Below are 243793 nucleotides of genomic sequence, written 5' to 3' on the forward strand. Positions count from 1 at the left end.
TTTAGCGCTGTGTCCTGTCGTTCTTCACTCCGTCCCCGTCTGTGTGCGCTGTTAACCCATTAGGATGCTTTACCAACTAGCCCACCAAGCGATCCTCGTGAAGTCTTACCAAATCAATTTATTGCTCGCCAGTGTGTGGAGATGTGGTCTGCAGGCACCTGGCATGCTATACTATATGACGCTAGCATGTCAGTCATTTGTTGTCTGACCCTGGCAACTGCACCTTTGTGATTCGGTTCATCTCCGCTCCATAGGCTGAGGACCAGGTGCCCATGCACCTGACAGAAACAACACCGGAGGTGGACAAACTTGTGCTTGACAATCTCCACCTTGACAGACATGTCAAAGAAGAGGTTACTGGACCAAGGTGCGCATTTCTGGCAACTTTCGCTTCCTCTGCATGCCACCATGTTGCAAAAGAAAGCCCGCACATTGGCAACTGCCAGGTGCCCCCACAGACTTCCACATCCGTGCCCACTCCATCTTCAGCTCCCGCCAGAAGCTCACTGAATCAACAGCTGTTTTCTCATGCCAGCATGCTCATAGCATACCCATATGCAATTCTTTTGCCAATTTATCCCTTTCTAACTCGAATTAATTCTGTGCACTGAAAGTTTAGTTTCATGTCAAACCTTGATATAGCAAACACGGGTGTCACAGATTTGTGGGCATAATGGAGTAAATCTAAAATTTGCTGATTTCTTCTCTGATATCAGCATGCATGCTTATATTGAATATCAGATGTAACCAAGGTACTTTCATGTAAGATGTGACATTGTGTAATGAAGTTTGACTCTGTTTCGCATCTTTAGCTTCATAAAAAGCAGGCAGGACCAAAACAGGCAAAAAATTTAGAGCGTTTTGGAGTATTTTGTTTTATCGGCAAATGTGAACTCCACACCTGAACTTTGAATGCTGTTTCAACGACAGGAGCTAGATCGACTGTTTCACGTGCAGTGCTCTTGGAAACACGCAACCAGTTCAGAAGTTCATCTAACCTAAATTGTCGCTGTCAAGAAACAGTTGAAAAGAACCAACCACATGGTGACATGATAGCGCTTCCAGAAAGCAGACAGGTGCATATCTTCTGAAGCATTTTTGTTTTTCAAAGCACGCTTGACTCATGAAAACCAATCTCAGAGAACAGCTCCACTAAGTAGTGTGCTAAGAAGTGTGAGAAAAAAATTAAAGTACAATCATTTTTCCTAGTTTTTGTATTTATCAGGTGCTATCTTAGTGCATGCAATTAAAGGAGTGCTGCCACAAAGAGTTATCATAGCTTTAAGCTCATGGGACTGCGAGCCACAATATAGAAATGCACATCTGGTGACACTTATGAAGCTGTCTTTCAGTATCTACTGATTTTTTATTTGAGCTGCTCCCATTGTCATCATCGTCACTTAAGTTTGCTATGCAGGCATCAATAATTGGTTCAAGATTCTGGCACAGGCACAAAAGCTTGTGCCCTTAGTGAAAGAATCAAACAGCAATTGATTCATTAATTATTGGTGCAATAACCAGCCCAGTCATCAACTATACTGCTCGTCTCTCCTGGCCACATGAAGGTGTTCACACTGCTAATGCGGTGTATCTTAAAACGCATTTTTAGCCTAGGCATTACAGTCAAAATGCCATACAACTTGGCAATTGGGTTGAGACTTGCTTTACAGCACCGATATGTTCCTTGTTTTCATTACGTTTTGAATGTAGCCTTTATAAACGGATGAGCAAAAATACACTAGAAATGAAAACTGCCTGCTTTACTTATAGTGCTTAGCACGTGTAACTAAATGTAGATGCTACTTGGTTCTGACGGTGTACAGGTACTGCCCATCCATAGAGTCCAAGGTGCTTCGTTTCAAAGGGCGCTGCCATCAAGTCTGGCTGGAGCCTGAAGGCAAGTATATACAAATGCCAATGCGTTTTGCTCCACAATGACGTAGCACAGTTCATTTGAACCTCTTTATAACAAAGGCACTTCCAACATGAAATTGCTTTCGAGATATGTGATAAGCATTGGCGAAAATAATGTCAGTTGGAATTATGAGAAAGAAGCTCGAGTTTAATACCTCTGACAACCGCTCGGCAGCTTGCAGTGCTAGTAGGTGACAGATGAACAATGCTAAATTATAAATGGTGCTCGGTGTCGTCGTTAGCCTGCAACCATACAATCCATGTGATCACACGGATTGTGTGGTCACAATCCGTGGTTCTGTGGACCAGCCAAGCCAAGCTGTCGAGCAAAATGCAAATGCACACCTAGAATGTGCCACTTCAAGTTTCTTTTGCCGAGTGGTGGCATTTTACATTTTCTAGCAGAATGCGCATTTTGAGCTGCAAGTGAACAAGTACTTGCTTCGCTGTAGCCAATATTATCTTGCATTCTCACTTTTGCTGTAACAGTACAATATTCACTGAAACAAAGCATGGTCAACAAAATGTTGTTTACTTTATCTAATAATTCATCATATATTCATGTTCATTATTATATCAAGGTTTGACTTATATATAATGAGTGCTCACTGTGGGTGCCTTTGCTGGTACATTTTTCTTTTGCACTTCTGCCACCACGTTGCTAACATTTTGTCCTTAACGGCAATATCCTAGCATGCTGTTGTTTCTTTACCACTACTGCTACTACTCATGCAGTGTTATGACTGCATGTACAATACCATCCACTCGTTAAGGGAACACGTAATTAGTATTCCATCATTTATACTACAGCTAAGATGTGGCACTTGAAGGTTTACAGATTATTTTCCATGCATGGATGGCTGCTTAGCACATCATACCAGGCATGTTTTTCCTGATAAAATTGAGTGATGCCACAGTCACATTAGCCCGATTAACAGTTAGATGTGTTCCTTTTAAGCGTGGACCGCACTGTACCTTATGGTATGAACATGAATACTGGAGGTTCGTATCTTCCGAGGTCAATGTAATAGCATTTGTATGATTAATTCAAGTAAGATTGTAATGGCATGTTAAGATGCGCAGTAATATATAAGACTGCCAATTTAAACATATTCATTAACGTTAAATGACGAAAACATTTCTTTGGCAACACAGTTGTTTAACATGAGGTTCACTGCTAGGTGTGCTAAGTAAGCCCTTCTGCTTTTTGTGTTGTTAAGATTAGGTTAGAAACAATTAAAGCTTTTAACTGCAGTTTATATTCAGTTGTTGCTATGCACTGACATTGCAGGTGCATATCAGAGGACACGTTCTGATACTATCGTACCCAAAATACCTAACCCTTTGCTGGTAATTTCAGATAAAGGCAGGATTTCTTTGGCATGAAGCTGGTGCATGTTCCTTCATTGGTCTGGAATTTCTGTCACTGCAGGCCTGGACACCCACATCATCTATCCCAATGGCATCTCCTGCACCTTGCCTGCCGATGTCCAGCTGAAGCTGGTTCGGTGCTTGCCAGGCTGCCACAGTGTGGAAATGATCAGACCAGGTGTGTAGTACTTTGCCAGGTGCAGACTGGTCCCGTGGCTCGCAACCTTTCAAGGAAATTCTGCATTCATTTTACTGCAACAGCAGTCAGAACCACAAAATTGGGTTTGCTGCGTTCATCTGTCCCTTCTGTTATGCCAAGGTTGACAGCTGTCAGCGTCGAGTCATCATTATCGCATTCTCGTCATTGTCAGGCCATGTCAGCTTCAAACCTGCCACATGGGGAGAAAAACAAAACTTTTCCTGCTGCCGCCACATTAGATCAAACTTGTGCTCTCGCTGCAGTCTACATTTGGGAGCTGTGCGTGCTAACTACTGTGCTATCGTGCACCTCTAGTGTTTGGTAATTTGCGTGGGTTTCTGCACTCCATGGAGACGCTGAGAGTGTAGACACATACATGTACGTATTTCTGAGACTGCCACAGGTAATACTGTAGCTAACAAGGATAACACTCTGTGAATCACAAAGTTGTTCTTGAGAAGATGACAATGTCTGCTGTGAAGGAATGCTCCTGTTGCAGTAAATTAGTTCTGTGTCACAGAGATCAGTGGAGTCCTTTGTTTTCTTTTTCTTGTCTTGCCAACAGCCACCTATTTTCATGTTGGATCACCTATGGTTTCTTGCTGCTGCTGCTTACATATTCAAATTTGTTACGCTCCTGGGGAGCTTTATTCCTTTAGAAGCCACCAGCTACTGAATGTCTTAAAGGAGTCCTGAAGCACACCTTGAGCTTGTTGAAAAAACACAGTCCGCAGATAGCATAAGCTGTTGTGAACATCTCAGCCAACTTTTGCAATCGTACGCGGCGCGAAGAGCTCGCAAGCGGAGTGCGAAATCACCTTTTTCTCAAGTTCTCATTTTTCAACATAAGCCTGCTCCTCACTCTTTTCTGGATGCTTTATTTCGTAATAGAACACATTTCCATATGCGGCTGCTATTGGCCAATAGTTGACATCAATCAAGAAGGGTGTTTGGATCAGTGCTCTTCTTCCTACTGTTACTGTGTATATTTACTGATGCAGTTTAATAAACAAGCTGAAGTAAACAAAAATCTGCTTTCGAATGTCGATAATAATTACGTAATTCCAGAAGAAGCCAACTATCGTCTGCTCACGCTTGGCTGCAGCCGCCCACGTAGAAATTAAACTTTGGCCACCCACCCTGCTTATCGATGTCATAGCCTTGAAGTCTCGCTAGTTTTGACTAGTTTTGAACTCTGATCAGTTAGCCTTGAACCACGCGAAACTTAAGGTCAAACCACATTCATGCTTGCCAGTGCACGATCACTCCTGGCCGCTCCTGGTTAGACGCATTGGCAGACTTCGCTTCGTATTGAGCTGTTGAGAGCGCTTCAAAATGCCCAAGTCGGATGTCAAGATGGTGCAGGACAAAGCCGGTCTGCACCAAATAGCACGGTCAGACTGGAGCACATGAGCGCAAGCGCGCACTCAAGCCTTGTCGTGCACAAAGCAGACGCTGCACGTGCACATGACAGTTGCATGTAGCTGCAGTCTGCTACTTAGCATAGACAATGCAAATGCCGCGGGGATGCCATGGCAAGTCCACTGGCTGAGCACACAGAAGCTCGCTGAGGACAACCACATTTGCGTTGTAGGTGTCAAAATCAGAAGTAGTGGTGTCCATGTGAACATCCAAAATCATGTATTATCACATGCATATGTGATAAACCAATAAAGAATCAATCAATCAATCAATCAATCAAATTTGAACTGCGCACTGCGGCGATGTTCAGTAGGTGGAGCATTGTGGGCAAGCCCCACTCCACTGTAGCCTTTGCAGTCATCGTCATCATCATCATCAGCCTAGTTGCGCCCACTGCAGGGCAAAGGCCTCTCCCATACTTCTCCAACTACCCCGGTCATGTACTAATTGTGGCCATGTTGTCCCTGCAAACGTCTTAATGTCATCCGGCCACCTAACTTTCTGCCGCCCCCTACTACGCTTCCCTTCCCTTGGAATCCAGTCCGTAACCCTTAATGACCATCGGTTATCTTCCCTCCTCATTACATGTCCGGCCCATGCCCATTTCTTTTTCTTGATTTCAACTAAGATGTCATTTACCCGCGTTTGTTCCCTCACCCAATCTGCTCTTTTCTTATCCCTTAACGTTACACCTATCATTGTTCTTTCCATGGCTCGTTGCGTCGTCCTCAATTTCAGCAGAACCCTTTTCGTAAGCCTCCAGGTTTCTGCCCCGTAGGTGAGTACTGGTAAGACACAGCTGTTATACACTTTCCTCTTGAGGGATAGTGGCAACCTGCTGTTCATGATTTGAGAATGCCTGCCAAACGCACCCCAGCCCATTCTTATTCTTCTGGTTATTTCAGTCTCATGATCCGGATCCGTGGTCACTACCTGCCCTAAGTAGATGTATTCCCTTACCACTTCCAGTGCCTCGCTGCCTATCGTAAACTGCTGTTCTCTTCCGAGACTGTTAAACATTACTTTAGTTTTCTGTAGATTAATTTTCAGACCCACTCTTCGGCTTTGCCTTTCCAGGTCAGTATAAGCATGCATTGCAGTTGGTCCCCTGAGTTACTAAGCAAGGCAATATCATCAGCGAATCGCAAGTTGCTAAGGTATTCTCCATCAACTTTTATCCCCAATTCTTCCCACTCCAGGTCTCTGAATACCTCCTGTAAACATGCTGTGAATAGCATTGGAGATATCGTATCTCCCTGTCTGACGCCATTCTTTATTGGGATTTTGTTGCTTTCTTTGTGGAGGATTACGGTGGCTGTGGAACCGCTATAGATAGCTTCCAGTATCTTTACATATGGCTCATCTACACCCTGATTCCGTAGTGCCTTCATGACTGCTGAGGTTTCGACTGAATCAAATGCTTTTTCGTAATTAATGAAGGCTATATATAAGGGTTGGTTATATTCCGCACATTTCTCTATCCCCTGATTAATAGTGTGAATATGGTCTATTGTTGAGTAGCCTTTACGGAATCCTGCCTGGTCCTTTGGTTGACAGAAGTCTAAGGTATTCCTGATTCTATTTGCTATTACCTTAGTAAATACTTTGTAGGCAACGGACAGTAAGCTGATCGGTCTATAATTTTTCAAGTCTTTGGCGTCCCCTTTCTTATGGATTAGGATTATGTTAGCGTTCTTCCAAGATTCCGGTACGTTCGAGGTCATGAGGCATTGTGTATATAGGGCGGCCAACCTTTCTAGGACAGTGTTCCCACCATCCTTCAACAAATCTGCTGTTACCTGATCCTCCCCAGCTGCCTTCCCCCTTTGCATAGCTCCCAAGGCGTTCTTTACCTCTTCCGGTGTTACTTGTGGGATTTCAAGTTCCTCTAGACTATTCTCTCTCACCTTATCGTCGTGGGTGTTACTGGTACTGTATAAATCTCTATAAAACTCTTCAGCCACTTGAACTATCTCATCCATATTAGTAACGATATTGCCGGATTCTCATCTGATTCTTGCCTATTCCTAGTTTCTTCTTTACTGCTTTTAGGCTTCCTCCGTTCCTGAGAGCCTGTTCAATTCTATCCATATTATAGTTCCTTATGTCCGCTGTCTTACGCTTGTTGATGAACTTAGAAAGTTCTGCCAGTTCTATTCTAGCTGTAGGGTTAGAGGCTTTCATACATTGGCGTTTCTTGATCAGATCTTTCGTCTCCTGCGATAGCTTACTGGTTTCCTGTTTAACGGCGTTACCACCGACTTCTATTGCGCACTCCTTAATGATGCCCATAAGATTGTCGTTCATTGCTTCAACACTATGGTCCTCTTCCTGGGTTAAAGCCGAATACCTGTTCTGTAGCTTGATCCGGAATTCCTCTAGTTTCCCTCTTACCGCTAACTCATTGATTGGTTTCTTATGTACCAGTTTCTTCCGTTCCCTCCTCAAGTCAAGGCTAATTCGAGTTCTTGCCATCCTATGGTCACTGCAGCGCACCTTGCCGAGCACGTCTACATCTTGTATGATGCCAGGGTTCGCGCAGAGTATAAAGTTGATTTCATTTCTAGTCTCACCTTTCGGGCTCCTCCACGTCCACTTTCGGCTAACCCGCTTGCGGAAAAAGGTATTCATTATCCGCATATTATTCTGTTCTGCAAACTCTACTAATAACTCTCCTCTGCTATTCCTAGAGCCTATGCCATATTCCCCCACTGACTTGTCTCCGGCCTGCTTCTTGCCTACCCTGGCATTGAAATCGCCCATCAGTATATTGTACTTTGTTTTGACCTTACCCATCGCCGATTCCACGTCTTCATAGAAGCTTTCGACTTCCTGGTCATCATGACTAGATGTAGGGGCGTAGACCTGTACAACCTTCATTTTGTACCTCTTATTAAGTTTCACAACAAGACATGCCACCCTCTCGTTAATGCTATAGAATTCCTGTATGTTACCAGCTATGTTCTTATTAATCAGGAATCCGACTCCTAGTTCTCGTCTCTCTGCTAAGCCCCGGTAGCACAGGACGTGCCCGCTTTTTAGCACTGTATATGCTTCTTTTGGCCTCCTAACTTCACTGAGCCCTATTATATCCCATTTACTGCCCTCTAATTCCTCCAATAGCACTGCTAGACTCGCCTCACTAGATAACGTTCTAGCGTTAAACGTTGCCAGGTTCATATTCCAATGGCGGCCTGTCCGGCCAGTACAAGTCATTAAAGAAGGAGCGGAAGCACCGCTTAGGGAATGTTTGATTGCCAATAACTCTGCTTCTGCTAAACTCATTGAAGTGCTTTTTGCGGCAAAGTATTTTGAAATAGTCTATTTTAACTTCAAATGCATTTCTCATTATTGATAAAAAGTGGTTCCGGGCCTCTTTAAAGGCTACTGTAAATGATATTTCATTTGCCATTTCAGCCCAGTCTTAAATATAGTAATAATTTTCAGGCACTAAATTTCACATAGACGGAAGAAACAAGTGTGGGTTGTGATCCAAGTACAGATTATTCAAAGCAGCATCTCGTTGCGAAACCTGGGCCGCTCATTAAAATCATGAAGATTGGGTTCTCATGAAAATTAGTTACCTTAACTGTTCTAATACACTGTATACTTTTTGGGTGCTAACTTTAGAACTTTGACCGTATAAATTTCTTATATAGAATGCCCAAGTGACAGTTATTTTTTTTTTTTAATGCCACTCTCTATTTTCCTTCTTATACAATGGCATTACTAATTAAGAGCTCGGTCACCTTTAATGCAATCTCCAAGTTCTTTGTCTATTTTAATATCACTGTATTATCAGATATTGCTGAACTTCTTCTGTATAGTTTGCATGAATCTGAACAGAAAAATAAGTGAAAAGAAAAGAAAACGATAATCACCTTCTCTTTCTTCTCCTCTAGGCTATGGTGTGGAATATGACTTTATTGACCCACGTCAGATTAAACCAACATTGGAAACAAAGAAAGTGCCAGGCTTATTCCTGGCTGGTCAAATTAATGGCACAACTGGCTATGAAGAGGCCGCATCTCAGGTGGGCATCAGCTGTTTACAAGTGCTGATGTATAAGCCGACATTGTTTCCATTCTTTCCATATGTCTATTAAGGCTGTTGTTGCCTATGGCTTACTGACATAAAGAATGAAAGCATTGTGTATTAGCAAATATTTTTATGCTTAATGGTTTCAGCCGTTAGATTCCTTTGCTCAAAAGAATGGGACATAAAAGACACTCACCTTTCTTTATGAAGCCAGCTGCGTTCATCAAGCTAATACTGAACCAGGTGGACAGAGGGCAGCCACTGCTGTGTACCCTGTTAGGTAGAGCATCACACGCTCCTGCTCTTACTGACAGCAAGTTGTCTTTTCTTCCCACTTTCATTTCCCTTCTCCTTCATTAAGAATATAGAGCTTATCGCAAGTTTGTCCCTCATTCAAAGTTATTTCTGCAGTTACTTTCCTTAACTTCATCTGGTTGTTACTAAAGAATCAAGTCCATCGGTTCCTCTGATCCTTCTAGCACTTTTTTTTTAATATGCTAATAGTATGTTCCTGTCCTGTTCGGCTACATGATCCTGTGCTCTCTCCTTCCCAAGGGCAACACAATAGACAGTGTTTATTATGCATGCACTGCGAAAACAAAAAGCCTGTTGGGAACCTTCAACAGCCCTTTGCTGTGAAGTTGCCCTGCAAATCTGTCTGGCAGTTCTTTTGTAGCACACTTTTCATCTCCTCAGCACACTAAAAAAGAAAGTGGCTGCATAGTTGGCATGGCCGATGAGTCTGTGTGCTATTCGCCATCTTTTTCATTTAATCAATGTGTAGTAGTCACATACCATTGAGCACAAAGATGCCTGTGTGAAAAGTTTTCCAGGTGGTCCATGCTGATTAGGAGTTATTTTGTATGGTGCCCATCGTACTAGATGAGGTCTAAGCTTCAGGATGTAAAATTCATTAATTAATATTAACTTACTAGGATTTTTAAGATAAAATTAGGGAGCTTCACTTTTGGCCTTTTACAGAAACTCATTGGTACATGTTATAACTTTCACGCACATCCGAGTTTACAGAATAATTGAATCTACTCATGACGAACGAATATAAATCTACTAGACCCTGATGCCTTGCAATGTCACCAGGACAAAGACGATTCTATGTGGTCAGGTTTATTTTTTGTTGTTGTTGCGTGTGTCTGTGTGTGGCACTCAAGTAAAAAAGAAAAGAAGTTGCAGTAATATGCCAAACAATAAATAAGGTCACACAATAGCAAAATATAACAAGTGGGACAACCAGGAACATAACTGCCACTGGAAGCTGCATGCGTGAAGCCTGATCAAGCAAGGGAAGGTCAAGTTTTATGGATTTTGCATTCCTTAGAGCCATGTAAAAGAGGCAATATTGTGAAATTTTCTAAGAATTCTCCTTGCGTGGCCAGAATTTGGCCTCTTTTGGACAGTTGTGGTTGGTCACAAAGCTTATGTGGAATAAGCACATCTGCACACTGTGCTTTTTTTTCTTCTTCTTTTTCTCAAAGTCACCACACTGACTTATTCCAGCTATGCGCATGCCCTTTGATGTGCATGCTACGAAATCATCGTTGTGCTTGGTGTCTTGCTACTTCACTGCTCCGACACTTTTAAATCTCGGCTCAACCATTTGTGGTTTTGTTCACTAGATGAACATGTGCTCGACGTTTACAGGCCACTGAACTGCACCAGCACTTTCTGTCAAAATACTCTGCAGCACTCAAAAGAATTAGCCCTTGTGAGCAACAAGTTCTCTGACTCATTGTACAGTTCATTATGCTTGCCCTGCACTTTTTTAATTGGATGACTGCGGTAACCTGCCAGCCATGTGCGCATGCTGAACGAACCTGACATCTCGTGCACAACACCTGCGCTTACACAAATCCAGGGTATGCTGCAAGCATGCTTTAGCATGAAGCGCAGGCGAATGAAATGGACTCATTTCATACCGGCCGCCTGTTTCTTTTTTCTTCGAGGTACCCACCCCGTGAGTTTGGTACTATGAGAAGAGGTCAGCGGTGCAATTGAGCAGTGTTTGCATGGAAGGCAATGGATTGCTGCAGTGCAGCTGATGCAGTTTCAGCTTCCAGCATGGAGTGATGCTAGGAGGAAGATGGCAGGCAGGATGGAATAAAGGGCAATTAGAAGGGCAGTACATGTGATGCCATCATTAATTCCAACACTGCGGATCCTGTGAAGCATTCTGCACATCATGTGGTGACGACTAATCACGCTGATCTTTTGACGTGAGATGCCTCCCATTTCAGTCAGCATAGGGGGTCACTTGCTAAAACCACATGCAACATTACATGTATGTAATGAAATGTGACAGAAACACGTAATACTAATTATTGCTTACATCTTTGCAACCGTACTACCCAGACACTTTACTTTGTTGTTGTGTAGAGGACAGAAGCCATTACTCGATCATGTGTGTGTCACATGCACAGATGGAGGCGTTCTTGCAGCACGCATGAAGCAATCAGTGCTAAATTCAGCCTCTCACTTGGCATTCAAAGAGGCGGAGCCCAGCAATACACTTGTCTATTTGAGCAGGAGTGGTCGCATTGGCGAGAGCTCACTCTGCTATAGTAGGTGTAACTCATCAAACTCAGACCTGTGCTTATTAGTAAGGCTCATAGGTGTGCAATTTGTTGCAGAAATTTTATGGTTGCTCGGCTATAATGCCGCCGTATTCAACACGTAGGGCTCAGAAATGGCGTGAAGAGACTTGGGCAGCAAGACAGAGAGATGCCAATTCGTGCCCGCCCCCTTTGGCCACAGCTGGCCCACTATGAGCAGGGAGTGAGCATGACTGCAAGATTACACCACCGGGCCTTCACTAGCTGTACCATAAGCTATGCAATGCATGTACAAGTGTCACTTGCGCGTCTGGTTATATAATTTCTGTACCCTAGTGCCCACACACTCTCTGCAGCATGCACAAGAGATTTCGTGTACCCCACTGTGGCTGCATCCCCGATACAGCCTACCCAATTTTCTTAGAAACCCATGAAGTCAGGGTTTTCATTTCCAACTGAGCCAACCTCATTCTAACATGGGCACAATGTACAAATGCCCACCTAACTTGGACTAAAGAGCGCAGTAAGGAAACCCAGGCAGTCACAATTAATCTGCAAGCTCTGGTGCCTCTTGTGGCTTCCGTGTTACTTTGGGACGTCAGACACTTAATTTTTCACAAGCCACATGCAGGCAAGCCTTGAGTGATTTTCACTCACTCACAGTGGACTGCTCACCGATGCAGGGCATTGTGGCCGGCGTAAATGCAGCCTGCAAGGTGCTGGACAGGGAGCCACTGACCGTGACCCGCCTAGAAGGGTACATTGGAGTCCTCATCGACGACCTCACGACACATGGCACCCAGGAGCCCTATCGCATGTTCACCAGCAGAGCCGAGTACAGGCTCAGTCTGAGGCCGGACAATGCAGACATTCGGCTGACAGAAAAAGGTACCCCATGGTGATACATTGTTTGTGTAACCCCTTAACTGCCGTGACAAATTGCAGAAACATTTTTAGAAGTGCAAGATGAATCGGCGAAAGCCATAGTGTATTATTTTCTTGTCAAAATTATGAGAAATCGAACACATACACGTGTGGAAAAATTGTCCAAAATTCATGACGGCTCGTTTTCAGCCCCAGAAGACGCTCGTTGTTATGGTGGGTTATCTCGTTATTGGCAGTTAAGGGGTTAACTGGCGTAATTATTGTTTATCTATAATCCACAATTTGCTGCTGCATCTGCCTCCACCTGGCAGGAACTTTTTTTGTGCAGCTGGCACTTTATGGAGGTAAGGGCGGCATTCTTGAGCAATCGCTTCCACAAATACAATCACTTTTGTAAGAGTTTATGGGACTTGGCATCGGATGCATTGCCATCAATGGTCGACAGTGTGCCAAGCGTGCTATCTTTGCACGGTGCCAGAAACAAACGCTGTTGCCCATAGATGCTGACACGTCCGATGGTGAGCCATGCAAATCTTGCAAGAGCGACTGTATCCTAGACAGCGTTCATTCAAGGGTACCACCCCAGATTGCAGAATACTGTAGATTGAAGTGTTTTAGTGCCATTTAGATTCGCTGGTGATCGGTGGAACATTTTTTTTTTCAAGGTTTTTCTAGATCTGCTCACGGCCAGGAAATGTAATTCAAATTAATTTCGTCGTGCCATACTCGCATATAAATATAGACCACATCTCTGCATTTATTGCTGCCTCTGTCGTGATCCAGCTTATTCAATAATTTGTGATATGTAATCTTGCCTTAAGTTCTACGTTGTCGATTGCTTCAATGTGATTAAATTAAGGCAAAACTGTAGGCTATGGACAAAACGCAGCGCACTCCTTGTTTCGCCATTACAGTGACAGACAATGCCACAGTTTTGGATCCACAACTTCTGCACCTTGTTCATCATCAGCGCGGAAAACACCTACTTACTTATTTTGCATGAAACAGGCAAATAATGCCCTGAAAGATGCTATTAAAATGCATCCACTGTGAAATGTTACCTCCATGCAAAATACACTTTGCAAGGACTAACTGTTGGGCTGGTTGGATTCGCATTCCAACTATGGTAACTTAGTGCAAAGGGGCAGACACACACAAACGGAAGACAGACAAGGACAAGCGCTCCTTCTTGTCCCTTTTTTTGTTCGTGTCTGTCTACCACATTGTGCTATGCGACAATAGTCAGTGCGAAATTTAGCCAGAAGAGTTTTATATACCTGGCACTCCTATTTACGTGGCATTCAGCATGTGTGCGTTTGTGGTGCACTTAACATATTCTTAACTTAACTTAACATTCTACAGGTTACAAGGTGGGCTGCGTTCCACAGGATGAATATGACAGAGCATCCAGCATGAAGAACGCCCTGGTAGACGCACAACAGATTCTTGGTGCTGAAGTCAAGCACACGCAGCGCTGGAGAAGCCTGCTGGGACTGCCTGAAACAGGCAATCCAACACAGAAAAGGTGTGAGCCTTCACACTGCATAATGTCGTGTCACAAGAGCCTTCATGTTTGGGATATGTTCATTCTTGTGTTTTTTTAGAGCCTTCCTCAGAGGTTATACTGTTCAAAGCGTATGGTTGGGCTAGTTATAGTTCAATACGGCAGCAAACGGCACCAGAGAACACAAAGGACAAATAAGAACACCGAGACAGTCACAAGGCGCACTAACAACTGGAAGCTTATTTCTTAAGTGCACAGAACAAATGCTGGCTGACAAGCAATAAACTGGACGTACACTTTAGCACAAATACCAACAAAAACAAACCTACTGCAAATTCATGTGAGATTTTGGTAGGAAGCACACATCCTTTCTGATAGCATAACAGAGGGAATGCTGACTCTGTGTTTCACCGTTGCATTAAGCTATTTCGGAACAGCGTTTTATTAAGAGGAATCTTTTATCTCTGAAACTCTTATCTGTATACATGCAGGAACGGTGAAACACTTTTGTTTGGAATCCACAGAACCAATTTTATTGAGCTTAATTGCTTGCATATAAAAGGAAGTTTTAAAATCTACCATATGTTGGAAATAGATCACTTTTTGTAGGACATCAATATTGTTTTTTAAGCAAAAATGACAAAAGTGGAGAAAAGGTTAAAAAAAAAAGGAACATCAAGCTTAGAACACTAACTCAGCAGTAAAAATCATTACCCAAATATGGCCAAATTAACAAGGGTTTCATTACATTAAATAATGCATATGCCTACCGGGACCAAAGGGAGAGTCCCAATTAACCAATTTTCCGAATTAACTAGGTTTTAATCTATAAGCTGCCCCTCTTTGGATATCAAAAAAGGACAAAATTTATGTAATACAGTTAAACCTCGCTACAACGAAGTCGGTAAGATTGGCAATTTGGTTCGTTGAATCAAAATTTTGTTATATTGAAATGCGACCTTTTATGCAAATAAGTACAGCCACCAACAGATTTCTTTTTCCCCAGCAGGGGCTAAATCGATAATTCGGGAAAAACATGTTTGAATGAGAAAAACTTCATTCTGTTGAATTTCAGAGTTGGCGACAAAACATATGTGTCGACGACATCTTGCCTTTCATGCCGTGTCGACGAGATCTTTTAATTCGGTGATGCGAAGCGAAGCCAGCCATGCTTTCGCATCCACTCCACCCCCGCAGCTGATAGTCTCGCCTGCAGTGGAATGACACTGTCATGAAAAGCGCCACCAGCGGCGAGTGAATGCTTCATCTGCCTCTCACTTAGGAAAACACAAGTTTTCAGAGTAGTAGAAAGGTGCCTCCTCAGCTAGCAACAGGGAGTGGTGGCTTCTATAGGTCTTCCAAGCCATAGCTGCCGCTGCTCTTGCACCATTGAGAAACAGTGTCCAGTTTCATATTCTTTTAAGGTTGTGGTATGGCCTGCTGCCACTTTTTCCTCGCGCTGTTTGCAATAGTATGTTATCGTACCAACAAGCCTGGCTAACCACTATTTTGAGTTTCTTTTCACAATTGATCAGTGTGGGTGGCTCAAAGTTTTCAATAATCATGAACATGCCAAGTGAACGATCAGTAGGACTATGTTGCGTTGTTGCATGGTTCGAGTAGTTTGGCGAGTAGTTGCGAGCGAGTCTATGCGTGCCTAGCAGTACGAACTTCGCTATATTGTGTCTTGGTGACTGTTTGCATGTCGTAAATACCAAAAGCTTGCCAAACAGTGAACTAGTGAAAACAAATGAATATAAATAAATATTGTTACGCCCACAAAAGGCGTTACTTTGAAGCCGGGTAGAGTTAGAAGCGATGGCCTTGGTCAACTGAGCGCCTGTCGAGATTCAGCCAGCCAGCCACACGTCGTCGTCCTCGTTCACTACCCTCCGGTGCCCCCGCATACTCTTTTTTGAGGCGTGAACCCACTATGCACCTAAGCGCGTCACATTCGTGAACCCACTATGCACCTAAGAGCGTCACATTTCCCTCCGCGCAGACGAAGCCCGCCGGGCAAGTCAAACAGGCTGTCGAGAAATAAAGGGCTTTAAACGGGCGACATGCGAAAGTTCAGTCTTTGCTGACCGTCGGCCATTTGATGTGAGACGTGCTATGCGGTAGGTTAATTCGCTGATGCGCTCCGTAATAACATAGGGTCCAACATAGTGGGCCAGCAGTTTTTCACATAGTCCACGCTTCCTGGTTGGTTTCCAGAGCAACACTAAATCACCGGGGTCATATATCACGTGTCGGCGTCGGCGGTCGCAGCGTGCCTTCGAGCGGTCTTGTGAAACAAGAGTGCGTAACGAAGCAAGTCGTCGGGCTTCTTCAGCAAGACAGACTGTCTCTGATATACAAAGATTATCGTGGCTGGAAAACGGGAAGATAGTGTCTAGTGTATAACGAGGCGGACGAGCGTAGAGAAGAAAGAAGGGACTGTAGCCCGTAACTTCATGCTTTGAGGTGTTAAATGCGTACGTAATGAAAGGTAGCACGCTGTCCCAGTTCTTATGATCTGACTCGACATACATGGACAGCATGTTAGTAAGAGTTCTGTTCGTGCGTTCCGTAAGGCCATTTGTTTGGGGATGATACGGGGTGGAATGTCGAAACCTTGAAGCACATAGACGAAGCATCTCTTCGACCACGTCTGCAGTGAACTGCCGCCCACGATCGCTGATGATGACTCTGGGAGGTCCATGTCGGAGAATGACAAAACGCAGCAGAAAAATACACACTTCGGTTGCAGTAGCCGATGGTATTGCAGCTGTCTCACAGTAGCGTGTCAAGTGATCGGCACACACGATAATCCAGCGATTCCCATCGGATGAACGCGGGAAAGGACCGAGGAGGTCGATGCCAACTTGCTCAAAGGGAGAGCTGGGGGGTGGCACTGGATGGAGTTGACCAGGAGGAGCACTCGTCGGACGCTTATAACGTTGACACTCGCTGCAGCTGGACACATACTGGGCGGTCGTCTGGCGCATTTTAGGCCAGTAGAACCTTTCTTGGAGGCGGTAGAGAGTTCGCGCAGAACCCAAATGTCCAGATGTTGGATCGTCATGCATAGCGCGCAAGACGGAGACACGGAGACTCTCCGGGACCACCAGAAGATATCGTGGGCCTGTAGTAGAATAGTTCTTTTTGTAAAGAACCCCATCACGAACACAGAAACGAGTGGATGGTGCTGATTGCCTTGCAGTAATGAGCAGTGGTTCTAAAGTTCTGTCTTTTTGTTGCTCGACCTTGAAGGTATTTATATCAGGAAATCCCGGCTCCAGTGATGCGATATAGCAGTCGAAGTTGTCCGCGTCGCAGTCCGTCGTTGGAAGCGGCATGCGCGAGAGGCAGTCAGCGTCGGCGTGTCGGCGGCCGCTTTTATAAGAAACCGTAAAGTTATATTCTTGTAAACGGAGTGTCCAACGCGCAAGCCGGCCCGACGGATCACGGAGATTAACCAGCCAGCAGAGAGAATGATGGTCTGTCACCACAGTGAAGGGGCGCCCGTACAGGTACGACCGGAAGCGCTGTACTGCGAAAATAACTGCAAGACATTCTTGCTCTGTAACGGTGTAGTTACGCTCGGACTTACTTAAAGAACGACTCGCATAGGCGACGACGTGTTCTTTGGTGTCGACGCGTTGAATAAGGACGGCGCCGATGCCAATACCGCTAGCGTCCGTATGAACTTCTGTGGGAGCCGCATGGTCGAAGTGTCGGAGAATGGGATGAGACGTCAGACGAGACTTTAGCTCACGAAAACTAGCTTCACATTCAGGAGTCCATTCAAAGGGAACGCCCTTCTGGAGGAGGCATGTCAGCGGATACGCGATGTTGGCAAATCCACGAATAAACCGGCGGAAGTACGAGCAAAGCCCTAGGAAACTGCGTAGCTCTTTTACATGGCGAGGTTGCTTGAAGGCTTCCACCGTAGCAGTCTTCGCTGGATCAGGTCGTATACCGTCCTTATCCACTAGGTGTCCCAGAACGAGTGTTTGGCGCTCTCCAAAATGACACTTCTTCGAGTTGAGCACCAAACCCGCTTTGTCCAAGCAGTCTAGCACAAGATCGAGACGTGCGTTGTGCTCACTGAACGTGCGCCCGAAAATCACTACATCATCTAGATAGCACATGCATACTTCCCACTTCAAACCACGCAGGATGTTGTCCATGAAGCGCTCGAAAGTTGCAGGCGCATTACAGAGCCCGAACGGCATCACATTAAATTCAAAAAGTCCATCTGGTGTTACAAATGCCGTTTTCTCCCTGTCTGCCTCGTGCATAGGAATCTGCCAGTACCCCGACCTCAAGTCAACAGACGAAAAGTAAGACGCTGATGAGAGGCAGTCGATAGCATCATCAATACGCGGAAGAGGATATACGTCCTTTTTAGTGATGGTGTTGAGGCGGCGGTAGTCAACACAAAATCGCCATGTACCATCTTTCTTTCTAACCAGGATCACTGGCGCTGCCCACGGACTACAGGATTCTTGGATTACATTCTTATTTAGCATTTCGTGGACTTGGTCATTGATCACCTTGCGTTCCGATGGTGAGACTCTGTATGGTTTCTGCCGCAGCGGTTGGGCAGATCCCGTATCGATGCGATGGTGTATACGAGAAGGAGGAAACAATGGTGGTCCCTCTTGCTGGGAGAAGTCAAACAGTCGGGCATGTTTTAGCAGAATATTCGCCACTTCGTGACGCTGCTTAGTGCTGAGCGACTTGTTTACCATAGTCAGAAATGAGGAGTGCGCCGCAGGGCAGACATTAGCGAAATGGCGCTCATCCGCAGAATCAAGGGCCTCTGTAAGGATGGCGAGCGATAGCACGTGATCTTCATGGTAGGCGGCAAGTTTCAGACCCTGTGGTAGTATTGCAGGTTCACTCGAACAGTTTACGGCCCATAAGTTGGTGCATCCCTGAACAACTGACAGCGTGCAATACGGTATCAGTACATTCCTCTTGATGCAACTCAGGTGAACGGGCTCCACGGTAGCGTCAAACGTTCCGTCGGTGGTGGGGAAACAGGCGACTGAAACACACGTTGCGGATAACGGAGGCACAACTGTATCACGGGATACACAAAGCACACTTTCACGATACGGTGGGGCTTCCATAAACGCCGCAGCAAAGCTCGTACCTACACTGATTTCACCCGTTTTGCAGTCGACGGTGGCACCACACAGTTTCAAAAAATCAAGACCCAGGATTACGTCATGCGTAGAATGAGGTAGAACAGCGAACTCCGCGTTAAATATTTGACCACCCAAGGTAACGTCTACATTACACACGCCCACAGGATACAACAACTCCCCACTCACTCCGCGAAACGTATCGGCACGGTCCCAGCGAAACATCACCTTTCGTCCTAGGAGGCTTTTAAACGCAAGACTCATCACTGAAACGGTTGCTCCCGTGTCCACTAAGGCCATGGACGAAACCCCGTCAATTAATACAAACACCTTATTCTTAAACATACAAATGGTTGGAGGTATCTCTGTCGATATCGAAGATTGTCCAGCGACCTCACCTCCAACGGCCGCGCTGGCTAGTTTTCCGGAGGTGGCGACGGGTATCGACGCCGCGGAGAGGGCGACCGGCTTACACGAGGAGCGGGTGGTGGTGTCAAGCTGCGATCGGATGCTGGAGAACGGTTCCGTAGCGTCTCCGGGTGCTGGTGAGGCAAGCTCCCTAAATATGTGTGCGAGGGCGAATATGTTTCGCCCAGAGGAGCGCGGTACCGCCTAGACATCGTCGATCGGTCGAACCTCGGTGGTTGGCGGCGATTGCAGTACCTGGCAATGTGACCCAAGTCGCCACAGCTATAGCACACAGGTAAACGACGATCGATGAACTGCCCTTCGAAGCGCTCAGCCGTGGGGGGTCGTGTAGCAGAGCGGAGCGGCTGAGCCTGCTGCACAGGAGGAACGGTCGGTCTGCGTGCAAACCTGCTGGGGCGAGGGTGTTCTGCTGGTCGGTGTTCGGGCGTAAATGTGTCCTCACGTGGCCATGGAGCACCTCTGTGGTTGACGTCTGTGACACATACCGCCGGTTGCCAGGAAGCGCAGGGTGCGGCAGGCGCCATGTGTTGCGGGTAATAAGCGTCAGGTTGTCGTATGACGTCGCGCGCAAGTTCCTGGTGCCGCAGCAGTTCTTCACGCACGATCTGCCGTATAGTAGACGAAAGATCGGCAGACGGGCTCTCATCGACGCTGGCAATGGTTGTCACATTGGCCAGGCGTCCAAACTTTGGCACAATGCGACGTGTTTTCAACGTCTCAAACGTACGGCAATGACGCACGACATCTGATACGGAATCAACGTGTTCCCGACTTATGAGGAAATTGTATACATCTTCTGCAATTCCTTTGAGGAGATGTCCGACTCTGTCTTCCTCGGACATCTGCGGATTTACGATTTTGCACAGCTTGAGGATTTCCTCTATGTAAATAGTGCATGTTTCTCCAGGAGCTTGAGCTCTTTGGGCAAGTGTCCTCTCGGCGCGTTTCTGTTTGGCGTGGGTGTCGCCAAAACACTTCTTAATTTCCTCGACAAAGTGCTCCCACGTTGTTAGGGAGTCTTCGTGGTTTTCATACCACATCAGCGCTGTCTCACTCAGAAAGAGTGCAACATATTCAAGCTGAGTGACAGAATCCCAACGGTTGTAGCGGCTCACCCTTGCGTAGTGCATCAGCCACTCGTCGACGTCTTCGCCCAATTTTCCCGCGAACGAGCGTGGTTCCATGTAGTGCCGCAAAGGTCCAACTGGCGCTGACCTTTGAGAAGGTGAAACTACTGCTGGCATTTGTCCACCTCCGTCCTGAGCCATAGGGAAGGTCGTTGGCAAGAGACCGGCAAGACGACGGCTCCGGCGAAGTTCTAGGTGTTGCGACTCCGTGGTACGTTCTGTCGTACCCCGCACCTCCACCACTCTGTTACGCCCACAAAAGGCGTTACTTTGAAGCCGGGTAGAGTTAGAAGCGATGGCCTTGGTCAACTGAGCGCCTGTCGAGATTCAGCCAGCCAGCCACACGTCGTCGTCCTCGTTCACTACCCTCCGGTGCCCCCGCATACTCTTTTTTGAGGCGTGAACCCACTATGCACCTAAGCGCGTCACATTCGTGAACCCACTATGCACCTAAGAGCGTCACAATATGTTAATTTTCCATTAACATTTAAATTTACTTATAGCCACATAAAGGCATGACTGCCACATATGCACCTGAAACCAGCCATGATCACTAGGGATAAAATTGCTGCCGGAGCTTCACTACTGAACGAGTGCAACGACGCTGGTTCAGTTCTCAGTCCTCGCGGCTGTCGCACTACAATGCGGGCCGACCTCATGGGATAATGCTCATGCACTGCCCAGTAATATAACTGCGTACTTGCCCACCTATGAACTTTATAATACATTAATATTATGTATTATTCAAAACTCCAGATTATGCAACTTCTAGCAATAAGTGCGTAGGAAGACGGCACACATGATACCACACTATCCCGGCTTGCCAAGTTCTCGCACATGCTGCAGATTAGTTCTCAACCAGGCTGTGCGGGCTCTGTAGTGCTCAGCCACGCTGGCAGCCGTGTGCAGCCACAACCGGGTTAGAAAAACAGACAAAGACCAAACTTCTATGTTCTTAAATTTCGCGCTGGAACCTCAGTGCCTGTGCTATGTCAGTGTGACACCATAAATTTTACTGTATTGTTTCATATTTGGGCCATTTTGGTGCAGAAGAAGTTCACAATACCTGCTAGGTTCACTCTTTGGTTCTTTGCAGCGCATTTTTTCTTTATCTATAAACAGCTAACTAGATTGAAGTACGTGCTGCCAAAATTTTACGACATCACTGTAAGCTGGTGCAGACACTTCAAGTTGGCGTTGCTACCCGTCCTTCACTTTTGCATCTTTTCTGACTTACTGAGCCTCCTATTATGGTAAGAGTAACCATTTTTCTGTTGTAAAAGTGCAATTTACTAGTACGGCACAGCTTTATAGTGTCCCTCTGATGGTGATTAAGAGGTGCCCGCAGCACATTAAAAAATTCCAGGCTCGAAGTGGCTTCTCTGAGCAACCCTGTCCGAGCTTTAAAAGCCAGGACTGCAGCAGGACATGAAATGTCTGCCACAACTCTGTTATTTTGCTTCCTTTGCCCTGATGCACACTTTAATTTGTGACTGCAGTGCTCTGGAAATGCTAGGAAGCCCAGATGTCAGCGTAGACAGCATTGTGGACATGTTTCTACCGCAGCTGGCTGATCTTGCATCAAGTCCTGCCTTCAGGGCCAGACTCAAGATAGAAGGTAAAAAGGCTACATATGGTCACTGTGTGCACAGCGTTTTTCTGTCGCTTGAGCAAGCAGCTACATCATGTGAAGTGATAATCGCAAAAGTGGCTTCTATAGTTCACCATTAACCATTTGAAGGCCAAATTCTTTTTCGATAACCATGCCCAAGTGGGTAACATCTTTTATTGCAGTTTTCAGTAGTAGGAAGTAACCAAAAACTCACGAATACAGCAAAAAGTTATTTCAAGCCACATTTTGTGTCAAATACGCTTTACTTGCACCAACAGTATACACTCAAACATGTTATACAGCAAGAGATCAAGAAAATGTGGTTATTTATCGTTATTTATGGCAAATAAATTGTTGTACCAAAGATGCTTTTGGTCAGAAGAAGAAACGCTTGAAAAGTCGCCGTAAGAGACACGGCGCACGGCCATATAGAAATCACCATTGTGCACACCCCAGTGTACGGTGATACGCAAACCGCAATTGAAAGGCACACCTGAAGGGAAAGAAAGAGAAAGTTATCAGTATCTCTGAACTTCGGCCACACAAGGCTGTACCTCCTAAGCTACCAGAAATACGATAGTGGCGGCTGGAAAAACAATAGCATCTTCTCTCCGCATGCTTTGGAAGTAGCAGACAATGCGGGCATGACCACATGAGCTAGCACTTGGAGGTAAAACAGTTGAGTTGAGCACCCCGGTGATCGAAAACGCAATTTCAAATGAATATGGGCAACTCCATAGAGACGGCAGCATCTCTCAACAAGTGGTGTCAAGTACGTACGAAATATCAGGCATAACATCGACGCCGTACATGTATGTCAAAAACTATACGGGACAGATAAGTGACATTGTACATGTACAACAAAAACCCTCAAAGGGTTAAAAGTGCAGCAAGGAAAAATCTTCCACTCACTACATAGTGAGTGTCTATAAATGAAAGCAGGTCAGTCTTACTGTAAGCCAGAAAGGACTTAAAGACACGACAGGTAGCAACATAACTTCAAAACACCCAAGTCACATGTCTGTGATGCCATAGAATTTGGTGGTATTTGGTTGAGGCTAATTCACTGGTTAAGGAAACGAAAGAAAGGTTATGTTGCATTTGAAAGTTATCACAAAATCAACTTGGTAGCTTCCGTGGGCTTCTCATGTGGAAAGCCACCCAAATTGCATGCAAAATTAATGTGACATTTGCAAGTGTCACTGTGTCATAGGAGCTGCAGTTTGGGCATAACATTCAGGAATGAGAGCATTTACATGCTTTTCTTCCACTCATAAATAATTACTTTTGCCCAAAAGGGATTAATTGTTAGCCTTTGCAACACCTCATACTTTTTCTTTGCCTTCATTTCTGTCATACCCAGTGTATCATGTAACTTGGACAAAGCTTTGCCAGAGCCCTGAAGTGGCCGTATGACTAAGGCACCGGAATGTGCTGCCGAGCACCAATGTCTCTAGAGCCGGCATTAGCCAGTAAAGTGGCATCAGTAGAACCAACACAGCATACAGGAACATGCATCGGATGTAGCGGAGAGTGCAGAATTACTAAGCTCGAATATAAGGGAGTGTTTGAAAAGACTAAAGTATAGCAAAGAAATTGCCTGGATACATGTACATATCAAAGTATTTGCAAAGTCATAGGTATGCTTTTGGCAATGGTAAACAAGATCTCTAAGGCTTTAAATGGGTTTGAGAGTTTTTTTATGCGGCTTTACTGTCTTTGATGAATGGGTTGTTCTGGTTTGAATACATTTGGGAACATTGCTTTTTCATTTTGCTTTGCCTTTCCAGCTACATATGCTTACCTGGTTGCCCAGCAGCAGCAGGAGATCCTTGAACTTGAGAAAGGAGAAGCACTACAGCTTCCAGCCAACATAGACTACAACGAGTGAGTCAACACAAGGTTTTGTTCCTTCACAGCTTCATATAGAGCTTCATGTGTTTCATAAAAAGCCATAGAAAACTATGGGGTGTTCACACAGTCAGCTTTTCTCAAGGATGAGGGGACGTGTTATTCAGGACATTGTTGCGGCCAACCATTCGTCCTACAGGCAAGCCATAACGAGGTCAGACTTCACTTAAAGGAGTACTGTCACATAGTGGTTAAATTCCAGACATTCTACCACATGCTTTTTTTGCATGCAAGAGAATGACACTTAGCAATTATGCAGGTGGGGAACCCTTATGAGGCTTTCTAATTTGATACTAAACTTGGTCCTGAAATGCCGGACCTGGCATCATAGGCAGTGAGTACTAGCAGTATCTCACAGGAGTACCGACCACCACGGGTTCGGGCTTAGCAAGCCTCAGGGTCACATCAGCCGCCTCCTCACGTAACCTAACGTGCCGCTGCACGCATGCTCAGGCCACAGAAGGGGCCACCAAGCGCTGTGCACACAAGAAACCACAGTATGATATTGCCCTAAGTTAGCGGGAACGGTTTATTTGCTTCGGCAACACCCAGCACTGCATAAAACGGCTGGTGCCGGTGTGGCACGGGAATCAAAGGGGCTCCCGCACCGAGGGCGAAAGATACAGAAAAGCCGCTAGCACATCGCTGCCGGAGGATAGCTTCCCGCGACAGGCCCCTAGGAAAAAGTGTCCCCACGGTTGTGTTGCTTGCTCTTGCCATAACCAATGGGCCCACTCGCGATAGCTAGGGCAATCTCCATATGCTTGGGCTTCCAATAAGCAGCTCGGCTCGGTGTAGTAAATACGACCACGCGCGAGTGCTAGGCATCAATATTTGGCTTAGCATTTGGAAAAGGTGGGTTCAAGGCACCGTAGACGAGCTCAAGTCTGAACGCTCAAACAAAGGGGCCAGCAGACGATAGGAAAAAGCGGAGAGGTCACCCTTGCTTTCACTTTGCCTATCACGCTAATCGTGATCTACATGCACCATGCAGTGGGGCTCGCAATGTTTGGATAACGTGTAATGACCTCTGAAGGATGGAGGTGTGGCATTTACTTGTCCTCTGAAGCTTTGGCTGAAGTTTCATGTCATTAGTAACAGTAACGGGTAGCTAATGTGGGAATTTCAAGGTTGCATCTCCATCCTCCTTCTGTTTTTACACTTCTCTGGAACACTGAACATCAGCTCATAGTTAGGCTGACCATATTGTATTATAGAAAGGTGTCTTACCAATCTAGCTTACTGTATGCACTATAATTATTTTTGTCAGTGCTAAATGCTGGTATATCTCAGAGGCATAAAGAGCCCCATCCCTCAGAGCCCCCCTCTGAATCTGCCAGTATATCCTGGGTACAATATTTGCCATTTGCAGTAGTGTTTTGTGTTATAGGAACAAAGTACAATGAGGCATTTTATGTGTGCAGTTACGTACTAAGTGTAGTACCAGAGCTTGAGCATACTTCATGTGTTTTTGCTGAATGTCAGTGAATCGCCTAAAGTTTGGTATGGTTTAGTCTTCCTTTATTTGCAAACAACCGTCAGCTACAAAACACACTTCTTTTTCTTTTTTCTTGCAGCCCTTCATTGAACTTGTCCAACGAAATAAAATCAAAGTTGGAGCAAGCAAGGCCAACTACGGTGAGTACTGATGCCAGCATGAGGCATTGCTGTGTGTGTCTCCGGTGCTCTGAAGTCCCTGAGAATGTTCATGCCTTTGTGACTCAACAGATAACAAACTGGCCTGTTTACTTTTGACAAAGACGGCACATTGCATAGTTCAGATATATTATGAGAACTTACAAAACACAAGCTATACTCATCGCTTGGCCTTTTGATAACTGCACACATAGATGTCAGCCAAGGTTATTATTGCCGCACAGCCGAGATACTGGAACAGATATCTTGTATCTTTCCTGCATATGCATGTATAATTGTTGGGCATGGGCTTGTTTACTGGCATGCATTGATCATCGATTACACGATATTGAAAGTCCTCATATTAGGTAGTTGGCCTCCCCTCAAATGTTTGACACTAGCATTAAAGTGTTTTAAATATAGTTAGCATATGCAAAGGGCTTAGCATACCCAAAAAATAGCGTCATATATAATACTGCACATATGCAGAATACAATCTTGTCTTGGGTTCTTTTTCTCACAGAGCAGATTAACTATGGATCCACTGTTTATAAAGCTCCCTATTAAGAGCCAGTTTAGACCCTTTACATGACGCCAGCCTGGAATCATAGATTATGGGATGTCATGCATGCATTGCGTCTTCCTGTCATCATCCATTTATTGCAGCCTTGCTCCACTACAAAGCATAACAACTAGAGCGTGCTTGCTAAAGCTAAACTTTTTGTTCCTGCGAATAAATTCTCCTTCTTTCTTCTGTCAAGAACCAAGCAGGGCTCATGAGTTTGTCACTACTGAAGCAGCCAGTGTTTTCTATAAGAATAACAGCTTTCAACCATATCCAGTGGCAGAGAAAGCAATTAACTGTTTAACCTGACAGGCAACTGACACGAGCTTCAAAGCTGACGGTGCAACTTATGAAACCACCAAGACGTCATGGGACTATCGGAGCCAAACAGTGCGAAATAGCGAAACAAAGCTATACCATTCAGCACTTTGTAGTCCATGTCCTTGCTCTGGCCCGCCTTTTTTTTTTTTTTTTTGCACTGTTTCAACTCCGTTGTGCACCAGCTAGTTCACATCAATGGTCTCTTTAAGGGGACTGCACAAAACACATCTGCCCTGAATGCAGTGTTAAGAGGGCCTGGAGCCTGGTCAGGGGTCTTGCCAGGATGTTGTGGGTACTTCTGCCTAGACAGAGATTTATCCTTGCATCTCTGATGAACACCTTCTTGTACCCCTCCCAAGGTGCAATCACCTGCTGTGGAGGCCTCTTCCTAGGACAGTGTGGGAATAGGTCGGTGCCTGGCACCCCATGTCAGACCACAGAGGAACTGCTTTTTTAAATTTCGATTTTCAATACATAGGTTAACCATGCCATGCTGCACTCTGAATATAAGTGCTTATGTACGCTGCATAACATTTTTCTGCAACGTTTTTTGTTTTTGTTTTTTACATGCAGGTTGGGGCTGCTAGCAGGATACCTGGCGTGACGCCAGTAGCAGTGCTGAGCTTATTACGACTTGCAAAGCAAAGGGAGAGGTCGTTGTCTGCACTTTGAGAGTGCCAAGCTCAGAAGTGTGGTTATTGTACAGATAAAAATAAAAGCTCGGTTAAATAACTCCGTGTATATGACCAGTATCACTGCATAGGTTTATGCCAGTATTCTGAAACCTTGACTCGGACATATTCACCAAGGTACCATATCATACACAAATTACATATATTTCTTCTTAATCAAAGATTATGTTCCATGTTTCAATTGACCCTCCATGGTGGCTCAGTGGCTAAGCATAGTGTTCTGCTACAGAGCACCAAGTCACAGGCTCAATGTCTGGCCACAGTGGCTGCATTCAAACAGGGGTAGAACTCAAGAACGCTGATGCAGCGCACTTTGCTTGCGCATTAAAGAACCTCAGGTGGTTGAAATCAATCTAGAGCCATATGCTGTCCCATCTCATAGCCCAAATGTTGCTCTGGAACGTTAGAGTCGGTTAGTTAGTCACTCAGTCAATCAAACAACCAATAAACAAAACCGCATAAACAAAATCAATAAATAAATCAACTGACTATCTTACTAATTGTAATTGATATGTTGCCGCATCACTATTTGTGCCAACTACACCCTGATGACGACAAAGACGACAACCTGGTGTACTTGGCACAAATAGTGTTAAGAACGGCCAGCTCAGTGCAAGTTTGCCAGCCATTTACGCCAGCGGTGGCAACCTCATCTTGAAACGCCGCCGCCAACCTCTAGCCATGGCGTGACTAAGTCGACTTTGTGTCGGGAACAATACGCGCATCCTCCACTCTCCGTCGCTTCAGCTAGGATGCGTTTGATGAAGCAGGCTTTGTGCTGAAACCGCCACCGTTACGCTCTAGCCTCGTCGCCGTTGTGACTGAAGGAGTTCGACGAAGCAGGCTTTGTGCGCAACACGACAACGCGGACCTGATCTGCTATATGTGGGGGAGTTGCCACGGGAACGGCGTCGTGGGCTCCTTCCCACGCGCCGACCAAGACGCAAGACAATGTGCTACCCGGGCGCGCTACCCGGGACGGCTCTGAGTTCTACGAAATTCGTGTGGTGTCGGTTTCAGACCGTGAACACGTGTGTGTGTGCATGTGTGTATGTAAACTGTCCCGCGGAGAGGCGGCTAGTTTACGATGACTAAACGAACGTTCGCGTCACCTTGTATCGTGGGAGGACCGAGTGTTTAAAAACTGCTGTTGTGCGGATGCTCGACACACTTTTCTTAAGCAGTCATGTTGGATTGAGACACTCTCTCAAGCAGTCGTGTTAGACTGACGTACTTTCTCTCGCAGTCATGCTAGACTGATGAACTGCATGTAAATACTGTAAATAAACCCATATTCCTCGTTCTCGATGAGAAGCAGCCCTTCCCTTCACCAACGTCCTCAGCGTGGATAAGTTGGACGACGGCATGGGCCAGCTACCTTTGAATTCATGCCGGACTCCAATCTTGACAACGGATCACGAGCGATGGGATTGAGCCCCCAATCCTGACAATAGCGACGCAGCAATATTAAATGCAAAGAACGATTCCCTGAAGTCTGAAGTTTCAGGCATATTGCTGTGTTCACTGCTTTATTTGCATGGATAACTTTTTGCCCAGACCAGTACTATGTGACAGATCACTAAGAATGAAATTATGAGAGCGAGAAATAAAGCTGTTGTGCTATACAACACACTGCACTTTTCAGTAACTACTTAGTGCATATATATATATGTTTCTACCAAAACTAGCACAGACACGGACAAGAGAGATGAGATGTATTAGTTCCTGTGTCCTTGCGCTAGATTCAGTAGGTCGAAAATTGCAGAGATGTAAGGCAATCCAGCCAATACTACATGTAAACAAGTTTTGAGTTGCTTCTTAAACAAAGCAGCAAGTGCATTTTGTCCTTGGGATCTCTTCAGATAAGTTTTGAAACCATATAGACTTTGTCGACAAAGACAAGTCCACTTGTCAAAATGTTGGCTCCAGCAGCATACCTTGTTTGACCACTGCTGATTCCTGTGAACCTCCGTCTTGTTTATATGTTGTATTGAGTGATAGGGTACCATCTATGCCTCATACTGCACACCTTTCCATATTAATACTGAAACATACTGTAAGAATAATAGCTTCTAGAGCAGCTTTTTGCAGACGCTTAAATGCAATGCTATTTTACCAAGCTCACAACTATAATACTGCCGTGTTTATTGCCGTACTACTTGCATACAATACACAGTGCTGACCACAAACAAGAAGCCGTATCATCAATTAGCATTTTTCACACATACATGGCAAGTTAGGCAGGCTGAACATTACAAATTTGACTTGCAAAAAGGTTGCGATGTATTCATGGTCAATATTCTGTCATTTGTTTGTGCAAAAATTTGCAATTACATAGCCTGCTTCATTAAACAACTTCCAAGTGTTGCACCATCACTAAAGCACCCCATTTAAGCATGTATATATAGAGAATGATTTTTGTTGTGTGTTTATATGTTATGTATAAAAAACTAGCCATATGCAAACCATATACTTACACGCATCCATGTTTGTCGTTTTGCTGTTACCGGATAATAAATGTTAAAAGTTATCGTTCGGTGCAAGGCACACCGGCATGTATTAGACATTCTATATTGTTGTAGTCGATTGTATCTGTTGTTTACATTGTCGCGGGACCTTGCATAATTAGATTGTATGCACAACGCAAATTGTTTTGTACTTTCTGGAAGGTACACAAAAACCTGCACGAAGCCTGAAACCGAAGACGATCGAGTGATGTATATATAGCCGACGCATCTCACTCGTAGATAAGACTTCAACGATCGCCGACTGTGCTCGCCGCTATCGTTGTGCTTTGAGTGTACCTTGCTTTTGTGAGGACAGGTTGGCCCAATAAAAAGTTTAGTTTCATGATTCACAGTTTTGCTACTGTGTTCTTTAATGTCACTACTGTTGTATCGTCATGGCACCGCACGTGCCTATGACAATGTACATGACAATATACATATATATATATATATATATATATATATATATATATATATATATATATATATATATATATATATATAGACTAAGGGTGCAAGTAATGCATTGAACCTGTACTGTACTATGCAAGAATAAACTGTTCTGTTAAAAGGTAATGAATTTCATTTCCAATAAATTTTGCACTTTGTTTATAAATGTCCCGGTAATGATGTGAGTTGTCATTTTGTTGGTAGAAAATGATTGAGTTGTTATAGTTATTGTTGTGATCTGGTGGTTATTTAGTGCTCACATTTCATGTAGGTTTAGAATTATTCAGAAGTGGCCATTGGCTCTGCACTGACACAAAAACTATTTTTTCCATGAATGGGGCACTTGCACCATCTGTAGCTGGGAGAACAGAATGGCCGCTCTGCGTTATGTCGTGCGTAGAGTGCACTAGTGGGACGAGCGGCTGGGGCGGCGCTTGCTTTGCTGCGAGGCGTCCGACGACGAAAAATATTGTGGCGGCGCTGCGATCGAACTGGTTAAAGCCGCATCAACGTCGCGCTGTTGGAAACTGCTGGCGATTCCGCTCGGCGCGGTCGTTCGTTCTTTTTCGCGCGCTGCTATTTGCGGTCAGACAGCTGAAATTGTGTTTCTAATTATATACGACGTGTATTTATGTCTCAGGAATAAATTCCTTTCTTCCTATACTTTATTTTATTTTTTAATTATTTTTTTTTACTTCGCATTAATTGTGGCCGGAGTGTCGGCTTTAATCCTACTATGGGACACTAAAGGTTACTATGAAGTCAAGTTAAAGTGATAAAGCAATGCTCTAGAACGTCTAAGGCATCAATATAATCGCGAACAGAGCTTTAGTAACCGAGAAATTGAGGTAAATGCATGACACGATTTGAGACCCTCTAGCGACATTCCGGTACTACCCCGATGACAAAGGCACTCCTCATATTGGGTAGGGTAAATTTTGTTTAGTGTGTATAAGTTCGGGTATGTGCCCGTTTGTAGTTGCCGCCAGATTATGGCTTCTTCTCTGTTGAGTTGTTTGTCTGGTGTCGGGTATCTCATTCTGGCGCCCCTGAAGTAGTTTAGCGTGTCAGCGTATGTTTGGCCTACCGGTTCTGGGTCCTCTATGGCGGCAGTGTTCTTTGACGCCCGGTTTGTTGCGTACCCTCGAGCTATCCTATCTGCCTCCAGATTTCCCTCGACACTCGTGTGTCCCGGTATCCAAACTATCGCGTGTTTGCTTTGTCTGTGGGTCGGCCGTTAGAGCAGAGAATGTTCAGCGCTTTGCGGCTGATCCTGCCATTCATGTAATTCCGGCATGCTGTTTGCGAGTCTGTTAGAATCGTTAGGGATTTGCCTAGTCGATAGCCCTCCACTGCCGCTAGAGCTACGGCCGCTTCCTCGGCTTCAACCGAACTTATACACACTAAACAAAATTTACCCTACCCAATATGAGAACACATGCCCCTGGTGCGGGGACAAGCCCACGCTATATCATATCACGTGGGCCTGCCAAAAAGCAAAAGAAATAACCATAATAGAAAACTCGAGTGCGGAACAGTGGGAGAGGATGCTTTCCAGCGACATGCTGAAAGTCCAGCAAGGGCTAGTAAGGTGTGCTCGCACGGCAGCTACCCTCAGTGGGGCCCTGGACTAGGGGCACCAACCCTGCAAATCAAGATGGAAGAAGACATCTGAACATGGAGGAAGGAAACTAAGGAGGCGCCCTACTCCCTCCGCGCGGTAGGAGAAAAGTGTGGAGGAAATGACGTAATAGGTTCTCCTTTGCTTTGCTGTTGTTTTATTTTTTTGCTGTAGAGGCCCCGCCTTTCGGGCCACAATGGCGGCTTTGTTATTGTTCTGTGCGCTCACACGTGTTGCTCCGTAGGTTTCGTACCGTGGCAAAGGCGCCGTGCGGGCAGGTTTGCGTTGGTCTCCGTGTTTTGTTGCGCTGTGTTATCTGCTCTACCGTGCTCTACCGTGCTCTACCGGATGTTGCTGTGGCCAGGTGGGACAGGAGGAACTAAAGTTCGTGAAATGAACGCGCATGCAACGCTGTACGCAATGTAGCGCGCCACGGCAATGGCAACGGACGAAGGAATATCCGCGAGAAATTTTGCCTTCCTTGGCGGAATCATGCTAACGTGCTAACGATTGTTTAGTATTGCTGCGGAGCGCGCGGGTCCGAGCAGCACGGTTGCGCGCAGCGTGGCGTGGTTTCGCGAGAAATGTAAACAAGAGAGGAGAGCTGGCCCGATAGGTGGAGCAACGCCATGAGCAACGCCAATTTTCGGCTTCACTTTCGCTTCACAAAGGGTGACGTCAGGGCCTCTCCTAAGTTTCCTTCCTTCGTGCATCTGAAGAACCGCTAACTCCATATGTAAATAAAGCAAAATAAACGTTTTTCACCACCACCACCAAGACACTCCTCATCATAATTTATGTAACTAATACTCAACTACTCGCATTAAAAAGATTATTTCATTAGGTTATAAGACGGACGAAAATGCTACTTGTCTACTTCTGTTCGATTCTAAGAAAAAATAACATTTTGACGTTACCCTCATATGTTACCCTTCAGTAGTGTGGGTGGTCGAAAGGTTTTGTTTTCGCTCGACTCTGCACCGCGCGCGCTTTTCAGTTTCAGTGGTTTCGTTATCGCGTCGTGCTGCGCTGGTTCTGCTGGCTCGCGAGCCTTGCACTGCCTTGCATTTGGAGCGAGCAGCGAGAATGCCACGTCCATGTGATGTCATGTGATGCGCCAACGGTCCGCGGAACTCAGCCAAGGGCAGTTGCAGCGGCGAATCCAGCGTTACTTATCACTGTGTGCCAACGATTTGAACCTCTCCGTTCGAAGTGGTTAAGTGCCGAACCTCTACCACAGCACGTTGGCAAAGAGCCGAAAATCGCATAGTGTGCTCGCTGATTACGAGTTCAACGCTGACTTACGGAAGTCGTGTGGAGTACCTTTGAAAGCAATGCTTTCCCGTAGCGCTGTTCCGTAGGTCTTGCCTGCATTCTCCGAAGCGCAAGAACAACTGCAGGTCGAAGACGGGGCGGTGAGCGCAGCATTTGGTTTTCACGAAGGAAAAGTTACAAATGTGCGAATATGTACAGGCGTGACATACAGTTGCCGTCATAGTAGTACGCAACCATGCACACCGGCAGCACGAGCCCTCAGCAGCAGGTCACGTTCATCAGTGCTTAAATCGCTGAAGTCGAGCCCAGCATCGCGTTGTCAGGGTCGTCCATTGCAACGAGCGTCAAAGTTGGCATCATAAAATAAAGAACCAGCTTATCGTCGCGCGCTTTCCCTTCCGCTAGCCACCATAGTACAGTGCCTAGAACCACTGTAACCATATAGTTCCGCTTTATTCGCGCTGCTGTCGGCTCTGTCTTGGCTCTGTTTCTGGCCGCGCGTTTGCGTTTTGCGCGGAAAAGCCGTCGCGCCGTCTGCGGGCGCCGTTTTATACTCACCGACGGCGCAACGTCACCATACGTCACTATGAGACCACGTCACCACTCCTCGGTCGGAGGGCGGGTGATTTGAACTGCGCTAGAGGTACGCGCGGACGCTTCAGAACGCATTTTCTCTAAAAATAAGTCTCTTCTTCGCATGAAACAAGCGTTTCGAGGTTTCTGGAATGGTATTTCAACGGTCCACGTTGACTTAATGTTAACCTTTAGTGTCCCTTTAATTCGTACCCTGTATTGCGAACCCAGTGGAACTTGCAGCAGCGTCGGCATAGCATCGCTCGCGGGCTCTGTGCCTCACGCGTGCTGCACGCCGGGTCATGTCCCGAACTTCTGCGATGAACACTTAGTTAATAGAGAGGTTTAGCTTGTCTGGTATTCGGGTAAACGCAGGCAGATGGGGCGTTGGAGCGGAGGCGTAAACGGGAGTGGCCTGCATGGTGCAGCCACCTGGTGGTGCAGAGCTCAAACAGACCAAAAACAGCTAATATTGCCTTAATCAGGTGTATTCTACTTTGCTGCTAGTGTAAATTTTCGGCGCTGGCCTTATCGTGTTGCTGCCCAAAAATTTACACCGACAGCAAAGTAAAATACACTTGCTTACTGGAACTTTAGTTGTTTCTGTCTGTTTGAGCTCTGCGCCACCAGGTGGCCGCACCATGCAAGCCGTTCCTGTTAACACCTCCGCCCCGACGCCCCGTCCGCTTGCGTTTACCCGAATACCGGACAAGCTAAACCTCCCTAGTAATGCACCTGTTACGGCTGAATACTTCAGCGGCTGCCATCATAAAATACCAAAACCCGCATGGAACTCCGATTACAATGCATGCAGCTATCGTAACAGCTGAACTTTGAAAGCGCGCCTTTCTGTACACTTCAAGAGCTGCATTGCTTTGCAGGCGATAGCGGCGTCAACGCCCCCTCTTACGATGGGCTCCAAAAGAAGGTAGTTATTGGTAATGATATAATAGATTTGTCTTTTCTTTACTCGTCACGCAAAATGCTTTTTTTTTTCTTTCACAATGTTTGTTCCCTCCAAACATAGTCTCGCTTCTATCGCTGCTCCCATAACCACCCTTGCTGATGTAGCTGAACCATGAACCCGCTGAACCGCCTTTCGCTCGAAGCTTTGCGACCTATTTGGATCGACCTTGCTTTATGTCCCAAAACCATGATCTGATTCTGAGGCACGCCGCAGTGGGGAACTCCCGGATAATGTGAACCCTGAAGTCAAATAGCAAATACATACCAATTCTCGCCTGCTGGCACATTGAAGGAGATCACCAGACAATCCACAGAGAAAGACTTCCCGCTCTCCCCGATTCAGTCTAAGTACATAGGTAATATCTTTTCTCTAACACTGCTGTGCACATCAGCGTTCAATAATTACCTTGATTCCTTCTCTCGGAAAGTCTATTGGTTCACCTTGGGCTGGCTCGATCTAGAGTGTATTAGAATTTTAGTACACTGTAGTTTTATCCTTGATAAGACCTCCATATGCCACAGGCGGTTGTTCGAAGCTGCCGTGCGCGCTCACTGAGTGGGCATCTCCTCTCGGCACGGTCCTTTGCACAGGGCCCCAACGCTCTCCGAAGAAACCTTTAGCTTCCCAGGCGGGTGGCAATGAGAATATGAGCCCTCTGGATCGAGTCACCAGCCATGCACGTGCGTACACAGCGGATTCATCTTGAAAAGCAGTAAGCTGCGCGCGCGTCGTTTTATTCGAAATCTCGAATGTTTGCACACTCCTAGCTTTGTTTCCTGTCACTGTTAGAAATTGCCCGCTTTGCGGCACGCCTAGGTCGGATAGCTTAGCAATACTAGCGGTATAGAGTCTAAAATTCAATCCGTACTCTACATTTCCGATTAGCAGCCTCCCCCGGTATAAAGAGCAGCAAAGGTGTCCACATTCATGTTCATCCGCCCACGATAAAAGGAGGCGCTCGAGCGCAGCAGTTATCGGCGTGACTTTTACAAAGCTAGATTTGCCGGGAGATTGCTCCATGCACCTCCTCCAGCAAAGGTGCAAGAACCTCTGCAGTTTTCAGTAGATGTTGCAGGTTTCAAGGCACCACCATGCCAAAAGGCAGGCAGTGGCACTGCTACACTCCTGGATGTTGTACAGGTTATCCCGGTGCCAAAGTGCAACAAAACTGTCTTTGTTTAGTGTGCCTAAAGATAAAGAACGCAGGAAAGTCTGGGGAAAAAATCTTCATCGCCTGGACAAGCCCCTTCACGAGAACTGTTCCGTGGGTGAGCTGCACTTCAAGGAGTGGCATATTCTCCGTGACTATGTGCATATTGTGGACAGCAGAGAGGTGAGGATTCCACGGGGCACTCCGATGCTAAAGAGTGATGCAGTGCCTACAATCCTTCTCAATGTTCCGAAATACGTGAGCACGAAGGTACCATGTTGACATGGGCCTACAAAACGAGAGGCATTCGCAGAAAGCAAACTGAGCAGCAAAAAGAAAAAAAAAATGTGATGGTGCATGGGTCCTGATTCCATCACCTGCCGGAGGTGATGGAATATATGGCACCAAACATCGACTCTGAGAACATTCTGAACTTAACCACTCCGTCAGAATATTGGTCCAAACATAGATTCCCATCATTCGAAAGCATTGTGTATGCACTATCTGAATTACAGATAGTGCATACACCTCATCTGGTACTGTCACCTCATCTGGTACTGTCATCTCTGAGAGCTGTCAGTGATTTTCTCTGTCAGCGAGGCTCAAGAAGCTTCATTCAAGACATTTCTGATCGGGAAAATGGTTGCTGAAGGAAATGTAAGGACGGTTTCAGAAGCAGATAGAGCTATATATTCTGCTTCTGACCTTCTGAAATGCCCTGGTGCAATGTCCTCCACTGCACTGACGACAGAAGACTTGACGAGTGCCCTTCAAAGCCAAATTACTCTAGTTGGCAATGCTTTCCACAACAAGAAATGCACAGGGCTTGCAGCAAGTTTTAAGCGATCGACATATTTATTTACATTATAATTTATTGAAGTACCATCATTTCGCTGTGAGCAATACATTTTCCTGTGAGAAAAATAGGGCAGATATTGCATCTGCTAAGCAGTGGTAGAAATAATATGTTTAGTTTGGCAGTTGAATGTTAACGTGGAATCACCAATAATTCAACAATAATTTATCGACACTTCTCAAGAGTACTATGATTATGTCAGCGGGCAGGATGCAAGGACGTGCTATTTTCTAGGCATTTGTTTATTTATTAATTTATCCTTTCTGCTGCCGCCTTCAGCATTAATGTGCATAGGCGAATAGCAAAGATGTATTAATGCGTAAGCATGCATTTTTTGGCAAGTACCCCAGCAAAATCTGTCCGTCCCGTGATGACTTATATCTACAAAATAGATGCGTAATTGATCAAGTTAACATATGTAATCGTTATAATAGTGTAACAGTATGCGATATGCAGCGTTAGAAAAAAATACTGTTTATATGATTACGTCGCCACATCAAGGCCGTAACAGAAAGGAAAAATAAAGAACTTAACACAAGTAATCATTGTAATAATATAATAATAGATTATCGGTAGCATTCGAAAAAAACTGGCTACGTCGCCGCCACCACGTCGAGGTCGTAGCGAAAAAGGAAAATAACGAAGTTAACACATTTAATCGTTATAATAGTGTAATAGCAGATGATTGCATGGTAGTGATTGGTAGACATGCATAAGTTAGCTAAATAAGTAAGCAAAACTGAAGTAGCAGCCGAGCCAAAGAATGCTTATGCATTAGTAGAGAATTAATCTCGGCATTTCTCAGTATTTTTTTTTTATTTCACTCTATACTGTTCTTCGAACTCATCTTCAACCACTACCACTTCCTCTCGTTTAATTATAAATGGTGTTATTTCCCAGGGACACCATGCATCTTGTGCCTGGACTTACAAAAGGCTTTGCTGTCCAGGGCGTCCAGGTTATGTCTGTTGCGGTTACAGCAGCACCATCGCAAACCGTTCAGGACAGCTTCTCAGAAGTTGAGATTGTCGCTGCAAAAACACAGACGTTTATCTGAGAACTTCCTGAGCTTGAAGGGTCGGGTTGCAGCCATGAAGATCAGAAACGCCACAATTAAAGAGGAACTCTTGGCAGAAAAAATGTCAACGCTATCCCCTAAACAATAAGAGGCTATGCGTCACTGCTTTGCAGCAGAGAAGAGAAAAGGGACCAAAGGAATGCACTTTACTAGCAAGTGGATGCTGGAATGCATCTTAATGAAAATGAAAATAAGCACAAGGCTTTACAGACACCCGAGAATTAACAACATTCTTATCCTTCCTAGCCACTCCACCATAAAGAAATACACAAGTTCTTACAAATGTGGATTTGGCTTCAGCAAGAAAATGCTAAAAGCGATGAAAGAAAAGACAAGGATAATGGATAACTGCAGGTGTCACGGGAGTCTCTTGTTCAATGAGATGAAGCTGTCAGAATACCTTTCTGTTGAACAATCCGGGAAACTGCGAGTCGTCGTAGACTTGGGTCCCTTTACTCCGCCCCAAGATGCCAACCTGCCCTGTGACCACGGCATGGTTGTTATGTTCGTGCCGTTTACCGGAGAATTATCGCAAATCATAGGAGCGTTTGCAACACACGGATATGTTAAGGGTAGCCTCTTGTGCTAAATACTCATTGAAGTCATAATTTTTGTGGAGAAGACAGGACTCTGTGGATTTCGTAACGTGTGATGGAGCCTCGTGGAACCGTCGAATGTGGACAATAATGGGCATTCAAGGAACTGCAAATAATGTCATGTGCAAGCTGAATCACCCTGCAGATTCAAAAAGAAGCCTGCATATATTGTTGGACTTCCCACATCTCCTGAAAAGTCCCTGCAACTCATTGCTGAAAGGTGGCTTCAACACGCCAGAGGGGCGGGTAAGATTCTGTACTCTACGCTTTGGTAAGCTTTGATACTGCCATGTTATGCAGGCCTGTCATTACAGTGTTTGTTTCATTTCGCAGATGTCCACGTATTTTGTCCGTAAAGCTTACAACTACATCAAAGACAATATCATGTTGAAAGCAATGCCTGAATCGACCACCAACCGTCTTGAACCAAGTTCTTTTGAGAAGATGCGAGTCTCCCTCGTGTTTCAGTTGTTCGCCGATTACGTGTTGCATAGCCTCCGTCATTACAAAGATCTCATCGAGACAAGCTACGGAAAGGGGTCCCTGGATGGTACAGAGTCATACTTCAGGTATCAAAGTGAACACTTCGGTAAATGTATGCTGTCAGTGCTGTGAAATACAACTGCACCATGCAAGGACTCCAAAATAGATAAAAAAACTAAAACGAACATGCGTCAGAAAATGGGTGGTTAAGCTGTCTTTAGCTGTGCTTTCGGTGCGATATCCTCATTTTTTTTTTGCTGTCATAATTTCTCTAATTATGAAGTGAGTCGCCTAATCCAGGAGCCATTAAATGTCGGTGCTGTCACAGATTTGCTCCCGGCACCCAGCATGGTGCTTTTCCGTACTTCACCTGCCTCATGCACGCCTTCCATTACTCGTTGTCGAGACTAGGGTGCATTAGAATAGTCTTGGGCATTTAGTCGAGACGCAAGAGCTCCTATTTGTAGCCATACCTTATGATACTGCGAAGCCCTCATTATTTGCTAGTGTTAATACTTGCATTTTGTCACTGTACATTTGAACCTAGAATGAGCAGGACAGGTCATGCGCCTGTCTGTGTTAGTATGTGAAAGTAAAACAATGCTATCATTGCGTTTACTTGTCATCGCTGTGCAATTTCGGTCCCCATTTTTGATAGAAAACAAATGAAAGCGTCCGTAACGGTATAATAGGTCCATTAACGTCGTCGTGATAATTTTTTCGATTGCATTTTCTTATTATCGCAGAATGATCAATCAACTGATCAAAGTGATGACATCTTGCCTCAAGGCTGAAGCATTGTGGCCCAATTATACTGGCATCGCTCACCTGTCAAGCTTCCTAGAGTACATCGGCAAGTGGGAACGGCTCATCGCTGGCGGCGGCGGATTCCTCAGCAAATCGACAGCTGTGGGGTTCAGAGTGTCCAGTGTGCTGTCCTTACTCGAATATTTGACCAATGAACTCCAGTTCCGCTGCTTGATGACAGCGCATTTAAGTCAATATCCTATTGAGAAATTATTTGGCATTGCACGCCAATCATCTGGTTGTAATGACCACCCAACTCCGGAGTAATTCTTAATAACAGGCAACTGCTTATGCTTAGCAAAACCGGTGACAGGAACTAAGCTTGAGCCCACTGTACTGACGGTGCTCTCTAGATACCAATGCTGCCAGTTCATCCCACTCAAAAGATTTGCGAGCAACTCTTGATGAATATATCTCACAAGGAAACCTTGACGAGCTAGAAATAGCTGTGAGCCAGAAATACAGTGCCTTTCCCGTTGAGCATTCTAGTTTAGCAAAGAAAACCAGCGAAGCGCGCCTTGTTTATCACATGGCAGGGTATGTCGCAAGAAAGTGCGTGAGAAAATCAGGCTGTGACACGTGCTGCGTGCTGCTGCTCGTACCAGCGTAAGAAGGCGAAACGCATTCGTTTTCAGAATTTTCAGCGTCATGCGGTAAGAGGGGATTGCTCTGTCCCTCTGAGGAGCTCTTTGAATTTGTAAACTATTTGGAGGACGTATTCACAGGCTGCTTCAGTTCAAATCAGCCTCATGCAAACACCATTCTGGATGTGTTGTCACTCGTCAGGGTTAAGGAAAAGACTCTTGGTTGCATTGAACACGCAGAAACAGTCAAAGCTAACATAGTAAAATTCTATGTTGTTACGCGGTTGCACTTTTTGATTAAAGGTGTCAGCAGGTCGAAAGAGGAGCGACGCAAAATGGCGCAGCTTTTAAAAGTCAGAAGATGCACGTGATTTCCATGGCTTTAAAATATTCCACGGACATTTGTGTTTCAGTTCAGCTTTTTCTGGATGTCGGACAGTAAATCGATGACAATAATATATATATATATATATATACAATAGCTGTTTTTGTCTGCTAGGGATATTATTTCTGCGAATGAGAGTTTTATGTGCAGTATTCACGAATAAGTGCGTTTGTTACTGCAAACACCCTTATTCCGGTTGGGAGTTTTCACTTTTTCAATTAGTGCATTTAGAATATTTGATATTTTCTTCTCTTGCATATATGTCGTGAATATATACGTTTCTGTATCCTTTGATTTACCTAGAATTAAGTGCATTGGTCATTCTTCGCGCCACGCAGTTAATAAACGTGGTTTATTTTACTCTATTTTTTTCTTAGATCATTGTCCCTGGTCAATATTCCACCAACGAGAAGCGCGCGTAAAATGGCACGACATAAATCAAATTTTCTTACGTAGCTTCATGTTGCAGATAGGCGGCTAATCACTTGTTAACTTTAGAAAACAGTGTTACATCAATGCCTCCTTTACTAGATGCCTGCCGCGTCTCTAGTCTTCCCATTGGAGCTGAGGTTCCCGTAGTTCAGGGTAGTCGCGGAGAGACGGCGCTCGCAGCCGACCCACTTCCTGTTGCGGAGGAAGTGACGATTACTAGGCTGGCGCGCGCTCGACCAATGGCTTGACGAGAGACCACGGGCCCAGCCCCGCAAGGGCGCCTGCGTCAGCAGGCGTTTGGTGCGTTGCGACACCACGTACCCGAGCACACACATGCGTTTCCCCGCAGGCCGGCTGAGGCCGGTGAACAATAGAAGGCAGCATCCACGTGACCCTGCGTTCCCGGATGTTAGTTCCCTAAGTTGGTTTCCAACTGTCCCTATGGGGCCACTGAATACCTAGTGTGTCACGTGATTGGGGAGGTTTCTTCCCTGTATTGCTGCCGGATTATACAACCCTAGTGCGTGCAATGTCGGAATGGCGCACGTCTGTGATCGAGCTGCCATCGGCGATGACGATCGTCGCTGCGAATTTTGCAGCAAACTATTCATACAGAGGAAGAACATGCTGCAACACATCAGGAACGTTCACAAAATGGCCGTGGATGTCAAGAAATTGATGAAATGCGACGTATGTGGCACTTCCCTGCCTACAATGGAGAAGTATTCGGTGCACCAGATCGCTGCGCACAACTTCGAGGCTGATTACGTGCACCTGGTGTTCCGGAACAATAAGGGTGAGGAACAGTTTTATTAAGTTTATTCTCAGTCATCGTGAGCAAATGACGTTTAAACGCAATATTATATCTTGGACTTTTTTTAATTTCTTGTTGCGCAGTGTGCCTCCAAAAAGGCAGTTGTTTATGCTTTGCGGGCCTTTGTTTTCTCTTTCTCTATCTGTTTCGTGAAGAGCAGCTTTTGCGCAGGTGCCTAATTTATTTCCTTGGGGTATTTTGAAGTTTGTATCCTCGTTAAATATAATTTGTTTGTTTATCCATCTATAGTATAGTCATGTGTGCGCGCTCCCAGCGATGCGCTACATGACATACGTTTGGCATTGTCTGCTTTCCTGCACAGCAAGTGGAGTGAAATTTGACGTTTGTACATCTTATTTTTTTAAGCGACAGGAGTAAGCTGTTTTGCGTTCTGACGTTGCTCTGTGCCACATACGTGCGTGGCCTAGTCTTCGCATCAGTGCACGTTGAAATGCGGCAGAGACGCAGAACCGGTACCATACATGAATTTGCGGATGTCGCCGGGATGGTTTCACAGCGTATTGTGGGCAAACTCTTTAGCAGTACATTTCATAGAATAGAGCGAAATGTGACGCTCGCGCAACCCCCCCCCCCCTTTTTTTTTTTTTACTTAAACGAGAGGAGGGGTTTGCTCTGCGTTCTGACGTTGCTCTGCGCTACTTGCGTGCGTGGTGTAGTCTTCGCCTCAGTGCAGGCCGCAATAGGTCCGAACGCAAGCCGACGTAGGTCCACGACCACACTTGCAATTGCGGCTGTCAGCGGCTTAGTCTCCCGGCATACTTTGGGAAAATTCTTTAGTAGTATACCACAGTCCCTCAATAGAAGGACTCTGGTTGTAGATTTCATAAAGTAGAGCGAACTTTGACGCACGCGCAATCCTTTTTTCTTTAAGAAGAGTGTGTTAGGAGGCTACTTGGTAAGACATCTTTTTGTGAACTTAAACTGCGCTTGAGAAAAGACACCAACGTAGAAGAAGACAGGACGAACGCAGACTAGCAACTGGTTTATTGAAATCACACATAATGCTGCCTCTTCGAACCAGGCGCATGCCCAAGCCAGATCATAACCACGTGACGATGGAACACTACAGTAAAAAATCAAGCTCTTCTTGAAAAGGAGCTTTTCAAGAAGAAACTGAGAGAAGGGATTCACACTGTTCTGGGGCGTAGCTTGCACAATGTGCTCTCAGTTCGTCTTTGTCTTATCGTAACAGCATTGCTATGAATGTACAGTCTGATTCAATATTGAGGAAGGAGTGAGCATAGATCATGCTTAAGTTTCATATTTGTTTCTTATTAAAACAAAACTAATAGCATAAATTTTTTGAAGTTATGGCGCATTGCATTTGAAATTCAATTTTAACATAAATTTGAGCAATATCAAGGGTGACCTCATGACACAGTCGAGTTGAAGGTGAGGGAGTAAAATAAATGCTACATTAGCCCGTGTCCAAAGCCTTCAGAGTGATTATTTTTGTTTGCATCTCTCTCCCAATAGTACTTGTCACTATCTAATGCTATTTTGTGCTTTTATTACAGAATTTCATGAATGGAAAGCAGAAGAAGAGGGTAGCCAGAACTGCTGGTTCATTTTGCCCAGGGACCCCAAAAAGCTGGCCAGTAGAGAAACAAGGATCCACTATTACTGTAATAGATCAGGCGAGGCAAGGAAAAAGGAAGGTCATAGTGACCGTCGGGAGAAAAGTCAGGGGAGCTGTAGGTCTGGTAAGATATGTCTTTCATTTATTACCGTCACAATTACCGTCCGACACCTGAAGGCACCACCATAAAAGTCAGGTATCAAAGAAACCATTACGGTCATAAACCAGAAATTCAGCACTTGAGAATGAGTGACAAGGAAAAGGCCAGCGTAGCAGAGAACCTAGAAAGGGGTGTGCCCATGAAAACCATTCTAAAGCGAGTAAGAACATCTGTGGCATCCAAGCTGAGGCCCGTGCACTTGGCAGAGTGCTCAACCCTGCATAACATCAAACAGCAGTTTAACATTGCTGCTCCTGAACATTGTCACACTAATGACGCTATCAGTGTAGACATGTGGGTGCTTGTGATGAAAGAAAAAGGTGAAACACTTGTCCGCCTGTACAAGGCACAAGGTGCAGTGGACCCAAGTGGTACATTTCCTTCAGCAGACTTTGCTCTTGTTCTGATGACAGAGTCTCAGAAGGAGCTACTAGAAAAATTGGGCCCTGCAGGTACTGTATGTCTTGACTCCACACATCGAACTACAGAGTACCAGTTTGAGCTGACCACTCTTCTGGTGCTAGATAAAATAGGATCAGGTGTAGCTATAGCTTATTTCATCTGCAACCGGATGAACGAGCAAACTTTGACAGCATTCTTCAAATATCTGGAGTCGGCCATGGCCAAAAAAGTGGCTGCTAAGACATTGATATCTGATGATGCGTCGCAATTCTACAAAGCATGGTCCATGGTCATGGGTGCCGCAAAACAGAAACTTCTCAGTGCCTGGCATGTGGATAACAATTGGCGTAAGAAGATACTCGAGTGTGTAGAGAAACAGCTAAGGCCACATGTTTACCATAGTGTGTGGCTACTCTTAGAGTTCCTCGCGGAAAAGGCATTTGAAGATTATTTTAAGCAATTCCTTTCTAGTGAGGAAGAAAAACTGAGGGACTTCCTGAAGTACTTCAATGACCACTATGCAGTTAGGCCGCAAGAGTGGGCCTATTGCTTTAGGACTAGAGCAGCTGTCAACACTAACATGCACCTTCAGAGCAAGCGCAGGACGTTAAAGCATACTATGCTGGAGAGAAAACAGAATAAGCATGGTGACAAACTTATTTCTGCCCTCATGGACTTGACAAATCATTTTTTAATGAAAAGGGCTATCCAGATGATGAAAGGGGCAAAGGGTAAGAAGCTGAGCAGAATTCAGAAGAACCACAGGTCTGGCAGTGAAATGGCAGCTTGAGCCAAATTAAATGAAGATGGCTGTGCCAAATTAAATGAAGATGGCATATAGACTGTGCCATCTCAGTCTATTAAAGGGCTCTCATATAAAGTGTCAAAAGTGGGAGATGGTGCTTGCTGTCCTTTGAGGTGTAAGGAATGTGCAGTGTGTGTGCATACTTACATGTGCACTTGCTATGACCATCTTATACACTTTACAGTGTGCAAGCACATTCATTGTGTGGTCATCGCTAATCCAACTAGCAGCAACAAGGCCCATGAGAGCTCACCCGAAGAAGCATGTGAGGCAAGTCGGGCATTGCACATTGTACAGAGTATAACAAAGCTGGAAGCAGCCAAAGCAGTGTAAAGCTCAGCACTCTTAAGAGCAAAAATGGACTCGGTCAGACAGGCAATATCAGATGGTGAAGTCTCTGAGGGTGTGGCTGAGAAGGCAAACAATTTGTTTGAGCCAGTTTTCATGCTTGTTGAAAGTGAAAGTGACCCAAAAAGAAAGATGCCAGACCATTCAAATGAACCAGCCAACAAAAAAGTTGTGCACCTGTTAAGATTTCACTCTACAAAAAACCCTAGATTGTCGCAGCCATCATCTAGCCTTTCAAGGCCCACTGAAGCTCAAAAGGAAGTCCTTAAATAACAGCTTAGGGACAGCAACATAGAAACAAGAGATAACCATGTCAGCAGGGCACGATTACTGGTAACAAGCCTCCAGTGCAGTTAGGAAGAGAGAAGTGGTGCAGTAGTGCTGTGCTGTCATGCCTTATTGAAGCAGGTTGAGGGCTCACATGTTAACAAATCATGACATGTGGTCTCTGATGATTAGCCCGTCTGTTTTTGTCTGTGGTGTGCAGCCATATGTCACAGCTGGATGGTATGTGTGTTAGAGCACGAGAGATGCCTCCATGCTTGTTGTATGAGCTGCTGGTAAGTGTTCTGTGGAAATACGTACAGACCCAGTGGTCATCTCTGGTATGTGGCAGCTGTTGGATGGTAGTGTGTTAGAGCACGCCTCCATGCTTGTCATATGAGCCGCTGGTAAGTATGTCTGTACATAGATGTAAGGAAGTGCATTGGATGGTGTGTAGTGTTTCAGTGTGCAAAAGCCTCCAATGTGTTTTGCTACTTATAAATTTGTGTAAACACTCAGTAGCGCAGTAGTTATGATGTTGCACTGTTGAGCACGAGCTTGCGGGTTCAATCCCAGCAAAGGTGGCTGCATTTCAGTGGTGGTGAAATGAAAAAAAAAAGTGTGTAGTTGAATTTAAGTGCACATCACAAAACCCGAGGTGGTCAAAAATATTACTGAGTCCCGCACTGTGGAATGCCTCATAATTCTATCTAGATTTTGTGTTCCATGTGATGTTCTTATTGCCCATCTGAATAAACTTTTTCAGATTACCAAAATAGAGGGCATATGCAGTGGTATTGTGTGCAGTCTGGATAAGTTGCTCTGGTCATGAGCACTCAATTAAAACTTCTGCATATTTGGCTGCAGCAGACAGTGTCATAATGATTGTAAAGACTATGCAGAAAGCTTTAGGCCACTCTACATATCAGATCAGTTTTATATTGCATCCCTTATGGTGCATCTCTTACTTGAGTAGGCATAATAACAATTGGCAATGCTTCCTTACACATTTAATATTTTTCTTTTTTTCTTTTGGAAGAGTAGCCTTCGAAGAATAATCTACAACAGTGCTCCTACCTTCTCTTTCACTGTCTCCCCATTTCTTTTCTACACTTCAACTTCATTCTACGCACTTTCTTATTCTCCTCTTCATCCTACATTGAGGGTGTGGGAAAGTGAGCTAAGCGTGCATAAAGATTGCTGTGCCGAACTTAATTGCGGCACTGACGAAAACAAATCTTTGTCAAAAGGTTCACTCCAGCTACATTCCCCCTCCAAACACTGTTTATCACTTCAAGCCTTCATATTCCTGTGAGCTTTTGTCTTGTTTAACAGTTGTAACAGTCATACTATTTATTACTATCAATAGCCAGCATACATTTAGCACTGCAAAGGGCTGTTTAGAAGATGTGCGAGTTTCTACTTCCCTTATGATAAATACTCCAGACATTCAGTCTCTATTTTATGAAAATCTTTCAAACATTGCCAGTGATGACCACCATATAGGTTAATGTCGGCATGGGACTGAGGCTTTCCCGCAAAAAGAACAGTTATGTTGTGCTCATATCATGTGACTGGCAGTTTCTGCTGTAATTTTTGCACTTGTCAACTGCACTGTGAAGAGTTCATTTCTGTGAATATGTGCTGGCCTGATTCTTCTTGTTCACGCATTTCAGATCTTGTGCTACGAGATGAGGAGGTGTAAAATAAAAACACCGTGTAGATTTCACAATGCCTTTAAGAAACCACGCGAAGCTTGGAGATGAAGCATTACATGCACCTTGAACCAAGTGTCTGGACACAGCGAGTGAAAGTTGTTTTGTCATGAGCGAGGGTGTCGGTGTTACTTGTAACTACCTCTAAATAAAGGTTTGTTTCAAAACAGTGGCTCAACTCTGTGTTTCCCCCGGTAAAAAACACAACCATTGGGATTTTCATGAGCGAGGGTGTCGGTGTTACTTGTAACTACCTTTAAATAAAAGTTTGTTTCAAAACAGTGGCTCAACTCTGTGTTCCCCCGGTAAAAAACAAAACCATTGGGATTTACAATTCGCTTTGGCCGTGTCTGCTGTGCCCGGGGCACAGCAAACGAAAGGTGCCCGAAATGTCTACGTTCACCCATGACGTCACGTCCGCTATAACCCATGATGTCACATCCGCTCATTTCCATGGCGGCCGTCTTACGGAGCCGGCTGCGCTGCGAAACGGTCCGTATTCCGTGCCCACTTAGAGCGTGAGTAATTCATCTTTCCACGCTATATGCGCGTAATAAAGGATTGGGGCTGTGAGCAGTTTGATGCGTTACCATTAAGTACCTTGTGCGCATATTTTGCCTCCTGGCCGCGTCAAATTGCAGCCGGCATGTGGAATGGGCCGTGGCATATATAAAGCTGCTCATGTGAGTGGTATTGCCTCCGTCAGGATCGTCAGTGCGTGCACAGAACCATTCAGTAGTCTGGTTCAGGGAGGATGCGCGAAAGAACGAGGACGTAAGAAAACACTGGCATGACGAGCTGTTCCGTCAGATCGCGTTACATCGCGCTTTTTTTCTAAGACCATCTCGCTCGAGCGAGAGGATCTTAGAACAGCATTACTACTGCTTTTTTACAGCTTTGCTGCGGCTCATTTAATCGTCACCTGCATTCTTTTAATAATACAAATGACATCGCTGCGCGGAAGAGCGTCTCTTGAAGTTTCCAAACAAGAGCCAATGCCGCCGTGCCTGCTGCGTATACACGCTTGCCTTTCCTTACGCAGTTAAGACGCGGCACTAGCTCTGCTACTGCGTGATACAGGGTCACTGTGATAAGAAAATTAAAAAAGAACGAACGAAATTAAGGCAGAAAATGTCAAACGTTGCCAAGCGTGATAAACGGACCTGCCTCGCCAGATGAGTTGAAGAAATCGGGGTCCTGAAGTCAGCTTCGCCGCAGTAGACTAGTGTTACGCGCTGAAGCATGTCAGAACTGAAGAGTGACCGCTTTCACCGACATAAATAATATGTGTTCCTTAATGATGTACGCGTGCACCTGCCGTCTCCTGTTACATTACGCGCGTTGAGGCGCCTAAGTGTACTGGCCGGCCTTCAGCGCTATTTCGGACGTGGCTGTGATGCTTTGAACCGTTGGTTTGTCGACCTCGTAAGCCAGTTAATGTTTACACGGCCATTTTTTTCTGAGCTGTTGATTTCTTCCATAACAGCTACGTAATTTCGTAGTTTCCTGTTCAACTGCTTTGGTCATATGCGAGTCAAGGTTGTTCTCTTTAGCCGAGCGCAGTTTTCGAAAGCGAAACGACGCTTTTGCATCAGCATATGGTGCCGTCGCCCATTTACAACACAGTCAATCAATGTAATTTTGTATGTCACTGGGAAACCGCCGAACGCAGGGAACTCACTCGCATGCGGGGAACTGCATAACTAACCACGGCATTACCGTGCCTCTTGGAAAGCTGCTTTGCATCAAAGGCCGGATACCCTTGCTATGATTCACCGCAAAATATTTTGTATGTCTAACCGCTTAACATATTTGTATTGCGGTGAAGGTAACCTTACGGAACCGAATTTCGCAACGCTTTTTAGACTCCTGCATCTCTACCAGCCACTACCAAACGCTGGTCGGTACGTCTCTTGGCAAAGGTCCAGGTAAATCTCCCCTGTTGGGAGTTGGGGGCACTCACGTATATGAAAACTACCAAGGAAAGCAGTTGTCCTGATGAAGGCATGCTCCCGTGTCGAAACATTTGCACCAGCCTGTTCGACCACCGTTATCACCGCAACATAGTTGTGTGTTGCGGTGAAGCATGCCGATATTGGGAAAGATTTACGTGAATCTGGAATGTATGGTTTCTGTCAGCGACGAACCTAATGTTCTACTCTCATCAAAGCAGATTTTCGTGGCAGGATGCATGATGTCTTGAGAACTTTTGTTGGCTAAAGCCATACGTGCCAGGTTAGCTCTTGTCACAATAATACGCTTTACCGCAATACACAAGAGGCCCCGCTGTAGGACACGCCCGCCGTAGTTAGCCAAAACCTTATGTGATGGTTCACTGCAAAACACCTCCTGTATTGCGGTGAATTGCAATAAAGCACATTTGTCAGTTTAGAATGTAAAGACCCTTGCCCTTCGCTTTTGTAATAATATGACTCAGTTTAATGAGAACATGTATTCACTGCTAAAAACATCCACATTGAAATGGAGATATGAACACTGTTGGCAGCTTGTGTGATGTTTTATCCCTTTACTTTTTTGTGTACCTGTCACGCTGCCATTATTAAATTTTCCTGTACTTCGTTAGGTGCTGACATACATAACATTACATCACAAAGAGCCACTGTGTAATTAGTGTTCAAGGACCAGTGTGATGGCTTTACTCAAGAAAGGTTTGGGTTATGTTGTTGTGAAGGTTTTTTTTTAGAGGTAGCTTTCTGAGAAGAAATCAGATGTCAGGAAATAGATCTCATTGGCACAGTAATCTTGGCTGCCTTTTGCTCAAACGTGCCCTAGACATAATTGAGTGATTTGCACTTGCAACTGGACAGCAGCCGTAGCTTGGGAGACCAGTGATATGGCATATTTTATCAAACTAGGTGACACATAGCATTACCAGTCCGAATAGAGACCTGTTTAAATGTTTGTCACCTTTAACACCTAGATTTTCGACCATGAATTCAGAAAAATCTGTAGCACATTTAGAACCTAGATTTTAAATGCTGTATAAGTTGGCTTCTTGTTCACTGCAGCTGTGCTCGGCTTCTGTCCAAACGGGAGAGCACTTCTGCACAGCTTATTAGGGAATATTCTTATTTACATACCTTCTTTTTATTTATCTCGCCTACAATCACAATCAAATGTTTATGGCACATGAATGTGCTGTGCATGAATCTAACTTACAATGCCATGTTCAACAGCGCAGTGCATGTAGCTTGTGTTGGTTCATTCAAGCTAAGCATTGCTACAGCCTTTAACTGTAGGTATCATGGTATGAGAGCAGAGAAATGGATATGCAAAGACAGTTGGGCACATTGAGACATCATCTTTGTTGTGTGTGAAAAGGTGACAGATACACAATATGGGGAGAACGCATGCACTTTCATATTTTCTCGCGCGCACAAAAAAGCTGGAGGAATAAGGTTTCTTCACTGTGCCATAGAAACTATATGTTTGCTCTCAAGGGTAATTCTGATTCATTGGATATGTTCCTGTGCTGTGTTTATTTTCTTGAGTGTGCTTTAGTTTTTGCATGTTAATGTTTCAAACTCGTTTTTATTTTCACAGACTGAACATCCCACGTCTTGGTTTGACTTCCTGGTACAGGATACTTGCACTTAGCATGGAGTGATGAAGCAAAGCAGTGTACTTTTATTAAATGTGCAGATTTTAGCAGTATAACAGCAGTTCATTAAAAAAACATGTGTGCTGAAAATAAAGTGTTCTTACCCACATTCCTCGTTGTCTATTTATTTATTTATTAATACTGTCAACCCTCATAGAGGGTCATAACAGAGAGGACAATACAATTACATAAATCAAATATGGACAATGTCAATGTACGTAAAGTTGCTTAACACTTGTCAATTCACAGTTAATAAGATGTTCACTTGAATGCTGTTCAGCACACTTCTGACATTTATCAAAATACGTACAATGAATATCAAGTCGCACATATCACTTGGTACTTCAAAACTAAATCGAAAACTCCCATAAATATGCCTCAGCAGCATTTTCAAAGTCGGTGACATCTTTTAAGCTAACAATAGCGTTTGGCAATTGGTTCCTCATTTCTATCGCATCCAGGAAAAATGAGTATCGATATGTATCACTGTTGGTGTGGTCCGGCTTTATGACGTAGTCGTGGTTAGTTCGCGGGTATCTTTTGCCTGGAGCATGTAGATATTTGAGCTTATCAATGTTAAGTTGATCCTGCATTATTTGATAAAGCACCTTCAGCCTATATTTTTTCCTACATACCTCAAGAAGATCGAAGTTGCAACGCTGTAACATAAGCGTGACTGATTCCTTCCTTCGGTATGTCGAACAAATAAAACGCGCCGCCAGACTCTTTCCAACTTCCTCTTAAGCGTCACTTGATGGGGACTCCAAACAACGGCTGAATATTCCAGTATCATCCTAATGAAGGCGGTGTATGCAATAAGTTTTACATTACGCGATGCACGTTCCAGTTTTTTTTTTCTAAGAAAATATAACTTTTGATAGGCAGTCATGCAGACGTTATCTATATGTTGGTTCCATGTCAATTTTGCTCATATTCCTGTATTCTCTTCAGCAAAACCACTTATATGGGGAACTGATCATGATAAGTGCTCATGAGCATGTTAAAGAACAGCCTTCAATGTCTGTCTTAGTAAAAGTGTGAAAGAACCAGGTTTGTGCATGAAAAGTTTTCCTGAGGGTGTGTGCCTTGAAGCCCGTAGTGGCAATCACAGGAAACGGGGGTGGATCCAGAGTAGCACCAAAGGGCAAGCCTTCATCGAAACAAATATGGAGGGAAGTGACTGCATGCTCAAACTTGTCAGCTTACAAGTTTGCCAAGACCAAGTGATATCAGAAGTTGATGAAGCCTACATGGTTAATGTATAACCGCTTAGGCCAAAATTATTTAGATACTTTTTATGAGGACTACATATTTACTGGAAATCTCAAAATAATTATGTTAGTGCAGAATACCTTCCACTAGTTGTGACGTCCTTGAAAGAATGAAAATGTTTGAGTTGTACTTGTGTGGTGCATGAAGTTACTTTAAAAAAAAAACAACTCAGCAATGGAAACAAAATGCAAAGAGTAGTATTCGAAATAAATTGCCACCTCTTTAGGGCTAGATGAATTCAAATAATAATAATAAGCAAATGAAGATCGGGCATACAAGATAGATGTTTCAGCTCCCACTTGAAAGCCTTGTTCACAAAGATTGTGAACAAAGCTCCAGTTGAACCAGTTCTTATTTTTCATTTTTATGGCTGGCATCTAATTTTAAACTACTTAGCGTGCCTCTTTTGACCAAACCAGACAGGCTGCCATCAAACTCTTCACTACTTCAATGCAAATAATTGGAGGTTGGCAAATACATTTTTCTAATAGGAATAGTAGGTAACGAATAGTCAAACACTGATGCATACAGTTACAGCAGGCATATTTACCTTGGAATTAAGCACCATGCTTATATTGTCTAGTAAAAAAAGGACAGCTATCAAGGAAGATTAGGATTATCTTTAAGCAAAAGTAATTATACCTCATATACTTGAAGCAGATGTAGTGCTTCTGAAGAATCACGTCCAAACTGCACACACTAAAACATTAAGCTGGGATATTCAAAAGGACAAGTACATGTTTTGCTCGCCAAGTGACTTTTAGTGTGCTCAATTATGTAAAGTGTGCTATTATATGATTAATGTAATTTGCTAATGTAAAGAAAGAAGAAGCCAGGATCTCTTGCTTCATATATACGCGCTGAATCAAGAAGGTAATTAAGGAAGAAGAACACCAGAAATAAACACGAATATTTGTGTGCTTTCTGGCATAAAATAATTATCATGTAAGCCACATAACATGCTTTCCAAAGCATCCCCTACCTTAACTTACAGCTGCATCACGTGAGGGCACTTTCTAAGAACACACATGCTTCATGATCATTCACTGTGTTAGTGACTCCCACTGAAGTAGACTGAGAACATATCTGGGCATTGCATTCAATAGCTGATGGAAAGTGAAAAGACTGCTGCTTGTAGGTATTAATGAACCAAGTGAATAAGAAATATAGGTTCTCAAACTTCTAGTAGTAAGTGTGGCAGCACTTAAAAAAAACATATTACAACTAAAAATTGCAACACATGATGAAATAACTGAAATAGCTAGGGAGAGTTTAATAGACCAATAAACAGGAAACTGCAAATTCCCAACATTTGTGAATACTTTTCTTCACATGTACTCACCTCATAAGCATGACTTCCCTTAATGCTCGAACCTCTGCCTTAATTTCATAATTCCCCATTCTGACTGCTTCGCTCATGCTGATTGACATCTAGCACAAAGGTTGACGAAAGTAGCTGAGCATGTGCATGTGTTGTGAGGCAAGCTGCCCACATCTGGTAGCCGCATGCCAATTTCTCAGAGTAGATGAAAGGGAAGCCTTGAGGGTAAACCATAGAGAAGACGGACACCTTGGTTCAATGATAACTGAAAACACCAACATGGAAAATTTGGACAGCCCACAGAATCAGCAGAATTGACATAGTTCGGAAAAACTGGAAAGATGCATTATGATATTTATGTTACACAGGTTCCAGTCAAGTTGAAGATTTTCACTGTCTAATAAACTTATAAGACAATACATGACCAGCAATACTGTATGGAACCTAAACAAGTTTAATAAAGTCACCTAGAATTCAGGATGGAGAAGTGACTGAATTGAGGATGCTAAAATGGATGAGATGGAGGCAGATTGTGAAGGCAGGTCTTAAAAAATTAACATTCAACACACACTTAAGTTGGCAAAGATTGGACTCAATGTTCACGAAGAAATTGACTAAGATAATTTATTGGTATACGTACATGAGAGAGCAGCAACAATACAGCAGAGATAACTGTCATGCAAGAGGAAAGGACGTCAGTCTAAAAATTAACATTTGATCAGAAGAATGGTTATGCATGGGCTCAGGCTCATGTACAATTCTGTATGGTACGCATGATGTCAGAGCTGCATAGCATAAGGAACTGTGGCCTTAGATGCCTCGATTATGAAATGATGTGGGCCAAGAGTGGAACAAGGATAGCATCAAAAGGGGGCCTCCTCCAAAAGGAGAACCGTAGGGAAACGGGATGAGAGAGGTTTCCTACACAACAGATACAGAGTCATATGAGTCATAGTCATAGAAACCATGACCCAAGGAGCTGCACAACAAGGTATATAAATTCAAATCTCTATACAGTTAAACCTCAGTATAACGAAATTCTCGACATAACGGAGAATTTAACTTTTCATAACCTCTTCTCCATAGAACACCATGCATCTAGAGCCTCAATATAAAGAAGTGTGTTTGTGTGCAATTTCAATATAACGAAATTTCGCTTCTGCTGCAGAGGAGTGCCATTTGAGACAATCAATGGTAACTTCCGTGGACGCAGATAGTCAAATGACTGAATTATAAGCGGCTCCTTGCAAACGCACCTCTCAAACTGCGTGCAGCGCGCGACAAGAACAATAGCTTGGAGCGGCATCATGTTCCGTATAAATTAAGTCCAAGTGCGATCAGATCCTATCGCGCCCCGCGCACTTGTGCTTTAGGTGCGAGTGAAAGTGTGCGAGGGTGAGACAAGAAAGATGGTGGCTTCATAAGTGCGGCCTTCCCCGCGAGCAATGGCAAAGTGGGGAAGGAAAGCGAGCTCGCGATAACGCGATCAAGCGCGCGCGAGGGGGCGGAGTGGGGGGGGGGGGGGATAATTTGGCGCGCGTCTCGGCCATGACTGGCCGAGACGCGGCTGAGCGCATACGCAGCCGCGCACGCTGCTCTAGAGGTAATCTGCTGCGTGTGGAAAGAGCGGGCATGCCAGGAAGGCGTGGCACCATGTAAGCTGTTTTCCCGCACGTTTAGTATTGAAGGTTGCGCAATCTCGAGTTTTGATGATCCGTTGGAACGAGAAGCAGACGAAGCATTCGCTCCCAGCTGCCGGCGCTTTTCATGATAGCGTCGCAGTGCGACCGGGCGACGCTTTGGGGGCGGAGTGCACGCGAAAGCATGGCGTACGTCACTCAATTCGTACCGCTGATGTAAAGATATCAACGTGGCATATGAAACCGTATCATTCATCGCTGACTCCTATATTCGTCAAAATAAAATGTTTTCTAATTCAAACTTGCTTTTTTTTATTGCCCAATAATTCGGAAAATTGCATGGCCCCTTTCCGTGCAACAAAAACGATCGGCGACTGTACTCATTTGCATAACAGATCGAATTTCAATACAAGGAAATTTCTATATAACGAAGCGAATTGCCGATTTTACTTCTTTGTTATATCAAGGTCAGTGGCGTAGCTAGGTCGTCTGGCACCCGGGGCCCATAGGTCTTCTGTCACCCCCCCCCCCCCCCCCCGGCTGTAGTCGAGGAAGGCGAGGACATCAACAAGTTCCTGGTGTCTTCAGACGTATATGACACCCCCCCCCCCCCCCCCCCCCTCTGGCACCTTGCACCCGGGGCCCGCGGCCCCCCGGCCCCCCCTGTTGCTATGCCACTGATCAAGGTTTAAGTGTATAACGAAATGTCCTGTTCTCTACACGGGGGCGGCAATGTGGGCTTGTTCGTTGATCATCATGGAACAGCATGTAGTGTAGCGCAGCGAAAACAAGAACACAAGAAGAAATGAAACACAGACACAAGCGCCTAATTATGTCTGTGTTTTGCTTTTTCTTGTGTCCTTGTTTTCGTTGCATTATACTACATGACATTCAATACTTTCACTGTCACATTCATGAGCACTGAAAACCTAGAATCAACTAATATTTTGCCTGATTCGCCATAATTAAAAAGAAAAATGTGGGTATAGTAGGTCTAATTGAGATTTGATGATTTTAGTATCACTGACATATAGCTTTTAAGAATGTTTAATCGTTTCTTCTGTTAAGGCAGAGTACATGCTCAACTGCTACAATAAGTGTGAACGTAGGCAAAAACGACATTTTTGGCTCTTGCATCAATTTTATGGCATGTTGCGTGATCTAATCAAGTGGTTTCAATTTGACGAAGTTCTCGATTTAACTAAATAAAACCTCACATCCCAATAGAATTTATTAACTAGACTTACTGTACTTTATAACCAAAGTACTGTATAACTATAAGCAGCTACAGCCGCCATGAGTGGCGAGCAGAATTGAAATGAAATTGCTTTAGTCGAAACACGCCGAGTGCTGCTGCTAAAGTACGCGCCACATGCATTGGGTGACTGCGGGAACCGTGGTACCACACGCAGTTATTCAAAGCAGCACATAAAAGTGCCGCGGACTCAAATTGGTTAGTAAATGCATTCGGAACCAGTCTTTCGATTACTCAATTGATATATCAGCCACACACTCGCATAGCACGGCCACGTGGCAAACGCGGCCATGCGGACGCTTCACTATGCACGGATCGGCTGGTTGCAATATTGGGGCACTCTATGGGTGCATGTTTAAAGCACAGCGTATTTTGCCTATCGCGTGATCGTTGCGGGTGCTCCATGGCTGAGTGTATTGCATGGTACAGAATTGGCCCCAGTACCAAAAGTACACAGGTAGGGTGGTCCGTGTAGATGAAGCGTGAACGCGAGCTCAACATAACCACGTCGTCAGTATTCTGTAGCGATTATTTATGCAAAAGCGTCAAATGGCCCATTGAGCAAAAAAGCCGGCGTCTGTCGTCTCAGCGAAACAGCACCTCAGATCCCATTGGCTGCGACCACGTCACGAGCGCGCCTCGACGAAACAGAGCGGGTGAAAGGGTACACCTGCTGTCGCTATATAGTGCACCAGGTGTTGCGTGAGGGGAGAGGGCGTCGCCGCGACGCCACGTCATCTTTGCTCTCGCAAGCCGCCGCCCGGTCCGTATCTCCCCCCTCCATTGGGCTTAGCTGCTGCGCGTGCCTACCGGCCTTGGTGGCCACTGCTGTTTCCTAGGCTCTGGTCGTGCAGCACGTCGGTGGCATGCAGTGTTGGCACCGCAGGCTGCTGCTGCTTGCTAGCTCGGGCCCAATGTAGCTCTAGGGTGCATCACTTGCAGCGTAAAACTCGAAGGACTGCTCAGCGGCGTTCAATTGGGCATTAATGCTTTCGCAATCACAACTCAGATAAGACATGCTTAGCTGTGCTCATATGTTTTTCTTTATTTGGCAAATGGATGCATCATTGTTCACCATTCACAGTCTTCAATCTGTCATCATTGCATTGTCATTTCAAATTAGTTGTAATATCACGCCGGCGGATGCTGCCGCCTTCACACTGTGTAGTAGATACGCAGTCATTGCCATGCATGTACTCATCATCCCAAAGTCGTTATGCCTCAATCGTGATGACTCTAGAATTGTCATCCCATCGTCGATCATGCCATCGTTGTCACCGCATCAGCATCATACTGTTGTCGGCATTCGACAGATGCATTACACAGATTAGCATTACCTTTTCAGCTTCTAGAACAGAATGCACGTGGTGATCTACCGCAGTAATATCATGAGAGACACTTGGGCGGAACAATTGCTGGCCTCAATTGCCAAGCCTCCCTGTAACATCATTTATTTCAATCTCCATAATAATCCTAAATTGTGTCACAAAACTTCTACAACAAATGTCAACATGGTTTCCATAAGACCTTGTCCCTCATGAAAAACACAACTATATTGTCATGTTCACTAACTTGATCTCCTCCATTGAACTTAGTTCTTGCGTTGAATGGATGCTTTTAGCGTTTAAAATTCTGCTACTTTGTGCCACTGCCTCCTTCTCCTGAATAAGCTAACTTAATATTGATCCACATGCAATTACTAAAATTCACTGAATGCTTTCTTCATGACTAAACACAATTTTTATGTTAACAACTCCAATTCACAAATCTGTCTTTTGTCACTTCTGGCATGCCACAATGCTGAGTGTTTAGGCCCTTGATTTTTCTCATTTTAGATCTCGCAAAGAACTTAACGTAGAAAACTAAACTTTCTGTTGATGACTGTGTGTTTTGTTGTGAAACAACCAAACTCTGGCAGGTCTGTTTCTGTTCAAACAGACTAAACAAATGGCCCATTGAGCAAAAAAGCCAGCGTCTGTTGTCTCAGCGAAATGGAAGCTCAAATCCCATTGGTTGTGACCACATTGCGAGCGTCCCTCTACGGAGCAGAGCGGGTGAAAGGGTACATCTGCTGTCGCCCTAGCGTGCCAGGTGTTGCGTGAGGGGAGAGGGCGCCGCCGCAATGCCACGTCATCCTTGCTCTCGGAAGCGGGTGCAAAGTCCATATCTCCCCCCACCACTGGGCTTAGCTGCTGCACGTGCCCAGTGGGGCAATGTCTCCACTAATGTCTCTCCGGAGTGCCATCACTAGTTAAAAACCTAACATCAGTACCCTAGCAAAAAAAACTGATAGAAATTTCTATAGTCTCTTAGGAATATGTATAGGTTGTACGGGTCCTTCTAAGAGTGATATATATTCCTACCTGACCCATAGAACTCTTTACCAGACTGGCAGGCAGCAGATAGATCTCACTGTGCTGCCTACAAGCCCAAATAGCATGATGTACGTATCAGTCTTTTAAACCCAGATAGAGATCATCATATGACATACAGAAATCTGATTGAGGCACTGATAAAGCATGTTAGAAATAGCACACATGCCGGTGCCCACACGCCTGAAGAGACGTTTTTAAAATGAACGGAATATACAACCCTGAATGCATTGCCTGCCACGTGAACAGATTAACAAACACAGTTGGGATATTGGAGTATCAAATAAAAATGAAGTGTATAAACTGTGCAATTATCAAAACATTTTACAGCTTGTATGCAGATATATTATCCTAAACATGTTTTAACATAAATTAAAGCACACGTTTTCAAAGCACAGCAGCGTTACCTAGCCTTTGAAACTACATTGGGGAAGTTGCATGAGAAAAGTATCAGTCCATCTTTGTAGCAGGTGTGCTCCAGTTCTTTTAATACAAAATTACATTTACAAATTTTGCGAGACGGATGTGCAATATTTAATGCATATCCAAAACAGGATTACTGTCATTAACATCATCATCATCATATTTATGTCCACTGCAGGACGAAAGCCTCTCCCTGCAATCTCTAATTACCCCTGTCCTGCGCCAACCGATTCCAACTAGCACCCGCGAATTTCGTAATTTTGGCGCACCACATAGTCTTCTGCCATCCTCTACTGCACTTCCCTTCTCTTGGTACCCATTCTGTCACCCTAATGGTCCAACGGTTATCTAATCTGCGCATTATATGACATGCCCAGCGCCATTTTTTTCTCTTAATGTCTATTAGAATATCATCTATACCCGTTTGCTCTCTTGTCCAAACTGCTCTCTTTCTGTGTCTTAAAGTTATACTTAGCATTCTTCGTTCCATCCCTCTTTGCACGGCCCTTAACTTGTTCTCAAGCTTCTTTGTCAGTCTCCAAATCTCTGCGCCATATGTCAGCACCCATAAAATGCACTGATTGTATACTTTCCTTTTCAATAATAATGGTAAGCTCCCTGTCAGGAGCTCACAATGTCTGCCGTATGCGATCCAGCCCATTTTTATTCTTCTGTGAATTTCCTTCGCATGGTCAGGGTTTCCTGTGATTAGTTGACCTGGGTAGACGTACACCTTCACAGACTCCAGAGGATGACTAGTGATCTTGAACTCTTGTTCCTTTGCCTGGTTATTTATCATTATCTTTGTCTTTTGCATATTAATCTTCAGCCCCACTCTTACACTCTCCCTGTTAAGGTCCTCAATCATTTGTTGTAACTCGTCCGCAGTGTTCCTGAATAGAACAATGTCATCGGCAAACCGAATGTTGCTGAGGTGTTCGCCGTCGATCCCTACTCCCAAACCTTCCCAGTTTAATAGCTTGAATACTTCTTCCAAGCACGTAGCGAATAGCACTGCAGAGATTGTGTCTACTTGTCTGACTCCTTTCTTCACAGGTATCTTCCTACTGTTCTAATAAAGTTTATTTACAAAAGCAAAACAAAGCACTTTCAAGACTGTGGATACCAACTGTAGCTCTAACGTGTCCGGCTGAGTTTGTGAATGCCATAAATTAGACACTACCAACGTGATTTCATTAAAGCTACTTTCTGGGCTAGTTTGTGCTTACTTGATATGAAAATTATAACAACGCTAATGCATCCATCCACAAAGGAACAAGGACAAGACACAAGCAACATGACTACAAACATGACTAGGGTTTATTTTACACTCCACTATCTAAAGAATAAGCAAGCAACTTTAGCCACATTCAAACAAACACATAAGAGGAAGAACACAGACTGAAGTACCAACTTCACCATGCCCATTTGTGCTCACAGATGCTGTATAGAACACCAGGTTTAATTGGAATATGCTTTTATAATATTACAACTTCATATGAAGCTATTTTCTCTAGACTATGCATTTTTGCACTCATCCCAAAAGTGTTGTGATATGTGACAGAACACAAGTGAGCTTGTGCAAAAAGAACAAACTGGCATGGCACACTGACAGGAAGCAAGGAAACAGGACAAGCATCGCTATTGGTACAAGATCTACAGCAATATATCAGAACATGACAATACAGCAATATTATTTAAGCAAAAGTGAGTACAGATCTGAGAAATTATTCAAGTAAGAACATGGATTTACCATTATTAAAACCACATTATCATGAACAAAAACAGCTAAACATCAGTGCACATATTGCAAAATCAGAAGACACAATTCTTCACTGGGTGCTAGTTCAACCACCGCACGTCGAAATGTGTAAAAGTAGTTTAACCTGTGTAGCCTTCAGCATGCGAAAGCAAAGAAGACTATCAGAACAGGCTTCATATATAGTGTTTGGAGTCTTTGATTCAAACCGTAATACACTGTTAAAATAAAATTTCAGAGTTTGCTTGTTTCATTCAGAAAAAAGATAGTGTCTTAGTCATGCTGCCACAGTTAACGGATAAACTTGCACCAGCTACATTGAGTCAAAGGAGTAAATAAATTGAGGCAGACAGATGCACGGTGTGAAAATGATGCTGTTGTATCAAGTAGCATAACTGCTCACTTAACATTCAGCTGCTTTCCATGCCTCTGCATACAGACTGAGAAGCTCTACCTCTTCACCATCTGCTAGTGAACCACTGTTTGTTCACTGTGATCACCCACTCAAGGCAGTCACGTGGTTAAGTAGGGCCCTTCGCTACATGTAAGGACACCGACCCGAAACTGTGCATAAGTCCTGTAAAATATTGTCATTTTTTGGCTACTGCAGCTGTTCATCAGCAGCTGCATCACTACTGCCAACATGCAGACCATGCAATTCCCCAAGCACTTAATCAACAAGAGTACAATAATGAAGAGTGGCAAATTGGGCTAGCTGGTTCATTAGGAAAACAACAAGCTAACGCAAGAAAAAATAAACACTCTAGAATTTTGATCGCTCTGGCTTGGTTAATATATTCGAACATCAAAAAGCTGATTATTACAGAATGCCATAAAGTGTGGTGCACTGTTACCAACAGTTTTTTTTAAAGCTATAACCTGTTATTACCAGACATTCATGTACCATGGCTGAAGACATACTGTTCATCGTTGCCATGTTTTGAGCATGGGAATTAGTCTCTTTCATAAAGGTTTCGTATTGTCCATTCAAAAATATTGTTGTCTATTTCTATAAACACATAAAGGCGCATAACTTCGCTGGGTGTTACGTAAACTAGTGGCTCCCCTCTCCTGACGCAGACTGAAAGGTGCTTTGCATGGAGAATTTCAACAGGAAATAGTTTCTTGCATTTCAGAATTATACAAGAATTCGCTCCAGTAAGAATTCTACAAATGAGAGAAAACGCACCTGAGAGGCTGACAAATGCACTGTTTTTAGTCTTTATAGTTCAAGTGTACTGGAGAGAGTGGAATGTTTGTTGGTTGATGACCATTCGGTAATATTCAGTGACACTTGTTGAGTCACAGCCACGGTTGTGGACTACAGCCCGTTTTTCACTTTCATCCAAGTTCAGGCACAGCTTTCCAGTGCCCAACGAAAGTGTCTGCTGACCAGCTCTCCTCTCCTGTACACCAAAAAAACTCGCTGCTTCTGGTGAAAGATTTAAACTAGCTTTAGCTGCCTGTAACTTTCGAGCAAGTACATAACATTCCAATATTTGTAAAGGAATATCATTAGCTCTGCTGACCAATTTCACAAGAAGTTCATTTCCGCCTTCAAATACAAATGAAGAATGCGACCAATGAGGTCCTAGTTTAGCCGCACTTTTAGGAAGATGCAGGATTTGGTGTACATTGTATGTCATTGCACCCAATCCAAACAAAGACTGTGCTCTCACAACGAACTCCGAGAGAAGATCAGATGATCTCATTATGGTCATCTGAAGTGACGGTGTCTAGTAGAAGTATATAGACACCCTCCATAAGCAAACTGGATTGTCTGACATACTTATCTGGCAAAAAGCCATGAAGGCATGGTAATGAATAATGAAGAACCCACCACTTCCATTCACTAGCTTTCCAGATTGTGAAGTCTGATAATCTTTGTGGTGTACGTGTGAACCAATTCGGTGGCTTGATCTCCAATAATCTCCTGTTTAAAGAGGCTAAACTTTGTTGTGAACCAATCTAAACATCTTTTCTCTTTTAAATGTGATCACATTTTTATTCTTTTTAATCTGTTGTATGGTGTATATTTGTTCCAACAATCTTTCCTTTCTGAATCCTGGGCTTCATATTTGATTTATATGTATTGTCTTTTCTGATAATATAAATGCATTATTTCTGACTCATTTTTTGGGCAAAAGAGGAAGCTTGCTTCTCCTTGAAGCACATTACACCTATACAACACACATAGATACTGATAGACTATAGTTCTGGCAAACTAATATGAATACACTATTACACTAATAAAAAGAATACACTAGTAGACTTGTACAAGCAGAACAGCACAGATATGTCCAGAATAGAACTAAAAGTAATTTTATCAGTGTATCAGTTGTATCGTTTCATAATGCAATAGAAAAAAACTGATATAATTTTTATTAGGTTGCCCAATCAGATTTTTTGCTAGTGATCTTTCAGTGTAAATGCATATCAACTTTTTGACTAATGCTAATAACTGAACACATGGCTTTCTTTGCTGCAAGTTTTCTTGGACTCCTGCTTCCCTTAAACTTATACTGTATAATATGCTTGTAAGATCAAAACTGGAGTATGCTTCATTAATCCGGGATACGCCGACAAAAAACACAACTCTCATATTTAGTTGAAGCCATACAAAACCAACCTGTACATTTTATTGTAGCTGCTTATTCCCATACCGCAAGCATATCAACAATTAAAACTTGCCTTAATTGGCCAGGCTTGTCAACAAAAAAACTTACCCATTTATTTCACAAATTCTCAATTGAAACATATGTTATTACCTCCTTGTATCTCATTGAGAATGAACTACAACCTCAAGGTACAGGTGCCAACTTCCCAAACCAATCTTTACTATTCCTGTAAAAGGCAGCCTCAGAACACACACACGCACACACATATATATCAATGAGCTACAAGGAGGTAATAAAAACATGTTTCATTTGAGAATTTGTGAAATAAACAGGTAAGTTTTCTTGTTGCCTGGCCAATCAAGGCAACTTTTAATTGTTGATATGCTTGCGGCATGGGAATAAGCAGCTACAATAAAATGTACAGGTTGGTTTTGTATGGCTTCAACTAAATATGAGAGCTGTGTTTTTTGCCGGTGTATCCCGGATTGATGAAGCATACTCCAGTTTTGATCTTGCAAGCATATTATACAGTATAAGTTTAAGGGAAGCAGATGTCCAAGAAAACTTGCAGCACAAAAAGCCATGTGTTCAGTTATTAGCATTACTCAAAAAGTTGATATGCATTTGCATTGAAAGATTATTAGTAATATGAATACCTATGTACAAGGTGCTTAATAAGAGTCTTTAATTTTGTAGGTAAATGTGTTAAAAGAACTAGTCATGATGTGAAAATCTCTTCATTTTACTTTTACCACCCCACTTTACCACCATTTTACCTTTACACCCACCCACACACACACACACACACACACACACACACACACACACACACACACACACACACACACACATGTATATATATATATATATATATATATATATATATATATATATATATATATATATATATATATATATATATATATATATATATATATATATATATATACCATGGCACCCATTTCGTAACTAATGCTCCATACGATAGAAAATATGATAGAAAATTGGACAAGTTGTTGAAGCTTCATGGCAGCTACTGCATGACAGATGCCGACAAAAGTAATAGAACGGGACAGGATACAGCACTATCAAATGAAGTTTATTGAAAGAAAACAACCAATATATAACACACGTCACGTGACCAACACCCGGCCCCCTAGCATATGCAGATACATACCAAAACAACCTTCACATCACCGAATGCACATGTTTTGACGGCAACACACATGTCACGGCTGATTAATCAATGTAAAAAAACAATTACTAAGGCACAATGCAACTCAGTGGCTTTACTTAAGATCTAACACGGCAACCTCGCTATCTTGCAGCGAGATGGATGGCTGGCTAACACATAGTGAGCCTTTCTTTCTAATGTGATAAGCCTCCATTAATTCATGTCAGAGCTTTTCACAGTGTGTGAACAGCAGAATAGTACTTTCAAAAACTGGATGACGCCCAATGCTGCAACAATGCACAGAAAGGTGTGGATGCGCAAAAACCCTTAAAAAAACTATGGTGCTTCCTTAGTCGAATGTTTAAGCACCTTCCAGTCTGACTGATATATGTTTTGTAGGCTTCAAGAAAAAGGAATCGAATAAACAACATTTCGTGTGCAAGAGACAAACTGTATGCTATATTTCACTTTGCAGTCCTCCCTGCTCAGACACCCGTTGTGAAGAATGTGCTTGTTTATTGCTTCACATATTCCCTTCAGCTTATCTTTAAATGAAAACCCAATCCTCTCCTGGAACTTAGAAGCCACCTTTTTCTGCCTGTGCGACAATTAATAGAGGGGATAATGGCAACTTTGTTCCGCTCTTACTCCTTAAGCTTCTTACACCCTGGTCGCACCTTAAGTTCCTTAATTAACGTGCTTCAAGATAAAAAAACCACTGAAACTGAATAACTTGCCTCATTAAGCCTTGTCACCAGATTCCTTACACTTTCAAGGATAAGGTGAGGATAGCTCTTAGTTGGGGCATCTCTAATTGCGTGAGTGGCAATACTGTACTTAATAAGTTTTGAATGGCTAGACCTATAATCAAGAAGGAGCTTAGAAGTTCTCGACTGATATCCCCAGCATACGTGATCCCACATAAAAGTAAGCCTGACATAAGAAGTTGCAGCACATTTTTTTTTCAGGAACTTCTAAAGTGAAGTTGAAACCTTGCTATTGTTCTCTAAATAGCTTCAGTACTTCGATGACAGCTCTGTGAAAGTTATCATTTGCTCATGAAAAACAAATAATCATCCACGTATCTGAAAATTTTAAGAGCAAGCCCACTCAGGTTTTGATTATTTTCTGGTCAACATAACTTAAAATATTACTGAGCACTGGTGCAACACCGGAACCTATGCAGATTCCAGCATTCTGGACACATATTTTACTTTCCCACCAGACCAAAATTGACCTTAAATAGAGATCAAGAAGCTCCAGAAAGTTTGCAACAAGAATTTTACACCTTTCAGCAAATTCCAGCTAACTTGTTTGCTTGTGTATGCAGTCCTTAACAAACTGCAAGAGATGCACCTGCGGCAAAGAATTGTATAAATCTTCTGCATCTATACTAAAGCCTGCCCATTTTCCCCAGATTATGCTCCTGCAGGAAGTGTACAACAGTCTGAGAGCTGGCAGCAAGGAATTGGTCGTTGATTCCCAGCCTGTCAAGGTGTGTCTGCAGAAATTCTGAAACATGAAGCCATGATTTATATTCCGACACAATGGTTCTGATATGGATTCCCTAAGCTTGTGTGTTTTGCACTGAAGAAGGCGCATAAAAGAAAACCTTTTTCCACCTTAACATCATTTGAGACTGTTGTCAAACCAAACTGATTCAACTTCGTGACAGCTCAACATTTTATGTCAGCTATATTGGTATAAATTTCATTAAAATTTATGTCAGTGGCTGACACACCCTCCTCCGGAAAAGTGCTTTCCAACATGACAACATAATGCCCTTTTTCGTCTCCAAGAAACCTCCAAGTTTCTGCCCCATACGTTAGCTCAGGTAGAAGGCAATGATTCTATGCTTGATTGTACAAAACTAAATATATATATATATATATATATATATATATAACTTTGTATTCACCATCCAGGGCCAGGGAACAAGAGAAGCCAGACACCACTGACCAATTTCTGACTAAAAGAAATAATTTTTGACCTTATACATCTTGTTTTTACTGTACATGTCCCTCACCTCCATCCAGGTTCCCAACATTTATATCTAAAAAGCTTGTCTATCACCACATACAGGGTCTGTCCTGAAAGTAATGTCAGTAAATTTATTGCGATGTGACTGTATGTCAGAGCAGTCTAACTGGTTGAAACTAGTAGTGACGGAATCCAGCTAAGCAGCGGTCCGTCAGTCAGTGTGCTCCGAACATCGAAGAGTGTCGGACGGGCCCGTTTGTGAGAGCTGTTTTTTATTCTTGTGCAAGTGAAAATGCAGCGCTCATTAGAACAAAGATTTGCGATCAAGTTTTGTGTGAAACTTGGCAATACCGCTGCGGAAACTGTTACTATGCTTAAGACTGCTTATAAAGAACATGCCTGGTCAGATCGGCAAGTGTTTCGGTGGCACAAGGCCTTTTGGAAGGCCGGGAAGAGGGCGACGACAAGGACTGCGCTGGATGGCCATCTACGACCACTATGACTGACAATGTGACACGAGCGAGAGAACTGTTGAACTCAGACCAACGATTAAGTGTTCGTTTAATGGCCGACACGTTAAACGTTTCGAAAACTCAAGTTCATGAAATTGTTACAAACGATATCGGCATGCGGAAGCCGTGCACAAAAATGGTTCCAAAAGTGCTCACTGACAACAAAAAGTCATACCGCGTTGAAACATGCCAAGAAAATCTCAACATGTGCAAACGTGACCGAAAATTTTTTGACAACATCTTTACAGAAGACGAGACTTGGGTATTTGAATATGACCTGGAGACCAAAAGGCAATTATCTGAGTGGCACACACACTCGTGCCCTCCCCAGAAGAAAGCCAGGATGAGCAAATCAAAGATCAAGATCATGCTCATTGTTTTTTTTTTTTGACATCCACGGACTGGTTCATCATGAGTTTAAAGAACCTGGAACCACTGTGAACTCCAAGTTTTATGTGGATGTCCTTGAAAGACTGAAACGCAGGGTTCAACATATCCGGCCGGACATTGCAGACAACTGGAAGTTGCACCACGATAATGTGCTGGCCCACAGTGCCTTCATCGTCACCGACTACCTGGTTAAAGCAGGGGTGCCAACGATCCCCCAGCCCCTGTACAGCCCGGGCTTGGCTCCCCCCCCCCCCGACTTTTTTCTGTTTCCATGCCTCAACACACCCCTGAAAGGCAATCATTTTGGGACAGCGGACGTGATCAAAGCAGCTAGCACCACAGCATTAAAGGCCATTCTGGAGGAGGACTACCGCAACGCATTCGAGAGCTGCAAGTCTCGCTGGAGCCGATGTATTGACACAAAAGGAGAGTATTTTGAAGAGTCTTAAACTTTTTGTAACAAAAAATTCAATAAATGATTTTTAATCGCCTTACTGACATTACTCTCAGGACAGACCCTGTACATGCACCTTGAAGGTATGTATGTGGAAAGCATTTCAACCTCTGCTTGCTTTTCTGGCATGGAATAAAACGGCCTTTTGTCTCTAAACCACTTACTTTTAAACTATTCCGTTTGGTTCATTTTTCTAACTTCTGCAGAGTTGCATTCACAACTTTCATAGTTAACTGGCTCCGTTTTCATTCTTGCTTCCTAAAATATGCCCTCCTGTCATGCATAATTTGGAAGGCCTTCTGTTAGCAATGGGTATTGTATTTCAAGACTATCAGTGCAATGTTGCATGAAGAAACCTATTCTTGGAGTGAATTATTGTTCAGCTTGATATCATGATATTGCTGCATGGTTGTTATTTAACTCTGCAAGAGAATGGTCCTGCCATCCTACCAAGAGTGCATTTCATGGGTATTACTCTCTTTCTTTTGACATTAGTTTATGAGGCTCACAGATATGTATCTGTGTCAACAATAACACCTGGCATCTAATTTTGTGCAACATGCACTACATTTAATCAGATAAAAGTTGCATGTTTTGTCTCTTGGACCAGTCTGCTCAGTGGTAGGAGGTCGAGACCACAAATGAGAATGGCTGGCCAAGATCTGTGGTGTATGTCCCGTGTTATGCATCTGACAAGATTTCATGGTGGCAAGAAGACATATCAGACCTGATGTGATCTTTCTAATTATTGTGCACAGAGTTATCAGCATGATAATATCCTTAATGCTATAAAGAGTACCTCCAGCAAGCAGTCTATATGCTTATGCCTTTTTGTTGCTTATGGCAACAAAATCCAACATCCTTTGAAACATGCTCACTTGCTGTCTGATGCACAAAATGAAGAACGCTGCCTTCTCTAAATTTATTAGCAGCAAGAAAGCCACTCTGGAAGCAATTATATACATACACAGCAACACACACTAAAACCTACAAATGGGAGAAAAAACACAAACTAGGCTAACAATAAAAGAAACCTGACACCCAACAAGTGTTACATGTTACTCAAGTATGCACATTCAACCTGAGTTAGAGAGATAGATGGTCGACTCCCGCACTCCTGTGCATGCATGTGGATATGTTAAGCCTCAGCTACTCTTTCTATATCATAACTATCCCCATGTTTGGGAAATCTGGTGTACAACTGCAAGAACAATGATGGCTTGAGAGGTGGTTCACATTTCAATGAGTTCTATAAGGAGGATGCATCAACTGTTCCAGCCAATGTACACATTACCAGATGAAAACAGCCGCTTATAAACAGCACAACACCATACAGCACAAATTATATATTTGCCACGTGTTATTAAACTTACATCATTAAAGTACATTAGAATTGGTGCTAAGGCTGGTGCACAATATATGCATATACTTTAAACAATCATAAATAATGCAGGAGCTTGGAATATGATTGGCCATTCTCGGAACTGCTTTGATAATACAAAAGTCAAGGCTTTGTTTTTGGCATCACCCACTTCAATTCGTTTTCTTTCTTTTTCCAATTGAAGCATTGGCAAGGTTTGTGCCATGCGCTTCGACAGTGATTTTTTCCTTGTTCGCGCACGGCCATGACCATAATACAAGAAAATCGCCCCAGTAACGCAGTGGTCCCTGCCTACTTTTCCATATACTTTACCGCAATACATTACGTATGCTTCACCGCATAACATGACTGTATTGCGGCAAAGCTGATTTTATGGAACTGACATTATGTAACGGACCTTTTGTCCTTCTGCTGCTCGCATGAGCATAAGCTCGAAAAACCACAAAATAAAGACTTGGCTCGCTGCTGGTTGATTTCTAGCTAACATTTCGAGACGCCCACGATGTTTACAAAAAAATCGGCGAAGTTTCTCGCGCTCGGACGCGCTTCAAAAGGCAGCGTGCACATGACCACCTATAATTAAGGCAGTCATAAGCGGCAATGAAATCCACACAAGGTACATCAACTTCCACAAAGCTACTGGGCAACGCCATCAATAACTGGCACACGGGCCACCCAGGAACTGGCAAATGCTGCGATGACATCCACACAAACCACGTCGCTTTCCACAAAGCTATTGGGCAACACGATCAGTCACAGGCACAGGTGAAGTCCGCAAAACACTACATGGGCAGAACTACTACGGCCATACTCAATCACTTCGCCACAAGCTCTCACATTTAACGACATCAAACAGCTACAATCACTCCTCCACAGCCACGGACACAGGCGAAGACCGCACGGGCAGAACGGAAGCACCGATTCAGGGCTCGATCATGGCTCGATCGTCGCGTTCATCGCTTTAGCGCCACCTATTTAAAAATAATATACGGAGCCAAGCCAAACCATTATTTAGCGTCTATTTGGGTGAACCTAACGCTTTCGGGCCCTAAGCGTTCGAACGACCAGGGCACGATAACGCTTACCCCCCCTTTCCACTCCTGCGACCGGGTCGCAGGAACGGCGGCCATTCGCTTTTTAAACATAATTGAACAACATGAATAAAAAAAAACTTGATGAATCAAGATATAAGCTTGCCATACCATGGAAACACTTGAAACTCCTTTTGAGAAGCTTACTCATACACGAACACACTATAGCAATTATTTTCAATCGTATACCCACAATTTGCCGTGTCACCACGTCAAGTTTCAAGGCAGATTTTTTTTAGACTCCAGGAAGCTATATGCCTAATTCTATCCATTGTTTACTGCATTGCATTTGATTTTCTATAACAAATAAAATTGAATTCTCCATTGATTGCGCCGACGCTCACATTATAATTATATGCTATTATTATTGACTAGTCATATATTTTCTTGGCGGGTGGGGGCTGCACTGGTGGCGTTCTACAAATTTGCGCCGCGTTTGTGCGGGTAAGCTTAAGTGCAGAATTTTTTTTGCGCGTTATGAAAACAATGCACTGCAGGTATTTTAATTAATGCAACGAGCTGTATGAAATATCGGTCAAGGGGTTGGAAACGTCGTTATAGAGAATCCCGACGATTTTTCTTTTGCGTGTGTGTATTTGGAGTTGATTCACAGTTTTATTTGTTTATTTTGGCTACATTGCGCCAATTGCGCTTCCATAGAATAAAGAAACGCGCTTCCACGCGCTTGCCGACTCGATCGCAAGGGGACAGCCTGATCAACATCAATATCAGCAGCAATGGCGGATTTGCGCTTGCCATGGCGCTTGCAAAGTTTTCAATAGTTTTCGACTATTAAGTGATGCTTTTGCTATTTTAACGTGTGGAGGTTCATTGTACGTCTGTTTTTTCAAGTTTGGCATGTGTTTTAACACATGTGAAGGTGTAGTCTTTTCTTCTTCAGCGGATATTTGTACAAGACCCCGTTCACCGTCTATCAGGTAAGATGTGTACGTATGCTACACGCAATCGTAGTGCTTCACTAAGCCACAGTGCACTACAAAGTTAAGCATGAGCGGTACACAAAATTCACAAGTTCTTAGTATTGCCAAGAACAACCATTGCTTGGTGAAGTTCTCACAGGCGTTGTAGAAGTTGTTGGGCGCGGCAGTGCTGAACGTAGCGTTAGCGGCTTAAATCGTGTTTTTTACTAGTAACAACGTGTCACTATTTCATATTATTGGCGGCGTCTCCAGGACACCAAATCGGTAACGGGGACACCATAGCTAGAACGCGGACTGGTCCATGGGTTGGGGCTCGCCGAGGCCTGCGGGTGCTAGTAGTATATCTTGATGTCTGTAGGCTGTGTGTAAGTCGTACTTTCCGAATTTTCTGACGCATTTTAAGATCAGCTGTCCGCTTTCGCGGACAAGGCTGGAGTCAGGGTGGTCCGTGAGTTGGGGCAACATAACCTGCTTCCAGTTTTGATCCCTCCGCTGCCCCTTGGGTACCCTGCCGCCTCCTTGATTATAATCTAATGCTCTCCTGAGGCCTCTGTTTGCCGGTTACATGTGCCCTCCTGGAGCACTACTTGTAAATGAATCCGATCTATCGTCGCAACGAAAAAAGCGCCCCGCGACTTCTGCAACACCAGTCAGAACCTTGCCCATTGGTTTACATATGTGTGGCCGCAAATATCTGAAACTTAATGCCAGTTCAACAGGTTTGTTGGCAAGGGTGTCAGGTCGTTGCTTTGTGTTGAATCGGCCTTTTCTCAATTCTTAAGAATTTAATTGGAATGCACCTGACCAGTGCTGCTTTGTGGTGCTTGCCACCAGTCTCTTGGACAGGGAAGACATATGAGAATCCCTGTGCATACACTTTATACGCAGTGGTGTGTCCGCTTCCTTTGGGAAACTACCACGTTAGCGATTTTGTGAGCGCAATGTGACTTTCCTTCATCTTCCTCATCCGTACGTAGTGTGTGTCGCTTCTTCCTCGCCATAGCTCTAGCTCGCCAAGAATAAAGCGGTTCCTTAGAAGTGGTGGAGGTGCTGGGGTTCTGCATACCAAGGACGTATAAGGTAACAGTGTTTGTGCCTTTAATATGTCTCATTCGATCATTTTGAGACGTGGTGGTGTTCATGCGTTAGCACAGTGCAAGGACATCTACAATGTAAGAGGTACATGATTCTCGAATTGTATACTCTCTCTGGGCTTTTCTCGCGACCTCAGCACAAGTAGTGGGAGCATCAAAAAACTGACAAAGCTGGTGCATGAATGTTGCCCAGTGTTGGTGTTCCGTGGTGTTGAAATTATCCTTCCTTTCTCTAAATCCAAGGGCGAGATCTTGCATTCTGAATGTTTGCTTGCACTCTCATTATTCGCCTTCACCATGCTTTCGTCAGCGGTCGTCTGCTTGGTGAAGTGGAAGCGCCTATTGAACACTGCCTACCCACTGATGTAGAAGGTGAAGCAAACAGTCAGAAAGCTAGAAGCTTGCCCAATCTCATCCCAGGTTTTTAATCCAGTTTGACATTGAAGCATCCTGGTAGTATTAAAGTACTTTAGAAAGAGGTTCCAGAAGCATTGCCAAGTTTGCCACTTGGTGAAATTTGTAGTTTGGAAACAATTTAGGCTCTTAGCAAGATTAGTAGTGAACAGAGGTTTTCACATGGCGATTGGTGTTGTCCAAATGCATGAAGAGGTCACAGTACGAGTACTTAAGCTGATAGTGTCGGGCAACCATAAGCACCAGCAGGGGCCCCGTAACAGTGTCCCCTTTAACTTCAGATATGCTTCACTGCATGATGCTAAATATGCTTCGCCGCATAACACGACTCTGCTGCAGTGAAGGTGACTTAAACCGACAACAGCCGAGAAGGTGCAAACAGCACTGCGCTGCCTGGTTCTTGCTGTTGGCCTTTTCTTCTTTTCACAGTGTCCTTACTGTAAGTGCACTCCAGAGTTACAATGCAGGAATATGCATGTGTGCATAAGCTTTCATTCAAGAGTAACTCATGATGATAAGTTACGTCATCATGGTTTCGTACCATGTCACGGCATCATAAGTGAGACATAATAAAGAAGCCCTCAAAGTCTGCGGGAGAGACTAATCTTTTGTGCGAGATTGTGCTATCCTTGCTGCACGCAGTGCAATATTATATGACTCTCATGTCTATGGTGGCATTGTCGATTATGAATGTTTCCTTACTGCGTTAAAAAAATGTGTAGTGCATCTTTCAGATAATAATGGCATTATAGCTTCAGAGTTGTTCAAGTTCGGGGTACTTGTTCACTAAAAGTACATTATCAGAAAAGCTTTAGAATGTCTAGGTCATAATTGCATTTGAAGAACTAAGTCTTCCTACACATAGCAATTGGTAGCTTACTGTGTAATGTTGAAGGTGGTTTTTATTCATAGGCCCTACGCAGAGAGCAGAAACACAACGCCTGGCATGTGACCAGGGTTCGTCACAGTGTTTGCATTTCCAGTGCTCGTAACTGATTCCAAGCATAAATTTGCTTTATGAATTCTTTGTAGACAGAAGGTGCTTGAATATTGGTTGCATGAAATGCTCCAATGCACACTGTATATGTACAGGGTGTCTCTTATTACCATACAGATTTTCTTGTTTTAAAGTTATGAGCGCAGCAAATGTGGCATTCTTGCAGAGGAATTCCTCTATTTTGGAACTCCACAAATTTGGAGGCAGTCACATTTTATAGCACTCTCATTTCTTACAAATCTTGAAAGTTGCACCTAATTCAAGATATTCATCACTGAATTTCACTGGTAAATCGAGGCAATATTGGAACAGAGTGTGCTGGGAGCGCAGAAAAGAAGGTCCCGCTACCTCATCAGATGGAAACACCCCCGACAACAGGCTCGAGAAAGTCTGAAACAACATCTTGGCCAGTCATTGTAGCAGCTGATACGACACACTTTGCCTTGCAAGCATGTGCATCAGTGTGCCGTGTCAGGCTATCATTTAAGCTTTGTCCCACACTTCTTGACAGGGCACTGCCGCCTGATGTGGAGCAGGATGCACCAAGTTTTGATTGTACTCAATTGAGCGCGATAATGAATATTTCAAAATGAGTGCAATTTTCGAGATTTCGAAAAAGAAAGGGTGTGCGTTCACATGTGACGCCTCCAAATATGCCATTTAGAAGGCTGCCGCCAAGTTACTAATAAAAAAGTGACTGAATTTTTCAAAATTAATTTTCTGAAACTCGCATTAGCAGCAAAGTGTGTCCTCCTCACCTAGAAACTCCTTTGCAAGAACGACAGGCTCTCTGTGCTCAAAACTTTTTGCTAAATATCTGCATGGTTAAAAAGAAAACTAGATATGCATAATTGTTAATGTATGAAAATCGTACACTATCACTTTTCAAAATTTTTGTCCTATGCAACACCAGAAAAATTGGAAATAGAAGCTTCAGGTGACCTATCTGATGTGCAAGTTGCATGGCCATATTATTGTTTTAATTTTTCGCTATTACCTTTTACTGTGGTGTCGCCACTGCAGCAGCTCGATGGCTGTGGCTTTTCATTCCAGGTCACAAAGCTGCACCCAGGTAGAGGCAGAATCCAAAAATGCTTGTGTACTTCAAGTATAGCTGCACATTACAGAATCCGTAGCCCTCGTGTAGCCCACGAGTTCCATATTTTTTATTGGGATTGAAGAGTAACGTTTGTGCTGTATCCCTCTATTTCAGACTAAATAATGTGCATGCAAATTATATCTTCATTACTTTACACCATTGCACCAATATCTGTTGTGCGTTGATTTTCTGATGTCCTTGCATTTGCTATAGCAAGGATTTTTAAAAATCAGCCACAAAAGAAAAAATAAATGGTCAAGGAACGAAGTGGTGTGTAGCAGCTCCCTTTTTTTTAATCGGCGGCAAGTTTTGCACTCGTGTGTTAGCAACACTGTTTCGCCAGTTGTGTACTTCAAAAGAAGTGTTACCTTTCTGCTTTGGAACTTTGTGGTTTTGTTCTGCCAGCTGCTTGACCAACACAAGCAAAATGTACTTTGGATATTCCACAAATTCATTCTGTATGCATTTGGCACAATAAAATTTGTTTCAAGAATGGACAAATGCATGATGGTTAATTGAAAACTGCAACATGCCGAGTTTCATGCTTCATTAATTTTCTCAGCCCCAAAGAAAGCATGCGAGGTTTGAAAATGTATCATGTGACATTAGTGCACTCTGTCTAGAGAACTGATTAATGCTGCACATACATTGAACATGGTGGCCATGACCATCCCTCATGAATTGGCATTCCCTGCCTAAACCACCTCACCAAGACAGCTTGTTAACAGCAAGAAAGCTGACGGGGCTTCCAAGAATTTCTATGCACTATTTATTACTATCGCCCTACTGAAATTGCTCCATTGCTTTGCTGACAATTGTCTTGACAAAAGTGGAAGCCGAATCTGTTGAGGTCGATCAGTTTTATTTACATACAACCTATTATAAAGTGGACCTTTCTTCGCCTCTTCAACTGTTCCCACAGCTGCTGCTGCCATCTTGCACGCCACATCGAGGAGGAGGGCAATGTACATGGCAGGTGCATGGGAGGATTTTCCAAGGAACTCTGTAAAGCTGTAATCAGATTGTGGGCAAAGTTAAAAACTTAAATACAAAAAGGGTGTAGAGTATTGTAACCTTGTACATGTTGATCACACCACATGTTTCAGCTACAGCTATAAGTGCCTTGTCTCATCAACCAAGCTACAGTTCTTGCAATGTTACACTTTGTGATACTCAGTATGAATTGATAAGACTAGCTGCTATTCTAGTGGTTGTGCAGGCCACAAGGGAACAGTGCCTGGCCTTTGTGCTTGTATGTGTCAATTTCTCTCTTTCAGTCTCGCCCAAGCCACACCAAAATGTTATCCACAAGTGTCGTGCCAAAATGGCCTGGCGACATTTCGTATTAAGCCGTTTGACCCACTTATTGCACTGATGCACACAGTGCAACAAAATGAAGGAAATGACATCGCCTAGGTGATTATTAAATTACCCTTCTAAAATACCACAAGAGGAATTTTGCTGTGGCAAGAGCCTTAGCAAAACCATAAGAGACACAAAAATGAAGGAAAAGCGACACGTTCAAGTTCCTGCACCGACTCACCATGAGAAGAACGAATTTTGGCAGTGTCTGCTTGAGCTTAGTTATTTGGAGATACATGCAGTTGAATGCTTTTACAAGCATTGAGATGCCCCACTATGCTAGCTTGCCTTTTATGGCTATAGAAAGTTGTATACTGCCACAAGTCTGCCTATTCTTCCGATTGGAATCTATATTAAAGCTGCTTTGAGCAACGGGCGGTATTCTATTTCAGCGCTAATGATACATTGACAGTAGTGTGCCTGGAAGGAATAGACAAAAGCATTGCAGAAGCTGCAGCACTTTGTGCTCGCTGAATGATCATACGAGAAGGTAAAGATGCCATCAGAAAGCATCCTTCGTATAGAGTCTCTTTAAAAGAAAAATACTACATCTAGACATGGTGACAGTTGTGGTGGCAAACTAAAAATATTATAATGATAGTTCAAGGTGTGGTATGGCATGTTTATGCTATTTCTGAAAAAATAAACACGGCAAGTGTGTCCATGCCAACAATTGAGACAGGATGTGCAGATGCAAGGCTGCAATACAGCACCACGGCGTCAAAAGGACAGTATGCAAGTGGTGGTCCAGCATCAAAACTTCAATGTCCCTACACTACAACACTGGGAGGCCTTGCTGCATGACAGAAGCCTGTGTGGCCAGCAGGCGCTGCTCTGTCGGGCACAGGACGTGGCAGCAACTATTTCTCCTAAGGATTCAATAAACGGATTTCTCTACCTCACCCGCCATGCGATGCGCCGTGTGAGGGAATGACAGTCCCACTACTCTCACAGGATATGGATGGTGCACAGCACCACCTTGAGCATCGGAGCGCACGTCTGCCTATGAGCTCTGTGTACTACGAACACAAGTGGTGCATGCGAGGTAACATTTAACATATCACTGCCAAATGCCATCAATGAACACAAGCAGCAAAGAAAGCTGCTTACATAATTTTCACAGTGTGTCGGATCTGCATATTTTTTACATCCTGTCTGCATGCCGCATTGTTCATCACTGCTAAAAAGTGCATAGTTGCATGGTACTTTTTTTGATTTTGTGCACTTTCTTTTGTCCTGAAAAAATAACCACAGCAGCTATCTTCATAAAAATGAAGCAGTTAGATGTTTCTCAATGAGCCGTAAGTATTAAAGTTGCTCAACAGGGTAGTCTACTGAATTGATTGTATTTGAGTACTGCAGGCCTAGTTGTTTCTTTGTGCCTCGGCACTAGTTAGCTGAAACACCCTGTATACTGGACGGCTTGCCTGGCTGCCCGCACCGCCGAGGCGGAGCATCTAACGTTTTCGTGGCGCACTTGTCGCCGTCTCGTGGCACCGGTCGTCCATCCGTATCGCGCAGCACACGCCAGCGTTGTCTGGTGTTCTGATTGGCCGCGGCAAATTGGACAGCTCTGGCGGGCGGGAAAAGTGGTCCGCAAGCGATCGGGCTTGCCGCCTCGTTTAACGCCTACTTTTATCCCCTGGCCAAGAGCTTTGCCCGGTTTAGCCGCTCCGTCTTTGGTGTGAACGTGCCTTTAGAGTAAAAAATCAACAGCTTACGCTTCCACATCTTTTGCTTGGTAGCTGCATTCAATTTGCTTGCTCCTCGTCTTTTAGATGTCTAGGCTCCCCACATTTTAACGTGCCTGAATAGTGCACAAATCAGAAAGACGAGTTTCTGTGGCCTAGCCTTCTCACACTTGCAAGGATACCAGCCAAAGTTGATCTATTTTTCTTATGGGGTGCCCACTGATTATGAGGATGCTGACATCGAAGGATCTCAAGTGGTTCTCTAGCATTTTGGTGACAGAATACAGTAATGCCGAGCTACAACGGACTTGATATCTGTCAGCACCAATGAATGCAGTAGTTAGTAGTCTCACTAAATTGAGAGTTCAGCCCAACAGCAGATGGACACCAGTGGTTTGAATCCCCATGTTGGCAAATTTAACTGGCTGAAATCAAGCATCTAAAAGACACGCACTTAGTTCCATCCCTTCAATCTGTGAGCATAATGAAGATCAAAGGTCAGGTTATGTGGCTGCAGCACCTTCTGTTCATGCAGCATACCTTTACTTTTCTTTACCAAGACACTTAGCATGCACATACCTTGTGTGCAAGCCACATCTATTTACAACAGAAACAGCGCTTTCCAATCGTGAGCAAAAGTTTGGAGGTAAAATATGGTAGAATTTTTTGTCCAGCCAACGCATGCACGCTGAAATCCAAGTGGTACAGCCAATATGTGCCTGTTCAATCACTGCAATGCATTGAGACACTTCGAACAACGCACGGCTGTACCAGAAAAAGTTTAGATGTTTTTCACTAATGCAAGCTTTCGAGTAGCTCGAACGTAAAGTGGCCTGTGTGTTATTGCTATTCAGCCGGAGTGCAATAGGAGCCAGTCAAATTGGTAAAACATGAAGTCAATGTGCACACAAAGACTACGTGTACCCTTGCATGACTTTGTGCCACAGGTAGCTAACAGCTTCCAATTCACAGTCCTTGTAATATGCTTGTGGCCGCCATCTACAGTGATCTATTTGATTTAACGGGGATGTGTATGTTGGCTGAAAACAAGAAAATATGCTAGAAACTATATTAACACCGATGGATGCAATATGTCCTTTCCGGTAGTTTCGCAAGGGGGAAACTGTAATTCGAACTTCATGGCAGCGTGCACCGCATAGCTGCACCTCATTTTATATTCTCGCGCATGCGTCAGTGTTGCCGCAGCTGTCTGTAGTGACACCCTCGCGTGCATTTCTTGTTCAAGCTTTGTTGAAGGGTTTGAAGAAATGAAGGCAGTACGGTGTTGCTCATTTCTCCTTTTAGTATCCTGCTGCTTGCGGAGCATAGTAGCGCCTGCAACTCTGTTCTCAATGCGACCTTTGAATAGTGTGTGCATCTTAACCCTTTCATAGACGCAAGCAGAGAACAGGCCGCTTTGTGTCCGAGACATTACAAGTGCTTTTTTTTATGAAGCATTTTTTACATAACGTAAAATCTCAAAGCTGACTACGATTCAGTAATAGCGAAAAGTGGGAATATTACGTCCCACTATACAGCCTCAAGGCCCGTTTCTACCTACTCGTGGTCACCTGTAATGTGATTAGAAGCAGCCAGAGTACCCAGTACATTATACATTGTTTGTGCATGTTTTCATTATACTTACTGAGCATGCTTTGTATGAGAATCCTCAATCAGGGCTTTCCAATATCGCAAGGGTTCTTAGAAAAAAGATGCTTCTTGAAAATTCTTGAGGGCTCATATGTAGCAGCTCGCATATGTAGGAATGCGATTTGTTCGCGATGCTAATAATTTGATCAACTGTTTTGGTAGCTGTGGGTACGAGAAATTCAGACACCTAACCGCACCAAAATTCAGCTATTATGAAAACGCGGAATTTCGATAAAAAAAGTCAATTTGCCGCTGTGGTGGTTTGAAGGAAGGCAACAGAATAAACTAAACATTGTAGAAAGGGAAGTAAACAATCTGCGCAATCGCTCTATCGCGTTGTTTGACAAAGAAATGGACGAAAAAATGTGCTTAACGTGATTCAGAAACACATCTACACAGGAATGTTCAATGGTAGAAATTACACTTCACCGCTACATAATAGCGAAGTAGCCCTGAAAAGTGGGACCAATATTTTCCGACCGCCCAACAAAGGGTGAAATGCGCACAGTATGTACGGCAACACTTGCTTTATTCACCGCAGTAATGCCACCCTGTAATGGAGACACAACTACGACAAACGGTCCCCATTTCTTCCGCAGCGAGAAGCGAGAAAAAGTGAAACATTTTTTACCGAGTCAGAAATAAGCCAAGCGTGTTCCTGACGGTATGTAACGGCATGCCGCTGGAAAAAGGGGGTCCATACCTCGGGGTTCAAATTCCGCAGACACGGCATGCGCTTCAGCGTAGCCGTCAATTTGCGGTTGAGCAAGCAACGTTTTTGCATTTTCTATTCCGCATCAGCATCTTCTAGGCAGCGAGGGAGCACCTTGAAAACCAGCACGACGGGGGCCGTCTCGTTGAACAATCAAGGCCTAAAATTTAAAAGAAAACACAACTATTAGCGCTTATTGTTTCAAATTTTGTGATTTCAGTAGACTTACCTTGATGTTGTCGCACATTTCTTGTGGATCCATGTTGCTTTCAAGGTCGTTAACGCCAACATAAAGAACGGCGAAATCGACACGCTCGAAGCGCATCGTGGAGACAGCTCACGCCAGCCGCACTGCATTGTAGCTAGCAAAACTGAATGTGCAGGCTTTTATGGACTCAATTAGGCGCAGGCGCGACCTATTTAAGAATTTAACCTGACTCACCGACAATCACGCCGCGCAAGGACGGCATGACTGAACACGATCCAGCGAGGCGTAACAAGACCACGCGAACGAACCTACGTGAGCCGGCAATGGCCGCATGTGGCTGGCAGAAACCACAGGGATTTAGCAGCAGCACCTAGCAGCGTCTTTCCCTAGGCGTACAAGTACCTATCTGGGGGCAGGGAGTACGCCACTGGCACACGTCACATCCGGTTTGCGTCCAAACCGGGTACAGCCAGCCTCCGGGGATACGCTTCTGAGCACACGAGGGTTGGCCCCTCCCGCCTTCTCCTTTCCTCCCTCTTCATCTTTTTTTCCCCACACCCCTTTCCCCGTGCAGTGCTGTTGAGGTGTCCTCCTGTGAGAGACAGTTACGGCACTGCACTTATCTCTTCCATTCTCTTTAAAATCACTTCACGGGCCCAGCCTCCGTGATCGCAAAAGACGCCATTAAAATCTCGGAGGCAGGGCTGCGGGATTTAAGTTTGCAGCGGCCACCGCACCTAGCGCTCGCAGCCGACCCGGGTTAGTGTTCCTGTATATGCTCCCAGAGCATATACAGGAACACTAACCCGGGTGGGGAAGCGTAAAGAGAAGATGGGCGGGAATCAGCTTCTCGGCTCACGCGGCAGGCATCTAGTAAAAGCAGTTTTCCTGGCCAAAGCTACATTTCCTACCTTCCGACAAGAGCCATGAGCGCACCAAAGCAGCTAAAAACATAAACAAATGAAGTGCGCAGATTTTCTGCGAGAAGAGGTGGGCGTCCGCCAGCGTCCGCACAACGAACGCGCGCTCGCTAGCAGACGACGCGTTTGACCAATGGTTTGACAACAGCGGCAAGATTGAAGACGCCATGTTGTATAACCCATGCCCCAAGTTTATATACGTAGCAAAAAGGTCTCAACATAAATTTGCAGTTAAAATAAAGCACCATTCTAAGAGCGGTCGCGCGCGATCGGTCTCAGCACCCGCAGCGAAATTGCGTTGAATCTACCGCGAAGCGCGTCTCCGCCCCTATTCAGTTCGCTCGCAGCGTCCTCGCAATTTTTTTCCACATGCGGCGCCTCAGCGGGAGAGCGCCGTTCGGTAGAGTTTTTGCCATGCCGGGATGGATAGCACCACCATTCCTTCACGTTCTTTGGCCTGCCGTCTTCGGTATGGGATCGTACATTGATTCATTTTTGACGAAACAGTCAAGTATTCCACCTAAACGTGGCGTTAAATAAAACGCATTGCCATAGCATTGCCAAGTGCTGCAAGTTTTCAAATTTTGAGTGCGAAAAAGGCAGCAGTTTGGAAGTAAAATGTAGTAACAATTCTGTTCATAAAACCTCCTCGTAACAAATCATTTGTTTCGAAAAGCGACGAGGTAAACTTTCACAACAACAGAAAAATGAAGCGTCTGACTGCTTGATGTACGTACGTATGGTGGAAGGTACCAATGAGACAACCATAGTTCGTGACAGCAGACGGCGAAGACAAAGTACTATCATAGGAACGTTATGTCGAACTTACTAGTACTATTCGATCGAATAAATATGGTAGTGCATTCGCAACCTTATGAAGTATTTTATTTTTTGTACCTTTCAATGCCATGTCATGCAGCGCCGCTTTTTACGAAACTACGAGATATCCACGTAAGAAACCTCGACGTGCCTCGACTTCCTGTCTAGGGGTGCTCGCACTAGATCCAGGGGTAGCACACTCTCAAGTTCAACAAATGGCCACAGAGGGCGAAAAAATCGACCGCGCGCCGCTGCTAACAAAGCCGACGCAGTAGCATCACTTTCGGGATTCGTTCGTTAGTTCCAACATTTCCCGGTAGAGGCGTCGTAATAAGCGCAATTTTATCTTACAAACTTTCTCTTACGATTACCGAAGCATTTTCTTTTACATAAAAACAGGGCAAAATTATCATTGCTAATTAGATATTGTGCTCTTTGTTAGTAAGTTTATTGTTTCTTCGCCATTATAAACGCAAATAGCGTTCAGCATCATCGATCTTTCACGTGACCTCTGGCCTGGATTTAAAATTTTTACCGGTATTTCCGAGTGCACGGCGGCACGGATTCATTCGTTCGTACACTCAAGACTGCTTTGTTTCTAAAACTAGTTTCTTGCGCTTCGATGTCTCGCGTTATTTAACTTGGGGTGAAGTTACGTGTTTGCAAGCGGACATGTAAGCCCGGCAGTTGGGTTTCGGTCGTGAGCCATTCGGAACAGGTCTGCATCGAAACGGGAGCTGGATTTTGCTGCGGCTGACAACGGCAATAACGGTGAGTCGTTCAACACCGCTGCTTGAATCGTTATATAATATCCGTGTCATTACCTTCCAGGCGGGCACAAGTTAACGAACTAGATCCTGCATTACATATGGGCAGTGAGGATCTCAGTTGCTGTTTCCTAAATAAACCTTTACTTGCGAGGCTGTCGTTTGGTTTACACACACAACCAGGAAAGAAAGAGCGATATCGGAACGCGCGTCTCATTTTTCGTGTTATTGTAGCCGTGGTTGTAGGTGACTGAGTAGCCTTATCAATATACATATTAAACATTTTTTTCGAGTCGGCCGGCAACGTCTTTCGTCCACAAAACCGAATAATCCTTTGGTAAAATAAATTGAAAGTACAGAATTTAATGTATTAAACAGTTGCAAGCATGATAATTCACCCATATTTCGTACTTGTTGGTTCCCAATGTTCTTGCTGTTCAGATTGGTTTACCGTAGGGCATTTATTTTTGCAGTAGTGAAGCGGTGCATCACGTTCGTGCAGAAAAATAATGCATCAGTTCTAATAGCTTCATGACTTTCATGCATTTGCTTGTGGAACTAGCAGTGTGATCACTTCTAGTGTATAAATGAACCCACAAATGTTCTCATTTGTGATCTTAATAGTACTTGCGCTGTTGACATGCATTGTAGTTAGGCAGACATCAATTTTATGGACAATAGCAATATTTATTTAACATGCTGCTTAAGCACCCTAGAACAGACAGTGTACATTTGCATGTGTTCTGTAGTCGCAAATCATTACAGCATATATGTCACACCTTTTTGCATTTTAAAACTTTGCTTTTTCACTTTCTGATTCAGTCAAAATTTCTGTTCCAGACATGCAGTAATGAAGACGGCACCAGTATAAAGCAACACACTCCACGCACTAAACAGAAGCTGCTGCCTGCTACAACAAGGTCATTGTGTGGACATTGGCTACTACTACAAGGTAAACAACACATGGTTCAGAAATAAATATGTTTGATATATGCTGTATTGGCTTGCTGTTTGCAGCAGATATGAATGTTTGTTCATATTTATGGTTCAGTATAATTGGTTTGAACATATAAAACACACATAAATTTGGCTAATCTGTGCTGTATCTCATGTGTCACCGTTTTGCGTCAAGAGTCTATGCCAAGCACATCTTGGTCATCACAGGAGCTCCTATCTGCGCCAACAGGAAGGGGCTGGAGCCGAATTTGCAAGGCTTTTACACCAAGAACAAAGAAGCACATGCAGAAGAATATGAATGAGATATCAAGTCTGCAGAGGACTGTGTCAAGACTGAAAAGAGCTTCAGCCACCATTCCACCAGCACGGACATTTGGTTGAGTCATCCAGGTAACTCAAAAAGGACTTTCTAGAAATTCTTCGTCTTCAGGTGCACCTGCAACATCTGACCAAGCACGGACGACGCTGGCCAAAAGATTGAGTTCCATCAGTTTGCCCTTAATCAGCTTCCTAGCCATGTTAATTCCGTTTGTGCCAAGTGTAATTTTTCTTCTATAAATGCAAGCTTTCTCATTGCCCATTTTTGTTAGAGGTCATTCATCCTCATCCAAATATAAAGGTCAACCGATTCTTCGCTGATACTTAATACCAGTCACTGTCTAGCAGCCTAACATATCTGTAGCAGTATCTTCTAGTGTATGTTATGCGCAATTCCTCTCCTGAAATAGCTGATGCAGCATCGGCATGCGTCTTGCATTAACCTATGCACATGTGCTATGCACCATTTTACTTTTCTTGATGTTTTTAGCCTTCAATGCTTGCAGAGTAGAGTGGCTTCTCTCTTGAATGCAAGCTTTCTCATTTTCCATATTCCTAGTCTCGTTGATGATTGCTCCTCTTCCTTGATAGCCTGGGTTTTTGTGCAAGCTACAGTGAAGTGATTGATTGCAGAATCTGGTTTTGCTGCCACACTTGGCTGTGGTAACTGTGTTACGTTTCTCAGATGTGGGGGCCTGGTCAGTTGCATTGGTAAGCAGTCCCTCGAGGTAAGCATTTGCTCCTGCAGTCCGCAAAGCGACATAGACTCCCAGTATACACACACCGTAACTGGTGCGCCCCGTTCGTTCTGGCCTGCTGCAGCCATGGGCAAATTGTGCTTGTGGCTTACCTCGGCCATGATTTGCTCAAAACGGAGACCAGCATATGTGCTCACATGGTTCGAAGTGTATGAAGTTGATAGCCGTATGGGTGGAAAGGCCCGCAAGAATGGCTGCCGAAGGTGATGCCCACAAAAGCGACTTGTCCACATTGCGACAAAGTGTGAGCCACACATAGCAGCCCCCGAAAGAAAATAAATGTGCACGTTGGAAAGGAGTTAACGCTAAAATGCCGGGTAGTCCATGTCGCTGTGTTGGTTGCAACAGCAGATGCCTGCGTCACCTGATTGCTTCGCAATGGAAGTTGCTCATCTTCAACGGCAACTGTTGGTTCAAACAGGTGCGAGACTCTGTCCAATCTGTTTGTACCGCAGGTTGTCGCTCGTTACCAGACCACCACATGTGACAAAGGCAAGCATTATGCCGTAAGATGGTTCGTAGCCAATGTATAATGTATTGTCTGAACCTCATGCGGTGACTGATTGCTGTTTAATCTTGCTGTTATGCCACTTGGTTACGGTCGCAGTTTTATGTTTTTCGAATATTGCGGCCTGGTCGGTTGCACTGGGAAGCAGCCTCTCGTAGTAAGCATTTGATCCTGCAGTCTGCACAGCGACATAGACTCCCAATTTACGCACACCGTGATTCGTGCTCCCCGTTCACCCTTTCCTGCTGCAGCCATGGGCAAATTGTGCCTCTGGCCTTTCTCGGCCGCGATTAGGCATGAACGGAGACCAGCATAAGTGCTTACATGGTCGGACGTGTATAAAGTTGGGTGGAAAGGCCCATAAAAGTGGCTGATGAAGGTGATGCCCACGAAAGCGACTTGTCCATATTGAGACAATGTGGGACACCAAGTGTGAGCCGCACATTAGCGGCCTCCAAAAGAAAAGAAACATGCAGGCTGGAAAGGAGTCAATGCTAAAATGATGGGTTGTCCATGTCGCTGTGTAGGCTGCGGCAGCAGATGCCTGCGTCACTTGATTGCTTTGCACTGCAAGTTGCTCATCTTTAACAGCGACTGTCGCCGCAAACAGGTGGGACACTCTGTCCAATCTGTTTCTGCTGCTGGTTGTTGCTCGTTAGTAGACCACCACGTGCGACGAAGGCAGGCACTACGCCTGTAGGTAGGCAGCTCAATGTACCCTAAGAGACCCGTGTATGTGAATGCTCACTGTTGCCATATGGTTCGTCGCCAATGTATAATGTATTGTCTGAACCTCATGCGGTGACTGCTGTTTAATTTTGCTGTTATGTCACTTGGTTATGGTCGCAGTGTTATGTTTTTAGAATATTGCAGCCTGGTCGGTTGCACTGGGAAGCAGTCTCTCGAAGTAAGCATTCGCTCCTGCAGCCTGCACAGCGACATAGACTCCCAATTTTCATGCACCGTGATTCGTGCTCCCCGTTCGCGCTTTCCTGCTGCAGCAATGGGCATATTGTGCCTCTGGCCTTTCTCGGCCGCGATTAGGCATGAACGGAGACCAGCATACGTGCTTACATAGTCCGATGCGTATGAAGTTGATAGCCAGATGGTTGGAAAGGCCCGCAAAAGTATCTGATGGAGGCGATGCCCACGAAAGCGACTTGTCCATAGTGAGACAATGTGAGACAGCAAGTGTGAGCCACACATTAGCGGCCCCCGAAAGAAAAGAAACGTGCAGGTTGGAAAGGAGTGAATGGCTAAAATCTGGGGTAGCCCATGTCGCTGTGTAGGCTGCGGTCGCAGATGCCTGCGTCTCCCGATTGCTTCGCAATGCAATTTGGGCATTTTTAACGGCGACTGTCGCTGCAAACAAGTGGCACACTCTGTCCAATATGTTTCCGCTGCTGGTTGTTGCTCGTTAACCTGACCACCACGTGCGACGACGACGGTGAGCCGTTTACGAGCTCGCGTCAATGATTCCAGCGTATCTCGACATGCAAACTTTATTTCTGCTATTGCACGAGAATGTACACTGCTTGTCTTCTGCTAATAAAGTCGCGCGTTCTGTTCACTCACTTGTGGCTTGTTTGTATGGGCGTCAGTAGAGGCTCTTCGCAATTAGAACGCACCACCTACGCGGCAGCGAAGGCATTGAGGCATGCCGCATAGCCTGCAGGGCAAGCACGGCGCGTACCAGCGTACGCGACCGGCAAAAAACGGCCATATTGAATTTTGCTCTAAAAAAAAAAATGTGCACTTCCGCTTCCGGTTTGAGCAACGTCATCTGGCGTCCCCCAAAGTAAGTTCCATGCGCTGCCGCTGCTTATTTTCGAACCACGGCGGAAGGTACAGTTTCCCTTCTCTAAGTTTGTTCTTTATTCTATGCTAGATCGTTCGGTCCTTCCCTTTCGGTCTCGCCGTCTCTCTCTAGGTTGTGTCGCCGGTGGGTAGCTGCGGAGCACGGTCTGCGAGCTACGCCAATTGTGACTCTTTTTAAGTCCCCTGAAACATCGCGATGTTCTCCCGGGTGCCCAGAAACCTTCTCAACTCCGTTTGCGTCTCGGCGCAGAGGAACTTCTCCGTCACCTCAAAGGTATACCGGCACTGCGAACGCACATTCTCCAAGTGACCTTGATGGAGACTTAGCAAGCGCTTCCGATACGTTTTATTCTTTTCATGCCGCCGTCACGTAGCTGCTGAATTAATCTCCAACGCCATGAAAAGAACTAATGCATGTTATGCAAGCTGTGTTGATACTTCCCGTGCAGCTACCCGTGACTATGAGGCACCGAAGATGCCGGCTGGTGCCATCGACCTGAAAGGTCACGCACATTTGGAAGGCTAAAGTCAAACTTCCCGCTTTAGTGTAACTGTTCCGATTTCGTGCGATATCGTTAACGTGTAAAAATTGTTACAAGCTACGCCCACCTGAAACTACAGTGGCAAAAAACGCTTTGTATGGCAGTTATTCGCCAGTAGTGTCATCTCAAATTTAGTTATACCTGCTGCTTACAATCTGTACGTGTAAGCAACAAACTGAAAGTCTTAACGCGGCTTTCAATCTTTTCATTTGCTGGGAGCAATAATCGGAAAGCGAATGCTAGCTCCTTTTTTTTTTTTTTGCCACTGAGAATGTGTCCTACAGGAAGACTTCGCTGACTAGCAAATCCCATGTAGTGCTGCGAACTGATACTGGTGCCTCAAGTTGTTAATAACTTTTTACTTGTGACGTACTCGTGAGGTAGGGAGAACATGTATGCTTGTATGTTAAAGTTTGTTCCATCTTATTTAGAGAGCCGAATTCTTCCCCCTGCACCTCTGCCCTCTAGCAAAAATGTTTTTGTTAGGTCTCCTTTGTTTCAAACTGTTTCTTTTTTTTTTCTTGCTTTTCGTATCTGTGATGTATGTTTGTGTTACGTAGAGCCAGTTTTCTGTCACAGCTGGCCAAGTATTGTATGTTATATATAGAGTGAATGAATGAATGAACAAACTTTCAAACTGCCATATTTCGCACTTCTCTTGCAGAACAATGTCAAGGTGGCAGTTCTGGGTGCCAGCGGTGGCATCGGGCAGCCGCTGTCACTGTTGCTCAAGCAGCACCCCGGCATCACATACCTCTCCCTGTACGACATTGCACACACACCTGGTGTTGCAGCCGATTTGAGCCACATCAACACTCGGGCCCAGGTCAAAGGCTTCATGGGAAACGATCAGCTCAATGTGAGTACCCGCGTAAGCCCTTCTTGTACATGTTGATGTGCTAGTTTTCTGGCTTCCAAGCCCAGCAGTCTGCAAATGAGAATATTGTTCATGCATGTCTAATACCGGTGTCAAACGGTCACTTTCGATGGCTTTCTTGCTTGACCTGGATCCGGAAAATTGTGATCCGTGCATCGCAATCTAGGCTCTTGATCGCAATCATAGGCTAATGACCATGTAGTCCTTGGAGGATAATAGCCTCACAGTGACAAACGAAATATTTTATTGGAAAAAGTGTGTGTGTGCATGTACGTGTGATTTTTACAGCATATGTGATTAGCACTTTGGACCCACTCTAGTCTAGTGCTCACTCGCACTATAGTTGCCCATACTAGGTCTGGATCATTGTTGAACCGGGTAGCAGCGATCATTGTTGATTGTGATCAAGAAATTCAACCTGGATCGGGCCTGATTGTGTTCAAAAGTCACCATGCGACACTGCTTCCTTCGTCATTAACAGAAACTTCATTTTCCATTTCACTATGAAGTACTTCAAACACATTTAGTGCATGGTCGTGTGCCGGTATACATCCCGTGAAGGCATTTATGTTATCTAGTTTGTAGATTGAAATCTGTGCTGTAAAATGTTTTTCATTTGCTTGTCAACATCCTGCAAGTTTTCCTCTGCCTGCGTTCAGGTGGCACTTGGTGCTAGATGCCTAGTCAGGTGACCTTCTCTACCCACCGTGGTGGCGTAGTGGCTTTGGTGTAGTGCTGCTAAGCCTGAGGGTGCGGGATTGCCGCACTTCGATGGGGGCGAAATGCAAGAATTCTCATGTAAATGCACATTAAAAAACCCCAAGTGGTAAAAATTAATCCGGAGTTCCCCACTGCGATGTGCCTTATAATGATATTGTGGTTTTTGCACATAGAACCCCAGAATTTAATTTTTAAGGTGACTTTCTGCCTCAGCATCATAAAAATCATGTGTGCTCATGTATTGTTAAACAAATTTAAATAATTTTTTAACAATGTCTATCACCACACTGCACAAGTGCTGTCACCTTCACCAGTGAGCAAATGTTGAAAGGAGTCCAATGTTTATATGTAGCACCACTTCAGTGAAACTAAAATGGTCTCATGCCAAGTTGAGAGCCTTGATGGCCATGCCTGATAATGCCAAGCCTGTGGCAGCTCTATAATGAGTGCAAGGAGCAGTTGGTATGCTAAAGGGGGATATAAAGAGGAATATAAAGCTGAGCCTTATTAGTAAATTCTGCCTCTGCAATAGCAGAACAACCACTCTTACTGTGAGCCAGAAAAGAAACAAAAACAAGACCGGTGTTGACAGCACTCCACGTTCCCTTGTCAGTTTACCAGAGTCTGCTTGTGTCAGCATAAGTGCTCATTATAAAGAACTACATTGCTTTTAAAAAAGAAAAATTAAAGAAATAAACCAAAACCCAATCAAGTTTTTAGTAGTTTTCGTGGACCAAAACAACTCCACAAATGTGTTGGAATCCATGATACTGCTCTGGTATGCTGAGGTTGCGCCTTGAAATTAATAGAGAAGCCAAACAAAATGCCTTCGTTTTCTTACAGTAATCAGTGTTGCTATTCTAGCAGTTTCATTACTAGATTCACTGACTTCGATTTGTTTATTAATAACCAAAGTATCTATTTAGTGACCAGCAACATTATTTAGGGACATGACAGAACAATTTGGTGACATTTTAGCCAGCTTTGTATTTAAGAAGGTTTCTTCAGTTTCTGAAACGCACTTATTATTCAACAGCTGCAAGTAGGCGGCCAGAATTGGCTGTAGGTGCATGGTCACAGTCACCATGATAGAGCAATGGCAATCTTCGCTTAAGGAGAAAATGCGCCGCAGTTCTCTTGCTCCATGCTAGGTTTGCCACCTTACAATCTGAAGATAAATTTTTGCTCGCACCATCTTTTGTTTTGTGGATATGTTAAACAGGCCGTAACACCAAATTTTCTAGCTTGAAATACGCATTTCATGTTAAACTGTTCAGGTTTCACAGCAAGCTGGCAGGTTTTGAGTGCGTTTGGTGCAGTAGAAAAGTTGTATTTGATTTTTTTTAATACCACAGTTGAGCTGTAATGCAATCCGGCAACACTGAGTGGTGATGTAATGAAATCTCGTCCCTGGAAATGACTCCCTTGGAGTAGTGAAAGCCAGTGTTGCCGTGCTTCTGTGTTCTGCATGCACCAGAAGCAATTGCAGGAGCTGGAAATGTCATGGCCGCCATGAGCTGTTTTGCTTTTGCATGTGCAGTCTGCTGCTACTTGTTATAGTGCGAGTGAAAGAATTGAGAGCCCAATTCAACGGCAACACCCTTGCTGCACCGTTGGGTGCCAGAGCAGGTGACACAGGAGTGGCCCCTAATTTCTTGACATCACACAGTCCATGCCATAATGGCAGTCACTGTAGGTGGGAAGGGCTTAGAGCCGGCGATTTCAGATTGAGATACTGAGTTAAAATGTGCACCGAAAGCCCAGTTTTTTGTGTGCATAACCACATTGAACCCCCTACTCTGTTATGATGATATACTGAGAATATTTGGACCCTTTAAATTAAGTGCCCTCTATACATTGCTGGTAATAAATCCAGTTCATTGTCCATTCCGGACACTAGGTGTGTCTGGAAGAACATTAAATGAAAGTAAAATGCCTTGCTAGATGCGTTATGCTCTCTTATCTTCTATTTATATATAGTGTTGCAAAAAAGCTACATTGATTAAAATTCACTTGAACAGTTTTGGTGACAATTTTAATGACTTTTCTGCAAAATTGAATAAAAATTTTGTGACTTCCTTGTCTAATTTTCGAGAATGCTAAAGCACTTGTGTATGTGGATTAAGGGGCATGTGAAATAGTCCCAGATTATTGAAATTAATCTGGAGCTCCCATTGACGGTGTCTCTCATAACCTGAGTGATGCTTTGGGGCCTTAAACCCTCCCCCTTCTCTTTTCTATGTTTATGTCACTGTCCGTTTTCTATCTACCTTCTTCCTTCTAGAGCCAACAGTGCCTCTCCTGGTGGCATTTACCAGCTAGCTCTTTTTCTCTCCTCTCAGAGATCGTTTTTAAGTATACTAACCTAATAAACTTAATTGATTTCATGTTCTTTGAGATACACAGCTTTGTGAATAACTGTGGGAACCCTTCAGGGATGCAGATGATGTTTCGTGGTTGTTTCTTTGTGCTTTCAGGAGTCACTGAAGGGCATGGAGATTGTGGTGATCCCGGCTGGTGTGCCTCGCAAGCCCGGCATGACACGGGATGACCTGTTCAACACCAATGCATCTATTGTGCGGGACCTGGCCGAAGCCTGCACCCAGCAGTGCCCAAAAGCCATGCTCTGCATCATCTCGAACCCTGTCAACTCCACCGTGCCCATTGCATCTGAAGTGTTCAAGAAGCGTGGAGTCTATGACCCCAACCGCATCTTTGGTGTCACGACCCTGGACATAGTTCGTGCCAATGCTTTCGTGGCACAGGCAAAGGTAAGAAACTGTTCTAACAAATGTTCTTTCTTGCTATGTAGTGCAGTAATGTGAATGGAAAGCTTATTTCTGTATAAAGTCTCTACGTTTTATAGACCATTTTCATGGTGATCCAATGGGCGCCGCCATACTTAACCACGTGGTGACAGATCCATTGCTTGCCTCAGCTGCCTCCATTTCCTCTTTGTTTACAGTGGATGTGCATGACGCCAGTGTGGCTCAACAAACCTCTGTTTTGGCAGATGTCGTAGACAGTGACTGAATGGATGACACGAAGCTTTTGCCATAGCGTCAGAGGACATCTAAGGGCTTTTGGAGCTCATTACGCCTTTTCTGAACAGTGCGAGCAGCGTATACAGTGCTTGTACTAGAAGCAGGGCTAGAAATTTATTCCAAGCTGTCCAAATTTTCTGCTTCTGAATTACGATCAGTCGTTTGCTCTTTGTTCTTTATTTGCCAATCACTTTGAAGCAGCAGCTTCTCATGTTTCTGAATTAGTACATTCCTCGGTGCAGTCACCATCTAATTGTTTTTCTGATTAAGCGCTCTCGGATGTGCTCGATCGTGGTAGGTTTGTTCTTGCTGAGCACCAGGCTTGGAACATAGATGTTCTGTACTTTGTAATACTTTGTGGTAAAGACTTATTATTGCTAGTTACTCGCTTACTCTGTGGACTGTTCTGTGGACTGTTCAGCTTCGAACATTTGTGTGCTGTCACTGTAATCCATCACACAAGTTTTCGCGCATTGATTCAAGAGTGTGCCCATTCACTTATTTAGGCAAATACCTTAGATGGCTCATGGGACTAAAAATTCGATGTCCGGTGTTATGGCACCAAAATTAATTAAATAATTAATTAACCTGCGACCTTTGGTGTCAATTAGGGTGAAATAGGCCATCAATGTCTTTATAAGAAAGTGTGAAGCCGAGGCAAAAAAGTGGCAGCACAACCTGTGGTATTAAGGCAAAGTTAAGGCACAGTTAATTAAGATAGAGATAATTAAGGCACTAATACCTACACAACCTTTGGTGGGAATCGAACTCACTTGGTGAACCTGCCATATCTCCAAGTTGAATTCCAGTTGCCATCGCAAACGTCGAGAGTCCAACCCACGACCTTTGGTGGGAGTCGAACTTAGAGATGTGGGCGAACCGGCCATATCTCCCAGTTGGATTCCAATTGACACTGTGAAGGCCGAGAGTCGAACCCACTACCATTGGGGTTAATTAAGGCATGGTTAATTAGGGCAAAGGTAAGGCACTCGAACCCATAACCTTTGGTGAGAGAAAACAAGCGATGGGAAGTAACGCATTAGAGTGAAATGCCAAGTAATATAATGAATGTCTTGTGTGCGGGCAGGCTTTCGTCTTCATTCTCTTTAGCTTATGCTAAGTTGACTGTCAACTTTTCTTGATGCGAGGGCAATAGAGTGGGCATAAGGTTGACTGTGAGTTGGGGTGGATCTGTGCAGATAACGCACTAGAAGTTTACTATGCCAGGAAGCACTAAATCTTTTGTCACCGTGTAACAAGCGCTGCTCACTCTCGCCAATATTTCTGGGTTAAATTGCTTTCTTTGGATGTTAGTGACACAACACTGGCGGAATAGTAAATTTTTTTATCCTTGAGGAAAGCCGTGCATTGCAGAGGGTCGGCAACACACTCAGTCCTTGTGCAACAGCGGTCCGTAAGTTTGGCCACACAAATTTAGTCACTATTTTTAAAATGCAGCTGACTAATGCTCATGTCTTTTATCTACCATTCCACATTTGGCAGCATGATTGAAGCACAGTGTGTTAGCAATCACCCAGTTGCATTTCCAACAGCTGATTGCACTGTAGGAGCAGTGTAGAAGCAGTAGTAGCTTTGCACTAGGGCACTTTTGCCTGGGGCAACGTGCAGCACGCCGCCGAACCTGCCATCTCATTTCTTATAGCAAACTACTCTGCAAAAAGGATTTATACTACTAGTATAGGTCATACTGCTCATATGTGTAGCTATTTCAGGTAGTGTTGTGTGCAAAGGTTGTGCTGAGAAGGCCATCGAGTGGTGAGAATAATTACTCCTCCACATCTACTGTTGTTACTCTGTGGTGTCCCAAGAAGTAATACTGCTTTATTGTATGGCCACAGAAGGATGCTGTTATTGCGGCATTTTGGCCTCTGCTGGCTTTTGTAGGGGTTAACACCAAGCCCTCGTAACTGTTTGTGGCTGGCTCTTAGAAAGACATCCAAAATATCAATTAATCCTTTAATTTAGACTCCGAAGTCATGAGTGGCAACTCACTCATAGCATTGAAAAGTGTATTTTCACTGTGTTTTGCCAGTGCTAATCTATGAGGTAAGAATGATAAGGATAACAAAGAAACTTGATATCTAAAAACTGTTCAGCAAAGTATGAAGTGGAAAATGATGCTCATAGCATAAATATATATATAAGGACGATGGTATGGATCAGATCAAATGCAAATGGTTGATATTCTAGTTGAGATTAGAGGAAGTAGAATTGAGCAGGTTTTGTAGAATGGTAGTTAGTGGTCTCTTAAGAGTAACACGATAAGTGCAAAGGACAGGAAAATGCAATCAAGATCAGCAGTGCTTTAGCTGGAGTGGCAAGGTTTGGGAAAATTGCAGGCATAGGATAGGTTTGGCTGATGGACTGGGATAATTGGAGGTCTATGCGAATGGACAGTGTTATTTAGTAGATTCTTAGTAGATTCTTACTCGAATTTTATGCTTTCTTGTGTCCCTCAATATGTAATGCCTCATGACTTCAAATGGACTAGACTTGGAAGCCACCTACATAATATAAATTTATAAGAAGACTTCAAGAAGTTAAATATAAACACATTAGCTTGCTGTCTGTATCGTACAAAATATTCACCGAAGTGGGTGATTTCGAACATAACCAGGGAAACATAGATCCAGGGAGAGGCTCGTCTTATAAGAGGATATTGAACAATAGATTCCGTCCGTGTCATAAATCAAGTTTTGTAGACACTTCGCATTGCTGCACAGGCTAAAGTGTTTTTCTCAACATCTCTGGCAGTTTTGCCGACAGCTGCCAAAGAGCAGCTGGAATATGTTTTCTTTGCTTCGAAGCTGCCTTGACAGAATTAAACAGCAGAGCTAAGAAAAACTGCTGTACGATGCTCTCATGATGGATGACTAATTCACACCATTGCTTCCTTCTCGTGTTTTTCTGCATGCTAGGGTCTTGACCCAGCCAGCGTCACTGTCCCAGTAGTGGGTGGACACTCTGGTGTCACGATCGTGCCGCTACTGTCACAAGCAACGCCCTCCGTCAGCTTTCCACAGCCCGAGTTGGAGGCACTCACCAAGCGTATTCAGGAGGCTGGCACCGAAGTGGTCCAAGCTAAGGCCGGCGCTGTGAGTGGCTTTCCTATTTTTTTTCCATGAAACTGTGTCTAGGTTTTCTAGCAGCACAATCTTGGTTCTTTTGGGCAAATAAAACAGCACTGACCCTTGAAATACATACTAGTTGTGTGCTGTATGGTCCACTCTTAAAGGGAGCACTTAATTGGTGTTCAAAGCAACACAACTTGGAACATATCAACTTCACAGGGAAAAAGTGTGATGTGATGCGTTAGCTAGATGTCTTATGTCAGAAAACTATTGCTGGGGCCTTTGTAATACAGCAGTAATCAGTCCCAAAATAGTCTAACCACGATATAACAAATTATTGTGTGTTATCAAGTAAATCACATTTTTATTGCTGATCTCTGCCTGTGGCGAATATGTTTGTCACAAATATCAGATGCCATGAAGGCGCTACTCTTGTGCCAGCTGCAATTTGCCACTTCGCTATAACAAGGTTCAACTGTACTAATTTGGTGCCCTCATTACAGTGGACTGTATTGTACATTTTACAGGGCTGCATTTATGTTTGTCACATGTATAACCAACAACTTTGGTTGACCAACGAACTTGAACTGCAGAGTTTATTCATCATCCTAACATGGAAGGCATTGCAAGACTAGAGATGTTTTTTATGTTACAAAAGCAATGTGGATATTGTGTGATGATAGTAATTGCACATTAATATACGAATTCAATCATTTCTTTAGGGCTCTGCAACCCTGTCCATGGCATTTGCTGGTGCCAGATTTGTATTCTCGGTAAGTGCACTCTTGTGGCGTGTTCACATTGTCACGGTGCTCTCCACCAACAAGGCAGCATGACCATCACACGTGCCATATGTTTAAAATGCATGCACGAGTTTCAACTTGGCAAATGCATGCTAGACACCAAAATATACTGTCAGCAGTGTCGGTGAATAACTTTCCACCATTTCTTACAGCTCATCTCTGCTATTCAAGGGAAGGAAGGAGTAGTGGAATGCGCATTCATCAAGTCTTCCGAGACCGAAGCCACATATTTCTCAACCCCTCTTCTTCTTGGCGTAAGAGCTTCTTGTCTATTTTGTGTGTAATTTATGAACACCACACACAAAAAAGCAGAAAAGTACCAGCACCTGTTTCCCGGAAGGGAACTGATTCCCACATGCTTGAAACAACCGCATAGTGCGCACTCCATGTTACTGCAGATGTAGGCAGTGGTGGAATCACTGAGGCGCATTGTATAAGCTTGCAGAGCACGGCAAGCACTGCCTTTGTAGCGCTGTCTTGCCATAGCTCCAAGAGCCACCTCTCTCACTGTGAAAAGCAGTTCACTTGTTTGGGCTAATACCTGCTTGGCTTTCCCATTCAACTGTGACACTTGCGCTTCACATATGAACGTGCAATAGGCTGAGACAGTTTCCTTAAACTTTGCCAGTACATACCAACCCCCCCCCCCCCCACACACACACACCTTTGTAGGCTTTCTGAAAATTTGCTTTTTTTTCAGTGACGCAGATAAGTTTACATTTTAATTTATTTGGGACATCAACCACAGCAGAGAGCTACCAAAAATAATTCTTAATGTTTTTTTTTTAACATGGATTAATTTAATCATGTATTCTAATGTGAAGGGTGTACCTATATGCTTTCTTGGTACAAGCACATCTGCTGAACCTCAATTTTACAGTTTCGATTACACAAAATTGGCCATATTTGGTGAAACTTTCTTTTTGGCAACCGAATGTCCATCTTGTGAGCCAATACTAATGTTACGCTCTGCATAATAAACATAATTTCAGGAGTGATGTATGTATACATATGTGGGCACCGAGACCGGAATTTCATCTCTGTTCTTGCAACCAGAATGGACATATATTTAGACCCTCCATGACCACAGAAAAGGCTCGTGATCTATTTAGGGGCCATGACTCTCCGTTTAAGGAGCATTGAGCGAAGAGATAAAGTAGTTCTTGCCATGCACGAGCAAAGTTTGCTCGAGTTTAACAGCACCTAGAACCATGGCAGATGACATGATGGGGGCAGCGCTCACTGAAACTAAAGCAAAATCTTGGACCGCGTGAAAAGCTTGGTTTCCGATAGGAAAGGTGTAGGGCAGCCTCTGTGTAAAATTTACATGCGAAATACCAGTGGATGCTCTGCGAAAAGCTCGCAAATATTTGTTTTACACCGGAACTGAAAAAATTGTCAGCATTACTGTTTACCTGTAAACCAGGACCATTAAAAACCAGTATGACTTCCGAGATTAGGCAGCGCCCATGGCACGCTAAAAATCTGAACCAGTGGTCTCGCACTTACGTCATAGCCGCTAACCAGCGAGTGCATATGTTGTGTGTTTAGATGCTGTTTAAAGGCTGTTAAGAAAATTAGCAATAACCAGCCCTGCAGTTTTGTCAGGTTTGCTTCAATGGTATATGCTACTTATAAGTTTCGTCAAGTAAGCTTTCATAGAATTTGCCCTTTTAACGTGTGTGCTCTCAGCACATCGGTTGAAGTACGAGTCTGGCATGAACTTCAAGCCATGCAATTGTGTGCTCCCACTGTTTGATCCCACCTTCACAAGTTCTTACAAGTAGCACCCAAGCTGGTCTGTGCTCCTGTCAAGCATGTCTGTCTCTAGTGATAACCAGGAAGAAAGCAGGAGCTAGCTGCAGTACAGATGTATGCTGAATAACCTAGCAAGCACAAATTAGTTTTTGTGATCACCATTTTGAGCTGGTGTGCACACTTTAAAAGAGAAACTGTGGTTAATGAAGTTTTAAACATCTCTCGGTGCGCCTCTTGAAAATGCAAACCAAGTGGCGCTTCACTGACTTGTTTGTGTTATTCATTGCAGAAAAATGGCGTAGCGAAGAACCTTGGCCTCGGCAAGCTCTCCCAGTACGAATCTGAGCTTGTGAAGACGGCACTGCCCGAGCTGAAGGCCAACATCAAGAAGGGAGAGGACTTTGCCAAGAAGTAAAATGCAGACCTTGGAGTTGAATTAACTATCATTGGACGTGTGTTAAGTGTTCATCAGCCAAGACATTGCAACTAAATAAAAGATCCATTGGATGTGCGAGTGTGTTTCCGTCACCTTGATTAGCAACTAGAGAAATTTCTCATGCTGGTAATAGAAAAAAATTGACCCAGTACAGTCGACTTTCGTTAATCTGAACGTTACGGGAACGGCGAAATGATCTAATTGTCCCGTGGGTCGAACTAAACAAGATGCAGAAAAAATTCCAAAAGACAGCAGATTTGCTTGGCAGTGTAACATGGCTCCGAAACAAATCCGCGCCCACTTTGTGTTTCCAAAGTAAAGCAGGTGTAGAAATGACACTAAAGCACCTAAGCAAAGTAGAAATCTAACGTGCAGCCGATCCTTCAGCAAGAAAGTTGCGCAAATGTCTAGTAGGTTTCGCACGGTTTTTAAAGCCGGCTTTGCCGTTATACATTCGTGTTATGCGGCAAAGCTTGCAAATGCCGCGAATGTGGTTTTGGTTTTGTATCCGATTACACTGCGCATACAATTTTCAGCCCAATTTTCTCGGAAAAGGCGTGCATTACAATGGTGTAAATACCGTACTCTGACATTGTGAGCCACAGTTATTGCTCGAACAATCTTCCCAGGGCAGGCCGAAAATAGGCAGTTTCAATGGGAGATGACGTCACGCTTACACATTCTATCATTGTTAATTTAGTTAGTAAGCGAATGTTGACAAGTTTATACGGCAGATAGAACTGCTATCCTTATGTTGTACAACTATATACTGATTTGCTATTTGCTATCGGTGCTTCGCCTTTCGCGGAAGGGGGGGGGGGGGGGGGGGGAACTGCGACTTTAATGCATAAGCATTCTTTGGCGAGTACACCAGCCCCGTCGCGCGAAAAGTGCAATGCCTTGTATCTGCACAATAATGCGTAATTTGCAGACATTTAATCGTTATAGTAGTGTAAATGTAAATGATTTGTAACGATAAGAAACAAAGACAAGTAAATAAAAAGAGAATACACAGGGCTTCTTTAAAAAATGCATGGGGAAGCATACAGTAGGGATGGGCCAACTTGAAATTTGTCGGTGGGCGAACTTAAATTTTTGTAGGACCGACTTGCATTTTGGCCATGGGCCAAATTAAATTTGGGGGTGGGCCAACTTGAAGTTTGAACGTAAGCCAACTGAAATTCGGGGGTAGACCAACCTAAATTTGGGCCAAATTTCAAGTTCTGGGGTGGGCCAGTTCAAATATAGGGGTGCGCCAACTGAAACTTGGGCGTTTGCTTACGCATACTTAGACAACACTAGTGGAGTTGCCGCATTCTTTTATTTTTCAAGAAATATTCCCTGACGATTACGATGCACCCTAATGCGAAATTTGAGCGCAGCTGTATGCGCGTTTTCATTTCACGACATGTTGACTGACGCGGGCAATCTGTCTCGTGCGGCACGTTGCAAACGGAGCGGCGTGTGGCGCCACTGTCTCGCTAATCGGGAGATCGCGAGAGGCGGCGCGTGGGTGCGATTCACAGTAGGGTGCCTCGATGTCAGCGTCGCCTCCCCCCAGAGTAGCGCGGATCGAGGCACCCTAATTCACAGCGGCCGCCGCAGACAGACCTCAGCTCATACAGCTCTTCGTTTCCATACAGACGACGCGCGCTACTCTGGCGCCATCTCGTAGCATCGTCACCGCAAACCCGTGTTGCGCAGCACTACGCGCTTCTACGCACGCTTTCGCCGTACCCTCCTCCTCCGAATTCCTCCTCGCGCTCTCTTCGCTATCGCAGTCTTATCGGCCACTGCGCTCCGCGTTCGCTTTCATCCTGTGTTCGGTCGCTCGGTTACGAGGAACAACGCCGACGCAGCAACGGGCACCTAAATTGCGTTTGTGCGCTTTGACGCATATCTGTATTGCGGCGAAGCTGACTTGGGAAACTGGCAGCCACTGTGCAACACGAGACCATTACCAATTTTTCTTCCTAAAAAATTAGGGTGAGATTTCCAAATTTGTTTAGGAGCTTTAATGTTGTTAGTTTTCTACTTTGAACATGCAGAAAGCGGGCGCACGTTCGACTCGAGGACGTGCTGGAATTGGGCAAATAAGTTTTTTTCTGTATCATTTAATTCGACCAGTCAGATATTTCGTCCAATTTTGTCGGTCCCGGCAGGGTCGAATTAATGTAAGTTGACTGTATAGGTAGTCGTAAGTGAATAATTCAACATATGTTATTTAGGTGCAGCTATGTTTTGTTTGCCTTTGTTCCCTGCCAAAATTTCATGCTTAAAAGCCGATAACCCTTCAACTTCGACATCCTCTTATAACTTCCATTAAATTGGAACTACAGCCAACAACCTAGCAATTCAGCGGTGAATACACTTATGCAAGAGTTATCAGATAATCAATACATGTGATAGCCAAGCGATGTTCCATGACATTTCAGAAGCATGCTTTCAGTATCAGTGTCCTGGGAACTGTGCTATGGAACACTGAGGTACAGAGTGCATATTCAATGCAGGTTCGTAAGCAAAGCTTGCACCAATTTCTTAAGATTGTCATCAAGTATAGGTTTACTAGTCAAACCTTCATGTAGCGATGATGGATATACAAAAATAAATCTAAAATGTTTCTCACCGATGTAGGCGAGAAAAGAATGCGCGCTTAAAAAAATATAGAATGAGGGCGTTTTTATACTAGACGAGACTGTTACGAGTTCTCACTTTACGGCTTTACTTTGCACTGTGGTCATCATTCATCAAGTGCCGCCACCCTCTATCCCACCTCAAAGGTGACTTTTCAAATCCCATACAACATGTCGCACCTGCTTTCCTTCTTTTTTTTTCATGTTGCATGCTGTGTGTGTTGCAGGAGGTCAAAGTAAAGACAGGAGACGACCAGTAAACAAACCAAAACAAAACTCTATTCATAGTTTCCACCAATGAGCACTGTGAATCTGTATTTAAGAACATTCACAACAGAGGACAAAAAAGAAAAGAGACCACGACAGGACGAGTACACACCACATTCTTAAAAAGACCTACAAGAGACTTGTGAGGAAGATGGAAATATTCTTCCCTGGAAGGCACAACACCAAACTCCACCCAATTCATAAAGTGTGCTGACTAATACACATTTGGAGAGCATTCCACCTAAGCAATGTGCAAACAGTAGTAGTAATAGTACAGTAGTAGTAGTTGTGGTGGTGGTGATGAACAGCAGTTGTTAGTAGTCGTGTACAAAAAACACACACCCACAAGAAAAGAAACTGCACACTGAAGAGCACATGCGTACAGAAGCTACTGGCGACGTACAAAGGCTCTGCTCTCGACAAACGATACCCGACAGGCGTGGCATGCTGCTTGTGAGATGTGCAAGCACCATGCATTTTCACAGAAATTAATTTTTCTCAAGAAGGCTTAGGCCAAAGTCGTACAAATGCTGCTGCTTTTGATGACAAATGTGGTACACACCATTCTGTGCAAACAAGCCAAAATGGCCCAGAGTGCCGGCGAGCACATTTTCAAATTATCAAGCTACATTTCCAATTAGCAATATGGCCAACAATGGAGACAAGGTTTATTTCCAAATCGGCAAATTATTGCAAAGAAAGATGTTGCGAGATGAAAGGTGCCAGTTGAGGTTCGCACAATTTTAGTATTGTACGTCGTAGATGAATGTGGCCACTTGCAGCTGGCGTTTTGTCCTTGTTCGCATGATAGCCTGCGCAGCCATTAGTTTGGCAGAAGCATCGCATGAATATGCAAACTTGACAATTAGGAAAAGGGTCCACAGTGCAATATAGAAAAAAAGAGTTGCTGCGAGACATTACCACAGTTTGTTTTGCTTTTATTTTGAATAAGAGCTTCCATAGTCCTCAACATGCTTACGTGCAGCTACAACAACTTTGATGTGCAGCTTAGTCTCTAAATGCATGAGGCACGATGCCAGTAGTTCATTTTTGCCATTGCCTTCACGTAACGTCTCTGCTTTGCAAGTACAGCCTACAATACATTTAAAGCAAACATGCTTTCTGCACCTTTTCACTCCTGCGCAAAAAGAAAGTTGTCCAGTGAAAAATGCATTCTATGGACACCTTTTTTTTTCCAGAAGCCTAGCGCCTGCTGTACAAGGCTGCTTTAAGACATTTCACATGTTAAAGCTGTGTGTTGAAGGCTGCACCTTTCTCAACGCTATCTGAAGCTTCTGCTGTACTTGCATGCAGCAGTAAATTACTTCAATACAGTGCAGCCTTTACATGCAGGCAAGAGCACAAATAGTCAATTGTGTAATCAGTGGACCACTTTACCACCTTTGGCCAGTCTGCTGCAAGCCAGGTACAGAATTCAAGCCCATCTCATTAATAGCACTGTTGATCTTAAAACATGAGCACCTTCTGTGGTTATAACCTGCTTCGCTCCTCGTCAAGGGCTAAGATGACAAACATACAGCGAGCTCATCTACAGGAAGTAGTGGACCAGCGACGAGGAAGAGCGGCATTTGGGAGCTGTCACCTTTGCAGGTACCGCTGTCAGCGCACTCCAAATGGCTAAACTGGTGCAAGCAAGAAACCACTGTAGGATTGAGTGTGAGTGTACACCTCGGTGGCATTACTTCCAAACAGTCTTGTTTTCTGCTGCACCAACACAATAGGCAGCAGAAATACGACACCAACACATCATAACCTTTGTTACCGTGAGGCGTCGATGCTGGATGTTACATCAAACAAGCATCATCTTCAACCAGTCATTGAACCTGTGCTTTGGCAGTCCTACAAATGATGTGAAACATGGCACTGAACGTGTCCGCAGGAATAAAGAAACCGCTTGGAACCTATTTATTCTCGCGATAAAACTACCTTGGGTACCATTGAGTGCGACAGCTCCAGAATGCAACACCAGAAAACAAAATGCATCTTCAACCTGTCCATGACTACAGCAAGCAGACAAATATTTTTTTTCCCTCTCCAAAGGCATGTGCGACAAGCAATGCCACTTGCTACTACATAGTACCACATTTCGTCACAGCCTCAACTTTGAATGTTCAACTTGCACCATTTCTCGGCTGCAAGCCCACTATGGAGTTACAGTGTGAAAACCACGACCTTCACTGACTACATTTTGTCACACACAGATTCTTATCTACAGCGGGAAGAAAGGCGTGAACAGAGCAGCACGGTAGAGCATAACACCACATTTACCTAGTTGTAGCGGCAAGATTACAATCATTACAGAGTGGCAAAACAGCAAAGTGAACCTGCTTTCATCACATACACTAGAAGTGAAATATGCAAACAGTGATAAAATAGTAGTAGTTGGTGTATTAAGAGTAGCATGAAGGAGTGTCACTAAACAAAGAGGGGGCAGAAGCTATTGCCTTACAGTAAGCGTGAGAATGTTTAAAAATTCTGACATAAGGCTGGATAGCAGAGCGTGAAAACTTTTTCAACACCTCTGGTGACTACCATCCCTTTATTGAAAACAGCACAAAAAAAAAGGGGGGGGGGGGGGGTAGGGCGGTGAAAGGAGGGCCAAGATTGTCGTACCCGAGGTTTTAGATGTCAGCAATTGCATGTGCTAAATGTTTGGCAGTGGAAATCCCTCCAAAACGTGGGAGATGCCTACCAATGAACCGAAATTTACAATCCATAGTGCAACTTGGTGCACTGTACCTGAACAACATGCAAGGTTACTGGCCAATGTGGCATTTTATGCCACGCCAGCCAGCATACCTCTCGTGCAGAGCAAAACTGCGCCTCGGCAACGACATCTGTGTGCAGACCACAGAAGGTGTTTGCAGTTCCCTAGACTTAGGGGAAGGTTCATGCAAGTGCCCACAGCACGAGAAGTGTAAACCTTAAGCTTGTGTTAGTAGGCCGTGTAAACAGAATTATCTTAATGCAAACAGAATTACTAAGGATCTCCTGTGGTAGATATTTGCAATTCTGTCACATGAGCTGGATTACATGAAGAGGCGGATGCTACTTGCAAGACAAATTGCAGAGTGATGTTAGCTCATTACCAAAATTTTATAATTTTGTAATCCATTTCCTTAGAGCACAGGTCCCGACTGCACAGGTCCCATTAACAGTAACGAATACAATCGACTTCTGTTAATTCAACCCCGAAGTGACTGATGAAAATGACCAATTATTCGGGGGTTCGAGTTAAAGATTTAGAAAAAATGCCAAGAAAAAAAATACACACACACCGCTGATTCATTTGGCAGTATTTGAGCAATATTAACACGACCCCGAATGAAATGAGCACCCCATTTCAGTGCTCAAAACAGAAAACTAACATAGAAATGACGTTGAAGCTTCTAAGCAAAGTAGAAGTCTAGCTTGCGCCCATTTTTTTAGCAAGGTGGCCAAGGGTCTAATGTGTGTTGCACAATGGCGGCTGGTTTTCTAAAGTCAGCTTCACCGCAGTGATATATGTTATGCGGTAAAGCATATGAACGCCGCGATAGCGGTTTTGGTTTTGTATCCCCCCACCGATCGCATTGTGCAGGCAATTTATGGCGCAATTTCTTTTAAAAGAAAGTGTGTGTGTTTGGGGGCAGGGAGAAAGAAATGAAGGAAGGCGTCTGCTAGAATCGCATAAATACTGCTATCAGATATTGGGAGCTACGGTTATTACTTAATCTTCCTAGGGCAGGCTGAAGATGGGAATTTTCTATGGGAGATTCAATGCATTCACTGTCCCTTGAGCTCCGCAGAGACAGACGATGCCACTAAAGGGGTCATTACTGGAATCACCATAGAGGTCAGGCATTTGACTGGTGAAATTAGATTTATCTGACCAAGGCCAATTTTAGAATTGGAATAATGAAGACTTGGGCCCATAGATATGCGTGGGCGCTGGCCGGAATCTATTGAAATGAAATATTGAATTAACTGCCAACGTAATTAATGGAAGGCAACTGTATCCAAATCTTGTGTTCAGCACCAGTATCGTGAAATAAAGTCCAGAATTTTTGGCAAAATGCACTGAGCTTACAGGTAACACTTATCAGCATGCCATTTCCCAAAGTGAAATAATTGTGACATTCCCCACCACAGGAGAACTTAAAATCTGTTTCCACAAAATAGATAACCCAGTATAGTTTTTCTCCCCCCAATCTCATTTTAATTTGTTACTAGCTGCTTCGCAAGGACCTCTGTTGAAAATGGGATGCATTTGCAGACAGAAAGAAATGGTTACAGAGCACCTCCCTCTTTTCCCAGTACTAGTTAGGAAGGGTGTAAACTTCACAACATATGCTCACTGAACACAAGCACAGCGACTCCAGGAACAATTGTGCTGACACCTCTAGCTGGACGTCCACAGCTAACGAAGCAGCTGAAAGATACACAGAGTATGGGCGTATCTGGGGAATACAAGCACAAGCTTTGTTCCAAGCTGCTCTGCTACCTTCACACGGACAAAACGGGAGGCTAGATGATTGTTACATGTAGTACAGCCTTTCTCTGTAGTTTGTATAAAAGCTGCGTGCTGTTCAAAGTTTTGTGGTTTTGTTCTAACAATTTGTTAGCATCTTAAGCTAACCTTTTGTTTCATTTTTATTCTGATGTTCTATATGAACACTACACTGCTCTCAGCACCATAAACTGGACCCAATCTTGCACCATATGACAATAAAGCCTAGGATTTGGGAAATAAAAAGTGATGTTAAATCTCTAGTTGTTATTTATACCTAGTATTCTTTCAGATTTGTAGATTGAAATGTTCCTATATGTTCTAGTAGTACAACCTGAATTCTTACATGGGACATTTGTGCAGACGTCTACTGAATCCTAAGCGGCTGCTTGTATCGCAACTGCTGCCTAGAGCTAAGGTATCAGATGTGTACTTCAGTCCCAAACGCACAACGCGAGCAAATCTCAGTTATATGCGACTCTTATTAAAAATCTCAAGCACTGCTACAATAGCTGAGTGACCGTAACCACCATTTTGACTGTAACCAGCCGTTCTCGTTTTTTGCTTTCCATTTAGAAAAGGTCCAGATGATTGCATCCATACAAGACAGTGTGAAGCCGAGGTCAGTGTAAGACGAACGATCCTTACGACTAGTTTCCGCATAATATTAGGAGTTGCCTCTCAAGGCAGAGCCTATAGCCCCCACGTACTAGAAGAAAAAAAAAGTACCCGAGGAACACGAAAACACAAATAAGTTATACTATAGTACATGGCAGGAAGTTGACCCACACATCAGTCTGCGCCAAGACAACTAAAAAAAAAAAAAAAAAGTGGAGGTCCAGAGATCTGGTTGCAATTATGTTGGCGCTGCCAGTGTTAGTAGATTAAAAAAAAAAAGAACCACGAGAAGCACTTGTTCTTTGGCACGTCAATAGCTAAAGAGAGTGTGTGGTGTTAGTGCCAGAACAGAAAGGGAGAAAAAAATAAAACGAGTTGTGAAAGTCACGGACTCGCAAAACAGTGTTTTTATAAGCAGCTACACACACATCAACTAGGCATCGCCACTACAAATACTTCCTGTGCACCAAGGTGGTGCTTGCATCATTTTACCTCCACTAGTTAATAAGAAAGACACAGATATTTAAGAAGTCCTTTGCCCTTAACACTTAATGCAGCGATATATTTTACTGTGTATGTACATGGGCCACATCGAACAATAAGTGAGGCTTTGTCAATTGCTTACGGACAGGATGAAAAGACACACCAACTACTCATCAGTGCTTATGAGTTAAAAGAAATGGCTTGCCTAGTTATTATGCAGGGTTTAGCCCACAGGCCTGCAAGCGAGCCCACTGGTAAAACACCAAGTGAAATGATGCAGCTCAATGCGGGATAACACCATGAAAAGAACTGACATGTAAGAGCTCCAAGAACTGTGTGGATATATGTCTGCAGTAGGAGTGGCTGAGAAACCAACAAACAGGTTGAGAAACAAGAAGAGGTAAAACCCGAGGGGGAGAGAAAAGAAAAAAAAAATGAAGGAAAACTGTCCTGCAGTAAGTCAAAAAGGTGGTGATAGTAGTAATAACCTCGCTATATACAATGCTGCTGCATACAATGGCCTTGCAAGAGTACAAAAAGTTCCTATGTGGGGCGACACTTACGTACAGTACATGAATTACAATGGCATGAACATACACTTGGAGTGACAACCCATCTTTTGTGAATACACCACACTTTGAAACAAAAAAGAAATCAACCACCGATGCAATAGCGTCACTACCGTAATGAAAAAGTAAAAAAAAAAAAAAACGAACGAAAGTGCAACATACTGAGATCATACTAAAAAAAGGTATGTTTCATCACATGGACAACATAAAGGGGAGAGGGGGAGGTAAGATGTTAACGACAGCACCAATGACTGCAGTCATAACAACATCAGCAACCACACTGAACTGAGGAAATTCCGGGTATTACCGAAAATACACCAGGACAAGCAATAATGGCAACATTACAAATACACCAATAGATCACCATTCACATGTGATGAAGCTGTCCAGGAGCATGCGAACGTAAAACTTAAGCCAGGGTGGCTACCCGATGCACCGCATGCAATGAACGCAACAAAACAAGACCGGCAGGTAGTGGTGGGCGAGAGGATGAATATACAGAACTCTGAGGGGGAAAAAAAAAGGAACAAAAATGCATAGAAATTTAAAACCTGTGCACTAAAGCTAAAATAATGTGCTCTTAGCTGAACTGCTCCTTAATGCAAAGTTTGCACGTGAATGATGTTAGAGCAGTTGTAAATACGAACTCTCCTACTTGAATTCAGCCATTCAGAAAAATAGAAAGCACGTGCTGAACTAGCCAAAGAAAGGGAAAAATAAACGGCTGGGAAGGGGACGACAAAGCGAGAGGTTTCTCGGACAGCAGGCAATAAAAGCAACTTTTCTCTGAGAGAACTTCGTGTGCTCGTCACTGCCGCACAGAGTTCAGTCTCCCTTTTTCTGGGTGCCTGCTGTTTCTAGCCATTCATTTTTAACAGCACCACGCAAGACAGGGACAAGCAAAACACAGCACATGCGCTGTCGCCCCCTCTACTTGCTTGTCCCTGTCCCAAGTGGCAAGATGGATCGTTACCAACTTGACCAATTTTCAATCCTAATATGTTTCTAGCTAGCTATGAGGAGTACAAAATAATGTACATTGATGAGTGAGCATGACTGGTAATGATGTATGTACATGCTTTGGTCCGAAGAGACTTTTTTTTTTTCCAGCGCACACACAGGCTGTTCTTTCACGTACGAAATGCACAGTCGGGAAGTGAATGAAGGACGTATTCGACCTCGCAGGAGATGAACGAGGATTTCTCGAAAAGCACACTACACTCCTAAGCTAACGACAGGCACCTCCAATTTGTAAAACATTCTGCAGGGCAGGTATCATTGCCTTGGCTAAGCGACGCCGAATGCCGAGAACGTAAAGCGAATCTGTTCAGTTTCTATCAGCTGATGGTCTGAATGCTTCTAAAAAGTGTGAGCCTAGGACCTTACTATACAGTGTGTCCCAACTATCGTGCACCAAAATTAAAAAATATGCAGATGCCACGCAGCTCGACAGAACCAAGGTAATGTTGTTTATCGTCATTTGGAGATGAGCAGATTATTTTTTGTGTTCTGCCAAATCACATAATTAGTCTTAATCAACTTCTCAAATATTATAATTAGATGAAAGGTGTCAATAAGAAAACTGTAGAGCAACATGAAAAATTCCCAACAGAGCTTTCTGTTGTTGCTCAATATGTGCTACATAAAAGTATTTCTGAGCGTGAAAGAAGCCCACAAATACAAGCAAAGTGCAATTTTGCATGCACTTGCGGGCTTCTTTCACGCTTGGAAAAACAGTTATATAGCACGTACTGAGCAACAACAGAAAGCTGTAATGGGAGTTTGTCATGTTGCTCTACAATTTTCTCATTGACACTTTTAATCTAATTACAATATTTTAGAATTCAGACTAATTATGTAATTAGGCACTCCAAGCTACGGCAAACAACATTACCTTGGTTCTATCCAGCTACTTGCACTTGCATATCCTTAAACCTTGGTGTACGATAGTTGGGACACCCTATATATTACATTAGGTGAATGCTGCCTAAATAATGTTTACATGAATGTTTCAAAATTTTACCAGCCTTGACAATTTGAATGCAGCAACGGAAAAGTGATGGAAGCTAACAGTCAAAAACAAATTTCAGCACTGCTTAGCGCAACAAAAAGCTTTGATCGCCTGCACCAGCACTTCCTGCAATAAGTCAGCCAAAGGGCGCACAAGAGGTACTAGCAAGTTGGGCCTTACAAAGGATGAAAGCGTGCAAAAGACACACATACATAGAAGGGAAAATGACAGTCAGTTATCACAGTAAGACATTACAACAGCTCTCCCCAGACTGTACCTTTTTTTTGTTTGTTTATTTAAAGATCCCCATGTCAAGTTTCTCGCATCAAACAAGTACACAAACATGGCGTGCAAACACACACACACACACTCATGCACACTTTCTTTTTAGGCTAAGTGCTCCCCACACATGATGCACAGGCAACCGTGACCTGAAGACGCTCCACGCTTGCACAGGGACATGAAAAAGCCATGCTATTCCTCTACAAGGAGGAGGACGTCACTTGGAAGGTGAAAGTAACAGAGGCGAGTGAGAAGAGTATCAAGCATGCTCTTTACTAGTCCCCAAGGAGAAACCTGGGGTAGGCTTGGGGTGCCGATGAATGTCTGCCGTCACCGGTGACTACACTTGCCCAGAGCAAGCGACAAATGGTCAGGCATTGCGTCACATGAAATTTGCCCCAAAGCCTCTTGCATTTGCGGTGGTCCCTGACAAATTTCACTGAATACCGAGAGCCAGATGGTCCGAGCTCCTGCATCTTTCTTCAAAATGCCGCAATATCTTTCTTCAGTTATGCAAACCAGACCAAACAAAGACCTCCTCAAAGGGTCCAAGTAGGGCAAAACAGGATCGGAAAAAAAAAAGAAGTATAAGGAATCCTGCAATCAAGTGAACACCCTGGCTAAAAGCAGAGGAAAAATAACGCAGTATGGCTATATAAGAGAAAACTGAAGTGTGAAGCTAAAAAAATAGAAAAGAAAACTTGCTGATCGTTTTCCCTCTTTCCAGCAGGTGCCACTGAGGAGAAAAAAAAAAGTGACTCCATTCACAGCCTTGACAATGGCTCTATCCGCAAGGACCTTTCTGTACCTTTCTCAAAGCTGGACGCATTCGTGGCTGACACATGACAGCCGCAAGCTTCTCACGGAGTGCTTGCGGGCGAGTCGCTCAGTAGACGGTCGACCACCAACCAAAATGCTCCCGACGCATCGACTTGCACCCTTAGGCCAAGAAGCCTCCCCATCAACACTAATCCCGTGCATGTGTGTGAGAGAGTGACAGACAGTCGACAGCAGCCAATCCGCACTGGTGTCGAGAGTGTCGCGCAGCTGGTTGGCTCAGCAGTGGTGCTGCCACTGGGGGACCCGAGGGAGCAGTGCCGCCGTTGTAGACGGGCGGTGATGGTGGTGACAGAGGTGATCGCAGTGGTGAATGATGTGTCGGTGAAGCTGCTGTGGCAACTGCAGCCTTTGGGCCCCCAAGGCTGGCAACAGCAAGGGTCACGGGTGGTGCAGGGGAGGGGGCCCGTGTCACTCCCATTGGTGGGGCGACGGAGGCAGCTCCGAAGGGTGCGCCACCGTCGAACTGCGCCAGCAAGGACACAAGCTATCAGGCTTGATGTCGTCATTAAAAGACACTGAAGTAAAGCACCACATTAGCATAGAACCGCATGACACCCTTCAGTTGCTCCCTCTGTAGCTGTTTCATGGTACTACCATCAAAATCAGCCTAGTTTTTATCAACTGTAGGATTAAGGCCTCTCCCAGCGATCTCCATTTATCCTAGTCTTGTGTAGGTTGATTCTATTCTATGCCTGCAAATTTACTCATTTCATCACACCACCTAGTTCTCTGCCGTCCTTGAGTGTATTTCCCTACCCTCGGCACCCCTTCTGTAACTCTTAACAGACTCTGCCCCATGCATTACATGGCCTGCCCAACTCCATTTATTTCTCTCAATGTTGGCAAGAATATTGGCTACTTCCGCTGCCTTCCTGCCTCTTAATGTTGTGCCTTGCTGGATTTGGGAGTCGTGGTCACAGAGGTTGGTGTCACACTGAGGGTGGTGCCCTAGCTTACACCACTGGAGTCTCGTAACGGGTAGCTGGCCTACGCTACCGGGGCGGCACGCACCCCGGTAGCGTCGTGGAAGGTACGGACCCATGTTATCTGTATTTTTCATGATGAGTCACTTTTTCTTGAGATGCGAGGTCAGGAGGTTGGAAGAAGTGAACACGGGGTTTATTTACATTGGTAGGGCAAACTTGTTTACAGCAGAAGTCATACTCATACTGGCAGCAGCCAGCGAGACCAGTACATCGTAGCACACAGCTACATCGATCTCGAAGCATAAGCTTCGAGAGTGATGTAGCTGCATGCTACAATGAACCAATTCATTGGTTTGTATCGACGCAGCACACCAGCTCTGAGGAGGAGAAGGTTGACAAAAAGCACACGTGTTGCCCCCAAGCTGATCCTGGAAAGGGAGAAACAAGCACAGTGGACAGTGTTTCGCTGATGACCGGGTAGGGGTCAATGATTCAAGCTCGCCAGAAGGTAAAGCCATCAAGGTCGTGGCGTCTCTCGCCAAAGTTCTGGGAAATGCTCCATCGTCTCGTTCTCACGCTGAATCCCACCAATTTGCCGACACTGTCAGCATGTCAGTGTCTACGTTGACTCGGTGGAATGTTGTTTGACGTTGGTACAACAATGATGCCGGCCTCCGCTCTTCAGCGAATACACCAAACAACAGCTTATCATTTCTTGCTCCTTCACTTGTGCACACCTTGGCTTCTCCTCAAGCTTTGTTGTTAACCACCAAGCTTATGCTGCATATGTTAGCACCAGCAGAATGCAATAATTATACCACAGAATGAGACATCTCATTCAATGGCAGCAACAATATCGGTATAGCCTGTTAAGCATTTTTAATAGTAGTGTCTCTTACCTAGCAAAGCTCTTGAAAGCAGTCGAAAGAGGGTTGATGCAGAGTGGGACCCGGTTTGAAGTGGCACACCTTTCCAGAATGAACTTGTGGAGTTTTTCTGCACGGATAATAAAAAGCAGCCATGAGTTTTCTTAATTGCTCTCATTACTTGTCACAAACGCAGCCTAACCACACTTGGCAGCAACATGGTGTAAGATTCAGCATGTGAACTGAATGCATATATTCAGCGTGACTGCCTTGCCAGGACATTTGTGAGCAACAAAAGCAACATATTCTACTAGGTAAGTGCTAGCCACACATAACTGAACAAGCTGTAATGCAAATGCTGTAATGTAATGTAATGCTTTGCAATGTAATGCAAAGCATCAATACAAATTACCAAAAAGAAAAACTGGCGGCACTTCCGTCATTTGCAGGTGACTGGCGACGTCCATGCAATCAGCAATCTATTTTATGATGAATGTGTAACTGCTGTAAATATAGCACTGGTTATGTGGTTATTACCAGTGGCATGTGCCACTGGTAATGACACATAACCAGTAACCTCATTACCAGTACTGTACTTGCGGACAACCTTTTTTGCTATGAAGCAAGCAACAAAGCCTGTGGTGGAGCCCAGAAGCAGCCATACGACCTCAGCATCGGTTGGGACTTGAACGCGCAATCGACGCTGCAGTCACCTTGCTCACTCTCATTTGTATGTGCCGATGGTCGCGATTTCCAGATGGGTTTGCTTGGCTTCAGTGTAGACACTGCAAACACCTATTTTGCGTGCTTCGACAGTCTTCTGATGCTGAAGTTGGTCAACAGCCTCTCAGTGGAGTTGACTGGCTGGACAGCAAACGACAAACACTCACCAGAAGACATGGGCGACTTTTTGTGTTTGAGGAATGCGTAAAACATGCGGCGGCCTTGGGTGTGTGAAAAGTTGAAAGGGCAAACTAAAAATACAATAAAATATTAGTAGTAGACCGGTGAACGTTAGGTATTGTTTCAAATTAGGTGCTGTAAAAAAGAGAGAGAGAGAGATTGTTTTCTACTTCTAGGGGCAGGACCGCCCAAAGTCATTTTGGAGCTACCGTATTTACACGATAAGTAGACCTCTTTTTTAAAATTTGAAAATCTGAAGCGGGGAAGGGAGGGGGGGGGGGAACGTACAATCGAAACTAAAACGTGGCACCGCAAAAAAAAAAGAGACCAAACAGATATCAGGAGAGCTAAAACGTAGTTCCAATTTTATGTTTGCTCTACGGCCCCACCCGTAGCTTTCCGCTATCCCACGCGTTTGTTCGCTTTTCGGAAGGGTTTTTCAACATTTTTGAGAGTTTTACAGTGCACACAGCACTCATGTGGGGGTGTCTATAGTTCATGGAAGAGCCGCTGTTCCATTTGTGGCGGCACCCTCAGAACAGCAGGGCTTGCGGGGAGTATCGATAGTTCATGAAACTTCATGGATGGAGTTTCTCTTTCCCTGTAGCTCTTTAGTTTCACACGTTTGATTTTACTGCTGGCCACGTGCTACTTCCGTGCTTGCTCAGTCGTCATGAGTGCTCCGAGTCCACTAAACCTTCGGTGCTCGTTCACAGCGGCGTTGAAGAGGGCTGCCATCCTTTACGCTGAAGAAACAAATAACTGCGCAGCGGGCCGCAAGTTTGATGTTTCTTAATTTAATGGGTGGCGCGAGAGTGGCGACGGCAGCGAAGCAAAATTTTCGCCTGTGACGGCTAGCGAAGAGGTTTCCGCGGGCTGAAGTCGGGACGCTTTCCGGAGCTGTAGGCCAAGCTTGCGGTGTACGTCGCTGAAGTGCGTGATCGGTCCCTGCCAGTGACGTGCGACATGGTCATGAGACAAGCCTGGATCTTTGCCTTTTAAGGACCTGCTCCGCCGTGAGTACGAGTGGCTGGCGGTAGAAGACCGCGAACTTACGCCAACCGGACATGTCAAAAGAGCCACCCAGACGGCTCTGTGTTGTTGGGTGTTTTAGGCGTGGACTTGTGTATGTATGCAAATGCGGAATCTCGCTGGACGGTGATGTGCTTCGTGACCGTAACAGCAATGACGATGGCAGCACTAGTGAGCAGTAGTAGTCCAGTGACCATGCCAGCTACTAATAAATTTTCGTTACGGAATGCACCGGCGGGTGTGTTCTTTTTTTTTTTTTCCCCTGTCACATGTGATATGGGGGGGTCGACTTATATTCGAGTCGACCTACAATCATGTAAATACGGTAGTAAAATTGCGTTTTGGAGCAATTTGGAGCAGACAAAATTTCATTTTGGAGCAGGCCAATCTGAACTTTGGTGGAATAATGGAATATGGCAGCGCACTTCGAAACCACGACGAAACAGAATAAAGCACTGTACTGCAACTGCCTTAAGCAATGTCTTAAGCTGAATTTTGAAGCAGATTTATACAGTCTACACTCGTATTTCAGGCTTGGTTAGCTCTACCTATTTTATTAATGCAATGAAGTTCGCTTTTAACGGACCACACTAGGACAGGCTATCGGCTACAGTGGATGAAATTAGCGGCAATTTTTTTCAAAATCGGGCGTATAAAACCGGCTTTGGGCGTGTCGACACTTTGCGTTGTTTTGCGCCCCGGGTAGGGAGCACAGCGCCGCTCAACCCGCTCACCTCAATTCAGCCGCCCTGGTCGTTCCAACCGCAGTGACAACAGCCGGGAGTGGCTGCGTGCGTGCCGGCCACTTGCCAGACGCGCCGAAAAGTCCAGTGTTTATAAGTGTGAAAATTACGAGAAGCCGTGCGAGAGGCGCCATTGCGCGTTGTGCGAAATATGAGTGACTGCACTCTTTTTTTCGGGGAACGAATTCGATCGCCGTTTGCGGCCACTGCCAGAACACACATGCCGAAGCCGTTCTGGCGCAGCGTGGCGGAGGAATTTGCGTTTGCATCAAAATGGTGAATAGGCACAGGAGTCCCACCCCTGCAAATGTGAACAAAACTATGAGACTACTTCCAGCAGCGGTGAAAGAGGCATGCTTTGGTTACGCAGTCTTTGCTTCATGGCCAAGAACAGTTGTCTGCAAGCAGTACAGGTACGTGCCCTCCTTTGGCCCTGCCGTTGCTGTGCATGACTGCCGCGTGCGGACACCTTCTCTTGGGAGGTGATCCGTGGAGGGTGCAAAGTTTGGGTGAGCCAAAGTGCCTGATTGCTTCATGTACTTCATGTCTTTGCCTAGTGTTGAAGGTCGCATAATTTCAAGTTACGGAGAGGTGTTGAAGCAAGAGGCAGCATAATTCGTTTGCCCCCAGGGGCCAGCACTCTTCATAATGCTTGTGTTGTAGGCGTGCAAGTGTTCGCAGTCGTCAGATCTGTTAATGTTTGCGCACATGTAACCCCATGCTGCAACAGCAAACTGCAGCTTTGTTATTGTGACTGCAATCATCACCCACTCAAGCAATAGTGACACTTGTGCTGCTCAACTCAGTTTTATACATATTGTCAACAAGGAACTAAGGACAAGGGCAACTCTTAACCCATCTGAAGTGCTTTGAATATGTTCAATATTCACTAATGTGACCCCTAATTTCATCAATGCTCATTGCCTTTAGCCTATCACACCTCTACCAATACCAAACGTCACCTCTATCCCAATATCACCAACTGTGGTTTGTTCAAGCCACATTGCTGTTCTCTGAACATGATGCCTTTCGTTCTCATGAATAGTGGCTGTTTCACTAACAATGACAATCACTGCCCGCTCACCTTTCACTTGGTGCACAGAGAGAAGTTCTGTCTCGAAAGAGTCGTCGAAGGCATGCGGCGCAACAGGTTCAAAGTCAGCCACATAGTGGCGACCCGCCGGCGTGCTCTGGCAGCAGCGGCACATGCACGAGTGGTATCGCAGCCGCCCTTCCTCCAGGTATGGGTGCGACAGGGCGTCTGCACAGCTGATGCGCTTGTCCTGCATTGACATGATCATCATGGGGTTATGGCTTGTCTGTAAACGTATTGCCATTTACAGAATACCTCGTTACCAGAGATCTAGGCAGTGCCGTCTTGTGGAGCTAAGTTAGACCAGCTATATTGAACTTAACTGCTGCTGTATGACATTGGCATGCAGTCCTTATTAATTTTTCTTGAATAGCATTATTACTATGACAAAAACACTTCTAACATGGTTGGACAAAGCTTGCACCACGTGTTGCCACTTGTGCCATTACTTCCGTCCACATCCCCAGTAACCTGGTATGCCGCGAAGAGTAGCACAAACATGGACAAGTTGAAACTCTCTATGCTCTAGCTCGGTGGGAGGCTTCTCAGGTCAAAAAATTTGTACTGTAATGTACAGTGCTGACTATATACATTGCTGTATTTCTGATGAAGAGAGGCTGGATTACTCTACCAATGACTGTTCGCACTTTTTTCAAGGTACAGTGAAACCTCATTAAATCGTAGTTGGCCAGAGCTCGGAAAAAGTACGTACTGAACGGTAGTACTGCTTAACCGAAATAACATGAGATCGCCCACTTACCTGTCAAAAACGGAACTTGGAGAGAGTGCAATGAAAGGGCAAAAACATAAGAGTATTTATTCCACGACCTCCTCTATAAAACTCATAGAGGAAGTCGTGATTTACTCATTTCGGGTGACTACAGTCTTGTTATTTTCGTTTGATGCCGCAGCGGCCTAGCAGCAACGACAGTGGCCTCAAACTTGCTGAATCTGCCAGCCAGCTTTTCAGCCAGCCAGCTTTTCAGCCAGCCCCCTTTTCTTGGCAAACACTCGCATGGCAGATTCCTCGTTGGCATTGTATATTCTCCGTGCACAGGCGTGGTAGCACTGCAGATGTTGCGGGGTGCCTTTTGCATGGTAGGATGCTGTTCTCATCACGACGATTGCATTTATGCAGCTGATGTAATGCGCAGCTTCTGCCACTGTCCGGCCTGAATCGCCTGTGCTATACCTTTCTGTGTCGTCCTCATCACTGTCGTTAGGTGACACTTCGGCAACGATGGCGAAAAGTCGAACCTCGTAGCCGACATCTTTTCGTGGTCGCAGCAGCGCTGCCGAGCAACTTCTTCGCATTTCAAATGCCACACACTGTAGTCAATGGTAGATCCCCATCGCCAGCGCCGACTTCTTCGTGCCACGTTCGATAGCATTAACGATGTCCAATTTTATTCTATGCTGAGCACCCTGTGTTTTTTATCCGAGCTTCGGCATGATGTCAGTCCTTGCTGGTGCGGTTTATGCGGATATAAAACGGATTTGAATTTACTACTTTTAAAATGATACTATTGTTTAAGCAGGTACAGTTTAACGAGGTTTTACTGTACTTACTGTACTTACTGTCCCACAGTGAAATGAGACACAAGCAATGTGAGGTGACAGACATAAGTGCTTTCGTAACTACAGAGCACTAAGCATAATTGATTTCTTCACAACATTTCGAATGGTATGCTCATTCTTCTTATCTTTAAAACATGCAACACTGCATCTCAGCCAACAGCAAGAGTCCCTTATACGGGTATTGCATGGTATACTTTTGATTGCAATTGGCTTCTTTAGGCAAGTTGAAGGAGGGAACCAGTCATGGTTGAGAAATTCGATCCCAATCAGGCTCGATCCTGATTGGAAGTGCACTGTGTGACACTGGTATTAGTAGCCCGATCGACAGGCATTACTTGCAAATTACCTTTTTCTCTTTTATGACTGGCCTGCCCACAGAAATGACAGCTTAACACAGAGACACTTGTTATTACTGAAGCAATAAGCATGCAGAAATGCACTTGTGGTCTCACTATGTGCCGTACAAACCACAGCACTGTGTTGCAATTGGGTTGCTCTAGTTGTTGTCTGTGCTGATCTCTCTTCAGCTGGAAATGTATGCTATATAACAATGTACGCTCCAAGACAGCTCCTGTCACTCCATTCACATCAGTGATAAAACATGTTAAGTATGCTGAAAAATGGCCAAGGCTTTCCCCTCTCACGAGTTCAAGATCGCCAACTATACGCAGATATTTTTCTTGTGGGACTTGTGATATTGTGCCTATGTGGGACTGTGCTTGGAGTCCCATGTCGTGACCCAAAGCACAAGCTGTCTTTCCCATCAACTTTCCTTTAGTTACCCAAAATGAAGGTACTATCACATTAAAATGGCATTCCTTCATGCTATAGTGACCAACATTGTCAAAAATTTTGTTCTGGCCAGGCATAGTCCTGTAATTTGTGTAATATCAAGTGCAGCCACATTCCATCCCCACTGGAATGTTGATAAAGCAGCTCGGCATGCAATCTGCAACCTTAAATTCTGAGGTTCTACATGCCAAAACCACGGTCTGATTACGAGGCACACCATAGTGGAAGGCTCTGGAAATTCTGACCAGCTTTCTTTAACATGCACCCACTGCACAGTACACGAGTGTTTTTACATTCAACTCCCATCGCAATGTGGCCACTACGGCCAGGTTTGCACCTGCCACCTTGAGAAACCACCACTAGGTGGTTTCTCCTTACATTATATTAGCCAGAGACAGAAAGGAAGGCAGGACGTACAGGGTTGAAGACAAGCATCTGGCAGAGCAGGTGGACTGCCTCGTGGGTTGCTTGTGGAGAGAGGGTGTAGAGAGCCGCCAAGGAGGGCGGCTTGGTGGGACGCCTCAGCAGGTGGGCACGCGCACCCTCACAACCGTGCTTCATGTCCTCCAACAGGGGAGTGCCCAGCAGCTCCGTGATCAGCTCCAGCTGTGCACAAACCCATAGTAATACTGTGAGCCACTGAGGACAACTGTTGCAGAAGCCTTGAATACTTTGAAAAGGACACTAAAGGCAGGTACCGAATCAAGCTAAAGTGACAGATTTGTGCTTGAAGGTGTTCAAAGCATCACTTTTTTCAGAGGACAGTGCTTTCATACGTGAGAAAATGACAGATGCAGATCAGAACTGCTGCTGCCAATGAAAAAATCTGGTATCAAACTCCCATGATATACTACTTTGCGAAAATGCTTTGTTGCAGTTATTTGTTATGAACGTTCATAATTAAACACTCAATTTCTGATGATTCAATCTTTGCCTTCAGTGTCTCAGTAAAGAAGGGTGGAAAGTCTCCGAAAGTTACAAAGATGCGAAATCGGTTGCAAATGGCCTCAAAGGAGAAGAGAATAACGTGGCTTCACGGTGATTTGCTGGCACTAAAAACGACCACGACACCTGTAGCTTAACTGCAGCAGCTAGTGAGACTGACCACGAGCAGTCACTCACTTGCTGGATGGGAGTCTGCGCTTGGAACAGGATGCGCCGTCCCAACAGCTCGGCAAAGATGCAGCCCACGGACCAGATGTCAACGGCCGAACCATAGTGACGTGCTCCCATGAGGAGCTCTGGGGCACGATAGTACTGAGTCACAACTTCTTGCGTCATGTGCCGCTGTTCATCCCGCTCCTCCAGACGGGCCAGCCCAAAGTCGCAGATCTGGATAATTGGGCAAGGAAGCAAGGTATACAGCAGCAACATCGGCACAGCATGTGTAACACACTTAAACGACTAACAAAAATTGGGCCCTCGTTTTCCTTTCTTCTCATTAATTACACAGCGGTGCCTCAAATCCGGCACCATTGATGCCTTCAGGTAGCATGTGTGGGCTTATTAACCAGCTGCTTTCACCAAAAAAAAAAAAAGATCACGTACATGTGAAGCCTGCGACAAAAAAAAGGGATGTTCCACATCCACTGTCAAAGGCCGTGAGGTGTGGCACTAGCTAACACTCTCAGGTTTAGTTCTAGTAGATGAACATAAATACCCTAAAAATTGGATGGGAAAAAGGCGTCACGGCAGCTCAATTGGCAAGAGCACTGTACGCGTAATGCGAAGACATGGGTTCATGCCCCACCTGCGGCCAGTTGTCTTTTCATTCACTGTCGTTTCCATTAATTTATTTCTTTAATTCAAATAATAAGTACATGTCAATTCCCCCTATGCTGCCCTTGGCGTCTTTGTTTGTTAGCTACTTACGATATGACTAATAAAAATTGGGCCCTCGGTTTGCTTTCTTCTAGTTCACATCTTAAATTGAAATTCAACATTGGCAGTTCTTAACTCCCCTTTGTTGAAGTTCAAACAAGCCTGTGAATGTTAGTTGGCTCTGTGTTACAATGCTGTTTTACAGCAACTGAACTTGTGCGGAACTATCAGTCATTCTAAATCTGCTTTCCCTATCAAATTAATACACCTCCTGCAGCCAAGGAGTGTTCTAACAAAGGCATTTGCACAACATGTCACACCTTCTGCAGCCAGAAGATGTTCCAAGAAAAGCTTCCACAGACCAGTAAATAATATAGTTTACAAGGACACTGTACAGCCCAAAAATGTGCAACCTATCACTCAGAACTTTCTTTTTTGTAGGGCGTATATGTTAGAATTCATCAAGCACAGTCGGAGTACAAGGAATTGCTTCTGTACCAACACACCTCCGGCCCTGCTTTGACAAATGATCTTCTGCTGACCAAATTCACAGTAGCTTGAAACAAAAAGAATTCTGCAATGAAACTGATTTAGAAGCAGAAGCCAGATGATCGTGTTGTAAAAATAGTTTGTTCATTATAAAATTCTGTCATGCGTGTGAGTATAGTACATAGAACATACACAGTTTGCACTTAACTGTCATCACCTGCATAGTCTTGAAATAATGGCGGAAGAAAATAGCAAAGGCATAACAGACTTACCTTAAGAACACAATTGCTGTTAACCAAGAGGTTGCCAGGCTTGATGTCCCTGTGAAGTATCCTTGAGGAGTGTAAATACTTGAGGCCTGGGGAATGAGTAGATTGATAAGCCACTGCCACGAAATTGGTGTGGGGGCAACCAACGCAAAGGGATCGTGACACTTACCTCTCAATATTTGGTAAAGAAAAACTTTCAAGTGATCTGAAGTAAGTGGCTGTGGAGAAACTATGATCTTGTGCAGATCGCTTTGCATCAGTTCTGTTGTGACATATCTGTGCAGCAATGGTCAAGGAACCTTTTGCGGAGAGTGAAGTATGACAGATGAGCATAAATGCCTTCTGCTGTCACATCTGCTGCCACTGCAACAAACTGATCCCTGCGTGCAAACACAGCCACGAAAATGCAGTTGTGGTGTTTGTGCCCTGCCTTTCAGTTGCATGAATCTTTACGAACTTGCTCAACTTTTGGTAACTTTTAATAATTCCTGACATCGCATGACTGCCACGGAATGAAGAGAAAATGTCTAAGGATGCAATTGAGGTAGTGTAGTGTATTTAAGGTTTGCCATTCTTCGTGGACTTTGCTATGCACTCTTGAACACACGCATCCACTAATACAATAGCTGTACAAGAAAAGGTACATTAAAACCACTGCGAACTTGATCAATGCACCACGGTGGGATCACTGTTATGCAAGCAGTAAAGTTATACAATCGCAACAAATTGAAAAAAAGGATACATTTCTTGAAAGAAATCTAAGTGTGGAGGCTGTAGGATATCCAGCGCTGACAAGACCTGCAAGGAGCAGATATTTTTCATAAACCAGAAGGGTAATGGTTCCAACTAGCCAGGTGCAAACTATGTGCGCCATGCTTTTTACTAATTGCGGTGAAATTCGGCAATGTTTTATTCAGGTACACATGCAGCCACACTTAAACATTCACAGCCTTCTAGTTAGAGCACGAGCACATGGATGAGTGAGTGTACCGATCTCTGGCACCTGGTGCCCACCCAGCATTGCTGCCCTTTGCAAATATTTTTGCCATACCCTGACATACTTTGGCAACATTCAGCGGAATCTTATTCAAGTACAAGCTCTTGTACCCACATGTGCATTCGAATCCACACACACTCACCTGCACACACTCCTGTTTGCACTCACGAACTACAGCTTTGCAATGGGTACCAGACACTGGTAAGTGAGTGCACCCAATTTAAGGCCTTTAACATCCATTTTTACAGCAATACATGCACACTCGGGAGTTACTCGTGTTCACACTTTACGAGGGGAATAAAAAAAAACACTTTTAGTGCCAGTGTTTCAGAGTTGCAAACACAAAAGAGTAGCCTGCACTTAAAACGGCCAAGCATTCACTATGGCACTGCTTCTTGTCAACATACTGGTGGAAAAGTCTCAACATTCTCTCGGGTGAAGCTGAAGCAGGACCACCGGGCAAATTGGCATGCAAGCCGACTCGACTTCATTGACTTAGCACAACACCCACTGCAGAGCTGCTTGCTAGCCACAGTATTAATGCCTCAGTCTTTTTCATGGATTCTATGATACCATAACTGCAAGAATTCATGCATTTCTACCTTTCATCTTTCCTCTGTACATGCACAACCCACACACGCTATTTCTCCTCCAGGGCCACTTGGAACAGGACTTACATTTTCATGCTTGAAGAAGCAGAGCATCTTGATCTCACGATAGACTCTCTTGCTGGAGACCAGGTTTTGGAAAACATTGGGCATCTTTTTGAGGGCCACTCGCTTGCCATCTCGGGGGTCTGTGACTGACCTGCAAAGTGAGCAGAACAAAGAGGTAAAGCAGGTTAATGCTAAGCCAGGTGGCAGCAATTACAATGGGATATATTTAGAGTTATTCATTTTCTGGATTGATATTTCATGAAATGCCGGGGGGGGGGGGGGGGAAATTGGGGCACTATCTTTAAAGAGGAAAACCAGGGACAAATCTAGGTATTTGTTGTCTTGCAGCAGAAAGTTCAGGATTTTTCTGGCAGCTGCCACAAATGTTAAACACTGGCAGTGGTCTTCTTTGGGACACAAACATTCTATTTAAACAAGCGAAATCACTGACAGGAACACGTAATCAAAAAGAGAGCTGCCAGAAATCACGTGACAAACTTATCTATACATGTTTCTGTTGACATGCAAGCATTATTATTACTTTCAAAAGAAACCACATGAATACAAAAAAATTGATAAGTGTTTGGCAACCCCTTCTTTACTTTGTTCTTTGCATTTTCTAAACAAAGGAAAAAGTACAAGTAGCAGTGCATGCAAACCCGGTGTGCAAGAGCTGCAATGCTTTTCCTTATGTTAAAAGCCCTTGTTCATGTACATTATGATACATATTTTGAGCATTTCTGTATCAATTCCTAGACCTGCCAGGTCTTTTGACTTGTCTGTTGTAGTCCTGTTTTACTGGTTCCTACCATATGTCCTTGCAAAAATATTAATAGAATATAAACCAGCCATATCAGCCAACCTTCTTTGAACATAACATAGTTGGGTAAGCTTGTTTGGGGCAAGAAAATCAATAATTCTTACATTTTACCCAAAACCAAGAAACCATAGACATATCCAAACCAGAAGTTTTAGAAGCAGTGTCAGAATCATACATTTAACTGCACTTAAAGCAAATGGATGATCCATGCCTACGCAACAGTAGTGCAATACTTACTTATTGCACTTGTTAACACTTCAGCACGTGTGCAATAAAAAAAGCGCCACAGGCAAACTAATTCCTGCTGTACGGAACATTTTCGTTGACACTCGTTCAGCTGCTGCACAAATATGACGTCTAAGGATCAAACAACAAATATAAACGTATAAATACGGAAAATGCCCACAAATCATGTGCCTTATCGCAACAGCAGTGCATGGTGTAATTCTGCCTGCGCCTCCAACATCATACGGCCCCAATAGGAAGTTTTCACCAGGAAGTTCCTGGCACAGTGTAGTGCGACCCACATTTGCCACAGGCCAGCTTGCAATGCAGGTCCTGTCCGGATAAGGGAGGGAGGGGGGCCTCCCGCAAGGACGGAACAGCGAAGAACGCGCTGGCGAGCTTAGCAAACGCCCTGCCAAGTCCCACGCCATCTCTCACGCGGTCGCATATTTCAGAGAAACCCACGGTAGCGAGGCATTTCCCCGTCCGGTCCTCCTGGTAGGAGAAGGTGTTGCCAAGACGCTAAGCGGCGCGTCGTTGTGTGCATGTGTGTGTGCGCGTGCGCACGTACAGACGACGTTATGCGCGGCGGCCGGTGGTCGTCGTGCACCGTCAAGCGGGCACCGAGGCACGCACGTAGGCGCGCGCAGGAAGGAGACTTGGGGTCGTAGGCTGCAGCAAGCAGCCGCGGGATCGGCTCGGCCGCACCGCACGCGCAGACAGCCGCCACTGGAGCGACCGAGCCCGCGGCCTTCCAAGCCAGCAGGACGTTGAGCAGCAAAGGAAGCGAGCGAACCGCGCGTTGTGGCGGAGAGGAGGAGGAAGCAGCAGCAAACCGCAAAGGACTCGGCAGACACGCCAGGCATCACCGGCAGCAGAACGCCCCGCGAATAAAAGATTGCGTATACAACCTACGTAAGCAGCGCCGCGAGGCACGGCACAGGTAAGGCAAGGGTTGGCGGGCGTTCCAGGGGGCGAGAGGGGAGTGGGCAGGGGGGGGGGGGGGGGACGTGAGGCGGTGGTTGCGGGCGCGCGGCAAAATCTGTGACCCAGAGACGGAGTGGAAAATGTGGGTCAAGGGGCTTTCTCCCACTTTGTGGGTCAGCGGGACGAGCTCGCTTGCCGGTCCCTCGCGCGGCGTGCTGCCGAGCAACGAGTCAACCACGCGCGCGCTCCGGGCGCCAGCGGCTGCTGCTGCTTGGCCAGGGATGATCGCATCCCTCGCGCGCGGGCTGCCTTGACGAGACGCGCGGCGTGCGCGCCCGTCACACGCGCACGCAGGGGGAGGCCCGCCGAGCTCGCGGCGGACGCACGCGGAAGTTGGCGCGCTGCCGTCCCCGCTCGTCGATCCTCGCGCGAGGCACGGAGACGGAGCACGGCAACGCAGGCGAGCTGTGGTTCGGATAAGAAATAGCCCGGGCGGAGCAGCGCCCGGCCCGACGCCGGGTAGGAAGTATGTGGGGGTGAAATAAAGGACCGCGCGAGAGAGACCTGGAAAAACCGGAAGACCGGGCAATATGGGCCACGACCACCACCAACCGGTGGCTACGCGAAACGCGGGGCTTCCAGCTGGGAACCTCCATAATATCTGAACGACAGCGTCGAAGGATATAAAGTCGACCCGCAGACCGGCTTTGCATACAGATTGATCAGAAGACAGAACGGACATTTAGTGGGGTGGCAGCCCACGCATACGCGCAGGGGGCTCGTCGGGTGGTCGCTGATTGGCCGCAGAAAGAAACAGTGTAGCTCGCCGCTAGTGCGAACGATGATGATAAAGCGACGCTGCGCACCGCTTCCACACCGCAGACAGGACCGGTGCTACCGAAGAAAGGGTGTCCTTCGCGGAGCGCCGGCACGGTGTTTTCGAAGATCGAGCGGTGTGCACGGTAGGGGATTCAAGCGCTACCAGAGCGACTTCGGAGGCAGGCTGAACGGTGCGTATAAAACGGCTGCTTCGCAACCCAAATACCAATCAGGACATGTCGCCAGCGGCGGTGCACGCAGGTACCGAAGGACCAAAGGAAAGAGGGAGAGAGAGAGAATGACGAGCAGGCGTCCTGCTCTACTCCGCTCTAGCAACGCGACTCAGAAGACTCGAACCTGTCACCGCACCAATCAGCGGCAACCGTCACCAATCATTCATTCATCGAGCCGCCTCCACAAATGAACGCGACACGTTCCAATGCATGCTGGGGGTGGGGGGGAGAGAGAGAGAGAGAGAATTAGTTGCTTATCAGAACCGGCATTTGGGCGAGTTGGGCAAACAGAGACAGGTGCAAGAACGAAAGAAGCAACAAGACAGTCCCTGGTCAACGGGGCCACTGCTCCTTTTCATGCTTGTTCGTATGTATATTCGCGCTTTAAAGTGGTTATGTTTATGATGGAGCAACTGCTGCTACACCAGCAGTTCAGTTCACTATCGAAGGGAGCACAGACTTGCGTAAGAAACAACCCCCCACCCCCTTCTCTTCTTGGTGAAATGCAATGGAGTGCCTCGCCGCAGCGCTGGTGTCGCAAAAAAAAAAATAGAAAAAAAAAGAAAAGCTGCACGCCATGCTGCACCTAAAACCTCCGGGCCCCAGCTAATCCCGCGCGCGCCGACCGAGGCGGCTTGCCATTTGTCCTGCCAGGGCGGTCGCAACGCAGTGGTCGCGGCATAAATCACGAACCGCACGCTCCGTGCACCAACAACAGTGGGAACGCTGCCCTCGACAAGATAAATGAGCGAGGGACAGAGAAGAAAGAGAACGAGAAATCGTCCGCGTCCACCCGTCGCTCCGCTGTTGATCCCCCTCCCTCCTATACCGGCACGGCCGCTCACGAGAAATACTAAATCAGACTTGACAGGTACGGACATCACCTCTTGGAAACTGGCTCGGCGCGTTTCCTCGGAGGAAGAAATTATCGGTTATTAGCGGACAAACGGGTTCGAATTTCGCGTGCCTCTAGCGTGGGTGTGCCCGCGCGTGTATGCGGCGTATAGTTTGTTTTGAGTAATTATTTACAAGCGTTGCCAATCATAATTCTCCGCGTGTTTTTTTCTGAAATCGTAGTTTTTAGCTAGCCGCTTGTGTATCCGCTTTCTCGTTGTAACTGAACAACCAAGGGGTAACCGTTGCAATATCCGACTTTGAACCCTTGTTCGTATATGCTGTCACCAGTATGTAACGGATTGTATCTTGGAACGAATGACAAACGAAAAACTGAAGTAGTCTGAAAGCCTGCGCAGTTCTCCTCGCTCTGCCTCCATTGTTTGTGCAAATCATGCGGAAACGCCACCTCCGAGACTTGTTCCCGCGCGGCCAAGTATCGGAACAAACTCGCAATGACGGGCGCCCGGAATCCTCAATAATTAGGGACCTCGAACTATTCGCGAAACAGTAAACGTGGCGGGTTACAGGCTATTACTGCCTTTCGTCTGGGCTCGAACAACAATGAGCTTGGGCTGGTTGGATGTTTATAGTATTCTTATGTATTACGTCACCAATATACGGCGGAATTCCGATTCCATTGTCGTTTTGAAGTGCATGGTTTCATAAGCTCGCGCTTTCTGCACCGCCCACATCTACAGCTTACATCACACCAGGCGGAACGCTTACGAAAACACTTCGTTCCAAGATCTGTATTCAGGAGGAAGAACTGTTTTGCGTAAGACATTTCCGAACACGTATACTCACTCGAGACAATACGCCCAAACAGCAAACTCGTTTAACAAGCTACAAAGTAGAACAAGCGACGGGGCTTCCTTCCACGGAATATCGGAGGCTCGACTACCACTGTAGCGAGGAATTGCACGCTCGCTGGCATCGCATGGAACGAAGCCAGACAAATGTGAAAAAAAAAAAAAAAAATTAACGTGCTTTCCGCAGAGTCTGGGTATCTAGAATGTGCGCGTGCATGTAGTAGTTGTGTAGCATACATAATACGCGCGCGGTGAAGTCGTATAGACAACGCAAGCCCCACGAGCGGGCTTCCGTCAAACGATGAAAAGCGAGCGAGACGGAATCTTTTTTCGCCGAAACTGGAAGAGAACGAGGCCAGGGAGTCTGCGCGTGCTGCAACAGGCATTGGAACATGCGATTCGGTGGAGAGAGAAATGACAAAGGAGAGGCAAGGTCGTCAACCAGGGCGGTTGGCTACCCTACACTAAGGAAAGGGTAGCCAACCAACCTGTGCGCTTGGGATTCCCAACAGCATAATGCCGCAAGGTTGAGTTCGAACCCCCGTGGCGGTGTCTGGCGAAAGTTTATTTTTTTTCCTTCGCCTTATGACGACGTTGAGGATGGAACTCTTGTTATATATACCTCTCTAAGTAAACCTCGCCATATCAAAGCGCAGAACAGGCCGGACAACACGCGCAAGCGCTGTCCCATTCCAGTCCGAACCGAAGTTTTGTTTTGGCGAGGAATGGGGCATTCTCGATGACGGAGTTAACGGTGAAAGGAAAGGCCAACGGACACGGCAAGCCCAGTTTCGGGCTTTCTAACTGCTGTGTCGACGACAAAAAGATCATTGCTACACGAACGGAAACAATTAAGGCATCAATCAGAAGGCGCGCTGCAACGTCCGCCTCGTTGAAGACGTCTTTCAGATGCGAAGACGAGCAAACACAATGGAGCGAGACGCCGCATCCCTGGAAGTGTCGCGTTTCGCGCAGAGGTGTTGGCGGCGCAACGAGTGTCGCAAGAATGCAACCTCGCTTCAAGCCAAACCATGTATAGTACATAAACGGCTCGCCTGTTGGAGCGCCGGGGGCGATATTTGCAGGACTCGAATGTCGGCTCTTACAAAATCGCGCACTGATTAAGTCGCGTTATTAGGTAGCGCCAAAGCCGTTAACCTTCGTTTTCCCCCACCCCGACCTTCCGCTCTCTCCTGGAGCACACGGAAATAGAAAGAAAGCACGACGCTTATACGAGATGGCGAGAAAAAGGAAATGCGCGAGAGAAGTAAAAGAACGCAAACGAATGGAAACGTAGAACGTCAGCAGATGGTTTTGAGGAAAACCAATGTGAAAAAAAAAAAAGAATTATGAGGTTTCACGTGCCAAAATTACTTTCTGATTATGAGGCACGCCGTAGTAGGGGACTCCGGAAATTTGACCACCTGGGGGTATTTAACGTACATCTAAATTAAGTACACGGGTGTTTTCGCATTTTGCCCCCATGGAACTGCGGCCATCTCCATCAGCTTTGTAGTCAGAGAGATGTAGAATGAGCCATGACTGTAAAGTGACTTCGGCCCTGTGGATCGCTGGCGTGTATTTAGTAGCTACATAGTATTCAACTTGGAACGATAACTATGGACATTTTTTCCCCATTTTTCTTTTTTATCAAGGACCGCGCTTGCCAAGTCTACATTCTTGAGTCTAGTAAACGGCTAGTAAAATGACAGTAATGGCCCATAAAAAGGAACTACGCCCGCTGCTACCTTTACAATAACTCTTCTCCCTAAGAAAGCACGAATGACGGCTGCTGCAGCATATACCCAGAAGCCCAATCCATTTTGACGCGCTAGAAAATAGATCACGAAAAAAAAAAGGAAACATAACAGACACGCGGTCTGCCGACGCCAAAAACCCGCGCAGGCTTTGCAGAAAAGCCGCCCTCCCTGCCACGGCCCATTGGCCCACTGCTGCGAGTCGATTGCGCCATCCCGCAAACTGCACCTGAGTCTACAACAGGGAAGCTGTGCGGAGCAGCAGGATTGCGCAGCACGTCGCTGCAGTCGGCCGGTGCGCAAGCCACTGCCGCACAAGGGCTCATCATTCGTCGCCGGCCGCGCTTGCTCAACACACGCGTGGCACGGCTCCCGAATTTTGTCGCCGGGGGCGACCGAACGGTCGGCTCCGCGCAGCACAGCGCCTGGCACCTTGCCTCCTCGCCAGGGGGGGGGGGGGGGGGTATTCTTTAAGAGTCCACCTAGAGGACTGTCCATTCCGGCCGCTGCTGATGGATGCAGCTGTACGAGCGAGGAGGAGGCGAGCGGTCCTAGCCAATCAGGAACGTCCGAAACGGACAGTCAACTAGGTGGGCTCCTACACAATACCTCCCCGGGACACTGCTGGACCGCAAAGGTCTGGCCCAAAAGACGACGGGCACTGCGAAGCTACGACCGAGGGTCACAAACTCGTAAAAAGGGATCGCAGGGTAGGAATTCAGTCTCGTCGGGTGCCTGCGAGTGTTATCGGGTTAACGGGTACGGCCGAGCGAGAATCGAAGGGGAGTTCCCGTCATCAAACCGCCTGAAACGGGTTTGACTCGCCCAACCAGGTCAACCCGCTTGACAAGATGCATGCAGACGCAGTCGGGTCGGGCTCTGCTAGCTCGGACTCGACCCGTTCGCGTCGAGTTCGCGCAAACGAAGCTACAGTGGGGAAAGGGGAGAAGGTCGAAGGCCGAGGGAGATAAGACAGAGAGCACACTCTGTAACTGCTGTACAGTGAGCTATCTAGTTCACTGAAGCTGTAGTAGTAGCCATGCATATCTAGCCACGCATATCGCGTACGAGGAAAAAACAACAACAATAAAACGAGTTCCTCGGAGCGTCACTCTCCTCGTACCTCGGCTCCTTGTCTCAACGACTGGCTGGGCTTCACAATGAAGCGGCGGCGCTTCCTCGAACAGTACAGAAATAAGTACAGTCCGTATAGCGGGATCCTTTCCCAGTTCCGCGAACGGTCGGGCATATTATTACACTAACGAAGCACGAGACCGTACTCGGTGCCAACAATCGGCGAGACCGCGGCGAAAGGCACCATACGGGCAACGCCAGGTCGCGCTCCCGACATTGACGTCACACGGCAGCGCTTCGCCGATTGCGCGAAGTCCTGCCCGGGCGGGGGAAAAAAGAAAGAAAAAAAGGGAGAAAATATAGAAGTAAAACGCGAGGCGCGAGGGAAGACGGGCGGAAAGCGAGAAAGAAGGAAAGGTTGATGATTTGAGATTTTTATGGCGCTGCAAAAGAAGGAAAGGCGATGAAAGGATAGACAATGTAACGAGAACAAACGGACCCGCCTCTCTGGCTCGCGACAGCTAGGGTGGCGCAATCGATACGCGGGGGGGGGGGGGGGGGGGGGGGAGGGAGGCGACGGTGGTAGTATAGTACATGCGACCACCGAAATTTAGCGGTACGATCAACGGAGCTTGGTCTGTAAACGCGAGCCCGAACATCCCGAGTTGCGATAAGCATGCCGCCTGTCATTTATAAACCCGGAGGAGCGCGGGCGTTTACGCGAAACGGTTCGACCAAATTCTGTAATATATAGACAAAGACTGCATGCGTCGATGTGCTTTTGATTTTTGGAAGCGTAACCCCTATTTTCTTTTTCGGCTCTATTGCTAACTCAGGTCGAATGTTGGGAAATGCTCCCGAATTGTTTGGCTCGTTGCCGATGCGCCTCATAGGGCACGACTTCACGCGGCTTCTTCACAAACAACGCGTTGTAACAGAGCGAATCGGAACGCGAGAACAGTCGGAGCCACCGGTAAATTTGGCCAGTTTCTAGTTTTCTTACGATTCCTAGATAATTTCTTATCGGTAATTACTCAATAAAAAAACAAGTTAGTTGGTGAATACGACTTTAAACCGAAGAGGCAGGATATAAAATAATAAATAGATAAAATACAGAATGCAGCACACGGAGTGAGATAAAGCGCGTACATTTTTGCGTCTCATTATATGGAATGGGATGCGAAGAAAGCAAGGCCAGCAAGCAGATAGATACCATCGTATGACGGCGGATAACGCAACACTGAAGCTGGCCCACACAGCAGAGAGATACAAACTCTTTCGGCAAAATGGATGAGAGAGAGAACGGAGGCGAGAAGGACGAGCTCCTCGCTGTGATGGGCAAAACCTTCGCATCCTCAAGGATCTTCCTAACCCTCTGGTGCGACGCGATGGAGAAGCCAGACCTCTTTCCGCGTTCACATTTTCGCCCAGTTTCATTTGCGAATTCCGCGCACTGACAGCAGCGCCAGCACGCCATTGTCGCGTCGCAGATTTCACCATCTTCGCGTGTTCGGGCCGCTTGGGTGCAGGAAACGCTGCGAAATTTCGCTAGGACCGAGTCGTCGTCAAAAATACGTGACGTCACCAGCAGCTTGTGAGTCTCACAAGCGTTGCAGAAACTCACCAAATTAAGTACTCTTCAGTGTGTCCTTCTTAGATAAGCTCCCCAACGACCCGTTATCCACCATGCGAACGAACTGACACGCGAGGACACGAGGTGAGCCGACGGAAAAAACGGCCAACTTCGGTGCGCGCAGGAAAGCGAGCAACAGCGGCGGCGGCGGCGGCGGCCGCAAATGCAGAGGCGTGCGACAGTTGAAAATCAGCCAGAAAAAGATACGCCCCACGCGCACAGGACGACGGGAAGAGAGTGTGTACGTAATAGAGAGAGAGAGGGGGGGGGGGCAAAAAAATAAAGTATTAAAGAAACGCCACGGAAATGGCAGGCGGCGAGGGGGGACCGCAGGCAGGCACCAGGATCAGTGCCCTCGGGGTCAGTTAACCCAGCCCTTCCGCTGTTCGCCGTAGAGCGTCCCAATCGCCTGCCCTCCCCCTCCTCGCGTCCCCAGAAGGGGTCCAGCAGCGGCAGAGGGGGGAGGAGGCATGAGCAGGGGAGAGAGAGAGAGAGAGAGAGAGAGAGAGCAGATCGCACTACTTCTGAGTTCAGTGCGCGGGGCGCAAGGCTTGCCAAAATCACTGACCGCGCGGCCAGAGCACCCGCTGCGCTTTGTTCCAGGGGCGCCGCGCAATGACTGGGGGCACCAGCAAACAAAGGTGACTGCCCTACCCTCCCTTGCCGGAGCTCATTCCGATACAGTTTTCTTTCTTCTTCTTTAAGTACCTGATATACTTCGGGAAAAAGAAAAGCCTGCATAAAATAAACCGATTCCGGAGCCCTACTAGGAAGAGGTGCGCTGGGGCCGAATCGTATAACGGTTCGGTTCGGGAACCGTTCGTTTGGCCTCACTTGGTTGGCCAAAATTTTGGTTACGTCACAGGTCGTCAGAGGCAGCGGGGCGGTATCGCAATTTATGAATACGTCACGCATCTGTCCATCATCTTCAAAGCGAACCGGTCGTAGGAACCGGCGAAGGGGTAGTCCGCTTTGGGTTCCGTTGCTGTGGCTTGGCTGTTGGCTTGCGACCCTGGCCGCGCGACCCCGGAGACACGCGGGCGTCGCGCGCGCGTGCGTTGGTTGCTTCGGAGGCAATTGCCTTTGTCGTTTGCTTGGCGTTGCTCCTTCGGTGTCGACCACGGCTGGAAGTGCGATACGCGTTCGAAGAAGTGACGGATAATGCGTTGCACCGCCCTTGCCGGCTTTCTAAGTAGTCCTTAAATGGAGGAGACTCGGGTGCAAGCGTACCAGTGGTCATTCCACGCAGAGGAAGGAATATTGCGCGCTGCGGTTCATCGCCACCAGCCTGCAGCTCCCAAAGGTCGGTCGGACGAGAAACATTCATCGGAATGGCCCAGATCTCTGCTGCCGACACTGTCCACAAAGTTGCTCTCGCAATTACAGTGTTGGCCGGTAAAAGGGCTGGGTCAGCTTTCCCGTGACCTCCGCTTCAAAGCCAATACCAAGGAGATATTTGCATGGCGAGATCGAATTCCCAGTGCTATCGCCAGCGTGAATAGATCGCAGATCGCCGTTCAGCAATCAGAAGAGTTCAACCTAGGCTGGTTCAGCGCTTCCTTCGTTCGGCTGATAAAACTATAGAGTCAGAATGGGAAGATATTGTGGAGATCTCTTATTTGGCTGCCCTTTTTTCCCTATAGCCCGGGAGTGCCACACTTTGTTCCTCAATTTCACGGCACAGCGCGCACCGTCAGCACCACACTCTTCGATTTTACTTAGCGCAGGCAATGCAGGGCCCGTATATCATGATGTTCGATTTCAAGTTCCATTGCTTCTATCACGCGACGCGCCGCGGGGCAGATCGCAGGTATTGCGGCAGCGCGGCGGCGAGCGAGTCATGTCCGAGCCGATGACGAAGGGCGAAAAAAGAAGGAAAATTGATATAGTCGGCTAGTAAAGGTGTCCCTGAGATCCAGTCCACGGTTTTGTCGTGCTCGCTACTTAAAGGGACCCTGAAACGCTTATGACGATTTTCTACAAGCCTACTGAGTCGTTAGAGTAGGTCCTTCTGATCATTAATTGACACATCTAAGTGCTCTGCGTAAAGCGTGTAATTTATTATAAGGTTTTAAAAATGCACATCGCTGCCGATCGGAGCGCACTGCTCGGCGGAATTTTAAGCCGCCCCTACCCATATGACCGAAATAACCCATATGACGTCAGTGGGGCGAGCTATCCGATTGGCTGACCAGGGCGCGTGATTGATAATTTTTCCAACTTTATGGTAAACAAATGATCTTCGTAATAGTTGGAATGTTAGTTAATTTGTTTTTATAAAGAGAAAGTAGCAGAAAGAGAATGCACAAGAACAATTTTTCAGTACACTTAAGCACTTCCGGCACACAGCAAGTGTCGTCTGCTTGTGTTACAACGTACTCCATTTTGACGAGAGCTCCGCGGTCAGAGTTGGTCTCAGTCTTTTCGCGAGCACTATGATTCGACTTTGTTGCCTTGTGGACTGCAAACGTAGCGACTGGCAATATGTCAAGCTGTGACATCGTGTCCCTCTGCAGGGCAGCGTACAAGCGAACTGGCTGCTGCGCATCGGACTGCCGCTATCCGATCGGCGTCAGGATTTGCACGTTTGTAGCCGTCACTTTACACCGGAAGACTACTAACGCACTAGCGTTTCGCGAGTCCCGTATTAAGGCAAACGTAAGCGCAAGGGGACAGGGTCTGGCCGCTTGACTGTGCCGTAACGGGATGAGCCGAGATGAGCAGAAGGGCAAAAGTGAATGATCTGCATGGTGCAACCACCTGGTGGCATAGAGCTCAACCATACACAGTAGCAGCAACGAAGCGTATTCTTTTTTGCTGCTCGTGCGTATTTTTCGCAGGAGTGTAATCATCAACACGTTGTTTTTATAAATGTTTAAAATGTTTTACACTTGGCTAGAGCAATATTAGCGCTTTGTTTGGCTGGTTAAGCGCTGCGCCAACAAGTGTCTGGACCGTGCAGACCGATCAGGCCGCTCACGTACGTCTGCGCCAAAGTTCCTTCATCAGCTTGAGTTTATGCCTCCAGTCATTTGCCGATATGACCAGCTTGCCTGTGGCTAACGGAATACCAGACACGTTCGGCGCTACGACAGAATGCTCGCAACGCACGCTGCTTCGATAGCTCTCGCTTGGGGTCGACAGCCAAGCGGCTAGCGGAGAGGTTTCGCGCGGGCGGGGGCGGGCTTCAAAACAACCGGAAGTTGGCGATGTGACGTCGCATCGTGACGCAGGACCAGTGAAGGCGGAGCTTAGCCCCACTCGCTCGGCGAACGAGTTGAGGAGGAAAAGCATGGCTGGGGAGGAGGGTAACTTCTAATCGCGTGTAGCTCCATTAATACGTAACGCCTCACTTAAATTGTGGTGCGAATGTTCTACTTAAGCTGTACCCTACGCGTCTACAAAATTTGTCCGAACCGTTTCAGGGGCCCTTTAAGAAGTGCTGGCAGTGCGTTCCTGTTGCGCGCATCGTGCGAGCTCCTGGTAGCAGACGACATAGCGCTGCGCTCTGCCAACTCATTTACGCTAGCGATAGCGCCTGTCGGCTGATAATGAAAAAGAATGATGACATTAATCAATTACTTCTGCGTTGCGTAAACGCCCGGTACCACACGTTTATACTTCAGAACTAGGGGTATAATATTTACTCTATATTTTACATTTATTTAGCAAGCTGAAACATGCTTCAATTCCTCGATTAGCTCGTCATATAATGACGTACACTTCAGAGGTGGCGCGCTCTCATCTACTGGTCGCGTCCTCCCCTTCTTCCACCACCGGCTTGGGAGTGGCACATCTAGTGACGTAAGCGGCGAAGCAAACGGTTCGTATTCCGAACCGTTATAAGATTCGTCCCCTGGTGCACAATATGCCGCCAATCTTCAATTCCGCTCATGAATTTAGCACATACACACACAGTGCCAAATGATGTCACTGCAGTGGGGATGTGGTAGGTTGACGATAAGGTACAAATTTAGCGTGGTAACTTCAATGTTTTTGTGAACGTTGCCTTCCCTGAAGTACTTAAGCACTTGAGGACATGACGCGAGCGCAACCGAAGGCGAGCAGCGATGACGTCATGCACCACGTTTAAGCACAACCGGACTGGAGCAAACGTGCGTACTCCAGCCGGGCCAATTGTCTAGCAGACAAGCCCGAGACCAGCAGCAGATTCTCGCAATATACAATCTAGACATCGAACATCCTACTTAACAGCGGAACAACACCGATCCAACATTTGCGATTGCGTTTGTCGATCGTTTGGCTTCGTCCCATGACGCGCTATACAACAAGGTAGCCTACACTCTCGTAATGATAGTTATTGCGATTTGCCGTGCAAGTAATGAACACCTCAGTAAACTGCAGATTCCCCCCGAGGCGATTTTTCCAAGACGGAAAGTGAGAGAGAGGTAGAGAGAGAGAAATCGGTTGCTTCACTCTCTAAAAGGCCGCGGCGACTCGGAAAGCATCCTCGAGCTGATGATTCGCGCAAACCGAGAGAAAAAAATAAAGGAGGGGGAGGGGGGAGAACGAACTCCTGCCGTGCAAATACGATACGACGACCATGCCGCCAACGAGGAGAAGACTATCGACCGCGAAAATGTGCGCGCTGGCACGCGCCCGGTCACGGGCAGCCACCGAAGCAAGATTCGCGCGCATGCGGCGACAGTTCGAGGAAAATTCCGCCGCAGTACACGCGAGCCAGCGCGGCATCGCCGTCGTAACGCGCGCGCGATCACGTTGACGGGTCTTGGCTCGCAGTGCATGCACCGAACGCCACCCCCTCCCCCTCTCCTCACCTTTTACAGTGAGGACACTTCGTGTGGCAATGCCGCGCATCAAGTGCACACCGCAGGTCGTCGCCTCCAGCAGAGAGAAAGAAGCCAGCTGGCCACAGCCAATGGTGACAAAACCGGCACAGCCACTTGGCCGTGGTTTGAGCGAGGTGGCCTCGCGAAACAAATGAAAAAAAAAAAAAAAAAATTGCGAGCGACTTTTTAACGAAGAAGACGAAAACAAGCGCAACGGCTGATTCTTTTAAGTTTTCCTCTACGACGCACAAATGCTGGCGCAGGAGGAGATACAAAAAAAAAAAAAAAAAAAGAGTGGAAGAAACCGCTTATGCTGTCACAGCACGGTGGAAGCCGACGATGCACTTCGACTAAAACCGCGAAATTGGGGAGGCAAATGAAGCTGTATTAATGCAACAACAGCGCGCATGTTTACGCTACATCAAGCAAATCGCGGTCACGTAGCAACCTTTGTAGGCACTGCCGGGGCAGTTTCCAGAAGAGCTCGAGATCCGCGACCGCGCAATGCGATTACGTAAATAGGGAGAGGGAGGGGGGCGTCGCGGGTGCAACTACCGGCCGCGGCGGCCATATGATTGGAGCGGAATGCGCACTGGCTTGTACTCAAATTTAGTTTGCTTTAACAAAAGGAACGCGTCAACATTAAACCGCAGCTTCGCCGTCCCTCGTAAGAGACATTGCAGCTTTGGGACGTTATCTAACCGGTTAAACCCCGCTTACCATTACTAGCATCAAAGCTGCGCGTCGCGCACTTCCACTCAAAAGGTAGACGCGAGACCTCGGCATAAGTGACGGTATACTGCGACGGCTCTTTTTACAAAGGCGGCCCCGCTCAGCGCATCTTGCAAAACACCACCGCACAAACAGCCCTCCGAAAAAAAGAAAGAAAACATTCCGGCGATAAGAGAAGAGATAAGGGGGCAGAAACAACGCACACGGGGGAGGCACTTAGTAGTGGGCAGGACAACAAATTCTTAAACACGGCAAGGTCGACAACCCAAGAGACTACTACTACAGCGCAGAGACGGCGCTCTCGCAGAAGCGGCGACCGCGAAGGCAACGCCTTTTAGAGAAACCGCACGAGAAGCCGCGGTTGGGTCGGTCGGTTGCCCCGTAGCATTCGAGAAGAGCGCGCGCCCTCAAGAATTTATGGGCCGCAAGTGGGGACGCGCGGAGCGCGGAGAATCGCCTGAGCGGCCGACGTTGGGATCGTGATTCACGGCGCCGGACGTCACCCAAGTTTGTCGATTGTTTGGGCCTCTTTACGCCGCGCTTCCGACGCGCCCGCCCAGGTCGGGACAGGCAGGCTCGAGCACCGGCCCCTGAGGACTGCGAATCCTCAACGCGTTGTCACCACCTCTGCCCGGCAGAGTATGAGCACAAGCGGTCCCGCATGCCGACATGGCCCCCTGCGCGGCTAACGTCAGCCGGCTGTTGTTCGCTCTGGCGTTACGCAACGAAAGATGAGCGCCAGGAGGCTGAAGATGACCAGATGGTGCCCGGACGCTGCAAGCGACAGGCCGCCCTCTGTACGGCTGCAGTGTGTCTCGATCGGAAATGGGGTGCAGCGACAAGCCGAGAGAGAGATTTATTTCATTGGCACGGCAATTTCTCACGAATCGGCCTACAGTCGGCAGTCGGTCGGCATTCGTCGCGAGAAAAAGTCGTGTGTGTGTGTGTGTGTGTGTGTGTGCGTGCGTGCGTGCGTGCGTGCGTGCGTGCGCGCGTGCGCGCGTAAGTCACCAGCTTGCCTTCAGATGTGCGAGTATGCGACTGTGCATACGCATCTACATACACTACTGACCTAACTGCTTGGTCAGTCGACGTCTATACCGAGAGAGCTCGAGCCTCCACCGTTCTGGTAGGAAACAATGCAGCGTGAAATTCGTCAGAACGGCGTTGCACAAAAACGCATTTTACTTCTACGGCGTCCAGTAAACTTGTGACACCTTAGGTAGTAAATTCCTGCCACATGATAGAAGCAAGGACGGCGCAGGCGAAAGCCGGGAAATAAAGGGGCAACGTACCGAGCCATTTGCGCCACCTTGCATGGTCCGTTTTTCACGAAAGGTCAGCCGACACCAGACATTTACGTTTTAAAAAAAATGAATTAGTTTATAGGTGGTGTTCTGCAAGCACACTTCGGGCGCATGCGCTTTGAGCAGGAGCTCTTTCGTATACAGTAAGGGAGAAAAGAAGGCTCATAACACACTCTTATCCGATGCTTTAGAACAAGGCGGCGGGAGAAATGCTGGTTAGACACGCCGACACCGCCTTCCTTCGCAACGTCAGTACACAGTGCAGTTTGCTCACATAAAACTTCCGACACATATAGCGGTACTTCAAAGCACACGGCTCGGGGAGAGGACGAGAAGGAGGGTGAGGGACACGGCGCTCATCTCCGCAGCAATGCGGGGCGTCACGCGACCAAAAGCACGCGGGGCTGCCAGTTAACCACTGCCCTTCGCCGATAACGTTGCGACGCCACAGCGACGCGAGTGCAGGCCTTATCGCGACGAGGCACGGGACCCCAAAGTACAGCGGGGCAGAGGAAGCTCTCTCTCTCCCCCACCCCCTCTGCCATCCCATCCAGCCCCCCAGTTCCCAAGCCGATACTCTATCAGACCCTACAGGCAAGAGCAGACGCCATCGGCGCCGGCTCTTCGAAACGAACATGAAACAAGAACGACTCCACAGGATAGAAAGGCAACGGATAGTTTGAGCCCGGCTTCTACGCGCTATCGCTACAGTAACACAACGGAATACATGACATACAGTAGGAAAAGGCAAAGATGGTGTCGGGATCTCCTGACGATGCATTCACACACACACACACACACACACACACACACACACACACACACACACACACACACACGCTCTCTCTCTCTCTGAGGCTGACGATGCGAGCTCGGCTCTCTGCCGGCTGTGACGAAAAGCACGCTCGTCTACTGAATTTTTCGGTGGACGACCACGCGTGCGTCAACCTCAAGCTTGAAGCAACTCGTGCTGCCGCTGCCCCTTCCTTTAACCCCTCCCCCCTCCCTTTCTCAGTTCTATTGCGACGGTGCCTGGGCAGAGAAGCCATGTACCGAACGGCTCGGCAACCTTCACTTTAGGACGTGCTGGATCACTTTCCCCGTTAAAAAGCCACTAACAGGAATATCCAAATGGCGACGGAAATAACAAGAACTTGCGATCAGCGTCGAAACACCGGCGGCAATCTATGTCGCCATTCTTCCTGGTTTAACATGGTCCTTCATATTTTTTTTTATTTCTTTCGTTCCCCGTTTTCTTTCAGCACAGGCGCGATGGCGCCGCGTGTCATGTGAGGGGCGGCAAGGTTATCCTTGACTACAGGGAGGACACACGCTAAGTGATCGCGCGCACAGGACGTCGGGCGCTGGCTGTCCTTGTCGCTGCAGCAGCAGTGGGGCAAGCGACAGGTGTCCTTCCGCCATCCAGGGCAGGATGGCTTCGCGCCGGTATCACAGCGTTAGTTATTCCTCATTTTTTTCTTCTCTCTCTCTCTCTCGAGCGAGGAGGGAGAGACATGGTTGGTAAATCGCTCAAGGCACCGGTCGTTGCGATCGGGCAGTGAATGCCACATTAACGAAACAGCCCGAGCCCATGGAAAAGCCAACTAAAGCGAGGCAGTTTCAAGGGCACTCTTTTTTGCAATGCAGTTTTGCTGCTACACACTGATGAAAAAAAAAAAAAAAAAAAGAAGCGCGAAAGAAAGAGAGAGAGTGTGTGTGTCGGTGAAAAACGTAAGCATCAATGAACTATCCCGCCTAACAAAAGGAAGCAAACGAGCAGCGTCGAAGAGAATAGGGGATTTACAGCGAAAGTATTACCTTCCTTTGGAGCTCTGATCTGTAAAGCTCCTTTTGTCGCTGCACAAAGGAAAACAGAATTATATATACCAAGCTCCGTCGCGGGAGGAGTGGACCGAAAAGAATGCTAAAAGCGAGGCGGCGGCGATTCGTGACCTCAACACTGTTGCCAGGGCGAGGCACGCATGGAAGGGGAAAAAAAATGTATTCAAGAGGAGCTCGACGCTAAAGAAACGCCGTTTCTTTTACCGGGTGACGACAATCATGCGACAGTATTCCGCGGGAATGTGTGACGTCAGAGCCGAAAGCTGCACGTCACCAGGCAACCGTACAATGGGGCGTGCCGCAGGCTTGGCTTTGACGACGCGAAAGAAGCGCCAACAGTCGAAAAAAAAAGCTCCTATATATATATATATAGGAGCTCAACAATGCGCTGTCGCTGCGCACACTTTATTGCTATATATCAAGCAGTGTAGCAACAGCGGTGTGCACCACTATCGGCGAACTAATGAACGCTTGGGCAGATTACAGAGCAATGAAAATGTGGCAATTAAGTGGGATTACGTGAGAGCTAACACCACGCGAATACAGCAGATAAGGTACCTTCCGAGCGCGTCGAACAAGCATGGAAACAAAAGCGCACGGCATCCTGCACAGAGGGAGAGGTAAGCCCGTCATGGCCACGCGGGATCGGTCGAGGTCGAAACGAAAGGCTTAGCAGGCGACATTAAGGAAAAAAAAAAAGAAGAAGAAGAAGGAGAGAGAGAGAGAGAGAGAGAGAGAGAGAGAGAGAGAGAAATGGTTTGCGCTGCAACCTGCCCATGCTGAGGATAACGCGCCCGTGGCATAATGACAAGCGTTGCCAGTGTGCTGCTCGCGTTACAAGTAAACCCGTGCGCTCTATGCACGACGGGAAGACATTTGTGGAAGGGACCGGACAACGGTATACAGGCAGCACCGCGAGTCCAAGACGCGTGCAGTACTATACGCTGCTATACCGGCGGCCGCAACCAATGCCAACATCATCGTTCAGCCTTACACACAGTTAATTTCCTATTGCACAGTGAACTTGGAACCAAAACGTGAGAAATCCGACAACATGCTTAAAAGAACGCTAAATAGGTACGCTATATACTTTCATTAAAATTTACGGTAAGAGGTTGATAACTGGAATGGAAAACACCAAAGTTGCGTTTTACTTTGGGTGTCGCGATGTAATCCTAGCGCCGAAAAAGTCAATGTGACGTCACTAATCTATATATATATATATATATATATATATATATATATATATATATATATATATAGCATTTGCTCAGCCGCAAAGGGATCTATCGAAATGTGCCAAGTTCAGTTTTTGGATCCTTTAGAATACAGTGTATTCTACCGACAAGGAAGAGCAACCTCGACCCGCGCCGAAGACGCCATTAAAGCCCATGACGTCACCGCGAGATGGGGTGCGGGAACTTCAGCTACACCGGCCTTCCGTATTTTAAGTCTTTTATGGCTTGGCAAGCCTCCAGTCACGGTTATACGACGAGTGGAATTTCGGCTATTGAACAATTGACTGATACGGCTCGACTTACTTTTCTATCCAGTGTCCCCCCGAGAGGTGCACTTTAGGTTCGTCGCACGACAAACAACCAAGCGTTCAGGAAATGAGCAGCAGCGGATGCCGATTGCACAGAGACCACGTCTGCAGTTACTGTATACGGCTCATTGCATGTTCGCGTGAAGAAAAAAAAAAAAGAACCTGCACGCTTTTTTTTTTTCACGCGAACAGGCACGGTAAGCGAGCGCGCCATCCGACTGCACACATGGCCTCCGAGATAGGACGGCCACCGCACGGCGCCCTATATCTCGGAGGTCAGGCTGCACAGCTCGTGGTGCGCGCTCGTGACGGAGACAGGAAAAGACTCAATGGTAACACTGGCCACGTGGATAAGAGAGAGAGAGAGAGAGAGCGAGAGAGAGAGGGAGGCAGGCGTGACGAGAACGACCCGTTGATCCTCTTTGTAGAGGAGCGTCACCGGGAGGACAGAGACCGGTTTTTTTACCCATCGTTCTCTTTGTTTTTCCTTTCCCGCCCGGCTCAACTTTTATCATTGCCATTATTTTTTCAATTTTGAACTTTCTCTCTACAGAAGGAGATAATCCGGTGACGCAAGAGCAAAGAGCGCCGTCCAAGCTCGTGCGCAAAGGCGGGGATTGACGCGCGCGCGCGAAAGTGACAGGGGGCCACGAGCGCCGCTGGGGCCCGAGGGTGGGAAAATTCCACCGCCGAACACGCGGAAGGAGAACGCGAGGAGGTCGAAGTGGCTCTCCACCCCACCCACCCGTCGGTAGGTCTCACAGCGGGTTTTACTTTTGTTCTCTCTCTCTCTCTCTACGCTGTTACAGCCGCCGCCGCCTGACTTAACCCGAACAATTAAGACGTCCATATATCGGCTCGTCTACTTACTCTTTTGCCTTCAGGGAGCAAACATCGAATGTTCCGGAAGGAATTAAGACACACTAAACTAGCACATTTGAAACGTCCCAACCAGAAATATCCGGAGATATCCCTTATTACGCGTGACCGCGTCTGCAACGAACGCCTCTACAACGACATGACCTGTACAACGAAAGAATAATTCTGTCCCGGTTCCATTGTAAGTTGAGTTGTGCGCGACCTTTACAACGAAGTACACTGGTATACCGAACGATTTCGGAGGACCCAAGCACTTCGTTATGAACACGTTCAACTGCACATAATCGTAATTGTTAGCCGCTGGACAAGCTTCTTTTTAATCTGATTAGCTGCACTCGCAAGTTTCCTTCTATCCTCCGAAAAAGAGGAGAAGTTCTGCGGAATATTTAATAATAATAATAATAATAATAATAATAATAATAATAATAAATAATAATGTGATCGAAGGTGCGAAAAAATAAAGGGCACGCTAAACGTGTTCCTAATTGACTTAAAATATCGCTCCGACGCTTGTGAGCGGCTGGCTACGCGAATGCGGCAACCCGACAGAATTAGCCAGCGGCTCAATATGTCGATAAGCCTAAGCACCTCTAATATCCTCCGAGTGCTTGCTTAAGTGGCAGCTGAGTGCCGCCATCTCCCTCGTAGCTCGTCAACGGCACGCGACGCGCCCAAAACTGCTGCGACAGTGAATTTCGCAAGGCCCGTGGCGCACGAGATTGCGTAACGCTCGCTAAACGTGTATGCGCTTCCCTTGAAACACTATCGTTCGTTGAGCAACGCCAGTCACGGTCCGTTCCAGTTTTAGGAGAATTATATAGTTCCTCACGAGGCGATTAACTGGGGAATACCGGCGGGATAAGAAAGGCTTCCGTACCGGTACATTACAAGGGATTCATAAAATAGAAGAGGGCGCGCGATATCGTTGTTACATCACTTATTCTGTTCTGCGGAGAAGCTATTTTCTCCTCCAGGTTGTACTGATGAAACACGATAAGAACAATTGCGTAATACATACTACATTTGCGCAGTGAAAGCGTTTCGGCCAAAGCCGGAATGAATCCGACCTATTTCGCCGGATGCAATCTTTAGAATCGGTTCACAATGTCATATGCTTAGCTCGATGGAGACTTGTTTGATTTTATGTCGGCGCCGCATTTCCCAGTTTGCGTCACCACTGCACAGGACGGCGTTTTTACATTGAGTTGCACAGCATTGCTTTTGTGTTACAAGCTCGCAGAAGTTACGTACAGGCCGTACATCGCTGTAGACCTGCACGAGCACATAATATAAACACGCCACATAATATAAACTTACGAACGTAGCCACAAGGCTTGTAAGGTATTAGGTGCAGGCTAAAAAAAAAGCTAATCACGAAAATGTAAGCACAGAAGCTTCATTTCAGTTTGTCAACACAACATCTCGGCATCCTTGCGCGATCGGTAACGGAAACACTCCTCTTAGGCACGCATCGATATTATTACACAACGAACGTACGAGATACGCACCAGTTCAATTTACAACCCCTCCCAAAAACTCGACTTTAAAAGGGTGGTGCGATAATTCACCACACAGCGCGGGTGAGAGGCCACATACGTACGCAACTCGTTATGCAACATAACTCCGGCCACGGTCCCAAAATTGGAGGACACTTAAGCTTCGCCTTCAAGAGTGGAACGCGATAGCGTTATCGCACCCCGTTCGCACCGCCCACCCAAAACGATCTACGCGAGCCAAACGTCGTGATCGGCACGGACAGCCGGGCCGCGACGCGCCATGAAGGCGGACGCGATCATGGGGCGAGTGGCGCGCCACGTGTCGGAGCAGCGCCGTACATTGCGAGGAGGGGGTCTTCTGCGTTTGTCGCAAGATGGCTCTGCGTGTGCGCAGAAGAAATGTACCGGAAACGTACTTCGCTACTCGTGTAACTGCAACTTCTGTAATTTACATGCCCATAATTACCTATATACACCGCAGTATCACTTTCTACGGCACGTTTATAAAGGAACACCACATTCACTAAAGGCGCTTTTGTCCCGCTTTGAACTATCGAACTCGTGGCTGAGTGGTAGCGTCTTCGTCTCACACTCCGGAGACCCTGGTTCGATTCCCACCCAGCCAGCCCATCTTGGAAGTTGTTTTTTATTTATGAATTGCCTTTCGGGATTTTTCGCTCACGACCAACGCCGCCGACGACACCGGCTTTTCTGCAACAAGAGCTCCTTAACGCTTTCGCGCTAAAACGATTTTGTTTGCCGGTCACGTGAAACGGCGATTTCGCGGCTCCATTTGAAGCGAGCCGCGGCGCGAAACTTGCACGGGCAAAAGACGCTGCAGAGAGGCGCAAAGACACCGCGAAGCTGTTACGCGAGTAAAAAGGCAAGGAAACACTCGACGGAGTTCAATGGAATTGAAGTTCACGCCCCAAAAGATGCGCGCTCCGCCACGCGTTCGTAATTGCGGACGTTCACCGGGGCAAAATTGAAAGCGAGCGTCTATAAAACCATGCAGCAAGCCCGTCGAATACCAAGCAGCTCGGTAACAGAAGCACGCTGCCACGTCCCCGTGTACAGCGGTTTTTCCCAACGCTTGTGCAACACGCACGCGACGTGCGGGTATTTGTTCGCGAGGAACAGCCAGGGGGACATCGACCACTTCAAGGATATGTACGACACGAGCTTGAGGACGCTTTGCTGGACAGATGCCAGGCGAGTCGCATAACAAAGAGAGATTACCGTACACCTAACGAAACGATGTAGTTAGTTGGAAAGCAGTTTTCCCCCTAACTTCCAACTCCGCCTTGCAGGCTTCAGCGCTGGTGGACCGCATAGAAGTTGGCATTTTCCGTACAGTTCAGGGCAGACAGAGCAGCGAAAGGCCCATTCAAACGAGAGCTTTAGGTAAAAAAAAAAAGATAAAACAAATCTGGGGTTTTACGTGCCAAAACCACACTGATTACGAGGCGCGTCTAAGTGGGGCGACTTCCAATTGACGAACTGCATAAAACGGTGAGCGCCACCTGCCGTTTTACAAACAAAAACTCTCGCTCACAGACAGCACTTACTTCTGCCTCCAAGTCTAACTTGCGTCCTCGAGATCAGCAGCGAAACGCCGCGACTACTCAGCTACCGCGGTGAGTGTAAAAGCTCGAGAAGTTCCGCAAATACCGCCCGACGCGTCAGAACAATAACACGCACACTTTGGACGTTTTTTTTTGTTTTTTATCTACTACTACTGCAGCTGCTAGTACTCCTGCTATATATACTAGTCTTCCGAACGACGCGAACGAACTTCGACCCATCTGCGCCGAATTCAATTTGCCACAAAGTATCACCCACATGCAGAAGCAGCAGGTGACGCGACCTCTTGTATAAGAGAGCCAAACAGGCACCGTGCCTCCAGGGGATGGGGGGGGGGGGTTATATCTGCGGCGGTTAAATAAGAGCCAGCTGCTCCGGCGTCCACAGCAGCTGGGGGGATCGAGGACCCACTTCGACCCCAGCGACGGAGGAGAGGTCGCACGGCTTTCGTCGTCGGACGTCCTCGAAATGCGAGCGAGCCGTTGGGGGAGGTGAACTGGATGCGCAACGCGGGTCGACGAGGCTTCTGCGGCCGCGCGCGCGCGCAGCTGACGATTTCGGCGACCGCCGCCTGCGGGCTGTCCCTCTCGGGAGCCTGGCCCGCTTTCTTTGTGAGCGCCGGAGAGAAAACGCCTCGGGCCGACGCGCGAGCCGCCACAAGAGACGACACCGACGACGCGAGATGCCAGCCGGCACACAGCCATTGCCCGCTCTCGTCATAAATGCGGCCATAAAGCGTAAGTTCTAGCTCAGAACCAAGAGGAGGAGAAGGAAGGAAGGGGGGGGGGGGGGGGGGCAGCGTCCTTGTTAAACACTTGCCGCCCTGGCACCCGGCGCGCGTTATCTGGGCGACCGAAACAAACGGGGCGCACTACATGGCGCGCGCAGCCGCCGAGAGAACGAAACGAGGGTCACCCTGTAATGGCGGTGAAGTTAAGAACATAAAAACTCCCCCCACTGGGCGGACTTGCGCTCGGAGAGACGAACGGTAAGCTTAAATCGCAACGGGAGCGGCGAGCACGGTAAGTAATCCAATCAGACAGGCGACTCCTCTTCTGCGGTAGAATAATAGACAACATGCAAGAAATTTCCAGTATAGTGGACACGCCTTGCGCCGAGCGATAACTCGCTAACGGTGATTGCGGCGGGGAAAAAAAAAACGCTCGCCTGCTGTAAGTATACGCGCGACATCGCGAACACGCGCAGCAACGCTCCATCTCATCTAATCGAGACAGCGTATAGGGATCATCGCGCCACCAGCCGTGTCAGCCAGGACAAACACACACACACACACACACACACACACACACACACACACACACACACACACACACATGGCCCCCGAGATGAATGGAAGGTTGGCGAGGGGGAAGCCATACATATGCCTCTCCTTTCGCAGCGCCTCTTGGATAAAGACACCAGCAGATGCGCCACGCTCCGCGGGCAAAGTCGCAGTTGAGCCGTGTAGCGCCCTCGCGGGGATGGATGCGGCGATGGCGACACAAACCTGTTCCTTCTTTTCGTTGTGGCGTTATCGCTTTCTAAATAAGCGATTAGACGTTGCCCGGCTATTTGCTGCCTGTAAAACTGCGGTACACCGTGTTTCCTTCGAGTCGTTTATAAATAGTTAAAACTCAATCTAACGAAACCCGATTTTACGGAGTTCCCGAACTAACGAAGAAATTTCCATTCACCGGCAAGCACCCATAAGGTTCAATGTTGCCATCAACCCGAATTAACTAAACTAGCTTGCATGAAATCGGATTTAACGAAGCGGTTCCAGAAATAAATGAGTAAAAAATGATTTCTTTCTAACTCTGACGCAGATGGGTTTTTCTTCGAGCGCGCGCGCTCTAAGGTTATCCCGTTAAAACATCTAGGCACCCTAGTCGCCGCCGTAGCTTTATTTTGACGAGGTTGCACGCCGCGCCCATGCACGCAACAACGGACTCGGCAGTCGCTAGCGTTCTTACGTACCAGATGGCGCTAGGGGCGGCGGTATTTGCCCCCCCTCGCGGACTTTTCACACGCGCAGGCGTGGGTTAGCGGCAAATACAAAGGCCGCGGTACCCTTTGGGTGTCGCTACGTTACAATCTTACATTTCTAAAGACCGAAAAAAATCCCTCACTCAATTTTCCGAACTTCCCGATGTAACGAAATAATTCGGGCGTGGTCATCACTTCGTTAAATCGAGTTTCAACTGTACACATTTTTATCTCTAAGGCTCAACCAGACGTACGCGTTCCAATGCGTCCGCACACGCCGCGCTGACTCGACGTCGCGTGGCGCCCGACGGAGGAAGAGGGCGCGCACCCAAACGATGCACGAGTGGCCGCGCGTAGCCGCGCGTCTCGTCGCGGCGGCGCAGTGCTGCTAGCTTGCCATGTTCAAGGCAGTCTAGCCTTCGCTTAACGGCCACGTTAAGCAATGTGTTACATATTAGACAGTTTTAGTTTAGCGTCAGCAACTATAGCGTACGCTATACGCTATAATATAGCGTACGCTAAGCAGCGCACGTTTTCTACAATTTTAGTTGACCGGCGATATCTTCGAATCTCGGAGGCCATATGCCGTTGTTGCGGCTATTTCGCGCCATCAGCGACAGGTGGCGCTGACATCTCGAATGTTTGTTTCGTTAGGCTTCGACTCGTTCGAAACGAGAAGCGATCTCGAAAACACCACGAGGTTATCCATAATATTCTGTCGTCGAAGCGGCCTGAGACTAAGCGAAAGCCGTTTACACAGTCATTTGCTACGAACGAAGTGCATTTTACAAAAGCAACGCCAAATTCAATTCGAAGCGGGCAGCCGGGACCGCCGCCATGTTTCCCGCAAGCTCCGCAAACCCCGCAACAACGCTAGGGTGACCCGGGCTTGCCTGAACGTCGCGCGAAGAGTCGTTTCGGAAGTGACGTTGGCTTGCCGTGGTCATGTGAGGTGTGTCATGCTACTGACGCGAGCGGCAGCTTCCGGCGCGGGCGCAAAAATTCTAGCGGTTGTAGGTCTCCACGCCGCCGCGCGCCGACACGCGAAACAGCCTCCGCGCCTGACGCCGTACGCGCCCAGGCGTGGTGCGGCGCGTGCGGGCGCATTGGAACGCGTACGTCTGGTTGAGCCTTAAGCTCCCTTGCACCTGATTTCTATCGCTTCGACATGTCCGAGCAAAGACGGATTCCGTCTTTTCCGAAAAAAAAAAAGAAACGATGCTGGCAACCCGGCACGCGGAAGATTCAATTAGGCAGCCAATTCAGCCAGATCCGAGGAGGGTTTTTGGCAGCTGCGAGTCTCGCGCTGCTCAATATGTGCGGCTTGCCATCGCTGCGAGGGGCAGGTAAACAGCCCGAATGCCGGACGACAGAGCAGCTGCTCCGCCAACAGGGTCAAGTAGGCACTCGGCGAACTCGAGCAGGGTCAATTGCAGACCTTTCCATCGAAGCAGCAGGGAGCGCCCCCCTCCTCTCTGAACGGTTGCGCCAGAGTGCAAAGCACACTGCTGTCCCTTCTGTATCGTTATTTAAGTCGAAATCCACACGCGTTCACAAAGGTCGAGAGGCCATTATAGCGGCGCCGAGATGGCTACTACCGTTGGCGCAGGTGATTCCGAGCATCAGGTGGCAAAGGGGAAAGATAAAGAGATGAGAGGAGGAAAACAAGAAATGCCGTCCGCGTCGATTCGATATTACGTACTCCACCCGCGCACAACTTCAATTCGCGTGCGCCTCGTTGGAAGTCTGGCCCGCCCGCACCTGCTGGGCTAGCCCGCAGGGGAGGGTCGATGCGCGGGCACTTATACTCGAGGCTCTTCTTTGCAGGCGTTGGCCTCGCCAGAGAGGCGACGGCCAATTGTCGGCGGAAGGTGGAGGGGAAAAAGAAAAAAGGGAAATAGAAAACAAAACGAAAAGGCGACATCGGCGACGACGTCAGTCAAGGCGCCTTCGCGTGGAGTGCCACCAGCCCGGCCGAACGAAGGAGACGAGAACAGATAACCGCGTCGCGCGCGCAACAAGTGCCACCTGGAGCGATCGAAATCGAGAATGCGCCTCCGCCTGTGAATCTCCCACTCGTCGACCGCATGTAAAGTATATTCAGGCGCGGCGCCGGCGCGTTCGTCTCACACCAGGCGCGTTACCCGAAATGAAATGGATCGGAAGAAAATACGGTCTCGGAGGCAGTATTCGGTGGAGGTATATTTCATTTTCTCTTTCTTTTAATACCATCCATCGCACCAATTGGGCCTGGTGGTTAACAGCTACGCCCGAGCGAATGAATATCATGTAAATGTCGGCAGCGGGGTGCAATGCAAGCAGGGATTATCAATAATGGCGCGATCGAGTGACTTTTGGCCAGTCGAGTTCATCGCAGTACCTGGACTACGAGGTCAAGCACGGCAAAATATCCACCACAGTCGCCGAGAACAGCTGGCTCTGCTTTCGGCTAAAGTGACTTGGACTCTGCACCCCCTACGACTCCAGGCATATGAGAAGTTGCGCGTACGGGATTTCTCGGTCGTCCACTTATGCACACCGCTGCGAACAGAAACACAAAAAGTGAGCTGTTGATTTGGCCTACTGAGGCGAAAATAAAAACAGCGTCGTACATTCCTTGCGAAAGGAGGTGCCTAACAAACAAGAAAAAAAAGGTTCGATACATGCAACAGTGAATGTCTTGCAGGAGTGTTTCTTTACAGGGTCATTGTTCCCGCGTCACTAGTATTCGAGGCGGCTGGACGTTTAAAGCACGCAGCGCAGCCGCGTGGGCAGTAGTAGTTAGTGGTGGTACGACGGCCAGCGCGGCGGTGGCTACGCCCACCTTCTAGACCGGCGCGCGAGTCGAATTTATGTCCGCCAGACCAGTCAAGACAGCTTTCCGGAACGGTCGGGCTGCAGCTGCCGAGCGCCACTTTCCCGCGCAGGCCCGCTGCTGCGGGACGGGCTAATCCTTCGCTCGCGCCTTTCTTATTAATAAACCCACGCGCCTCGGCGCGTTCCCGCAACAGAGAGAGAGAGCCCCCCGCCTTCGCGCCACTTACACAGTCAGCGCGAAGAAAGCAGGCCAAGTCGAAGGAAAACGAAACACGTATAAAGAGAGACAACAAAAGGCAAAGAAACCGGGGCGCCCAACGGAGAACAGTGGGGGGGTGCCCCGCCGCGACCGACCTCCCACCGTCGTCACGCCAACCAACGAGCCGAACGAAGGTTCCGGCCTCGACTGTGTGAGTGTGCGCGCGCAGTCGGTCGGTCGGTCGGTCGCCAAAGTGACACAGGCGACACGGGCACACACCGGAACCTCCTTCCTCCCGCGCTGGCACACAAAACGCGCACAAGCACGCGCGTGCGAGGAAACGACCCGGGCCAGGCCAAGACGGCGACGACGACGACCACGGAGAATGACGAAGAAACGAGCGCGCGCGCGCCCGCGGACGGCACACGTCCTCACACGCGACGCTTCTCTGATGGACCTCGATTCGGTCAATTTGCTTTTTGTTACTTTTTTTTTACTTGTCTTCTGACGCGGGAAAGGGGACACGCGCGCTCGCCGTGCGACTAGTCACGTAATATCTCGACGATGACGAACAAAAGGGAGATTCGCGTTCCAACACACGCTGCTCTCACATGGGGTGTCGCAGGGAGGAGATGAGGCGAAGCATGTAAAGCGAGTCGACACGCAGCCATGGTAGTCTGGCGCATTCAACTGCATTAATTGGGTACTATTGTTTTAATTATGAGTTAATTTATACTGTCGCATACGTGCCAAAAGAGGAGTTGCTGCGTTGGGCACAAGTACAGTTATCAAATTGAATACACCGTTTCTTTTTAAGAAATACAAAAGCAAGAAATTAAAGAAGAAAGCCAAAAAGAAAGAAACAGAATAGTATCGTATAATGCACATATTAGCGCAACTCAGCAGAACACAAGTGAGAAAGAAAGTGCATTTGGACGTATCAACAGTTTTTGTCCGGGGGGAAGAACCTTTCGCGGTCCCCGATAAAGTTCACGGATTTCCGCGAGAACCACTCGCCCGAGGCAGTCTCCGTTTTCTCTCGAATTAGTTGAGCGGGAGAGAGTAAACGGATGTGCAGATGCGACTATGCGACAACAGCGATGAGACGGAACACTCACCGCGTAACGCTTTCACCGTAGAATCCACACTGACTACGACGAATCAGTTGTGTCCGCGTTGTTAGATCAATTCGCCCTCGCTCTGCGATGTTCTGGCCTCCTGCAGTTAGCTCAGACTGTAGGGCGGTCACCCCGGAAGTGCGCTTGTCCCGGGTTCGAATGCCGGATGGCGGCGAAGTTTTTTTTTTTCTTCGACTACGAAGCTTTGTAGTTTCGTGCTACAGTCGGGTGGATGGCGAATTTGTTTTTCTTTTCATAAACAAAAATTGTTCAGGACGGCTCCAACCTGATCCGTGCGCATGCCCCGGCGGCGGCAGAACCGGCCAGCATGCCACGCATTCTTCCAGAGATTAAAGAGACGCGCCGACACCAAAGCGGCGACCCGCTAGGCGCCTTTTCACGCGCGCAACGCTGCTTCACCGACGCCTCCGAAGCGATGAAGAGCTGACGCCTTCGGGACAAAAGGCGAGCAAAGGAACACGCCAGGCCGCGTAGAAGAAGAAAACGCCGAGGAGGACTCTCGAAAAGGAGGAAGTGGTCGCCTCAATTGCCGCGAAAAAGGGGCGGAAACGACGACGACGTCTCGGCTACACCGAAGAAAGTGATGCGGCCTTCTCTCTCTCTGCGCCCCCCCCCCCCCCCCCCCCCCCCCCCGCGCAGAGATAACAAAACGCGCGATGCAAGGCGGCCGAAGAGAGTGAGACACACACACACACAGCCCGTTTGTCGTCGTCCCTTCGTCGTGTTGGTACTGCGCAAACACCAGCCGCGCGCGCGCGTGCGAGCGCACGCCCAGGGACGCGACCTGTACACGTGACTCGGCGCTCATTGCACGTCGCGAAAGGCATTGTTCATTTCACCGGGGGCCATGTTGGCAGGCCGCAGCACGTATGGTGCAACAGAACGCAGCCGCAGGTGTCAGTTTTGGAAAAGTCGTTCTAACGGGCGAAGGTGTCCGAAGGGGAAAAAAACAAAGACAAGCCGCGACTGCTGAAGTTGAGACAATCAGTTAATCCGACTGATTGATGGTGCTTTCTGCAGCTGCGCTACGAGGTGGGCAGTTTGCGCGTGGCTGTACGGACACCTTTAACGCCAGCTGCGACATCAGTGTACGCAGGAACTGCGGTTGACTCGTGGATCCCATTGGCGAGGGAGTCGAACCTGCCACCGCACGATCGGGAGAGCGAAAGGTTGACGGCGACCATAGGCCGAGTATGGCCCCGCAGAGAACGTACTATTTCGTCATCACACCGTCTCAGACAGCCGTATAAGCGAACAAGTTGACAACACAAGGACAAAAAGACACATTGTTCCTGGACTAAAGAACCTGCGCAGACACACTATACGGGAAGGAATCAGCGCCACGGCGTCAATTACAGCGTGATGCGGTGACTGGAACTCGTTTTCCTGATGTACAATATGGCACTAAAGGCACTTCCTTCAATTTTACCGGCAACAACATTAGGGTCAGGGCGTCGACGCAGATACTGATGCTTGCAAAACGATTCCGTCCCTGACACACAGTCGAGCGACACAATGATGATCGAAGAGTGAATAAAAAAAAAAAAAAAAATATGCAAGATATATTTGGGCGCGGTTGTGACTAAGGTGGGCAAAAGACGCCCAAATTGCGACAGTCGTTGTACAGGGGCCGAGGGAACACGGAACGGCGTTATACTCGCCTCGTATCCTGCAAGGATCAATGTTCTTAATGACCCCTCGTGGTTCGCATAAACACATCCTGTCCTTAATGCTTTAATACAACAATGAAAGAAGCGACATTTCGTATCAGGGGTGCACAAGTCCCGTATCGGGATGCGGGACGGAGTGCAACTTCCACCTTTGCCTCGGGTCGCGCAAGCTTTATTACCATACTCACAAACGTATAGATGCAAAAACGCGGAGCACAGCGCCACATCTCGACTAACAGCCCTTATGATGCCTATGACAATGACCTGTTTTAGAAGCTTTGTTCTAGTGTATTCAAACAGACGGAGACAGCACCTTGTTGCAAGAATTTCACTTCGGAACCTCCGAGTTTGACTTAAAGCGTATAGTGAAAACTTCAATCGAAGGACGACGCTGCCATTCGCTTTCTCGAGTCGATGCGAAGTGCTGGGTGCGGGAACGTTCCGATAACACGGGGGCAAAACTGTTGAACACTACACGGCGGCTACGTCGTAAGCAAGGTGCCCAAAAACGTGTACACCTTCCACGTATCTCTGAATACTTAGGAAAATAAAATGAAAGACGAAAATCGCCACAGAGACGGTAAATCCCCGACTTAGTTCATTCAGCACGCCACCCCGCCGTTATTCAGTGCCATCTCTCTCACTCTTTCCATCTCTCTCTCCTTTTCCGGCTGCTCAGCAGCCCGTATCTCTTCCGCCTGTCCCCCGCACCGGAAGGCAAGCCCATTACACCTGTTTGGAGGCGCCATTATTTTCAGAGTGAGCATTCAGGGGACCGCCCGAAGAGCACGCCCGCGACGTCGGGGGCACATGACCGAACGGGCACGGTCCGTGGATTGCGCTACAGCGTGAGACAGGAAGCGGTGCAACATCGCGGGCGCTGCCCTCACCACGAGTGCGTACACAGCGTCGCGTACCGATGACCGCGAAGCGGGGAGGACCAACAGAACGACGCCCGCGCCCGACAAAAAATTCCGCCGGCGCCTCTGCACTAGCCCTGGCCTCCACTTCTACATATATAAGGCGTTGTTGAAGTGCCATCACCTAGAACAGAGAATTACGAACGTCACGACTGCCCCGTTACATCCCACTTTTCCCAGCAAGAATATATCCCAACTCTCTGCCTTGCGTATACGCTACTCGTACCACCGTTTATAAAGCTTTTTTTAGTTTCGAAACTGCTCCTCCCAAAGCGGGCGCGTTTTGCGCCTAGGCGCTGAGATGGCGCTGCGGTCGAAGTTTGCGCTACGCTAGCCACGCTGCCGTGCAAGCAACGTTGCTTCCGACGCTGCAGTAGACGTGAGCATATGCATCGCGTTTTCTTGTCGAGTGGTTCTGATTTTTTTTTCTCTAAGTGTGTGTCCATTATCGTGAGTACTCCACAAGATGAGCTTCAGCAGCTTTCGGTGTATGGTATGGTGTGGTCGGTGTGGGCGCTCATGTTGCCTTAATTGGGACCTGCAAGTAGCGTGGGCTGCCCCTCTTGAATGCCAGATTTTTTATTTTTAGCTGTCAGAAGGTAGGTGGTGCGTGTGATTTATTTTCGTCACATTGTGTTAGGACTGGGCAACCAAATGTCAATGTGTTTCGTACCGGGATATACCAGCGGGTACCGGCGCAACACAGAAGAGGCACTTCTCTCCGCCGACCGATCCGCTTCTTCTTGCAAAGTGGTAGAGAGCGATACCCTACGCAGACAGTGTTGGGGCAAACATCCAAAGTGTGCGACGCCCACTTCCAAGCAGGGGACATTGTGAAGTCGTATAAACGTATGTTCAACGGAAGAGTGATTGAAATCGAGCGCGGAATATGGTCTCTCAGGAGTGATGCAGTTCCTACCATATTTCCCAATCTCTCGCAGTACTTATCCTCAAATCGTAAACGGAGAAAATCTCCGAAAAAGAGAGCAGGTGTCTCAACAAACGCAGGGGCAACTCAAAGCGACGCTGCAGATGACACCGCACAAGAGCAACCGGAGCCCGTGCAAATCAGCTGTTTGAGTGTTAATGAGTTGGTGGAAAAGAGCGCGTCTTAGCGGTTGCCTCGACAGCGGAGATCGGCAGCTCTTGAAGACTAAATGGACAGCGATCACACGTTTTTTACGAGGCAGGAATGGAGGGACACGTATACCCAATATTGAACAGTGTCGTAGTTCTCAAGGACATGAGCTACGTAGTATCTGCCCGCGGAAAACTGGTGCCGACGTTCCCCATGGATATGGCTATCACTTAAAATCACATAAGATGACGATCTTGACCTCCTGCATTAAGTGCAAAAGGGATACAGTGGCTTCACAAGACTTTCTACCTCCTGAAGCAATGCTTGTGATTGAATCCGAGTTTGTGACTGGCAGCCTTGTTTGTCCTTCAAGGGAACTGTTTAGCTGCGTGAAAAGCACAGAAGAGACCACTATGCAAGCATGACAAAAATAAGCCTTTGGGACCTTTTACCCTAGTTAAACGGGCAGCTTATGCCCTTGCCAAGACAGGGACAAACTGTATCGGTTGCCCAGAGCATATCTGTGATTTTACAGCACAGATTGTACACTTCTATTTCGTCACACGAATGCACTTTTTTCCCGAAAGAAGAGCCAGGAGAACGACAGTGCCAATAGAGCTCGTAGGGAACGTAAAAAAGCAAAGCTCGTGTGAATGGTAAATTGAGTGAAAAGGAAGGTCTCTGAAAGTCTGTGAAAAGTTTTAATAAACTATATATAATATGCAAATACAAGTCCACTAAAAACATCTCTGCAATGTTTTTATTTTATAACTATTTACCAGAGGTAACAGAGCAATGTCAGCATGATATCCATTTATCAGGTAGCCCTCTATATGTGCTTTGAAAACTAAGGAGTCGCTTTATGGAACTTCTCTAGACGACCCTGGAGGGTGTATCTCGTCCTTAATAAAATCGGGGGAAATGTTCAAGCTTTGTTGTTTCAATTTTTGTAAATCCTGACTTGCGCGATTTCGCGTTCGGAAAACAGGAATAAAAATTATTCGCGATCAGTGTGATTGATACGGAGAGGTAGAATCACCTTTCAAGAGATAGGGCGAAGTAAACTCCTCATTTCGCCATAAAAATGCGGAAGGTATGGAACGCCAGCACCGAGATACAGAGACGCTCAATTAGATTCACACGATTTATAACATTGTTTATAGATGTTTTGGTCAATAAACTGATTCATACGCCATATATTCGACAACGTAGTTTTCTACAACAGGTTTAAAGCGTTTGAACGGATTAAAAACCAAAAGCGCGAAATGTACTCGCACGAAAGCGATGATTCTGCCGAAAACGAAATGTAATCGCCAATGCCAACCTTTTTCTAAATCACTGATTGTTTGTGCGCATACGTGCGCTAACTCCTAAAGCTTGTACAGCGCAGATAATGACGCCGTGAAGCGTGAAGTTAAGCGCCGTGCGAAAGCACAACGGAGCACTAGGCGCTTATAGCAGACGATGCGCTTCCTTGGCGCAAGCTTCGACAGCAGCGCCGCGGTGTCGGGTGCAGAGGCGGGCCGCATACTCCCTGCACGCGCGGCGAGGAGATGGGGAACTGAAAAGGATCTATAAACGGTGACTCGTTCCGCCCACCCCTCCTGACCAGCGGGAACTGACGAAGCGCGAAAGGAGATAATAATCGGTATAGACAGATTACTTCGGCCACGGTTCTGAACGGATGTCGAAGTTCGAGACAAAGCCGGAAAAAAAGAGCCACGACTCGGAAGCACCTCGGAGAAGGACGAGAACAATGGTCTCGTCCTTCTCGCGCGCGCCTGACACAAACGACCACCGACAGGCGAGCCGTGCCTCGGCTGTCCTCCAACTCTTGACCACCGGCTCGCGGTAGAAAGGTCAATGCAACAACTATCGGCGAAAGGAATCGCGCCTGTGGTGGAAGGTACACCTTGGCCCACACACCAGCCAAGGATGACTTTCTCCTCGTTTTAGATGCGCGAGGGGGAGATGGGGGAGGCCGAGGATGGGCACGCGCGTTGCCAATTACAGCGCGCGGCCCTGATGTCTCAGGGTCGAGGGACGCGAGCAAATGCGCGCGGCGAGTTCGGGCCGAGAGAAAAAAGCGTACCTTCCATATGGACTCGTCGATGAACGCAACTCAAGAAGAGTGCTGACTTTCTCTTAACGCGACCCCAAGGTGGCCCTTAACCTGGCAAAGGCGCGAAATTTGCACCTCTTTTTTATTCCTTCCGTACGAAACAAATTGAAACTCTTACAAAGAGACGCAAGCGTCAAAATGTAGTAACCTGCTGGCGTTTCTAGCGAATAGCTGAACCACAATTCACACACACACACACACAAAAAATCTCTTACGTAAGAGCAGTCCGCGACTGGCCATCGCCGCGTTATCGCGCCTATCACCACACCATGAGGAATGCGTTCCGTCAGCCCGAATAATAAGTGGCACCGACGACACTCTCACGCGAAAGGACAGACATGGCCGCGAGCGGCACTGCACCAACACTCGCAGGGCTATTCGCGTACGCAAGTAGCCCCAAAAGTGGACGAGTGGGTGGCCGCCGCGGAATGGTAGCTTAACCGCACAACGCGGGTCCGGCTCCCATCTGTGGCAGAGTTATCTTTTTTCGTCCCTTTTCCTTATTTACGTCATGTACCTTTGTTAACGCGACAGCGTTAAAGACCGTGTCGCAGATAATCCGGCGTCGGCGGAGTTGCCCGTGAGCGAAAAAATTCGCGTATTTATTTAGGCATGTGTATACGCCACGCGTTGCTATACGACGCGCGGTATATGCGGGTTATATTGCCACATAATTCTATCACTAAAATTGCTCATACCTTGTCTTACATTCTTGACAAAGTTATTCCTGGCAATTTCGAAAATGACAGCCCACAAACAAATGTCACAAAACGAAACACCGACAGCGCATGTCTTTTATGTTAAATCTCCGCAGACTAATATATTAAAAGTGCGAATCAATAGCAGAAACCTGAAAATTGTGTAATTTTGTTGACGCGGCTGCGCGCAACCTCCGGGATCGGCCCATGCGAGAGGCCGCGTTTCGGCCAGCAAGCTCGCCTTCGTACATAGCGTCCGCCACCAGCGCTTCCCGATAAACGTTACAGTTATAACACAAGCTGCAGCTGCCGGGAAACGCGAGAAGCAGTCGGGGATCCTTGAATGCTATAGCGTTCCACTCTTAAAGGCGAAGGTTTAAGAGTCCTCCAAGTTTTTATTTCTAGATTTCAATTAAACGTAACTTTATACGTTCCCTTATATGCATTCTCGGATCGATAACGACTGCTAACAGTTTTCAGATCCAGTGGTACAGCCTTCTTAACCGCAGTCGCGACGAGCACTGCCGAGTAAAAATGTGAACTGCCGCTATAGACAGCTGCCCGTCATTGCCACAAGCCTTACGCTCGAGATATATGCAGCTATTTCAAAAATAAAATAAATTAATATGAGAAAGGCGGCGTGCGCAGCGTTTCCGGAGATAAGCAGAGCGGATTAAGGGCTTTGCGGCGACATCGCCGCAAGCGGTGGTAAAAAGCAGCGCGACACTGGAACTGGCACTTTCACCGTCCTTATCGGATAGGAAGCTTTCGATTTTTTTTCATTAAAGAAGAGAGAGAACGGGGGGTAATTAAAAAAAAAAAGAAGAAAGGGAATGCTATCACTGGCCGATCGCTTCTACGCCAATAACCGACCTTTCTTCCGCCAACTGAATGAAAAAGTCGAAAGGATGCCTCACTAGACAATAAACTCGTTTAGCGTAACTCTTTAGCCACAGTTTATTGTATCAGCAGGTTAGTCTGTAAAATTTTGTACCGCAGTCAGAATAAGCATGCACGGCTAGCCATTCGGGCGTATACCATACGAAATAAGAAAACAGACACGAGCGTAAGCAGGGCGTGAATGGTGTTTTGCACGTCGCCGAGGTATTGTAGCTTGGCGGTAACAGGCTGTACTGTTCGTTTTTGCATCGCCTGGATCGTTCTGAATTGCTCATGCGTGTGTATTCGATGCGTTCCCAGTAAAAATTCAGTTGATAGTCAGCGTTCGTGTTGCGTTCTCCCCCGTTCGTCTCCCGTGCGCTTATACACTAGAGGTTCCAGAAATGTGCTAAATACCTACAACGTTCCCGAAAACTACTTAATTTCCCAGAATTTTTTTTTTTTATCAGCAACCGCTGATCAAAAGCAATGAGCTAAAACACAAGTCAACGACTCATTTCAAACGCATCATTAAATCCCATCTACTTGTCTAGCACACCGGAACAGAATACGATCGCGCTGGTAAATTTTCAACGCGCCAAGTATAATTTACGTTATAAACGTGTATTTCGCGGAACGTTATTTATCTGCGCGCCTATCTGCTAAATTAATTACTCTTTCGGTGCGCGCGCATCCGCCACAGGAATCGAGCAATTTCTCATAGAATGTTCAACATCGCGTTACAGCTGTTCGCGCACCTGGTAGAGCGGATGTCGGGCAGCGCTTTCGCAGCGTTCAGCCTCGCCTACTACACGTTGACCTGTAATCGCGTCGGAAACAAACGAAAAGTACCGATTTGCCCTGCTATTATTTCTTAGCGTGATCGACAATATGGCGCAAAACACAAAGCCATCACACGAGGCTCCGCGAGCGGCACATGCGGCAAGGGGCGTCGCTCGCGCCCCTCCTCCCCACGGTGTCGCACGGACAAACCTCGCATACAAGGCGTCGTCGTCGTCTTGCCGCTGCCTCGCTCGACCGCTATTTTCGGCCGAAGGCGTCGGTGTGCGAGGGGGTCTCACCAACTTCTACACACGCCGATGCGCGCGCCTCCTCGCCACTCGCGGAGAGAGAGAGGGAATAGAAACGCCACCTCCCTCTCTCACGGAGAGCGCGCGCGCTGCCGGAAGGACGACACGTCCAGCACGCCCTTCGCGCGACCCCCCCCTACAACCCAACGACACCTTGTACGGAAGCGTTAAGAAAGGTGAAAATGCACGAACCCGACGGCTTTCACCACCCCGTTTCCGCCTCAAAGGGGGACGTACGTCAGGGGCGTCTGCATGCCTGGCGTACGTAAACACGCAGCGCGAATGTGCGGCAAAGGAACCAACGCCTTCGCATGACGGAGTAACAGTTAATGCGATTCCCACTTAATGGAGTGAAGCAACATGCGTTTCAATATCTATTGCTACTTCTGAGCGTATTATGACGAAGCAGAACCTTGACTTGGAGTTGTTGGTTCGTACTCGGTCAGTACGCAGCGCGACTGGGACAAGACTGGAAGGTTGTTTTATTTAAACACAAACACGATGACAGAGGCGTAACTAGTCCTCGCTCTTTCGCCATTTCACGCTGCATGTACAGAAGTCGGAGAGTGCAATATGTCAAGAACGTACGTTATTACGGACAAAATAACTAGATCTGACGACATCTAGATGCCGTCGCCTGCCACAGGAGAACAAAAAAAGAAAGAAAAAAAAAGCACACACACCTCTGTGCGGGTCACACGAGGGTACGTTTGCTTTTATTGCTGTCTAAATTCGGCTCGACATTGACGAATCGTACGAGCGCAGCAGCGGCCAGCCGTAAGCAACAACCGCATACCACCAGCCTGCCATTTGTCCCAACGGCGGTTGAACAGTTGTGTACCCGTGAAGATCTCGCGCCGCCGGTCAATAAATCTGCCGCAAATGACCTCTCCCCGATCTAGCGACCGATATGCGCGGAGCTTCTTTTAAACTACTCGGTCGATGTTTCTTCTTTCTTCCGCCTCCTTTCTTTTTAACCCTGCCCAGCGTTTGTCCTTGTCCGCTCTTCGGTTTTGTCTTCGTTCAAGAAGTCGCGCTGTTATACTGCGCATCGTTAAACGTTTTAACGCATCGTTAAACGTTCCAAACTAGAAGCACAGGAAACTTAACTCATAGCCTATGACAGCTTTATATGTATATTATATATACCTGTTGAACAATTACTAATTAATTATCGCACTGATTAAGTTAAAATTAGAAGGAGATTATATTGCTTGTGTTTGCAAATGTACTCTCCGCGGCCACACGCAAAAGGCGAACAAGCTGTTCTATCTTTGCTTGATGTAGAATTGTATTCGGGCATTACAGGTTTTGCCTGCAGATGCAAGTTGCACTGCACATTTCTAACAGGTTACACACACGAAGAAAAGGCGACCGCACGCACACGGTGATGCGCAAAGCTAGGGATTGTTTTAGACCGTTCGTATGGAAGCCCGAATATCTAATAGTCCTTATCAACAGCGTCCTCTTTGCTTTTACGGCGCCCGGATAAAGAAACGTTGGTGTTTAGAAAAGGAGTTTTAGAAATAATGAGCCCCCAAGCGGCCTTGACTACCAAAAAAGCCCGAGCTTCTTTGTACGCCTACTGCATTCTTTTGTAAGATAAGCCGATAGTATCCCCCAACTTCGCGTCCCATATTTACGAAACTTATTTCCCTTTTATTTTTGTCGGTGTTCTGTTCTTTTGCCTGAATATACCACCTGATCAGACGAGATTCGTCAAACCAGCGATTTCGATAGGAGTACGCATTTGCCGAAAGCACCAGTACGCCCTATTAGAACTGTACAGTGAAACTTCGCGTCCGCGTTCTTATTCCGTCTTCGGTGTCCTCTGCCGTCCGCGACAAAGCGAATCCGGGCCGCTCACGCGAGAACGTAGGGCGGAGAGAGAGAGAGAGAGAGAGAGAGAGAGAGGCAGGTGTTAGCCTCCGCGTGTCGAGACCGGCCGTATTGATTCTCGCGACCTTCTTTTTTTCTCTCCGGAACTGGGTCGACTGCCACCTCCCCTTCACCACTACTTTCGGGTCCAGACCGCGGGCAACAGCTGTGACGAAGCGCCCGTGAGTCACCAGACCGAGGTTCCGAGAACAGCGCTTCCGGCACGCCACATATTAGAGTGTTTTAGTTGAGCGTATTTACGCTCCGCTAAGCAGTTAAGCGGAGCGGAAGCGCGAATGCGCATGCGCCGTCCGCTTAGCCGTAAGCGGGATAGCGGAGCGAGGAACACGGTCCGCTTAGAAGCTGCCTGAGCGGAGCGTGCCGCGCAGCACTTTGGCTAGCGTTGGCGTCCGAACGGATTGGATTGGATGCCGTAAGCAAGCGCGCTGGCTAACACATGGCGTTCCCCAAGACGGCGCTTTATTTTCCATTGGATAAAATGGACCGGTAACGCATTACAAGCGCACGTCTAGATACCTCATGGAGAAACAAGTTATATATATACATATGTACGTTTTACGGTATAAGAGTGATCATAAAGTGTTTTTATTTTCTTTCATTACCCTGAATTTAGCCAGGGGGCGCTGCAACTACGAAAGGTCCGCTCCGCTACGCTAAACGTGCAACTAAAACGTGAAAATCGCCCGCCCCTCCGCTGTGGCTTAGCGGGGCCGCTCGGAGCGGAGCGTACCGTAAAGACGCTCAACTAAAACACTCTATTGAACCGATACGGGTGCACGAGCGCCACGTGCTGAGGGCGTTTCCACCAGCTCGGTAAAATTGCGTGACGATAATATGAATGGATGGATTAAGAATGCATCTCTCTTCTCTCTGTCTCTCTCTCTCTAGATTATATATATATATATATATATATATATATATATATATGAGAGAGAGAGAGAGAGATGCTCTACTCTAGTCCTTGTCGGTCTTGGCAACTTGCATTATCCTTTGTACCCCTAGATGGTTACCGCGATACTCGCGAACTAAACGTGCACAACATGAGCAGCATTTTGAAAGTACTCTGGTATGAGACGCCAGCAGGTCCCGACGGGCTGAGCGGGCGACTCGTGTCGGGCCCGCACTTGTCTCGGACCTTCCTGCACACAAAACTAGCAACTGGCAGAAAACTAGCTATTAATAGGGATTATAATACGACGAAACCATATACACCCCAGGAAATAGCTACAGTGGCCCGTGCACACATGACCGGCCTTTCTCTGAATGCGACAGGAGCGGCATGCTTCTCACTGCAGGTATGGCGCCGTCTCGTACCGTCACGATCACGAGGGCGACGTGAAGCTACCAAATAAGTGCTTAGCGGTCTAGGAGAGGTCACCACGTTTTTTATCAGCCGCCGCGGTGGCTCGGGTGCGTTTTGCCATTAGGACGGTTGTACCGTGCTAGCAGCCGATTAGGCTTGTTGCTCGTGCACGATTATTCAGTTGGCTGCTTAGTGGCTGGTTATCTTCTCGGGCGTTGACCGGTGTGTTATACCGCGGCGGCCGCAATATATTGTCAGCTGGCAGTCAGCGCTGCGCGTCCTTAAGCCCCGCTTTTCCCATTTGCTCAAGTGAAGCGGGCGCACGGAAGCCGACAAGCGACAAGGCGGCGGCCTTTATCCTCGTTCTTCCTTTACTTTTAGGTTACTGCTGGGGTAACCTGCCGTCACTATTGGGGGCTCTTTATAAACCTCTGGGTAAATTTAACTGCGGGTCTGAAAAAAAAAACTTTCGTGCAAACGAACGTCCCCGGGCACGAGCAGAACCGCGGCAAGCCATCCCTTGCGGCGCATTATCGGGCTGTCAACAAGCCGTCTACCGATGGTCCGTTATTTATTGCCCGGCCTTCGGCACGCGACCGCGGGTCGACCATTCAAAGCGGCCAGGGGGAAGAGCGTCTCTTATAGCGCGGTGCAACGTCGCAAGCCCGAGCTCGGCGTGACGCCAACGGCCTTCGGCCAGACCTTGAATGAAAAAGCGAGAGGAGAGCGACCTTCGATGGCAAAGCCTGCCCGAGATCCCCTCGAGCACCCGCCGCACCAGCGCCTCCCTTCGCGTCGCTCGGTTATTTATTTTTGCGTATTTGTCAGGCCACAAAACGTGCTGACGCGGCCTCCAAGCGCTCCATTGCAGCCGAGGCCTTCGCCCCGTCGTCCGAAGGCTTGGCCCACCTTAGGATCGCGGGCTTTTGCGCGTATCACCCGCGCATCCGGAGTTACGCAAAAGCCAGTTTGTTGATGCTGCTGTTATTGTTGCAGGAAACCGCTGTGCAGTCACTACTTTTCTTTCTTTTCTTTTTTTTTTCGCAAACGCTGAATCACGGTGACCCGAGCAACGGCGTCCGATACCGGATGAAGCGAAGGGAGGCCCTCTCTTGGCATCCGGCAACACCAGCAACAACACGACCGGGCAAATCCGGAGACAGGACTAAAAATGCGCTTTTGTTCGCGCAACGTTAACGAGACGCATCCTCCGCTTGGCAAAGCGACAGCAGCCTCAGGCAAATTAACGCCATCCAAGGGTAACGCTGACCACCACCTACCGTATATAGCTTCGGTCAAGAGCACGCGCTCGGCCGTCTATCACGAGGCTGACCCTTGGGCCGACGGGCTGGCGCAACGCCACCAAAAAAGCAGCCACACCGAGCCGCGCGCAAAGCCTGCTGCTCACAAGGACACACGTCCACGCAGAAAAGGAAAGAAAACGTCCACTTGGCCCAGGAACAAGCGGCGTCTAATCATCCGCAGACAGCGGGGCGCCGCGCACGTACAATTCTCTCGATGGGCTACGGAGCCAGCGCGGCCGCAGTGAACGCGCGGAACTGTTTTGCGGCAGCAGGACGTCCCGCCACGGGAGCCATCGCGAATGAGAAAGGAGCGAAGAGCTTGCGAAAAGCCCCGGTGACGTTGCTCCGTCGTTCACTCGCCGTACACGGGCTCGCCGCCTTGCATACGCGGCAAACGTTGGCACGGCTTCGCGAGGCTGCACGGCGGAATAAAGCAGCAGGCGGTTCGGATGAGCGAATCGTCGCTTTTGTTGCACTACACACATTGGCGAGATCCGGCGTGGCCTCGCAGAGAAATCACGCAGGCGCGCTCGGCGCGCAAGGAGTACACATCCTTGGAGTTTCTCCTTTGCGAGCGTCCAGCGTTGGTTAACTCCCCCGACAGGCCACATATATTTATTTATTCTTCGGTTCCTTATCCCATTCGTGCAGAGATAGGTAGGAGATCGCTTGCTTCATCATAAAAGGCCCCCGGAAGGGAAGAGAGTGAGAGACAAAAGGGGAGAGAGTGCGTGACAACGTGTGACCTCCACACGGAGGAAGGAAACTAAGGAGAGGCCCTACCCCCTCCGCGCGCTAGGAGAAAAGTGTGGCGGAAATGACGTAGTAGGTTCTCATTTTTTTGCTGCTTTTTTGGTTTTTTTTGTTGTATGGCCACGCCTTTTGGGCCACAATGGCGGCGTTGTTATGGTTTTGAGCGCTCACACGTGTTGCTCTGGTAGGTTTCGGGCCGTGGCAAAGGCGCTGAGTGGGCGGGTTTGCGTTAGTCACCGTGTCTTGTTGCGCTGTGTTACCTGCACCGTGCTCTGCCAGATGTTGCGCGAGCGCGCGCGACACCACGCGCAACGCGGCGTGGTTTCGCGAAAGATGTAAACAAGAGAGGAGGGTGGCCCAAAAGGCGGAGCATCGCCATGAGCAACGCCAAATTCCGGCTTCACTTTTGCTTCACAAAGAGTGACGTCAGGGCCTCTCCTTAGTTTCCTTCCTCCGTGGACCTCCACGTTTCCGTGCCAAAGGACGACGAGGCGCATGCGCAGGTGCTGGCACCAAAAAACAGCCACGAATGTGCATCACTCTGCCGCTGCGCGCACATGGAGAGAGAGAGACGTCACACGACTCGCTTTTGCGCTGGCGCGGGAGTGCGCGTGCGTCAGGGCAGCGGCAGATGCCTCGTCCAAGCGAAGCCGAGGTCAGTGCCGTGGCACGGAGAGCTAAAGCGGCAGTGCTTGCGCACCGCAAGGACAAACCGCGGCGAACGAGGAAGCCCGACGCAGGCAACACTGTTCGTAGTTCTCGGCACCGCCGCAGGCACGGTGACGACGGGGGCGAAAAATCAGCCGCGCTTCAATCGCGCGATTCGCACCGTTAACTGACAGACAACGGTTTCTCCGCTTTGTTCCAGGGCGACGCAGACAATCCAGGGCGACGCAGATGTCGCCCTGGACGACAATAGTAGCGAAGTACAGTGTCCGTAATTTCCGAATGTGAAGTTCGTATTGCATGCTATTAGCGAAGGCGGCCGCACACCAAATGCAAGGGGATTTTGCAAACAGTCGAACTGGTTGGTTAGTCCGTGTTTAATGGCGCAATGGCGACTGAGGCCATGCTGCGCCAGTCTCAAGACAACAGAAAACGTAACGCTAAAGCAGGTAAGCCTGCGTTACATTATAGTTGGTGTAAACAACCAGTTGTCTTTAAAAAATTCGAACTAGTAAATGGTACTAGCGGGTCATTTGACAGTAATAGGGCAGGGTGTAAAGGTACAGGCAAATTATACAGATTGTGTAAAAGCTTCCGTCTCTTGTGTTTCGGTGTGTGGATGCATGCATAAGGATGTATCACTGTCCGAGTTTCATGGTATTTTTCGCAAGTTGGTGGGTTTTCTTTTACAAGGAGAAAATTGTGTGTACGATGTGCGTGTCCAATCCGAAGTCGACATAAGATCCCCTCATAGAACCGTTGCTGGCGACTACAAAACTTCCACTCGCCAATTACGGGTTTAGTCGTTTAGCTTGTTGATTACACAATGGTCCAATTCGTGTTGCCGTTTTGACGTCAAGGCCTTCGGAATCGCACGGATACTATCTTTACATGGAAATGTGTTTGTTATGTCCGTATGCTGCCATGGATGCGCATCTATCCGCTGTTCATTACCCGGTATACCGACATGGCTCGGTACCCAGCAAAACGTAATTAAGCTGCCGTATTTGTTTGACGTTACCATGTTTAAAATATCCCCTAAGAGGGGTTCACATTCGGATTTCACGTGTAGAGAGCCTTCGGTATGCTTAAGGAATCAGTGCATCAAACTGTCGATTCATGTCACTAATTACTTCGTGAATGAAGCCACGTCCAGCCAAGCTATATATATATATATATATATATATATATATATATATATATATATATATATATATATATTAGAGGTTCTTTTTCTCTTTTTTTTTTTTCAGAGCTCTATCTGCATTTCCATAAAGGAAGAAACGAAGGCTGCGGGTTCCGTCTCCATATACAGGTGCCAATTACGTGATTGCGACGTCACGTATCTCGATTTTCAGTGCTCCGTTTATGTGCAGGAAGTGTTGACAAGTCACATCGTCGAACCCTTGCTTGCTCCAGAAAGAAAGTCGTTATCGATTTTATACATACATACATACATACATACATACATACATACATACATACATACATACATACATACATACATACATACATACATACATACATACATACATATTATATATTGTTGGCGTCTCGGTGCTGACGCCCGTTATTGCGAATGGGTCGCAAGCCCCAAGGGTAGCGTTGGCCTGGCGGCCTGGGGCACTGGAAGCATCCGAAGGTCCCGGCAAAGCAAGAGTAGACTGGTAACAGAACAACTTGTTTATTCTAACATAGCAAAAGAGCGGCCGGTCAGGTCGACCGAAGTGAGAGACGGGAGAGCACGTAACTCAACAGAACAAATCGGAGCCTCTCTCCTGGCGTCCGGGGGCAGCTGCTCTTATACTCTCGGCGTCGCGGGCCAGAAGGAAGGTCACGGGATGAGCCCACGCGACGGCGGAGCATGAGCCCACGACGGCGCGCACGGTCGAGCCGAGAGACATGCTGAGCCGAGTGTAGTGACGCATCGCCAACACGCCGACGGACAGACCTCCTGGCACCTCACTTGGGGAGCTCCGCTCCCCGGCTGCCGCGCTTTGACAAGCGTGGGCACACACACACACACGCACGCACGAAGACACGTGGCACTGAAACACGCCTGGACACGCTTGGCGGGGAGGCGTTGCGGCGGCGTCGAACGGCCCAAAATGTCCGCCGCTTTGAACGAAGCCCCGGCGTCCGTTGCATCCGCGCCGGCATTACCGCGCGTTGTAGGCGAAACGTAACAATATACACACACACTCTAGCAGACCACCGCATGCCGAAACCCGTGTGACGTCATGGCTAGCTCCGGGAATTCCAACGTGACCCACCAGCGGTCTTTTAGCTCTTGGGTCATTTCTGGGCTTACCAGACTTATACCCGTGTCACACGGGCGTTTGGACGGCCTTCCAACCGATGGTCAGTTGACTCAAAGGTCAAGTTTGAGCTGCTACACGGGCGGTTTCGAAGGCCGCCGAGTCAATAGTCTATCGAGTCAACGGAGCACCTTACAACTCTATCGAAAATCTCTATGGCCTTTGAGCAACGGAAACAGCGTGAACATGCCCTCTCGTTCACAGTGTGCTTGTACTCACGGTTAGAAAGAACAAATCAAACCAAAATGCTCTAAAATACTGTATATGAGTGTTATTAATTATTCAATACAGTATTTTTGCCACTTGATATGTGCGAACTGCACGTACTCTCGACAACAGCGACGTGCAGCGAGGCAAACGTTGTCGCAGTTTCGCTACTCAACAACTTAAAAACTAAACATATATGTATGACAATGTATAAACGATATTTTCAAATGTATAAACAAACATAAAAGAAATTATAGTGCTTTTATGTAGTTTTAATGTTGTTTAACTTTTCGTGACATGAAAACAAAAAAATCCGCAGCGCCACACAATTTTGCGAGAAACACCTGAACCACTCAGCGGTCTTTCAAAAGTGCCGTGTAGCAGCGTGACACTCCTTTGAGTCGATAGAGTTGTAGCGTTACGAAGGCCGTCGACTGGAAGGCCTTCCAAATGTACCCGCGTGTGACACAGGTATTACACTACGCGTTAAGCAGTATCTGGCTGTCTGCAGTTGGGTTGGGCATTCGTTGGGCTGCAGCTTTGAACAGACACGAACGCAAAAATACACATCGCAGGCGCTAGTTCACAACTAAGCACATTTCGTGCGCCGATCGACACATTACGAGCAACGTGTCGTATAAAGCACAGGAACGAACAGAGTGAAATGTTCATTTCTGCGTTACGACGCGTTGCCTTCGCGTACGCGTCGATCCAAGCACACTAAATGATCAGATTATGTTAGTCGGTACGGCGCGGTGCGTATTTTTTTACGTTATTGCGTCTCTATCCGTCATCTACGCTGCAGCTCAAAGGCTAACTAACCGTTAAATGACTCGTCGAGCACTATCAAAAAAAAAAAAAGAAAGTAATTTGCTCGAGGTCCACGTCGTGCTTCTTTCTTGGTGTCGCTTTAACGCGCATTAACCGAATCGAGCGTTGCGTCGCGTCACCACCGCTCTGCGGTGCACAAAATGACCGGCCTGTGACTTCGGCGGTGCCACAGTTCACAAGAGGAGAGGCGCGATAAAGTCCTTTGGGGCCGATAAGCTGCAATCCAAGAACGCAAAAAAAAAAAAAAGAAATAAGCACCAGCGTTGGTGCTGTACGAGCACCCCCACTTCCCGCAAAGCACGAAAAGAGAGAGACGCAACAAGCGCGGCTCTTTAATCGAGTTACACAGCGCGAGGCGGCGGTTGCCATCGTAAATGCCGCGCGCTGCGGACGGACGTGCCCCAGGAAAGACCAAAAAAAGGCGCGCGGCGGCCCTTCTGCGAAGAAGAGAGTGTTCGGCACGACAAGCCGGCTTGCATCGGGCCCGCAGCCAAGAGCGATCGTCCGGGACACGGCGAACGTGAGGAGAAAGGGTATCCCGCAACCGCCGCACTAATTTTATTACCCCAAGCGAGTGATGTTTCTCGCGCCTGTGGCACACCCCTGGGGCTAAAAGCCGCACGACGGGACCCACATTACTTGGTCGAAGTTGAGCGCCGTTCGGGTTATGGGCCAGTGGCCACGAAGCGACCGCAATGAAATGAAAAAAAAAAAAAATGCAACGCTAGAGCAGTGGTAGCTTACACACGCCCTCTCTCTCGTGTAGCCACGGTGAAAGTATAACCCCCGTATTCAGAAATGCATCTTAACTTGAAGCCCATGCTTGACTTGATTTTAATGACGCCTGCCATGAACGCACCGAAAGAAACGCAATGAGTATCATTGGCGCGTTCGCAACAGGCGTCATTTATATAAGTCAAGCATGGGCTTCAAGTCAAGATGCATTACTGAATACGGCGGTAAGAGTCGCGTCACAATGTTAAAGCGCGCGCGCGCGCCCCCCCCGCGCCTCCCACGACCAGTTTGGAGAGTGTTGTCTAGCAGCGGCGAGGTGGCAGCCGCCGGAAGTAACGCGCACTGGAATGTTGTCTTCCAATGTCGGTGTTCCTTCGCACCACGGGCATTTGTTGCTGTATTTGTCAGGGTACATTTTGTGTAGCCTGCATAAATGTGGGAAAGTGTTTGTTTGCAGGCGGCGCCAGTCCCGTGCTTGCCTCCTGTCTAGGTATAGCAATCGTGGTGGTGGCGGCGGCGCGAGGAACGGGGCGCGGCCGCCAGCCCCCGGCCGCCCGAAGATAGCACAGACGCGCACAGCATCAATCGCGCGTAGTGCACAAATGTGGCCGGTTAACAAACACCGAAACCAACAAACGTAGCCCCGCTATAACACCCTGCTGGCACAAGCCGTTCACAAAACGTGCGCGTGACGACAAGATGTCCTACGCGGGCTGGCCAGAGGAGCGCGGGAGAGAGCACGACCGCGGTTCGCCGTTGGGGGTCGAGCAGCGAGAGCTGCCGCGCCGGTGCCGAAACCGGAGTAGCGAGCGCGCGCCGAAAATACCCGGCCGTTGATGGCTCGCAGCAGCAGCATCCGCAGTGTGAGCGAACCAACCAGCTCTTCTGAGGCCCGTGGCTGTGTGTGTGTGTGCGCGCACGCACGAACACACACAGCGGGGGCGCTCGTGGTGAACACACACGCGCGGATCGCGCCGCACCAGCAGACAACCACGAAGAACGCTGGAAAGCCGCGCGCGCATTCCTTTCGATTAGCCGGATGTGCCATTCTCAGGATGCAGAGAGAGAGAGAGAGAGAGAGAGAGAGAGAGAGGGTACCGCCCTGTAACTTGCTGCTGGTCGCTCAAGAGGAGGGGGGGGTCTGGACTGCGAGCGATGCGAACCCAAACCTGTCCGCGCAGACAAGAGTTCCGAGATCGGACAAGCTCAGAGCTGGTACAGTTCCGAAGCCTCTCCCCACTCCCTCCCCCCCTCACGCGTCCCTCCTGTTCGACCGCTGGGAGATGGCTGAAAAACGGGAGCCCGCTTTTTGTACAGAGTCGACATAGTTCCCAGAAACCGCGCTGGGCTTTCGCCCCCGAACACCGCAGTACAAAAAAGGTTAATGACATCTTCAACCGGTTCGGACTTTCGGAGTGCTGCATGCGGCAGGGTTGCGGCTACACACACAGGGACTTTGTTTGGAAAGCGAAGTCGGCCGCAATATGTTTAACGACGACTAATTGCAACTGTGATAATACCGCTCGTAAGCTGGCTCCCGACGATTTTGCAGCGACACGGGAACACTCCGAAAGGCCGTTTAAAGGTGGCGAATTCAAGCGGCTTTAAGTGTACCTAGAAATGATTCTACGCAGAGTGCAAAATCAAGTTCTCTTTTCTTTTTCTTTTTAAAGCTGGGCATAGACTGGTGCTTAACCTGTAGGTCCGCCATTTCTAACACTCTACTCTCTATCTATACCGAATTTATCTCGCGGTCTACTGTCATGCGCTGCGAATCAACAAGGCACATAACACGACGAGCACCTCAACTCGTGCAGCTAAAGAAGAAGAAGAAGAAACGCAGTCCTGCGAAACAAAGGAAGAAGGGGCGAGCGAATCACCTTTCGCACAATGGGACGACGACGGCGCCCGCACGTTCCAGCTAGCCCCCATGCATCGGTACGCCCCCCCCCCTCTCCATCTTCGTCAGTCAGAGCACCGCCGTCGCACAAATAAGGTGCACAATCAACAAAGCGATTACCAGATGCGGGAGTACCAACAAAGGAAAACGAAAGCGTGATTACGGCGTTAAAGACGCGCGACCATTCATTATTAATCGCTGGCGGCGGCGCGCACGCACGCATGCATGCACGCGCGCGCGTGCGGACTCGTGAACAATAGAAGCGGCTGCTACCGGCGGCACCAGCAGCAGCAGCAGCAGCCGGCCAGCGATTCGGCGCTATACCTCCGCTGACGCTACTGGCAAGGCGTCGGAGACCGCAATCGCGGAAGCGGCGCCGGCAGACCACACCCGCTCGCGTGCGGAGGAGGCAAGAACGGCTTCGCACAGCGGCGAGATGAGGCTCGATATCGAAGGGAGTTGTACCCATCCCCCCCAACCCGTCGTGCTTACTATACTTCATTTTTTCTTGCAGCACCGACATTTTTTTTTTCATACGGCGCCGGCCAAACGAGTTGCGGTGTGCGCGAGATGACGAGAAATTGTCCGCCCGCCGTACAGTACGTAGATACGAGCGCCCGGAGCCGTATATAGAAAGCGGGGACTTGGCAGAAAAAGCCGGCAGAGGGCGCGCTGCGTCAAGTCGAACTAAATGTCCAACTAGAGTTACTGTACACTTAAATCGAACAAAGTCGAACGAAATCGCTGCACCGAGCAACTAACCCCTGGGGAGTAGACAAGATACAACTTGCGAGCTACACATTCGCTTACAAAAAGATCAATAAACAGCGAGGGTCAGCGGTAGGAGGATGGGGACACCCGGAAACCCGTTAACTGTTTCGCTCGAGGTGGACGTTCTAGCATAAGCTTAGCTTCAGCGATACAACGGAAGCGCTTTAAGCAAGACACGGTCAATGGTGTCACCACAAGAAAATTGCTAACGCTGCCCAGAAGCCGCTGAACACTTCGAGGCAGGGCAATCGACGGTGACCGAACAAGGCGAATTTTCTTCTCATCTGGACAGGTCTGCATCGTAGCTTCCCGTGTACCTCCCGTCTCCTTTGGATTTCGAGCACGGTTGACCATTCGCTACAAAGGAACTTCGCTGTCGCGAGAACTTGTGGTGACAGCACCAAGTGTTTTTCAAGTGCATACACGCATGCTATGTAGGGTGTTTAAGCGAACACTTTAATTTGTATTTTTTTTAATTGCCTATGGCAGATTGTACAATTGCTGTCCATGAGCTGGTCTACTCGAAGAGGCCGACATTACTTGCACAAAAAAATGAAATGCGTAATCGACTAGTTAACAAAAAAAAAGAATCACTAATTAGGCCTAACTAATTACCTTATGGAACACATTGCAACTGAATTGTGTGGATGACACCACTTACGAGATATGCGCCGTCAAACTTGCGGTAAAAATGCACTCTCGTTCCACTTTATTTCTGAACAGAACGTCGTTTTATGCATTGAAGCACAAGAGCAACTGAAACGCCAATGCATTTTTCCGCAAAGTTCGGGAACAAATAACTCGAAACTGGCGTCATCCTGGGAATTCGTTTCAAGTGGATCCGCCTTGCGAGCTCCACGCCTAGAACGAGTAAATTGCAATATGTGTCATAAGGTATAGTCAATACCTTGATTAGATATTTTTGTTAATTAGTCGATTATGCATTTCAATTTTTGTGTGTAAGTAACGTCTGCCTCTTCGAGTAGGCCAGCTCACGAGACTAGAATTGTGCTGTCTGCCACAGGCAATTTTTAAAAACATCTTTGAAAGTGTTCGCTGAAACCCCCGGTATAGGCGAGTACAGCGTCCTAGCAAACGCCTCGAGATTACCATACCTATACCGCCTCCCGTCCAGCGCGTCCGTACAACGATAGCGGCACCACAGGCGCTCTCCTCGGTATACGTAAGCGCGGGATTAGGCAGATTGGCGGCGCGGGATTAAGATTGGTTCAGTGTAGCAACGAGCAAAACGCCGGGCTCCAACGCGTGGGAAAGAAAACACGGACAGCTAGCAGCCATGCAAACACCTGCGGCGGTGGCGGGCTGGGTCACAGCATCGGCGCCAGATGGGCGGGCGAAAAAAAGGAAAAAAGAAAAAGAAAAAACGGGGCCGACCTACATTGCGGTCCTGTGCGCAGTACATCGCGGCCGCTTCGAGACCCGGCCCGACTGGAGCATTTCATGCCCTCTCTTATACACCGGTATTAATTCGGCAGCTGAGCGCAACACCCAGAGGCAGAGAGGGCCCTGCAGACGACCACACTGCGCATATATACCGCACAGCACGTACGTCTCGAACTTTCTGCACACTTTTCCCCGGTTTAAACGCCCGGGGCCGTTTCAGCTGCGACAATAAAGAGCGCGTTGCGTTTACGCGTGCTCAACAAACGACGTTTATACGAGGTTCTTTCTGGACTACAGTACCTTCGTTGCTAAAATTAAACCCCTTCACAGGCGACGAGAAAAGCAACGAGCCACCAGTCAACCAACGACTATACCCTGTTACGATCGAAAGTGGGTAGAGCTAGCTCGGCGCGGCGAGCTCTCAAGAAAAAGAGCAGACTGCTCGCACGAACTACATATCTACACAGCCCCTTTAAACCACCTGCGAACGCTGGCCAAATTCGGAAGCACGTACACCGAAACGGTGTAACAGGCGGACTCGACTTGAGACGGGTGCTTGCACAGGCACCAATGTTTGCCGTTCATGGCGTCACGCTTACCGTGCTACGTGTACACCACTTCGAGCCGTCATTGTTCTTATAACTAATCGGGGCCGGCTACCGACCGCCCTGTGGCTTTCACGGAAGATACGCCGACAACGCACTGCCAGTGCATTCGTGGGGTTTGTCAGCCTACGTCAAAGGCGCCGATGAAACACAGAAGCCAGTGAGGGTGGCTACGTGGGCTCGTTGGCCCGGCACCTCCTACTTTGCAGCGCAGGCAGAACGACAGGCGCGTTATAGCGCTGCGTCTCCGCCTAATACTGCAAGCACACAGAAGACGGAAGGAACGCGCCACAGCCATCAAATCTAAAGTAGTTAGAAGAGCGTTACTGCGCAAAAACAAGGGTACGCATACATTGGCGTAGCCGGGGAGGGGGGGGGGGGGGGGGGGTCTAGCACCCTCTCCTTCCACCCTTTCTCACGGAACAAAGTTTCAGGAGGTGGGCTCCGAAAGAGCGACATGGATTGCAAGGGAAGCTGGAATGTGAAAGCCAGGCGAGGACTAGTGGCAGTCCGAAGAGAGGGGGGGAGGGGGGACTGTCATGGAGGAGATCCTATTTCCCATGCACATAACACTGTGGCCCCACTTATGGCGCGCCTCTACCTCATTCCGGATCCTGTTAACCATAACTGCCCAGGGGGGATCAGCACAGAAAATTCCACACACAGACAAAGATAGGACCAGCGCGTGCGTAAAACTTGGGGGGAGGGGGGGGGCATTGATAGTATAATTTGATGCAAAGCGCCTTAGCAATGAAAGACTTCTGCCAGAAGTTAAGTAAAAGTGTTGTTTCGGCAATGCAGAAATGTGCATCCTCTTTGTTAAATAATTCTTGTCCGGGGAGTGCTAGGAGTCTTGTTAGTCGTCGGGGGGAGAATCCCCCGCCCCTCCTAAAATAAATTGCTGGCTACGTCGTATATGTCACAAGGAAGCTCGTATTCGCTGTGTAAAGTCCCGAACGCCGCCGCCCAACAACATGCACTTCTTATACAAAGCTCTGTCAGCTCAACCTCTGCAGACTTACCACACTCCGAGGCCTCTGTATATCTGGTCTAACGAATACGTGTCAGAGCCTTATCCTAAACAGGATACGCATTGAATTAGGCGCTAATGTTTTCCCGCGTCTAAGCACCCGCCTTGAGTTAGCGCTGATATGGACCCAGCAGGCCGAGTAACCGCAACTCGAGGCCTCTGGTACTGCCCTGCAGAAGATGAACTGACGATGCCTTTCTTTTTTTTAAGTTGTTCGCCATTGGCCGGTCGCTATCGCTAATATTAACCATAACAACTCTCCCGGTAAGATCTCGCTTCGAGCAATCCCGCGAAGCTTCACATGTCGCTTTTACAAAGCAATTAAGCTCATAATGGCGACAACGAGCGTGCTCTTAGTGTCATAACAGTAATGGAATAACGGAATAATGGCCACCGCGTAATGCACCTCCACTGTTTTTTTACGCCGACCACTAGAGTGCAGCACTGAGTGCGCTCCTGAACAAAGCCCTTCTGACGACACTTCGGATAAAGGTTGCATAAAACTATAGACGCACTGTACCACAGTCGGTGACAGCCCAAAGAATCAGTGTCAAGTACACAGCTGTCTTAGAACAGAAAGCGCTGAGCAAGTCGGTAGGGATTCACGGTATTGTAAAGGGCTGGCGTACAAAAACAGTGGCACAAGACGGACGACGCTGCCCTTTGCGTTTCTCCCGCGTCCTCGTTTCGCGCGAATGCGTTTCGAACTCGCAAGAGAGTTTTGTACGGATGCGCCAGCTAATCACGTTAACTCACTTTCGTGACGTCAAGGCCGAGGCGAACTTTCCAACATCGCTAGTGTCCCAAGGCTGGCGCAGTTGGAACTTACGAGTATCCAATGAGAAACGAAAGAAAAGGCGAGGCTTAATGCAAAACAAAACTGGGCTAGCTGGAACTCGGTCAACTTATAGCTCTAATACCGGCGTCCCTCGGGTGCTTAGCGCGGAGCTGTGTGCTAAATCTCGTGGTCATTGTGAACCGAGTGCACAATAGAAGCGCGTCGCAGATGTAACAGGCCGCGCGTACAATGTGTTATAAGGGTGTTACGCACAGCGGCAGCAGCAGCAGCAGCAGCAGCAGCAAGGTGCGGTGCGGCACCGCCTCTCGCATAAGCGTTTGACTCAGCGCGCGGTGCCGGCGGTATACACAGCAGACGACGCGCGCTTTATAAGGAGGCCCGGAGTGGCTGGGTCGGCCGAAAGGGTTTCTCTCTCTTTTTTTTTTCTCTCCGTCGGCCCAGCGGAGGCAGCAGCGCTTCGCTCGCCGCCGTTGCTGCTGCTACTTGCTCGCCCCGAAGGCGAGCTCGTTGCTCACGTGCCGGGCTCTCGTGCGAAACACAAACACACGAGCCCTCCCTGGCCGCGAGGAGGAAGGCCGGCCGGCCGGCCGATGTAACAACGGCGCGCGTGCCTCGGTTAAATAAAGCGGACCCGGCCACATTTTCGGCCTCGATCGCACCCGGCCCGGGCCAAAACGGGCTGGGGCGGAGGCTGCGGCTTACTTATACGCGCACGAGTTGCGGCGAGGAGTAGGCCGCCGACGCGGAGCGGCAGCAGCGCTATGGTACACCATAGCAGCGCGGTGCTGGGCTCGCCGCAGCTTCGGAGCAATTTGAATCGTTCGGCCTCGGCACACAATCCGGTGCTCTGCAGACGCTCGTGAGCAAAGCGAGAGGAAAAATTCGAATGCGTTTTTCAAGCAGCCATAACTTGTGCGTGGCGCGTGAATCTGTTCGCAGTAACAATTAGCCCCAGCGGAACAATTTCGGCCGCAAGTGCCTCTTCAACGCGAATTCGGCTGTGTGTTCCGCACCATATTAATAACGCAGGCAGCACCCAAAAAAATCCACCGCCTTTTTAGAACGGCCTGCGCTCTCTCGGAGGCACATACCCGCCGCGGTGGCTTAGCGGCTACGGTGTTGCGCCGCTAAACACGAGGTCGCGGGATCAAATCCCGAGCCGCGGCGGCCGCATTTCGACAGGGGCGAAATGCAAAAACGCCCCCGTCCCGTGCACTGGGGGCACGTTAAGGATCCCACGGTGGTCAAAAATTAATCCTGACTACGGCTTGCCTCACGATAAAATCGTGGTTTCGGCGCGTAGAACCCGAGAATTCATTCCGATCCTCACCGGCGTCGAATCAATGCGACCCATCGCACACGATCTTTCTTATAACGCTGGGCGCAGTGTCTTCCGCTTTGAAAGCCCGCATTTCTTTCTTAAGCGAACGCGACGCTGTAAAGCCAGCTCTCGAGACTAACAATGGCAGCCAAAGGGACACACCGCAAGGGAGCCTCGACGCAATGCGCGGGTAAACCGAAGCCATCTGTCCACAGCGGAAGAAACGTCAGTCGGGCTTTCCGCGTCGCAAACCGACAGCTGCATGCCGCTGGAAGCGTCGTCGTGTGTTTTTGTCCCTTTACACAGCAGCGACCGTCTATCTCCAACGTGCAGCAGATTGTGAAAAACGTCCTCCCCCCCCCCCCCCCCCCCCCCCCCACCTCCGTATCAACTTCTTGTTGCCCCTCTCCGTACTGCTCCCGTCGCCACAAATGCAGTGAACGTGCAGCTGTCTCGGCCCAACGTTTCACAACTGCTTCTTGTATCTTTGTGTTCGCCTCCTAGCGCGCTGGTGCACAAAATTCAGCTTTCAATTATGTCACAATCGTAAGAACGAACCACACCGTGTACGCTGCCTATCGGGCCGCCGCGCTACCCTTCGCCAACGCTCAGTTCAACGTAGCGGTATAGGAGACACGAGACACGTGCTCGCTATGTCCGACATTCATTAAAAGCGCAGGCGAAAACTGGTCCCCAATCGGGCCAATCATGTCTAGTACAACAGCGATGACCTACCGCTGATTAAGGGCAATCTGAAAACCGTAAGGTGAAAAACGTGAAACTAAGGTGTACCGAACTATAGTCTGGTACGTTTACAGATGGGTCCTAACTTGAAGCAAGTCGTAAACAAACCTGCACTTTTGATGCAAGACAAGCGCGCGCGACGCTAATTACCGACACAGTGAAACTGAGCAAGAAAGAAGACACGGTACAGAAAGCCTCTTCCAGTCTTTCTCTCACAAAACACACACACACGACGATCTATCCGAGAGTTCCATGACAAATATAAGTGCATACAAACTAGTCTGCCCCACGCAAGAGGCAGAACCCCGCGTTGAAATTCGACCAGCTTGTAAACATCCCCGGGTGAAAACCCGCAGGGCTATTGAAGCGACAGAGTCCTTGGATATATATATATATATATATATATATATATATTCGCCCCTGACAAGACAACGACGACCCCTCGTACACTGGCTGCGCAGAAGCGGAGGCGACTGCTGCAGTATCGAACCGCGAGCCCGCACCCAAACAGAGGGAGGGCGAAATGGGGGAAGGGAGGAGGGATGTGACCGAGAGGACACGCGGCGAAAAAAATTATGCTAGAGAGAGGGAAGGTCATACAGAGGAGGCACAGGAATCTTGAAAGTCTGTTCGCGCTGAAAACTGACTTTGTGCCGACTTTTTCAGCTACTGAGTGGACATACAAAATACGCCCTGCATCAAAGGTATCAAATGCGTCGACTCAAGCACGGGGGACGCGGGAGGGGGGGGGGGGGGGGGAGGGGACGTATTGCATACGCAGAGGGCTACGCGAGTCGCACTGTGAACAGGCTGATGAGGTATAGACAGGGAGCATGACGTGGCTGTAAATACGGGAGAACCACGCTGATCCCTGTAGAGTCTAGAACTTCAAAACATGCCGAGTCGATAAAGCAAACAGAAATGACGAAAAGATGTGCGGCGTTGTGCTGCGTGAAGATTGCACTATTTTCCGGTTGAGTGGGTGCCATCTGTTTTTACTCGGCTTGTCATTTAAACCTCGCGTCTCGACGCATTCGTGCTGTTACAACGAAAACCAAGCAGAACTGTACAGGTGTGTTCTGGCTCCACAAAGGCGTATGCGTCAGAGTTATCCTAAACGCGCGGTGGCGCTCCCATCAAACGAAACGAAGGACACACGCCCGTAAGGCACAACCGACACATTTCTTTGAAGTGCACGATACGCAAACTGAGTGCTTTTATATAATCAATCGAATTTCAGCGCACGCTTTCTTTTCTTTATGCAAGCCCGATTCGCGCGAACAGAGGCTTAAAACACGTACGTCCGTAGGATATGGTTTATCGAGCGTCCGATACACAAAGACGCAAACCACTGCGGCGGGGCCGCATTTAGAAACGACCACGGCGAACGCAGAATAGTAAAAGAGAGGGGGGACGCGAGGCGGGTTTTGGTACGAGAGGGAAACTCGGCCTACCTCTGCGGATCCATAACTGCTTTACAATTGCAAGGGGGGGGGAGGAGGAGGAGGAAGGGTGACTGCCCACACGAGTTGGCGAGCGACTTGTCCGTTTGCGTTAAACGGTCACCCAAAAATAGAATGGCGAAAGAAAAATCGCGAGAACTGCAGAGAACGTGTTGTAACGGAACGAGGCAAGACGAATAATAAAAGAAAGGAGAGCAAAATAGTTTGGCGTAGGAGGGGGTCGAGAAAAGACAACCCGTAAAGAGATGGCGAGGCAATGGGAGGGGAGGGGGGGGGGGGGGGGGCGACGGCCGTTTTAGCAACTCGAAGGCACCGAAAATACACACCCGCTCGCGAGCGCGTGGCTACCGGTCAGTCACCACCAGTGCTGCTTCTTTCACTGCCCGCTCGCACCGTCCAGGGGAGATCGAAAACGACACAACGAAAAGCTATACAGGACAACAGAGGAGGCAAAAGCAACGAGAACAATATAGCAAACATGCTGCCCAATAAAAGGTGACCACGCTATCATCCACACGTGACTTTACACACACACACACACACACACACACACACACACACACACACACACACACACACAAGATGCTGCACGAGATCATCGCTAGAGGGACGACGACGATCCTCTGTCGAACGCAACAACGCACGATCAAAAAACAATAACAACGAGAGAGCAATAAAGCACCGTTGAGGTACACGACACCAGCAGCGGCGGTCACGTAGCTATACACATAAGACGTTTATATTTTTTTCTCGGGCCAAAAATGCTGCTCGAAAAAAGAATAAAACATAAAAAGCACAAATAAAAGATCGAAAGCGGTACACCGTGGGGAAACAAAGAGGCGCCGGAGAAGTGCGACCAGCGGCACCAACAGGAGTCAACGCACTCGGCGCCGACAAGAGGGGCGAGCAAACCCGCGCGCGGTTCGTCGATCTCGGGCCCGGGGTCTCTCACCCGGCGCTTAACTCTAGGCCCCCTTCATTTGTATACACGTCGACACCCCACAACAGGTCTCGCGCGCTAGTGGGATACCTCTGCAAGGTCCTTACAAAAGGCGACGAAACTCACGCACGCGTTCGGGACGACGGTGTCAAAAAAATGAAGGCGAGCGTGGAGGAAGAAGAAAACAACGTTAAACGGAAACCGAAAGGAGACGAGGACACTAGGGACGGGCTCTTCGCAACTCGGGGACGGTGCACTGTGAACCCTGGTCAGGTCGTTGCCGCAGCGTAGTGCACTCCCGCGCGCGAGCACGGTTCGGCGGCCTGGCCCGGGGACGCTTTTCTTTTCCTCGCCCCGGGCCGAAGTCCCCGTGACGTCAGCGCCGCGTCACCACTGCCGCAGCCAATGCGTCAGCGCCGGCGGCGCCGCAGACGCAGCTTCACCGATCCACCGCCGCCGCCGAAAGAACGCGACGAGAGGATGGAGAAGAGGGCACCCCCGCGTTCTTCGTGCTTTTTCATTCGTTTCACTCGCCAATTCCTCTCCTCTCGGGGGTGAATGGCGGAACCGACTCCCGGCGGTTCATTTTGCTGCGCTCGCTACCCTCGGCTGGGAGAGAGAGAGCGCGCGCGCAACATTCACGGCCACGGACCGCGATGAAGGGCGCCGGCCCCGCAGCATCGAGACGGAAGGGCGCGTCAATCTCGCGCGCGCAGTGTGTGAGCACGAAGTGTGCAGCGTACACTGCGCCAAGCCGCGAGGTGAAAGGAAACGCGAAGACGAAGGCAAGAAAAAAAAAAAAAAAAAATCGGCGCTGCGACAAACGAAGCCACTTGTCGCGTTCGCCGGCTCGCTGCGCGCTCTTCCCTGAAAAGCAACCTTTCACCTTTGGGCACGGGCCAGACAGGGAGGGGAGGCGTGCTACACAGCAACTTGTCGTTGAAATATTTTCACGCTTTAGCATGCGGCTCACTATGCAGAAAAGTCCACGGATGCGGCAACGGGCCAGCCGGTATTGAAAAAATCGGCAAGACTCGGAATGCACATTTTTTCGCGATGACGACACGCGGGGCCTGACGCCGCGCACTGTTTTGCCCTTTTCCCCTCGCCAGAACTCAAAATGAGTTCGTGTCACGTGACACGAAGGGCTGCGATGAAGTGACATTCACAGCTTCCGTGCTCGTAATCAGCCGATTTCACGAAACCTTGCACTCGGCCCATCAAGAGAAGCTGTTAAAGACGCCCCTCTGAAGCGGGAAACGATAGTGTAGTCCAAGCAAGACCAAGAGACATTTCCAGGCACCGCGCCGTATACCTCTACACCGCGCGTAAAATAGTTTGTTGCGTGGTCATAAAATTCTCGCCTCCTCGTCTATAGTCCGCACTACACTAGCAATCCATGACGGCATACCAGCGAGCCTGTTTCAAGGCAACCCCGTCTGAAACGTGAATGACCGACCTCACAAATCTCATAGTACACGTACACGTTGCGCAAAAAGTTAAGAATAATCGGATGCTTATCACTCCAGTCATGACGTTGCTAGAAGCTTTCATCATCGCCTATTCACGATAAGCGCTCAGTGCATCGCTCCGGTGTTGACAGTGATAAAAGAATGGGGTGGCAGGAGCAGGCCCGGCGGCGCAAGGGACCAGGATGACGTCAGCGGCAGCGTTGAGTGACGCACGACGGAACGCGGCCGCCAAACAAACAACAGCGGCGGCGGATCACGTGGCTCCGGAGGGGGGGGGGGGGGGCAGTTTAACGCAACACGAATTTCCCAATAAAAGCCTCGCGAAAGGACTCCGACTCGCTACGCGTCCAGAGCGAACATTATACACAAGCAAAACAAGAGCACCGAACCCCGAACCGCATTGTCGCACAGGAACGGAAATAGCACGACTTGCCAGAATTTCGCGCTTTATTGCGGAATCGCTCGGTCGGCGATGCCAATTACGCGACAGTCTGCTCGTTGGGGCAACCGTTTTACTTAGGAAAACGCGGAATTCAGAAGAAGCTTGCGTTGTTTCTCGTGAGCGGTGTGTACCCTCGCGCTTCACTTGGCGCCACGAACAGCGCTCACGACGCAGCTTGGGAGCCGCGTTTTGCAAGGGGGCACCCGCTCTTTAACGGCAGAGTGTGTAGCAACGCATATGACGGACAGCGCCAACGCACGAACTCCCCCCCCCCCCCCCCCCATCTCTCCCTCTCTGCGGAAAACAGAAGCGGCCCAACAAACCAGTGCGCCGTAGTATAACGAGGCTGACGTCAATGAACAAAACGTCGGCCAGAAGAAGAGCTCCTGCTCCTCGAATGCAGACCGATAAGATCCAGAAGTTGTCGCGAGCGAGCGAGGACGTTTTAAATCGCACCAGGAGATGGAGAGGACATTTGGCACTCAATGTTGCGCAGTTATATCACTTTAAACATGTAAAGAGATAGCATTACTTGTTGTACGAACCGATGCTGTTCAGACATGTCAGGGGATGGGGGGGGGGGAGGAGGGAAGAAAGAAACACACGCGCAAGATTTAAGCACGCAAGAAAGACGTGCCGGCACATACACGGCCCGAAAATAGCGTGCGCGAGCGTGCATGTTCTGCGTCGACTTTTTGTACGTTTTAAAAATGAGGGTCTTTCTGCAGCGTTTTAAAACCATAATTGGCTGACTTAATACGAGGCACAACGACGGACGAAACTCCGGTCCATCTGCAGAATATAAGTTTGCTCACTTCGGCTACCGACCTCTTGCGGGGCCGGATGCAACGATTACTCGCACTGTAGCAGCCGCCATGCGGGAGGAGATTCGTGCAGCTGATGCTTCACCTTGCAGCCTATTTCACTAGTGACAACGAGGTCTTGCACCGCACGGTTCAGTCTCAAACATGACGGTGACTAAATGGTAGAGTGTACGCCTCCTCGTATGCGGGAAGGTACTGGGTTCGAATCCTGGTGACGCCGGAAACCCACCGGATTTTTTTTTTTTCTTCTAACGAGTATAGATGTACGGCGACCAGGCAGGCGCTCGGTTGTATATACGAGTTCTCATCTCGAAAGGGGGGCCCTCTAGAGATTTGCGAGGGTCTCTGGGCATCCCCGGTCCCCACCACAGCTGTGGTGAAAATAGCCGAGCTTCCGCCGCTGCTGTGGGAGGCACACGAGCCCGGGTACCTAGTGGCAAAATAGGTTTACAAGCTCGCTCACGGCCTGGTGCTCGGCACGCTTGGAACGCTCCAGACGCTTGGAAGGACACCTACCTGTTGGCGTGGGACACCGACAGACTCTTCTTTTTTAAAGGTGTACCACCGTAAATTTAGTATATGCTCTTTTGTCTACGGTCACCGTAGACAAAAGAGGGGCGGGGCACACCGTACCAGCTAGGCGGTACGCCAACATGGCGCCACGGCAGAAGAGTTTCCACGGCAACAAAGAAAAGCCACACGACGCAGCGGCGAAGAAACGGCGGCAACGTGGTCCGAAAGGGCGCACAGCCAGAAATTCCGCGAGGAAAAGGGTTACGCAACGCGAGCGCACGGCGTTATAGTGGTGCCACAAGGGGTGATCAAGAGGGGAGGGAGGGGGGGTAGGTCACAAACGCGGCGACGTCACAGTGCGGATGACGCACGACTGAAAAAGAAATACGGAGGGCAGCTCAGGAGGAAGGGTGCTTTCGTTGCCGGCGCCCCCCGTCCCGGAACAAAGACGCGGGGTCCTCCTGCTGCATGCGGTAAACGCGCTTCCCCCAACCCTTCCTTCCTCGACCCGCACGCGGGTGTGGTGGTGCTGCGTGTACGGCGGAGGTCTGTGAACACAAGGCGTGTCAAAGAGCGACGACAAAGAGAACGGCGTATACGCGCACGGTCACACAACGTGCGTACGCGGCTGCAGTGTTCCCGTACCCCAATAGCGTTCCCGCGGCTTCGCGATTTCGAACGAATCACGACTGAAGCGACGCACGTGCGAGAAAAATAAATAAATAAATAAAAATGCGTTACATTCAGTCGATTGCAGTAATGAAAGGCTTCATTATGATGCCAGCCCCCCCCCCCCCCTTACATCAAAGCACTCAAATTTCAAAGTTAAAATGTTTTGGAATAGTTGGAATGGATTCGTACTTGAAAAAAAAAAAGAAAAAAAATGATAGGGCGCGAAACGACGGCAACACGAAAGCGTCGCCGGACGAAACTACGAAGCAAGCGCTAACAACAGCTCGTAAGTATGAACCCAAATCGACGCGGGTCTGCCCTCATCGCGTGTGGAAAACGTCAGGCCTGCGGGAAAGCTCACAAAGCTGCGGCGAAAAAAAAAAAAGTCCGTGACGTAGGACCACGGCAAGCGGACGCCGTCCGTTTAGCTAATATAAAATGTGCACCGTCGGGAGGGGAACACGCCGAGCGGTCGCACGAATCTGTTCCCGGCTATGAGCCGCATTGGAATCGTTTATAAAAAAAAATGGCAGTGACTTAGCTCGGCTATGCCAGGATATACGTAGCTAAAGCTAAGGCATAGCATGGTTAGCCTCGGTTAATCTCGATTGCAAGTCCGGGTTAGTCTCGTTGTTAGCTATGTTGCGGCGTTTAGCCAGTCGTTCGGCGCGCTGTTCGTCTGTTTCCTGGGCGATTAGTTTCCTCTTCATCTCGTTCCGATGTCGATTCCAGGCCTCCTCCTGCTTATCGGAATTGCTGCCGCCGCGCGCGCTTCAACTGTGGTTGCGGCGCACGTGAGCTCTCCTTTTCAATCCTCCGACATGTTATCAGGCATGCGACGCAGCTGGCGAAGCGAGCGGAGGCGAGCGCAACGACGAGGAACATGGCGCACTATGGCGCAGTCCATAAGCGATCGCACTGTTCCGACACGAAGGGAACACGCAGGCGACGACGCACCAGTCAAAGCTCCCCAGCGTGACGCAACGCTCCCCCGTCGTCACCGGCGGCGCGGGGCTTCGTCCGCAGCAGCGCCCGCGCTTTTCATCTTTTTTTCCCCCATGCCGGCGACGCGGAGACAGCGTTATGCAAATAATTCCTCTAGCGCCCGACAGTTTCGTTTTTTTTTTTTTAAGAAAAAAGACAACAAGGTTGTTTCGCTGCTCCGGCGGAAAGACGGGGCCAAAGGTTTCCCGCACAGACACTGGCTACAGAAGGCGCTAACGGACGGGGAGAGGAAAACGAGGAGACCAGAGAGAGAGAGAGAGAGAGAGAGAGAGAGAGAGAGACAGAGGCCGCAGCATTGCAGCAGCAGCAGCCGGCGCGGCAACAACAGCACGTGCGCCGCCGCGTGACCTCGGACGCACGCACGGATGCAAGAGCAGCGGCGGGGCAAGCAGCCGCCGACCGAGGATGACTCGCAAAACCCGCGCCGCCCAGAACGCGACGACAGGAAGGCGTTTCTAAACGTACGCACGCCGAAGAGAAAATAGAGCCGAATTGCACAAAAAAATTGCTCTTCTACGTAAATCAACACTTGCCGCTACGGGACAGACAAAAGAAACAAAAAAAAAAAAAAAATAACGGAAAAGACGAAACGCAGGGAAGCCAACGACCCCATTTTGAAGTTTCCCGATTAGTTGGCCTTGACGTCACAGATTTTGCCGGTGTCTGCTCGGGCATAATTGCAATGTTTTAACTGCAGTAATTAATGGACTGGCACTGCGTAGTAAAGGGGCCACGCTGAATTTAGACCCACAGAAAAGTGACGGTACCAGTCCTGCTGCTGACTACATTTCCCCCCGTCACCGCTTTCTGCCTTTTTCTTTTTTGACTTCGGAAAGCCTAGCAAACTCGTACTTTGTCTACGGTAAAGCTAAGGAGCGCCGCGTGAAGCAAAAGGAGTAATGCACACAGACCCTGTCCTTTTGAATTTCACGCAAGCTTTGCTCCCAGCATGTAGCACTGCGAGCGAGAGGAACGTGCTTGCAACACAAATCGATACAGAGAGCGCCAGCACGAAACACGAGGCGCAGTTCTAGCGCTCGCTCGTCGACGAACGCAACTTGCGCAAAACGCAAGGCCGAAAACACACTCGCGTCGACGTCCTGCTGTTGCCGTAAAAAGCAGAAACAGAGAGAGAAAGGTCGATCGATATCATGCACACTGCTTTATCAGAAACGCAAAACAATAATAATAAAGCGCCGGCGTCAAGTCCGCGCGAGATTCGCAGCAGCACTAGCGCGTGCCCGGCGTCCCCGCCGAGCGCACAGAGAGCCTGCACGCAGACAATGGGGCTGGACGGACGAGAGGGACGACGACGACAGCCAGTCAGTCGGCGGCGGCGCGCTCTTTGCATAACAGAGCCGTCCGATCGGCGCGCGCGGTGTCAGCAGCTATATACCTGCAGCCAAGCCATTCAGTGGCAGGCGAAGTCACGCGGAAGCTTCGCAGACGCATGCCCCCAGAAACCCCCGCAAACACGTGTCGACGAACGACGCACTCTCGCGGCGCGCACGCAACGCGCCAGTGCCGCCCCCTACCGTGAGGCGCGCGTTGACCTCGAAACCAGTAGTGGACTGGAGCCGATCGGCGATCCTCGAATACTACGGGAGGGCTCGAATTGAATTCGACCCCCGCCCCCTCCTCCTCGGAAACTAAGCAAAGCGGAACGAGGCACTCGGAGGAGGTTGCAAACTAAATCTTACCCACACAAATAGAGAGAGACGTTGGACCACATCACGTGGGAATGCGCCACGGCTTCTTGAGACAACACTCGCGAAACCACAACGCTAGAGGGCAAACTGCAGCGGCAAGCTACAGGCAAGCCGCAGAGGTCATCCCAGCGGAGCCCTAGAATAGGGGCCCCCGACCGGCCTGAAGACCGCTGGTCCAATTTTATACTACTGCTACTACTACTCGGAGTGTGCACGCGGCAACGTCGACGGCCCCAAGCGCCACGCGCAGTTGCCCCCGCCAACAGATCCGAGCGCGCGGCACGCGCAACCTCTCGCCGCCGCCACTTCGAGAGAACGTGGGGAGGAGGAGGAGGAGGAGGAGGGAGGCACGCGCGGAGTCACCTGCGAGACAGCAGCCTTCAGGTAGAGGCGGCTTTACGCAAGTGGCGCCGGCGGATCATCACGTGGCCCTGCCGAGACAAAAGGATGCGAGAGATGCCCTTCCCGAGACTGGCTGGGGGGATAAAAGGGCAGCGCCGCTCGGCCGTCTTGCACGGGTGGCGACGAGTTTGTATAAGCGCTTCGGAGTGCTATTGTACCTCGGACGCCGCCGCGAGGACTGCACGTGGGTCGCCAGCTAGCGAAACTGCACCGTCGATTCGTTGCTTTACTTTCGGCCACCGCCTCGTGTCGAAACGCGTCGAGTGACGACCTCTCGCTCGCTGCGTCACCCTCGGGTCTTGTATGACATCCGTCTTTTTAGGCGCCGAACTCGACGATAATTCAAAATTTGAGACACATTTGAGACACAAAGAAGAAGAACCGTAACGTTTTGGCATTAGGGTACTAATTAAAGTTCGATTGTGCTTTACATCGACAGTCATCTCTCTTTATTGTCTTTGTATTATACACAGTCATCGCATTAATCATTGCATTTCTTCCTGGGGTAACACACATGTCACACTTGCGCCGTTGCAACATATTCAAAGCACTACGCATTATAACTTTCAGCAGCCTCATGACTAACGTCTCCTCGCTTCTAAATACTCGCGACGTATTGTCTGTGCAAGAGCTTCACAAATACTCACCATGTATTCTGAAGCGCAACATTTAAAACGGAAAACGTCATCTTAAAATATAAAGAAAACCAGCTTTCGCATTCTAGGTCCACGCGCATTTACTTCCAATAATAACTATTTGCGTCCTATGCCCGAGACTAACTACGGCAAGCATTCCGCACAGTTTTCTGCTACTTATATATTTGGAATTCGTTACGCCGAACCTTAAGGAACTCTGCGATACTAGCAAGTTTAAACACAACCTTCGCACGTTTCTTCAACTTGTGTAATCCTGTATTTATTAAGTAGCACTGACACGTTCTTTTTACTTATTATTTTAACCACAAACGCTGCACTACGCCCCCCCCCCCCCCTTCATTAAGTCTGACTATGGGATCTCCTCCTCTATATACGATGCACATGTAAGTTATCCTATACATTAAAAAAACAAAAACAAAAAAACGATGCTGATTCTTTCCTCGTCAAAGCAATCGAAGGCTGGCTGACCCACGTGCCCGTTCGTGTTTTGTAACGAAGTAGGTATCTCGTTGCGTAAATTTATAGCACCCACGTGGACGTGCCCCGCTGCCCGAAACGAAGACCGCAGTCACGGTCGTTCGAGTGACGATGATTAGAGGAACGACGTTTACGGGACCCGAAAGCTACAGCTGTCATCGCGCGTCTCGCATTCTGACTTTCTGCCTCGTCAGGCTCCGCCGTGCGATCGCGGAGATGTCCCAGGGAAGGGCAGCGAGACTACAGAATTCGAAGGGAGGAGGTCTACCGCCGGTATCCGGCGAGACTTTGTTCCTCGGTGCAGGTCGCCCCGCACGTGGCCTGCTGCAGTGCCCGAGACGCACCATCTTCAGAGTCGCGTAGCAAAATTAAACTGAGTCCCACCACAGGTACAGGTAACATTAATCAGAGTTCGCAGTCCCTACATTCGGAAAAAAAAAAGAGGGGGGGGGGGGGGTAGCGTCTGCAAGCAAGCGCGATTCGCATAGTTTCGTTATTGTGGCAGGCCCGGGCACTTATCAAAAGTCGCCTTCCGCACAAGAGAGGCAAGGCCGGTGTCAGCGCGCCCCGGCCACTCACGGTATGGCGATCGACGATAGCCGCATTGCAATTTCCCAATCGCAGACGGCAACCGACGCGATAAAAAAAACCCTTGCCCTGGTTTGATGTGGTTGCGTTGGCGCGATTGACCGGCCAGGTTACGCTTTTTTTTCTTCTCATTCGCGCACCGTCGTCACGCGCATACGATTTCCTTGAGCGCGAAAATAATAGACGTTCCAGTTGGATAACACACGCGGCGATTTCGTCAAACCAGCTCTAGCTAGCACCGCCAGCATATCCGCATACAGAAAAAGAGCTCGTTTCGTCCCTATACCTCACCTTGTCAAGCAAGGCCGCGCTGAAGCGGCGGCTGCATGGCTGCTGCCGTAAGTGGATGCTCGGTCGTCATCTGCCTGCGTCGGCGGCGGAAAGCGCGGCAAAGAAGAAACGATACGCCGCAAACAGTGCCGACGCGCCGGATCCAGTTCGGTACGCTCAGGTATCGCCCTCGCCTCCTCGCTTTACCCCTTTGTTGAACGTTTTCTTTCTTTTTTTTGTTGTTCTTGTTGTTGTGCACCCGGCAAAGAGCGACGAGACGTCTGGAGGTCGCATCGCGTCACAGAACGGGCGGACGAAAAACGTTAACCACCACCAAAAAAGAGAGTTCCATCGACTGCGCAGTTTCCGACGCGCATCACTCGTCGTCGCGCGTAGGCAACTGGAACACGCGCGCTCACTAGCCATTGTGTGCATGCTTTGCGCGTGCCTTGCTCGACACGCATGCCTGGATGACGAGACGACGGCCGATTCGCGCTAACCCGCATGACGCACGTGGTCGACTACATCACAGTTTCGGAGCGACGGGCGCCGATTGTAGGATCCGGGGGTCCTGGCCTGGGAGTCTATAGCGTCACACAGAGGGTCATTTCTAGCCTATGCGCCACCGGAGCATCTCGTAACGGGTAGCCGGCCTACGCTACCGGGGCGCCACACGGAGGCTAAGCGGGCCCACGCCTTCGTCCGAGCTTACTTGGCGAGGGTTGCTTCTTTCGCGAAGAGTGCGCGGTCGAGAGGTTGGGGAAACGGAACGGGGGGTTTATTCACATCGGAGCGGCAAACTTATTTACGTAGAACAAGGGACATTCGTATTGGCAGGAGCACGGAGCGCAGTACATCGTTCTCGTAGCATGAGCTACAGGTCAGAGTCGACTACAACTTTTTCGGATATGGCACGACGGGGCGCGTCAGCACACACTAGCATATCTGAATTGAAGCACCTCGGCTCCTGGAATGGCCCAGCCATTAGCTTGCTTTTTGGGACGGTGGTTTGGGCGGCTAGCTGCGACCGTAACGAAACGGCGCAGAACGCACTTTCCAGAGGAGCTTCTTTGTACCAACGTCGTGGTCGGCGTTGGGACAAGCCACCCATCAACCAACCCCGTTGTCGAAAGGATGGATAGGTGGGTTAGTTGGCAATGCATTATAATAATGACGCGCGTGTGGTGCGCGCTTCTTTTTCTACGTCTTGTGCGTTTTTGGCGCTCGAAGTTTTCATTGCAACCACGTTGTCTTCGGTCAAACGTGTCACACCGTGGTGTCGCCACTGGTCTGACTGAACGAACGTACCGTTAACGTGACAAAGCTGAAGCGATTCGTTTCAGGAAATCAAGAGACGTTCGAAGGTCCTCCGCTGGCGGATCGCAACATGATCAAGCACAAAAGAAGGCCGAAAAACGCGGCAGCCGGGTCAACACGGCAGGCCCGACTGCATCGGAGGACACGTAGCACTGTAGAGCGAAATACTCGCGTGTGGTACCGTGCAGTAAACGTAACACTTTATCCGTACCTGTAGAATAAAGCGGGCGTAAATGCGAAAACGCGTTTTCCAGAATCCCGAGTGTAAACGTAAGGCTGGGAAATAAATCCATTCTGCCTGGTCCCCTCACTTTCCAATTCTTCGTAAATGAGAACGCACGCCACCAACACGAGGTGCAATCTACGAGCCAGGAACGACGCCTGCTGCCCGTTCTGGCATCCCGTTCGAGTCACGCAATACCCGCCCCAAACAAGGCCACGATTCTCCACCCTATACAAAAAGTGTCGAAGGACCCCGGCATTATTCAATACGGTAAAACACTGCTCATACAACGCCCTCCCTTTTCCGCTTTCCCAGGCGCACGCACAGTGGCACTTACTCTGAGGGAAGAACAAAGTGTGTTAATGCGCGACGTCTGCCAAGTACCAGAAACAAATGAGAAAAACAAACAAGAACGCTGCAGAAAAAGAGGAAGCGTAAAGAGAGAGACTGCATGCAAGGCACACGCGAGAAACGGATTATCGCGCGTGTACCGAACATGCGTGAGTGGGTACAGCCCAACGAGCGGTCGAGATAGCTATCCGGCGACATCGGCACGCGAGGCTGATTGCTTGCGGCTAATCACGGCCTCGGGAGACTGCTGTCGGGAGACTGCCGCCGAGGACGAACCTCCGCTGCTATACTTAAGCACCGTATAGCAGGCGACCGAGGGCACACTACGAGAGGGCTTCCCAGATGGGGGGAGCTCCAGATAGAGAACGGCCGTTTGGGTCCCGTTTTTTTTTTTTTTTCCCTTTGGCAGTGCCGACGCCACGCATACCGTTTCCGCCGTTACGCACCGCCCGATCCCCGGGCGCGGTCTCGCGCTGTGCGGCGAGACGCAAGGCTCATCGCGAATGAATACCACAGAGACTCAAGTCCAGCGACTCGACCATAAGGGGCGCTTCAGTCACTGCACTCGGCGGTGCTGCTACGCACCACGGTTTTCGGCACTGGCACTGTTTCGGATGAACGCAGCGCGACAGAAGAGTAATCAGTGTATTTCAGTGCGGATGAATAAAGTGACGCAGCTGCTTTTCTTTTCTGGCTTACCTTTCGCCCACAGTGATGCACCTATTTGCGCGTCTAACAAAAGAACTCTGTAAGCCTTTTGATTCTCCACATGAATTCAAGACGTCGCGAAGTGCACCGAGACCGTGCAGTGCGGACGTTAGTCAGCGGACGGAGGAGACTACTAGCAAACGCGAGGGACAACAGACCATCTCATTCGAAAGTAATAGACGTGTCTACGCCGGTGTAACCTCCGCCAAACGAAACGGCACTGTGCAATAAAAATGGCAGCAGCCGAAGACGGAGGAAGGCCGCGCCAAACGCTATGCGTCCCGCTCCGACACTTGGAGGGGGCGGAAGCGACAAGATCGGCAGCGAGCAACAGGAAGGTCCACGCGGACGCCCCTGGCAACCGGCGACGACGATCGGTCGCTGAGGAGGGGGCGGTGTGTGAGAGGGGAGGAACGACCCCATCCGCTTGCGCGCAGGACCCCCGGAGAAGCGCGGGCGGGGGGAGCAGCTAAAAGCGTGGTCTGCCGAAGGACGGCGAGCGCCGCATCGGAGGCGTCGTCGCCTTGAACGACGGAAGCGAGAGACGGGACACTATCGTGTGCTTCCCCACTCTTGAGCACACTCGCTTCGTCGTCGTCTTCAGTGGAGAGACGAGCGAACAGAAGGGAAAACATTCGCGGAACGGAGATCGAGCGAAAGCGAGTCCCTGTAGCGCTGCGTCCATGTCCAGCGCAGAGGAGGGAAAGAGGACGCAGGGATGGAAACCCAAGAGGCGCTCCGTCTCGGGGGGCCACTGTCAACACGCGCTCGAGGCCAAACCGATGTAACACTTAAGCTTAGCGCCGGAAAAAGAACAAGCAGCCGCACGGAAAGAAGTGCCCCAAATGACAAGTTAGCATATATCGCCATTACGGTACACACGAACGAAAAGACGCTGCAATGACCGCCGGCTCGTACGCTTTCTTCAGGGATAGAAGTTTGTTCTTATTTCTCTTCTTGCGTGCAATACCGCTCCGAATGCTTCGCCGAAGTACAATGGACCAAACCGACGTCGCGTTTGAACAGAAGCGTGATATCGGCGCCGACAGTCCCGATACCCACCTGCGTTTTCCGCGGGTCCACAGGGCGGCCTTGTATCGTCGATACTGAACTCGTCCAACATAAGTTTTGATGCTTCGGCGCCGTGGAGGAAAGGAGGAGTAGGTATTTTTCGCTGAGGAGCACTGGGACTGGTGCGCCAAACATCAACGTTGTCATAGCAACCGAGCTTCTAAAGCTCTCGCTGATGCTCGCGGCCTCTGAAATGCGAGGTCAGTCCGTCTTTCTCGCAGCACGATCTGCTCGCGAGAAAACGTTATAGAGTGGGGCGTGTAAGCTTGAAAGTTGTTTTGGTTCTGCGAGTGCGTCAGCCAGCAACAGACACACTCAAGTAATCGCGGCGCCGGTCTCCGTCGTCATCTTCCAACGTGCCACGGTAAAACACGGGAGCTCGTCTGCTTCACGAAAACCGTAACAGAAGTTTCGTACGCTTTGCTCTGACGCGCTTCCGGCGGCTCGTAGCAACGCAAGTTCAAAGCTCGCGCCTATCTGCTCCGGCGAGCCGACTGTAGGCGCAAAAGAAGATGGCGCACACACCAACATGGTTGCACTTCCGGGTTCAAAAAACGTGACGACAGGGCCCCTCCCATTTTGTTTCTTTCCTCCGTGTTCGGCGCTTTTTTTACTGCACCAGGTGAAGGGAAACTCGGGCACTCGGCCTAGCACTACGCGATGAACCAACTTTTCCCTCCTGCCTATCGGCTGCTTATCATAGGGCACGCGAGGTCGCCCTCCTTCGTGGAGAGCTCCCGCGACACCCGCCGGCTTATCAGCCTCACTACTTATTCCTCGACATTACGATCGCCCTCAACAGCCTCTCTAGGACGGCCTCGTGGACGTGAGAAACTATCTTCCACGACATCCGTCGCGAGATATCGTTACCGTCACTGCTCGTTAACGCAACCGAACCAACTTAAGTCTCGCCTCTTGAACTCTCGCTCAAAACGCACCCAACGGAGTGAGTCGAACTTCGCGCAGAGCAGCTGACTGTCATATACTAGACAACGAGGCAAGTGCGAGGTGTTAAGATTTCTTTAAACCACCTATTGCGTTTGTTTATATACGTTCGATCTGCAGTACCATTACAGGCACAAAGAAAGTCGTCCGAAATACTCGTGCGACACCCTCGTACTTTATGATGCGCACGTTTTCGAACACGTTTCCTTGTAAGTCAGGAAGCGATTACGTCAGACATTAATCTCGGATATGAAGTCGGGTGGCCGCAAAACTGCATGGAAATGGTTTAGGAGCATTTCTGCGAGGCAGCTTTTAGCGAAAATCGACGCCAACCTGACCAAGAAAGGCCGCTCTGCAGTCCCGGACGACGCTTACCCCTTGAAGTGCGTTTCTCTAATACCCCGAGTTCAAAGAAAAATTCGGGCGGTATGCCATCGAAGCACCAACCTACGATAGCCACACGATGTTGCACGTTCCACATCAGTGCTCAAGCAAAGAAATGCGGGTTCTACGACGAGAAACTGAAGGAGGCGATCACTTCCTCCGCATACACGGAAGTGACAGAATAGGGAAAAAAAATTGATTTGAGCAGTCTGAGGAGGAGACACTACAGACTCAAATGTCGCAGCGGGAGAAGCCCACCGCAGAGCGCCCGGGAGCGGTCCGAACGAACGGCAGATTGTTAGTGAGCCACCGAAATATCGACCAGCAGCTCCCGGGAAACGACGTCCGCTCTCTATCCGACCCCTCTCCATGAAAATTCGGTCGCGCCGGCCTGCTTCATGAATTTTGAACGGGCTTGCGGGGAGGGGGCGCACAAACATGCACCACGATTCAACTCCCGCTGAAGGAGAGGAACAAAAGAAAGAAAAGCGATACAGACAAATTATTGCGAGACTGTATGGGCAGCCAACTATGTTCAGGTTCACACGAAAATTGGCTCGCTTGCTGCACGAGCGAGGAGATGTGAATGTCGCTTTCCAAGGTTACCCTGACCAGTTAACGTCATCAGGATAAACTTTCTTGACCTTCCTCGACAACCATAAACTACAACGTAAAAAAAAAAAAAAGTCCGTATTCCAGGGCAGTTGTGTTTAATTATGTAGCACTTAATCAACCGCTTTATGAACGCTTCGCTTCACATAGCAAACATCACGCGCACTGGATCTGCAGAATTTTAATCCTTTAGTCGTGACTCTTCGATCCCACGGTCAATGCACCGAGCGCGCGGCAACATTTCCAAATGAGATAACGCGGTCACTGCTGCCGATTTCTGCGTGCGGATTATGTCCGGCAATTATACTCTAGGCTCACGAGCACAGCGCGAGATAATTCTTATCTTACACTGTGGGCACAGAAATGGCGCGAGAACGCCAGTGCTACAAGAGGCCACGTAACGCAACGCGCCCGGTAGCAGTTTAAGACGCGTGCTGAAATCAATTGATCTATCCACTTTATTGCTGCTGCAATACTGGCACAAAAAAAAAAAAAAAGAAAGACGCCGCATGTACCGTATAAACAATAACATGTTGGGCGAGTTGGTGCATATTGGCAAGCAGATTTATAACTGCGCGAACAAACGTCTACAGAGAGAGAGGGAGAGAGAGAGAGAAGGCACACAAGGACAGGCGCCTGTCCTTGTGTGCTCTCTCTGTAGTCCTTTGTTCGCGCAGTTATAAAACTGTTTGCTAAAATAATAAGCAAGCAGTTCATTACTAAGGCCCGGTACGTGAGGCTCAGCGTAATCGCGGTTGGCGCGCGCCATGGCCACAGTATTAGTGCTTGCCTTCTAACGACCCTATTAAGGTGCAATCCGTGTAAACTCTGCAAAACGCACTGGCAGGCGTGACAGTGCCGTAATAATTTCCGACGACACTTTTCCTGCGCCCAAGAGGCAGACACGTTATTGGCTCGATCCCTTCCTACGATCACTGCCATATATCTACACGCGAGCGCAGGTAGAAAAAAAAAATAATAGAGCGCCGTCAGCATTGCCGTTATCTTTTTCCTCTTTTTGCGAGCAAAGTCGTGATACCTAGCTCTTTTGCTACACGTCAGCAAATTCTGCTCTGTGTCATGACGTGTCGTGACGCCTGGAATGGGGCAAACTCTATATACCGTCAAATTAAAATGTCACACGCTCGCAAAACTTCGCGCTTCTTCCTAACTGTAGGCACGCGCGAGATAAGCGCGCGGTAAAACTTTCGGCAAATAGGAAAAAAAATGTGTCGGCGCTCCCCGTAATCGAGGTCGCTCTCGGCGAGGTCACGGTCGATCGACGCCGGCCCCTTCACAACGTTTCCCCAGAAATGTCGGACGATGACGTCGGCGCCCCGGAAAACCCGTCGGCGCGCATCCGTCCTCCCCCGGCGCAGATGCTCGACCACGAAACGTCGCACCGCCGCATTCATTGTCCTCTCTGGACGCTACTATCGCGGCATGCACACGGCGAAGACTCGACCAGCAGCGACCTTCGGCGGGATTCCGGTGGAAGCCTCATCCGCGCTCGCACAAGGCTCGAGACACGGGAGCATAGTCGCCCCGTCTTATCGACCCCAGACAGACACCCACGTCACCCGTCATCTCATCCATCGCTCTTTTTTTTTCTTCTCTCTCTCTCTCACGTGTTCGCGTCCACACGACGACCCGCAGCCGGATGGGTGAGCGGGGGCGGGCGCACCCCGGCCCGGTGGCTCTCGCCGATGAAAAGTGAATCAGTTCGACGACCACAGTAAACGATCGGATGCATGCGGTGGGCAGCGGGCCGAGGCCGCCGCTTTCCGTCCGATATGACGACGGCTCGCGACGCACGACCGCGCCGGGGCAGCAGATCGAATATCGAGACCGGTGGTCGCGTCTGCGGAGTTTGGCTTGGCAACATTGGCTAAGGCGTCGCTGCAAGGAGGAGTCCTAACTGAGCACTGCACGTTAATTCTCGGATGCAACCATGCTCAATATTTATATTGTTTGACTTAGGCCAAAGTCTCTACGGAGTAAAAAAAAAAAAAAAAAAAGAAAAAAAAAGAAAAAGAAGCCGTTCACGCATTGTAAGAATCCCCGAGACGTAAGTTTCGGAAGTTTGGAAACTTGAAAGCTATAACGCTATCGAACATTGCGGTTGCGCTATTTTAAGTTCTTAAAAACACCCCTACGGACAGTCGGTAGTCATTTACCATGTCCACGGGACATTGCCGTGGTCTGGTCCAGTGCTGTGGCCAGGTGCAGAAGCCGCGGCGCGCGCACTGCACTAGAGCCGGATTTTCGGGGACACCAACGCACCAGATCTCGAAAATTAAACGCCCGCGCCATCGCAAAGCAAGAAAGCGGCATGCTGCACCCACAAGCAGGCAGGCAAAAAGAAAAAAAGAAAACGACACTATAGTACACCAAACAGGAACACTTCAGGGCGACAACGAGCGAAAGAGAAGCTACACGAGAAAGAAAAGGGAACCGACGTAGAGCCCAACAACGACGCCGCGGCGGCGGCGGCTGCACACATGGGCGGGCCAAGCCCTGCCGACGAATCCCCGCGAAAATGCACAGCGGAAACGCCGCCGAAACGATAAAGAGGGAAACCGGCGTCACACCGACGCCGCCGAGAAAGAATAAAAGACGGGGAACCGGACCAGGCAGCAGAAGTTGAGGGGGGGTGGGGTGCAAGCGGTGGCCCCCGAGGCGAACCTCCCGCGGGACGAAAACGACCGGCCGAGAAGCCGACTGCAGAGGAGAACTCTCGGCAGGGGCCAGCGATTCGGTCAGAGAACGGCAGCAGATGCGCGGGCCTTTCGCCCCGCCGAAACGAAGCAGCCCGCCCCGTAAAACGACGCCGAACGGCCCTCTCCACCCATCGCGGAGAAGAAAGGAACGGCGGCGCCGAAGGAAAGTAGTTCACGCAGCAAACATTTATCCGCAGTGCAATGAGGAGAGAACACTCCCCCGAACCGAGCCCAAGGGTCTCGACGAGCCGGGGCGGCTGCCATGAACCGACCGTCGGCGACCGCGAGAATCCGACGCCGCCGAGGCGGCCCACGGATGAATACAGACGCGTACGACGATATATTCCTGAACGAGAGAAAAGAAATAAAACAGGGAGCAAGGGTAGTAGTAGGCGCCTCGACGGCCTCAACCGACAGGCGCCGGAGGGCTGGGTTCTCCTCCCGGGAGACCCCCCCCCCCCCCCCCGCCTCCCACTGAGAAGCGACGAGCCTCGAACTCTCTTTGTCTGCGGGAGACGGGGAATCCCCCTCCACCCCATGGCAATGGCAGCCCCCCCACCTTCCCCCTCCGTGTGTTAGAGAGAGCCCGGCGACCGGCTGGATGATGAAGGGAAAGCCGGGCGAGAGCAGAAGTAGTGCAGGCGCAACGTGGAGGAAAAAGAAAAGACCTGTCGGCTTCGCATGTTTCCCGTCCCAACGCACCGCCCGACTTCCTTCCGACCCTCGACGAGGGAGAGAGAGAGAGGACGGGCACATGTGACCTCCGACCTCGGCATTTGCCGGCGTCGAATGGTCTTCTCTGCGGCCATTTGCGAGTCTGGCGCGAAAAAATAAAAGAAGTGTGCATAGCCTCAGCTACCTCCGAAAATCGTGTTTTTGCACTGCTTCTTTTCTTCGGCGTATGTAGCACTTCTGCTTCCAACCAGTCTCGCCAGGGTTGGACGCCACCAGGCCTGAGATCTGACGACCGCGCAGAGGTTTAACTAACGCTGGAGTAGCGGAGTACGTACTATAGTCCCCCCCCCCCCCCCCCCCCGACCCTACCACCTCAGTGCCACGTCGAAATAGAGCAAGTTGACGGGCAGTCGGAATTTGCGGGTTCTTCCCGTGCCCAGTGTATTTATCGTGGGCCCAAATTAACCCCACAGAATTAGAAGAAGCGAAAGGTCCCTATAACAAAGATAACAAAACAACCTCGCCCCACTTCCACTGACGACGTCAGCGCAGTGGCCACTGTTGAAACACAAAGGGAGGTGACGCCCTCAGCGGTGCTCCAATGTGTCCAACCTGGCCTCACGAGTGGGCCCCCATGCCCTAGAATTTTCTAACCTCCCGAAGTCAGCGAAAAACCCCTGCAATAACCAGACGACGTTCATACCACCTTTCTGTGCTGCCACTCCATCAGGCTGGTGGTCGTTAGTGCAATGTATTAAGCGTGCAACTCCGCCTCTCCATCTCATACGTATAATGTCCACTGGCGTTTGATTCCTAAATGCACGCACCGACGCACAGTCGGCACACTGTTTAAAGGGAGCACCCAAGCGAGCGGCTCTTCCTTACATACCAGCTGTCTGTGTGACTTGCTAAATTGATTCGCAGAAATATCGATATCGGCCCTCCGAGACTGTCTATGAAACTTCCCGTAATTAGATTTCTTACTATTGCTCATTTAAGCATTAATTCTGCTTGTAGGAACCTGTCCACCAGAAATTACTTCCTTCTTGAAACTTGCTTTGTATAATATTGAACTAACTGCAATTGTATGGTTATCGTAATCGGTGTCCTCTATCTACAATATTTGCCGCTCCAGTTGTCTTCTGCCTGTTTCCTGCGTGGCGTTGATGTTATTTTGTTCTCCAACACACAAGCCACGTTACAACGCAATTGTACTATGAAAGTGGCACAAGTACAGTCCCTTGCAACATCCTGCCTGCTGCACCAGGGGAGGGAACCTTCGTCCTCCCTCCTCTACAACAATGCTTAGAGACGCAAAACACATTATCATCGTCACTTTGCTGATACAACACACGCGCTTTGCACGTATGTGCTCCCCTGAATGTTGGACCGCGTACTGCTCACATATACCCTGCACACCTGATGAGTGGTACGTTTCATTCCGTTCCACGCTCTTACTCTTCCCCCCCCCCCCCCCCGTTTTTTTTTAAATTGAATTTTATCTTGTTCTCACGCTTGTCAACATTTACGTACTGCACATAATCTTGCAAGGCAAACATTGGTGCGCCGTGCTATAAAGCCTGGACTGCCTTGAACAAACGCTTTTTTTTTTTTTGTTCTCCACGTTTCCCTTCCCTATGTTATACATGTAACACTGTTGCGTGCGTGCCACTCACTACGGGAAATGTGACGTCCACTGTCACGAGACAGCAGGCAGCCGGGTTCGGTGGCGTGAAATTAGTGAGCGTGGCCTCTGCATAACTATCACGCTGTGGGCATCGAAGAACCCAACCACTTCATTTGGAAGTTTTAGGGAACCGAAGTTTGTGGACGCTAAACAGATTGGGTCTTTCGGGAAAAAGCACAGGCCCGCACACTTCAGGTATGGGCGCGTACGCACTCAGGCGGTAAGTTGTGCCGGGAGACTGGCCTGGGAACAAAGTGGGCGTCTCCGAAATTGCCAGGAAAATCGAGTCTAGTGCACAGCGGCTACCTAGTGTAGTGCTCACTGACCTGCACTGGGCGAGGGCAGGAGAAACGTCCGTGGTTGGGTGGTGCGAGTAGAACCCCATCTGCGCACCTTTCAGGTTTCAGTTAACTTTTCCAACTGAATCGCGCATGTCAAGTGGAGAAAGCTTATTTTACACGGGTCGCTGAAAATGAACCTTTCTTGTTTGAGCTCGGCTGTCGTCACTTTCTTGTGCGTATGAGAGTGTCTGCGCTGCCACTGCTATAAAAATGTGAATGACGGCCGTGACGCATTTCCGGCTTGACTATCACTCCCGGCGCATGCAGCCCGCTGAAAGCATAGCCTTCGAGACCGGTTTCTTTTAAGCAGAGGAAACCATCGCTCCGTCATGGATTGTGACACCATTGTCACCATCACGGCGTGAAAGAGTCCGCGTCCTGTCGTACGCTGGTAGTGCTGCCAGGGGTAGCACACTCTCAAGTTCAACAAATGGCCACAGAGGGCGAAAAAATCGACCGCGCGCCGCTGCTAACAAAGCCGACGTAGTAGCATCACTTTCGGGATTCGTTCGTTAGTTCCAACATTTCCCGGTAGAGGCGTCGTAATAAGCGCAATTTTATCTTACAAACTTTCTCTTACAATTACCGAAGCATTTTCTTTTACATAAAAACAGGGCAAAATTATCATTGCTAATTAGATATTGTGCTCTTTGTTAGTAAGTTTATTGTTTCTTCGCCATTATAAACGCAAATAGCGTTCAGCATCATCGATCTTTCACGTGACCTCTGGCCTGGATTTAAAATTTTTACCGGTATTTCCGAGTGCTCGGCGGCACGGATTCATTCGTTCGTACACTCAAGACTGCTTTGTTTCTAAAACTAGTTTCTTGCGCTTCGATGTCTCGCGTTATTTAACTTGGGGTGAAGTTACGTGTTTGCAAGCGGACATGTAAGCCCGGCAGATGGGTTTCGGTCGTGAGCCATTCGGAACAGGTCTGCATCGAAACGGGAGCTGGATTTTGCTGCGGCTGACAACGGCAATAACGGTGAGTCGTTTAACACCGCTGCTTGAATCGTTATATAATATCCGTGTCATTACCTTCCAGGCGGGCACAAGTTAACGAACTAGATCCTGCATTACATATGGGCAGTGAGGATCTCAGTTGCTGTTTCCTAAATAAACCTTTACTTGCGAGGCTGTCGTTTGGTTTACACACACAACCAGGAAAGAAAGAGCGATATCGGAACGCGCGTCTCATTTTTCATGTTATTGTAGCCGTGGTTGTAGGTGACTGAGTAGCCTTATCAATATACATATTAAACATTTTTTTCGAGTCGGCCGGCAACGTCTTTCGTCCACAAAACCGAATAGTCCTTTGGTAAAATGAAGTGAAAGTACAGAATTTAATGTATTAAACAGTTGCAAGCCTGATAATTCACCCATATTTCGTACTTGTTGGTTCCAAGTGTTCTTGCTGTTCAGATTGGTTTACCGTAGGGCATTTATTTTTGCAGTAGTGAAGCGGTGCATCACGTTCGTGCAGAAAAATAATGCATCAGTTCTAATAGCTTCATGACTTTCATGCATTTGCTTGTGGAACTAGCAGTGTGATCACCTCTAGTGTATAAATGAACCCACAAATGTTCTCATTTGTGATCTTAATAGTACTTGCGCTGTTGACATGCATTGTAGTTAGGCAGACATCAATTTTATGGACAATAGCAATATTTATTTAACATGCTGCTTAAGCACCCTAGAACAGACAGTGTACATTTGCATGTGTTCTGTAGTCGCAAATCATTACAACATATATGTCACACCTTTTTGCATTTTAAAACTTTGCTTTTTCAATTTCTGATTCAGTCAAAATTTCTGTTCCAGACATGCAGTAATGAAGACAGTATAAAGCAACACACTCCACGCACTAAACAGAAGCTGCTGCCTGCTACAACAAGGTCATTGTGTGGACATTGGCTACTACTACAAGGTAAACAACACATGGTTCAGAAATAAATATGTTTGATATATGCTGTATTGGCTTGCTGTTTGCAGCAGATATGAATGTTTGTTCATATTTATGGTTCAGTATAATTGGTTCGAACATATAAAACACACATAAATTTGGCTAATCTGTGCTGTATCTCATGTGTCACCGTTTTGCCCCAACAGAGTCTATGCCAAGCACATCTTGGTCATCACAGGAGCTCCTATCTGCGCCAACAGGAAGGGGCTGGAGCCGAATTTGCAAGGCTTTTACACCAAGAACAAAGAAGCACATGCAGAAGAATATAAATGAGATATCAAGTCTGCAGAGGACTGTGTCAAGACTGAAAAGAGCTTCAGCCACCATTCCACCAGCACGGACATTTGGTTGAGTCATCCAGGTAACTCAAAAAGGACTTTCAAGAAATTCTTCGTCTTCAGGTGCACCTGCAACATCTGACCAAGCATGGACGACGCTGGCCAAAAGATTGAGTTCCATCAGTTTGCCCTTAATCAGCTTCCTAGCCATGTTAATTCCGTTTGTGCCAAGTGTAATTTTTCTTCTATAAATGCAAGCTTTCTCATTGCCCATTTTTGCTAGAGGTCATTCATCCTCATCCAAATATAAAGGTCAACCGATTCTTCGCTGATACTTAATACCAGTCACTGTCTAGCAGCCTAACATATCTGTAGCAGTATCTTCTAGTGTATGTTGTCATGCGCAATTCCTCTTCTGAAATAGCTGATGCAGCATCGGCATGCGTCTTGCATTAACCTATGCACATGTGCTATGCACCATTTTACTTTTCTTGATGTTTTTAGCCTTCAATGCTTGCAGAGCAGAGTGGCTTCTCTCTTGAATGCAAGCTTTCTCATTTTCCATATTCCTAGTCTCGTTGATGATTGCTCCTCTTCCTTGATAGCCTGGGTCTTTGTGCAAGCTACAGTGAAGTGATTGATTGCAGAATCTGGTTTTGCTGCCACACTTGGCTGTGGTAACTGTGTTAAGTTTCTCAGATGTGGGGGCCTGGTCAGTTGCATTGGTAAGCAGTCCCTCGAGGTAAGCATTTGCTCCTGCAGTCCGCAAAGCGACATAGACTCCCAATATACACACACCGTAACTGGTGTGCCCCGTTCGTTCTGGCCTGCTGCAGTAATGGGCAAATTGTGCTTGTGGCTTACCTCGGCCATGATTTGCTCAAAACGGAGACCAGCATATGTGCTCACATGGTTCGAAGTGTATGAAGTTCATAGCCGTATGGGTGGAAAGGCCCGCAAGAATGGCTGCCGAAGGTGATACCCACAAAAGCGACTTGTCCACATTGCGACAAAGTGTGAGCCACACATAGCAGCCCCCGAAAGAAAATAAATGTGCACGTTGGAAAGGAGTTAACGCTAAAATGCCGGGTAGTCCATGTCGCTGTGTTGGTTGCGGCAGCAGATGCCTGCGTCACCTGATTGCTTCGCAATGGAAGTTGCTCATCTTCAACGGCAACTGTTGGCTCAAACAGGTGCAAGACTCTGTCCAATCTGTTTGTACCGCAGGTTGTCGCTCGTTACCAGACCACCACATGTGACAAAGGCAAGCATTATGCCGTAAGATGGTTCGTAGCCAATGTATAATGTATTGTCTGAACCTCATGCGGTGACTGATTGCTGTTTAATCTTGCTGTTATGCCACTTGGTTACGGTCGCAGTTTTATGTTTTTCGAATATTGTGGCCTGGTCGGTTGCACTGGGAAGCAGCCTCTCGTAGTAAGCATTTGATCCTGCAGTCTGCACAGCGACATAGACTCCCAATTTACGCACACCGTGATTCGTGCTCCCCGTTCACCCTTTCCTGCTGCAGCCATGGGCAAATTGTGCCTCTGGCCTTTCTCGGCCGCGATTAGGCATGAACGGAGACCAGCATAAGTGCTTACATGGTCGGACGTGTATGAAGTTGGGTGGAAAGGCCCGTAAAAGTGGCTGATGAAGGTGATGCCCACGAAAGCGACTTGTCCATATTGAGACATTGTGGGACACCAAGTGTGAGCCACACATTAGCGGCCTCCAAAAGAAAAGAAACATGCAGGCTGGAAAGGAGTCAATGCTAAAATGATGGGTAGTCCATGTCGCTGTGTAGGCTGCGGCAGCAGATGCCTGCGTCAGTTGATTGCTTTGCACTGCAAGTTGCTCATCTTTAACAGCGACTGTCGCCGCAAACAGGTGGGACACTCTGTCCAATCTGTTTCTGCTGCTGGTTGTTGCTCGTTAGTAGACCACCACGTGCGACGAAGGCAGGCACTACGCCTGTAGGTAGGCAGCTCAATGTACCCTAAGAGACCCGTGTATGTGAATGCTCACTGTTGCCATATGGTTCGTCGCCAATGTATAATGTATTGTCTGAACCTCATGCGGTGACTGATTGCTGTTTAATTTTGCTGTTATGTCACTTGGTTATGGTCGCAGTGTTATGTTTTTAGAGTATTGCGGCCTGGTCGGTTGCACTGGGAAGCAGCCTCTCGAAGTAAGCATTCGCTCCTGCAGCCTGCACAGCGACATAGACTCCCAATTTTCATGCACCGTGATTCGTGCTCCCCGTTCGCGCTTTCCTGCTGCAGCAATGGGCATATTGTGCCTCTGGCCTTTCTCGGCCGCGATTAGGCATGAACGGAGACCAGCATACGTGCTTACATAGTCCGATGCGTATGAAGTTGATAGCCAGATGGTTGGAAAGGCCCGCAAAAGTAGCTGATGGAGGCGATGCCCACGAAAGCGACTTGTCCATAGTGAGACAATGTGAGACAGCAAGTGTGAGCCACACATTAGCGGCCCCCGAAAGAAAAGAAACGTGCAGGTTGGAAAGGAGTGAATGGCTAAAATCTGGGGTAGCCCATGTCGCTATGTAGGCTGCGGTAGCAGATGCCTGCGTCTCCCGATTGCTTCGCAATGCAATTTGGGCATTTTTAACGGCGACTGTCGCTGCAAACAAGTGGCACACTCTGTCCAATATGTTTCCGCTGCTGGTTGTTGCTCGATAACCTGACCACCACGTGCGACGACGACGGTGAGCCGTTTACGAGCTCGCGTCAATGATTCCAGCGTATCTCGACATGCAAACTTTATTTCTGCTATTGCACGAGAATGTACACTGCTTGTCTTCTGCCAATAAAGTCGCGCGTTCTGTTCACTCACTTGTGGCTTGTTTGTATGGGCGTCAGTAGAGGCTCTTGGCAATTTGAACGCACCACCTACGCGGCAGCGAAGGCATTGAGGCATGCCGCATAGCCTACAGGGCAAGCACGGCGCGTACCAGCGTACGCGACCGGCAAAAAACGGCCATATTGAATTTTGCTCTAAAAAAAAAATGTGCACTTCCGCTTCCGGTTCGACCAACGTCATCTGGCGTCCCCCAAAGTAAGTTCCATGCGCTGCCGCTGCTTATTTTCGAACCACGGTGGAAGGTACAGTTTCCCTTCTCTAAGTTTGTTCTTTATTCTATGGTGCTGCTAGTCGCCGTCTGCACGGCCAGATGCATAGACGACGCTACGTGTGGGAAACACTGAACGGTCATATCGCCCTCGATTAGTGAACTGAGAGGAGTACTGAGATGAAGGCATTTTACACTCCTCTCTGGGTGCATCTACTGGTAGCTGGCGATAAATCGTCAGCAAAAATAGGAAGGCGGGAAGACCGCCGTTACCACCCACACGAGCCCTGCGTTACGTGACACATAAAACATGTTGCGTGCTTTGACGTCCGAACGGCTCACCTGAAGACCGACAAATGACTTTTCACATCGCAACGAAGCAGGCGGCCGCATTTAGCAGCGCACCTGCCGTCGTTGTCCTTAAGCGAAGCCACCAGCCGTTGCGGGAAAAAAAGAAAAACGGTTTTTGAGACAGGAGTGAGCAGCTGGGCTAACAGGATAAGCACGGTCTGCGTCAAAAGTTTGGAAGCCACTAGTGCGTAATGTACAGGGCTTTCTGCAGCATATTGGCAGGTCATACGAGAGTAAGCAGACTTGATGACCAGTTTTGCCCACTGTGGTCAAGCTGTGGAGCCCCACCACCGCGTTACGGAAGCCCCACTACAATCGACCCGCAAACAGTGCGTGCGGGGTGGCCTCCTGACTATCGACGCAGCCGGTAATTTACTGGGCGTGCACAGAGTGACTTCCTCGCACGTCTTCCAGGCAATACAGTCTCGTTCCACAGCGTGTTTCGTTCGAGATTCGTTTCACGAACAAAACCGACCAGGACAACACAAGAACGTTCGGTGCCAATGCGTGGAGCTTAGTGCAGATAGTGAAAAGAAGCCAAGCATACGCGAAAAACACGTGGTACACAGTGGAGGACGCTTACGTTCTCGCAACACAATAGCCACGTGGGACCGTTTGTTTCGCCGGACTCGAGCACCGACAGACGGCCTCGGCAGCAACCGAGACCGCTATTACAATTTGCGAAAATATGAATTCGTGTACGCACAGACTGGACGTTCGACGGGTCGCTACGAAACGCAGCCTTATACTCAAACCAGAGTTAAAGAAAAAAAAAGGGGGGGGTGACGCTGCAGCACGAGTCGGCACGCGAGCAGTATTGCGCAAGTGGTGAACGCAACACGTGAACGTCGAGACGGCTACGGTTTCCACGGTCGGGATCCACCGCAGACGACAAGGCCCGGCCCGTCCCGGATCGAAGCCGAAGAAAGACGAGGCCAACTCGGCTAAAAGCGCCGGGGAACGACGACGGCAGCGTAGCCATTGTTCCGGAGCAGGGTCGCGCAGCTATGCGTGCACTACACTGCGACAGCCTTATCGCAACTGCAGATCGGAGCCGAGCACCGCGAGAGGGGAACTCCGTGGGCAATGACCTCCGTCCGGCGCACGACAAAATCCGTTCCGCGTAGCCAGAGGAGAGCAGCAGACCGTTACTCACGACCACGGCAGGGACAAGCTGGTTTTCTCGCGACGCACATGCCCGCGTCTAATTAAGCACCGCAAAAGAATCGCAGGACATCGTAACCTGGCCGGCAGCTTGGAAGCGGGGGGGGGGGGGGGGGGGGGCAAGAAAAGAATTGCAGAGGGGCGTGCGTGTGGAGAGGGTCCCCCCCACCCCCCACGCAAACGAGACCGGCGGTGACCGCTGGCGGACAGCTGGGCTGCACGAAACGACGCTCCTTCGCTCGCCGCCGACGACCGTGAAACCACCGAGCCGTGTCCGCAGCACAGCCATATGCACAGCCCCATCGCACGGCCCCTCAACACGCACAGTCGTCATGGATCGGCCGGGGAAGCGCGATCGTCGCCACGGGGGAAGGGAATTGAGTCAGCACCAATCGTGCAGCTACCTCGCGAAGCAATAGGCCGAAAGATGCGAGCGCGTTCAAGTTTCAGCGCCGTGAGGGTAAGATTAGTACGGTTGGTGCATCGCGAAGGTTCGCTGCACTGGGCGACTTGCGGGGGACCTTCCCGATCGGTGCGTTTGTTTTCGGCGCGACTTTCGGTCCTTCAGTGGGACCGTTACGAACAGTTGGTTACGGGCAGAGTTCTGACTGGTCGCCTGCAGATCGGCCAAGGTGGTTCGGCCCCGGGCAGCAGCGAGCGCCAGCTGGGGCGGCGGGTGCATGACCGGCGAGGGCTTTGGCACGGGCTGTTCGTCGCCCCCGAAGCGGCGGCGTCTCACAAAGGCGGCACAAAGAGAGGCCACTCACCAGACGACGCCGAAGGCTCCGTATCCAATGGGTCTGTCCGGCTGGATATCCTGCACCGTGACGGGCGGGTGGTAGAAGGGTTGGGCCGCGGTCAGGATGGCCTGCTGAGGAGCGGCGGCCGTCGCGCCCGTGAACGCGATCACGGGGCGGCCCGAGCGGGCGCCCACCACCGCCATGGTGTCGCCAGACAAAGGCCGATACCCAGCGGCGCGCTGGCTGCGGTACGCTACTCCATCGTCTCCATTGTGGAACACCGGCGGCGGCCCCAAGCTCGACCAACGGCAGCCTGCGGCAATGGCGCAGAACACCTCCAGATCAGTGGGACGTTGCTGCTAATTGGGCCGCAATCGGCATCCCCCCGCGCAGCAGCAGCCGCCTACTCCACCACGCACGCACAGCACCCACCACGAACAGAGAACGCACGGGCCCGCGACTGAACAGGGCCACCACCACCACTCCGCGGCTCTCTCGGCGGCGCAGGAGGCAGAGAGGAGGGGGGGCAGGACGCAACGCCGCCGCACGGGGGAGAGGGCGCTCGCGACGTTGCGCGTGCTGTGCCTCGTGAGCGCGCGCGACCCTGCCGCCCCCTGTCAAGAGCCGCGGTAAACGCGCTGTTGCTGCGGTTGCGCCAGCTTCTTCGGCGTAGCAGACGACAGTTCATTGTCCGCGCGTTTGACGCACTAAAGAAAAAAGGCGCAATATATCGTTGCTCAATATAGCTCGCTAACACGCACTGATTGGCCAGAGTGCTCTTGATTAGGCCGAGCAGTAACGCACTCATCGTCGATCTTAAAAATTACAGCTACTAAAGTTGCACGACGATCCCCCTGAACCAGGCGTTTCAAACAGAGCCCGACATTTCCCCCTTCATTACTTGATTATCACTATTTCTTACGTCAGTAGCTTGCGTTCCCTGCCGTTTAAAGGAAGGAAAATTTTGCTGACAGTTAATGCTCCCCTCCTTCTCCTTTCCTCCCTCCCCGTTGTGCCATTGCTGGGTTTACTGAAGCGAAGATTGAGAAGTCACCAAGCACGATTTAGACCTCATGAAACGATCTAAAATCTCTATAAAAGGGTATCACGTACACACAAGATCAACAAAAACAACGTGAACCCTGAGCACTTTCAGGCAATACGTGCACTTGCATTTCAAGTCCATGTGCCGACTCTTGCTTTGTTGTTCCTCCGATGACAGCATTCTCACTGCGTTTGTTGACTTCTCGGAGAGGCGCCTCTCGCCGCACATCGCAGTGCCGTAGAAAATAGAGTATCGGGGATGCGAGTTAATCCGGCTCATTCTCTCAGGCACAAAATTTGCAGGATATCCTCAGCCTGCCTCAAAAGTGCAAGAACTGCGCTTCACGTCGTAGACCGCGTGCAGTAATCACGCTAATTCATTGTCGTCTGCTTTCCGAGAGAAAAAAGACACCCCGAATATTGATGCGACGCTAGCGTCATCTGTTGCATATAGGTAAAATCAATCTTTAACTTTAATGTTTTGGTACAAGTATAGTTGTTAATAAAAGCAAGCATAATGTCATTTGGCAACTGGTACTTCAATAAAATACACTTTAGTTAATACTATTTTGTACATAGTGACATAGCAGCATAAGGTTTTACGAGCCCTCTTTCTCTCTTCTCTGCTTTTTTCCCTCTCTCTACGCTACTGTCGCTCTGCTGCGTGCGTCTATTTGTCGTACAAAAATCCCTCACGTGACCTGATCCTAGGTGCCTAGGGACAGCATCGTTTAGGGATTTTTGAGAAGGCGCGATGCTGGCGCCGAGCGACGCCGTGGCGTGTTCGTCCTCGGCGTGATCGTTCTCTAGACCGCGCGTTATTCAACATTGCTCATGTAATCGTGCGTGCGTTGCTTGTGTGTTGGTTGTAGGTTCTGTGTTACTTGGCGGAAAGCCGTGAGTAGTGGCGGTGCGGCAATGCGGCTTTGGCCTCGATGAGCTCTGACACTACAGAATCTGAGTTGTGTGACCCGTGCTTTCTTGAGAACCCGGCGGTGGTGACGATTGAAATATCGAAGTGGCCTAGCGCCTCGGCAGCGAAGTTCTGTGAACCGCGATGTGGCGTCGCCGTGTCCGACTTTGCTGAACGGACATCGAGGGATGTGCTGCTCGCTGCAAGTCATGTAAATGCAACTGCGTCGACCTCCCACTGTTCAGCGCTGAATGTGTGTTTGGTGTGCTGTGCTTGAAACGAGTGGTGCAGCCGTGCAGCGGGGGTGGCGGAGGAGCAGAGTGGCTTAGGGTTTTTCGTTCACAGACATGTGCTCCCGTCTTGGTCTCATTAGCGGCTGTCGCGGGATTGTGGTGTACTAGCTCCTTGCCTAGTATGAAGTGTACGACACTAACACACAGCATGTTCACGTTTTTCCGCGCTATATGTTATTTGCATGACGGCCGAGTTGAAAGCGAGACATATAGTGTTCTTTGCGTTTGTGTGTTGTAAATTACGTTCTATTGTGGAAGTTCTGGGAGTCTTATTACGCAAGGAGTGCGAACGTAAACACAAACACATATGTGTGTCTGAAATTTTGAATTACCCATAATACCCTTTACGACTGATAAGTGGGCTGCACGGCCTGTGTGAATCAGCTACCGTATATTGCGACGCTCTTTCGTGTGGTAGAATGATGCATGGTGCGCGTTTATTTCTGTACTTTGTAAAAACCATTTGTTTATTCACTCAATACAAATGTACGGCTTCTTCGCAGCGGTACAGCTTAGTTACGCGGTGAAGCATACTAAAAGTGGGAGGGGGCTGCTATCAGCCAGCATAGTATGTCCACTTAGGCGACCTGAGAGGTGCGGGTGCGCGAGTGTATAATTAAAGAACTCTTATTATGTCCAGTGACAGTGCAGATCATTAACTGTAGCACCAAAGTAGTGGACCACTACCAGAACAAAGGCATGTAGTATGCCCATCTCAATTCTTGTGCTTATGCCAGTCTTTTTTTTTACAGCAATAGCTGCTATGGGCTAACTCCCCTGGTTGTTCTGATGTCTACTGGTGTTGTCACTGGAATTCCCGAATTTCTTTCTAGAATATTGCAAATAATGTTCTCATTGTGCTGCGAGGATTCAAACATACGATCAAAAGAGTGGCAGTCCACAATTCTACATTTCAGCCACTCTGAAGATACAGTCGGGGTGAATACTGATCCCGGAGAGCGTGATCTAGCCAACAGGTGCCTAGATTGGCTAACACCTGCTCAATGTCTGCGTACTGTATATAGAGCTGGCATCCACACCTTCAAGTTCTTACACATCACCTTCCCACTTGTGAAGGCAGTCCTATGTTAAGTTTTCTTCTTGCATGTGATGACAATGATTGGGTGCATCTGCTTCATTAATCTTCTTCTAGTGCTTGGCTTCTCAGATTTACTAGATGGAGCTGTTGGTGTCTTGTTTTCCTCAAGCAAAGCGTGAGACATAGCAATGCGTAGCCCAAATATAGATTTGAGAAAACCAAAACGAATTCAGCAGTAAGAAGCTAAAGGGTTGTTTTGGTGTAGATCAGTGGCTAAGTCCGGGTATGAAAGAGGAGGAAGAAAAGCCAAGTCTTTCCACTTCAACACTGAGGCACAACTCCCACAAATAAATAGGACTCTTACTTATTTTACTTTTTTAAGGAGATTACCGACTTGCATTGACAAGTGTTCACTTCAGCAAACACTGCATGAAGTAAGCTTCCTGTGCATATTTCACCAGCTACTGCATCATTGTTTCACATTATGAGTGAAACTGCAATTTTCTTTATGCCAGAACTTGCCCAATTTTGTGTTTTGCAGTGGGATGTTAGCAGTGCTAATAAGGCACCTAAATACTCATGAATAGTAATACAGAGAAAAAAAAGTAAGAAAGCAGTGGCTTTTTGTGCGTAGACTATGCATACACCTGGTGCTCTTATGGTCATTTTTTCCCTATCCGCTCAGCCATTCTAAACAAGAAAAGTTTATACACAATTAGTTTATACACAGACCACAACTAAACCACAGGTATCGTTGGTAAGCAAAGTATATTTATTCGGTGACATTTTCTGCAGCCCTGCTATTGAGCTTTCCTTCCTTCCTTTTCAGCTGTGCAGGTTCATTAAGAAGTGATGATCCAGTTTGACAATTTTAATCATTGAAAGACTTAGCGAAACCTTTTTCGGGTTGTTTTTTCTTGGTTTCAGACTCTGCACATTGCATTTTAAGGCATGTTTTCTGTGTTTGTTGCTTTTTCTTTATGGGTAGGGCATGTCAACATTTTTTACACCATTTCAAGTATGTGGTGCCATAGACTGTTCTTAGATGAAGTCTTGCCCTTTCATTCTGTACAATATGATGTCGGTTTTTTTGTGTCCAAGGCCGTTTTACAGCGTGATTGTAACATTTTGCTAAGTTTTGCCTCTATCACCTAAGCTTGAAAGATTGCTACCCACTGGTGGTGGCATGACACATGTCACGTTTCTTTTTCAATAAAAGGAAGTCTGTCACTTATCCTGTGCACTGGTTGCCTTTTGTCTCTTTGAATTGCAATTTGTTGCCTATATTTGCTCTTTTGTTGCATTTCAGATTAGGAATGGCTATCATAATTGACATTTAACCATATTGCACACAATGTGGATGATATGTAATTGCAATATATGGCCACCATAAATATCATAGAAGTAAATAATTCAAGAATAGTGCCTTTGCATGGTGGTGCAGCCATGAATTGTGGCTATAAGGTACCAGCGCTGCAGATAGCACTGCTTGTGCAGAATATAGTGCAGCTCTACTACTTTCAAACATCATTTTTTTAATCTGCATTTGTATAGCTCCAGTTTCTGTGAACAACACACATCTGGTGGAAGGGTGGCTTGCACCTGCAGTTGGGTCCAATGAATAGCCTAATTTCTGCCCGTTTTCATGTTATTACCATATTAGTAAAGGCAGTCGTTCTTATAGTAGCCTGGTTGCCCAGTGTAAAAGCCGCTGCAGGGTGTCAGGATCTCATACACATCTTCAGCTTTGCAGGGGACACAGCATCTGGCACATAGTTTGTCACAAGCCATGTATTCGGGGCAAGTTGAGTTCACTCACTAGCAAAGGGAGAACCAAGCTTGTCGGATATGAAGTAAACGGCCTGTATACTCAGTGGCCTTCATTTCGTGTGACATATGTGGTTATAGCGACCCTTGTTTTAAGTATTTCTTGTCTAGCAGCGGTCGTTTGCTTTTTGAAACACTCAGGATAGCTTTCAGCAAGCTGGACAGGAATAACACTGAAAAACCAGCAGATGTTGATTGTCGCACTTATCATGCGAAGCTTCATACAGTATGATGAGGGCGTAAATAAATGAGGGTGTTCCTCAAGGCCTTGTAGCACATGTTACACGAGTTTGGAGCAACATGATGTATAGCACTTTTTTGATCGCATGCTATAGGTTAAGCAGGTGTGGCCATGGTTGAAGTGCAGTGCAAGGTCAAGAAAACAGATATCTATGAGCAGCACCCTGGTAAGGAGACTCTGGGAAAACTAGTGGGAAGCCTGTTGAACATCTGATTGACTCACTTGCTGGCTCCACCAGGCAAAGTATGATAAAGAGAAGGAAGTCATCAACACATCAGAAGGTTTTTACATCTAAACACTGTGCTAAGGCCATAACATGCCAACAGGTCTTAGTGCGCAGGCTATGCACGACCAACTACATATTGTAACTAACAAGGATGGAGTGGACAAAAAAAGAACAGCGGCTCCATTAATTTAGTTTGACTGGTATCGACAGTGTTTTGTAAGCGTACATTGCCATACTCCCCAATGCCTTCTTGGGTGACATCAGCAAAGACCAGCTTGAGGCAAGGGGTAATAGACGTCTTTACAAGCTAAAAATGCATGAATGCATGGACAGCACATTGTGTCCAAAAAGTAGGCACTTGACAGGGGCACTGGAGAAGGAACAGGTTATTAACAGTGGGCAAAGACAAGCTACTAAACACCCAACACTGTTGCCATGTAACGACCTCTGAAACAATCCCTCTTAAAGAGGAAATCATCTTTGTGTATCCATAAAGAGGGCAGATGGGCAAAGCCCCTTCAGTAATGCTGCCAGCTTCAAAAGCCTATTTTGCACATCCTGAATGCTTACTTCTTAAGACTTTGCTGGGTGCAAGCATTCTACTGTCCAAAAGCTGTCATTGAGAGCACTGTTGGTTTGGTGGCAATAAAGTTCAAAAGCAATTGCAACAAACCTCCCTTCCAAATTGGCCTGGATGCTCACGGTGCTTATGAAGCAGCACCATGAGGCAAGCAAGGTGAATGGATGCCTCCAAGCCCTTGTTCGTTTATCACACTGTTCTGTTAGTAACAACCATGAGACTTGAAACCAACAAGCTCAAGCTCAGCACTCGCATGGTTACTGCGGAGGATTCATAAACAGCACAAAACAGAAAACTCAAGGGAAAGGATAAAGCACCATTTAACACTTAGTATTGCTACAGCACACCCCCTTCTTTTATTTTGTCTGGTCGTGCTACATCTTTTTACTATATATAGGCATGAACTTAGGTGATGTTCCCAATCAGTGTCCAATATTTATATACACTATCTGCTGGTTCAATGGTGTTCTAAACACTGCAATGGAAGCTTCAAGTAGAAAAGGTGCCTGGAAAAAAAATAAAAGCTGTGCTGCAACCATCTTGGCAACATCTTGTCCCCTTAATAAAAGTTGTGCTTTCATATCAACTTGAGCCCTCCAGTTTAGAGTAAAGTACCAGTGCGCTTATGAACAATGAATCAATTCTCAAAGAGCATGTGCAGTCCAGCCAAAAGCAGGGGCAAGAATCCGCAATGTGCTCCTGCATTGAAGGTGAATAACACGTGCCATAATGGCGAATGTGCTTTAGTAAGCTTCATTGCAATATTAATTTGTAATGTACAAAGAATTGTCAATGAAGCTTACCACGAGCACAGATGCACTTGCAAATTATGTCGCAATTGAAAGTAACGAGCACAGTGTAAACTTATGTGCCCTTTCCACTCTTAGTATGCTTTACTGCATGATGCTTATTTACACCCCTGCATTGCGGTGTAGCAAGCTACAAAAGAACGGTTGCATAATTAGGCTTTTTACGATTATCTTTCTAGCAATACACTATTATTTCGCGGTGAAGCCTAAGCAATGTACTACAGTGAAGCATACTAAAAGTGAAAAGGGGCCACTGTCACTGGACATAATAACACTTCTTTAATTATACACTCGCGCACCCGCCGCCTCTCAGGTCACCTAAGTGGACATACTATGCTGGCTGATAGCGGCCCCCTCCCACGTTTAGTATGCTTCACCGCGTAACTAAAATGTACTGCGGCGATGAAGCCGTACATTTGTATTGAGTGAATAAACAAGTGGTTTTTACAACAGTAAGAAACGCGCACCATGCATCAGTCTACCACACGGAAGAGCGTCGCAATATACGGTAGCTGATTCACACAGGCCGTGTAGCCCACTTATCAGTCGTAAAGGGTATTATGGGTAATTCAAAATTTCAGACACACATATGTGTTTATGTTTAAGTTCGCACTCATTGCGTAATAAGACTCCCAGAACTTCCACAATAGAACGTAATTTACAACACACAAACGCAAAGAACACTATATGTCTCGTTTTCAACTCGGCCGTCATGCAAATGACATATAACGCGGAAAAACGTGAACATGCTGTGTGTTAGCGTCGTAAACTTCATATTAGGCAAGGAGCTAGCGCACCACAATCCCGCGACAGCCGCTAATGAGACCAAGACGGGAGCACATGTCTGTGAACGCGCAAACCCTAAACCACTCTGCTCCTCCGCCACCCCCGCTGCACGGCTGCATCAATCGTTTCAAGCACAGCACACCAAACACACATTCGGTGCTGAACAGTGGGCGGTCGACGCAGTTGCATTTACATGACTTGCAGCGAGCAGCACATGCCTCGATGTCCGTTCAGCAAAGTCGGACACGGCGACGCCACATCGCGGTTCGCAGAACTTCGCTGCCGAGGCGCTAGGCCACTTCGATATTTCAATTGTCACCACCGCCGGGTTCTCAAGAAAGCACGGGTCACACAACGCAGATTCTGTAGTGCCAGACCTCATCGAGGCCAAAGCCGCATTGCCGCACCGCCACTATTCACGGCTTTCCGCCAAGTACACAGAACCTACAACCAACACACAAGCAACGCACGCACGATTACATGAGCAACGTTGAACAACGCGCGGTCCAGAGAACGATCACGCCGAGGACGAACACGCTCGGCGCCAGCATCGCGCCTTCTCAAAAATCCCTAAATGATACTGTCCCTAGGCACCTAGGATCAGGTCACGTGAGGGATTTTTGTACGACAAATAGACGCACGCCGCTCCGCTCACTCCGCCAGTCTGATCTCTCTCTCGCTCGGCTAGTATGGCCGTGCGTGACGGTCTAGACGTGTTGCGTATGGGGCTCCTTGCTCTTAGTAGTTGTGTTTAGCTTCGTGCCGTCGACGCGTTTAATTAATCGAATCGTGAGCCAGACGAAAATTGTGCGACGCCATGGAGCGCGCGTCGGAGGCGCTCAGCGTCGACGACGTCTACAGCCTTGCCGAGGAGATCGGGAAAGAGTTCGAAATCCTCATTGACAACTACGGCGTCGAGCCCGTGAACAAGCTGGTCACTAAAGTGATTCGCGTGTTGGAGTACCTCGAAGCGTACGCCACCAAGAATGACATCGCCCGCAACGAGATCGCCGAGCTCAGGGCCCAGATCTACCAGCTCGAGCATGACAAGTACGAGAAGGCGGAGTCGAGAAGCAAGCTCGAAAAGGTCAGTGCTTGTTTCCGCCCGTGGCGGCCAGTACTTTCCCGTAGGCGCTTGCGAGGGAATGCGTCACGCGTCTGGCGACTGGGAAGTGGCACCTGATCGACAAGGCTTCGTTTGGTCTTTGGGAGCCGCGTTGTCTTGACAAAGCGCATATTCGTGTTGTTGCTGTCCCGACCAACCCATACGCGAGAGTGTTATGCCATTCGTGTGAACGCCAAGGCCGCCGCGCACGCATAATGTGTTCGCTGTATGACTCACTGTAGGGGAAGCGCGGCATAGTTTTCGTGTCTTTAATCACTCCGGCCGTCGAGGAAGTGATGGACCATTTTGTCGCCCAGGGGCTTTCGCTTTCAATTTCGTATGTTCGTTATACGCGTTGGCTCACTGACCAGTCGTAAGACTGCGTGGAAAACTGGCGGAATATTTTTTTCTGAGCCCATGGACAAACCGTCTCTTCGGTTTTCCCGCAGTGAGGGCGAGGCTAGTAGTTGGTCCCGTGAATAGGCCGGCAAAGTGATATCGATATTGTTTAACGCTTATCGGCGCCTTTCTCCTCTGTGACCTGCTGTCTTCATGCAATGTGTGGGCTTATCTCCGGCCCCTTTCCACGATCACAGTTGGATGATTGCGCGTAGCACCCGCGGTGCGGTGTCGTCACGTCTGACATTGTGTGTTTCTTTTCTTTTTCTCCCATGCTATCCTCAGCCAAGCACGTGCCACTTTACGGGGTCTCCGCTGTCCTCCTTAGAAACTTCCCCGTAGGAGGCCGAGAGCTGGAGGCTTCGATGTGCAGTTAGAAACTATATTTCGGCCAGTGCTACTGATTTTGTCCTTATGCATTCAGCTGGTCGGGGGTAGGGTAGCGCAAAATAACGCAGCAGACACAAACGCAAAACAGACCAGGACGAGCACTTATGTTTGTGTGTGTTGCAGAATTTTCTAACACCCCTACCTAGTTAGAAGTCCAGGCTTAACTGGCCCAACTGTCGGACCTGTTACGTGGATCTGAATTTAGAAACGCTATTGCTGCTCTCATCGCTAAATTCACATTCACATGAGGGCGCACGCACACACTTTTAAATATGTCTGTCACTTGAACAGTATCGGCAAAACTCACTGGAACTACAAAACTCGTTTAATTCTGCTAACAATTTTTGGCGCACTTCATTGTGCAAGAGGTAGCAGGGCTATATTGAATGCTCAAAGGAATTTGGAAATTCCAATTTCTGTGAGGAAAACAACTGCTTGTGTGGTTATTCTCATTTACTTGAAACAATGGCACTTCCCTCACTGGAACATTGTAAGCACAAAGGAACCATGCATAGCATTTTCCTGCATGCTAATCAGAACTATTTAACAGGCTCTGTTCTGATTGTTTCTTTTTTGTCTTGCCTGGTTTTATAGGAGATGGAGCAGTATGAAGACATCTGGCGGCAAGAAATGAAAGATCTGGGTGTCCTTGTGGCACGGCTACAGGAGGAAAACTCCAAACTGAGCAGTTCCCTCAAAGAGAGAGAAAGTCACCCGTCCTTGCAGTGCGAACCACACAGTGAGTTATTTCATTTTTTACAAAGGGGCTCGACCATTACTGTGCAAGCTCTGCTTCCCTGCAACACACTAAGAGCATTGTGTGTCACATTGCAACACTTTCACCTGCCTTGCTTCATAATTTGGATTTTCACAATTTCGCAAACTTATCGTTAGTAAATAAATAGCGGCACAGAGCAGGGAGACATAACTTTCACTCTGCTGCATTGAGTGACTAATGTTCTGGGTGAAGACTGAATAATGTTCATACTGGCATGAGTGACTCATCCTGACAAATTAGAAGAAAGGGGGTTAACAGAGGAGCCCAATTTTTAATGATCATATCATAAGAAACCAGCAAACAATGATGCCAAGGAAAACATTGGGGAAATTACTTGTACTTACTAATTGAATTAAAGAAATGACAAATAACATTGCATTCGTAATGCGAAGGTGTGGGACCTTTCCCCACCTGCGGCAAGTTGTTTTTTCATCCACTTCCATTTCCATTTATTTATCATTTCTTTAATTCAATTAGTAAGTACAAGTAATTTCTCCTGTGTTTTCCTTGGTGCCAGTGTTTGTTGGCTTCTTATGATATCCTAATAAATTAAGTGGCTTGTCATTCAGCTCGCTGTATGCAAAAAATTAGGGGGGCATTCAAACACTGTACTTGTTTGAGATAGCAAAGTTTAGGCTGATTGTGGTTTTGTGGCAGTCAATTTGAGGTTGACAATTCCCAAAGTGTTTGTGATGGATTTAACACAGAGCAACTTGATTACATATTCCAGATCTGTTGCTGGCCCACAGTTTTTGAAACACTGTGTTTAAGCTTCAGTGCATGTCAGCTTCAATAATTTGTCAATTTATGTCCTGGACCTGCTCCAAAGCCTTTAGGGGATGTTGTGGTGGAAGAATCGGTAATAACTTCAGCCACTTGTGTTGATGCTCGGCACGTGGTCCTTTTTTAGGTTTCACAGTAACTTTTAATGTGGCTGCCACAATTGTCCACCATGTGTATCTTGTGCCACAACTGTAATACCAACCTCAAGTGTATTCCATTTTGTTACATTCAAGTCTTTATTTACAATTACGAATGTTGGTGGCACCATATGTAAAAAATTCTCGTAGACGACTTGAAAAGGCCTGAGTGCATGCATGCGAGGCAGCAGCTACGTATTCAAAAGTCAGTTACACGACTAAACACTTGTTATCTGGGTAAAGCGATATTCAGCTTGACAACTTACATTAGTATTAGTATTAAACCAGACAAAATTGTAATAACAAGACAGCAAGTACCTCTAGAAGGCTGAGCTTTCGTCACAACAATATGTTACAAAATAGACATGCTATGCGTTGTACACAGCAAATAGAAACTTTAATAATGGACACTGCAGAGGGTGCGGGACAGTTGGGCAAGGGAAGAAGGGAAATGGATAAAGAGGAAAAGATAACATTAATTAAGAGACCCTGTGTTCACCTTATTTATGTAAGCTGTCCATTTTGCTGGCATTCCATTCCTTACTGTATGGCAGCCACTCGCGTTGAAAACCACGAATAATGCTGGCCTAGAGTTACAGAACTGCACACGAGTGCACTGCTGCTAATGTGGCTTCATAAACTCGCATGTGGCAATGGCTAGCAGTGTTGTAGATACATGTTTCCTTTATCTTGAGCAGCTCATATGTTTGCAAAATTTGTTTTATTTGGCCTATTAATTAGATCATTTACGAAATGAAGTGTGCTACGCAGCTTGTGATCAATTTCCACTGGCCTCAGTTGTACGCAATGTCTATCATCTTCTTCCTCACAATGTTTCATCGTGACAGAAGGCAAGGTATGCAGACACGCACCTAAGAGATGAATCCCTACTAACTGGCTCAACTTTCTGTGGTGCTTGCAATGTTTGTCCAGTTAAGAAAAAAAATTATTATTATTACTGTTTAGATTCTGCTGTCTTGAGGTAGCCTGTGTTTGAGGTGAGAGGGCGAGACGAAAAGAAAAAAGACTGGGGGTTCTTGTGTGTTAATGTGTAATTGTTGGTCAATTGAGTTCCTAACATCAGTCTGGTATCTCCTTATGCTGCTGAAATTATGACCTGTGCTGGAAGCACTTAACTGAAAGATACCGTTATCGAATGAACACTCAAGTTTTTTTATCTTTGCTGTGCTTGTTCCTTCTTTCATTTAGTTGCAGTTATTCTCCGCAGACATGCAGGACATGCTTCCAGGCCTTTTTGTTTGGACCTTTTAATTGATCCTGCTACATTGCATCCTTTAATCCCCTGCGTGCATAGTGTGTAAATTGTTGTGCAAGTCTCATTTCTTACTTTGAAAGTATTCCTTGGTACCTCTCCCTGCATATTGTGATTGTGAACTTTACCTCATGATTCACGCAATCGAGGTTCATCAGTAGAGTAATTCCCTCTCGAATTGCATCAATTCCCTCTTGAATTGCATCTCTGTTTACTTGCTAGGCTTGCAAATGATGCAGAGAATATTGATACTCTTAATGCCTAATAGATAGTGTTTATATTCAAAGAGTGCCACAACCTGCCTGACTGCTTCTGCCCTTTACTTTCACGTGACAGTATTGTGCGAGTTCTAAAACAAACTTCCTTCCCTTCTGTGACACCATAATCAGTCACCACTGTCTTTTTGCTATTATAGCTTTTATGCCTTCCCATTACTTTTCCAAACTACCATAGTCATCTTCCTTGTACTTCGCTTGACCACAACCTTAACAGTTCCTTGCACTGAGTCATTCTGAGGTCTGTCTCTCGTTGCCATTACAAACGGCGATCTAGACAGACATACTATTTGAGACTTAGTCATCGTCGGTTCTGCAGGGATGTTTTGTATTGCTGTGCTCCTGCTATAAAGTTATTTGCAGCAGCTGATAAGGTGCTGTTTGATAAGGAGCAGATTGCTACTATAGGGCTGTTCCTAGTTTCACTGGTTTCAAGTGCTCTGCTAGAGGCACTGTTGCCAGCGTGGGTGCTCCTTTACACCCATGATTTTTCCTACCCTTATGATAATCCCTATGCTGTAGTGTTCTATGTCAGCGAGATGTGGAGATGAAGATAAAAGGAAGGAAGGATACTTCTAGATGCTGAGCCGTCTACTTGTACAGCTGTGAGACGGAGCTTTTATGGTTTTATGACCCTGCAGCCTTGAAAGCAGATGTCCCAGTCTTGAAACTGGTGTCACATGAGGTTTCCATTCCTGTTTACGCTTTTCTTGAATGCTTTGTGCCTTGTTTGTTACTGCCATGTTAATGTCTCATGTCTGCCAGGCATTCTGTTTTTATGAGCTGTTCTTGATTGCCTAATGATGTACTCTTCGTTATTGGAATTAATGAATGAGAAACTTGCCTGCAAAGTAGTTCATTTTGTGCTGCTGGTGGTTGTGTATTGTGTGATAACGGTCTGCATTTGTAGCTGCTGAATAACCTGTACCTCTGTGGAGTTCATTCACTTGTGTCTGCTATGTAATCTCTGCATTCTTTCATGGGCCAATATCCATTCCTTTTGACAAAGCGGAGCAGTTCCTGATATTCGAGCTCCAGCCTGATATTTGATACTGCCACTCTGCTGGATTAGCTGGCCTTATGGGCAAATATCTTGCTGCTGCTGCTGCTGAGATCAGTCTTGCTTCCAGCTCTTGTGTCTTGCATTGACGTGTGTGATAAAAACATTGGTAAACTGCTAAACCAATTGTTACATTAGTGATAGTGTCTGCCATATACTGGAACTGCTAGACAGCATGAACAGTTCGTGTGTGCTGTGTTTGGAAGTGCAACTAAATCTTGGTAGAATTTTCTTAGAAGTGCTTTTATATACGCACTGTGTGCTGGAAAAAAAAAGGCTTTCAAGCACCTTTGCCTGCCCGTACCTGGGCTTCCGTCCTTAGCTTTGTTTCATTGTTTATGTTGCATCAGGAAACCTTTCATTTCATCACTAAAGATCTTCCAGAGGTTTCTTTAATGGTTGTGTTGCAGCTAAATGAGCGAAGATATAATGTTTGAAAATAGAAGTGGTAGAGCAAGAAATTCTCGCAATGACGGAACTGCAGTGCACTTTGCACGGAATTTCAGCAAGGAGTAAATTTTGTTACTTTTGTTCTGGCTCTGTCAGTTATCATACCATGTATCCAGATTTTAGAGCCACTGCAGGTCTGGTATGCATGATGCAAAACTAAAATGAAAGCTCTCATTCCATGGCATGTTAATAATTTTTATTAAAAAGCTGTTTGTTAAGTTCCTAATGACTGGGCAATTGGCTTGGATTTGACAAATGTCACTGCAATAACCACACAAGTGAAAGTGTGTTATCAGCAACTCCAAGGTACACACCTTGTCTGTCAGGAAACTGCCTTTAAACTTTTGCAATGACGACACTTCCATTGCGCATAGCTTATCAAAGAAAGCATGCACCTTCATGAATAACTCCTGTGTACTTTGTGCAGGTGTGACGCTAGGGGAGGACATTGTCGTCCTTGAACGGCTCCGGGATGCCTTCGACAAGCAGGGAGCCCAACTGAGACATAATGAAAAGGACATGGCTAAGAAAGCTGCCGACATAGAATCTGTAAGTGTGCACCAATTATCACATCATTTTGTTAGCTCAAATCTTGTTACCTATGCCTTGTGTATCACTACTCCTGTCATTGCTGCTGCATTTCCAGCATCTAGCAACAACACAGTTTCGCATGTTTCGATTCGGAAGAGCACGATTGAGTGCAAGAATGTGTAAAAAAAAAACCCTGGAGTTTTGTTCAAAATACAAGCCCAGACAAATTCGTGAATTGGCATGATAAAATGGCTGGGTTCTTTAAACGTTTAGCTCTATTAGTTTTAGTTATTTAGTTCTATTAAGATGGAGTCAATAAAGCTGTGAGTGAGTTCACAAATACGTTGATAGTTCCCAGTCTGGCATTAATGTTATAAATTGAGCTGCAAATTCAGAATGTGTTAAGTATATGTGCTGGAGTGGCTGTTCATTTGTGATGAAGGGGCAAATGAAGATTGGTAGCCTTTGTATAATGAAATTCGCAGGTTCAAAGCTAACAGGGCAATTTTGGAAATTGAGATTGAGTTTTTTTCATTCAGGTTAATGGTGAATGTTGATGTGTGCTCCCCTTCACTGTGAGAAATTTTCTTAGCCAATCTTTGATGACCTTTTGAGTAGAGGTGTGCGAATATTTGAAACTTTCTAATAACAAACCCTCTCTGTAAGGACCCTCGCCAGAGGGTTGACAGTATTGTTAAATAAATAAATATAGTGCCCTATTCGATTCTGTCTTCAGTCACTATTCGTAAATACGAATAATATTCTTCTAATAGTTTTCTACTATTTTAAATTGTCAATCAAACATAAAGTTGAAGCTACAGTGTGATAAACTTAATCACCGTGGGGCATAGTATAGGCATGAAACTTGGGAACTTGCATAGTGGAGAAGTCTACATCGCTCAGGAAGTCTAACTTCTCTGGCTATACAACAGTCATTCTCACTCTCCTAGGAGTTCCTTACGCTTCATTTGTGCTTTTCATAAAGAACACTTCATAACATGCAATGTAATGACCAACTTTCCGACGCTATGAATGCTAGAATGGGAAATGATTTTATACTGATTGTAAAAGAGGGCTGTTGATTATCTGAAAACCATTTCAAAAGTATTCTTGTCTCAAAAATTACAGTTCATACGTCCCTGCTTTTGAGCTCACCCTTGCATTACATGCTTTGTTCAGCTTCAGCAGCAGCTGGAAGCCAGTAAGAAGGCAGCCCAAGAGCAGAGCCGACGCAACCGGCGGCTGCAGCAGCAGATGCGACAGTTGTGCGAGGAGCGCGGTGACCTGCAAGTGCAGCTGCAGGACCAGCAGAGCCAGCTCCAGACCTTGCAGGAGCGACTAGGCATTGCCGTCAAGGACCACGACGACATTCTCCAGTCCAGGGTGAGAGGCTGGTTGCCCTGGATTTCAAACCTACTACCATGAGTCACCGTCTCACTTAACCCAAATTCGTCTTTAAGACCAATTTACAAAGAAATATCGCTTTGGCTAAATTGATTATAAGTGAGTAGTATACGTTATTGGAGTAATCTTGGCAAAGCTAGTGGCCTTGTAGTTTTCTCAATTTATTAACAGCCTTTAAATTGCACCTAAGCATATGGTGCAGACATCTGGTGGTTAGCGGATTTGATGCAAATACTGCTTCTGGCTTTTTCACCCAGCTCATTGTTTCACCACGCTCAATGGTCATGCGAAGGTCATGCCACTCATTCTCATTGTTCCAGGTTCTGTGTCACTTCTCGGAGCAGTAATGTTCTTTTTTTTTTTTTCAGTTGTGGTGACAAAAACATCTTGTTTTTTCCAGCTTTTCATAATGTACACACTTGTGTTTCAAGCAAAATCTTGCTTGGAGGTTTCTCTATAACTACACTGTCTGAAACTAGGCTTGTCACACTGTAACATTTCGTTGCTGTTGACCTGCAGGAGGAGCCTTTTTACCTCTCCTGCAAAGGCCGCTAGCGATTTCTAGTTGTGGTGCCTTGAATGGTTCTAGCTTAAGTGTAATGCTCACAGTGTCAGAGTTGTCGGACGATCCCACCGCTGTCAACCAGATGTAGGAGTCATCGGACGATCTCGCCGCTGCCACCATTTAAAGGAGCTGACGGTCGTACAGAGGAACTCGGTGAACAGGATTTATTTACGTTATATACATCTTAGACAAGACATACATCGACAGTCTAGCGTGACTCCCAAATGGAGCACGCAAGACGACGCATACAGCAAACAGCTTACGAGCACACAGCTCACTAGTACATTTCGAGCACGACGACGAGCACTCGGCTCACTACGACGAGCACCCACTAGCAGCCGGCAAACGCTGCTTATAAGCACTTGGTCCCCCCCTTGATTCCAAGCGGACGGAAACGTTCGTCCAGTCATCGTTCGACGTCACCGTAGACCAGCCCTTTTGGAGGAGGATGAGGGCTTACCTACACGTGCCGCACACACACACAGGTGCAATGGTCCGGAGCCGACGTCAGAGGGGCTTCGTAGAACCCTTCACTCACAACGGCGACGAGGCTAGAGCGTAACGGTGGCGGTTTCAGCACAAAGCCTGCTTCGTCGAACTCCTTCACTCGCAACGGCGACGAGGCTAGAGGTTGGCGGTTTCAGCACAAAGCCTGCTTCGTCGAATTCCTTCACTCACAACGGCAACGAGGCTAGAGGTTGGCGGTTTCAGCACAAAGCCTGCTTCATCGAATTCCTTCACTCGCAACGGCGACGAGGCTAGAGGTCGGCGGTTTCAGCACAAAGCCTGCTTCGTCGAATTCCTTCACTCGCAACGGCGACGAGGCTAGAGGTTGGCGGTTGCAGCACAAAGCCTGCTTCGTCGAATTCCTTCACTCACAACGGCAACGAGGCTAGAGGTTGGCGGTTTCAGCACAAAGCCTGCTTCATTGAATTCCTTCACTCGCAACGGCGACGAGGCTAGAGGTCGGCGGTTTCAGCACAAAGCCTGCTTCGTCGAATTCCTTCACTCGCAACGGCGACGAGGCTAGAGGTTGGCGGTTGCAGCACAAAGCCTGCTTCGTCGAATTCCTTCACTCGCAACAGCAACGAGGCTAGAGGTTGGCGGTTTCAGCACAAAGCCTGCTTCGTCGAATTCCTTCACTCGCAACGGCGACGAGGCTAGAGGTTGGCGGTTTCAGCACAAAGCCTGCTTCGTCGAATTCCTTCACTCGCAACGGCGACGAGGCTAGAGGTTGGCGGTTGCAGCACAAAGCCTGCTTCGTCGAACTCCTTCACTCGCAACGGCGACGAGGCTAGAGGTTGGCTGTTTCAGCACAAAGCCTGCTTCGTCGAACTCCTTCACTCGCAACGGCGACGAGGCTAAAGGTTGGCGGTGGCGTTCCAAGATGAGGTTACCACCGCTGGCATAACTGGCTGGCAAACTTGCACTGCAGCTGGCCGTTCTTAACAACAGGCAGAGGTTCTTAATGCTAAAGGGCCCCTGAAACAGTTCAGACAAATTTTGTAGATGCGTAAGGTACAACTACAGTTAATCATTCGCACCACAATTTGTGTGAAGCGTCTTATATTAAGAGAGCTACGGACGATTACAAGTTACCCTCCTCCATAGCCATGCATTTCCTCCACAACTCGTTCACCAAGTGATCAGGTCTAAACTCCGCCTTCACTGGCTCTGCGTCATGATGGCATGTCGTGTCCTCTACTTCCGTTTCTATAGGAGCAAGCACGCGAAGCCTCTCCAACCTCTCTGCCAGCTGCGTGGCAGTCAGTCACAAGCGAGAGCTATCGAAGCAGCGCGTTTTGCGAGCATTCTGTCACAGCTCCGAACGTGTCTGGTATTACGGTGACCACAGGCAAGCTGGGCATTTGGACGGATTGGTGGAGGTATAAACTCAAGCTGATGAAGAAACTTTATCGTAGACGTACGTGAGCGGTCTGATCGGTCTGCACGGTCCAGCCACCTGTTGACGCAGAGCTTAACCAGTCAAACAAAGACCTAATATTGCTCTGAACAAGTGTAAAACATTCTAAACATTTAAAAAAAATGTGTTAACGATTATGCTCCCACGAAATATTTACACCAGGAGCAAAGAAAAATACACTTTGCGACTGCTACTACGTTTGGTTGAGCTCTGTGCCACCAGGTAGCTGCACTGTGCAGACCATTCACGTTTGCACTTCTGCTCGTCCCGTGAAATGGCACTGTCAAATGGTCAGGCCCTGTCCCCTTGCGCTTGCGTTTACCCGAATACCGGACTCGCGAAACGCTTTTGTGGTAGTAATCCTGCGGTGTAAAGCGACGGCCGCAAATGCGCAAATCCTGGCACCTATCGGATAGCGACAGTCCGATGCGTTGCAGCCACTTCGCTCGTCTGCCGCCTTGCAGAGGGACAAGATGTCGCAGCTTGACATATTGCCAGTCGCTATGTTTGCAGCCCACAACGCTTCAAAGGCGAACCATAGTGCTCGCGAAAAGACTGAGACCGACTCTGACTGCGGAGCTCTCGTAAAAAAGGAGCACATTGTAACACAAGCAGACGACATTTGCTGTGTGCCGCAAGTGCTTAAGTGTAGTGAGAAATTATTCTTGTGCATTCCCTGCTTTTTACAGAAACAAATTAACTAACATTCCAACTATTATGAACAACATTTGTTCACCATAAAGTTGGAAAAATTATTGATGACACGCCCTGGGCAGCCAATCGGATAGCTCGCCCTACTAATGTCGTTAGGGCAATTTACATCAAATGGTTGAGGGCGGCTGAAAATTCAGTCGAGTGGTGTGCTGCCATCTGCAGTGGTGTACGTTTTTAGAACTTTCTAATAAATTACACACTTTACTCTAACGGCTCAGTACATTTGTACAAAATCATCAAAATCGTTTCAGGGTCCCTTTAAGCCACATTCATGTGTTTTTATTGTTTGGGTTAAGTCTGATGTTAACTGTAGAATAAAAATGGACAGTCGTTTAGCAACTGCCTTGGCATTGAGGACAAGTGCTGGACGTAGACCATACAGGACAGGACGCGGCAATGAATCCTGTGCTTCCTTGTTCGTGACCTGCTCTTGCATTGTTTGGCAAGAAGTGGATGCTAGGTTAGCATGCTAGCCTAAAGCTTTCACAATGCTTCGAACCGTGAGATGGAGACCTGCAAACTCAGCCTAAAGTTGTGTTCTTTTGTTTCTAGTGGCTCTCTCATTGTGAAAATGAAATAAAATCTGGGTACCCTGTGAAGTGCACAAATACAAAGTGTCATATATTCTCAAGTAATCGTTACTCTGAGCTGCACTATTAAACAATAAGGGCATTCGCATTCTCTTTTTAGGCACTGATAAATGCTTCTTTACGGGCAGTTGAACATGCTGTCACAAGTAGTGAACCTTGCGACCTCTACAGCTGCATCTCTTTTGTGAAAATTGCTAGTAAATCTATCCTATGTGTTGCATTGCACAGCTGCTATCTGAAATTTATTTTAAGAACTCTAGAAAGATATTGCAAGCAGTTTATATTGCAGCATCATCTACCTCCTTGAATGCCCCTTTTTTTGGCTAGTTCTTATGCAACTCAACGACACAGGGTGCTTTAATTAAGACACATGCTTCCATACACCCAAGTGTGAGTACAGTGCCTCCAAATGCATGGCAACTGAACTTGTAAAAAAATATTGGTCTTTCCTTATTACAAGGACGCTGCCTTGGATATGCAAGGAAAAGTGGTGATTGACTTGGACGACCCGAACCGACCACGCTTCACGCTGGAGGAGCTCAAGCACATCTTGTTTGAGAGGAACGAGCTCAAGGCTCGAGTTAGTGATCTCGAAGACGAGCTGGCTCTGTACAGGCCAAGGTAATTACTCCTGAATTCGTGGGGTAGTCTTCTCAGGGAAAATTTAGTTTTATTTATGTACTTCACGTTGCCAGCTTGCAGCACACGAAGACAGTGGCTGAGTATTAAAAGTGCAGCACTCACTTCCAGGTAGACTTCACTGCTGTTGCACGAAGTGGTGATCGACCTGGATAGCCTGAACTGACCCCACTTCATGAGAGGAATGAGCTGAAGGCTCGAGTTCATTATCTCGAAGATGAGCTGGCTCTGTACCTGCATGCATTAGTATATGTAAAGTCTAGTTGGAAGTGAGCATCAGTTTATCGTATACCTGTGTTGCAACGGAACCTTATTTGCACATCAGTGTTGTCCATGTCATGTGGCCCACTTTTGTTGTCATGGTGTACTAATTTACCACTCACCAATCAGCCCAGACTTGATCTTTGTGCAGTTAAAATTAAGAGCGCTACTTTCCAGGACATGGTTTGGGCCCTGTAAATACTTATGTTCTTGGAATGCTTATGAGTAGTTTACTCAAGCCAAATTGCACTTTGCACATGTTCTTCGAACTGGTCACAAGAAAAGATGACGTGATTAATGATTTCTTGAGCTCTCTCTCTCAAAGAATTTAGGCTTTGTACTATATATAATTACGAAGTCGACGGCTATATAATAAATGCAAAAGAAATCGTAAAAGGATTAATGCTGGGGGCAAGACTTTTGCATAGGTACTAGGTTAAACTGCTGAGCTTCTTGTGTCCTTGGAAGCAGATGAAAGGATCGGCGGTGTCAAGCCATTCTTAAAATGTGGTCATTGCAGTATTCACTTATCTGCTGTTGTTTCCTATTGGCATCAGATAAGTTTTTAGTTTTTTTCTAGTAATTGATCTGCGCCTTACACTGCAGGCATTTGTCCCTTTGCACAGAGATGAAAACGGTGCTGTTAAAAGGCATTGTTAAAAGGCACATTGCTGCTGCAGTGGCGCAGCTTGCAAAGACTACGAAAATGTCTGAAAATGCACGGTACCAAAGCATTTCAGCATTGACGCTGGCTATCCAGTTCTGTGCACTGTCTCTTTCAAAGGGCGTAAGCTGTAAGGCAATGAGAGAAAGAAATAGACACGGCTGTGCACTGATGAACGGCCTTGTCCTCCACGGAAGGTGGTGGGCTCATGAGGCAACCTCGCTTCTGACCAGGCCGGTTGACCCACCATCGCCGGTCAGGGACGAAGACCGGCCCGTCCAGGGACCCATCAACCAGGAGCCTGAGGAGAAGCTTTTTTCTTACGGAAAGGCCTCCGGCATTCGCAAATTGTGAGCACCTCTCTATTACCCTCACTTCTTTTCCCCTCTGTGGATTGGTTGAACCAGAGAAACCCTGCTGGAAATGTACCTGGTCTTTAGCTGCTGGGTGCTTGAATTGCTGGCCTTCTTTGAATGTATCAAGTACTGTTTATGCAGTTGTTACAGTGTGGCAAATTGTTGACAATTGAATTCAAAGTTTAGAAATGCATCCACATTTTCGAGCATGATAATTCAAGTGTTTTTCAGAATATATTATGTCATCGTGGTTCAAATCCCCCTTGCTAGAGACTGCCACTTTCGCCAGTGTGGAGGGACGACGAAACCTTGATGACAACTGAGCTAGGAACTAAGATATTGCGTAGGGAATTGCAGTTAAAGGAACCCTAAACACACTAGACGTTCCTAATTGCTTTTCAGCAGTGCTACTTACCTTTTGAACTTCTACCCACCGAGATCACCAGCCTTCCCTTACCTGTGTTTTAAAATGCGTGCCATCATTTTCAATAAGCAACACCATGTGGCAGGGCACGTGGAGATATCTCCATTCAGTATGTTGACTTGCTGCACAACAAAAGCAATATTTTTCGTTGTATTATAGGGTTCTGACATACCATTGCATATTTCTGCAAATGCTTGCAGAAGGTAGGCACCCATAGGTGTGTAAACTGCTGAGCGTGGGTGAATGAGGCCGCAAAAGTAGCAAGGACAATGCATATGTTTGAGCATGAAGGATGATGAATATGTGTTGCCCCAAACGGTTGGCACTTGCAAGAACGTTCACCTTTTGACTACACACAGTCATGTGACTGCTTGGAGCATGCGGTAAGTTAAACATGACATTTGCTTGCAGCAGCACACACAAAGTAAAGTCACGCAAGTAAACGACTAGCACTGCCACACCTTCCAAGCCTTGCACTGCTTACGTCTTCTCACATGAATGAATAATAATGTAACATACAGTACAGAGACGCGTGGAAGTGAAAAATGCAATGAAGTACTTTTAAGAAAATTTCACTGTGCCAAGTTCAAAATATGCATTTATGTAGTGGATTAGTGAAGCCTTTGTTAAGAAAACTATGTGATACCTTTATGGGGGAGGTTGCACTCAAAGGCAGAAAATTGTCATATTTTCATGTCATTTTCACATTTCCGAGGCCCTTAAGTTCCACAAGATTCCGAGACCCTTCAGACTTGATAAGTTTTGTCTAGAGAAAGATGCTTTGAAATGTTTTTCCTCGAATTAAAAAAGAAAAGCAATTTTGACACACTTGCAATTTCAGAGAGAAAATAGCGTCTGTTCTATTTTATCTATCGTAATAATTATGCTTTTTACCTAAACGATGAATACATGGAGTGTGCGCTAAGCTCAATACTAATGTAATAACTTTTTCAGTACTGTTTTTCTAATGAGTCATATGTTTCGCATTTCAAGATGGCCTTTTCTTCAAGCAACTTTAATTGGCTCTAACTCTAGATCAGATTGACCTAGGACATTGTTTTATACCTTAGACACACCTTAGACATTCCAAATTATTTCTGCGTCCTAACTGCTGTGTTCAGTGGTTAGGATGCTAATTTTTTTGCAAACAAAAGAGCCCAGTTTATGCAGTATATCAAGTACAACTTGTTCTTATACAAGACTGGTTACATTTTTGGAATCAGCGCAACAAAATGCACAAGGTTTCCAAATTTTTTAATGATATGTCTGTGAGTAAAAAAGTTTGCTTTCAAGTGGAGCGTCCTCATGAGGCTTCCTTTGGCTTCAATATCACTTTTTGCAGTCATTACAAATGTGGCAAAGTACAGTGTTTGTGCACTGTGTCCTTATTGCTTAATGTCACTAAGTCATTTCCAGCAGGGGAAACCTCAGCATGCATATCGAAGCTGCTTGCCTTAGCTTCTGTCATTGCATGTATGGGCTGGCTTCATCTTTCCTGGGATCAGTAGCGTGTGTGAGAGCTTTGTGGGGACTAATACATATTTTGTGACGTACTTCTTCAGTAACGGTTTACTAGAGTTATGTGTAAAGGTGGTTACATTCTGCATAATTATGAATAATCATGAAATTGTTATGCTGAAGTTTATTTTACTCATGTTGAACGCATTCTAAAGAATAGAGACCTTTAGTCAATGGTCTTTATAAATAGGCTATTTCTCTTCCTCACTGTTCATGAAGTGTCATTCTCATTTGGAACCCTAGCTAGTGCGTGTTTATTTTTTTTTTTCCTTTGAGTGCTAGTCAAGGTTTTTTAACTTTTGTTTTCTCTTTATTTGATTGTTTTGACGATACTTTTTCAACACCCCTTGATGCACTCATTCTCCCACACTTTGCCTCAAAATTGGAATGGTGCTAATTTGGAAATTTGTTTGGTGACAAAGGTTCCGGGTCATTAATAAAATTAGAGGATGAGTTTGCTGCCGTATCTTGGACCTTGAAGGAAGGCAGCTCGCAGCAGTCATCCCCCCCTTGACTGGTAGGCATCACTGCTTGGCCGAGGGCCTTTCATACCCTCTCCTCTTCCGTGTGCTTTCTGTGTGCCTGAACATGGTAACATGTCCCTGGGGGTGGCATTAGAGCCTTGTAGCGTTGCCGTCATCCCACATTATCTTAAAGTTTAAGGGCATTTATCAAGTTTCACATTGTGCTTGTTTTCTTATCAGCTGTTAGTTTACATTCCCAAAGTTCCTTGTTGAAACTGCGGCACTTAAATTAAACCATTAGTTCTCGCTGTATGCGTGTAGCTGTTTGTATTATCTTGAGTTCTCATTTTGTTGCAGACTGAAGCTGTTACATCTGGAGATAAGCTTTGTCATAGATGCAATGGCTAAGAACGAGTGTTTCACATGATGTCAAGTACAGTTTCCTTCATGGAATTTCCTACTTAATGTAGAGCTCCTACTGGGCTCGTACCACTAAATGGCCATTGATTGATTGCGCACTTGCAACATATGCTGTAAAGCAGTCAGTTATAATATTGGCAAATTTTGTTAATTACCCAATTGTAGATTGTAGTTTTCATTTGGCAAATTTTGTTAATTACCCAATTGTAGATTGTAGGTTGTCATGTAGCTAATGCAGCTGCTACCTACTACAGACTAATGGAGAACTTTAAAGGGATGTTAGCATGGTGAAGGAATAGTGTTGGATGCCACTCATTCTCATTCAGCAGGCAGAGCGTACTGGCTCTGTCTGCTGCACACGCACACACATACACACACAAAAATACCCCCCCAATCCTTTGATCCTTCCCATCTTGGCTTATCTGTTTCTTTATGTGCGCATGACATATATGTCATGTCCCGCATGACACTTCTTGTTATTGCACATTTTAAACAAACACTTGCATAGCAACAAGGCATGAGCACATTGAATAGGAAAAAAACAGGGTGAGCAGCAATAGAAATAAAATATGTAACTGCAAGGAGAAGCATACATGCACTCTTCTCCAACTTTTGCAGTGAGTGAGCTACTAAAGGTGAATGTATAGGGGGTTCTCTTAAAGCTTGATTACATGGTTCTGTGTGTATGCGTAGACAGTATCATGCATTCAGTCATCTCACTGTACTGCCTGCAAGCACTGAGTGGGAAAATATTAGACTACAGGCTTTGCGCTGCATATAAGTATCCGAAAATAATTTTGGCAAAGGCATGCAGGAAAACAGAGCAGCAGTGACAGGTTTACATTATATCACAAAGCAGTATTTTGCCTTCAGCTCTCCACACGATAGCATGCGATTGGGTAGGTCTGGCACATAACTGCACAGGATTGCGCAAAATTAGGAAATGAAATGGCTGTTTGCTGTGTAAAACTCTATAAGCACTGACACATGTATAGACATCTTTTATTTTTTCACTCCTTTTCCTTAAACCAGATATCTTAAAGATATGTCTTGTTCTTTCTCTTTCTTTTCTCTTTCTTTCATTTCTTCAAATTTTTGCTTAACAAAATTTACTCCTTTCTAACATGCATAATGACAGCTAAACTGTGTTATATTGCATGTGCCTGCGTAATACAGCAAATAAGATGCAATGACATTAGTAAATGAGCGTTTAAAGTTTGCCATTTGTGCCCTACCGTTTGCTGGTGGTGGTGCTTAGCATTGCCTGCTCTGTATCCGTGTGCGAGTGTGTCACAGGAGGAACAGTGTGACTTATGCGAGCATTTGTATAATTACTGCAAAACTGGCGTGCCAACAATTGCTAGCAGTGTTTTTATGCGAGTTGGTGGGTATAACGCAGCGTAGACCGAGTCTGTTTCGTGACTATGCATATTTTCTGTTTCTAGCTGTCCTAGCTGTATACTTTTTCTGTCCACCTTGGCTTTCTTGTTCAGTCTCCAGAAGGAATCTGCCTTGCATTATTACCTTCCAGCGAATGCAGGACACTGTATTTTATTTCATCCGAAGTTTTGATTGTATTCAACTCAAGTAGCATTTAACCAAGAGTCGTTTAGACTGTAGTAACCCAGTCATAGAGAGCCACCTCTACGAGGCAGATTTCCATAATATCCAAGCAAGGAAGCAAATGGTTTGTGTTACTCACTAAACCTTTATCGGAGCACAAGACAACTGTTAGAAGCATCCTGGTGCATGTCTGTGAATTTGTACACGAACGTATGGCACACTGTGCTAATGGTACAAATGACGGGGATAAGTAATAATTGGCTTAAGAAAATGCCTGATCGTTCAGGAATGTTGACCAATGTGGTACGGGCCAAAGTATGAGACTGTCCTGTGCATTTGTGTTCAGTGTCCAAGAAAGCAGGTATCACTAGCACAGCTGCATTTTCTAGAATGAGCTGGCGGTGCTCAATAGTAAATCGAGGCTTCAGCATTAAGAACTCACGCGCAGGTGCACGTAGGACAATTTTCAATGCTAGAAGATAAAAGCAATGATTCCGGCCATGTGACATAAAACTAGAATGATGTTCCAGCTTCTGCGTGGGAGCCTTGTTAGGAATCTAGGCACATTTCATTGTAACCATATGGGTTTCCATCAAAGCTTGGACTAATCATTATTGATATGGCATACTTGACACCAGTTGGGAAAGAGGTAAGGGGCGGAGTAAAAAAAAAAACTGAGGGAAAATGTACAGCATGCATAACAAGCATCTAAAGAATAAGAAATTGGACACTGAACATATAATGGCCCCAAAATCACTGTTGCCAGTCTTCACAGTAGATTGTAATTTATAAACGATAGGAGCAGCCGACGAGTCCCCGTAATAGGCTGGAAATTTCTGGCTGAGATTCTGGGCTTATCTGGCAGCTAGCCATTTCTTGGTGCACACCACATGTTTACGCATTGTGCATACTGATACGCTGTGGACACCTGCAATCACCACCATGTTATGCACATTTGGTGATTCACAATTAACCTGTGTTGCAGAGTGCTGAAGTGTGAATGACTAAATGTTGGCACATCTACATGCCATCACACTGCTGGCATGTAGATAAGCCAACACTTCAGCACACTGAATAGGAAGGGAGTAGTTCCAAAACCAAAGTTGGCCAAAAGCTTTTCACTTTTCTTTTTCTTGCCTTTCATTGCCCAGTACTTGAACATTGCTCACGAAAGAGGGTGTGACATAGAGAGAAACTCTTGGGAACTCCCCAATAAGTTGGCACATTATCTTAAAATCAGAAGAGCACACACAACCTTTGTTTCAGCATATTTTTCTAAACGTGGAGCCCTGGCACACTCACAGACCGTCACATTCACCAGTTCATGCTTTGTTGTCTTACGCAGTGTTGGCTGCTTAGCTGTGTTCAAGTTTCAGAAGGCACAATGACTGATAGAGGGTGTGCTAACAAAGTGTAGGGTCATTCTGGTTGCACGAGTGCATGTACCTTCATTTCTTCCTTCCTACTTTTGTGCTATCCTTTTGCGCCTGCTTCCTGCTCTGCCTGCCTGCCTGTCTGCCCATCCACCTGCCTGTCCACTGCACATCCTGCCTCAGTTTCCAGTATGTGATGCACAACCTGCAGATGCCCGGAGAGGAGCCACGCTTAGAGATCTTGCCCGAACGTTTCAGTTTTCCAAGTGTCCTGTGGCCTCGCGTCAAGCCGGGATGAGAGGCCTCGTCTGCTGTCTCCTGCGGGGCCTGCTCTCTCACGGTGGCCTCTCGATGGAGTTCTTTGTCGACATCGCACCATTCTTCGAACTGCACACGGCCTTGTCTCCGGATTCCAGAGTGCTGCAGTGAAGCCATGCTTTCGTTGCTTGGAAGTGCAGCAAGGATGGAAAGTGATGCGCGCACCCCACCTCTCCAGGGGACGTGTGTCATTGCCACTGCAGCCCAGTGGCATTGTGTGTGTGTGTATTATCTTGTGGACGTGCCAAGCTAGGAAAGCGGCAGCTTGCAGAGGTGACAGCGAGTCCTCAAATTGAATTAAAATGTCACGATTAGTGGGCAGGGCCAAATGTGGCTTCACTGTTTTAGAGGTCCATCTCGATGTGCAACTAAAATTTAAAAGCAGCAACCATACGGAACATCCCCTTGATGCAGGTATTTGCGTTGCCTTGTTTCTGCGCACATTTTGTGACCCACAAAGCCCCTACTGTAGTTGCAGCTGAGGTGTGTGTTCAATGTGGCTGCTTCGGTGAGTTAAGTTAAAGTGGGGCACCATTTAGCTGCGATTGCAGTGTGGGCATAGTGTGTTGTGAAATAGACGTGGCAATATCATGACTGAAAACATCGTCGAAGCTTGTTCCAAATCTTTTCTTTTAAATGTGTGTGCATTCAAGTATACTTACAATTCTGCAGGAGGTACCAAAATATTGTGCGTGCAGTAATACAAACTAGGCACTGCACACATGTGCACAGAGTTACGAACGTGGCTTTGTCTGTAGTTTAACAGAGACCGAATGCAGTGTTTGCAACTTGCATTATATAGTTTTTATTTTTTCTGTCGGTAATGAAAGGTCATGTTCTGTGTAGATTTGTTTTATTTATTTTATTGTATTTTAATGTCTTACCGTTTTCGATTTTTAATGCATTTTAGCTGCAGCCTTTTCGGTTAAGCTTCATTTTTTTTTTGTTGCTTGCGTTGCATTACACATCATCATCATCATCAGCCTGATTACGCCCACTGCAGGGCAAAGGCCTCTCCCATACTTCTCCAACTACCCCGGTCATGTACTCACATTACACACTGCTTCTTAATTATTAATGAAGTCCAGGACACTGAAAAAATACCTTATCTAGAGAGACGGTCTTGGTAAAATAGATCTAATCTGTTATCACTACTTACGAGCACAATCATTAAATGTTGCGAGTAGATAATTTCACTTTCGTCTGGTAGAGAAATAACTGCAGGACAGTGTTTCATAAGATGCATATCTGGCAGCAATGTCATTTTCGCATGTGTCCTACAGTGCAGGTCATTTGCTTTCAGTATAGACACTAACTGTTTATAAGATATGACCTTAATGTGCTTTTAAAGCAGTATTTGACACAGACATGCAGGCATTGTTAATGATAAGGTTGACATTACCTTTTGATTAGGAGATATATTCCAAAAGGACTTGCTATTGGGCTCGTAACATACCTTAGATGATTAAAAGAGCGCAAACAGGCACACTCGCAACCACACACACACAGTGCTCAGTTCTGTTTGATTGCTCGTATGCAAGCCCACACTTATGTGCAGAAAGTTAAGCGTGTGCAAACTAAAAAAAAAGTTATATAAGCCGCTGTCAGAAAGACAGAATATGTTGGTCACAGCCTTGAATCCAAAAAAGATACTTTTGCAGGGAACAAAGTTACAAATAGTTCACCGACACACTACTGCTCATTCTTTCAAATGAAAAGGGATTCTAAGGCCACACGTGTTGTTCTTGCACTTTTAACAAGAGCCTGTCTGCCATGAAACTGTGACTCACAGCCAAAAGATGTGACACATCTCACATCTCACAAGATGTGAGATGTGAAATTATGAGACTATGTTCGTGAAATGTTCTATCGGAGTTGTTTATTCAATTCCTCTTTCCTGCAGTAAACTGTACACCGGCCAAACCGAACGATGTTTGAATGATCGATTTACAAGAGCACGCACAAAAAGCAAAGAAAAAAGAAAAGTATGCGCACTTGGTTGCGCATGTCGCATCTTCTTCTGGCTGTGAGCCACGGTTTCACGACACACAGACTCTTGGCAAAAGTGCAAGAACAGCACGCGTGGCCTCGGAAGCCCTTTTCATTCGAAAGAATGGGCAGCAGCCTTAGTGGACCATCTGTAACTTTGTTTCCTGTTTAAGTGTCGTTTTTGTATTCAAGCCTGTGAACAACATATTCTGCCTTTCTGATAGCAACTTCAATTACTTTTTTTTTTCACCGCATGCTTAGCTTTCTGTATAAATTTGGGCTTGCATACAAGCAATAAAACAGTTGGAAGTGAGCGGTGCGTGTGGGGGAAGTATCTAGTGTGTGTGTGGTTGTGAATGTGTCTATTTGTGCTCTTGTAATTATCTAAGTTACATGTTTAGGACATTGAGCAAAAAGCCTATGCTAGGACATGCTGCTTGAAACTTGCATACACAATGTGACTGTTGGGGGGAAAAGGCTCAGAGTTGCCATGACAATAACATTGCAAGACACAAGTTAACTTAGAAATAGCAGTGTGTTTGTGTAAGAATAAATTTAAGTCCGTTCATTTGTTGCTTTTTATCCGTTCACTTCATACGAGACGTTTAATGCTGCTGTACATATGCGAATTAAGCAATTACCATAGTGCAAGATTTAGTCGTGTAGATTTAAAGTCTAGGGGTTAGCGGCACAAAGAACAACTTCCTTGCTTCTCTTATTTTACTAAACAAACAACTTGTTGAACCATTCTGTATGTCTATAAAATAAACCCATATAGCGTCTTCAGTAAAACTGTGTGCCACCATGCTCAAGGCTGAATTGTAGCAGGCACTTGCTGGTGGCACCGATAAGCAAGCTGCAGGGAGCACCACGTGTCCGAGCATGGCTGCCACTGCCCAAAAAGCAGCTGTCTTAAGCGCCATGAAAGGGTGCTATATAAAAAGACAATATCATCACTGAAATAACTTGCCTGCGACTTCAACAAACTTGCAGTTCTGAAAGTGATTACCTTTGTTACCGAGATTGTTTGGTCAAGAGTTTGTTGGCCAGAGACGCTAGGATTGCTAAATGGAAAAACTTTGTGTTACAGTGGCTTGGTAGCATGCATGCTTACCTCGTGAATATGTACAGTGCTCACGGAATGAAATGGGACACGGAGCATTTAGTAGAACCCTACATATGTGCAAAGTACGCGAGAGCAGCATGTCATGTCGCTAGGAATTTGATCACCAAAGGTGACCAGGACTACGATGTAAGTGTATGCGCCAGAATTACGTTGATGCGACACGAACTGCAATCGGTTGAAACGAAAGTGTGCGCATCACTTAGCCCTAAATTGACGCGTTTCATTCCGTGAGCACTGTACATGTACAACACTGTCTTATGACTCTGTCTGTGTATTCTGATATTAAGAGAAGCTTGACACATGGGCAAGCTTGCAAGTGGCTGTGTGTAATGGCTTGAAACCAGATGAGCTTTACCTGTCTTCCCTCGCCTCAGCCAAGCAAGCACAATTGTAAATCAAGAGGAACGACTGCCCAGCAGCGCATCATTCACATTTTTCACAACACCGTAAACATTAATTTTTGCCGATTGCCTGCTGTCTGTAAATCACTAGCTTTTTACATTGTATACTGTAAGTTACGTTGTGCTCTGCATCCCATTATTCTTATTCAGATTGGACTTGAAATATGGAATTTGAGTTCACATGAGTAGAGTTCTGCCTTAGTCAACATGAAATGTGTTACTTTCATATAATAATTTGTTGCAGCTAATTTATTGGAAACTGCACTCTTATTCTGTAGCCTTTCTAATGAATTGGAGTGCTACGAGTATTTGCTACTACCAGTGGTTAGCGTTCACTATCGCAGTACCTCCCATAATAATGAGTGTCCTAAAACTGTTGTCACAGTCGAATGGCAAAATGCTGCTATTCAAAACCGCACTGACAGCTTGATGGCTTGTTAGCGAGTGTCACAGAAATCCTCTAGAAGCACATTATGCCCTTTACGTAGCACGCAGGCAATGTCCATTAACAAAATGCCGAGACAAATGCTGTGTGCAACACTTTGGTGTATAACCGCACATTTTTCTGTCAACCAGTCGTCAGCATGCAGAAAAGTGTGCACATTCCATGTATAACGAAGATCTACTGTTGAAGCTACTACTTGTCATGTTGCTGTGATTATGTCACCAAAGAAATGTGTTTGCACCACTGGTGAAATGTGTGCAACGTTTTCAGAGCCCCAAGCTCTTAACATTGCAATGGTTCAGCTTCACACATGCTGTCATGGCAGATAGGGAGCCTAGTCTGAGAAAGCTTGGTGATGGGACGCAAGGTGCCTCACGCAGTCACACATTATTTTTTCAGCTGCTAACTGTAAGAAAAGTGTCCCAGCAAAAGGTTTGCCCAGTGGACCACGGCTGTCTAGATGGTTTGCTGGCATGTTTTGAAATGAAGCCCATTAAAGTGATGGACAAAAAACCTTTATGAAAGCTTGTATGGTAGGGATTAATCACAGTCGGAGGTCGAATGGATGCCAACCACAACAAAATGGCAGTCGCAATGTTTGGCTTTTTTTTTTTTTTTTCTTTGTCTGCATCTATTTAACCTTTGACTACGTTTCCAATTTTGTCAGGGTATAGGCGGTGCCGTTTGTGCTGGTACCTTAGGGACATGGCTGGCCTCCAAGGGCACTGGTGTGTGCGAGCCTACATTGTTTCTGCACATAATGTACAACTGTTGGTGCAGCGTTTGAGGTAGTAGTAGTGGCACCGTAGTCACGCAAGTTTGCAGACATTTGCTGGCATCTTCTCGAGACAACTGTCACGTGCCAATGTGTGTGGGAGGGGCCCGTAGCTACAGTGGACCCCAAAACACCGCAGTGCCAGAAATGTTCTTTGCCTATCACACTAGTTAACAAGTAGAGGCACACGTATAATTGGAACATTTTTTTACCTCTCTATTCATGAACTGCCTTTGAAGCCAGAGCCAGTTCACCACTTGACTACAACTTCTGATGGGTGCACCCTCGAGTGCAGGCCTTACTAATATGGTAGACATTTGCAGTTTTTGCACACCAGTTAATATAATGCTGTGCTAAGATAATCATTCTACTTAATCAACATCACCCTCATTGGACTTGTAGATAAGGTGTAGTAGAAAAAGCAAGCTTTTGCATTGTCCGTTAGAGCAGGAGCTAAGAACAGCAGATTGCATGTATTGGCATATGGCTCAATGCTTTCAATAAAAATTTTTCATCCTACACCTTTTGTGCTTTGTCATGCATCAAACTACTAAGGCATTTTTCTGGATGTGGCATCTGTCAGCTAAGTTCTTTTTGCCTTGTTCCAGCAGACATATGTGCACAGTATAGTGTGTGCAGGAGCCTTTGGCATGAAACTAAAGGCAACTTCTTGAAGCATGTCAAATAAAATGCAGCTATACCAGTGACTCGCACGCTATGCACAAGCACCAAGGCTCCATTTCACAGAAGACATACTGCTGATTAAAAGCAAGTGCAGCCAATATTGTCCGTCAAATACCAATGCATCATTTTGTTTTAAAGTATGCTGAAGGAAACGAATTGTCAAGTTCGAGTGGTAGACTGCTGTGGTCAAAGATCAGCTAGGTGACTTACCGTGTCTAGATGTTGCTCGCAACAATAAATCCAAATTCCCCAAAGCAGCTTGTGGTAACAGTGAAGATTGGAAGTGACAAGCCAAGGCAGGTTTTTTTGTTCAGCATGAAAAGACTAGCAGCATTCAAAAATGACAAAGCTGGCAATATCATTACTAATATGGATGAGATAGTTCAAGTGGCTGAGGAGTTCTATAGAGATTTATACAGTACTAGTGGCACCCACGACGCTAATGGAAGA

The 243793-nt window shown here is 47.3% G+C and overlaps 5 protein-coding genes, 7 long non-coding RNA genes and 2 pseudogenes across 17 annotated transcripts in view; 9 read left to right on the forward strand and 5 right to left on the reverse strand.

Moving 5' to 3' along the window:
- Nucleotides 1-12181, reverse strand: part of LOC129387537 (uncharacterized) — a 15455-nt gene extending 3274 nt beyond the window's left edge. Inside the window, exon 1 of the long non-coding RNA XR_008614702.1 lies at nucleotides 9141-12181. This is a non-coding gene — a long non-coding RNA (uncharacterized lncRNA). The remainder of the gene's footprint in view (nucleotides 1-9140) is intronic.
- The window catches only part of LOC126542112 (protein MTO1 homolog, mitochondrial), a 38137-nt gene extending 10767 nt beyond the window's left edge, over nucleotides 1-27370 (forward strand). Inside the window, exons 8-17 of the mRNA XM_050189105.3 lie at nucleotides 255-367; nucleotides 1824-1897; nucleotides 3347-3463; nucleotides 8809-8939; nucleotides 12195-12399; nucleotides 13759-13921; nucleotides 22094-22212; nucleotides 23997-24093; nucleotides 25695-25755; nucleotides 27212-27370. Of these exons, the coding sequence (XP_050045062.1) occupies nucleotides 255-367; nucleotides 1824-1897; nucleotides 3347-3463; nucleotides 8809-8939; nucleotides 12195-12399; nucleotides 13759-13921; nucleotides 22094-22212; nucleotides 23997-24093; nucleotides 25695-25755; nucleotides 27212-27310 (1179 nt within the window). The 3' untranslated portion in view covers nucleotides 27311-27370. The remainder of the gene's footprint in view (nucleotides 1-254; nucleotides 368-1823; nucleotides 1898-3346; nucleotides 3464-8808; nucleotides 8940-12194; nucleotides 12400-13758; nucleotides 13922-22093; nucleotides 22213-23996; nucleotides 24094-25694; nucleotides 25756-27211) is intronic.
- Nucleotides 22342-82546, reverse strand: LOC129387536 (uncharacterized). Of its 2 annotated transcripts, none has more exons than XR_008614701.2 (3): nucleotides 82292-82546; nucleotides 37660-37760; nucleotides 22342-22699 (listed from the first exon to the last, which is right to left on the reverse strand). It is a non-coding gene; the product is annotated as an uncharacterized lncRNA (long non-coding RNA). The 2 variants fall into 2 exon arrangements; XR_008614700.2 differs by lacking the exon at nucleotides 82292-82546 and adding an exon at nucleotides 41115-41341.
- LOC140216748 (uncharacterized) lies at nucleotides 25673-33407 on the reverse strand. Its single transcript, XR_011893417.1, has 2 exons — nucleotides 33214-33407; nucleotides 25673-26030 (listed from the first exon to the last, which is right to left on the reverse strand). It is a non-coding gene; the product is annotated as an uncharacterized lncRNA (long non-coding RNA).
- On the forward strand, nucleotides 37821-39499 carry LOC126541227 (uncharacterized; annotated as a pseudogene).
- LOC126542257 (uncharacterized) lies at nucleotides 39495-41107 on the forward strand (annotated as a pseudogene).
- On the forward strand, nucleotides 41601-46343 carry LOC126542145 (uncharacterized). The gene is made up of 2 exons (XM_050189107.3): nucleotides 41601-41890; nucleotides 43447-46343. The coding sequence occupies exon 2, from the start codon at nucleotides 43640-43642 to the stop codon at nucleotides 44858-44860; it is 1221 nt and encodes a 406-aa protein (XP_050045064.1). The 5' UTR covers nucleotides 41601-41890; nucleotides 43447-43639; the 3' UTR covers nucleotides 44861-46343.
- Nucleotides 47546-50933, forward strand: LOC129387533 (uncharacterized). The gene is made up of 2 exons (XR_008614694.2): nucleotides 47546-47720; nucleotides 50767-50933. It is a non-coding gene; the product is annotated as an uncharacterized lncRNA (long non-coding RNA).
- On the forward strand, nucleotides 72494-77493 carry LOC140216747 (uncharacterized). The gene is made up of 2 exons (XR_011893416.1): nucleotides 72494-73354; nucleotides 74966-77493. It is a non-coding gene; the product is annotated as an uncharacterized lncRNA (long non-coding RNA).
- Nucleotides 75857-81076, reverse strand: LOC126542263 (uncharacterized). The gene is made up of 3 exons (XR_008614699.2): nucleotides 80656-81076; nucleotides 80418-80586; nucleotides 75857-76022 (listed from the first exon to the last, which is right to left on the reverse strand). It is a non-coding gene; the product is annotated as an uncharacterized lncRNA (long non-coding RNA).
- A 176-nt stretch (nucleotides 82547-82722) lies between the features above and the next one.
- On the forward strand, nucleotides 82723-87564 carry LOC129387526 (uncharacterized). The gene is made up of 3 exons (XR_008614688.2): nucleotides 82723-83144; nucleotides 83981-84092; nucleotides 84273-87564. It is a non-coding gene; the product is annotated as an uncharacterized lncRNA (long non-coding RNA).
- Nucleotides 87565-87570: 6 nt separating this feature from the next.
- Nucleotides 87571-98846, forward strand: Mdh2 (malate dehydrogenase 2). The gene is made up of 7 exons (XM_050189235.2): nucleotides 87571-87773; nucleotides 88706-88900; nucleotides 92116-92409; nucleotides 95622-95798; nucleotides 96497-96547; nucleotides 96730-96831; nucleotides 98625-98846. The coding sequence occupies exons 1-7, from the start codon at nucleotides 87696-87698 to the stop codon at nucleotides 98748-98750; spliced, it is 1023 nt and encodes a 340-aa protein (XP_050045192.1). The 5' UTR covers nucleotides 87571-87695; the 3' UTR covers nucleotides 98751-98846.
- Nucleotides 98847-110392: 11546 nt separating this feature from the next.
- Nucleotides 110393-210308, reverse strand: LOC126542128 (serine/threonine-protein kinase NLK2-like). Its single transcript, XM_055076506.2, is given in 12 exon segments — nucleotides 110393-111416; nucleotides 111419-111447; nucleotides 112810-112906; nucleotides 116539-116737; nucleotides 119335-119523; nucleotides 120040-120249; nucleotides 121500-121585; nucleotides 121666-121772; nucleotides 122239-122294; nucleotides 123171-123300; nucleotides 209815-210100; nucleotides 210207-210308. Coding segments are annotated over 11 exon segments (1584 nt in total). The 5' UTR covers nucleotides 209991-210100; nucleotides 210207-210308; the 3' UTR covers nucleotides 110393-111111.
- Nucleotides 210309-218176: 7868 nt separating this feature from the next.
- Nucleotides 218177-243180, forward strand: LOC126542161 (RILP-like protein homolog). Of its 5 annotated transcripts, none has more exons than XR_007601768.3 (8): nucleotides 218177-218632; nucleotides 220034-220178; nucleotides 224623-224744; nucleotides 225906-226109; nucleotides 230384-230544; nucleotides 231685-231837; nucleotides 234208-234302; nucleotides 237864-243180. XR_007601768.3 is itself a non-coding variant. In XM_050189109.3 (7 exons), the coding sequence occupies exons 1-7, from the start codon at nucleotides 218363-218365 to the stop codon at nucleotides 237901-237903; spliced, it is 1170 nt and encodes a 389-aa protein (XP_050045066.1). In that variant the 5' UTR covers nucleotides 218177-218362; the 3' UTR covers nucleotides 237904-243180. The 5 variants fall into 5 exon arrangements, 3 of the variants coding, with proteins under 3 accessions (XP_050045066.1, XP_050045078.1, XP_050045072.1); XR_008614684.2 differs by having other exon boundaries at nucleotides 237789-237869; XM_050189109.3 differs by lacking the exon at nucleotides 234208-234302 and having other exon boundaries at nucleotides 237789-243180.
- The last annotated feature ends 613 nt before the right edge of the window (nucleotides 243181-243793 follow it).

The sequence above is a fragment of the Dermacentor andersoni genome, chromosome 3, assembly GCF_023375885.2.
Source record: "Dermacentor andersoni chromosome 3, qqDerAnde1_hic_scaffold, whole genome shotgun sequence".
NCBI classification, from domain to species: Eukaryota; Metazoa; Arthropoda; class Arachnida; order Ixodida; family Ixodidae; genus Dermacentor; species Dermacentor andersoni.

Coding starts and splice junctions, on each gene's coding strand:
- LOC126542145 (XM_050189107.3), top strand. CDS start 43,640: ATGTCTTTCATTTATTACCGTCACAATTACCGTCCGACACCTGAAGGC.
- Mdh2 (XM_050189235.2), top strand. CDS start 87,696: ATGTTCTCCCGGGTGCCCAGAAACCTTCTCAACTCCGTTTGCGTCTCG. Junction 95,799..96,496: donor TCCAAGCTAAGGCCGGCGCT/GTGAGTGGCTTT, acceptor TCATTTCTTTAG/GGCTCTGCAACCCTGTCCAT. Junction 96,832..98,624: donor CAACCCCTCTTCTTCTTGGC/GTAAGAGCTTCT, acceptor TATTCATTGCAG/AAAAATGGCGTAGCGAAGAA.
- LOC126542161 (XM_050189109.3), top strand. CDS start 218,363: ATGGAGCGCGCGTCGGAGGCGCTCAGCGTCGACGACGTCTACAGCCTT. Junction 220,179..224,622: donor CTTGCAGTGCGAACCACACA/GTGAGTTATTTC, acceptor TACTTTGTGCAG/GTGTGACGCTAGGGGAGGAC. Junction 226,110..230,383: donor ACGACATTCTCCAGTCCAGG/GTGAGAGGCTGG, acceptor CCTTATTACAAG/GACGCTGCCTTGGATATGCA.